The sequence below is a fragment of the Anguilla rostrata genome, chromosome 12 (assembly GCF_018555375.3).
Source record: "Anguilla rostrata isolate EN2019 chromosome 12, ASM1855537v3, whole genome shotgun sequence".
NCBI lineage: Eukaryota > Metazoa > Chordata > Actinopteri > Anguilliformes > Anguillidae > Anguilla > Anguilla rostrata.
Window position 1 is genome coordinate 30,349,261 of NC_057944.1, and position 244,670 is coordinate 30,593,930.

The 244,670-nt window shown below is 48.5% G+C and overlaps 6 protein-coding genes and 1 long non-coding RNA gene across 14 annotated transcripts; 3 read left to right on the plus strand and 4 right to left on the minus strand.

Annotated features, from left to right (window-relative positions):
• The first annotated feature begins 7,815 nt into the window (after positions 1–7,815).
• egln2 (egl-9 family hypoxia-inducible factor 2) lies at positions 7,816–25,655 on the plus strand. 2 transcript variants are annotated; one of them, XM_064302142.1, is made up of 6 exons: positions 7,816–8,459; positions 9,362–10,786; positions 21,847–21,966; positions 22,509–22,645; positions 24,311–24,378; positions 24,615–25,655. In XM_064302142.1, exons 2-6 carry the CDS (start codon positions 9,608–9,610, stop codon positions 24,665–24,667), a joined length of 1,557 nt encoding a protein of 518 aa, XP_064158212.1. In that variant the 5' UTR covers positions 7,816–8,459; positions 9,362–9,607; the 3' UTR covers positions 24,668–25,655. The 2 variants fall into 2 exon arrangements, with proteins under 2 accessions (XP_064158212.1, XP_064158211.1); XM_064302141.1 differs by having other exon boundaries at positions 7,816–8,365.
• Positions 25,656–33,341: 7,686 nt separating this feature from the next.
• tmem160 (transmembrane protein 160) lies at positions 33,342–41,870 on the plus strand. The gene is made up of 4 exons (XM_064301644.1): positions 33,342–33,776; positions 34,986–35,010; positions 35,570–35,662; positions 37,378–41,870. The coding sequence occupies exons 1-4, from the start codon at positions 33,561–33,563 to the stop codon at positions 37,671–37,673; spliced, it is 630 nt and encodes a 209-aa protein (XP_064157714.1). The 5' UTR covers positions 33,342–33,560; the 3' UTR covers positions 37,674–41,870.
• A 2,650-nt stretch (positions 41,871–44,520) lies between these two features.
• Positions 44,521–102,154, minus strand: npas1 (neuronal PAS domain protein 1). Of its 6 annotated transcripts, XM_064301291.1 has the most exons (17): positions 100,906–102,154; positions 99,723–99,867; positions 98,594–98,753; positions 96,111–96,255; positions 95,933–96,038; positions 95,591–95,677; positions 73,090–73,254; positions 70,224–70,462; positions 60,925–60,995; positions 58,923–59,012; positions 55,429–55,603; positions 54,707–54,819; positions 53,783–53,979; positions 52,264–52,370; positions 49,944–50,091; positions 47,664–47,776; positions 44,521–46,647 (listed from the first exon to the last, which is right to left on the minus strand). In XM_064301291.1, exons 7-17 carry the CDS (start codon positions 73,182–73,184, stop codon positions 45,644–45,646), a joined length of 2,352 nt encoding a protein of 783 aa, XP_064157361.1. In that variant the 5' UTR covers positions 73,185–73,254; positions 95,591–95,677; positions 95,933–96,038; positions 96,111–96,255; positions 98,594–98,753; positions 99,723–99,867; positions 100,906–102,154; the 3' UTR covers positions 44,521–45,643. The 6 variants fall into 6 exon arrangements, with proteins under 6 accessions (XP_064157361.1, XP_064157362.1, XP_064157364.1 ...); XM_064301292.1 differs by lacking the exon at positions 96,111–96,255 and having other exon boundaries at positions 95,591–95,675; XM_064301294.1 differs by lacking the exons at positions 96,111–96,255; positions 99,723–99,867.
• A 7,836-nt stretch (positions 102,155–109,990) lies between these two features.
• arhgap35a (Rho GTPase activating protein 35a) lies at positions 109,991–179,627 on the minus strand. Its single transcript, XM_064301290.1, has 7 exons — positions 178,920–179,627; positions 130,701–134,908; positions 126,848–126,965; positions 118,062–118,139; positions 115,482–115,613; positions 111,042–111,147; positions 109,991–110,767 (listed from the first exon to the last, which is right to left on the minus strand). The coding sequence occupies exons 2-7, from the start codon at positions 134,430–134,432 to the stop codon at positions 110,377–110,379; spliced, it is 4,557 nt and encodes a 1,518-aa protein (XP_064157360.1). The 5' UTR covers positions 134,433–134,908; positions 178,920–179,627; the 3' UTR covers positions 109,991–110,376.
• A 3,452-nt stretch (positions 179,628–183,079) lies between these two features.
• ap2s1 (adaptor related protein complex 2 subunit sigma 1) lies at positions 183,080–193,448 on the plus strand. Of its 2 annotated transcripts, none has more exons than XM_064301300.1 (5): positions 183,080–183,240; positions 185,039–185,188; positions 187,035–187,148; positions 188,832–188,891; positions 190,701–193,448. In XM_064301300.1, the coding sequence occupies exons 1-5, from the start codon at positions 183,238–183,240 to the stop codon at positions 190,800–190,802; spliced, it is 429 nt and encodes a 142-aa protein (XP_064157370.1). In that variant the 5' UTR covers positions 183,080–183,237; the 3' UTR covers positions 190,803–193,448. The 2 variants fall into 2 exon arrangements, with proteins under 2 accessions (XP_064157370.1, XP_064157369.1); XM_064301299.1 differs by lacking the exon at positions 183,080–183,240 and adding an exon at positions 183,572–183,596.
• Positions 193,449–197,460: 4,012 nt separating this feature from the next.
• On the minus strand, positions 197,461–209,021 carry rab4b (RAB4B, member RAS oncogene family). The gene is made up of 7 exons (XM_064301298.1): positions 208,802–209,021; positions 203,103–203,183; positions 202,394–202,508; positions 201,983–202,045; positions 200,400–200,554; positions 199,330–199,425; positions 197,461–198,526 (listed from the first exon to the last, which is right to left on the minus strand). Exons 1-7 carry the CDS (start codon positions 208,815–208,817, stop codon positions 198,411–198,413), a joined length of 642 nt encoding a protein of 213 aa, XP_064157368.1. The 5' UTR covers positions 208,818–209,021; the 3' UTR covers positions 197,461–198,410.
• Positions 209,022–223,550: 14,529 nt separating this feature from the next.
• On the minus strand, positions 223,551–227,403 carry LOC135236884 (uncharacterized). The gene is made up of 3 exons (XR_010324695.1): positions 227,114–227,403; positions 225,096–225,296; positions 223,551–225,014 (listed from the first exon to the last, which is right to left on the minus strand). It is a non-coding gene; the product is annotated as an uncharacterized LOC135236884 (long non-coding RNA).
• Positions 227,404–244,670: the final 17,267 nt, after the last annotated feature.

Genomic DNA, 244,670 nt, shown 5'->3' on the forward strand with positions numbered 1-244,670 from the left:
CAGTTGTAAGATATTACCCACGTGTATATGGTATAGATTATGAGGTAATTCTACATGCACTGGTGTGGAGTGGTTCAAATACATTTTCATTGGTTAGGCTTCCTGTCCATTTAATCAAATGGACAGGAAGCCTAATCAAAAGTCCAGCTTTCATCTAGGTCCACTCAGCACCCCAGTAACCCATATATACTCTCATAGATGCTTCAAATGTCATGGTCATTTATTATAAACCATGCTGTCATACTATAACAGACATACTATTTATAATGGTTACATAGTAAAGAATATAAATATTTTTTTCTTAAAATATTTGGCACCTAACATGGGGCCTGAGCACGTCCAATTCCCACCCTAGTTTGGAATGGCCATTTGTCAGCAACCACAGGCTTATTCATGCATCAACACCACTGCCAATTCTGGAAAGTGTAGACACCCATGGCTATTTATATATATATTTTTAATTTAAAAGAAGACTGTTCATGGGTTGGGGTGAAATGACCAGAAGGAAGCCATTACATTGTTATAACATCTCTGTACCGCTCAACGATATCGTCACACCTCTTCTCTTGTGCCACATGCATTAACACAAAATGGCACATACTGGCTGGGCTATCGGACTGTCTCTCAATTTAATGAATATGTCAGTGCTGACATCAGTATTGCCAGGACGCAGTGTGTTGCATGATGAGTGGATCGCAGTGTAATTGAAAAGCGATTCGTGTGAGATATGCTCACAAAACATATCCACGTGTGTGCTGTATTTACAAAATACCAGAGAATCCTCAAAGTATTTCTCCCTCTCCTAATCTCTCTCAAGAGCAACACCAGCCCCTGCACCCTGCACAGCCCCCTCCCCCCCATCACATAAACCTATTTTTAGCCACCTGGCATAATCCCACCATTTACCATTCACACAGCCATATGCTTTCGTGTTGTGTACTACCTCCTCCTCCTTTGCCCATATCTGGATCTTCTCGTCTTTTACATTCACAGTGTAGAACATTGCATCGCTCTGTATTGCTGTGTTCATCTGTAAAGAGAAAAAGGCTTCACTAGAAGATGCTCTGCAGGCCTAGTTCTTACAGCACTGGAACGTCTGAGCTATGTCCTGTAGTGATGTTTTCACAGTACAGCAGAAAACCCATGGCAGAGTTATTTTGTTCTATGCAGAATAAAGCTAATATATCCATTCAACTCTGAGTAATCGTGCAAGGGATCTGCTGGTATATCACAGGAGCTTTTTAAATTAAAAGGGATTTAGGCTTATATTCACGTTGTATTCCCAGAAATTGCAACATATTGCACATTACATGTACATGACTAAGCTATTCTGGACGCGCCACGCCCACACACACATAACACACACACACACACCCGCGCGCCCGCACGCACACACACACGGAGGACAGAGGTATACGTGCGGACCAGCACTCTTCGACGAGGTGCATGCTGGGGGACCTCAGCCCAGCTGTTTAGAGAGAGCAATGACCTTGGCGATGGCAACATTGTATTTGTTTTTTTATGCTTTAGAAAAAAAGTAGTGAAGAGGAAATGACCGCCTGTCCCAATACAACCGTTCAACGGCTGTATCATTAAAATGTATTCCTTTTCAAACGTATAATGGAAAAACGTTCATAATTCATTAGGTTGCCATAGATACCAAACAAGCAGCGATAGCCTTGGGTTTTTGCATTGCGCATGTTTCGTGTTCTTTCATCCCTTGTTGACAACATTTAACATGACTAAAAACGCTCGTGTGTGTGCAATTTGGAGCCCAGACTTTGGGGTACGAAACTTGCTGTGTGCAAGAGCTCCGTGTGTTTCTTTGAGATCAATATGCAACACGCGCCATTAATTCGGTGAACTAGCTTGAGCTTTCTGAACATAAAACCACCGTAAACAGTTAACTCTGCTCTTGACGGGTGCACATACTGCACAAGGAAGCGGGGTTCAGCTGAAGCCGCGAGCTCAGCAGGACACGGGAAGTGAACCGCTGGATGTGGGACGTGAGCACCACTGTTTGTGAGTCTGCCGCGCCGTTGTGCGCGTGCACAGGTGTGTGTCTGTCCGAGTTCCCCTCTTTGTTTCCACAGAAAGATTTTGCGGGTTTTCTGTTTGTTTTATTGTTTTTTTTTCCCCTCAGGGTTTTTTTTTAACAAAATGTAATTATAGGTGTTTCGGGAAGATTGTGATAGTACTCCATGTCCTATTTGTGTTTTTACAAAGTGGTGAAAAGCAAATAGCGAACGCTGCTTAACAATTTTGCCACAATGCTTAGTAGCCTGCATGTACTAATATAGTTCAAGGATGCTTTGTAGCAGCATGAATCTATAAACTATGGCATAATGGATAAGTGTCTGATTTACTGAAGAAAAAAATGTGATCGTGCTTTTACGTAGTTCATGGTAAAGAAATAAATGAAAAAAAGACATAAGCTCATGCCCCACTGAGAGAAATCTGCAGAATCAACACTTACTGAGACATTGCTATAGCTGTTGGCTTTGCGCAGTTATGACTCACGCACCTTTCTGGGGTATGACTTTGTCCCTTATCAAAGCCGTTCGTCCTTTGCGTCACGTGTTCTTCCTTTGCGTCACGTGTCATGCGTCACTCTAGACCCGCAGCTGATGCTGGCCCAAAGTTCTGTGATGGATGACAGACAGCAGCACACTGACGTACAGCCAGTGATGGGCATGCAGCCAGGGGGGTTTGTGGGGGAGGGGCATGATCTGTGGTCGCTGTGATTATAAGGAGTGCTTCGGATGTTGCCATTGCCAGAAAGGGTAAAGCTGGTTCTTTTGACTTTGTTGGGCAATACATGCATGGCACATTTGCTTCTGTATGACCAGGAAAGGCAACCAATATGCTCCTGGATATGCACAAAGAGCAGATCACATTCCTGTATCATGCATATGCAGAAGAAATTGAGAAATTACTCAACATTTCTATTGCCTAAGAAATAATCTGGGTTCTTACATTGAAATTTTGACCACATTTTCTGTGGGAGAGTGTCTTTATATCTAAATAGTCACGTTGCAGTCTTTTAACCAGCTTCCTCAGAGACACGGCAACAGTGCTCTATTGAAAAAATCATCACGTCCAGTATGCCACATTTTTGGGCAATAGTTTTAAGGGCCTTAAGGTTATAATATTGCAATAAACCTGAAATGATACAATGCAAATCAATTATCATTATATATGTACAAATATTTAATGTTAATTACAAATGTAGTCCAAATAATAATTTCTACTTTTTCGCGCATACCCACACATACAGTATGCATTTATGCCAATACTACTACTGCTACACCTAATAATAATAATAATAATAATAAAATAATAATAATAATAATAGTGATATACAGTATAATATTTTTAAAATATAGCAGGCAATTTAAAGTTTCATCAGGTCAGAAAAAATAACCAGAGCAGATCTGTACTGTACAAAATTTAATTTTACCATTTACCAACTGTTAAAATAACACGATAGAAAGCCTCTAAAATGAATCAACTGCAAGCCTTTATGGTTTCTTCTTTAGTTACAATATTCTCAGGAACAGTTTGGTTAGTTTTATTGGCACTATTGTCCATGTGCATTACATTCATTTTTATCATGTAGCTCATGCTGTTATATAGAGCACAGTTTACATTGATTTTTTCATTAAATCCATGTATATAGCTGGATATTTACTGAATCAATTCAGGTTAAGCTCCTTGGTACGACAGCAGCGACCCAGCTGAGATCGGAACCTTCAACCTCTCAGTTACAAGTCCAGTTCTCTAAATATTACGTTACACTGCCTCCCCGCCTTATGAAAAAAAGAATGTGGCCAAAAACATGTCCAAAAGCCACATGTGAACACCCAACATGTGAAGAGTACACATGTGAACTACAAAAATAATCCCACTTATGAGAGCGGGAAAAGGTAGCCTGTGCTATTTTAAGCCATGTTTGGTTTTCAACCAAAAAATTGTAGTTCACATTAGCAAAAGTCAGTCACAAGTGAAAATGTGGAAATTCACGTCACGTTTTCACGTTATGTTTTATTGTCACGTGTGAAAATTTTCATTCGTATGTGAAAAAAACCAATCACGTGTTAAAATGTCCAGTTCACATGTGACATTTTCTTTTCACATGTGAATATTTTAATTCACACGTGAAAATGTTAAACTCACATATAAATTTGTGATTTTCACATGTGAAAAGGCTGATTTCATAAAACACCTGTACAAGGTGCATGGTGCTAATGCCATGGGACCCTTTTCCACAGGTGGGCAGTCTGAAGACTTGAGCAGCCCTTGCCAGCATGTCATCACGCCTGTTTATGCTCCTCCAGCAGATCGTATTGATTTTGTTCTCTGGCCTGCAGATGAGTTCAGTCAGGCAACTGAAAAGCGTCTGCATCTCAACTTCCTTCTCTCTCTTTCTCTCTCTCTCTCATACCCCTCTTACTCTTTGACCCAGATTTTTTCGTCTGTTCTCTTCCTTCTGGCCGTTGTAAAAGAATGATCTAAAAAAAAAAACATGGCCTGCAGACAAGCACGCTGACCTTCTGCCCACTTGGTTTACAGTGTTCATACCTCACACTCACAAATAGGCATTTTCTTGGCAAATCAGGAAATGAAAGATATGGATGTGAGCCTGCTGGTTTCTGTGCATTTCTACATGAGTGACTGCTTTGTTTGTATAGACAGTGTGTTAGGGGCCATTTTCATGCTGCAGGATGAAGTGCCGGCCAATGAGGTTGGGGTAATTCCTTTTGCATAACCAGACAGAATCTGTCTGTACATTTCAGAATTCATCCTACTGTTGCCATCCTCCATTAGATCATCTACAAAAATGAGTAAGCCCGTTCCAGAAGCAGCCATACATGCCTTTACATCTCAGGTTCCTTCTGTCTTTTTTTTTTTTTTTTGCATTAGCGTGTGCCAAGTATATAGGAGTGTGTGCCATTTCCCATGTATTTGGTTGTGGTTTTGTGAAGGCATGTGAGCTGTGTGTACAACTCAGTCTGTGAGCATGTTAGCACTGTGTGTCTGTATGTCTACACAGAGCATGCATGTGTGTGTGTGTGTGTGTGTGTGTGTGTGTGCACGGTGCACTCATCTGTGGTCATAGCCGTGGACAGAGGTCAGACAGAGGATCTCCACTCTGTCAATGCAATCTGCTGTTTGTTTGCGTTTAACTGTAATAACGGAAGACTTGTGTAGCTACTGCTGTTCGCTGGCCATAATCCCGGGAAATGGACCCATAATCCACCCCCGTTTCAGAGAGCTCATGTCTTGTAAAGCAAATTTATGTTCCCAGAGGCTGTATATATGAACAGACTAATTTTATAGGCTTTATTGGGATGGCGGGTCTGCCATCTGCCAAGTTACGGCTTGGCGGGGCATGCCCCATACCTATACAGCACCAAGAGTCTGGCACTTTTCATGGCTTCCCACAGAAATAACCGGAATGACCGATGAGAGTCTGTAGTCATTCTGGTTATTTCTGTTGGAAACCGTGAAAAGTGCCAAACTGTGCTGTATAGGTATGGGGGAGTTAGCATTACTTAGCTTCCTAACAGTACCTGCTGTCACTGACTTACTTGACAGAGCAAGTGTAACGTTAGTGACGATAGCACCGAAATGAAGAACCAAAATCTGCGTTGCAATTCGGTCTGGTAGGTACTGGTGGTATGGGAACCAGTGCCATAGGGCCAGACACCTACATGACTACAAGGTAGGCCCTAAAACCTTGGACTACTATTGCCTGCTTTGGCCAGCCAGAGGCTTGTTCTGCGAGGCTGCAGCTGGGTACTATTGGAGTCCTTTAGCAACCATGTAACATGCAGCAATCAAAGTGATCAAGCATACAGGCAAAATGACAGTCAATTTGACCATTCGTGGCCATTTAAGTAAGCGTTTATAACTTTATTTTCCCATGCAATATTAATATTAAAATTGTATCACAATGTTCAATACATATGTTTAGGAAAAGTAAGGGGTAAAGGGGGAGCCATATGGACTTCATGATGGCAAATTTATTGATTTTATTAATGTGGCAATGGTCAAATTGCTGTGGCGTTCCTACTGTTAACTACTTTTTAAATAGGCTACTGTAGCTACCTTGCGAATGACATGTTTTTAAATTAACGTTAGCTAGGCCTATAGAAAATCTATCAACGTACAAACAATTCGTAGCTCTATCGTGTATACAATAACCCATTAAAACACTCACTGCAATCTGTTTAAAAATATGAGAAATACTTATACTTATAATACTTATACTTATAATTATAATAAAGGAAAAATGACAGAATCCACATGTTTCTTTGAGCTTGAATGTTAGAGTTAGTATTGCTTCATGTATGTATGTGTATGCATGTCTCTCTAATTATCACATACATCAATATGTATTATTATTCTCATTGTCAGTTACTCATAAAACACAGTACAAAAATAAATTATATCTCAACAAAAAATGTTTTCAACATACAAAAATGACAATTTGCTTACACATACAAAGCACTGTATTTAAGTCATTAATTAATAAAAGCAGTTCTTCAAAGAAGAGTGGGATAAAATTCCTCCACATTAATGTGGAAGACTTTTATCAATTTATACTGTAGGCAGCTTTTGGTTGCAGTTTTTGCTACTAAAACAATGGTGCAACCAGTTATTAAGTTTAAGGGGACAATTACTTTTTCACATGGGTGTTTGATAAGTTTTTTATTATTTATTATTTTATTTTATTATATGTTTGCCCTATTAATGTACTGTATGTTTGTGGGTCAGAAGATATTCAGCCAAATAAGTAAAATAGTACAATTCACTACAAGATTTACAATAAGATTTTTATAGTACAATACAATATCTTATTTGTGAATACAATATTCTGAACTAAATTATATTAATAATAATGAATATTATTAATGATATGCATTCATACACCAAAAGCACTGGACGCAGACAATTGTGCAAACATATAGTGTATAGTCATTTTCACTATTTCTAAGTGAAGAACAGCTGAATTGCTGATTATTTCCACTATAAATGATTGACATTTGATAGTTTCATGTGACACATAAAGTTTGAATGACCATTTTCTCTCCAGGTGGTAAGATGAATGCCTGTAATGTAATGAAAAAACACTGGGGCAAGTTAAATTAAAATAATTTAGGAAACAATGAGTAGCATTACTTTAGAGCTTGTATAATTTGTACGAGCTAAAATAGCCAATATTGTTTGTAACTTAAAGTAAAGTATTGATATCCAATTTTGATATCAATACTTTTAACGGCAGGCCTAGATTTTACAAGTTTTTAAAAAACGACTTTATGAATACCGTGTCATTTTTGTACGTTGAGGTTTTTTTATTTATTAAAAGATTCGTATTAACAAACGTAATATCAGTTTTTATAATGTGCCGGCACTTCTTTCTTAGCGCAGTGTTCTCAGGTTGTATACGCCACAGGAAATAGTTCAAACTGAAATAATGTTCAATTAAAATTTTTGAGGAATAATTGGGCAATTTGCATATGTACAACCTCTGGAGTTATAAAGTCACTGTACATACTGCTTTGGAGTTACCTGAAGTGATTTTCATGCTCTAGAGACCACGACGGCCCGAATGCCATGTAGCCTAGGCTACTTGACATTGTACATCTGACAGGTCGGCAGAGACCTCTGTAAATATTTAAATTATCCTTCATCGCACACAAAATTGGTCTAGGCCAATTGAAAACGTACACGAAAACAGAATTTTTATCAAAATATCCAAGAAAATGAACAAATGATCTCTTTAAGCAATGTGAACTGAAATGAACTGTTTGTGTGCGTCTATGCAGAATTTCGATATAGTACATATTATGTAGCCTAACAGTAAATCCGACGCAAAGCCTTCGCGTTGCACAACGCTTGACATCCTCCTCTGATGGGCGAATTATTTCTGTAAGATACCACACCAAGCAACATTAACCATGGGCTTCCGATCAATGAGCAAGGAAATCATTTTCTACTTCTTTTTTATTTTGTTTTTTTGTAGCAAGTCCCATCGTCACGTGATTTGTGTGTGCACGTGTAATTGACAGAGAAGCTCATGGAGAGGGAGAGAGGAACGATAGGGCGAGACGCGAGTGGAGGCACTCGAGGCAAACCGAACTCGTTTTGGCGACCGACGGGGCCCTTCGGGTGTAACTGTCCTCGCCCGAGGTCCCTCTGACGCCCATAATGCCGTTTAAAAATGTAATAAATAGTCATTAATGAAACTAGAATAATTTCAACACAAAGAGAGAGCAGATAAGATATGGGCAAGACTATCCCGGAAATCATATCTACACGCAGCCGGTCACGTACTGTATGTTTGTTCCCTGTCACAGAGGTAAGCTGTAACTTGCATTTGCTTTGTGTGTGCGCATTTACTGGAAAACACATGCAAGCTGAAGAACATGCCTCTAAGCACAGTTTATTCTGAAGTGAGTAAATAATACATTTCATTTATGATTTTAGAATGGACAATACGTATGTACACGTTAGGAACGTGTTGGGTTGGTAGGCTAGTAGTAGGGCTCAATCGTGGAAAGAAAACGGGCGTGCTGGGTAGCCTATGTAACGTGTGATCGCTGTCTAAAAGTTATTTCTGTAGATTATGATGAAAAGCGCAAACCAGACACGTTCACTAACCATTTTTAAGTGACATTTCTCGTTGGTTATATATGAGGATTGTTCTCCTTACCGAATTAGCAAGTATAACGGCTTCACTATGCAAGTAGCTTACGATGATACAATCTAAAAATATACAAGTAACGTTAATAGTTCGTTTCTGTTATGTCGTGCTGTTTGTTACAAAAACGTAACTTGTTCTTCATTAAAACGTCAACTTGAAGCAGAAACCTGGACGTTACGTAGCCTACATTCGAGCAAAAAAACAACTATGATCCTAAACGTAGAACTGTCACGTAGGCTAACTATGATACTAGCCACGAAACTGACAGCTTGTCTGTAAAGTAGCTAGCCTACATATCGCTTGTTTTTATCAGGGTTCGTCCTTTAAATTTGGTGAAAACGTCAACCCATTATGTGTTTCTCCAGAAATTCTCCTCGTCATTCTGTAAATATTGAATAAGGACTCGCGGATATAGTCATATAACAAGACTTTCAAACGGCAGCTGATTGCAGTTGGATTATGTTTTAGTATCACGCCATCTCATTTACTAGCTACGTTTTATATTTGAACGTGTGGCTTAAGTTAAATTAAATAGGATAATTTACCTTTCCGTATCTGATCTTCAACATCTTTCAAGTCTTTTAGCGTAAGTAGCTATTGATTGTACATGAGCAAATGCCGGCCATAATTCTTTCATTTTGTATCCTATAGGAATATTCCAATCCACAGACGAGAAGAAAACAGAAAGGAGAGAAGGCTTGTCTCTTTAAAGAGAGACATTGCCTGACAGAAAGACCGAGAGAAGTCTTTTAAATATGAAACTTTCTAGCACTGTAGTGCCGCTCTCCGCTCGTTGCGCTGCCAGTCGTGCTGCACACTCGCATTTCAAAAGAGTATTTAGCAGAAAATGGGGAGCGGACGTGAGCTACGTGCGCATCTAACACTAGACGAGATGAAATGGAGAGCTTTGAACACACGGACCTTATAAACAAAAGCTCTTCGCACGGATCAGAGAGCCGCTCTTCCTCGCAGCAGAAAAACGGTGACAGAGACCTCCTTGTCCGCGGCTCTGATACACAGCCACGACCGAACATGGGATTGAACGCGCCAGGAGGAACCGCCACGGCGGCGGAGCTGCTCGTCGACCTGGCCTCTAAAACGACCGCCCCTGGATTAGCAGTTATTAAGAAACAAGTGAAGACAGGTCTACCACTTTACCACAGCAGTGTCCTGTCCCCTGCCGCCACCGCTAAAGGCAGCTGCCATGGTGGTTTGGCGCAGACGCCTAACGGCTACGTGAACGGAGTGGCGGAGATGCCGAGTGGCCTCACGCAACCCCTGAGCAGCGCGAGGGAAAATGGGGACAGCCTCCTACACAACACATTTGAGCCTTTGATGAAACGAGGGAAGGCAGAGCTGTGTTTCAGGCAGCCACAGAACCAGCGAAGAAGAAGCAGGGAGAATGAGGACTCGGATCTGCTAGCAGCAGTCGGGTCTGGGGCTGTCAATCGGGGGATTCACAGACCTGGGGAGCTGCCAGTCGTCGACTGTAAGAGGCGACGGGTGGAGGACAACCAGCACAGAGCAGGTTCCAGAACGGCGAAGGAACCGGTGCCTCAATCAGCCGTCGTCGATGGCAACGGGCTTCTTGGCAACCCGCTGCCCGACAGCCACAGGCTTTACCACGGCAACCAAAAAGCAGTGGGCGGCTCAAGGCCCCCACCGGACTCCGCCCCTCCGGGACAGAAGACGTGCACGTCGCCGACGGAGGCCCCGCCCATCCCGCCGCCGGCGCCCGGCTGGTCGCCGGAGCGCTTCGCCCAGCAGTACATCGTGCCCTGCATGAAGTACTACGGCATCTGCCTGAAGGACGGCTTCCTGGGGCCGCGGCTGGGCGAGCAGGTGCTGGAGGAGGTGGAGACGCTCAACCAGAGCGGCAAGTTCCGGGACGGCCAGCTGGTCAGCCAGCGCGCCATCCCGTCCAGCAACATCCGCGGCGACCGGATCGCCTGGGTGGAGGGGCGGGAGCCCGGCTGCGAGGGCATCGGGGCGCTCATGGCGCACATCGACGAGGCCGTCATGCACAGCAGCGTGAACGGCCAGCTGGGAGACTGCGTCATCAACGGCCGCACCAAGGTGAGAGAGCGCCGCGGGGCGCGGGGGCGGGGGCGGGGGCGAGGGCGAAGGCCAGTTTCAGTTTGAGCTGGCGTGTGACCCGGGCGGGGGGGTGGGGGGGGGGGGGCATCGTAAAGGCCCGCCCCTCCCTGCTGGGGCTGATTTGCATTCAGGTTAAGCGCCCAGACGATAGGGCTTTCAGGGTCAGGCGATTTGATACCGGGCGAGGTATTGCGATTTCGCGAGTTCCTTCTCATGCAAAGCGTGGTGGGCGGTGGGGGTGGGGGTGGGGGGGGGGGTCCTCCTCACGCATATTTATGAAAAAAGGGAAATTTTGCTGAAGCCTGAGGGTGGATGTAGGTTCACAGGATCAGAGTCTGGATTTTGTTTTCATCTTGAGTGCATACATGTTCCCCAAGTCTCCTACAAACAGTCCCTTCCTTGGCAGAAGCACATGCACACTATCTGCCCTTGTGATCAGTGTCTCTCCTTGGCTTTGAAGGCTGCTTTTTCTATCTCAATCTCTCACCCGTACGCAAACAGCGCATTCTTACTACTAGTAAGGTCAGTCGTGTGCGTGCGGGTGTGCTTGTGTCGAGTACGCCATTTTGAGCTGCTGCTGTAGCTTTTTATTTTTTTAGCTCTCGTAATTTAGCGCTGGACCGTGTCATCCAGGCTGAATATTAGTGTTTGCATAACGGAGAGCGTCAGTAATGACTGAATAGAAAATACAATTTTATGAGAGCATTTATAAGCAAAATAATGCTATAGCTGAAGATATTAAAATTGTCTTGTTAGGTCTCTGTTCCCATCAGAAAGGCAGTTTAAAACAGGGAGCCGCTCGTAAGCAACCTGTTTCTTTTAGGCATGCCTTGATATTTGATTCTGGTGATGTCAGAAAGCAACCACTTGTGCGTTCCTAACCCCCTCCCCCCCCACCCACCCACTCTGACCCCCTGCATTTAGAAACCCACCACCTACCAACTCCCCCCCCCCCTCGGACCTGCGTCATTGTACGTGCCTGTCCTCTAAAGAATGCCGCTGCACGTCACATGGCCTCTCACGCGGGGGTCTCAGCATCACCCGTTACTATGCCTGGCCCCCGGGATCACGGGGGTCAAACAAAGGTCAGCCGAAGGGAGAACGCAAAATAAAAACCCAGGGTGTCGTGAGTTACAGCCGGCGGGGGGTAAATCTGTCCCTCACGAATGTGTTTACGGTCCAGGGCCCACCACAGGCATGCCTTCTGTCTGGCTGCAGGCCCCTTTGATTGTGTGATTTTATTTTTTTATCCGGCATTGTGCTGCATGCCAAAACGGAGACGTATCCCCAGAACAGTGCAGTGCCAGTCCACTGTGAGCTAACCCCACTGGAAGACACTGTGAAGTTAATCTAAAAAGGAGCTTCATTCGTCTCCGATCTGTTGTTCGGGAGTGCCAGGCTGCGAGTCTGTTCCCAAATTGCAACCTTCTTACTTCTTACTGTTATTATACGAGCAAGTAGCCTAATGCTCAGCGAGGAAAGACCAGCATCCACTGAATCCCAGTGAAAAGTACTGCCATGTTCTGGGGAATTCCCAGAACTAGTCAAGAGATCCCCAAAATGTCCCTCGCTCCCATTTAGAGAACCTGCAGGGTAGCCACACCCACTCCCACTCCCACTCCCACATCCTATGAGCTGACTGCTTTTAAGAGAAAGGCAGCTTGGCCCATGCATTGATTTCCAGTCAGCCTTTTATGATTTTTTTAAGGACCAATGGAGCAATGGCGCAGCCTAGATCAAAAACTGCCTGATATGTGTTTTTTTTAATATGTTTGGGTTGCTTATGAGCTTCTTCTCCAAATTGTAAAACTCCATTTAAGCCCCGCTCCACCTCTACTGCCTCTCTTTGAGTTCCTGGCATGCTTTCTGGGTGCCTATATTTAGGCTATCTGGTTGTATTTTCATTAAGCAAGACAACTGAGCGCCGTGTCAGAAGACTAGCGCTTCACACGTTGCACAGTGCGCAGTGGTGTTAGTCTCAGTAGTGCGAGAAGTGCATTATAAACAGCAGCGTTGGCCCTCTGCGAAGCCAGAGCGGATTCAGATGAGCGCATTTACATGTGAAGAAGAACCGCCCTCGTCCTAAAGAGCTTCTTAAGGGAGAGGTGCTACAGACAGGGGGATTTAAATTACATCATTTTGTTACTGTATGGATATGTACTAGCATAGCATCGAAGGTGCTGTTCTCATTAGCATGTAGCGGACGGAGCAGATTTGGGTTCGCTTTCCCAGCCCTTTATCGTGGTGACGTAGATCACGCGGTTGAGCGTCAAGAGAGAAGACAAAAAAAGAAAACGTACGGATGCCCTGTGGCCTGGGGGGGGGGGGGAGGAGTTAGGGAACATGACATCATCGTCTTGCCCAAAGGATACGTGCGTTTGAGCTGGACCGATGTGAGCAGGAGGGGGTGTGGTGACCATGGTAGGGGTGGTTTTGGGGGAGGGGTTGTGATTTGTCTGTAAGTGGAAAAGAGGGCTTAGGTTGCAGAGCATGGAATGGGGGAAGGGGTGTACAGTATGGGGGGGGCGACAAGGTCACAACACCAGTATGGCTCCTCACAAAAACCTCACCTCTACCTTCTCCATCCTTCTCTCAGCCTCATATAACCTCCTCAGTGTTTCTCTCTCTCTGTCTCCTTTTGCTCTCTCCCTCTCTCCACTTTTTTCCCTCCCCCCCCCCCCCCCCCCCCGCAGTGTCTTATCAGCTCTCGGCTTGCTTGTCTGCCAAAATATTTCGCCCCGGTTTCCCTGGCAACAGGACACACAGAGCATTGCAGTGCAAATGCATCCCAGTGCCGGTCCTGCAACTTTATCCAGCGCAGCTCCCTGGCTCTTACGTCATGCGTTATTCCAATGCGCGGCTGCATGCAGCCTTCTGTAGCTGGAGACGTGCCTGCAAAACTGCCCTGTGTACGTAGCGAGAAAACAACAGCTGAACCGGCCAGTGTATGGGAGTAAGATGCTGAGTTTACTGACTGCACGCACAGTCATACACACACACACTCACACAGTCTCTCACACACACACACACACACGCACACACACACACACAGTCTAACACACACACAGTCTCTCTCTCTCTCTCACACACACACACACACACAGTCTCTCTCTCTCACACACACACACACACACACACAGTCTCTCTCTCTCACACACACACACTCTCTCTCTCTCACACACACACACTCACACAGTCTCTCACACACACACACACACACACAGTCTCACACACACACACACACAGTCTAACACACACACAGCCTCTCTCTCTCACACACACACACACACACACACACAGTCTCTCTCTCACACACACATGCACAGTCTCTCTCTCACACACACACACACATACACACACACGTGCATAGTCTTGCACACACACACACACACACACACATACACACACACACAGTCTCACACATACACCGAGGAGCAGGTCTACGGAGAAGCCAGCCGCCAGTGGGTCGGCAGATAGACATGTCACAGTAGTCTGTGCTTAACACATCTCCCATAGCAAGATGGATCACCTAGAGAGGAGGATGAGAGAGAGATGGAGTAGAGAGAAGAAAAGACGACTAGCAGACAAAAACAACGAAAGAGAGAAAACACAAGACAAGAGAGAGAGTAAAAAGCAAGAAGACAGAAAAAAGAGAGAGAGAGAGTGAGAGACACAGAGAGAAGAGATAGAACAAGACAGAGAGAAGAGGAGCAGGAGAGAAGAGAGGAGATAGAAGAAGTAGGTAAGGAGACACGCATAGAAGATGTGGAACGAGAGAGAGAGAGAGAGAAAGAGAGAGGAAGAGTAGGAAGAGATAGACAGAGATAGAGTGAGAGACAGCAGTGCCAGAGACACACACACAGAACATCGGTAGTCATGCTGTCTAGCAGGGCCTGTCCTTAGAGATCTCTCCTCCTGGGGCTCGAGGGTCAGACTCTTCATTATGGACCAGACTGAATTTCACTTAAGCAAATACTGCTAACTAATTCAATTGGGACCAGTATACAAATACTTATTGGTACATTAAAGAAAAATAAAAAACGAAAGCGAGAAAGCCTCTCATTGTGAATGTGTGGCACTGCTGGTGGACTCGCGGCCTGTCGCCGGAGCTGGTTCAGTTTCAGCAGGTGCACGCTGCACTGCGGCTGAGTGCTGCGTGAGTACGCACAGCCTGGGAAAAGTTCTGGAAGTGGGCAGCGGACCCGGTGTGCCTGGCTCAGAGCCTGGGACAGGCACTCTGGCCCTCGCAGGTGGTCAGTTCTGCAAACCTGAGGGAGGGGGGCGGTGCTGTCTGCTGCAGTAGACCAGCACTTGCCAGCAGGTTCTCACGTGTTTTAGAAAATGTGTAATGGGAAATCTTTTTCTTTTTTCTTTCTTTTTTACATGTTATAATTGGTATAGCAACGGGTCACAGCGTGTGTAGCCAATGTCTTTTGCAACCCCTCACCCCCCCCCCCCCCACCCCCAAGGTTTTGGTACAAAAAATAAATAGGAGTTCTGGGATGAATGCAAGGACGAGTCCATTTGTAATCATTCCGAGAAAAACGTCCTGCCCCTCGTCACAAGGGGATGAGTCACCGGGTTTACTGTACGGGAGGCCTGGGGTCAAGGTCTGTGTTTGCACCCCCACCCCCACATGCAGGGGAGGGGGGGGGGGGTGGAGAATGCTGATCAGCTTGATAGCCCTGTTAATCATTCTATTAAAGACGGCAAACGAGGCTGTACAGTGGAACGGAGCTGTGGGGTCGTGGGTGGCAAGTACAGTCAAGATGGAGGAGACGAACTTTGCCCAGCAGATGACAGAGGCATTTACAGAACCTGTGCAAACACTTTTTTTTTTTTTTTGCATTTAAAGTGTTTAGTAAGCCAAAAGGTAAAAGGTGCATGCTTGATTATATAAATGACACAAACATATCAATTGTGTGTTGTTTTGTTGTAAAATAATAAAATAGAATTTTTGTGTAAAATGTTTCATTTCTGAATGACACTTCACAAGAGCTGGGGGTCTGCCTGTTCTGTATGGATGCCAAGTTCACTCCTGATTGGCAGCCCACCAAACAGTCGCACTGCTGATTGGTTAATATATTAAATGGCGCGTTAGTTACGCAAGACCTCCATGGCCTCCGAATTACCAGTATGAAATCCTCCCGTAAAACTTTCTTGTTTTTAGGTTAAAAAAAAAGACTTAATTCTCAACCGAATGAAACGAAGCTTAATATCATCGTTTTATTTGGTTCTTTATGCGTTACATAAGACAGAAGCAATCGGTACCTCTAGGTAAAACAGGATCTGGGGCACAGTTACTCACTCCTGCTCCATTAAGCAGCCCTAATGGATCGTTTTATGGCTCTGTCTCTCGGAAGCGTGGCCTCCAGGGCCGAGCTGTGAGATGTGTTAGCCGCCGCTGGCTAACCCTGCCCCCTGTCAGCTCCTCACCCTGCGCCCAGACGGGCCCCCTCGCACCCGTGCAGCGCGCACGGCCAGCGGAGTAAACATCTTTACCGCCACGTGCGGAGATAAACACTGGAGCCCAAGTGACCACACGTCTCCACGCGTGCGCTTAGCCCCGCCCCGCCGAGGGGTTTGACGGACGGGTACACGCTCCCTCCCTGGTGCTCGCGCGCTCACCCCCCTGATACTCCCCTCCTCCCGAATTCTCCCAGCAGTCTGTCCCCCTCTGGTCTGTGCTGGGTGTCTGAACACAGCAGCACAGCGCTCGCAGTGCAGGAAGACAGCAGGACGTCCTGTAACGATGCTCGGCACATCCAGTCCCCGTACGCTCGGTTTTAAGCGGGAGCGATAGAGAGCCCCGCCGGTAGAGCTCTTCTGGCAGCGGTTTGGGACAGCGGTTTGGGACAGCGCATTCCGCAGAGCGCTAATTGAGGAGCTGCCGCTGCGTTAAGTGCTTAGGCCTCTGTGATTACCCGCCGGAGCGCGGAGAGGGGGTGCGCCCGGCTCTCAGGCCTCAGTACATCCCTTGTGACACGCGCAGTGATTGGTGCGTCTGAGGTCAGGTGATCCTCACCGTGTTCCGCGAGAGCGGCGTGACTCAGCTGACGGGATCAGCGGCGGGGGTGACTCATCCAGACGGATCAGCTGTCCCTCTGAGCCCTGGTCCATACGCTGCGGGGGGAGGGAAAGAGGGGTTAGCAGGGGAAGAGATGGAGGGAACGACCCAAAAAAAAGGCAAGGTGGAGGCAGCAGGAGTTAAAAGAAGCGAGAAAGGTGATAGATGGGGCGGTTAGAAAGAGAGAGGGATGGCAGAAGGTGGAAGAGAGGGGGAGAGGAAGCGGGGGAGCGGAGGTGAGCTATGTGGCAGGGGAGGGAGAGTTAGGGAGGGACGGAAGGACAGAGGCTGCTTTCCCGTAAAGCACAGCCGTGTCTGAGCAGCGCTCCGTCAGGAGCGAGCAGCGTGCGGCCCCGCGGGGGGGAGGGGGGGGAACCGGAGACCGCACCGCGCCCCCCTTATCGACCGAGCCGTCCCGCGCTCTCCCGAACCTGCTGACTCGACCGCGGGCTCAGGAAACGGCGCGGCGTGGCGTAGCTCGCGGCTAGCGGCTCCCGGCTCAGCGCCAGGCTGTCCCCGCGCCACTTCAGCCTCGTCTCACCCCTCCGTCATCCCTCGCTTTTCCCCTGTCCCCCCCCCCCCCCTCCCCCCAGTGAATTTGTTTTTTACAGTTTTTTTTTTTTGTACCCCTTGATCGTCGTGTTCCAGTACAGTTTGTTCAGGGTTTTACTGCGCTTGATGATTTGCCAGGTATTGCCGGCCAGGGGCTTGCAGGTGATAGACTGCAGATTTGAAAAGAAAATAGCGCTGGCGTCGAGCGGAGAGGCACTTTGCTCCGCCGGCCGGCCGTGTTTTTTCGGGGGGGGGGGGGGGGGGGAGTGGGCGGTATCTGTCTCCAGGTCAGTGGGCTTGGGAGTTAGATACACAGGTGCTAATCCCTTAGATTCCCTTTCCTGTATTTTAGCATCCGTAGGGATCGGTGCCGTTTTGGCTGTGGGGGTCGCCCCTTGTCCGGGGCTGTAATGCGAAGTTAACTGAGGTTCATCAGGGGTCATTATACAGACCTGCAGTTGTCTGTGCAAGCTATCAGCTTAAAGGATGCTTATGCGTATTATAAAATAAAATCCAGGCGGGTCGTTGTTTGGACTCTTCAAGCATTAATAAATCATCCCTGCAAGATTCATTGACTTGGCGTCTGTTTGCTAAAGCGCTTCTCTGCGTTTTACCTGACGAGCGCGAGCGAGTGATTTAAGCCGGTATAAATCACCATGTCCTCCATGTTTGGGATCTCAGCCGACTGCTGGCCCCCGGAGGTGCTTCCGCTCTTTGATTGGCAGGACACCTCTTTTTTCCCCAGAAAGTATCCCATTTAACTCGAGCGTGATTCGGTTTTAATTTAATGTGACGCGCACACGTTACATGATAATTACGGGGCCGGCGACTGATTATCGTTTGTAGAATGGCCCCGGGCGCCTCTTCAGTGAGCAGCTTCCAGAGGGAGTCTGTCGCGTTGAGGCAGCAGAGCGGTTGTGGGGAACTGAAAGGACTGCCGTGCAAAATGTTTGTTAAGAGCTTTTTTTTTCCAAGCGCTGAGAACTGAACACAGCTCGGGTGAAACAGAGGGTTTGATTTTGGGATTTGGGGGGCCGGTCAACCACTGCATGTAAGGGTACGAGGGAGGAACACAGGGTAATGGGCCCAGACCAAAAGGGGCCGGTTTTCATTTTGACTGAAATACAGGGCTTCATATGCTTTGCATTTCATTCATAAGAGCTGAATTGTGTGCATTCAGGAATGACTGTAGCCATGATAGAGCAGCAGTGGCAGTAGTTACCGTGGTGACAGTAGAGCAGCAGTGGCAGTAGAGCAGCAGCAGTGGCAGTAGTTACCATGGTGACAGTAGAGCAGCAGTGGCAGCAGAGCAGCAGCAGTGGCAGTAGTTACCATGGTGACAGTAGAGCAGCAGTGGCAGTAGATCAGCAGCAGTAGCAGTAGAGCAGCAGTGGCAGCAGAGCAGCAGTAGCAGTAGAGCAGCAGTAGCAGTAGAGCAGCAGTGGCAGTAGAGCAGCAGTGGCAGTAGATCAGCAGTAGCAGTGGAGCAGCAGTGGCAGCAGAGCAGCAGTGGCAGCAGTGCATTAGTAGTGTTTGTTGTGATTCAGCGGCAGTGGGCAGCCAGGCCTGCTCTGGCCCTCTGTAAGCCAGGATCAGCAGTAGCAGTAGAGCAGCAGTGGCAGTAGATCAGCAGTAGCAGTAGAGCAGCAGTGGCAGCAGAGCAGCAGTGGCAGTAGATCAGCAGTAGCAGTAGAGCAGCAGTGGCAGTAGATCAGCAGTAGCAGTAGAGCAGCAGTGGCAGCAGAGCAGCAGTGGCAGTAGTGCAGTGGTGGCTGTAGAGCAGCAGTGGCAGCAGAGCAGCAGTGGCAGTAGTTACCATGGTGACAGTAGAGCAGCAGTGGCAGTAGAGCATTAGTAGTGTTTGTTGTGATTCAGCGGCAGTGGGCAGCCAGGCCTGCTCTGGCCCTCTGTAAGCCAGCATCAGCAGTAGCGCTGCTTTCTCCTCCTCCGGGATGAGCGCTCGGATAACCATCGTGGGGGGGTGGGGGGGTTTGTTTAGACGGTGTGGGGATGAAGTGTTCTCTCCTGGGCCTGATAAGGCCCTGACCAAATCACTGCTCCTCAGCCCCACACGAGAGCCCAGATGGCTCAAATTCCTCACCCCTCCCCTCCCCCCTCGTCCCCCCACACACCCCCATCCCACCCCCTCCCTCAGAGCAGGCATGCCTGGCATCGAGCGGGGGGGGGGACCTCCGCCCCGTTTTAAAGGCCGGGTCCAGAGCACAAAGGCCACATGCGTGCAGTGGGCAGCACTGGGCTGTAAATCCTGCCACCGAGTCAGATTGCTCATCGCAGGGCCAAATAAAGACTCGTCCTTTAAGTGTGCATGAATGCTTATTAACGCGCTGCGGTGCGTCGAGACTGTCAGTGTGCGTGATATGCGATATCGAGCTCTCTTTGAGTCCGCTGGCGCGAAGGCATTAGAAGTGTGAAGCAGGCCTAAGGACTCGCGCTCTAGTGCTGTTGCAGTGAACGTGCCTGAGCAGAGACTGAGGCCCACACCGGCGGGAGGCCTGGAGGGTGGATCAGGGGTCAGCTGCACAGCCGCCGTCCAGCGCATCTGCTCACCAAATGTGCCCCAAATGCACGGAGAGCAGACAGCGCAGGAGTGCCGGTCACAGTGACAGGGGACGGCTCAGGCTGGTGACTGGCACACGGCCTGCGAATGAACTCTGTGGGATCGGAGCGCGAGCGTACCCTGGCGGGGGTACTGCCTTAAAATGCTCTCCGGCACTGCGATGGTTAATCCCTGCGGTGAGGGGGAGGAGGGGGGGGGGCGGGGCTTGAGCCCGACAGGAAAGGCCACGCCCCCTGCTGATGACGCAGCACTTTGCGGAACGCCGGGACGTGGCCCCCGTGCCCCTGGGCATCGCTTAAAGGCGCGGCGTCCGAATTTCGGCCCGCGCTTGGCAGGGCGACATCGTCCACCACTCAGAACCACTGCATTGCCCCCTCCCCCTTTCACTGTGACATCACCAGCCTTCAATATCTGATTTATAAGGCCTTTAGCTTAAAGGGCCGTCACTCACCGGGTCGAGTGAGGGTGAACCCTGTGACCCCGGCACGGCGTTGGGCGCTGAGTCGCTGGAAGCTGAAGAGTGGAAAGAACGCGTGGGCGGGGTGTTGCTACAGAGCGCGGGACTCCGCTCTCCTCTGTCCCAGCCAGGTACAGGAAGGGCCTCGGGGGCTGGAAACTGCACCCCCCCCACCCCACCCAACCTTCCCCCTGACTTTTAAATAACAGCCCTCTCAGCACCATATATAGAGTAAACAGGCCGACTCGGGAAGAGGGGAAGGGAATATCCAGGATTAAAATATTAAAGCAGTTCTCACACCCTGCCTGCTAGGTTTTTTTTATTGTTATGGAGCTCGGTTCACTTGGGGGTGGAGGGGGAGGGCACACGTTTGTTTACAAGGCCGAGGGGGCGGGTCATGAAAGGCACGAGAGTGGCGGAGAGTGAACAGAGAGTGGCCTCGAGTGTGCCTGCTCGACTTGTGATAGAGTATCTCTGCTGGTGTCAGTGCTTCAGAGCCCGATGTGATGGAGTATCTCTGCTGGTGTCAGTGCTTCAGAGCCCGATGTGATAGAGTATCTCTGCTGGGGTCAGTGCTTCAGAGCCCGATGTGATGGAGTATCTCTGCTGGTGTCAGTGCTTCAGAGCCCGATGTGATAGAGTATCTCTGCTGGTGTCAGTGCTTCAGAGCCCGATGTGATAGAGTATCTCTGCTGGTGTCAGTGCTTCAGAGCCCGATGTGATAGAGTATCTCTGCTGGGGTCAGTGCTTCAGAGCCCGATGTGATAGAGTATCTCTGCTGGTGTCAGTGCTTCAGAGCCCGATGTGATGGAGTATCTCTGCTGGTGTCAGTGCTTCAGAGCCCGATGTGATAGAGTATCTCTGCTGGTGTCAGTGCTTCAGAGCTGTGCTGTAAGGTTGTGACCCCGTGTTTACTGCTCTCGCTTTACTGGCGGGGGAGCGCGATACAGGGCGCTTTACACAGGCCTTTCAGTCCAGAGTGCATTTTACACAGGCACTTTTACAGAGCGCTCACGCTACGGCAGCGATCTCAGACTCGGGTCCTCAGGGCTGCTGTGTCTGCCGGCTCCTGACGCGCTCCTTAAGTGCTTAATTTAAGTCGTTGATTGGCTGAAGAGGCTACACACCTTGTTTCCTGAGAGTCACAGGGAAGCCAGCGGAGACTGCGGGGGGTCGAGAGCGCTGCTCCAGAGTCACGCAGACCGCTGACAGGTGCAGCCGGATGACACGGGCAGCCAGGATTGGTCGTTCTCGCCCACAGTCCAGCCGAGCAAAAGCAGCCTTTAACTGGAGCTGCTCTCTCTCTGCGCTGGTGTACGGGTGGTGGGCGGGGGGGGGGGGGGGGTCGAATGAGCCGCCTGCATCTGACCTCATTTCTCCCACAGGCCATGGTTGCGTGTTACCCTGGCAACGGGACGGGCTACGTGCGCCATGTGGACAACCCCAACGGGGACGGGCGCTGCATCACCTGCATCTACTACCTGAACAAGAACTGGGACGTGAAGGTACAGCGCGGCCGCCCGCCCGGGCCGGCTCCTCACCCGCTCCTCACCCGCTCCTCACCCGCTCCTCACCCGCTCCTCACCCGCTCCTCACCCACTCCTCACCCGCTCCTCCCCCGCTCCTCACCCGCTCCTCACCCGCTCTCCCTTCACGCCAGTCTGAGCCTGTGTACCGCGCACGGACGTCAGCGTGCAAGACAGGCCAATTAATTATGATTATAACGGCAAAATGAAAAATCTTTCACTTTAATCACGCAGCACTCACTTTCGAAAATAAGATTAGAGCTTGTTTTCTGGAAAAGAAAGAACTCCAAGGATAAATGGGGTTTTTTTATGAGTCCTTGAATTCTCTCTGAATCGCCCCGCTGAGTGTGATTCGCCACATTTTACTAGACGTCTGACTGGAAAAATGGAAGGATGCATTGTGTAAGCACAGGCCTCTTCTTGAAAGTTGTGAAACTGAGTGAGCGTGTGTGTGTCCGTGTGTCTGTGTGTGTGTGTGTGTGCGTACGTGCGTGTGTGTGTGTGTGTGTGTGTGTGTTCAGGTTCACGGGGGCCTGCTGCAGATCTACCCGGAGGGGCGGAGCGTGGTGGCCAACATCGAGCCCGTCTTCGACCGCCTGCTCATCTTCTGGTCGGACCGCCGGAACCCCCACGAGGTCAAGCCTGCCTTCGCCACGCGGTGAGCGAGCGGGACCCCGCCGGGCACGGGGGGGGCAACACGGTTCCACCCCAAATCCCTCACCATCACAGACAGGGCGAGGGCATCACACCCTGACATGCGAATACGCTTTGAGCTTTGAAATAGCAAAATGATTACATTTAAGAGGCTGTGTCATTGGCACTACATACCTTACTGATCCTTCTCCCAGAATTCAGCGCAAGGTGGGATCCCTGCAGGGTTAATATAACAGAGATTCAGTGGTGATGTCATCACCCTGAAACCAGAAAGGAGCACCTGCAGTTAGTCACGGAGTGAGCTGGTGACAGCAAACAGGGCAGCAGTGATGATGACCTTTCCGTTGCTTCCTGCCTTGTGTAACTTTACGGGCCCCTTGAATGTATTCTGACATTCTACAAAGTTAGCCTCTGAAATTACACTGAATATGTGGGGATGGTGGAGAGAAAGAGAGACCGAGAGAGAGAGAGAGAGAGAGAGAGACAGAGAGACAGAGAGACAGAGAGAGACAGAGACCGAGAGGGAGACAGGGAGGGGGGAAGTGTTGGGGGGGGGTGACAGAGAGAGGGGAAGTGTTGGGGGGGGTGACAGAGGGAGGGGAAGTGTTGGGGGGGTGACAGCTGGGGGCCGGGGCGGTGTTCAGGAAGCACGCCTTTCCTGCGCTCAGGCTGCCAGCGGGTCAATTAGAGCGCTGGCTTTCAGGGGAAAGGGACCGGAATAAACAGAGCGGGCCTGCTCTCCTGGAGCCCAGCGTTAACCCCCTCCTGCCCCGCGCCTCTCCATGCCCCCCTCCTGCCCCTCTGCTCTCCCCTGCCCCCCTCCTCTCCGCTCCTCCCCTGCCCCCTCCTCCCTCTCCGCCTCCCTCCCTGCCCTCCCCCCTCCTGCCCCGCTGCTCTCCCCTGCGCCCCCTCCTCTCCCTGCCTCCTCCCTGCCCCTCCTCTCCGCTCCTGCCTTCACGACCAGGGCTCCCATCAAAATGATGTTTTCATCCCTCACCCAGAAATATGAATTTCTTCTGCTAATATGACTCATCATCCACCACTCTCTTTCTTCCCTGTTTCACTTCACAGACCTACTCCCTGTGATTCCTGCTTTGCTCTCTCTTTCAAATTTTCCATTTCAAAATGCCTCATTGGCATGGTATATTAAAATACATATTGCTAAAGTGTTGATTATTAATAGGAATTAATAACAACCATAACAATCATAGTGGCAATAAGAACAATAGTTATGAATATAAAATGGATAAGAGTAAGAGTAGTAAAAACAATAATACTACTATTGATAATATTTATAACTGTATAATGCTGTAAGTACTATTATAATAAACACTGCCAAACCTGCCATCACTTTAAATGCTAAGCAGACAAATCAGCAGCATACATCATATTACTGTCTCCCTTTCTCTGTCCCTGCCCTCCATGTCCCCGCCTTATACCAAAGAACAGTATGCGAGTCTTCAGGTGCTCTGATGTTCTGTCTGTCCAATGACAAGCCCTCTGACCCCATCCACTGTCACTGTTTGTGACATCATAGCCGGCAGTCCAATGCCAGGCCCCCTGACCTCCCTCTGTGTCCTTTCCTCTTGTGACATCATACCTGGCAGTCCCAAGCCAGGCCCTGCCCGGGAGAGGTGCACACTGACCTGTTTTCTCCTGTGTCTGGCAGCTATGCTATCACGGTCTGGTACTTTGACGCCAAGGAGCGAGCTGAAGCCAAAGAGAAGTACCGATTGGGTGAGTCCCGTCTGGCCTTATAGGAGCAAGGACACCTCACACGAGATTACCCTGTCGCTCTGTCTGAAAGTGCAAACAGAACGCTTTTAGATGGGATGTGTGGCTGTCTGCAGCTCTGTTTTGCTTAATGGTTTGAATGCTCTACAATTTAATATTCATGTCTGACTGGAGTCTCTCTTGACATATATTACTAATAAAATGTTCCTGTCGGATTCAACCCGTCTCTGTTCCCACAGCAACCGGACAGAAAGGTGTTCAAGTGCCTGTCACTTCAAGCGGCAAGTGTTAACTGGCTGGAAGCGGTCAGTCCCAGGGGTGTGTTTCTTTGAACATGTATGTGCCTACCTGCGCTGCTATTGGACGAGCTAATGAGGGGAGCCACACAGAGGCCAGCCTGCTCCATCCCACGCGGTCTCAGCGCATTAAAGCCCCGCCTCCCCGTCCTGCTTGGCTCCCCCTCCAGGTCGGCCCATGCAAGGGCGCTCCTGGCCACGTGATTGAGTCATAGAGGGGGGGAGGGCGGGGACTCTGGTGCCCCCCCCCCATACAGTGGAAGGAACAGAAAGCTCCTCCCATTTCAGCAAGGCCCAATCCTGGACATTGCACCCGATGCTGTGGGTGGCTGCTGACGGCAGTGGGGGGGGGTGTGGTGACATTGACTTGTACATTTCAATCTCAGCCTACCCCTCCAAGATCCTCAAGAAAGACTCAAACGTCCTGCCCCTGGTAACCCGCTCCTACATGTGCCAGGCTACGGACATGGAGGAGCTGCTGTTTTTGGGCTGTCCACAGGGGGCGCCATTGCGGAGTGACATCCACCTGCCGAGCAGCGGTGCCGTGGTCCCTGATCCTTTCACAGCAGAGGGACATCCCATTCGGGCCGTCGCTCAGGGGGAAGTGGACTTCGCTCACGACGGCTTCATCTCCGCCTCTGATTGGACGTTTGCGGCGGGGCCACTCCCTCCAGCCTGGTCAGCGGCGGCCGAGGAGCTGACGGCGGCTTCTGCGTCACATGGTGTACACAGATCCACGGCGCGATACAAGAAGTGCTTTTCAATCTTTTCAAAAAGTTTCTTTTGTCTTTTTTTTTTTCTTTGACTGCTATGCTTGAGCTAGGTTACTAAACAGTGCGTTCTCCAAGGACTGTGCGCAGCCGCTTGGACGTTTTGCGTTCCGAAAGCGTGCGGGCTTTTTGGACGTAGCGATGTTTACTCACACGCACAGGAGCACAGGCACTCGCGCTCGCTGACTGCTGATGGGCGTGCGGGGTGGAGGGTGTTGGTGAGCACCGTGTGCTGGCGTGTGCGTGTTGGGCGGTTGCGTGCGTGCGTGCGTGCGTGCGTGCGTGTGCGTGTGTGTGTGTGTGCGTGTTTGCGTGCGTGCGTGCGTGCATGCACATGTATGTACGTCTGTGTGTGTGGAATAGTGGGAGACGGAGAGCGAGACAGGTCCCTGGAGTGCGCTGGCTTTGCTTTCTCTGCTCAGACACTGTATGCCTTCTTGTAGGGGAAGCTCTGAGGCTGCGGAGCTCAGCGCTTGTGCTGTGTCAGGTTTCAGGGCCTGACTTCCAGCCTCCAGCCCTTTTCCGGCTGCTCGTATGATTCCCAATCGGTAACCAGGGTCAAAAGGTTCTCTTTACCAGCGCCTGGAGCTAGTGCCCAAACCCGTACCTGTTCTCCAGTCCTCTTGTGGGTCGCGAGTGCTCAAATGCATTTAACCCTCTGAAGAGTAGGTCTTTCAAAATGTTTTTTTTTTTTCAAAGTCCTAAGTCAGTGTTCTAGTACTCCAGTGCTTTCAGTTACCAGTAGTGATTATTACATCAGCATTAGAATGTTCAGCTAAGAACATTCTAATCACATATTTGTGATGTCACACCTTAAAGGGGTATTTCACTTTGGTATAACACAAGTAGCACAAGTCGTTTTGTGGAGCTTACCCCATTGTATTTGCGTAGCGTGAATACTAGCAACATCAGATGTCTGTGCACACGTTTCTGTTAGTGACAGCACTGCTCCTCCTGGTTTTCCAGGTACCCGTTCACTCCCATTCATTTCCGTGACCTCGCCAAAATTATTCGCTTCAACACACTAACTACGGAGGGTAATAGGTTGATAGAAGAGAGTACTAACGTCATAAGGTTCAAGGTTTTTTGAATATCTGGTGTATTTTCAGCACTTTATTGCCTTGAAAAGGTTGTATTATTTTAACTAAGCGATGTATCCTTGAGCACGATAACATATTCACATGGGCGCATGCATTTTAAAAAATTCAACCTTGTTTGCTGTATCTCTGTGCAGTAGCCTGTCTATCTGAAAATAGTTTCTTGTTCATAGCTAACCTAAACCTGAAAACAGCTTATAAGCTTGAAAAACCCCAGACCTTATGAAGTTAGTACTCTCTTTTTTTCAACCTTTATCCAGTGTAGTTAGCGTTTTAAAGCGATTCATTTCGATGAGGTTGCAAAAATGATTGGGAGTGAATGGGAAGACAGAGAGGAACGGTGCTGCCGCTAATGGTCAACAAGGACAGCTGATGTTGCTGGTATTCATGCTGTGTAAATACAATGGGTAAGCTCCACAAACTTACTTGTGCTATACCAAAGTGAAATATCCCTTTAAAGGTTCAAGAGGCTGTCTCACACTCACTGATGCAGAAAACCGTTCCTTTGAAGCCCCGAAGTGAGATTGGGATCTTGAGCGTTCCCCCCTCCGAGCGCACGGGGGCGGAAGAGGAGGAGGAGAAGGAGGAGGAGTGGGTGACTGCGTTCCTGCAGCAGGAAAACATTTCACTTTCTTCTCTCAGTCACACAGTTACGGAGACGTGCAAAAAAGCAAGCCAGGGACCCACAAGAGAACTCACCCTACAACTCATGGTCTATTTTCCTGGCCGGCCCTCCTGTCCAAACTGACAGAGCTCACACTTCACATGTTGTACGTGCACTATACAGCTGAGTATTCACTTCACACGCCGGGTCGAGTACATCGCTCACCGGCTATAATAGCACACCCGGGAAAGCGATCGCTAATCTGCAGGTCACAGCTCCCAGCTCTGCGGGGAGCTGCTCGATGTGGCCTGGCTTTCGGCCTATCACAGCACACTACAGCGTAGGAAGGGCAAGTGTGCGTGAGACAACGCGCCCTAGGCACTTGTGAACGGACACGCAGCCGCTCAGTATTCAGGTCTTGAAACTGCTGTTAGCGGATGGCTAAATATCGCTTCACCTGTCGACGCTCGCATGCTAACGTGGAGCCGTGCACAGGCGCCATGGTAACGGTAGGCCACGCTGTGTAGATACTGATGACGGATGGGCGAGTGGGCACGCCCTCCTCGCGGTGTTGGTCACCGCCCACCATTGCAGAAGACTAGAGCCTTAACGGCCACAGAGCAGCACCCTCTCCTTAAAGTAACACTGAAGCTTGATGCGTGAGCCTACGCTATTCGCCCTGTAGCTCGTAAGTACACGCCCCCCCCCCTCCCCCCCCTCCCCCCACTCTCCTCAGCACACAGGGGTTCAGCAGCGGGGCCTGCCTTGTATCTTCAGGCAGGTGTCCAGACGCCTAAGCCGCCATTTTGGGGTCAAGGACAGAGCTGTTAGAGCAAAGCGAGGAACAGAGGGAGGAGCCAAATCACTCAGAACAGCAAACCAGCTAGAGAAACTGAGCTTTCTGAGAAAGCGCTCTTTCTAGAAAAACACTGGACGAGCTCTGTGAAGTGTTATCTGGACAGGGGGTGCGGTGTTGGGAGGGCTGCGTGTTCTACAATTGGTAAAAATATATATATATATTTAAAGAAAAAATGCACTTTATTTTCAGAAGCGAGATAAAAGAAAAATTGAAAAAAAAAATGCTTTAAAGCTGTGGATGTTATTCAAATGCAATAGAAATTTGAAACGATGGAAAACAAAACAAAAAAAAAAAAAGGTTTGCTTAATTTTTCTGAATTTTGCAGTATTTAATTAAAGATTTGTTTTTGTTTCTACATCACCTGCCGGAATCCCAGTCATTTGTGTGGAGTTTTCTGTCCTGTTGGGGCACCTGTGTGTACCTCTCCGTGTCCTAGCTGGAGCTGCTCCTGAAAGCAGTGCACGTTGGGAGGGGGACGGGGACAGGGACGGGGGGGGGGGGATTAGGCTGTTTGGGGTTTTACTCAGCCACTGTTCCCTTCGCGCACGGACAGCGTGTTCCAGGGTGATGTAACCATAGTGAGCGCAAGGGGAAATTTGGTCACAGCTCGTTCGGCTCAGAACGTACTGAACTACGGGGGGCGGGGGGGGGAGGGGGGAGAGAGCAGCAGGACACTGTGACGCTGATGTCACAGCCCCTCTGTAAACGCCTGTCGCCGGAGCAACATTTCAGGAAACGGGCCTGCGTTCATAAAGCACCTCGGACTGCCAGCGCTGACCCGGGATCAGTTCGGCTCCTCGGCTCGTAATGGAGAAGGTCAGCATGCGGACCGGGGAAACCTGATCCCGGATCAGCGCTGTCACTCAGACGTGCGTGGTGGACGCAGGCCCGTGATCCCAGACGCAGCTGTTATCTGAGGTTGGCGGTTACGTTGCAGTGACACACGCAGGCCGCTTGTGTTACTCATTTCACCGCCGGTGCGTGTGCCAAACGGCAGGAGCACCCTCCGCGCGCACACGAATGCGGCTATCACATTCACACAGCGTACGCGGGTCCGTTCAAACGTTTTTGGGAAATTGTTAAGTGGGGTTAGGATTCCTTAAAAGTGAACCAGCGTGCTCTCCCGACCTGTAGTTAAGAACGGTCCGTTGGTGCGTTGCGCCCACCTCTCAGCTTCAGCAAAAAAAAAATGTGCTCAGCACTTCAAGAAAACAAAATCTTCAGTTTCTTTTGCAGTTTTTGTTTTGTTTTTATTTTGCAACGGGGGGGAGAAGTACACAGAGGTTTTCAGATTGATTGCATTGAAGGCCGAGGACGCGAGTATGAATTGGCTATCCCGCCTCACCTCCTCAGATTACCGCCCCGGCCCTGGCCTCGTGCGGAGCTCCCTGTGCTCCGAGGGGTGTGGAAGAGAGGTACGGGCAGCGTGTCTGGAGGAAACCTGGGCCTTCTCCTTTTTGGCCACAAATACATACTCTCTTCCTCTTTAACAGCCTCCCCTTTCTCTCTTTCCTACTGCTTCATTCGTCTCTACCTCTCTCTTTTTCTCACGTAGAATGGATTTCCTTCAGTGATCTGTACATATTTTCCCCTAGCTGTAATGACGTACTTACGAGAGCATTCGGTGCTGCAGTGTGCTGTTAGGGACAGCAGCCATCTTACGTCTTCTGTGCCTGCAAAGAAGAGGTCTGTTGGGTCAGAGCAGAGGGGCCAGTGCTCATAGACGACTTAATTAAAAAAGCCTTTGAAGAGCAGGTTTTAAAAAATAATGTTTTTTTCAAAATCCCAAGTCAGTCTGGAACTCCACTGCGTTCAGTTACCAGCAGTCATTGTTACGTCAGCATTGGAATATTTAGTTAAGAACATTCTAATGGCATCTTTGTGATGTCACACCTTAATAGATGGGGACGAATGTTCCAGAAGCGCGAGGAGGGGGAGGAGGGGGGCAGTATTGTGCAAGCAGCCGAGCGCTGTCAGCGAATCACCAATCACAGACGAATATGCTGGGAGGCAGTGACACAGTACAACTGCAGGATAAACAGACCCGACACTTTCAGGTGGGGAAACTACCACCCCTGCAAAACGTGCTGTAAATGTAAAATACAAACAAAAGGAATGTGTTAATACATCAGCATATTTTAAAAGACAGGCCTTTTCACTTATTTATTGTGAAAGTTAATGTACATTTACAAATGTATAGAACAGCATAAAATGCCACTGAAGAGGTCATTAATCATTTAGAGAAATGTTTCCTTGAATTAAGAATTTTGACAGACACATTACGTTTGTAATGTTGTTATAGTACACTCTTCATGTATAGTGTATACTAAACTTTTAAGAGGAGAAAGACTTTTGCCACATCATAGTTGCTGAGAGCACACTATTCTGAAACATCAGTCCAGGACTTTGATTAGGTTTGACATATAATGCATTTTGTACAGCTGGGAAATTCCTGACCTAAAAGGCATATCTATCTCTTAAGTGCTGTTTATGTGGCAGTAGGATGCCAAGGCTGGGGGGGGGGGTGGGGGGTGGAGGTGGAGAGAGTAGTGAGTAAACGTTTGATGCCAGGAAGGAGGACGGGCCAACATGGTGGTGGACTGTCACTCAGGACAACGGGGGTAGGCAACTGGACCTGTCGCCACGGAGACGGGGTGAGTATTTCTGAAATGGCAGTGTGGGCGAGAGGACCAGATCAACCTCAATGAGATCACTAGTGAGAGCCAGCTCCTGGTCCTGATCCTGCTACTTACTGTCTCCTCCTGTACTAACGCACACACACGTATATACAAACATACACATATGCGTACGCACACACACGACACCACACGACACACACATAAAACACCACGCAAAACACATATGCGTGCACACACGTACACGCACACATACACACACACACATACACACACGCACACACACACATACACACACACACACACACACACACACACACATCCAGTGAGCTCCGTAATTCTTGATTTGGCTCTGTACTCCACAATTTCAGATTTGTACTCAAACTATTCACATGTGGTTAAAGTGTAGATTCTCAGCTTTTATCAAAGGGTATTTTTATACGCTATGGAGCTCACATAATGCATACACAGTGCCCTTCAAAAGTATGGTAACGGTAGAGTGAAATGTGTTGCCAGGTAAATACTTACGCCATTTGAATTTGAGCTCAAAAGATGGGTATGAGACAAAAGGACAACCTGCTTTTATCTCATTGTATTTAAATGCACGTTTTTGTGGGCACTGGGGCATGCAGCCTGGAGAGTGCTGCTGATGCATTGTTCATTGGTCATTGTTGGATGGTCTGGATGAACTGGCATACTTGAAAGGTTGCTCATTTCATCTTTCCATTGAGAATCCTTCTCATCCACAGGTTTAAATGAAATATGCTGTATTTTCAGCCAAAGGTAGGCCCTCTTGCCTCCTTGACCGTAGGAGAAGCTAGGAAACCCAGTGCCCGCCGACATGTATAGTTTGCCTCTGTTTCTCAGTCATCTGAAAAGACCAGTCTGAACAGCTAACAGCATCAAAAGCAGATTGTTCTCCGCTGACACTTGGCCAAATAACAACAATTGGACTCCCCAGGCATTTCCCAGCATGCACCGCAGCTTGCGCCTGAGGGGATTGTTGTTTGTTGGGCCATGGGGGCGAGGGGGGGTGGGGGGGTGGGAGGGAAGTGGCGTGCCGTGACAGGGTGGGGAGCCGCTCACAAGGTCAGGCAGCTCTTCACATCAAAGGCTTCCCTCCCCCCCCCACCCCCCGGGGATCAGCTTCCTTCCTTCCTGAAATGATCATCAGGTAATAGAGGAATAGCCTATGCAAAACCGCTGGGAATGCTAGTGCTAACCACACAGGTGGCTCACAGAGAAGGGGGGTAGTGTGATGTTCAGGACTTCTGCAGCCATAGGAACACACATGGACACAGACACACATACACACACACACACGTGCACACACACACGCGCACACACACGCACGCACGCACACACGCACACACGCGCGCGCGCCCATACACACACACGTATGTACAGATGCACAAACAAACTGGAGCATATCCCCATATAAACTACTCCAATCGTATGCACACGGATACAAGCGTAAATCTCACCCAGAGATTGTCACTCATCACTGCGGTCTCACTTCCTTCCCTCCTCAGTGGTAACTGAAGAGCAGTCTGATTGAGCGCTGGTCTGCGATCAGCTTTACTGAGGGGCACAGGGAGTCTCGGTTTGGAATTCAGCCCCATAATCCACCCCATTTCTCACCAGTGGTTCTCAAACTCGGTCCTGGGGGACCCCTGTGTTGCTGGTTTTCATTCGAACCTCAACAGCAATCCCAGAATTTTAACAAGCTGATAATTTTTTCTTAATTAGGTGCTTTTCGTGTTTTAGAGCTGGGGTTCCAGAAAGGGCCAGGGGGGTAAACACACTCGATTCTGCTGTTGAGGTTGGAATGAAAACCAGCATACACAGGGGTCCCCTAGGACCGAGTCTGAGAACCACTGCTGTACACTGACTCAGTCTGCTAGCAGTGGTCGAGGGTAAAATAATCCCCACAGAATCTAGTCTGGAGTTAATCAAGAGTATCCTAAAATGTAGACTATTATGAAAATTAGCATACCTAACTTTGGCATTTAATGGGATAGTTTACTTTCTGGGGTTTTTAAAATATATAGTATTTCATTTTTAGTGTATGTTTTTTTGATTGGCCCAGGTAGTTTTATGTGTAATGAAGGATATTTTAGATATTTAGGGAAGTTTATGACCTGCTGGCTGTACAATGGTTGGTATGGGGGCATTCAGGCTTGTAGTCTAAAGTGAGAGAAAAATAAAAGTAACTCTGAAGCAGCTTGTACAGAACGTTATATTTCCACAGTCTGTGCATATGAGCAATTACATTTTATAGTGTTTATTCACAATTATAAACATAAATATCAGCTTTTATGTCTGGTACTTATTTCGTTGAGCTCAGCAGTCTTGCAGACGCTAGGTTATTGGAAACATTTCCAATAGAAAATATAATTAAATGCAATATTTATAAGACTCATCTAGTAATACACACACAACCTCTGGAGGCACAGTGTCGTTGTACAAGCTGTTTCAGAGCTCCTAAAATGTATTTTCTTCCTTAGCCTATGAACCCCAAACGCCCCTATACCAGCCTGTGTAACGCCGGCAGGCTGTCAGAAAATGAACTATCCCTTTAATCCAAGCCGAGGTACTCTCGCATTGATTAGTGGAGTGTTGCCGCCACCTTGTGGCAGCAATCTATTACTGCCACTGAATAAAGAACCATAAATAATGTGAACGCATAAACAGTCGTGTCCGCAAGGTACTGCATGACGTGTCCCACTTGGAGACTAAAACCACAAAAATATTATTGTTCCGTATAATTACAGTAAAAGTACGTCAAGTTAAATGGACAGAAGGTGGCGCTACAGTTGCAGAGCATGTTTTCGGCAGCATAAAATGACTCCTCGTGTTTTCGTCGTTTTCAGCGCGATAGTTCACAGGTCGCGGAAAGGTTGTGTTTTGGTTTCGACTAGCTATGGCGGCTGTGAGTTGGTTTGCTTACAGGCAACTGCCTCGCATCGCTTCCCAGTTCGGTCGGCACCTGAGGCGAGCTGGACTGTTCTATACCGGAGCACCGGTGCGGAGATTCACCTCGACTCCTCGCTCGCGGATCGGGGATAAAGGGTCATGGGGCAAGACGCGGATGCTGGAGCAATCTCATTTGACAGAGCTCGATAAGGCGGATGCATTGGTAAATATATATATGAAATAATTAGCAAATGAAAGAAGTCGGGCAGTGCCAAGTTCCCAGTCATAAAGGCTGATTTGCTGTCTGCTTTATAGCATGATCCGTGACACTTAGCTACGTTTGTTACCTCAAAACTCTCTCCTTGCGGTACAGCTGCAAGTCTAACCAGTAGCCATGACATGCGGTTTACTTTCTTTTTTAAGGTACACGAATTTCCATAATCCATATCAAGTACCTTCACAAAAAAAGTATTCATGTAAGTGCATTGGCAGTGCTAGATCGTTGGTAGTTCACTAATGCCCTGACACCAACCCACGGGTCCTGAACAGTATAGCTAGCTAAGTGGCTATCTAGCTACAAAACATTATAGCTTAAGTGATAATGTTACCTCAAGTGGAAGATAACGTTACTGCAAACCAGCTACAGCTCGAACTCTCGTAAAGTTGTTGCCTGCTTCAGATCAGAAATTTGTCTTCCCCCCCAGCTTTCACCTTGAGTGCTCGTTTTGTTTATATGATCACAATCAAAACGCGGAGAACGTGCAACTGAAATAAACTCGTCCATTGACATTGTTACTGTTCTTTATGATGGATGAAGATGCCATAATATATTCTGTGTATGCTTTGTATTTAGATTAAGTTTATGCGAGCTATACATATCCGTTTACCATCTCAATATTACAGTGGTGCACAGTTTCTACGAGTAATAGACACCCCTCAGTCCGAAATTGAACTGAATATTATGATTGCAACACCTGCAGTACGCATCGCTTTTTTCTTTTCTTTTTTTTCAGTTTTCCCCCCATTATTGTTTCTGCATGAAAACGTACAATCCTGTGTTATTCTACATCTGGAGCAGGGTGACTCTGAAAGCTTAACACTTCTGTAATAACATCTGTTGTTGAAGTAAACATGCTTTTCATCAACAACGTAAACCATGGTCCACCACAAAACAATTTTCACATCCTGTAGTGGGGTGATAGTTTGTCATACTTTGCTGAAGTAACACCCCTAAGAAATAAAATAAATAAATAAACTCACCTCCCTGGAATGACTGACATAACTACACTTGCTGATTACTTTGTTGGCTGAATATAAGTGGACTTAAACTGCTTAAACAAAAGTACCTAATATTACAAACTTCTCTTTGCACATACATTTGTTGCAATAGGTTTCTTGATTGGCTGACAGTTCTTTCACTATTATTTTACAGATGTTGAGAAAGTCCCATGAGACAGGTGAGTATTAATATGTCCACTTGACAATCAATATTTGTTTTGGTCAACTTAGTACAGAATTACAGTGTTAGGTTTTGAATGTGCACTGTGGAGGGCCTGTGTGTTATGTAGCTACTACTTAATACCTAAAACAGGAATCTCAATCTCAAATCCTGGAGTGTTGCTGTATTTGCTGGTTTTTGAAGCATCGCTGCACTTAAGTGCTTAATTTCAGTCCTTGTTTCCAAGGCTTAAATTAGCTGCTGATCGAAAGGAAATCACAAAGATCAGCAGAGACTGTGGCCCTCCAGCACAGGAGTCTGCATCATCTGGCCTAGAATGATTCTTCTTCACTGAATGACACTTATTTGACGCAGTGGTGAAATGTAATTGATACAGTATGTTGGGTGGTGCAGCCTCCCCTCAAGTGAAGTTAGACATTTGATCCATGGTTGGAGCAGAGGCCTCATCTGGCTACTACTCTATTTCCTAGCAATACAGTACTGTAATGTTTTCAGTTAACACGGTGCGACGGTAAATTGTCCCCCCCTGTTTACTCTTTTTTTCCCCCTTTATTCAGGGTTCCTGTCCTGGTTCCGTAATGGTCTGCTAGCCACTGGAATAGGGGTCATAGCCTTTGTGCAGAGTGATGTTGGCCGAGAAGCTGCGTACGGTAAGAAGCAGAGATTGTCCTGCGTTAAGTGTAGGCTGTGTCTGTGTCACTGTCTTTTATTCACCGTCTTAACTGTAACTGTAAATGAAGCTACTATCATGTACCAAAATAAAATACTGCCAACTGTGCTGTGTGGCAATAAAGGACAAATGACTCTCCATAGTAAAAAGCCATGATCATGAACCCTCACTACCTCTCTTACCTCCATCACCACCCATCTCCTGCTCATCCCTCTCTCTATCCCTTTCTCCCTGTCCATCATTCGCTTTTGAGTTCATGGCTATTTAGGAATACGTGCTTAGTCTTTAAAATTTTCTAGCCCTTTACAAACTACATCTGTTATGTAAATGTCTTCAAGCAGGAAGGGCATTCATACAGGCAACCTTCTGCTTGCATGTGTATCTGTGACTGCATTTCTGTGTGCGTGTCCTGCCATGCTGTTTATGCATGCGTGCCTGCGGCCACTTACCGCGAGGTGGGATCTGCATTGCGTTTGAGCAGAGTCGCCGGCCTGGGATGACTTGTCTGGTTGACTCGGCTGATCCTCAAATCGCTGGTCTGGGATGACTCGTCTGGTTGACTCGGCTGATCCTCAAATCGCTGGTCTGGGATGACTCGTCTTATTGACTCGGCTGATCCTCAAAACGCTGGTCTGGGATGACTCGTCCGGTTGACTCGGCTGATCCTCAAACCGCTGGTCTGGGATGACTCGTCCGATTGGCCTGGCTCATCCTCAAACCGCTGGTCTGGGATGACTCGGCTGATCCTCAAACCGCTGGTCTGGGATGACTCGGCTGATCCTCAAACCGCTGGTCTGGGATGACTCGGCTGATCCTCAAACCGCTGGTCTGGGTTGACTCGTCCCGTTGGCTCAGCTGATCCAGTTCAGATGAAGCCAAGCGGGTCTGCGCAGATCCGTTAAACGCGCGGACTGTGCCGCCGCGTGACCGTGTGCTTCCTCCCGCGTGACCGTGTGCTTCCTCCCGCGTGACCGTGCGCTTCCTCCCGCGTGACCGTGCGCTTCCTCCCGCGTGACCGTGCGCTTCCTCCCGCGTGACCGTGCGCTTCCTCCCGCGCGACCGTGCGCTTCCTCCCGCGTGACCGTGCGCTTCCTGCCGCGTGACCGTGCGCTTCCTGCCGCGTGACCGTGCGCTTCCTCCCGCGCGACCGTGCGCTTCCTCTCCCGTGTGACCGTGCGCTTCCTGCCGCGTGACCGTGTGCTTCCTCCCGCGTGACCGTGCGCTTCCTCCCGCATGACCGTGCCGCCGCATGACCGTGCGCTTCCTCCCGCGTGACCGTGCGCTTCCTGCCGCGTGACCGTGTGCTTCCTCCCGCGTGACCGTGCGCTTCCTGCCGCGTGACCGTGTGCTTCCTCCCGCGTGACCGTGCAGCCGCATGACCGCGCGCTTCCTCCCGCGTGACCGTGCGCTTCCTCCCGCGTGACCGTGCGCTTCCTCCCGCGTGACCGTGCGCTTCCTCCCGCGTGACCGTGCGCTTCCTCCCGCGTGACCGCGCGCTTCCTCCCGCGTGACCGTGCGCTTCCTCCCGCGTGACCGTGGCGCCGCATGACCGTGTGCTTCCTCCCGCCTGACCGTGCGCTTCCTCCCGCGTGACCGTGTGCTTCCTCCCGCGTGACCGTGTGCTTCCTCCCGCGTGACCGTGCCGCCGCATGACCGTGCGCTTCCTCCCGCGTGACCGTGTGCTTCCTCCCGCAGCGTTCTTCATCCTGGGCGGCGTGTGCGTGTCTTTCGGCGGGGCGACCTACGTGGGGAACCTGTTCGCCCTGCGGCGCCTCATGCTGCTCTCGCTGCCCGCCGTCCTGCTCCACAGCCTGGTGGTCAGCAGCGTCGCCCTCTTCTGGCTGTGCGCGGTATCGCTCTACATCGGCCGGCTGGAGGTGGAGATCATCCACGACGACGAGGACGACGGGGAGGAGGGGGGCGAGTGCGAGGAGTGCGGGGGCCGGCGGGAGGGGCGCCACCCGGAGGACGGAAAGGGCCAGGACAAGTGAGGGGGGGCGGGGTCCTGTGCTGGGGTGCCCCTGCTCTGTGGTGGGGGGGGGGGGGGGGCACCCTACAACCCTGATAGACCACCAGCGCTTATGTGTGAGAGGAGAAACAATAGTTGTTTATGTTGGGGAGGTGTGGTCTTCTGTAAGAGGAGTTCTGTTTGGATATGGGCTTTTGTGGGTATAGGGGTGTGCGTGCGTGTTGCACATACGGTTGTGTGTGTGTGTGTGTGTGAGCCTGTGTGTAAGTATGTGTGTGTTGCATGCGAGTATACAGGACGGTGATATAAAGTCATGATGGGTGCACTTGTTTTAAGTTTACTGTGTATGTTGTATTTTCTCTAAGCATTGCTCCAGTTGTTGATTTAAACAACATGTAAAAAAATGCATATTATGTTAAAAATAATTAGGTATATCAGCATGACTGTTTACCAGACAGGGCAGTTTCAGTCAATGTCTGACCAAAGAGCTGGAAAAGTATGGCATGTTTGAGAAACCAGTGTTCCTGCAGGCTTTTTATTAAGTTTATTATTTCAATATCCCTGCAGTTGAAAACGCAACTTCCAGGGAACTGCCTCTGTGAATTTAAAATTTGATTATGTCAGCTGTGATAACTGAAGAACTTTGTGTCTTTGCAACATGCAGACTAGCGTGGCTAAGTTTCAGAATTCTGATGCAGCCTCGCTGTGTGCTGCTGCTACCCGAGGCCTCGGCCGCCGGTGTGTGCTGTGTGCTGTGTACGCGCCTCTGCTGGTGTGTGTGAGAAAGAGAGGACGCGACAAAGTACTGATTTATCCTTACCTCTGACCTCTGACCTCTGACCTGTAGAAGGTCCCTGAGGCAGTCAACAACTCTGTGCAATTTCTCCTCCCAGCAGCTGATCCAGGGTCAGGTTACTTGGCCCCTTTTCTGACTCCAGCTATCGTGTGAAAGATGCTGAACTAGGGTCAGTGCTTGGGGGCATTGCTATTAACGGCCATCTGACACAAGTCAAGTTAGGGCTGCCGCACTTAGTCACATGATTCTGTGTTTTCGGTCACATTGACCAATCAGCAGCGCTTCCAGAGTCAGGTGGGAGGCAGACAGGCTGACCTCAGAAGTGCTGGGGTGCCACCAATCAGGTTTTAAGCGTGACTTTCAATCTGTACTCTGACGCACAAGTCTGTTTCGCAGACTGCAAAATCTGATCCAATATTTTACAACCAGACCAAAATGTACTTTAGGTTTTTAAAAAAGTAAAAGCATAAGTGCTTGTTGGATATAAAACAACACAAAATGCACTCCTCAGAGAACAAATTGGCTATCTGATATCAACATTAAACTGGCTTGATACTTAAGTCTTGCTTAAGGTGGTTTCTTTGCTAGTCTGTTGGCATATTCTTAATTGCCTAGACTCATATAACATCTCTCCTTTTTTTGACATCCTATATTTTTGCTTGTACAATGGGCTCTATATGGTAACCACAGTACAATGAGTGTGAGATTTCTCGTCGCTTCCAACAACATTCATTAATACCTCCTTATTTACATGTTTTTTTTTGTGTTCAGTTGTTCTTTGTCTGCCTCACATTTACAGCGTAGGGAGCTCTTTAAAAAAAGAAAAAAAAAGAAAAAGCGCAGCACGACCGCAAACTTTCTTCTCGGTGACCGCGCGGTCCTATCGATCAGGGCGGGGGGCGGCGCACGGAGGGGAACGAGCTCCAGTCGCTGGGCTTCTCGGGGCAGCTGAGCTAAGGGACGGCCCCAGTTAAAGATCCGCGGAACAGAAGCCCTGTTCGTTGAGCCCTGTAGCTGGAGGGTCACGTTTCGGGCCGATTTCCTCTCCAGACACATTCCCCGCGGCTCAGCGAACCCAGCGGACCCAGCGGACCCAGCGGGCTCATTAGCCGTGCGCGAGGAAACAAAGCGGCTAAACATCCCGGCAGCTCAGGCCACACGTCTCCGGCTGCGATTTATCCTCTGTAACAATGTAAACAAACACGGAAAAAAACGCATATGCGGCTATATATTTTTTTTCCTGCTTCTGTTTTTAAATATATATGTTTCCCCATATATTCTAGGAATCTATAGTTTCTGGTTATGAAGTTAATGAAATTAGGCCCTGTTTGCATGTTGCTTTCTGTGAAATGCATATCCGATTTCTTGGGGAAAAAAACAATTCCATGTTGCATTGATGGCTGGTCTAAACACAAGAAATCTGGTCAGAATTTAAAAAATCCAACATGAATCGCATCCCATCTTGTCCCGTTCCCAACATTATACTGATAAATAGCATCCCATAATAAGCGTGCGGCAGTCAAGTGTTGTAGAGCTGGTTGTCGGGACAGATGGATGGCTGAACACAGCATAGGAGAAATGCAGTCTCAGTCTGAATGCATGGATCTGGGTCAGCAGCACGAGAAATCAAATGTCATATCGGATGTACAAAATTCCAGTTCGTCAGCTGAGTGTAGACTGGGCCTAATTTAACCTATTCTAAGGTTGTGCTGATAGAAGGGGTGGTGTGCAAGAAGCCAGCTGCTGTAACGCTGTGATACTTTTTTCAAAAACCACAAATTGGTGTGGAAGACATGTAACGGTCAAATGAAGCAACAAACGTTCAAAGCCTTTAGCCTTATAGGGGAAAGAACCATATCGTATTAATGAATCTTGTATTAGTTGGAGTCTTTTAGCTGGGGGGTTATGATAAATTCTACATCCCTTGAAACCATAAATCAATAAATCAAAAAATAAATCTCAAGTTCAAATCTTTGTTTTGTTTATTTGTGGATCCATGTACTAAATGCATTCTTGGCAAGTATAAAAAATGACACCAGATGGCGCTATTCTGAAACAAATCAGTTGTCCTGATCACCACTAGTCTTCACTGAACACTGCAAACACACATTTGCTGTAGTTTGTTTTGGTTATATTTACTACTGTGTAAATATAACTATTTTATAATATTTACTACTACCCAGCCTATTTGTATTCTTAGTTTAAGCAGTGAGTTAAGTGAGTAGCCGGCAACATACAGATTTCAGATTTTATTTGTGCAAAAATTCAAATAGTGTACAGACTGAATGGTTTTGTTTTGGTGTATTCAGTTTCTTCATGTATTTGTCCTTTTCTCTCAGTGATGTGTGTACAGTACTTTGCATGAGTTCATTCTCCTACAATCTAATGACTCAAATTTGTTGAAAGCCCACTGTGATCGATGGTAAAATACAACAGAGTGCGAGTGAGTGTGCTTACACAGTAGCACAAGAGTTGGGTGTCTTTTAGAAAGTGATGTCGTATTCTGAATAACCAATCACAGAGGAATGACAGCAATAATAATTTGAATGTCTTTTTATGTCAGTACTTTGAGGTAACTTTTATGTTCTAATAAAAGCTACACACAAAACTCAGATTTGGATGTAGCTTTTATTAGAACACGTTAAAAAAAACCGAAACAAGTGTAATGAGAACAGACAAGTTTAAATATCCTAGCATGTCATTTGTTTACTGTATGTAAAAAACCGTTCATATTTAGTTTAACAAGGGCTCAGTAGTTTGATTTTCCCAGGGATAGGGAGAGCCATAGCAGTTATGAAGAGATGTACTCAAGTTCAAATGACATGATCGTGCATAATGAGCTTCCTTTTTTGTAGGCTAAATCAATATATAATCCTTTCATTGTTGAATATGAATGACAGAGAAAACATTAGATTTAATGTTTCCATTTTCATTCATAAATCCATTCATTGTTGAATGACGCGTGAATGCTTGAGGTTAAATTTAGAGTTAGCCAGCTGAATTCAAAATGAAGTGAATGAAGAACGGTCTGTACAATGGCAACATTGCAACCAATTTGACTTGAATAAATCTTCGGGGCAAGCAGTTATTTTTGGGTGAAATGGAAGCACCCATAACAAATGTTATTCATTGGCGGGAACAGACTAAACCACATTTAGTGTAACTGTGAGAGAGGCTGTCTGTGGACACAGGACACAATTTCTGGATGGACTTTTATTTTCATAATTGTGAATGCGTGTATTTGGGGTTGCGTGCCATGTTACTGTATGTAAAAGGATTATGGGTTTTTTGTTAAAAAAAAATTTCTGCATGGTTGTCAGTGGTATTTACTGTACACGGATAAAACACAAAATTACCGTATGTACATAAATCCTGTACGTATAAAGCCAGTTTGAGGAAAATAATAAACATCTGTTTGTTGGAGTCCTGATTTGTGAATGAAATCTTGTCTCCATTTGCATTTGCCCCCCTCCCCCATTAAACCGTGCCAGGCTTCAGCAATGGCAGACTGGCCATGCGCCACCAGGTCAAGGGCTGTGACCAAATGCAGTCGCTCGCTAAGCTTCTGGAACGTTCCGCGGCTGTGTTCTCTCTCTGAGGGCATCGAGACGGCGACGGCGGCGCCTCCTCCTGGTGCAGTTTGACGTGTTCGGCTCTTGTGGCCGGGGCAGGGTCAGGGTTGGGGTTCAGGGGTCAGGATGGAGGGGGGGGGGGATAATGGCGGGGATCAGGCCGCGTGTTCGACTGCGGCACGGCGCCCAGCGCTGGAGCGGAGGGTCATTTGTAGGCCCCGCCAGGTCCCGCCGTCTCGCGGTACCCAGCCCCACCCCACCCCCCGGCGCCTCCCCGTTCGCCTCTCCCCCCTGCCGTTTTTTGGCGCATTTCGGTTTTGTGATTCCGGGCGCGTGCGGGCGATACTGCGGGTCTCTGGACTCCCTCTCACTCAGGCTGCGTCTGACTGCGCAGCTCCGCTTGGCATGCAGGGGCGTCTGCGGGGCCCCGTCTGTCTAAAGGGCAGACGAGCAGCGCGCTCTCCCCGCTGACTGGCGCCGCATGCGCCTCACGCAGGCGGAAGGCACGGCGGCGGCGTTTAAAGCAGCTCCATACGTGACGCCCCAGCGCAATGCCCGCGGATCACACCCAAGGACGGGCAGCTCACCGTGGGCACAAATGCCCCCGGGTGGTTTTCACCATAGTTTTGAGAGAAGGCCTGCTGCCTCAAGACCACTGTGAGCTGGGAGACCCATTTAGGAGGTGCCTCATTAATACACCATTCAAGGAAGAACATTGAGTCAAACATGCCGTGTTGTCGACTGAAATTAATTAACGGGGAAAATAGCAAAAATAATAACTGAACTTGTGTGGTGACTCCATCCACTCACTTCTATGCACACACATGTATTTTTCCCCAGAAAAAAAAAAAGCTGAGAAGACAGAGCCTCAGAAGGGGAACTGACAGAGTAAGACTGGGTAGCAACAAAACACAAATTAATTTACAAGAAAAAACGATGTGAGCCTGCATCCAGGGGGGCTAGCGGTCCCTCTCCCGTGCCTGCGCGCAGGACGCGCGCGCCCGCCCGAAAACATCTTTTCCCCAACAACCGCTCGGCGGCTCTCGCTTAGTATGCGATCGCGCAGTTGACGGGAGGACCGATTCCCACACTAATGAACTCAGCCCTGCCGGCGGAATGTAAAGTAGGATTTAACCTGACTTCAATGTCACGGGCTCTCTTCACCTCGAAAACCGCCGCCAGCAAAGCCGCAATCGCGAGCCGATCCGCCGTTTCTCAGTCATTTTTGGGGTCGGCTTCGAAACGGACCAGCGCAGCAAGCCTACGCACTTCGACGTCGCCGGAATCTTCTGTATTCGCAACAGGAGTAAACGGTTTCAGAGACGGGCGTGTCACGCGTGTGTTTGGGGTCGGATAAGGATTCACATTGGATAAAGTAAGCAACAGGCCCTACAGGCAGAGGGGTATTGGTTTGAATTCGAGTAGTGACTCCTGATGTAGATTTTGATCGCCCTAAAGAATACTGCGTCGGTCGCTTTAAAAAAATCAGAAACTTGGAAAGAAAAAAGACCGAGGTTATTCACGCCAAACCTTTTTAGGCAATAAGAATCTCAGACATTCTTCAGTAAACCCATATAATTTAAAGCATCAAGAAAATATTGTATGCTTTTCCAATTTAATCAAGCTTTTATTATCCATGTTATTGTTATCCATTTTTACCATTTCATTTCAAGTTTGGGAGTTGGAAGTATTGGTATTACTTTTCCTACTTAATATTTTCCAACTTCAACAAAATATGATGACATACTTAGGTTTGAAAATTGCTACCTTGTCACATTTTGTTACCTTTCCCACATTTTGCTTCTTAGACACACCTGAAAGCCCTGATCAGTAGTCAGGTGTTTTTTTTAAAAACATTTTTTCCAATAATGTCATCTGACGAGTTATAAACTTACCCAGCTGGGGAAAGTTGCTGTGGAAATGGCTAAACGAAAGCTGTCATACTGCATCAACATAAACCTTCAACAGTAATTTCTTATTTTTTGTTTTGTCGTATTTCAAATAAATTTTAAAAGGTGTAGCTGATAACTTGGGGGTGGCATTTAGCTAAATCCAATACTGCTTTTAACGTCAATTTAATTGAGGCAAACTTTATTGTGAGTCGTTCTTTCGTTTTTGAATCTGTTTTTATTGACCACGCCTGCTTTACCCTCTATGGTCGTCTTACACATATATAAGAACAAGTGAGACACTGGTCATGGATTTACAAGTGCTATGCGTTTTTCACAATTCTGTACAAGGAAAGCCAGTGGATATACAGTAAGTGCTCAGACACGTTACGCAGAGGAAGACCCTTGGAATCCCCTGTCAAACAGAAACGCCCCACTGAACCAGCCTTCTTTACTCTAGGAGCTTGTGGTAAGCCGGCAAAATTTTATGGTAAAATTTGCTGCTAACTGGCTTGGTCCAGTAGGACATTTTTGTAACCCATCCCTACCCCCACCCACACCCCCCTTCCAACTCAATTAATTTTATCACCCCCACCCCCACCCTACCCTCCCTTCCACCTGGTGACAGCAAGGTAGTTTGAGAAATATGGCTGAAATATCTTTCATGATCATGATCCTGTCCTGTGCATCTTCATCCATATTTCTTTCGTGAGCTCAGTGTCCAGGAGGTAAGTTCAGAAGTACAAATACAAAACAAAAAGGAAGTTTTCTTTCTTCTCTCCGATGGCTTCGCCGAGCCAGGCCGCCCATACTGCCGCCCCCATCGATGCCCTGCCGCCCCGGAATCGAAGAGCCTCAGCGGCTAACAGGAAGTAAGGGGCGGACATGTTTTAGGCAGGATGAGGTCCCGCCATCAGAAGCCACACGAGGCCCTCACGTGAAGGTGCTCTATAAGCTCCAGGTGCTATAAAAACTCAAAGTGTGACTTTACAAGGAAGGATTCCCTCTTAGCTCGAACGCACCGTTCCCCGGCCCCACCCACATGTGACCTGCTCGACAACCAATAGAAACACTTTGAAGGAGGAGAACTGAAAATAGGTGATATCAGTGTGCTTAAGAGTTTCATCACTGGTCCCCGCGGTGAGAGAAGTGTTTCTCCATCCCCTCAGTCTTTGTGGTATTGGCATTAGAGTCTCAGATTCTTTCGCTGGACACCTCTCTTTGACCCCGCCCCTAAACGTGGGCGTACTCTCAGTCCGGGACAACCCCCCCCCTCGCCCCGCCCAGAGCCGCTTTTGGTTACGGGTGCGTGTTCGTGACATTCACAGTATGTACATTATGGCTTTTCGCAAATGTCAGGGGTGACGGGGATGTGAACGCGGTCGCTGTCCCGGATGGCAGTGGAATGATCGGCCTGGAGGAGGCGGGCTGGGGGCCCTTCCCACAATGCTTAGCATGGCGGAGGACTGTCGCTCAGGCCGCGTGAATCATGGTGGGGTTGAGCCTGCTCCTGCTTCTCACCGCTCCTCTCCACACTCCCTCTCTCCATCTCTCTCATCCCTTCCCTTTTACCCCTCCTTCCCTTTTCACTCTCCCTCTATCTCTCCATCTCTCTGTCTTTCCCTATTTCTTCATTCCCTCTATCTATCCACCTCCTCTTCCACTTCTACCTCACTCTCTTCATCTCACTCTCTATATCCCTCTCTTTCTGTCTCTCCCTCTCTCTCTCTCTCTCTCAGTCCTCCTCTGTCCCAGCAGCCCCTCTCAGGCCGTTCACACAGAAAGGCAGTCCGGGGGGGAAGGGGGGGTCAGAGGCGGAGAACCCGCTGAAGGGGGGCAGGGCGGCGATCCTCTGCAGGTGGGGGAAGAAGGCGGGCGGGGGCGGCGGCTTGGGGTGCTCCGGGGGGAGTCCCTCGGACATGGCGTGGGCGGGGGCCAGCTCGGCGGGGGCGTAGCGGATGGTGCTGGGGGCGTACAGGCTCTGGGGCCCCTGGGGGCCGAGCGCCAGGGGGTGGAAGAGCACCCGTCCGGCCGCGCCCCCGGCCGCCAGCCTCTGCAGCAGCTCAAAGTCCGGGCCCCGCCCCCCGGGGAGGCACCGCTCCTCCCGGCCCAGCGGGGAGGCCGACATGGGCGGGGACAGGCCCGGGGAGGCGGGCGAAAACAGGCCCTTGGGCGGGGCCTCGCTTCCCGGCGGGGTGAGGGTGGAGTCGGGGGGGCTGTCGCCGTTCGGGGTCCCGGGCGGGCCGCGCAGGGAGGGGTGCGGGTGCCCCCACCGCGGCCCCCCGCTGGCTGACGCAGAGGCGCTGAAGTCCTGCTCAGTCTTAATGCTGGGGGGTGCTGGGGCGGCCGCGCCCTTCGGGTGCTGGATCACGGCTCGGCCGTTCTGGATCCTTCCGCCCGCTCCCCGCGCGGCCTCGCCCCCCCGGCTCCCCAGCCCCTCCTCGCACTTCACCCGCTTTCTGCGGGCGCTGCGCTCCCCGTCGCCCCTCCCCCCCCGCCTCTCCCCCTCGCTGTCGCTCCCCGCGTCAGACGAGGCGGACGGGCTCTCGTCCCTCGCCTCCCGCAGCTCCTCCCTCAGCCTCCGCGCCTCCTGGGGTCCGTCTTCCGCGCGGGACCGCCACATCCTCTTCCTGCTCTCCTCTGATTGGCTGTCTGAGGGGTGGGGGAAGGGCTCCCTCACCTTTGACCCCGGCGCGCTCCTCCCGCTCAAGCATTTTAGCGGCCGCGACACAGAGGCCCCTGAGATGGAAATGACACAGATTATAATCCTGACATTTACAGGACTGTTCCTACAGTGGACCTGTCCTGCATGACCGTGAGAGAATGTGGCTGTATGGTCTCGGTGGCCCTAAACAAGAATGTTGCTGTGCTCTCCCCCCCTCAACGAAAAAATACAAATAAACTTATGATTGAGTGACCAAAGGATGGTTGTTGCCCTAAAGGACTGCACAGAGTGTTTATGCCTGATGGCATTTTACCCTCTGTGACATTTATGGATACCAGAGTCTGTTTTATTTTTGAAAATTAGTCGTGTATCTTATTCCATTGCTGCACTCCACACATTTTATAGGGCGGTGCTGAGGAACAGAGACATGGACATTGGATATTGGGAGGCCAAGCTTGTAGTCCAGTTGTAGATTTCCATGAGAAGACCACAGCTGGGATCGGTAGTTTTCTGGGAGATGTAGACACTGAATTATCAAGACTATAGTAATGAAAAACTGTATACCTAGTGTTTGTAAAGGTTAAGGTTCTTATTGGAGCCATAAGAAATTTAAAGTACTAGTAAGCCTGCAAGGTGTGGATTTAGCCACTAGGTGTCAGGGGAAAGTAGCTCATTGAGTTCCATTAACACCATTCAAAAGGCTGAAGTCATGGCTGATCTAACAAAGAGCAGGAAAAGCTGGTTATTTACAGTATTAGAGCAGTATTTACAGCATCCCCGGTGTCATGCTGGATAATTAAGTAATGAAAAATTCATAAACAATAAGATACTTATGATTTTTGTCCCTCACACATCGTAATACTGAATGACAACAGAATGGGCAAGACGAAGATGCCGGGAAATGGTAAACAAGGCAACAAAATCAGCAAATAAATCATAAAGAGATGATGTCATTGAATGGTGATATCACTGAAGTCCTGTTAGCCAAGTTTGTGGCTGTGTCTGTGTGTGTATGTTGTTTTTTATATTCAGTGAATGTAAAGTGCTGAAGTCTTGTTAAAGCTGGTCGGGGGGGTAACGGGGCTCGTACCCTGGGTCTGGGACGGGACGTCCCGTGGCGGCGGGGTCGCTCGCACCCGCTCGTTCCGCAGGCTCTCCGGCAGCTGGAGCAAGTCCAAGGGGGTGTCCGGCAACTCCGTCCGGCTGGGGGGGGGGGCACCGCGAGAGAGTGATACAGAGGAAAGACAGGGGGAGAGGAAGAGGAGTAGGTGGGCATGAGTAAAATATGAGAGAGAGAGATGGAGAGCATGTAAGAAAGAACAGAATGACAAAAGGAGTGGGACAGAAGAAAGGAGGGAGAGGGGGGCACAGAGACTGAGTATATTAGTTGTTGCAATAACAATCAAGCCATAATGCCTGTGCTTTCATTTTACCCAACCTCTCTGTAATTTGCAAGCTTTGCCGATAAATGCAATTTGTGCTAAAGTAGCAGGATTAGGAGGAGCAACTCCATTTAGCATCAAACAAATGAACAGGAATCACAGAATTCACCAATTTACACACACACACACACGCATGCACGCACACCCTCTCTCTCACTCATAAACATACACGTACACACACATACTACACACACACTCTCTCACACACACACACGTACATACATACATACACACTCTCTCTCTCTCTCTCTCTCTCTCTCTCTCACTCATACACACACGTACACACACATACTACACACACACTCTGTCTCTCTCATACACACACACACACTGCCAGCCCAGTAGTGTGTTATCTCCAGGCCCTAAAAGGAAATGCACTGTAGCCGATGCCTGACCTTGTGACTGATAAGAGTCAGAGGAAGACACGGAAGCAGAGGTGCTCCAAGAGCGCCGCCCCCCCCCCCCCCCCCCCACCCCACCCCAGGGCGTGCGGCCGCCACGCACTCAGCCCCAGCTCCATGTCGCGCCACACCTCTTTTAAAATGGCGCTAAGCCGGAGAAATATATTCCATTTCCCCAAAACAGAATGGCTCTGCTCTCCCTCTCTACCGTCCACCCTCGATATTCACTAAAAAAAAAAAAGTCTTCTTAGAGGAGGCGAAGACCCGTTCCACATTCTCACCCAAATAATGACCTGTCTGCCACAACAAATGTCAGCACCAGTGCCCAGTTTCTAACACTAACACCCCTATTTAGTGTAACACTGTAACACAAACCAGGACGCAGCCAACTACTGTTAGCATAAGAGGCAAGAAATACCATAACACTGAATATTAACCCTGACACCCTGACTCTAAGATTATAACACTGCTGAGCTCAAAACCCAATGTGCAGCCAGCTGCTGAGGGGTGGGAGTGTGTATCTAATGCATAATGCTGAGACCCTGATTAGCGGTTTTTGATATGGTCTAATTCTAACACTGTAACAATGCCACAAACTCAGAGTAGCAGTCAGGTATATGGGCTGATTCCAATATTATAACATGTTACCTACTCTGCTGAATGCACAGTTAACTGTTACTGCGTAAAAGAAAGGGTGAATGTAACACTAGTTCTGTAGTTCTAACACTCTGAGGCTGCTGTTATGACACTTATGATAACACTAAAAATGACAAAAGAAAAACATGCTTCACCCCAACTGAATTATTACTACTATTATACAGTATATTCCAACTTTTAAATGAGAAACATTAATTTATGAATCTTGACACTGTTATGGACAGTATTCACATTAATAATGTTAGATATATTCTCAGACTTTACATTTAGCCAGTATGAAGTTTCATTGATTTTAATTAATTTGAGGAGATGGACGAAAGAGGAAAATAAAATAAAACAGAAATTTAAAAGCAAGAAAGTGACCAGTTTACAGATAGACCCGCTTCATGTGGGCGGAGTAGTAGCCCAAAACCCCTAACCCCCCTCCCCCCCTCACCCCTCTCAAAAGTCCTCATGCTAATGCACTGGAGCTCGGCTCCAGGAGGAGGCTGAAGAAGTTAATTAGCTCTTGTAATTACAGCGCTAATTAACTAAAACACCATTCAGCCAGAAAATTTCGACATCCATTTGGTATAATTATACATCGCCGGCCCAATTAGCATTGTAATGCAGCGTGCTCCTCTTGTTTTTGTCTGTCTTTCTTTTTCTGCACGCACATGAGTATAAGTATGTGTGTGTGTGTGTCTAATAGAGAGAGAGTGTGTGTATCATATTGAGATGGTGTAACTGCATCTTGTGGTTAAATAGAGAAACAATTCAGCTGAACGTAAGAGGCATTGCAACTGCACGCAGAGCCGAAGAGCTGAACGCGGTGGTAAACTGATCTTAAATCCTGACCGAGCGATTCTGGGGGGGGGGGGGGGGGCTCACCTGAGCACGTAGTTGACCCAGATGACGTTGCGCTCGTGGGGCGCCTTGTGGTTGATGGAGACGGTGGCGCAGGACTGCACCCACAGGAAGCCCCCACGTCGCTGCAGCCAGCGGTAGTACCCTGTGACCACCTGACCCTTCCGCAGAACTGGGGGGGTGGGGGGGGGGGGGGTGGGGAGGGGGCTGCTGTTAATGTCACTGTGTATTTTAACACCTTATCGACACAAGCTCTCCTGTCATGCAAATTCACCATGTTAGAATTTGAAAGAGAGAGACAGAAATACAATGCAATGTATTTGCCAATAAAGCATACAGGAGTGGTCAAATCAGTGATACTGGACTTGTTTATGCAGGTGGGATTGGAGTGCGTTTGTGGTTTGTTCTAAAATTCTATGCCAACGCAGGATAACACCTGCTAATAACATCATGCTACTAAAGTCTTTCTGAAACCTTGAATCATTGAGAGAGAGAGAGAGAGAGAGAGAGAGAGAGAAATAGACATGCAGAGATTTAATGATAGACAGAATGATGGGTGGAGAGGGAGGTGAGATTTTCGCAGTGAAAACTGAGAGGTCGGAACCCCAACTAAAAACAAAACTTAATACAGCACAGTCAATTCGCATATGACACATAAAATTAAAAGCACAAATATAATGTAGTGCTGCAAAAAATACACACATGCAAAAATGCCATTTCATTTAGATAACAGAAGGTCCGAGTACCTTTTTAAAAAATATATTGTAATTTATATCAGAAAAAAAGACGCTCAACTATTATTTGGAATATATTTAAATAAGTCAAATTAATTGCCTGACGTTCTATGGCAGATAATGAATATTTCATCATTAACTACCTTCACCTGATGCTGTTATCCAAGTACTTATGTAAATGAGCAGTCAAAGTAACATTTAAACAGACACAGAAGAATCCATAATTGCTTCATCAAACAGCGTAACAGCCTGAGATTCGCGTTTGGTGAGATGACATGAATGATCAGGATGGTAGGTGAGGAGGTCAACAGCACAAGCAAATCTGTAGCATTAATGGTGTGTGTGTGTGTGTGTGCGTGTGTATAAGTGTATAAATGTGTGTGTGTGTGTGTATGTATGTGGGCGTGTGTGAATGTGTGTGTGTGTGTGTGTGTGTGTGTGTGCGTGAGTATAAGTGTATAAATGTGTGTGTGTGTATGTATGTGTGCGTGTGTGAATGTGAGCGTGTGTGTGTGTGTGTGTGTGTGTTTGAGAGAGAGAGAGAGAGAGGGAGAGAAAGTGCTTTTGGGGTGTGGGTAAGCATGATTTTTTTCAGCTCTGTGACATGTCTGGAACAGTGTGTCCCCACAACTCACTTGCAGTACACGTGTCCTCACGATGAGAGGTATGTGTGTGTGTGTGTGTGTGTGTGTGTGTGTGTGTGTGTGTGTGTGTGTGTGTGAGTGAATGTGCTTTTGGAGGGTGGGTAAGCATAAATGGTCACTGGCATTGATTGTGTGGGAGTGTGTATATGGTAGCAGGGGGGTTGTTATGGTAATTCTGGATGGACAGTTAAGCTATGTGATATGTGGGCGAAACTGAACTGATGGAGATGATAAAAAAAGATGTTGAAGGGCTAGATTATGTACAGTTAAATCCAACCTCAACACGATGAGGATTCACAGCAATGCTCCAGCAGTTATTTCAATGATACGGAAATCTTGTGTTAAAAAAGTACTATACAAAATGTATCAAAGTATACATATGCACAAAGCAAATAGATCCATTAAAAAGTACACTTGGATTTTTTTTTTTAATTGGTCTTTCAGTTCTAGTGTTCATTTTTTATTGACTCAGAAAGGTTTGCGTGCTATGAAGGATATTTTACATATTTCTAGAAGTTTCTGATGACCTGCTGGCATTTACGAGTTTGTCTAAAGGAATAAAACACACTTGAAGCGACTCCAAAGCAGCTTGCATTGTCAGATGGAAGCATTTCCTATGCCACCGGAGTCTGAGGAAGTTGTGGCTTCCTGTATGAACACTACTACATGGGTTCTCTGGAGGGAATAACTGCTTGGAGACACCTCGTCTTCCCAGTCTGCAGTCTACCAGAGGAGCTGTCTGAGGTGTGAGTGTCATGCACAGTCACTGTGTCTGAGGTGAAAGCTTCATGTGCAGGCAGACTCATCTTAGCAAAAAACAAAGACCAGAGCGACATCAACCCATAATAGGGAAAGAAATGACACGTGTGACATATGTGTCAAATGAGCGATGTAGAGCGTGGTGTGCAGACAGACAGAAGGACAGACAGACATGCAGACGCAGACGGAGTGGAGGGAGACGCTCACGGTCTTCGTGGCTCTGCCGGACGTTCTCCACATCCTCCACGTGGATGAAGTGGTAACAGGTGTGGCCCACCACCTCAGCAGGACTCAGGTCCATGTACTCCGAGATCCTACAGGCAGCGTGAGACACACACACACACAGCGTCAGACACACACACACACACACACACACAGCATGAGACACACACACACACACACAGCGTCAACAAAACCACACCGCCAGTATGAGAAGCACACGCACACACAGCGTGAGACACACACACACACAGCATGAGACACACACACACACACAGCATGAGACACACACACACACACACGCCCAGCATGAGAAGCACACGCACACACACACACACACACACACACACAGCATGAGACTCACACACACAGCATGAGACACACACACACACGCCCAGCATGAGACATGCACACACACACACACACACACACAGCATGAGACACACACACACACACACACGCCCAGCATGAGAATCACACACACACAGCATGAGAATCACACACGCACAGCATCAGACACACACACACACACGCGCGCGCGCGCACAGCATGAGAATCACACACACACACGGCCAGCATGAGAATCACACACACACACACACACACACAGCATGAGGCACGCACACACAGCATGAGAATCACACACACACAGCATGAGAATCACACACACACAGCATGAGAATCACACACACACAGCATGAGAATCACACACACACAGCGTGAGACACACACACACACCACAGCCAGCAGAAATCACACACACACGCCCAGCATGAGACATCACACACACACACACACACACACAGCATGAGGCACGCACACACAGCATGAGAATCACACACACACACGCCCAGCATGAGAATCACACACACACACACACACACACAGCATGAGGCACGCACACACAGCATGAGAATCACACACACACAGCATGAGAATCACACACACAGCATGAATCACACACACACAGCATAGACACACACACACAGCATGAGAAATCACACACACATGAATCATACCCAGCATGAAATATAACACATACGTAGGCACAGACCAGCTGAGAACACACACGCACAGCATCGGAACATACAAGCCCAGCGAGCAGATGAGACACACACACACCAAGCGTCAGACACACACACACATATGCCACATGCCCAGCATGAGAATCACACACACACACGCCCAGCATGAGAATCACACACACATACATGCCCAGAATAAAAAACACACAGGCACAGCGTGAGACACACACACACACACACATGCAGTGTGAGACACACAAGCCCAGTGTAAGGCACACACACACACCCAGCATGAGAATCACACATGCACAGCGTGAGACACACACACATGCCCAGCATGAGAAGCACACACACACACGCAGTGTGAGACACACAAGCCCAGCGTAAGGCACACACACACCCAGCCACACCACACAGTGCAGTGCTACTTTACAGAGCAGATGTGCAGTGTTGATGCACACAGCATGTGTTCAGTCCTCTACCTGTTCTCGCAGTAGGTGACCTGCAGGTCCATGTTCACGCGAAACACAAACATTTGGCTCTCCATCCGCACCTCGTTGAGGGTGGAGGGCGGGAGCGTGTGCGCCAGAGCCACCAATCCCAGGGGCCGCTGGAGCGAGCGGGCGGGGCCAGGCATGAGGGCGGGTCTACAGCGGATCCTCCCAGTCACATGGATCACCTGACAGGAAGCAGACAGCGCTGGATTTACAAAAGTGGAGTCAGAGACAGGGCCTAGCCTACCGCCCAGAGCTTCAGGTATTTACTCTATACATGGTGGCTGAGGTACCAGTATCAGGTGTAAGAACCACCCGTCCCTGTACCTGGAACTCTTAGACTAGGTTACCCAAGACTCCAACCTCAGGGAAAACTTACAGAAAAATAACCCTGCTTTGTTTATTGGTGCTGCTGTGGCTTCCATTTATAGCAAACGAACAGGAGTATAAAACTGGCATTCATGAATAATGGTTTGAATTAATGATGGATTTAACTACATTGGCAGCTAGTGGTGTAGCAGATATGGCAGTGCGTGTGTTGCATGTGTCATCATGTGGCAGTGTTGTGTGTGTTCTCATGGTTGAGTGAGTTGAGTGTATAGTGTGGTGTGCAGTGTGTTAGTTGTCATGTAGTGTGTTTGGTGTGTGTACAGTGGCAGGTTCAGTGGTAAGCGTTTGTTGAGTGTATGTTCTCTTGGTGTGTGTTGAGTGTGTGTCAACTGAGTACTGAGCGTGTGCTCAGTGGTGAGTGTTGAGTGTGTGCTGGCTGTGTTTTCAGTAGTGAATGTTGTGTGTGTTGTGTGCGTGTTCAGTGGTGAATGTTGAATGTGTGTTAAGTAGTGTGTGTCAAGTGTATGTTGAGCAGTATGTGTAAGTGTGTGTTGAGTGGTGGAAGTGCTCAGTGCGTCTCACCTTGTACCCAGAGGACTTAACGTGCAGGCCTCGCTTGGTCAGGGTGGACTTCATGCGGATGAAGAATCCTCTGTCAGGGGACTCATCCTCAGGGGACAGAGGGCTGGAAGGGGCTGAAGGTGGACAGACCCCATCACAGGGACAATCAGTCAGTGAAACACAAACACAGACAGACACACACACGCACGCACGCACACACACACACACATACGCACGCACGCACACACACACACACACGCACTGCTCAACACACACGCACACACACACGCACAAATACTGCTTAACACACGCGCACACACACACACACACATGCACGCACGCACACATACGCACGCACACACACACACACACACACACACACACAGCAGGCATACACACATGCACAAACACACATGCAAAAACACACAACCAAACACAACAACCGGATAACAGGCAAAATACATACGGTCAGTGTCTGACAGATAGACAGACAGTAAATAAATAAAGTCACATAATGACAAAAGAATGGGCCAAGGGCAACCACGCAGAGCCCTAGACACAGAAGGACACACTGACGGACATACGGATAGACAAGTGGAATTTTCCTTAAGCTCTCTGGCTCCAGGCTATGCTGAGATATAATTTAGTTATCCAACATCATCGATTGAGGCTAGCCAAATTGTGTTTCTCAAAAATTCCTCCGGACGTTCTTGAATTTCCCAGCGTTCCTCATTTCTAGTCACCTGGTTCTGGGGTCTCAGCCAATGAAGAGGTAGACGCGGAGCTGGAGGCGCTCTCGTTGGCCGGATGGCAGCCGGCTTCGGCCCGGAGGTGTGGCCTGATCCCGAGCCGCTCGGCCATCTCCACGTGGTCCGCTGGGTGGATGTAGTCAAACACGCTGCTGCCCGTCAGCTCCACCTGCCAGAGTAACACACCAATGGGAATCAACGACAAGAGACACACCACCCCATCAGCCAATGGGAGTCAACGACAAGAGAGATGCACCACCCCATCAGCCAATGGGAGTCAACGACAAGAGAGACGCACCACCCCATTAGCCAATGGGAGTCAAAAACAAGAGACACACCACCCCATCAGCCAATGGGAGTCAAAAACAAGAGACACACCACCCCATCAGCCAATGGGAGAGACACACCACCCCATCAGCCAATGGCAGTTCGAAGACAAGAGAGACACACCACCCCATCAGCCAATGGGAGTCAAAGACAAGAGAAACACACCACCCCATCAGCCAGTGGGAATCAAAGACAAGAGAGACATGCAACCGCATCAGCCAATTGGAGTCAAAGACAAGAGAGACCATGTCAGTCAGAATGGCAACAAAATGTGCACCATGTACCCCAGCAAACAAGGCTGTGTAATCACATTCAATTTCAAATTCAAATTCAAATTCAAATGTGTGGCATAACAAGACTCCTGAAGTAATATTCTAAGCATAGGGCATTACGCTGTGTCCATATTGTGTGGTTAGAATAAGCACAAATAACTCATATGAGCAGATATGCACACATACCTATATTTATATCCTGTCCGGGCTGTCTTTCATGCTTCCAAAATTGCACAGTAGGATATAATAACCAAATAGTCATGGCATTTATGGGCTGAGCTGAAGGTTCAGAGGGATTTTCTACAATCTCTCAGGACACTTTGTAGGGCTTAATAGTGCTTTGTGTTTGCTATATGTAACAAAAAAAAATCAAATGATAAAAAATGTAGAAAAGATTCCACGAATGGCGCCAGGCTTGTAATTAGCAATCAGCGAGGAGGGGTGGGGCTGGATGAAGCAGGGTAGAGGAGAGGGCAAAAATGCGTGTTTTAAATCAAGCCCAGTAATAAGTCGTTAGCTAATTGAGAGGCATCTCTGGAAGCAGCAGGAGGCCGACACTGGAGGACTCTCGCTGCCAATCAGCCAATCAGGGGCCTCCGGCTCTGTGTGCTCCCTTAGCTGGAGGTGAAGCAGTGGGATTATTTATCCAGCCCATGTGGAAGGTGGGGGCCCCAGGAAGGGGCACGGGGGGGGGTGGGGGGGGGGGTCAGGACGGGGCCCCAGCCCAGACACACCTCCTGACGAGCGGAGAGACCCCCGTTCGCAGACACTGCCCGCCTGTCTCACGTTCCTCAGAGGGAGTGAAGAGGAGGGAGAGAGAGAGACGGGGAGAGACACAGTATAAATAATAACAGGGCTTTTAATATGTATGAGGTGTCCGGGCAGCCGTCCACAGCGCACGCTCTGCCCAGCATTGACTGATGGGAGAGCAGAGAGGGTGGTGGGCGAGGAGGGTGGGGGTGGGGGGGGGCGGAGAGGGGCCGCATACTAACCAGGCCCGGATCAATTCGGCGGCCGCGAGGGGCCGGGGGAGAGGGGGAGGGACGGGGGGCCCTAAGCCACAGGCCCTTCGGTCTCGCAGAGCGGCGAAAAGGGCCAAAGGATCAGCACCCCGAGGGTCACTGGTTCTAGTCCCGGTTATGGGAGGAGAGGTCGCCTGCTGCCCGGGCCCTTGGGCGAGGTGCCTGACCCGGGTTAATCTGGCTAAGGAACCCCACTGCCTGGAAGGGCCCAGGGATTTGCAGGCGCGCAGGGGTCAGGCCCAGGGATTGGACGAGGGAGAGCGAGACATCCCGCGGTATCAGCTGCAGCGCTCAGCGAGGCGAGCGTCAGCAGCTAACTTTAGCGAGCAAACAAACGCAAGCTTTTTTCCTGCTCGCCTGCAACGTTTCTGACGTTACCTAACGGTCTCAAAAGGTCACGCACAGCAAATTAAAATGGCTGCCAAAGGGGATAACGTCAATAGAACCGTGAGCTAAGAATTGTTTGGCCGTCTTCATTTATTTTAGTGAACAGAATATTTTTTTTCTAAAATTTAAAATCAATCTGCGGGTAATCCACATCGAAAATTGCTCTCCTTCCCCTTGTCGCATCCAGCTTAATTAAAAATGAAATAATCAGTGAAAAAACTAGAAACTTAAAGCTGAAACCAGAGAGCTGTTACAAGGGAACACAGTTCTCTCCCTTAAACGCGTGTCAGCTTTACACCACGCTTTCCCACCTCATTCTCGATAATTTCTCTGTGGAGATTTCCACCTTTGCAAAAAAAAAAGTAAAAAATTGAAAACACCCAAGTACAAAGCCAAACTTAGTGCTCGCTATCTCACTCTCTGCTCACTTCAATTTGACATGATTGCACCTAATTATTTTTCATCAAAAATTACGTTCTAAGACTCAAGAAAGGCTGGGCAAAAATATAAGCAAAAAAAAAAAAAAAAGAACAACTTGAAAGGCGGGTGAGTTTTTGCGTCTGCTGCATCGCATCAGCGCTAGCGATCCGCCGCGGTCAATAACTCATCTGACAGGAAGACGATGATGTGCGTACACCCACACCGCTCAAATGTGTGGCGAGGAGACAGGAACGCGTCAGAATAAATCTTCCCCTTTTTATCTTCCCAGTTTCGCCCGCAGTTCTAAAGTCTTCATTCTTTTCTTTTTCTAAACATCTCTATCTTTCCCTATCTCTCTCTCTCTCTCTCTCCCTCCATCGCTTGCTTCTGTCCTCCCTTCCCCCTGTGTGTTTTTTTTTCTTCCTCCAATCAATGTGGCTTTTAAGATGCCTATCGATTTGCTCCCTACACAGACCCTGCACGCCAGGGCGACACTTTGATTGCTGTGCGAGTAATTACAGTTATTATTTATGCATCTGGGCGAAATGGCAGGACTTAACATTCACAGTACAAGAGGCCACAGGCAATCAACAGGGGTGAGCACCTGGAGAACCAGCGCAGAACCGGAGAGACACTAGAGAGACACACACACAGACACACACACACACACACTCATTTCCACACACATACACACGCACACACCACCACACACACACACGCGCGCACACACACATACACACACACACACACACTCACACACACAGACACACACACACACACACACACACACACACACACACTCAGTTCCACACACATACACACGCACACACTCACACACACACACACATTCACATACTCACACATACTGTACACACACACATTCCCTGGATAGAGATGTTTGTGAGAATGACCATGTGTGTGTGCGTGTGTGTGTGCGTGTGTGCTTCAGCATGTGTGCTTGTGTGTGCGTGTGCATATGTGTATGTGTGTGCGTGTGAGTGTGTTTGTGTGTGTGTGTGTGTGTGTGTGTGTGTACGTGAATGTGAGTGTGCTGCCTCACCTGTGAAAGGCCCAGGTAGATGGAGACCGTCTCAGAGATGTAGAGAAAACGTCCCTCGTGACTAACCACAAACACGAACCCATCCAGCGACTGGAGGGGGAAGACATAGATGCAATTATTAGGGGAAAAATTAATGTAATGAAGATCCTAATGAACAAATTACAATGAGCCACTGCAATAAAAAAAGCAATTAAACCGTCCCTCCCCCCTCTACATTAATGGATTTTTACTTTATCTAGTTTTTCACCCCATTAAAGAAAGTGCTCAAACAAATAACTTTTCCACACTTTAGAAGATAAATATATCTACATGGACCTTGAGGACTCTCCAGCAACAGAGAAGCCTCACGTTTCCTTGCAGCTGGTTTATAGTATGTCTATCGTCATGGAAATAAAAACAGAAAGATGCAGTCATTATTTTATGTGATTATAATGAAAACTGAAAAGTATACAGCGACCCCATTAGAGGACTCCTTCAAAGAATAACATTAATCGTAATAACAAGCAGCCACAAGTGAGGGCTGGCGGGGGGGGGGGCGGGGCGGCTGGGGGGGGTGGCGGCCACTTTGTTGCAGAATGATTGCTATTTTTGCGGTGGTACTCAAAGTGGTGGTAATTTATGCAACCGACACATTCAATATGCAAATGCGAGTGGCCGGGGATGTGGGAGCAGCTAGCCGCCTGAATCGCGAGGAAATAAAGTGCAATTATCTAGTTATTACTGGCAGAGGACGCAGGAAAGGAAGAATCACACGGTTTTCTGAAGCGTTAATTTGATTTCCGTCGGAGGACCGCTCTGGCGGCACGTTCCGACCGCCGCCGCTCTTTCGTCTTAACGTAGCCTCTCATTACGGCGCTCCTCGCGCCGCTCTCGTCGCTCTCCGCGTTTGTCTCGCGGCGCGCCGTCGATCGCGCCCGACGTGGCCACGTTCGCCCGTCACCGGAGCTGCCGGCGGTTTCTATTGGCCAGGGATCGATAGAGCGGAACGTTTAAGTGCTATTGATCATTATTAGAGACGAGGACCGTATTTCAAACACGTTTTTAAAATTGCAATTGTTCTCTTGACAGGGAGAACAGTTACATAATTTTGTTTCAACATTATAAAAAAAGTAGATCAGACATATTCAAATAAAGATATGCAAATATGCAATTGGAACAAGTAATATTGACATCACCGTTCCTGCATCACCTTTTCTGCAACCAAGCTCACTCCCCTGTCAAATGGGCAGGATCATTGTAGTGTTCACTACTTTGCACAAGCATGTCTACTCATTCGTGACCCATGTAGGTGTGTCCCACTGCTGACACCAATGTCCCGTAGCAAGCGCGAGTTAGGGGTCCCCACTCTGGGGCGTCGTAGTGGGCGGAAAAGTGGGACTGAATACCCAGGGCCCAAATGTGGGGGAGGGCCCTCGAAAAGCCTGGAATGATGCGTGAGAGACATGGATCAAGAGAGGAAGGGGGCCCACAGAGACTGCTTATGTATAGGGCCCAGAATTTTGTGCTACACCCCTGTCCCCACTAGGCGATGGAGACCAGATCTGCTGGGTACCAAATATAATGACACCATGTGCCACAGTGCAGCAAAATCACCACACTGCTAAAAGCTACCTGCTAACAAAAAACAGCAAACAAGCTCAATGCTTGTAACCACTGGTGTAGACACCTGATACTATCCAACGGAGAATGCCAACCTAGGCAGTTCTGGCTAGGCTAGTTCTGCACAGGCCCAACTAAATGAATATTTCTAGTTGCACTGCTGCTTGTAACACAACTGAAAGTAACACCATTGTTTCCAGGACGAAGAACTATAGCTCAAAACCAGACTAACCTACACGCACTATTGGAGCTTAAAAGGGGGGCTTCATGTACAACCAATCTCTCGATTCCCTCCACCACCGTTCTCAGATCAGCTTAAGGAGCCCCCCACTGCAATGGTAATATGAGCGGACACTGATCCAGGGTCAGTGCATTAGGGAGGAGTCCATCCACACAGACATACCTGCAGCAGGTGCGCGCCCAGGTGCTGCTCGAACATGTCGGACGCCAGAGACTGGGAGGTCCGCCGCAACGCTGTGAAAAAAACAAAAAAAACAGTCGAGCGTTACAGACACACATGACCAACAGACAGGAGATGGATCTGGAGCTGCTTTCTGGCACGGCCAATCAGAATGTTACATTTACTAACATGCCTGGCTCAGCACAGCGATGTATGACTTCACATTATTAAGAACATAATGTGCATTCCAAAGTTTTTGGCACCCTTGATAAAGGTGGCAAAGGGCTGTATAAATTAAACAGCACAAGTAATGAGCTACTCTGTATTGTAAGCTTGCAAATGGGAAAATTATTTTAAACTAACACAATACTCAGAGAAAAAGTTTTTTAAGTAACAGTTTTATGTCCTAATTAGCGGTACCCTTGTTTCAAGTGCACCCTTTCGCAAGGACAACGCCACAGAGTCATCTGCTATATTGTTTTATGAGATTGGTGAATATATCAGGGAAGATCTTTGACTACTCCTTCAAACAGGATCTTAAAAGATCCTTCAGGCTGCACTTATGGGCTACCCTGTTCAAATCACACATTTCAGTTTCGTTTCAAGTCTGAAGATTGAGATGGTCATTGCAAAAGCAGTTATTTTGTGGTCATTTAACAATTTATTAGTTGATTTTAGGGTTGTTTGGGATCACTGTAAAAAGATCCATTTGAGTTACTGGGTGGCAATAATTCTGACATATTTTCAGGAAAAAAATCTAACTTGTTAAAAAACATTTTTCTCTGAGTATTAGTATTTAAAAATGTAACTTCCAAATTTGTCATAACATAAAACATACTGAAATTAATTATTTCATAATCAGCTTATTTCATGTGTCCTTTGCACATCTTTATCTAGGGTACCAATAATATTCAGACCAATTATTAAGAAGTGAAATTATGAACATAATACTCAGCTATTTGTTTATATTTGTTCAGGGAATAAACAAAACCTAAAACCTAACCTGGACATTTTTTTAGAAATAAATAGTAATGGATATTTTAGGTCCCAACAAGGAAAAATGTCCAGGAAAAAGAAAACATCTGGTCAGATTCAGCCTAATAATGACCACTATGTAAATCCAACTAGAGTACAACAAAAACTTAATTCAGACATGATAATTCTTCACTGAATACTAAAATTATGACTGTAATTGAGAAGTATATATATAAATTGTTCTTTTAACAGCTAATTTATTTCAAATTCTACAGTTTTCACAATGGTTTCATAATTATATGAAAGCAGCATTATTCTACCTTCATTCAAAATGATTATAACAAAAAATAAGCAGCCATTCTTTAGAAAATACTGGATAAAGTTATATCGTTTATTATCAAACTGAAAACAAGACCAGGTCGAAACCTAGTATATGGCTGGACCTGTCCGGCCGACCTATGGTGTAACTTCATAACTCGGTCGACCAATGGTGTAACTTCATCACTCACTCAGTCACTCAGTCACAGACATTTGTGTTTGTAGGGCTGGCCCAGCTGTTGTGGTCCAGCCAAAAACACACACACACACACACACACACACACACACACACACACAATGCAGCTATGGCTGATACATCAAAAGCATAGGAGATCAGGAACAGGATGTTTACATTTAAAGTCATTTTGTATTTTGTTAAACAAAATTACTGCGGCTGGAGCAACATCCACACAGCAGCACAGCTCACCCACTCAACAGAAAGGGGGAGAGAGAAAGAGAGAGAGTGAGTGAGAAAGGCAGACAGACAGCGAGAAAGAGAGAGAGAGAGAGACAGAGAGGGCTGCATGTCAGTCAAAACAGGAGAGACATACTCATGAATCCCAATTATTTTCCCTTTTTTCCAACTCGTACTGCAGCCAGTCTGGGATGTCTGAGCACAAGCATACAATCAGACCACAAAAAAACTTCTTTTTGATTCGTAATTTTACACAGAGTGTTTTTTTGAGAAAGAACATTTCCTGTGCCAACGTAGGGATCATTTTCTGGATGTCAGACAGCTCAATATTGAGCACTGCCACAGTGTGCAGATCACGGTTCGGGGTCAATTCCATTTCAATTCAGTCGATTCAGGAAATGAACTGAAATTCAATTAATTAATTGAAAAATCCCCATAGAACACTATGCAAATTTTTCAATTCATGGATTGAATTTCAATTAATTTCCAGAGTTGACTGAATTGAAATGGAACTGAAACAAACCCTGGTTCAGATACAGAAAAGCTTCTTCCACCTTTACTTTCCATCACAGAATTATGGCAGGGTTAGCCTTTCTGCTAGCATACAGTATACACCATTCCCATCCATTTCCAATTACAGAATTAAGGTAGGGATAGGCGTTCTCTCAGCATACAATATATAACATTCACATACATTTTCAATAACAGAATTACAGCAGTGTTAGCCTTTATGTTAGCATACAGTACCACTCACATCCATTTTCAATTACAGAATTAAGGCACGGTTAGCCTTTCTGTTAGCATACAATATACAACATTCACATCTATTTTCAATTACAGAATTATGACAGGGTTAGCCTTTCTGTTAGCATACAGTACACACCATTCCCATCCATTCTGAAGCACAAATGTGATAATAATAAAATTCAGGGAAAGTAAATGCAGGGACTTTCATAATTGTACAGAGCAAACAGCACTTTATGAGTGTACTGAGTATTACACAGCCTGGACAAGATCAGGTGACCACTGCTGCCACTTTTGTTAAAAAAATAAAATTATTTTAAAATAGTTTTGCACGCTTTCTGCAGCAAATCCAGGAGAGCCACAATGTCTGCTGGTCTTGGTATTTCAGCACAGAAGTGACTCATTTAAGGCACTGTTTGGCAAGAGAGTCCACACACCTTGTTTTCATGACCTAACCTGACTGCTGACTGAAATGACAGGATTCCCCTGAAAGCCTGCAGACTCTGCTGTTTAATACAGGGCAGAGCCGCGTTCGGCAGGGAGGGGGGTGCGCTCTATGCATCCTGGCCTTTTTTCGGGGTACGCGTGTAAATGCGGGGGCCCCGGCTGGGACACAAACACGGCGGACAGCTGTGCGATAAAACCCCGCTGCCATTGTGCACTGGGGTCCCCCCGGCCGACAGCGGCGGAATATTAATGAGCCCGTCCATTCAGGGGGCTGAGAGCCCGAAGGGGGGCTGCTCTGGGACCCTGACAGGGACTGGGGGGGTTGGGGGGGGGGGGGTCAGCGGCGCTGCCCCGTCCCCCTAGCAGAGCCACGTGTGGGCTGGCCCAACGGCGGGATGGGGGAGGGGGAGAGGGGCCAAACCACCCTACCCCCACCCGAATCTCTGAGAGCCCCCCTTCCCCCCCCCCGGAGGTCAGTCAGTCTGGGCCGTCCCGTCAGAACCAGCGCGGGGAACGGCGACGCCCCAGGTGCAGGAAGTTGCCACGGCAACACTGTCTGATGAACGAGCCAGCAAACACCGTGGTCAGGGTGTAAACGCTGCACGCGCTCAAACGGCGCCTGGCCCAGGGGCTTATGGGAAACGGGAGAGGGAATATGAATAAGAGCCACGGTGTGTGTGTCGTACCGTTGGCCAGGGCTCCACAGGAAGGGACTCAAGGGATAGCGGAGGTGGTGGCCGCCACAAGCTCAATATCAACCCCAATTCCTGTCCATTAGCTACTTACTGTTTCAGCCCTGCTGGTGATATCATTTTAGAAGCTGCTCAAACGCCGTCCTTTAAGTTAATTACATTGCGGCTCTGGGGTCAAATTTGGGGTTTCCTTGACATTTTGAGCGTGTTAAAAAAAAAGGAAATTACTTGATTTTTTTATGCTTCAGTTCTATATATAATTAAGTCTCAGTCCTCCCACCCCTCCCTCCCTCCCTCCCTCCGTCTCCCGCCCCCTCCCATCCAAACGCCCCCACACCCCCCACCCACCCCGCCATCCAACTGGCCGACCTTTTAACCAAGTTAGGAGGTAACTATGGAGACCAGACGTATCAGGCTCGCATGGCGAGCCTTTCTCCATAAGTTTTGTCAATTCGTTTTTCTTGTGCGAATAATAGCTTGATTACCTCGCGACTCATTTACAGGGGGAGAGATTCAACAGCTACCTCCACTCCCACCCCTCCACCCGCCTCCATCCCCCCTACACCCCTCCACCCCCCCCCCCCCCCACCCGTAAGAGTGGCTGGGGTTGAAATGGAGAGACGGGAAGAGAGCGACCCTAATCGCTGTGTCCTCTCTCTGCAATTATCCTTTCATCCTGCCATACCTCCCTGCCTCTCTCCCTCTCTCCTTCTCTCCCTCTCTCCCTTCTGCGGTCGAACATAATTTGAGTGCAATTAACGTCCCTTAAAAGCTCTCACTGATTTAAACGTGGGGAATTAGCGAGGCAGACGCCGGAGAACGTGAAGGAGAGAGACGAGAGGAGAGGAGAGGAGAGGAGGCAGCGGCAGAGAGGGTGATGGACAGAAAGAGGGAAACGGCGGGAGGAAGTAAAAGAAAGGGGGACGGACATACGGAGAGAAGACGGTTGCGCTGGGAGAGCGGGGGTAGCGGAGAGGGAGAGGAAAGGACAGGCTGGACGTTCGGACCGAACGGGTGCGGCTGAATGAGAGTCACACAACGCGGCCCCAGCCGCTCCAGAGCGTCAGCGAGTCCCATTCAAACCTGGCAACCCGACAGCCCAAACAGCCCAAACAGCGCGCCCGGTCCGCCGCAAAGCACCTGCCACACTCTCTCCACTCCCAGAAAACTGCACACAAAAACTAAACTAAACGGACACAGTTATTTGGATTCAACAGGTTTTTGAACTAAGCAGGCCAACGCCTGGATGAAACTGAGTGAGTCAGCAGTTCTGGAGTTTGGGATGGGAGTTGGTGGTATTTAGCGTTAATGCCCCCCATAGCATTGAACACCACTCACAACTTTAACCAGAGAAGAGTAGTGGTGTTGACACAGGGAATCCGTGGAAACGATCACTGTGCCCTGAAGAAGATCCTCAACAGGAACTTGCATTAGGAAATGTCCAGCAGGGGCAATGCCTGGGACAGTTATACATCTTTGTATTTTATCCTGGATCCAGTATTTTGGCCTGTGCACGCGGTGACAGAAAAATGAGAATGGCACAGAATCGATCAGGTTTCTAAGTTGTTACTTTCCACTTCCTGTGGCAATCCTACACTGGACCGCATTCGCAGCTAATTCTCCAGGATAACAGATGACTTGCCATGTTTATTTAATGTTTGAGCTGGTAGCCGTATCCTCAGTGGGCAGAAGGGGCGTGTGCTGTCACAGTCACAGCCGATGTGAACAGTGGCAGTACTGACCACAGAAAATGCATACTGCTCCAATTATGGATTAGTCTGTAAATCAATGCGCCGCGATACATTTGTGCGTTTAAATATGTTTGCCGTTGTCGTATTACAAGAGTGATCTTCTGTTGGGGATACCAGCCTCTACTGCAAGTGCAGACATCCCCTCCCGGCCCCCTGCCACACACACACACACACACACACACACACAATAAAAATGCTATGAAGTGTCTCTGTACCATTCTACTCCACCCCCCCAACCCCATACCTACCCCCCTGTGTGTCCTCTCCCCTCCCTTGGTCTCCTTTCCTCCCCCCCCTCCCTGCATGTCTTGCTCTCTCCCTCTCTCTCTCTTTTTCCCTCTCCCTCTCTCTCTCTCTCTATCTCTCACCATGTGAAGGTCATGCAATTGATTTTCCTCTGTCTATTCATTTTTCAAGACTGGCTTTCAAACGTGCAAAGCAGACAAAAGCCACACTAACCCCCCTCCCAAACCCCCCGCCACTCCAACCTAGCCACCTCCCTACCCCCTTCCATCCTTCACACTGGACCTCCACCCCCCAGCAGAGAGAAATGAGGGGGTAGTAGTGGGGAGAAGGGGGGAGGGAGGGGGGGGGGGGGTTGCAATTCCACAACAAGGCTCCCACATTCCCCAAGGGTTGCAGCAACACGGAAATTCCACCAGTGGAATCGAACCCCATTGAACCGCTAATGCGTTCAGTACAAAATTTCCTCTCCCGACATCGATGCAGATGATTAGCTTCTTGAGAACAGATACAAGGGGCGTGAGCGGGATTGTTGCACAGCGCACTGAAGATTAAGACTTTGCGTCGCGCCGGGGAAATCCAGTTCGAGAGATCCCGCGCAAAGCCGAGGCAGCGGCAAGCAGCGACGGCGACGCAATCGATTCCCGCCATCGAGAAAGACAGAAAACGCTCGCGTGAAAAATGGCCTCTAATGAGACTGAAATACTGATTTAAATGCAAATTGACACATGCTCTCATATAATCTATGGCTGCATTTTCAGGGTGCTTGTACAATTAAGGGTGTCAGCTGATCGTGCTTTTCAGCAGATTGATTTTTTTTTTTTATCATCAGCTGAGAAATCGTGCTATTAATTGGTTCCGTCTTGGCTCCATGATTCTGTATGGCTTCACTGACGTGTTAATGCAGTCATACACACGCGTATGACGGCTTACGTCAGAGTTATTAGAGCGACAGCGTGGCTGAGCATCACTGTCCAGTCAACTATTAACAGTGTGCCCTTCAGATTGCACCGCCAATGCCAAAAAAAAACACCGTTTATGTATTTAATAATCATATACTATTTAAAAAAATATGTTTTACTTCCCAATTGTTACAATATGGATTTAAAAAAAAACATTTAAACTTGAAAAACCAGACAAATCCTTGAATCGCGGACAAAAAGTCTTTGTGACCAGTCGTACGCTGTCCCCACAGTCCTGATGGAGAAGCGTTTCGCATCCGAACGGTCGGGCAGCCATCCTTACGCAGCGCGGGGGAACAGGACGGGCGCGTAGCAAACCGAGCCTGCAGCCTTCGCTCCTCTCAACACAGGACGGAGTGTAGCACAGTGGGTAAGGAACTGGGCTTGTAACCGAAAGGTCGCAGGTTCGATTCCCGGGTAGGACACTGCCGTTGTACCCTTGAGCAAGGTACTTAACCGGAATTGCTTTAGTATATATCCAGCTGTATAAATGGATACAATGTAAAAGTTGTGTAAGTCTGCTAAATGCCTGTAATGTAATGTAATGTAACACAGGCCGAGGGAACAGGCTGCGCGGGACAGGCACAAACGCATTATCTATCGAATTACAGGGAAGTGCATCACTTCAACGACGCGGCGTAGCGGCGAGCTAGCCCCGCTGGAGTGGGCGAACGCCACAGAGCCCTTTCCCGTGACGCGTCCTCACGCGCAAGGCAGCTCGTCCACCTTTCACCGTAGCCTCCGCCTTCAAACGCGCTTCCACTCACCTCACCAACCGCAGAAAGCCGTTGTTTAACAACAGACCAATGCTGTACGCACAGCTGTGCTCACTTGCAACTGTACTCGCGCACACAGGGAAGGTAATCACACAAGTTCTACTCGCTCAGTAACAAGCATGTGCTCACACAGACGTACACATGCACACATTCACTCACACACACACGAACGCACACGTGCATACACACACACATATATATATATACAAAGATACAGATACACACATGCATGCACGCATATAAACATCCATACATGTTCCCAATTCCCACACACAACACACATAATCACAAATCAACAAATCAATTTAGTTCACAGTAATTTGTTACATTAAGCCATTAAGCAAAAGCTCTTATCCACAGAAACTCTTATCCACAGTGCATTCAGTTAAAATGGGGGAGACAACATGCACGCGCGCACACACACACACACACACACACACACACACACACACACCTGCACACTTCTAGCAGGATCACAGGCTCACACGTGCACAGTCTAATCATATCTGAATTGTTTCCCTTCCATAATAATAATAGCAATTGCACAATCCTAGTGATTATGGTCCGCTCATTATGTAGTTAATTTTCATAATTACAAATCGTGCCGATAATTTTCACTCTTTACATACGCTCTCCTCAGCTTCCAGTGTCATTCAAAAACAAGCCAAGGTGAGATCCACGCAGGTATTTTTAGTCACTGCTGGTGAGTGAATCATAGGCTGATCGGTGATTGAAACAACAAGCCTATTAAAGGGGTGAATCATCACGCACGATACTGAACATCTCTCTTAGTCAGTCAAGTTTTTACAGGACTAGAAATCAGGACAGTTTTTTAACAAAAATTACCGTTCACCACTTGTGTACACAGTCTGAGCCTGTAAGGGGGGTAAAATTTCCTGTCAGGGGATGTTTTGAGGAGGGGCATGTCCAGCCACCAAAAGATTCAGCACATCTGTGAGTTACTGGTGCAGTGACCGAGTCCGAACCCAGAACTGAGTCCTGAATCACTGCCCGTGCCTGTGTTGACTTGGGCCGGTTCTGCATGGTGCGAGTGTTTCAGGGTTGGAGGGGCGATCTGCTGATCCATGCACAACAGCGCCTCCTACAGGCAACCAGGATGGTCTGCCTGCTACAACTGGGCCATGCCGCCGCCAAGGTTGAGGACTTCGCTGTGATAAAAGGGGCGGCGGCCAACTGAGGCGCTGGCCGGCCTGCGCCGCTACAAAATGGCGGAAGACGGACGCGGCCGCGGTGGGCCAAGCGCACAGCTGCGGCCGGACGCTCGATACCGTTAAACGGCGAATAAACGAGGGATGAGAAATGCGTGGTGCTGTCGAAGGCTGTCCCGCGCTCGGCTCATTAGAAGCGATGCTTCCACTGGCCCGCGTCCCACAGAAAGCCCAGCGCACTGCCAAACCGCCCCCCGCCTCCGCCAAGGGACAATGACTTCTGACTATAGAGGTCCCTTCTATGCGCCAGTAACAAAAAAGAGACAAAAAAAAGGTGTTTGCAGACAGGAAACAGCAGACATTTAAAGAGATAGAAAAGAAAGGGGGAAAACAATGATGTGATCGATGGGTGCAGCGACTGCATTGGCTGTGGTTAGAATCCGTAGCCCAGTCACACCGTGTGCGTTTTAGCCACATTCTGTACTCCCCTTGCACACTTATACACCTACAGGGACAGGTGGGTTCGGAGGCTGTACTGTGATACATAATTACTCCTGCACTGAGGGAGGATATCCTCCTCTGTCATAGCGTTCTGTATGCCACGACACAATAAAAGAAGCCTGCTGCAAATATGATCAGGCTTAAACTCAACCCATTTCGTTCAAGTTCAAAAATAACATTATTAATACCAATTTATAATGGAGAAGGCATTACTATACAGAAAGTAATGAAAGTACACGGAACATTTCTTCACCTTTTTCTGAATCAAAGTAAGACCGTAAATGTGGGGACGCGCACAAGACGGCCTACCCTTGTTGCAGTTGGGTCCTCCCTCCAGCAGGGGTCCCCATGGCGGGTCTCCCTGGCTGGCGAAGTGGCGCATGTGCAGGTAGCTGATGGTGAGGCGGATGACGGAGGCCTTGTCCAGCTGGCTGGTGATGGCGCCCGGCAGGGGCAGCATCTTGGCCAGCTCAAAGAACTCAAAGTTCTCCTTCCCGCGTCGCGACCGAGCCGCATTCCGAGACTTCTCCTTCCTCAGGTTCTGCAGGCTGGAGGAGGAAGAGGAGTGGCAGAATTATGAGAGAGAGAGAGAGAGAGAAAGAGAGCGAGAGAAGGCCTAAAAAAACAAAAGCCTGCTTGGATTAAAAGCAAAATCAATCATTAATATCAATGACCATAATCATAATATTTAAAATCACAGCCATAATAATAATATAAAACAAGAAATTATTATGATACAGTCATGGGAGGAAGGGAACAAGTTTCCATATTCGTAAATTGCGCAAAATTTCTTTGTTAAAGCTGCTCAAGTACTGACGACTGAGTTTTACAAGGTACGTCTTGAAATAACCAATCCAACATGGCCGCTGGGTGTGTTCAGCCGGACTGCTGTTTTCAGCGCGTGGGGCCACCGGAGCGATCCCATCCCCGCGATCCCCGCCGGGCGGAGCCTCTGTCTCCGCCGCCGCTCGAGGGAATCGATGAGCGTGTCAGGGAGCAGCGGGCCCAGGTAGCTCGTCACTCTGATTGGCAATCGAGCCCTTCCACGGGGGCTGAGTGCTGGAATTATGTTGTCGCGGCGACTCTACAATTTACGTCTCTTTTAGAACAAAGGAGCAGCGTTTCCCCCCGTCTGTGACAGCGGCTCTGGAGCCGGAGGCCTGAGGAGGATGAGGGAGCGGGACGGCTCCAGCGCGAGTGCGTGTGTGTGCGTGTGTGTGTGTGTGTGTGCGCATGTGTGTGCGTGCGTGTGTGCTTTGCCAACACAGCTCCTACGTGTGTACATGTACTGTATCAACACAGTTCCTGCGTGTTTGTGGGTGTGTGTGTGTGCTGTATCAACAACACAGTTCCTGTGTGTGTGTGTGTGCTGTGTCAACACAGCTCCTAAGTGTACGCACGTGTGTATGTGTGTAAGTGTGTGGTGTGTGCATGAGCTATAATATATGTATATATTATATGTGCATACTGTATATGTGTTTTGTATGTGTTATGAATACAGGGTGTGTGTGTGTGTATATGTGTTCCATATGTGTGTGTGTGAATGCAGGGCATGTGTACATGTGTGTATGTGTTTTGTATGCGTATATGAATGCAGGGCGTGTGTTCTGTATGTGTGTGTGTGAATGCAGGGCGTGTACGTGTGTATATGTGTGTTTTGTTTGTGTATATGAATACAGGGCGTGTGTGTGTGTATATGTGTTCCATATGTGTGTGTGTGTGTGTGTGTGTGAATGCAGGGCGTGTACGTGTGTGTATGTGTGTTCTGTATGTGTGTGTGTGAATGCAGGGCGTGTACGTGTGTGTATGTGTGTTTTGTTTGTGTATATGAATGCAGGGCGTGTGTATGTGTGTGTGAATGCAGGGCGTGTACGTGTGTATACGTGTGTTTTGTTTGTGTGTATGAATGCAGGGCGTGTACGTGTGTGTGTATGTGTGTTTTGTATGTGTGTGAATACAGGGCGTGTGTGTGTGTATATTACATTATAGGCATTTAGCAGACGCTCTTATCCAGAGCGACTTACACAACTTTTTACATAGCACTTTACATTGTATCCATTTATACAGCTGGATATATACTGAAGCAACGCAGGTTAAGTACCTTGCTCAAGGGTACAACGGCAGTGTCCTTACCCGGGATTCGAACCTACGACCTTTCGGTTACGAGCGCAGTTCCTTACCCACTGTGCCACACTCCGTCCGTCCTTACCCACTGTGCCACACTCCGTCCTATATATGTGTTCCATATGTGTGTGTGTGTGTGTGTGTGTGTGTGTGTGTGTGTGTGAATGCAGGGCGTGTCCGTGTGTGTATGTGTGTTCTGTATGTGTGTGTGTGAATGCAGGGCGTGTACGTGTGTGTATGTGTGTTTTGTTTGTGTATATGAATGCAGGGCGTGTGTATGTGTGTGTGAATGCAGGGCGTGTACGTGTGTATACGTGTGTTTTGTTTGTGTGTATGAATGCAGGGCGTGTACGTGTGTGTGTATGTGTGTTTTGTATGTGTGTGAATGCAGGGCGTGTGTAAGTGTGTATATGTGTGTTTTGTGTGTGTATATGAATGCAGGGTGTGTGTTTGTGTGTTTTGTATGTCTGTGTGAATGCAGGGCGTGTATGGGTGTGTGTGTGTATGTGTGTGGGTGTGTGTGAATGCAGGGCGTGTATGTGTGTGTGTATGTGTGTTTTGTATGTGTATATGAATGCAGGGCGTGTGTATGTGTGTGTGTGTGTGTGAATGCAGTGCGTGCGTATGTGTGTGTGTGTGAATTCAGGGCGTGTGTGTGTGTGTGTTTTGTATGTGTATATGAATGCAGGGCGTGCGTATGTGTGTGTGTGTTTTGTATATGTATATGAATGCAGGGCGTGTGCATGTGTGTGTGTGTGTGTGTGAATGCAGGGCGTGCGTATGTGTGTGTGTATGAATGCAGGGTGTGTGTGTGAATGCAGGGTGTGTGCGTGTGTGTGTGTGTGTGTGAATGCAGGGCGTGCGTGTGTGTGTGTGTGTGTGTGTGAATGCAGGGTGTGTGCGTGTGTGTGTGTGTGTGTGTGAATGCAGGGCGTGTGTATGTGTGTGTGTGTGAATGCAGGGCGTGTGTATGTGTGTGTGTGTGAATGCAGGGCGTGCATATGTGTGTGTGTGTGAATGCAGGGCGTGTGCGTGTGTTTCCGCCTCTCACCAGGGCAGGGTCGGTGGTTTGGCCAGCAGTCCCTGCAGGAAGTCCCACTCCACGCTGACACACTTCCCCTCGCTGACGAACGGCATGGCCGCCATCCCAGCTCTCGCTAGCCGCCGCCCCTAACGCAGGCTGTGATTGGCCGGGGCTGTGTCAAACCAAGACCTCCTGCACAGGGGGCAGAAGAGAGGGGCAGAGTCAGATGGATCAGTCCAACTCTACCTCACACTTGCATCACCTGTAGGTTTTTGTCATGCCCCCACGTGTAGCCCCCCACGCCCCAGCTCGTCCAGTTCCTGGAGGGCCTGCCAGCACCAGCTGGCTCGTTTCGCCCATGCCCCGCCCCACCCCGCCTCCTCTGTTCTGGTGACATTTAAAGGGCCGGAGTGGCCCCCAGCGCCCCAGTGTCCCGCTCCGGGCAGCCGCTGCCCTCTTTCTGGGCCTGGGTCAGCAGAACCAGCACCCTGTGTACACTATACACACTACAAATACACACGCACACACACACTTATGTACATATAAACACACACTAGAAAAACACACACGCGCTACAAACACACACACACTACAAACAAACACACACACGCACACTTGCATAAATATACACAAACACACGAACACAGACAAACGCACACACACATAAACGAACATACACACATTACAAACACATACATGCACATACACAAAAACAAACACGCACATACGTACATATACATAAACACAGACGCAGACAGACAGGCAGCACACATGCGCACGTTCTCTTTCCCATATATACACGCACATATACACATGCTGTACACAGAGCACACGCTTGCTATCTGATCATCCTGGTTTGACAGGTCACAGAGCAAATTCAAGCCCTTCTGCATGTCCTAATAAACCATGGGGATGGGAAAAGAATGATTCACACAAATACATGTGCTAATACACCATGGGGACAGGAAAAGAACGATACACACAAATACACATGTCCTAATAAACCATGGGGATGGGAAAAGAATGATACACACAAATACACGTCCTAATAAACCATGGGGATGGGAAAAGAATGATACACACAAATACACGGCCTCACAAACACGCATTTACAAACCCACTCACACACACAAGATTCCACTGCATTCATGTTTTATTGCCATCGAAAGTTGTTGCATCTCATTTTGTGGATATGCTACCACACAACATAAAAGACAACACCATTACATATAGAAACACACTCATATATAACATTACTTATTTAATTACTTGAAAGTACATTACTATATTGTATCATTATTGTATTTGTATCATTAATATCTATTCCTTCAGTACACATTGCAATGCGTTCAGTTGATGATGGTATACAAATACCTTGATACATATGCATTGAATTACATGTTGATTTTTATTGATAAATGTATGTATTTAGTGGATTAATTTATATATCAAACACATCTAACTCTCTCCCATACTGAAGTACTAGTATCTCATCATCTCTACTACAAGGCTGCATGATAATTTTGCATTTTGTAAACATTTCAGCCATTTTATGATTTTAAGTTAACAGAGAGAGTCTGAGAACACAGTCACTCACATTAACACACGCACACACACATGCACACACACGCACGCACACACACACACACACACACACACTCACTCCCCTGTGGAAGGCTTTGACCTGCCAATCCTGTCCCCATATGTGTATCTTTGTATCTAATCTGTGTCTTCTTATCTAATCTTTCCCTCGATCAGTCTGCAGTCGCTATCGCATTCGATATAGTACAGGAAATAATGGCGCTGTCTTTCACGGTAATCGTCCAATTAACTTTATAACCTTGGTTTTTTCGGTCTCACAAACGTTCCTGCATCGCACACACTTAGAAAAAAGTTAGCATCCATGCACACACACATAAAGCACACTCTGTCGACCATTAGACTAAGCTGCATTTCAGATTAGCCAGCGTGCGAGAGGATTCAATCATTAAGCGTCAAGTACACAAAAACACGCACGTGTGCGTTCCATCCATCTTACCTCATGTTTCGTAATAAGAAGTGAAGGACAGTGGCACAGAGAGGATGCAGTCATTTTTCTCTCCTTCACTTCGACACCATAATCCTCCCTGACAAAAACGTCCCCACAAGTTTTCAGTAGCATTGTGGCACAGCCACTGCATCACACAAATGTTTAAGGAATATTAAAGAACATTACCCCCGTTCACTGGGTGAGTCTGACCCCTCCGGGACGAGGAACCGGGCGGGGGGGGGGCACTCTGCGTCCGTCCAGAACAGCCACCCCAGAGGGGGGGGTGGGGGGCACTCTGCGCCCGTCCAGAACCGCCACCCCCGCGAAAGGGGGGGCGCCGCGCCGGCCATCATTTGCATACGCGCGGCCTCGGTTTGGCTCAATTACTGTTTGCGTTCGGCGGGGGAATTGTTAATTAGAGCCTCCAGCTGTCAGGGGTTCGTTAGCGCTCCGCTCCGCCCCTCCCCGCAGACCCCCGGCTCGGCTCGGCGCGCGGGGGGAAACGAACGAACGCGCGGGAACGCCGCGCCGCATCTGCCGCGGAGAGGGAGGCTTTTACCGCCGATTACCGCCGGCCCGATGGGTCCATCCGCCCTCCGGCGGGTCTCCGAGGAGACCGGGCCGGGTCCGCGGCTCGCTAATTGCCGAGGTGTCGGCGGAGCAGAGTGAGCCGTCAGAGCGCCGCGGTCACATCGCCGTGAGTTTCGGTCGATTCTCAAGTTCTACTTTTCCGATCATCATTCACTTCTGAATTATTCTTACGCCTTTGCTACTTTAAGAGGACACTCACAGCATTACTACTTTTAGGAAGTGTTCAGTAAATATCTTTCGTTGGTGCATTATAGGACACGACCTATTAATTCAGGATAACGGGACGGTACATTATCCAGCAACCGCAAACACACAGTGGTCCATGCGTTGCCCGCCCACCTCTTAAATTTTAAATGTTAAGGCCTTGGTATTCAGTGGAATCCCAAAAGAACAGACTGTAAAGCAGAGGTTGAGAATAACTAAAATGCGTCAGGCTCAGAAACGCAGCGAGTAGGTATTATTTCCCAAAAATTTTTTACAAACCATGAATGCTGGTAAAGTAGTTACTTTACTGTAAAAGCTACCAATTATGTGATCAAAAAGCTTTTCTGCTTCGCTCTGAGCTTTTAAGATTTTAGCGTGGAGGGTTCTCACACCCGGCTTTCACAGTAATGCTTCCACTTGTGTTACAAGATTAGACTCTTCCTGGCCCATAGGTGGTGTTTATATTATCAGTCAGTTCATGGCTCCGGTGTTCTACCGTGCGAAGCTCGCCTCTACGGCAACAAGTCTAATGCATGCTGGGAGACAGCCATTAGAAATACTTGTAGGCGGTAGGTGCGTTTCATTCTCTAACAGATCGCACAATCTTTTTACCCTGCGGGTTTCTACATGAGATTCTTGCAGCCAATCAGCATAGGAGCTCTGTGTATGTTACTTTTAGCTATTTAGCCGACACCCTTATTAAAAGCTGCTTTTACATACAATCCATTTACACCGCTGGATATTTTGGATTTGGATTCATTTTGCTTAAGTACCTTGGTCAAGGCTGTGCCCCGCCTGGAATCAAACCTGCAACCTCGGAGCTCCAAGTCCAGTTCTGTAACCATTGTAGTGTACTACCGCCCCATCTACTCGTTTAGAGCCAAAACAAAAGAACTGTTTCCTTGTGCTAGGAACTTGGGTCCTTAGCATCTTTTGCCAGGAGATTTGCTGTTGATGACAGGAAAGATTTATTTTATTTTTTTTAATGCACGATCTTGGCAGTGCCTCCAGCGTTTATGGATTAAATGCAGTTATGAAAAGTTGTACAATATGAATGATGATGCGTAATATAAAGAGGAAGCTTGATTATCATTTCACTCAGGTTTTGGTGGTCTGTTTTTTGGTTCGGTCAACAAATAAATAAACAATGAACATTCTCACTGCTAGTGACCTGAGATGAAAAAGACAAAGAAAAGTATTTGTATTCACAGAATTTTGTGCGTGAAAATTGCGTTCGACAGGTGTCCTTCAGCTCTTCTGTCCTTTTTTATTTTATGAATACTGCAATTAAATGTCCTTTATTTAAAATATTGTTTTTTATATCTTTTAGTGTTCTGTAATTATACAAAATAGGTCTACAGAAAAAATACAAAATATCACAAAGATTGCTAACACTTTCCATACATTAAATAAATTATGTTACACCTAAAAGGAAAACGTGAGGCATATTTTTTTATTTTATTTTATGAAGAGTGAAAGATTATACTGTGCATCTGATGGCATGTCAGACACGTACAGTTCAAAGACATAAACGCAAATTAGAACATATTTGAACTAAGAACTGTTTAAATATGGACTCTGTCTCTCTCTCTGTCTCTCTCTCTACACCGTAATCCACTCAATGGGGAGGAGAAGCTTTGTTTGGTTTTCTCTCACTCACTCACTCTCTCTCTCGCTCTCTCTCTCGCTCTCTCTATCTCTCAAATCTCTCACGGTTAAATGAGGATAAGCACTTTAGGTTAGTTCCAAAATGCAAACCCCAGCCTCTCCACTGAAGTTAAGTTCAAATATATGCCCCTCAGGGCATTTTTTTTTTTTTTTACCACTTTTCATCCGGCAAAAAAAAAAAAACCCTGTTTGAACAGAGCATTTGAAAGTCAGATCGTCCGTTTTTTGGACTCCGGTTGCGGATCAATCAGTGGCAGCCGTCCCGTCAATGTCAGCCTTGGGGAAGCCGAGGCCCGCCGGGTTCTGAAAACTCCGCCGCGGCGCGTCCTGACCTTCAGGACTCCGAATCCCCCGGACCGAGACACGGCGAATCCCCAGGGCCCGAGCGCGGGAACGCGCTCCACCCGAGCCGCGGAGCGTCTAACGGGATCGATAGGCCGGGTGATTACCTCGGTCCCGACCCCGCGGACGGAGATTTAGAGAGAGCCGTAAAAAGAGAGAGCCGGACTTCGGGGACCGGGGGGGGGAGTCGGTCGGGCCCCAGTTTTGGCAGGCTGCCACCCTGCCCCCCGGAGGAAAAAATAAGACGTAACCACGGCGGTGGTGATCTCTACTCTGCTCAAGGGCAGCGATCCATTTCCCAAAATGTCTGACGCGGGCCCGGTGATGATTCATGATGCGCGGTGGTATTTGAGATGGTGCGGTGTCTCTGCTCCACGGATACACTCGATCTGCTCTGAGCTGCCCCTTTCCATGCCGAAATCAATACCCATGGTGAGGGCGGGGGGGCATCTGTGCCACACAAAAGACGCACAGTAACTTACTGAGCACCGCCCAGACAGACGCTAACGCACAGGCTGTCGTGCAGTGGGAATGCAGATGGAGACGAGCTAAATCTCAGCCAGATGTACGGCATCCTGTCCCACGGCAAAACTGCGCCCCAAGACCCCTTACCACCACCCCCATACCCCCCCCCCCCAGCCCCCAAGCCCCCAGCCTCCTACCAGAGGCCAGCACAGCTGACGGCCCCTCCTAGGATTACCATAGAGGAAATGTCAGAGTTCATCCAGCAGTCATTCCCCATTACCGTATTATATAAGCTTTGAGAGTGCATGTTTGTACGTGTGAGCATGTGTGCCCATGAATGTGTGTGTATGTATGTATGCATGTACGTGTGCATATATGTACACGAGTCCGTATATGTGTAACTGTATGTGAGTGTGTGTATGTGTATGTACATATGTGTGTTCTTGTATGTATGTGCATGTGTGTATGTGCGCATGTGCGTATGTGTGTGTCTATGTATGTATGCGCGTGTGTGCATGTGTATGTATGTATATATGCATGTATGTATGGATGTGCATACGTGTGTGTATGAGTGTGACTATGTGAGTGTGTGTAGGTGTAGGTGTATGTATGTATGTATGTGCGTGCATGTGTGTGTATATGTATGTACTGTATGTATGTGTGTATGTGCGTGTATGTGTATGTACTGTATGTATGTGTGTACGAGTGCGTGTATATGTATGTACTGTATGTATGTGTGTACGAGTGTGTGCAGACAGCTGTGAGAGCAGCAGTGCAGGGTCTATACGGGGTTATATAAGGAGGCTCAGTGGAGCTGAGAGGACAGGCTGACCACAGATCGGGTCAGTGGAGTGTGACTCAGAAGAGTTCACTGCTGACAGAGACACTGCCTGTCACCGCTGTTTCCTGTCTCTCTGTCCTTCTGTCTGTCCATCTGTCTGTACGATACTGCTCCATCTGTGTCTGTCTGTCTGTACGATACTGCTCCATCTGTCTCTGTCTGTCTGTCTGTCTGTGGGATGCAGCATAGCCTTTCTGACCAGGGTTCAAAGTGAGCCAGTTTTTGCTAGTTAAGCACTTACCAAACTAAGCGGAACACACGCATTTATTTACAAGTTAAAGTTGAGGATGGACTTTGGCTGAATCTGGGCCTATGACACCACACCCGTGCGCGTGTCTGTCAGTCTGGTGCAGTGCCTGTACGTCTCTGGCGGTTCTTCGCTCGCGAGCGTCCGTTCGGGGATCAGGCCACGGGCTGGACCCCTGGGGGCCGGAAGCTTCTGAAGCAGGAGAATTCGGGGGGTGGGGGAATGGGAACGCCCCTGTGCAGGACCGCGCCTGTCCCACAGGTGCCCTTCGATCAACCGGCGATCGAGTTAGCGGTCCCCTCAGCCGCTAAGGACGGCAACCGTCAAACGGCGAGGGTCCTGGGGCAGGGTCTGCGCCCTTATCTGCGGCTGACAGGCACAGCCTGGCTTAAACCAGCACCTGAGGGAGGTACTTTCGGGATTTTAAGAACCAGGGGATTTCATTACGGGATCGGCGGGCGAACACAGGCGAACGCTGCCTCACAGCTGTCGAGGGTTGAGCAGGTCTTCCCGTCTGAGGGGTGAGCAGGTACCCCAGTTTGAGCGGGGCGTTTATGTCCTTGTCCCCCAGTCCACCCGTCCACCATTTTTCTCTGCATCCGTTCCGTTTGGTGGAGGATGTAACTGGCTTGCAGAGTTAAGAGGCCATGAAGTCCTACGAACTGAGACACAACCTATGTGGGGGACTACGGGAAAATCCACATAATATATTATGTCAAGAATGGCCACGCATGAAAATATGATAAAGTAATTTTCCACCGGGGATTAATAAATTGTCTGTTTAAATCCCGTAGTATTTGTGGTATTATTTTTTTAATAAAGGGATCTATAGAACAAGGAATTTACATGTAGCACAAGAGATGTAATAAGAATACACCCCATTCATTCTGCAGCAGTCTCAACCTCCATTAACCACCTATAAACTTCATGATTCAATCACAGAGCCTAATCATAGCACATCCCACTCATCATCTGCTGGCAAAACCACAATTTAGCAAATAAATGAAGGTAAGTGACAAATACAGAAATTAAAACTGTGCAGAGAAAGGATTGCATGCATTTGTTAAATTACATGACCTTATATTCCATTTACGTTACAGTACCAAAAAAAACAAAAACGCTGAGCGGTACAGCCTGCTATCTACTTCCGCCTCGTTATTATGAGGCCAATAAAAAAACACAATAAAATTTTCTGGTTTTTTATATTTTGTGTTTTACTGCCTCCTTTTATGGTCACTTTGATTTTAATCTTACTTGAAAAGTAATTGCTTTCATCAGACTCTGTAAAAATGTCATTATTATTATTATTATTATTATTATTATTATTATTATTAATAATAATACAAATCATTTAAGTTCATGTCACTCAGTGTGGGGCTCATAAGCACACCTCAGATATATTACTCCATGGCCACACCATGTGCATCCCTCTTTCTATCGAACGTGTGCGCAAAAAACTTTGAACCATCTTGGGACTGTTGAATCTGTGGATCAATTCATATTTGTAGGGAATTTGCACTGCTCCAACATAAATTCTGAAATCTCAAACAGATCGCAGGAAAGCCTACAAAGTCTTAGAACTAAATCTGTGGAACAGCAGGAAGACACAGAATAATAAATATGAACTAATTGCACAGCGGATTTACGGAGACTATCCGGGACACCTTGGATGTGGGATTTTGGAAATATCCAGAACCCTACTTAACTTACCCCAGCACAGATCGAGGGTTATCGCACTATTATCATCACAGACTATAGGGAAACTGTAGGGAACCTCAAAACGACAGTGTCCCCAAATGCGCTTTTGGGGATGACATGAAAGAGTAGGCTATGAGACCCCACTGACGTACCCCAGGACATAAAGACATGAACACGCATTCGCATTCTACCGCTTAAGACATAAAACCCTATCCAGCGCCTGACTGCATGCCGCGTCGCCACAGAACAAGAGCAAATAAAAAGCACGTGAAATAAAGATAAGATAAGCAGCTAAATAAATTCCACGGCCCAAACGCCCCAGCACTTATCAGAGGGACACTTACTCCTCCATTCATCTGTTAAGGAAAGAAAAATGCACTTCTTTTAAAGAACAAAACAAAAAAAAAAGAATTTCAGGCTCACGGTATGATGAAAAGCATCCCCCAGCGCACACAAACACAAACACACACACACACACACACACACACACACACACACACACCTTCCAAGGTGTCCCATTTCCAGACTGCCCCTCTGAGAAGTACCTCTTTAACCCAGCTGACCCACAGCATCCTCTCCAGTGATGGGGTAGAAAGCGTTTCAGAAACGTTACGGTGAAGTCAGGACACGAAAGCGGAAAAAACAACGATCGAAAAAAACAACTATCAGAACCGGGCGCCGCCGCCGCCGCGTCGGACGTGCCAAACGCTGGCGAAGTTTCGCAGAGCGTGTGCGTGAGCGCGAGAGAGGGTGCTGAAGAGGAGGAGGAAGTTTCCGTATTCGGATACGAACTTACCTGACGGGCATCTCCAGCGCTGCACCCCTCCAGTCCGGATGCCTGCACCCCCCCCACCCCACCCCCCACCCCACCCCCCTTTGCCTGGATGCCCTTCTGAGCTGCCCTAACTCTTCTGGCCCCCTCCCGAATACAGACCCCTCTCTCTCTCTCTCTCAGGGGGGTCAGCTTCGGATCCTCACAAAAGACACAGGCGACAGGACGAACACCCGGCTCTCCGCTGCATGTCCGCGTCTGCGTGTGTGTCTGCGCGTTAGTGTGCACATGCACTGCTAGCCGGTAAAAAAAAAAAAACCTACACTTCCTCTTTCACACTTACCCTACCAACATCCAGCTCTGCATCCCTTCAGAAATGCACTTGGATTGCGAGGAACGGTGTGTGAAATTCTCTCCCTCTCTCTCCCTCTCTCCTTCGCTCCCTCTCCCTCTCTCTCTCTCTCTCCACTAGCAAAGCTTCGCTCTATTCATTCCTGCTCAGGAAGGCGGCACACACCAGTTGTCCGTCCCATCTCCCTCCCTCTCTCCACAATTGCTAGTAAATATAAAAGGCATGCTTGTACAGACCTCGCCTCATACTCTCCACCCCCCCCCCCACCCGCTCTGTCGTTTACCCCCTCCGCCCCCCTCCTCCTGCCCCTCAGTCTCTCCCTTTCTCACTGTCAAAGCTGCCTTTCAAATGCTGATTAGCAGGCAGACTGAAAGAGAGAGGGACCGAGAGAGAGAGAGAGAGAGAGAGAGAGAGAGGGAAGGAGGTATGTGACTAAAAACAGGGGAAAGATTCCATCACATCCAAACACAACAGAGACCGCTTCCCTTCAATGAAGCACACAAGCTCACACGCACGCCGCGTACGTGTACACGCACACACAAACAAAACACTTTGTCCCACACTTCTGCACACACGCATGAAGTATCCCCACAAACCCAAGGGCAGTAAGAGGTGGCCATTCAACAGCTCGACCAAAGCACACAGACCCAGACGCGCGCGTAAGGACCGAAACAAACATGAAGAAATACACACACTCACCCAGACACATGCAAGACCTCTCTCTCTCTCTATACGGCCGATCTCCTTCTCTTCCTCTCTCCCTTCCTCCCTCCCTCCCTCCTCCCCCTCTCCTTCACTTCTTCTCCTTGCCCTCAAACACTACTCAGAATATTGAAACATTGCTCTCCCCCTCTCTCTCTCCATCACTCTCTCCTCTGAATACTGATAGGCTATCTACTCTGTGGCACTGATTTCAAGTTCTTATTGTTTTGGCACTCACAAATATATATATTACATTTATTATATTATATATATGTATTACATGAAAGAGAAAATCACAGAATCTAATGCACTAAAGGTAGACACATAAATTCACTTAAGCACCATTTGAGATTACGTTTGGCAAAAAATGTTTGGCTCTTAAAATTTTGCCGGGGGGGGACTGAGGGGGTAAACGGAGTAAAGGAAATCTCTGCTCTCAAACGGAGAGGGACATAAAGGATCTGACAAGGGGTCCTTGGCAGAAAGGAGCTCAGATTAATAAAGACGCACTGCATCCGGGTGACTTTCCCTCTCAAAAGGCACTGACGTTATTGGGTCAGAGCAGCTACTTTTTTCCCCGAAGAAAACAATCCAACAAAACACTTCTCAGCGGCGTATCAACCCCGATAAAGACTCGGACATTAGGAGTTTTGAGAAAGTGAGCGTTTTTTGAGGCCCGGAGCCTCGAATGTTGGAGGGGCGGAGAGGGGGGGGGTTTCGAGGAGTCTTCGACGCCGGACACGGACCGGGACGCAAGCGCGGAGACGTTACCCGCCGTCCGTGTCCCCGAACACACGCTTCAGAAATAAACATGCAAACCGCTAACACCGCACACAGCACAGAGGTGCGTACGTGTATGTGCAGAGCACTCATGTTAGGAGTCGATGTGGAGTAGCCTGTATCCCAAGCCAGAAATCCCCCACCTCTCCCAAAGCTTCGCCTTTTAATGCAGGATGCTCAGATTTCTGTGTGCTCGCTCACAACACCAGCCTTGTGTCCGTACCTCTCTTTCAAATCTGGGTGCGATTAGCCGGTAACCAACCAAGCCATGCAGTGGGGACCCTTAAAAAAAATCTACATTTTTACAAAAGTGAAAAAAATATGAACACTTTTTTTAAAACCAATTTTGACTTCAAATTAAAAATGGAATAAAAACTATAATGCATCATATGCCGCTTAATTTTTGTACATTTCATTTGACAAATTCTGGAAAATACTATAGAATCGTAACATAAATGTGTGTACGAAATGACCGAAGTGCAAAATGACGTAATTTAAATATGTCGTCTGACAAATATTTTTTTAAATGTTACTTTTTTCATCTCATACATATCATAATATACCACAGCTTCTCACAATTCACAGAATAAATGTAAAGCCATATTAAATTTCTATATACAAAAATCAACACTGAAGTATTCATATACATACATATCTCAGTATATATATGTAATGTTGCAGAAAGTCAGAATAAATTGGAAGCTGTATTATTATATTACAGGGGTTTCTCTCTCTCTCTCTCTCTCTTCTGAAATTCAGTGATGACCCATCTGTCTTTAGCTCACAAGCCTTCACCTGTCTCTCTGCATCTGGCATTCTAAAAGTAATTACCACTTTAATTCCTCTGTCTGAGTGTGTGTGCGTGTGTTTCTGTGTGTTTGAGTGTGTGTATGTGTGTACGTGTGTGTCTGTGGGTTTGAGTGTGCCTGTGTGCACAGGTGTGTATGTGTGTGTGTGTGCGAGTGTGCGTGTGTGTGTGTGTGTGTTTGACTGCATGAGGCTATTCTCCCCTCGGCCCAATTATTCCAGAACCCAAACCCCAGGTACTGTCCCCAATCTCTAAATCCCACCCCCCAAAGCACCATCTTGCCCCCGTGGGGTCCCTAATGACAGGACACACTGCCCCCTACCCCCAGCCCCAAACATACATCCCCACTCCCCCCCGCCCGCCCCCATCCCTGGTGAGACGGCGATACCAGCATCACGCACGGCAAGAGGCCGCAAATATTAATGAGCCGCTCAGAATATTAATGAGGCCGCTTTTATTAATTTTGAGAAGGCAAACGGCTGAACTGACAGTTGAACAGAACATCAGGGCTGTTTATTCATTGCTCATGAAAAGACAGGAGTGTCTGCAGAAATCCGAGCTGTCACTCCTCTCCCTCTCTTCCCTTCCCAGTGTGCACCTGAGCCCAAATTCAGTCCAGCCGCAACCTTTTCCCTGTCCTTTTCCATTTCCATTTAATTCGTCCTTTCAGCAAGGATTCATAAGGACAAGTTAATACTTGTCGTGTAAATTTGCCATTAAACATGGCCGCACTCAAAACATTGAGCAAAATGGAAAAGGACGAAAGTGTTTCTCTCGTTTCTATAACCGCCCAAAGTTATCGATGAAGAGCAGTGCGGTTGGATTAAACCTCGGCTGTCATCGCACACCTTTTGGTGAGAGAATACCGAGTGATAAATCTGGGAGGAGGGGGGCACGGTTCCGTACGGGGGATTTTTCTGACGAAAAATGAGACATCAAATGCTTGCCACGTTCCACCACCTCCCCCACAACCGCCTCCCTCCTGTTGCTCCCGCACTATCCTCCTTTTAATCTTTTCCTCTCCCTGGGTTTCTCTCCTAGTTTGACTCTCACCCGTTCCCTCCCTCCTTCCCTCCTCCCCCCTTCTCTCTCTCTCTCTCTCTCCGTCGGAGGGCTCGCCCTACTCGATATTCCACCCTTGTCCTGCTGCAGTCTCCGGCAGAACTTTCTGACCCATTTCTCCCGGTCCCGCGGATCAAAGCTCGCAGGACAGCGCTGCCCTGGGCCAGGGGGAGAGGCGGAGGAAACGGTGAGGTGCAGAGAGAGGGGTGGAAGAAGGAAGAGGGAGATGGGAAAGATGGAGAGAGGAAGAGAGGAAGGGAGGTGCTGGGGAAGAGCGCGTTCCCCACCCAAAAAGATGATCCCGAACAGCGAGCCTTCTAGTTTTCCCAGCACTGCTCCCCCTCAGCACCGTCACTGCCCCGCACTCACACACACGCAGACATTACTGCTCCGCTTCCTGGAAACACCTCAGCTCTCGCTTTTGGGAGAGGGGCACAGGTCTCCCCCGGGGGACTCCCATAGCTAACGAAAAAGCCAAGTCCCACTGCACAGTGAAATTTTCAGTGGCAAGTCTGGTAAAATTCTTACAGAGTTACATTAGATCAACACTGGACTCGTACAAGCTCTGTTAGAGCTGAATTAACACTGAACATTTTTCGGAGAGAGTGCGGAACAGGTAATGAACACGTCCAAGCGTCGGCACGTGAGAGGCTCAATTCCCTCATCAGACTCATCACTGCACTGTTTAATTCTGCGATCCTCGCGGACCGAATTACCAGTATTTATGGCTTGACCACGTAATCGCACATAATCTAAAAAACAGCGCGCTAGGCCAATTAGTTCATCCATTTTAATGGCCCCCGACTCCCCGCGCTCTTGATTCAAGTTTGATTGAATTAGATTTTTTTATTTATTTTTCTTAACTTAACTTGAAAAATAAATAACTGGAGGCTTGGCTGCCCGACCAGGCGGACGGACAGACGGCCGGAGGAGCCGGTTCGCGTTCGGTGACGTCCGCGGTGTAGCCGCGGCGGCGTCCCGGTGATCCTGGAGCGACGCTGGGGCCATTTGTACCCAGACCAGAGCGCCTTGTTCTTTAACATTCCCCCAGCATCTGACAAAGAGCACTAATTATAAATAAATTAGAGACACGACACGGTGTGCCACAGGGGGATGAGGGGAGAGAGAGAGGGAGAGAGAGAGAGAGTGGGGGGGGGATTTGGGGAAGGAGAGGAGGAGGGTGGGGGGGGGCGTGATGGAAAGCAGGGGGAAGGAGAGAATGGGAAATAGATAAGAAATAGAGAGGGCTGAGGCAGAAGAGGGATGGGGCGTGAGTGAAGGGAATGTAAACTAGGAGTGAGTCTCTGACTGGCGCGGGGCGGGGGGGGGGGAGCGGGGTGCGGAGTGTGGGGCGCGGGGTGCGGGGGGGGCAGCGGTTCTGGGGGCGGCCGGAAGCCCGAGCGGCGTTTAAAGGACGCGGGCAGGTGTGAGAGACCCACGGCCAGCGCGGGGGGGCGAACCAACAAAAACACCGGCGCCAGGTCTCCCTGCTCGTGTCAAACGACAAGCCAGCTGAAATTACAGCGCTCTGCTAAAGCTGAGAGGAAAATTTCAGGTTTGATTATTCTCTTTTGACACATAACGCGCGTTCATTTGATTAATGTGTCATATCTCATACAACAACGGCAACGGGACCAGCAGCACAAAAACAGAAAAACAAAAGAAGACTTTTCGACAACATATGATTTAAAATATGAATGCCTATAAAATTGTAGTTTTTATGGAGCAAATAAATATTTCTTAAACATTGATATTATTTAGCAAATTAATTGAAACTCTGAGCCTGAAAGGGGTGGGCAGGCACAGTCTTGATTTTGTCAAATATTTGTCAAACAAAACCAATATTTACCAGCTGCCAATCACTCACAACTTAGTTTACCATGAGGCCATTTGTGCTCACAGAGTGGGGGGAGGGGGCGGAGGGGTCGGGTCCACAAGATCTGCCTAGCAGATTTCACAGAAAATAAATAAGTATACTTTAACTATTTAAACTTCATTGCAGACAGTGGACTGTATGGGTTTCTCTAAACCAAAAGAAATCCATACACTGTTAATTTATATGATTTCATATTTAATTTATTTTCTTTTTGTGAACACTCAATCTGCTATACTGGCGATTGCTAAAACCAACTTTTTCTCAGCTCTCAAAAGCTTGCGGCCAAGGATTGTTTACAAATTCAACACAGGGCTCCATTCAATTGATTCTTAATTTATGTGAATGCGCTTTCTACATTTTCCCCATGTTCATGAAAACTTCAAGCAATCTCTCTCTAAAAAGAGAAAGAAAGAGAGAGCAAACATGAGAGAGTAGTCGGAGGTCAGAGGTCACACTCTGTGACACAGACAGCAAAGGTCAACACTCTGACCTGACGTTGCCCCCCTCCCCCATCCCCCCGTCCCTGTTCTCCCCCGCCCTCCCAATCCCGCCATGCTCACCAAGCCACAAACACATATGATGTCATGGTAGGGGGGAAGGGCCACCAGACAGAGGGGGTGGGGAGCTGTTGCAGACTGTCTGGGACAGTGATAATAGAAAAGGTCCAGAGGGTTGCACCTAATAGAAAGCCCCCCTTGATCATAATTAATGTATTATTAACATGATTATTAACATGTTATTAACATTTACAGCACAGGCCACTCTCACCTCTTTACAAACAATTCAGGACCAAGTTATTTTACTCAAACACATACTAAAGTTATTTTACAGGATCGAGGGTTTGAAATATTTAAATTCATTTTAAGTAATTTTAAATCATTTTAAAAATATTTAAAATTTAACATAAAATGTCAATGTCCAGTTGCTTCTGAATTAAACAATAAGCTTGTACAAAATAAATCAGTGTCTAACTTACATAAACATTACAAAATGTGAATGAAAAGGATGAATTGAATCGAATTTGATAATCATTATTATCTTTCAAATATCTTTAATATATTTAAGCATTTCATCAAATAAGGATAAAGACTGATTATTAATGGAATATGACATGATTATGAATTTTTATCACAGTGAGAATGCTATTTTTTTTTGTGGTCTCCTATTTCCTCATTTTAATGTATACCTTATATATGTATAATCTGAGTAATTGATGTGATACTGTGGAGGTATGTGTATTTTTAATTATCATATAAAAATTAATTAAAACATTAATATTAATAAATTGTAATATTTATATAAGAGTTTGTTAAGAGGATTCTGAAGTGTGACTGTCCAACAGGCCTATCTTCTGCAGAATGTTGAGTGGGCAGTTTATTGATCTGGGAGGGGTGTTACCGTTTAATCTTCTTTCTTTTTTAAAAATCACAAAACCGCAATTCTTCAGTCCATAACATAAATGGTATACTAAAAAATCCTACCTGTATGCATTTTATATTCAATCACCAATTCATACTCATCTTTAACGATTAAAATTACTGACAACTGTGCTTTTGAGACCACAGAGTGGCCTTTATTTCACTTGACTTTTGACAACCTTCTTTGAAGCACATGTATTTACAGTACATACTTGATATGCTATTTACATAGAGCTATTTCCTTGTTTCTCTACATAGTGAAATGTCCAGTGTTAATTCAATTCAAGTACAATAGGGACCATACGTACTCCGTAAGAGTTTATTTAACACTGGACATTTTTTACTGCGTATATTAACGTATCGTCGTCTTGGTATGCTGGATGTACCTCAAAGAAATTCCCAGCCAATCACGTTTCAGAATGATAAAGGCTGACGTGCATGAGCACACCTGTCACAGTCATCCGCACAGTACATGCGTGAGCATCATTCGCCCAGGGCACCGCGACGCACAGGAGCGAGGGGAAGGTGTGCGACAGGTTCCCAAACAGCACCTCAATCACACGGACCGGGAAATTCATAAACCGACGGAAAGAAGGTTGGCATGGCGATGATATTTTCATATCTCTCCTTGGTGGGAAGTTGTCCTTGCGCAGCGCTGAGGGGGAAACGCAGACTCGGCAAGGCGCAGGCACCGTGTTTTTGAGACTCTTTATGTCGCCGCGATGTTTGCCCTTGGCGGTGTACGTGTGTGGCCTGTGACGAGGCAAGTGGCTTCCACGGCTACGGGGAATTCTTCACAGATTTAAACAAAAAAATAAACTGCGTTCCAAAGCAGAGAACGGTATTTCCGCAGTACCGCTGTACTTCGCATGCAGCATTATTACTGCTGAGTGACTGCTGGCCACATAGGCACAGGTGGGCCAGGGCAGGCCACACCCACTAAAGCAGCCAGTTGGCCCACCCCTTTACCTAGGCTGGAGCACCACACCCAATTGTGAATGCCCACCTAGGTAGTTCTGGCCTAGTTCTATGAAGTCCCAACAATAGAAAGGTTTCTGTCCATTCTGCTGGTTATTGCCAGCCTGGCTAGATTTCTGTGGCGTCCTTTGTCGACTTCAAGGTCACATGGAAGCTTCCGTGCCACGGACTGAGGCTGAACGCACATGCCATCCAGTCGGTCAGCAGGCAAATATATCGCTGCGGTGCAGGTGAACTTAGGTTTGTCACATGACCTCAGACGAGGGACGGCAATCCCAGGTTCGGGTGAGCAAAAGTCTTTCAGGTTTTGGTTTTCACCACAAAAAGCAACAAACAGCTTGGATCCAAGAAGCCAGCTGAGATGAGATAACCGTGTTATCGGCTACTTAACTTGATTAATTAAGTGTCGAGTAACAACAAAAACAAGCAGAATCTGCAGGCTCTTCAGAACCTAGCAGGCCCCGCAGTTTCTCCAGAACCCAGTAGACCCAGTAGGCCCCACCAGAACCTGGACTGACTCAACACTGTAAAGGAGGTGCACAAACACCTGGATGATAAGCTCAAAAGAGTGGCCTGGCCTTCATAGCCAGTCACAGGGCAATCTGCTGAAATGTTTCATTCTTTTGGATCAGGGATACTCAGACCTGGGATGCCCCAGTACCCCCAGTACACACACAAACACACGCACGCACGTACACACATTCCCCAAATACACACAGGCATATGCACACTCACCACCTCCGCCCCCCCCCCCCCAAAACACTCCCCCTCACTCCCCCTCCACCAGCAAAACTCCCTCCCCCAAGCCTCACCAAAGGCCTTGCTAATTGGACATCGATTGCCAGGCCTTGCAATCTCTTTTGAATATCTAGCCCACTTTAATTGAAGAATTACTTTGCCGTTACTTAACCCTGAAGGAGAAAGAGACGCAGACAAATGCCTGGACATATACATGCAGGGAAAAAACACACACACACACAGAATGGGAGATTATGCTCATTGTTCATCCAGATCCTTGTCCACGTTTGAATGCGCCTGACTTGCTTATCTCTCTTTTTCCTCCCGCAAAAAGACATTAGCCACTGCGAATCCCCCTCTCTTTCTTCGTTCTTCTTTGTTCTCTCTCATCTTTCTTTTCTTTCCTCCATTAGATACTGGTAGCCTTCAACCTTCACACCCACCCAGTTAATTATGCGGGGGGTGGGGGGGGGGCTGAATTTACCTCACCACCACCTGTCCCTGGCACCTGACACACAGACAATTGAACAAATCTGTTTAGATTGGGAATGCTGGTGACATGAGAGAAAAGGAATATTACCACCCCACCCCCCTGCACCCTGCAATAAAACTGCCCCCCATTCTCTCAGCTGTGGACCCATCCCAAAATCTGTTACCCTCTCTGCTTTCTGCCTGTCTGAATAAAGCAACAACAACAACAAAAAAACTAAGGAAGATAGTGCTGCACGCTCCTTTAAAATAAATAAATATAAAAACTACACATGCGTATAATCAAACTAATCAAAGTCTTGATTTGTGACACCAAGGAAACAGATGTTTCCCATCCCCCCAGGTGCAGCTCAATAAAAGTGCATGTTTCAAATCCTGACTATCTAATCAGTTTTGATTTAGCATTGCAGTGATATCTCGGAGCTGAATGTTCGGTGGCCCCTGTGCCTCTCAATAAAGCCACACACACCTATCTCTATGCCGCATTGTAACCGATCAAAGTCTCCGTTTTGGATTTGCGGTGATAACAGGGAGACTAAACGTTCGACGTTCCCCGAGCCCCTCGGTGAAACTTTTTGGCCTACGGGCCTATCGCGAAAACTGCGCGGCAGCTACACAAAGTCGAGACTCGGGATGGGGATGAAAATGAACGCCCGCCACCTCCGAGCGCCTCAGCGAGACCGTCTCGTTCGCTCCTCGCCGGAAAAAAACTCCGGCACAACGTGCGGGAAAGAAGCGGCGAATTAACAACCCGTCCGCGGCGCGAGACAGCCTTGAGTTACTTTGCTCGGTACCCTGGGCTCGCGCTCATGTTTCCCAGCACGTCCTGCTGTCTGTCTCCTTGCTAAGGATATCCCCTCTGGTATCTCTCACCGCTGCGCGCTTTAGAGATCTCCTCGCCGGCACACTCGCATATAAATGCAACCGAACCGCTGCGCTCGTTTCTGCGTGACTGCGGGGAACGCGTTCAAGCACGTCCTTTCCGTTTAATAATTACATTCATTACATTTTATGATAATTACATTTTTCACATCATCTTAAAAAAATGTTCATTGTTCTACGTATTTCCATATACCAACAGAACTTGCGACAATGAACGGAAATCAATTCAGCCTCGGCGCTTCTTTGAACGTGATCCGTAAAGGTTAATGAGGATTCGCAGACCGCCAGACTCAAACGCACCTCCACAAATGCGGTCCCTCTCCGTTTGGGCTGGCGGAAAGGTTGCGGTTGTCTTACTCACGGGCGAGGCGGTGCTGTTGTGCTAGTTTATGGGTCCGAGGAGTTGTGCCATAATTGTTTCTGCCGGAGGTATCAACATGTAGGCAGCGTAAAATGTGCATGACAAGGGCAACTGCTCAGTGAACAGATAGTGTCATTAATATAATAGGCACATCCTTAGCTGCCACCGCATACGTGCTTGCACTGCATTAACTCTGGCCTTGACAGCAGCGTGCTTGTGCTTCGCGTCCGTTTTTTTTTTTTGTTTTTTTTGACATAAGGGTGTACCTCCGTTTATGCGTCTGGAACAGACTGTCTCTGTTGTTCTAATACAAATACAGCAACGCTGACTAGGACAGTCCGTATGCCTTCTGCCGCCGTCTATTCGCAGAGGTTATGTTGGCGATATGCGCAGCAGTGGCTTCAGCCAGTAACTCTAATTCAGATCTTTTTCCCCCTCACACTGTGGATTGACATGCAAACAGACATTCCAAACGTAGAAAGATTACATGTTTGTATCAGAGAAAAAATAACAAAGCGCAATTGTAAAATATACCCATTCTCTTGATCTCATTTGGATTTACCCATAGCTACATATACAAGAGCTGCACTATGAACTGAAACATGTCCACCACACCTTTGGAATAACCCTGCGTTACACTGAAATGCCATCAGCTCTATCACTCTATCACTCAGTCTCCCTCTGGACCCCTCCCCCCTCCATCTCACAGGGGCGGGGGGAGGCAGGGGGCGTGACTGTCATCCAGGCGGTCCCTGGCGAGTCCGTGCCTGAACCTGGAGACCCCTTAGTCACCCGGCCCCGCCCCCCGATCTGCCCTCGGTATGATTAGGCTCTAATCCCCACGCTGATGGGGGTCTAGTTGGGGGCTCGTCCGGGATTACGGGGGGGCAGCCAGTCAGGTCTCAGGGGGGTAGGGGGGAGGAGGTAAAATAAGGGACTAGGATGGGGGCTGGGGGTAGGTAACAAGACAAGAGAAAAGGGTAGGACCAGGGAAAAGGGTACAGCCTTCGTCCCCTGATCTTTTGCGTGGCAGGTTGGTCTGAGACTACCTGATCTTCACCCGGCTCCCCACCAGTGCAGGTGACAACTGTACAACACCAGGTGCACCCTGCTTTCCTGATATCCTGTAGATACTTCAAATGAGCGCACATTTTCCAGTAACCCTGCGGTACCTTTGTTGACAAGAGACTCCGCAGTTTACACTGACGTGCTTGGGTTATATTTTACATAGCAGCAGCAGGTCGGCATAGCTGTTAGGAAACTGGACAAGTAACCAGTTAAGGTGTTGATATGAGTCCCTGATGGGGAATGACAGTTATTATCTATCAGCAGTCAGTCAGGGTACTTACATCAGGAAATGTTAATGAGGGATAAATACAATGGAATCTATGCAAATCACTTAAGTAAATAAATAAATATGTTAATAGCACTAGCTTGTTCTCCCTTGACACACTGCAGGGTCTGCTAAAATGCATCTGGTATCACATGCAGCTGAAAGATACACAGTTAGTGTCACATTCAAAACTCAAACATACAACCATCTGGTCATGAGAACGGGTTTTCTCCCAGTACCCCAGTACCCCCCTCCACTTTCCTGTGAAGCACCCCAAAATCACCTTGGGATCATCACAGGAGACACAGTCGTCAGAGTCAGCAGACAGCAGAATGAGAGAGGGATTCATCTTCTCCAACTTTCAAGTGAATCCTGCTTGGAGTTTTAAACGCTTCTCGTGCTCCCCCCTCTCATTTTTCTCTCTCTGTCTCTCTCTCTCTCTTTCTCTCTTTCTTTCTCTCTCTCTCTTCTTTCTCTCTGTCTCTCTCTCTCTCTCCACTCATCCCTTTCATGAATTAAAAGTGCAGTCAGTAGGGAGAGGCATGTTTAATTCCAATCAGACGCCCCACCTCCCCCCCCGCCCCCTCCCTGACGGCCGACTGGCAGGCAGACGGAGATGGGATCTGACAGTAAACAGCCTTCCGGATGCCTCCCGCGTGATTGACAGGCCGGCGGGTCGTGATACGCGGGCCCTGCACCTAATCCTGCCCTGTCAGTTCTAATTGGAGAGGTGGAGCCCCGGTGTCACCGGGGCGGCTGATTGGCAGGACCCTGTCTTTGCATAGATATGAGTTTGAGATGAAGGGTGGGCACCGCCGCTACTGCTAATAGAGACAAAGTCAGACGCGCATACGTTCACTCACACGCACAGGCGCACGCTCGCACGCACACGCCACACACTCTTCCTCGGCTGAACACAAACACATCCTCTCTCACACACACATGCCAAACCACACACACTCCAACTCATACACACACCCAAACTCACACACACACACCCTCACACACACACGTACTCTTCATCAGCAAAAGCTCAAAGATCAGTTGTTCAACTCGCTCCTCTCTTCCCCTTTCTCACCCACCCCAGCCACAGGCTCTGACCTCAGGGAACGCTGCAAGTACGGTGGCCTATGAGGGACTAAAAGCACAGTCTCAGAGAACTGCGCTACACAGTAAAGCCAGGCCCCCACTACACCCCCCTGGGACACTGCAGACCCTGCGGACGAGTGCCCGACGTGCCTGCGCCCACATCGCTTTCAAATGGCGGCGCGCCGTGATTCGCGAGCGTGCGCTCCGGTTGCCACGCCGCGCGAAGCTTCGCCAGCGCTAGAGCATTTGATTGACAGCTGCCGCTGACCCGTGCCAGTCGAGGTGCGTCGCTGCGGGTCAAAGGTCGGAGGGCTCGGGTAGTTCCTGAGACAACCTCGCCCCCTCATCTGAATGCCCCCCCCCCTCATTAGCATGCCGCGGGCAGGGGATAATGATGTTTCTGAAACAGATGAATTAAGAGGAATAGCTGGATAGGGCGAGTGTAGCGGTATCAGTACTGGTCTTATGGAGGCTGACAGCCGGAGACACAGAGCTCAGGGTGAAAGAATCCAACTCACCATGAACAGGGAGCCATTCATGGTAGTTTAAATTTTTAGTTGCCAGGGGCGCAAAATTGATCTCCAGGAGAGACATCCTTTTTGTGAGAAGCATATTGACACATTCTTGGACACCCTATCATGGGTGTGTGTTTGTGTGTATGTGTGTGTGTGTGAGCTTGTGATTGGCTGTCTGAACCTCTGGTCTGTTCGCGAATCCTGTACACCCAATTGACAGTAACATTCCCGGCAGTTGCTGTCGAGCAGTTTCTCATTGGACAGAGCGCAGTCGTGTAATTCCCGTACCTCTGCCTCCTGCGGTCTGCTTCTTCTTCCTTGGAATCCTCATCATCATCATCACCAAAGTGCGTAGATTACAGATGCAGTCTACCTCTTGTGCAGAAACATGGAAAAGGGAACCATTCAGCATGGACTACAGGAAGGCACAGCACAGTTAGGCTCAGTATTCATGATATTTGAGGCACTGTCTCACTACCACTAAAGACAGTGAAAATTGATGACCACTGAAAAGCATTCCAATTTCAAGAATCTTCAAAACAAATTCATTTAAGAGGCATAACCAAAGCCAACACTGTGGCAATGAGCGTTCTGTACTTTACGAGAGAACCAACGGCTGTGGTTACCCACCTGAATCAGGAGTTATCTGAGGAGTCTACACAATCTGTGACTATCGTTAGTGCAATGGATTCTGGGAACTAGAGTCCCATCCAATGTCCTTGCTCAGCATCACCTCCTGTAAAACGCAAAGCATTAAGGAATGGAGGACTCAAGTGGCGCTCCACAGCCCAGGCACATAAACAACTACACGTTGGGTGGCAGCGTTGGGAGCCCGGGACGGGGGCTGATGTCAGCTGGCCAGCCTCACGCCTCAGGTTTTTTTCCGCGCGGCCAGGAGTTTGGGAAAGGAGCGGAGGGAGGGACCCGAGCGCCTCGTTCGCGGTGGCTGCCTGCTGAGAGCCAGAGGAAATTCTCAGGGCGATCGATGCCAGGGATTATGGGTAGGCTTTGGGGCTCAAACGCCTGGATCTGAGCGCTATCCTCCGGGGCGGGGAGCGGCGGGGGGAGGGGGGAGGAGGCTAACCTGAAACTGTCAGACACGCATGAAGGGGCCTCCGAACCGGGGGCCTTCTGGGCTGATCGACAGGACGTGCCGTACACACACAATTTCGGAGTGCGACAAACGTTATATAAACGTTGTGCGAATGCTACGAAACGAAACGCTCACCGGCCCCAACAAAACGCAGCGCAGCCAAGGAGGGCTCAAAACAAAATGTCTGTCGGCGTATTCATCCGATGTGAAATCATTGAGTGTACACTCTTTATATTTCATCTGTCATTTGAAAAATAACATTAAAAATTTCAATTATATTTCATAATAATACTGAATTATCGCTTTTTTTAAAATCTAATGACAAAATCGAAATTACAGTGATGGACCAACACAGACTTGATGGACCAACAGTATAATTAAACAGAGTAAAAACAAACACAATGTTTTTGTGTTTGATTGCCGGATTTTCCCGTGCCAACAGAAGACATGAAATCAGCTCAAACACATCCCCACTGACTCATCGACGCTGTCAAACAGCCGAGTCACTTCTGCCGGGAGTCCACGGACGGAGCTAACCGAGCACGAGGATCACTGGCCAGCAGCCTGCTGACCACGACACCTCTGGACCAATCTCTGTCCGTCACCCGGTCATGTGACCCACACCGCCACTGCATTTACTGTTGTCAGGGTAACCCTGTATCCATGCCGCATGTCCCAAACTTCCAGAGTCTGCCTGACGAGCAAATGCAATTGTTTACATGCTTATTAAAATTTAGCCAAATGTGATCAACTGTGCTATTAACCCGTTTTTGAAGTTAATAAAATAGTAAATAACGCAGAAGGAGCAATCTGCTCAGTTTTTCACTTTTTTTTAATGGAAAGTACTTTTTATACATTTTTTTTTTCAATGTCATCTTGCAGTCCACTGCAACACCTCTCATGACCTCTGACCGCCAGTTTAGGAACTGCAAGGGTGCAGGACAGGGTGACGACTAGCATCCCCAGAAATGGAGATGTTAGCGGACCACATTAACAGTTAGCGCTGGTTTTATACAATCTACAATAGACGCTAAATCAGGATGCATCACTTATTTTTTGAATGGAAAGGCAGTTCATACATTAAACCAGGCACAGCCCTTGTCTTTCTGCTATCCTTGGCATGATTGCAAACTTGGGAGGGTGGGGATGGGGGGGGGGGGGTTGTAAGTTAGTGACTGTGGACTGGTAAGCACGGGAGCCAACTGTTACGGACGCAACACATGGATTTGTTTTCTCTTCCCTTTGCTTTACAGTCCCCCGACGCCCCCCATATGGATTTGCGGCCCAAGGTGACCATTCTGGTCACCAATGCCTAGAACCAGCTCTGCATTAAACAAACCCTCAATATAAGGTAGGCGTCTATGAAGGAAATTTTGATGAAGTCTTACTCAATACCATACAACGGTATTGTCAAACAAAACATAAATCCTGCAACCCTCTGTCCTGTATAGATGGCAAACTACTAACCCCCATGATCCCCCCCTCCATGTACAATGCCATCAGCGCTCAAAATAGACATTTGCAGACATCCTGTTCCCAGCAATGATCTGAGATCAGCACACACCATTTACATGAAAGGACTGAGGTCAGGATTAGGGGTGGATATTCTGTTCCTAGCTCAGTCACTGGAGGACCCAGAGCTCAGGAACTGCAATGCAAGGCGGGGAAAGCCTGTGACTGGACCAAACTGTGAAATCTGAAGGCATAATTAACCTTCATCTTTATGACTTGCTAAACTCGTAGGAAGCAGCTCTACTCACCCAAAGTCAATTAAGCACTGTTTTACCGAATAATGTTTTCCAAACTGTTTTGTATTTAGCCCAATAGCCTGACACCTCTCAGTCGAGGTGCACACCTCACAATGCAGTTCCTTTAGATACACTGAGCATCAAATCTGATTAGCTGGTTTAATGAATGAATGAATGAATGAATTTGGGTTGCTCAAAAATGAGATTTTACTCATTTAGATTCCACTGCAGATTCTTCTAACTGGAGATGCAAATTTTGGTCAAGTGGGTCTTTCTTTGACCACGAGACCTCTGTTCATTAGATCCTCCCCCCACGTCGAAACACATACACACATACATCAATATGACCATCTCACTTTCAGGTGGTCAATAGCCCCCCGGGCGTCTTCATCAATCGAGGTAACTATCGATAGTAAAATACCATCGCAACACCAAAGAATCAATACCAACCTTGAGGGAAATGGGGTTTCCAAAAATCATCGATGAAACCGATCAGGCTCGAATCGGGGTCTGGTGGCTTGTGCTGGTCGTACCTTCAGGGGCGTTGTAGTGGGGGAAAAAGTGGGACTGACTACCCAGGGCCCGAATGGGGGGAGGGCCCTCAAAAAGCCTGGAATGGTGCGTGAGAGACATGGATCAAGAGAGGAAGGGGGACCACAGAGACTTCTTATGTATAGGGCCCAGAATTTTGTGCTACAGCCCTGATTATTATTAATATCACCTTCGTGAAATCTCGGTGGACACCAGTTAACGTCAATTTCAATCAATGCTCCGTGTACAAAGAGGCAGTAAGACTTAGTTCACCAACGTCTATTTGTAAGACAAGAGTGCCGCCTAGTGGTAGCAATGTGCCAAGACACCACAGTTTTTAGGGAATATGGAGTGCGATGGATGCGTGTGGAACTCTATCAGACTTCGTTATTCCTATAATCGATGTATTATTCAAATATTGGTCAAAATCCTTATATAACCGATCATGTTTAGAAACCTTTTCGTGACGTAGGTACGCCTCCTCCAATACACACACACACACACACTACACACACCCCACACCACTACCCACAGATTCACACACACACACACACACACACACACACACATACACACACACAATATCAACACACACACACAACACACACACACTGACACCCATACACCCCAATTAACACACCACACACACACACACACACACACACACACACACACACACACACACACACACATATATATATATAAAATAGAAAGAAAACTGATTTACATTCAAACACACGCACACACACACACACACATATATATATATATATAATTTTTTTTTTTTTTTGATGGAAAAAGCCACATGATGAATTCCCAAAGTATCAGTTACTTCCATTCCATTTGTTCTGCTATTTTTTATTTATTTATTTTTTCCCCCAATGTACAACATTTACAATTAAATGTTTAGGCCTCTCCCATCGCTGCAACTCCCTCTAAACTCAGCGGAGCTCAGACCTGCGAGCCTCCACCGAAAACACATGTAGCCAACGTAGCTTATTCTTTAGCTTATCCGACGCAGCGTATCTGACGATGGCTTATCCTTTACCTGCGGTCCCCCACCTGAGCCGTGCAGCCGCCGCGCTGGAGGACTGCAGTATGTACGCAGCTGATTCAGGCAGACTGCGGGTGCTCATCTGATCTGAGCAGCCGCCTCTTTCCCAGCGCAACGCTTCAGCCAATTATACGCCACCCTGCGGGTGTCCCGGCCACAGTCAGCACTGGGCCAATCCCATTACAGGGCCACTTTAACGTCTGCGAACCCCCCCCAGAGTCATTCTAAATGTTCACGTTTTTATGGTGAAATTGTACAAGTGACAGAAGTCTTTATAAAAGGAAATGATTTATATTTAATTTTACACATTCTGCATGCTCTTTAGTGCAGTGGTTCTCAAACTTGGCCCACAATTGCAATCCCAGAATTTTACTGAGCTGCTCATTTATTGTTATGGTTTTCATATTTTGCGGGATTATTTACCCCCTTAAACTACATTATGCCAGAAATAGTCCATGACATGCAAAATAAGTCCCAAATTCACATTGTGCTATATTGCAAGTGATTATATATAAAAAGAGGTAAAAAAAATAAAGTAGACACTTGGCTACCAAAAGGAACCATTTTGTAGACATTTAAGAATTCAAAGACAAAACTAATCATAATGGGCCAAATCTGCATTGTGCTAATAAGTCTAAGGAAAACATTTATGAAGAACACATTCAACATCCTTAATTGAGGAGGAGATTGACTGGAGCAAAAACCGGCACACACAGGGGGGCCCAGGACCAAGTCTGCGGACCACTGCTTTAGAGCAGGGGCCTCAGACTCCAGTCCTGGGGGGCTGCAGTCTCTGCTGCTTTCTGTGGCTGTCAATCAGCAGCCAATTGAGGCCTTGGAAACAAGCTGTGCAGGCTCTTCGGCCAATCAGACTTAAATTAGGCACTTAAGTGCAGGGACACATCGAAAACCAGCAAACACAGCAGCCCATCAGGATTTCAGTTTGAGATCCCTGTTTTAGAGGAATTGATTCAAGTCAATATAAGTAAGATTGGTAAATAAGCATCAGTGCATGCACATGTATAAGTGAACCTCAAATTGCATTTCATCCAGAGACCTCATAGAAACTCCTGATGAGCTGCAAATGCTCATTGGACTGGCGAGGGATAGAAAACCATTGCAAAACATCAGTTAATTGAGAGACAAACTGTCTTTAAATGGAGAACATTTGACTTACCCTCAATCCTGGTGAGCCTGCTGATTCAGACCCAAGAAACAAAGCAGAATCACTGGACAACTGCACTGAGTAAAACACAGAACCCTCCCACTCTGGAACATGGTCTGAAGTAAAAAGCTGTTCTGGGTTTAACTCAGTAATCCTGCATCATGATGCAGGCCCCAGGTGACTTGAGTTAGCTTTGTAATCAACCGCTTTAACTGATCAATTGCTGCGCTGTGCTGAGCAGCAGTGAAAGCCAGCGGACCCCGCGGCTCTCCAGGCAGGACTGAGGACCACTGATTTAAGGCCACAGTGACATATATCAGGGCTGTCCAAGCCTGCAAGCCCGTTCCCGGAGATCTAGGGCTTATTTTATCCATCGTCTCCTCGGTCCTCGCCTGACCCGGAAATCGATAAAGGTCCACCATCTTTTAAGGACATTCCAAACCGTCAAATATTCCTTGAAGTAGCTAGGAGGCTCCTGAAGGATGCTTGAGCAAGGAAATACGAGTGCATCCTCTGTGGAAGTAATTTTTTGGAACGTGTGATGTGATAAATGATAAACCTGTGGATTCACGTCTCCCCATCTGCCATAACTGTAACTGACGTGGGTTCAAACTGATGCTTGACTAAACAAGGACATTCCATTTGCCTAATACACGCTTCCTCCATTCCTACATTCTTTCATCCTTTCCATGCATCCTGTTGGGTGGAGCTAAGGAAGCGAAGAAAGGACACACGGAAAGGATGCAAGAAAGTATAATATGCAATTGGAAAGAGCCCCCACTGTCCCGTAGTTTTCATTTTAACCTTATTTTAGCAAACCCGATTCCGCTAATTAGCACCTCAGCATGATCTCTATATGTTGAGTGAGGTGTGCTTTGTTAGGGTTTGAGTGAAAACCTACAGGATGGCAGATGTCCAGGGACAGGGCTGGGCAGCCCTGATGTACATAAATGCGAACGACCTTCAAAATGGTCCCACAAAGCAGCAAGAACAATCAGACTGGAGAACCTCTGCACCACATCTAAGGGTCTGCAGGGCTGCCTTGCTGCAGCTGATGTCAGTGTTCACACCTCAACAATATGCAAGCTGCAAGCCAATGGGGTTAGTGGAAGCTCCTGCAAAGAGCAAACCCTAGCGCTCCAAGAAGAGCTTGTATAAAGTTTGCAAAAAGACAGCCTGGATGATCCTGTAGATTTCCTGAACAATATTCTCAGGATGGATGAATCAAAAACGGATCTTTCTGAGCAAAGCCAGAAACTACCTGGCAGGAAGATGACCTTATTTCAGCTGTCAATCACAGTGCGTTTCTGCCCCTGGATCTTAATGACTTGCCATTATTGAGGGAGCCTGGAAATCAGTTACATAGAAATATTCTGTAAAACATCAGGCCATCGTTGTGCGAGTGGAAGCCGAAGCAAGAAAACGATCGTAAACATTACAGCAAATCTACAAGAGGACAAATTTAAGGGAGGAAATGCTGGGGCAGATCCACAAATAAATCATACGAAGCTAAGTAACTGGCTTAATAGCTTAATGCTAATTATCTGTTGATGACTGCAAAAGCTCTCCTTGCAACATGCGTGTTGAAGTATTGAGCAAATATAGTAGCTGCAGAAGCATACAAAAATATTTTGCATGTTTGTCTCAACTGCACAGTTCACAAGCAGTAAGTCACATTATTAGTCGCGAGACATGACATTTTGGCATTCACAATATATTTAGGCTTTCGCCATATATTTTGTTATCGACCCTCCACAAGTTTCCTTTTCTGAGCAGCGTTAATTTTACATTTCAGGCTACGCATCGCCTCTGTTGCCCGAGTAAAATCTATTTTTTTTTTAACTCAAAAATGGGTCTTGTCATCTTATCTCCAACGCACATACAAAATAAAGGGTTGGCTTTGGAGTTTTGCTCACATCCGTTTTTGAAGCTGAGCCAGCACTGATCCAATAACATTAACTGGAAACCTGCCCATCAATTCACAAAGGACTCATTTTAATTTGGCTTACAAACAACGGTACAAGATTAATGACGAATAAAAAAGGATCCATAGAGCCGCTGGCCATATCAGTTGAATGATCAGCAAATAGGCTTCTTCAATATTACCTGGAACAACTCTCTCAATTCGCAGAATTGGACCATTTCAAATGATTGCTTTTTAAGTTACACGGTTATTGGAGTGGTCGAAATATTTGTCTCCTAGCAATGAAACGGCCAGCTTAAATTATAGCAGAAAAATTACAGGGTGCAGTTTCAATAAACTGTCATATTGCGGTTTCCTGGGTACAGCAGTTCTGAGCTCTACCCAGGTACGGGCGGTGCTTTGCGAACCTCACCCAGTTCTTTTCCGGTACTTTTATGGCTACAGTTTAAGGCAGTGGTAACCAACCCTGTTCCCGAAGGTTTTCACTTCAACCCTAACAAAGCCCCACCTCATTCAACAGCCAAAGATCATGTTCATCTGCTAATTAGCAGAGTCAGTGGTGTCAAATTCGGGTTTAAATAAAAACCTACAGGATGGTAGATCTCCAGGAACTGAGTTGGTTACCATGGATTTCTCTTTCTTTTGGATAGGCCAAGACAAAGTGCAAACCTCAGCCCAGGAGAAATATTAGGTTTTTACCTCAAGTGAGTTGTTGATGCAAGACGGCCCATAAATCTGAAAAGGTGAAGCAGTTCTGTAAGGAAGAAAGGTCAAAATATTCCTCAAAGGACATGAGACTGATTAGTAACTACAGGAAACCTTTGGTTGAAGCCATCACTGCTAAAGAAGGTGCCACAAGTTACTGAATAGAGGTTTGCTTCTGCATACAATGATTTTTGGGTTTGTTAAAATTCTGTAAAATAATCAATATATAAAATATGACTTGAGAGTCTGTTATTCATGTTATCCTCTTAAAAATTTAAATTTCGAATCCATAAGGTTGTTTTTTAAATGTACTAAAATAAGCACCACTGTATTTTTGACAGCTCAGAGGGACAATTTTGAGCAATCTTGTTTCCTTTGAACAGGTTTTGTTCCTAGGGTATATCAGTAGTTTTACAAAAAGGATCAGAAATTTTATTTTCACAATAACTGTCAAAGGGCACATTTTCTAAGAGATATGACAAGGAAGTTACGTTAGTATTCGCCGAGTCTGAATGCTTACTTAACCAGTGCTGGCTGCTGTTCTGAGGGAAAGTTTCAGGGGAACCTACCACCTGAGATGCTGATGGGAACTGTAGTCCAAGGCTAACTTGAGTACAAAACCCCATATCCAGCTGTGGACTGCACTACCCATCAGCATTCTGTCCACTATATGCAGCTCATAGAAAGACAATTAAAACAAACCATAGTTGAGGCACGGTATAATAAAGGACTACTACAGCAAGGAGACAATTAAGACACAGATATGGCAACAAATTCAATACCACTACCTGTGACTGTGGAGGTTAAATAAAACTATATTTGACTTTCCCAACATACCAAGAGCTTAGATGGAACACAAAAACCGAGGGCACCATTAAAAAAAAAAAGATAACAGAAAGACAGACAGGAGGCAGACTTTACAAGATTGATTTATTAACTATAATACAGGTCACATAAGGCCTTAATGTTTGTACACCATTCCCATTGAGACAAAGTACGATACTTTTAGCAAATAACATGATTTTTTGTTGATGTATCTTTTTGTTTTACTTCATTTATTTTTTTTTTCGTTTTTATTTTTTCATCATTTTATTTTTTTATTATTTTTTTTAAATATTGAGAGCAGCAGGCTGCTCCCACTGGCTTGGTCTTAAATCATGCACTATACTGAATTGGCCTCAACACCATTCACAAAATTGTTAAAAAATGGTCTTTTTTTAATTATTAAAATAAAACATTAAAAGAAATGTTTTCTATCACCATCGACTAAAGGGCAGAGTGTTAGACCCCTAACATACAAATAAACAACCATTTGAATATAGTTTGCTTGTTTTTTTTTTCATTTAACTTAACAGACAATCTGTCACCATTGTTGCAAAAATAAAGAAAAACAAAGTGATGCAGCCACATAAGATTGCTGAACCAATGTCACATTTTTTTTTTTCAATACAATTGTTTTCCATTTTTGTCGTTCATTTTCTCCCTCTTGCCCCTTGTAGCGCCGTCTTCTCCTCAGCCGAGTCTGTTTAGTGTTAATGCATTGATATACACACAGAGAATGCGTAGCGGGCATTCAAACGCAAGTACCAGAATTCGCCCCAAACCCAACCCCAACCCCGTCTCCTAAATGTCACCCCCCCCCTTTCCCTTCAAACCCAACATACCTCACTACCCCCCAAAATAAAGACTAAACTGTGCTAAGAGCGGTGTTTAAAAACGGGCGGGGGGAGACCAGCGGAGGCGGCTTCTCTCTTCTGCTTGAAAAAGCAAGCACAGTTTCTTCAAGTAAGAGCCACGGGGACCCTGCGATTCGGAGAGCGGTACACACGGGTTTGGCGCAAGCGGTGTGCCCACGGGGGCCGGGGGTCGGGCAGGACGTCCAGCGGGGCTGCGAGCGCGTGGGGAGATATGTGCGCAGACGGGGCGAAGCTCCGTGGCTCACCCTCGCCCGAAATCAGACGCCGTTCCCCCAGAGAAGAGCAGCCATTTTGAACTCATTAGCAGAAGGCGGTTTGGATTCGAACGACAAACTCAGGGTCGGGCCTGAAGTCAGTGTCGGTGCAGAGGCTCGAACCCTGGACACAGGACATGTACGAAGGGACCAGCCGCTCAGATTGACACAGGCTACATTTTCCATGTTACCATCTCTGACGCATTCACATACACAACCTTCCCAATTTCATTTTGTGGTGAGGCCACAACAAAATCTTTTTCTAAATACAAAATGAAAAAGTGCCATTTCCCAACGTTCCCCAGCAGAAAAATCCCATTAAAAAATCTCCCAAATATGCCTCTATATTGTAGAGCCAACTCCAATGCGAAAACTCTGATCTCAGAAATCAATGAAACAGCTTTCCGGGCTGAGAGTGCCGAGGAATTCTGGGCTAGCTAGCTGGCTGACAGGACAAACAGCAGAGCTCTGAATAGAACCCCAAATTCCATTGAGGCGTTCCAGAGCTTTACGGGAAGGGACTTCCTTAATTCCGGAATGCTGTTCACACAGGACAGGAACAGATTTATTACACTGGTCTCCACGGTCCTGAAGGCAGGGGGGCTTCTAGCGAGGCCAAGACCGGATCAAAATATGGAATTCCACCACAGCAGCATCTGGGCTGCTGGACAACGTCATACAGGAACGTTAAAGGTGTGAATCACCCCAATAAAGACCACAGGCATAATAATAGAGACAGGATAATACAATAATAAACACAATTCATTTGGGGGGGGGGGGGTTGTGTGAATTGTGTGTGAATTCCTCTTGTTCCACAACTCATTAATTTCACTGTGCATTTTTTCACTAATTTAAGAGGAATGTCCACAGCCCTAATATCAGAATGAGCTATGCAAAACAGCCATGCCTCAGAGTGTGACTTTTTCCCGGTCTTCTCTCGCTGGCAACTGTTCACCGAATATGTGGGACAACAGGATGGTAAGCCAATAGAGGAATCAAAGTATGCGCTCAGGCTTGGCACAGCATGACCAATCAGATTCCAGTCCCACCTGTTCCAGGTCACAACAAGCTCCCTTGTTATGTAATGTTAATCAAACACCAGGCTATTCAAAAAAAAAAAAAAAAAAAAAAAAAATTAAGCAACACAGTCGTAGTTTCAGTACTGGGCAGACTGGCTCTGCCAGGGATTACACAGCCCAGTCCTCTAGGCTCAATCTGGGTTACTGTGTGTTTAACATGGCGGTGAGAAGAGACTTTTGAGAAAAATAGGTCAGCTAATCTAACGGCTCACCTCCACTCAATGCTTTCTGGATAATGCAGTGTCGAGAATATCTACAATGGCATGCTGGATTTGAGTGACCTATAGTGCTGCTCCTTTCCTGCAAGGAGTGGAGGCTGCGGAGCACACGTTTGACAGCAGGTGGCAGCGGAGAGCTCTCTCTCATTACAGTTGTGCAATGTCTGAGCAAAGGCTGCTGGGGCAACTGCACCAATTCTTTTTTTTTAATGAAGAATGAGACAGCAAAGGTGAATGGACCCGCAGGCTAGTGCTAAGGATACACGCACAATCACTGACACACACACACGCGCACACACACACGTGCACGCGCATACACACACACACACACACACACACACACACACTCTATGCCAAGAAGCAGAGAGAACCAGCAGTTTAACGGGTCCTGCGTTTAACCCTGGAAACCGGAGTCCATCTTAAACTGGCCAACATTCGACGTAGCTTCCTTTTCTTTCTTTTTTTTCAAACGGAGTTTTTTCCGCCAGGTTATCCAGACGACTGTACTGCACTCATGCGTTCTGCAGCCAGCCCGCTCCGAGCTGCGGGGTTCGTTTTAATTGGGGCTTTTAGGATCAAACGGCAGGGCGGCCTCTACAGACTCCCGCCTGGGCTAAATCTGAGCTGGATCAGCCCGTCACCCTCCGACTATCGATTCCATTGCGCGATTTTCCCCTCCTCTCTCTCTCCTTCCTTCCTTCCCTCTCTCTCTCTCTCTCGGTTTCAACCACGGGCTTTCAATCATTAAACTGCTGATGATGAATTCCGTGGGGCGGAAGGGACAGAGGCCTTTCCGGAAGCCTCAGACGCCAGCGGCTCTGCTTCCTCTCACAGGTGCAGGGGGAAGCCCCCTGACGCCACGCTGGCGTCGCCCGCCGGTGCCACTCTCACCGCCCGCAGGTGAGCCCCGCTTCGCCCAACAAGCCCGAATAAGGCAAAGGTGAGTGCCGACCCTGTTGCTGTGGAGACGCCCTTTGACACGCTCGGCGCAAGGTCTCTGCCTCCCGGGTGCAGTCCGCGGATCGCCACCCATCAGACCTCAGGCCCCGCGGCTCGCCGGCTGCAGATGCATTGTGGGATGTCAGGTTTTTTTAAATTTTATTTTTAAAAAGTTTTTGACTGTAACCTGAGTCACGGGCGCCGTGAAGACCAGCCGACTGTACGCCGCCGTCCGCGCAGGAACCTGCACAACGAGCCTCAGGCTGAGAGGCCCACCCTCCCGCCGGCTCTGCTCTACCGCACACACCTCCGCAGACGCCACACACACACCCCGCTGACAAACGCAACGCATCAGCCCTGCGCACCGACTGCTGCTCTTCTGCGTGTACCTGGCCCGGACAACGAAAACAAATCAGGCACAACTTAATGTTTACACTGCGCTCCACCTTCCTCTTCGTGTTCCTGACTTCCTGTTTCTCCAACGTCATTCCGGTGGCTCCTCCCTCCCTCCCGTCCGTAGTCACCATGGCAACCTCAATCAGACCAAACCCAGGCTCCTCAACTCGCAGACACAATTCCGCCCGGCACAGCGCTCCCAGTGCAATCCGTGGATTGAAAACCCCCACAACCTGCAGACATATTTTCAGTGCATTATCCCCCCCCCAAAAAAATGTCGCTGAACAACACCACCAATGCGATTTAAATCACCAGGACCTTCTTATCTGCCCATAGGCCAAAGCTAGCCGAGCGGCATGACCCTCCCACCTCCCCCTGCTCTGCTGCTGAGCGGATGTGTTAGGGAGGCGCTGAACGAACCCTGCCTCACACACGGACCACGGACACACGCACATCCACACGCACATCCACACGCACATCGGCTGGCTTATCAACACCGAGGCTGGACGCTGGGCCCCAGAACACCGTGCTTCAGATATTAACAGGAACAGGAACAGGAACCCCGCCGCGCCCAGCGGGCCGGGACAGGGGACACTTTTGGAGGCCGTCTCAGCCGGGACGTCCCGTTTCCTCGAGCGTCTGTGGTAATGTTCTGAGGCCATTAAAGTGCATGTCTTACTTGCACCCGTACCCTGTCCCAAACGCCACCCTCCCCCCCCCCTCCCCAGCTAGCTACGAAGTCCCTGACCAAGGAAGCCTGTGAGAATCGACGCAGGAGGCCGCAACTTCCTGTGCGTTTGATCACATGGTCTGGAACACGTCACTAGACCTGGCATACGAGAGGGCAGCATTGGATAACCCTGTCGACTGATCCATCCCATAATTCCAAACATCAGAGATTTTTAAAAAAGCATGGTGGGGCAAATGGAAGCAAATCTGGGGGGGGCAAAAACAAGAAGAAATGAAAATAAAAGCCTTTCATGCAGGCCGTCTTCAGGCAGCGGATGAAGTGATGGAGGAGGAGGAGGAGGAGGAGGAGGCGCGCTTCGATCCGTGGGCCGACCCGTCCTCCTACAGGGGGCCCAGAGAAGGTCCCGCACTCCGCGCTCCAGCCCCCTCTTCTGTGAAAGCGGGTTCGGCCTGACGGGGGTTTCGGGGGGGTCAGGATTGCGTCTGTGTTCATATTTTGGGCCGGTGGAGCACAGACCAAAGGAAGAGCCAGAATGAACCCCTCGGGTTAAGAACAGTCCACCCCTGACCCGCCCCCCCTTCCCCACAGTACCACAGTATCCCCCTCCTCACAGGCTCCGACAACGCCTTGCGCCCCATGCAAAGAGCGCCAAATTCTGGGGGTGGAGTCACGGGTCAGAGGGGAACTGAAGAGCCCAACGCAGGAGCTAGAGGGGGGTCAAAGTTCAAAGTTTAAAGGTCATCGGCGGTCCGAGCACACCTTCGCCCCCCGTTGGCCCAAACGTCCGTAGCGAAGAGTCCGGTTTCGGGCTCGTAATCCCAGGAGCGCCGCAGCACGAACCGGACTGGCCCCGCCCCCCGAAACACCGGCCAGGGGCGGAGCCACAGAGCGGGAGCGCTCCGGACCACAGTGAGCGGGAGGAAGGAGGAACGCCGAGGGACACGCGTGAACTCGCCACTCGCAAACTTCTCCAGAGTTCCTGTGTGTGTGCGCATGGGTGCGCGTGTGTGCGTGTAGGGGTGAGTGCGTGTTTGCTTGCCTGTGCACGTGTGTATGTGTGCGTGTGCATGTGTGTGTGTGTGTACGAGCGTGTGTGTGTGTGTGTGTGTAGGGGTGTGTGTGTGTGTGTGTGTGTACGGAGCTGTGTGTGTGTGTGTGTGTGTGTGTGTGCGTGTAGGTGAGTGCGTGTGCTTGCCTGTGCGGAGGGCGTGTGATGTTGGTACGAGTGTGTGTGTGTGTGTGTAGGAGGGTGTGTTGTTTCTAAGGCAGGTGGACCAGGGGTCAGGAAGCAGTGAGGGATAAGCCGAAACCAAGAGAAATCACAAGAGGAGGGGTTCTGGGAAGACAAATACGGAGTTTGTTAAGTGGCTCGAGTGTTCCTCTCCTCTCCTTTCCTCCCCTCTTCCTCCCCTCTCTCCTCCTCCCCTGTGCTTCTCCTCTTCTCTCTCCACCTCTAGCAGGGGAAAAAAAAGTGTCTGTATGCAAGAGTAAAGTCCAGCATTGTGGCAAAAAAAATCATCCCTCTTCCTTTTTCCTTCACACTTTCTTTTTCCCTCTCTTTCTCTCCCTCTCCCTCTCTCTCACAGCGTCTGTGGTTCGGTGGGGGCGTGGTGGGGGTGCAGCGGGGGCAGCAGGGACTGCAGAGGGGACTGGGGGGTGGGGGGCGGGGACTGCTGCAGAGGGGTATAGGGTGAGGAGGTGGTGGGCGGGGCATAGCAGGAGTAGGCGGAGCCTCCGGAGAGAGTGGTGGGGGAGGCGGGCAGTCCGGACAGTCCGCTGGGCGTCTCTACGAGAGGCTGATTGTAGAAGAAGAATGCACACTGGTGGATGAAGCTCTCGATGATTGTCTGGTAAGTGCGGGTGGCGGTCAGCGCGTCCATGGTGGTGAAGTCCGGACGCATCAGCGTGGGCCAGAAGCAGATGGACAGGTTCTCACAGGTCATCAGGTTCACCCGGTTATTCTGGCTCACCCTGGGAGGAAGCAGAGGGTTACACACGCCTGCACCCATGCATGCATGCACACACACACACACACACACACACACACACACACGCACATGTACACACACACACACACATACACGCACATGTACACACACACACACACACACAAACACGCACATGTACACACGCGCGCACGCACACACACACGCACGCACGCACACACACACACGCACACACATGCACACACACGCACGCACGTGCACACGCGCACATGCACACACTCACACAAGCGGGCACTCACTTGTTGAGGTGGGTGATGACGTATCTGAAAACCTCGTAGTTCTCACGTGGAAACTTCCGCAGCACTTCCTTCATGGTCTGCATCTTCTGCTCTCTGTCATTAATCTCTGCAGAGCCAGAGAGAGTGTGAGGTGTGTACTCATACATTACACACATGCATTTATATTTCTCGCACGCACGCACGCACACACACACATTCTTCTAGAACATTCCCAGCAAACATTCAGAGAGGAGGATATTTCCTTCACTGCTCAGCATAAAACACACCCCCACCCCCCATCCTCTCTCTGACGCACACACACAAGTACACACACTTGTGTACATGCACACACAGACAGATGCACTCACATACGCACACACAGACACACGCACACACACACACACACACACAGGGCTTCCCTCTGACACAGTGCGTTGGGTTTGCATAAACACACACAGCACAGGGACCTGCGAGGGCGTAGAGGGTGTTGAAAGTCACGGCTACGCTGTGTGAACCTGCTGTCAAAACAGCGCACATTCCCCCTGGGAAAATGTTTACGAGGAAGCGGGAGGGCCTGGGCGATGTCACTTCCTGAAAGCGGTCTACTCCGCCCCCACCACCACCAAACAGGTTGTGTCACCCAGAGGTGATGCTAAACGGTCCAGCAAAGCCTCACTTTGAATAGGCCAGTTTGGTTTGAAAGCCCAATCAGCCCTGTTGCTTATCTCCGCGCCTTGCTCCGCGCACTGGCCTCTCATTCGCTGCTGGATCGCGGCCGGTGGACCAATGTTCGATGAGGAAAACCACATCTCTGTCTGTGCCACTGCGCTGTGACACAGCTCACACAAAGTTCCCATTGTTTATTTCTGCCTGTCCGTGAATAAAACTGATTATAATAATCCCTCTTATTATTTCATATCTCTGTTTAAACCATCAAATTACGCAGATGTTTATATTAAAGAACACCGCAGGCATAATAAAAACAAATTGAGCAAAGAAAATGAAAAATCCAAGAGAACATAAATAGAAGCGGTAAAAGCGTGCATGCACACGCTCGCGCACGCGCACACACACACACACACACGCACATTTTCCCTCGTTTCGAGCACGCTGAACAATGGTGTCAGTGACTCAAACATGCTTACATCACCCGTCACATACAGACAGCCCTGTATTCCTCGCCCGCTCTCCCTCTCTCTCTCTCTCTCATGTGACCCCGGATGACAGATGTGCGCTTCGCTGGTCACAAACGCTGATGTCACCGTCACTGCCGCAGAGACATGGCAGTGCCACGGCGGAGTGGTCCCCGGGGGGGGGGAGTAGACACTGAACCAGGGGTCACGGGTTTGAATCCTAGGGTGTGGCTCTGTTGTTGCATTCTAAAGGAAGCTGAATAACCTGAATTGAAATGCCTCAGTAGATGCCCAACTTGCTATAGACACTCCCTAATCCTTGGGTAAATGCATGCCTGGATGGGCCCAACGGCCTGATCCCATCATCATGTAATCCTGTGTTCTTACGTAGGTCTGTTCTTGGGAAATACATTTTAAGGGACTGTTCCTTTTCTGAGTTCTTTTGGTATTATTTCAGCTTTACTGCATGTTTTCAGCTGGCCCAGTTTTTTTGTGTGTGAGGGTATTTTAGAAATCTCCCCACCTGCCAGCTTCACAATTCAGGGGGTTTCTGGCCTAAAACAAGCAATGACATCTGAAACAACTCCAGAGCAGCTTGGATAGCGACATTATGCCTTCAGCGGTTGCACACGTCCGCATTAACTGGTTGCTATGCTTGCTGTCAGTTGGAACCATTTTGTATGGCACCCGTTACCTGAGAAAGCCTCACTCAAGAACAGTAGCCTAGTTCCAGCACAAAATGAAAACTGATCTTTATATTCAGAATTGCGAATAAATACAATAAGATTAATCTGTGCACATGTACAGCTTCTGGATACTGTATCTTTTGCTTTTTGACCACAAACCCCTGGATGCCCTAACGTCTGCCATTTTAAAACCGGCAAGTTGTCAGAAACTTCTGCATCTACCTGTCTGTCCTTCTTTCCATGTATAGCTGTCTGGGCCAATCAAAAACACACACTAGAACTGATACATAAAAAAACACACAGAACTAGAACCATTCTCTTAAATGTATACAAGTCAATCCAAACGAGGGAGAGAAACTACCCCACAGTGTAATTGCTACCCAGACCGGGGCCCAGATTTCTGAGCGTTCTGAGCCATTTGCCTCCCACATCACACACCCCATTTACCTGCCATATCAAGAGCAGGACACGGCGGCGCAGAAAATGCGCTCCCATTTGAATCAGCGCCTAAAAACTGTAATTGTTTCCAAAGCTTAATTTCCACTCCCTGTGCCCATTTCGATCCACGGGCTATCGAGCAATAGAGGTACCTCTGACCTGTGAAAGACGTAATGCTATGGAAGTGATGGGTCTCTCGGTGCGGGTCAGAACCCAAAGTGAACCCGGCACGGACTTGCGTGATGTCACAGACGGCTGTAATCGGAGGATCGTTATTACCACAGACGCTACGCAGCGGCGAGCTTCACGGGGCATCAAACGAAATTGTTGTGTCACCGAGGATAACAGCAACCTTTTAAATCTAATTAGAAAACATCAAGTCAGCAGCAAACGGAACAGAGTGCGCTGCCAGTAACAAGCGATTAGTTGGTCAGCAAGACTCCTTTTTGTTTCAGCCGCTCAAAAGCAGCCGGATGGCCAGAGGACTTCTTACGCAAATTTTTTTTTTTACGGATAGTCATTCAGATTTTTCTTTAATCAAACTCTGCGTATCTGGTCTAACTCCGAGGCCTGTTGCGGAACCAGCAGGGTGCGGTGTGCGGTGGGGTGGGGGGCCCGGCTAAACCCCCTCACCCGAGAGCCGCTTGGGCCGATGCCCAGCAGCCCCCCCCGGTGTCCACTGCGAAGAGCTGGGGGGGGGGGGGGGGGTGTTCTGTCAGCAGGGCTGCCTGTCCCACTGCACGTACAACTGACCCCATGGACAGCAGAAAGGGGGGGGGGGATTTCTGTCTGAAGGGCTACCAGTCCCACTGCACACACAGCCGGTACAACCACACTGCAGGCATCTAATCACTCAGAGCCACTACCAGTGCTGGCGTTACATCGACATTCACAATCCTTACAGCCTCAGTAAGCTGCAAAATCAACAGGAAAGAATTTCTGTTCTGAATGCAATATATACTGCTACAGAAAGACATGCTAAAAGGAAAATATTCTGGATCTTATGTAGCCTTTACAGTTAGCTGTCACAGTTCCTCTGTCAAATACTTCAAAATGCAACAATCTTGGAATGTTATCAGCTTAAAAATACATACACAGCATTACTTTCCTTATTTGCAGAAAAATGTTTAAAATGGGGGCTGGTCAATGTACCGTGAAGCTGTAGCCATAGCTATAACTACACAAAGAAAACAAATGACTCACCATTCATTATTTTATTTTTTACTTGCAAACGCACAACTAAAAGCACTCACAGTGATTCACAAACAAACTACAGAGACATCAGAATATCTGCCTGACAGCCTTATCGCTTACAGTCAAAGCCTCAAATGGGTTCAAGACTCAGTTCAGCTTGTTGTTATTTTTACACACAGAAGCCCAGGCCCAAATCCGTTTGGATAAACAGAGGAACTCAGTGCACACGCTCATTTACTGCATCAAAAACAAACAAAGAAACTAATGACGAGGTCACGCCGATACACTTGACATTTTGGTAAATGAGGCATGGTTTCAAAATGTCAACCGATAAGAGCCTGCGCCAAGCTTGCGGCACAGAGCAGCTGCGAAAGGGATTCTGGGTAATGTAGTTGTGGTCAGCAACCACATTTCTACTCCAGACAAAACTTCTGGTCTTTTTTACTGCTCAATGCTTTTCGCTGCGCAGTGCGGGTAAGGAAAAAAAAAAAAAAAGAAGAAAAAAAAAAGAGAAGGCTGCAGAATTATAGGTGGCCCCTGGAGCCGTGTTTGGATAAGCCAAGTCTTCAATCTTTCAGCTGTCTGTCTCCGCAGGTGAATATTAGTGCCCAGAAAAGGAAGAACAGGGAGGGGGAGATGGAGGCTGTGTGGGCCCTTAGACCTCATTATCACACACAGAGAGAGAGAGAGAGAGAGAGCGAGCGAGTATTCGCACTCTGCATCCTCACCAGCATCCCTCTTAGCAAAAACCCGAGCGCACACTCAGTTTCACCCGAGAACGCATTCTGTCCCAGCATGCACCTGCCATGCAGCAGGCCTGTCATTCAACCCCACGTTTAACACTGAGCCCAGATCAGAGTACGCATTTAAGCACAAAGGTAAGTGTTTATGGTTAATGCAGAGTACCCTGATCCCAGATAACATGACAAGAGTCATCTTGTGCTTCTTTTCACCCTCCATTCATCCATCTATCTATCCAATCATCCCCAACCCCCCCCCCCCCCACTTACTGTGCGCCTCCACCAGCTCCACCTGCATGGCGTAGGGGACCAGCGGGTCCGGCAGCTCGGAGAAGAAGCTCTTCATGGCCCCCGCCACTGTGTTCACAGTGAAGTCCTTCTCCACCAGGTCCAGGTTGTGATCTGCAGGGGGAGAGAGAGGGTGAGTCAGCAGCCCTTCAGAGCTGTCCCACACCAGCGCACCGCCCGCCGGAACTCTGCACTAAACACCCCCCCCAAAAAAATACAGTGCCAAACAAGCTGCTGGTCCCAGGGAGTGATGTCATCATTATGAGACGGTGATGCACGGACATGTGTGCAGAAGGCCGAAACGTGTAGTTTCTCTTTGAGTACAGATGTGTAATCGCTGATACTCACAAATCCTGTACGCATTCATTGCAGTTTGCCATTTTTGCGGCAACTGAACATCCAGGCTATTAAAAAAAAACAGTAAACGCATACTTAAACCTAGCACGCTGTTCATAAACACAAACGACCGATGCGGGTGCACTTGCCATTAACAGTTTCCACGTCGTCATCTTTCTGGGAAAAACGACACTTAGTTTCAAGGCTAAACGACCCCTTTGTCTAACCTAAAAAGTTTACGCCCCAGAACACGCCGACTCTCTGACTCGCACCCTTCTTCCCCGCTACCTCACATGCGCAGACGGCACAGCCCCGCACACAAACCAAACCCCGGAAACGGCACATTTCAATCACTGTACGTCCGTGACCTCACAGCCCCTGCTACCAGAGCAGTTCACCGGCTATCCCTTACAGCCGGCCTGCATTATTCATGGGGATTAATCCCCCACACAAGCGCGTTTAACACTCAGACGGTTTCATAGCTTCTCCACGCTAATCTAGCCGGAGCAGGAGATGCGCGGGCACAGGGGCCGGGCCGAAGGAACAGCAGGGCCTCATTAAAAGCCGGCGCAAGTGTAATTATTGTGGCCGTCCTCCCGGATAGAATTTGTTTTAAATTAAAAAGAGGGATTCGATGAATGTTTCAGGAGTTAAAAAAAAAAGAAAAAGGGAGAAAAAAATAGGAACTTAATTAAAAAAAAGCACTCCTGATTAATTTCTGTTCGTCTGAAGTAACATATAAAGCCCTAGAGTCCTAGTGCGGAGCTCTCCCTACTGAGTTTGCAGGCTGATTTTTTTATCCCCTTCCTCCTCCTCCTCCTCTCTCTGCCAGGTGAACCACACCCGTTTGACAGACAACAAATGCAATCAACTCAGGCCATGAGAGAAAGCGCCCCGACACACAGGGTCATGGGTCTGCGAGCGCGTGGGACGGCGGCAGGCATTTCGGCTGTTCGGAGCAGACGGGCACAATTTCCCAATAATTGCCCCGTCACCTCCTGGTCCTCATCGATCGGACGCAGAGCCTCCAGAGCCAGGGCTGCTGTGCGGGCAGGCGGGCGGGGGGGCGTACGGGCGGCCTTCCTCAGCACTGCGCGAGGGGCACGCTTCATTAGCCAAACCTATTTGGAGGTAATTAACTGCACCGCCCCGCCCCGCCCCCACCCTGAAAAACCACCACACATCCCCCAACCCCCACCCACCCCCCCCAGGCCTCCCTCCCTGGAGGTGGGCCCGCAGATTGTGCCGCACTCCGAGGAGGCGGAACAGAAGCATATTCCCCCTCTCTCAGGATCGATGGCTCCAGAACCGGGCAGAGTTCATTAAGCACGTCGGCCCTACAATGCCCGTACAGGCGGGCACGCAGCATACACGCACGCACGCAGGCATCTGCCACCCGCGCGTTGTGCCCGGGCGCCCGCGCAGCCTGCAGGCCCTGCGACCAGCCGCCATGTCGCTCAGGGTCAGAGCGGTCGCAGGAACTGCGCTGCCAACGCGACGCGGGATGGGGAGCGATGCCGGGAATGGACCTACTGAGAGGCTTTAAAAAACATAACAATCACACCTTTTCCACATATCAGCTACAGTTCTTAATGCTCTTCATCTCTATTGTCTGTAAAGCGCTTTGTGCTGTACAGCTTGAAAGGTGCTATATAAACAATATAATGATATAAAAATTATTATCTGAGGAGTTAAACTGGTCGTCTGGCAACCGGAGAGCTGTCGGTTTGATTCCCGGCCTTCTAGGTGTGTCGAGGTGTCCTTGAGGAAGACACCTAACCCTAACTGCACCTGACCAGCTTGGCTGGCACCTTGCATGGCTGCCTTTCACCGTTGGTGTGTGTGTGTGTGTGTGTGTGTGAATGGGTGAATGAGAAGCACGCATTGTAAAGTGCTTTGTGCAGTAGCTGCTTGAAAACGAGTTTTATAAATGCAGTCCATTTACCGTTATTATTATCATTATTACTATTATTACTGTTATTATTCCTCCACTCTGCCTACTTACGGAGAGGACAGGTTCAACATGAGGTACACGGTCTTTAAACACTATGACATAAACCCAACCTCACTGCATACAATAGCAGCACACATCACATCTTGCACACTTGCAGCACGTGAATGTGCAGGTTCCCTTCCACCTGGGACCCAAACCGCTACGGTTCAGGTGGAAGGTGGAAGCCGCGGCGACGGAGGCGGCGAGACCAGGCGCGGTCGCGGTCGACTCACCCTGGTCAAACTGTCTCTGCATGCTCTCCATCTCGGCCTTGTTCCCGCTCACTCGATAGATCCCTTCTGTGCCCAGACCTGTAGAGGAGGAGCAGATTTCGCATGTGATTGACGTGTACATATTTGACACAAACAGAAGGGTTTGGAGAAGTCACTGTCACACACACGCAGTTTGTTTTCCTGGACCAGATCTGATACAATTCACAGGACATCCATGTGAAAAACAACCTTCGGACTCAGACCTGCCATTTACGAACAGAGGATTACTAACCCTTCATGTGAAAACAAATTTAGTACTTGGGCACCACTTCTAAATTGACCTTGGGGGGCGGGGAGCTTGTATAGGAGCGAGGGAAGTTAAACCGGTACAGGAGGATATGACCACCCTGTGGGGCGGCACACACACCAGGGGTACGAAAGGGGGAACCGTTTAGCGTCACCCGCTAACGAGGCGACTCACGGGCGGGGCACAGCTCTGGAGGCGGGCGAACGGGATTGACCCGGAGCGCAGCGTGCTGGAGGAGGGTCCGGCCGGAATCGACCGGGCGGCTCGGGGAGCGAGGCCGGGGGGGCCGCGAGGGCCACTTCAGCGCCCAGCGGGTCCTCCCGCCTCCAGGGCCCCGGGGCTAACACGCCGCGGCACGGCTCAGCGGCTGAATCTGCCCAATCGAGCCCCCGCCTCCCGTCAGGGCCCCCCGGAAGAGCACGCTCGCGCCCTGGCCCTGCCCGGCCGCGGCGCTGCCAGCGATGTCCGGGTGTCGATAAAGAAAGAGACGCCGGGCTGTTCGCGGAAATGAGGAGGACCGCCGTCGAGGCAGGCGGCATCGATTCCCCCTTCCCCCCCAATCAATTACCCACAAAGGCTTTTATATGCAGGCTGGGGAGGGAGGGGGGGGGTGTACTGACGCAGGAGGGAGAGAGAGGAGAAGAGAGGGACTGAGAGAGAGAGACAGAGAGGGAGGGAGAGAGAGAGAGAGGGAGAGAGAGAGAGAGAGAGAGGGAGAGGGCGAGAGGGAGGGAGAGGAGAAGAGATGGAATGAGTAGGAACAGAGAGGAGGAGAGGGATACAGATAAGGAGTGGCGAAAGAAGGGGAGAGGGAGAGATAGGGAGAGATGGGAGGAGAGAGAGAGAGAAGGAGAGAGGAGGGAAACAGAGGAGGAGAGGGAGACAGATAAGGAAAGACGGGAGGAGAGGAAGAGAGGAGCGGCTTGTAATGGACCGGCATTTCGCCAGCTGCCCAGAGTCCAGAGAGCGTTAAGAGTACCGCTTGGGGCAGAGGTGGCAGTTACTGAATGGCTGTGGTCAGTAATGACTTCGGCCTTCAGCTTTCTCTCCACCCACCGACCACTGCCCCAGCACTAACAAAATATCAATTTCTAACTCACAAAAAGAAAAGCAAGGTGCTTGTAGAAGAAATTAATACCAAAGAAACAAACAGCCATTTGTCTTCTACCTCCTGCACAACAAAGATTTAGTCTGGTGTAGCCTCCGGTGGATCAAAGACAATTGACCTGTCTCCTGACCCAGGTATGATTGGACTGAGCACAGGGTGGGGTGGACACACATTTAACCAACTATACAGGCCATGAACCACCACTGCCAAACCCCTGTCCAATCTTATCCTGAAATGGCCGGTGCGCGGGTGCACATTTTTGTCTTAGGACACCCGATTCAAGTTATTAACTAATCAAGGTCATCAGTCAAGTCCTTGATACCAGAATCAGGTGGCACAGTGCCGGGCTAAAACAAAAACCTACACCCACAAAGGCCCTTTTCGGAAAACACTGGACACATCCCTGATCTAAAGCATTTTCTTCATCAAATTAGCATTAGCTAGCTGCAGTGTTGCATAGTCTTTTTTTTTGTTTCTTTTTTTTTTTTACATGAACTTCGTCCTACCCTGATTGTTCTGTGCCAACTGAAACAGACATCAAAAACACAACAAAAGAAGGGCTGGCAAACAGAGCAGCGACACCAAGCAACGGGTTTTTTTTGGAGTTTCTCACAACAGCTCAGGGATAAAAGCAGTGGTCATTCTCAGGTCAGAAGCTGGCCGTTCACCCAGCAGCCGGTGCCTGGGGAACACACTGTGTGTGGGAGACAACACTACATCACCTGCCAGGAACTACAAACTCTGCATTTCCTGTTTTCTCTGCATTTCCTTTCACAGGCCTGTCCCCCCCCGCCCCGCCCCCCCCACCCCCCCCCGCTGCCGGGCCCAGCCAGTCAGGGAAGGCCGAGAGGTATCGATTTACTTCAACAAGATGGCAGACTACTCTCCCGGTACGGAGAGCAGAGAAGGAGGAAGTGGCCATTTGTGGGGAAAAAAAACATCTGCTCTTATGCTGATAACACACGGTAATACAAAGATAAGGCAAAGTATTTTTCTGATCTATTCCCTGATAAAATATGTGTCCATAGCTTTTAGGATTTGGAAAATAAATCCATTCCCATGAAAGCCCCGACTGTCATGGTGACTTATGGATGAGGTAAGTGCTTTTTCTGTTCTCAAGTAAACTTAAGTGAACTTCCTGGGCCTTTTAGGCAATTTTGAAATTCTAGCAAGTTATGAGCGTTAATCAGATGATAAATCAAAGATTAAGTGATTGATACTTTAATCAGCCTAAAAGCACATATTTCTCCAAAAGCATCCATTTGCATTTCTGAAAGCAGGACGGCTGACATGTTTTCTGTCAAAGAACTGCACTACCTCTTCCCTGATTGGCTGTGTCAGGCAGTGGACATGTTGACCACACCCTCTACTTCTGGTTTATGTTTACTAGGCCAGCATCATCTAAGTTATGGGCAGAAGGCTGAAATAACAATATGGAGTTGTTCCCATTATTAATTCATCACTAATACAATAAATAGTTCTAACTCCAGTTTTGATAATGAAAAAAAAAGAGTTCCAAAGTTCTTGGTTCCAGTACCAGGGGTGAAGGTGAAGCCCCATCTGCCCCATCATGTCCTTAATGAGACAATAGATAGCAGAGGTTTAAAAAATAATCATTAAAGATCTCAAATTCGAATGCACCAACATTTGAGAAATCCCATAATTGGTGTCACTGAATTTGAATGTCCTTCCCAGGCCAAGGCCTGGGCTGGAAAGGGGAAAGTAACAGGATAATAAGCAACAGAAAAGCTCCCCTCCCGCGGCCCAGGGGGACTAGGATTATTTCGGAGGAGGGCGGGGTCGACCAGGGCCACAGCCGAAAGCGTTTCCCGGGCGTCCACAGGCAGCTGAGAAACAGCACTCGCCACGGCAACCAGGCCCAGGGGCAGCTTCTGTGCGCGAGCAACCCGACCGCCATCATTTCCTGCAAGACCACTGGGCGTAAGGGCCCAAACTGCACTGAGACCACTGGGCTTAAGGGCCCAAACTGCACTGAGACCACTGGGCTTAAGGGCCCAAACTGCACTGAGACCACTGGGCTTAAGGGCCCAAACTGCACTGAGACCACTGGGCTTAAGGGCCCAAACTGCACTGAGACCACTGGGCTTAAGGGCCCAAACTGCACTGAGACCACTGGGCTTAAGGGCCCAAACTGCACTGAGACCACTGGGCTTAAGGGCCCAAACTGCACTGAGACCACTGGGCTTAAGGGCCTGCACTGAGACCACTGGGCTTAAGGGCCCAAACTGCACTGAGACCACTGGGCTTAAGGCCCAAACTGCACTGAGACCACTGGGCTTAAGGGCACCACTGCACTGAGACCACTGGGCTTAAGGGACCCAAACTGCACTGAGACCACTGGGCTTAAGGGCCCAAACTGCACTGAGACCACTGGGCTTAAGGACCCAAACTGCACTGAGACCACTGGGCTTAAGGGCCCAAACTGCACTGAGACCACTGGGCTTAAGGACCCAAACTGCACTGAGACCACTGGGCTTAAGGACCCAAACTGCACTGAGACCACTGGGCTTAAGGGCCCAAACTGCACTGAGACCACTGGGCTTAAGGGCCCAAACTGCACTGAGACCACTGGGCTTAAGGGCCCAAACTGCACTGAGACCACTGCAGCCCCCCTCCCTCCCCCTCTGGCTGCATCGCTGTCTTTCTCTTTCCTCCTTTTCTCCCTGAACATCTGCCCATTTTCTCCTTCGCTCCATCCTCCCCATCCCCGCAAATCCATCCCTCTTTTGCTCGCCGCTTTTCTAAATTGCTGCAAAGCCTTTGATTCCAGTTCACACTCAACAGCAGCATTACATTATACAATAAGATTACACTCCAGTGTGGCAAGATATGCAGTATGAAGCACAAACTTTCACTTCTCTCTCGGTAAAAAGGAGTCAACCCGCGCCTTTCCTTATAGTCGGGACAAACCAAATAAGCCCGTTTCCTGTGAAAAAGCCCTTCCTCCTCCTTCCCTCACAGCACACTTTGCCTGCCTTTCTGAAAGCTCTGAAGAGACAATCTGCATTCAGTGAGTGACAAACACTGAAAGCAAAACATCTTTGGCACCGTGCCACCAATTCCTGCTAGTCCCACCGTTGAGACGCGCAGCAATTGTGGGAAATGGATAAAACACGTCGCTGCTATGCCAAGAAACTGGGCGAGCGACTCAGAGGCTGCAGGTTCAAATCCCAGGTGGGACACAGCCGGTGGAGAACCCTGAGCAGGGAATTTAACCTGAGCTGCTTCAGTAAATATCCATCTGCATAAACAGAACATAAAAATCACGTGAGCTTTTCACGCCACTGTCTTCTAAGAAAAGAAATGGAGCAAATAATGCAAAGTAAAGCAAAACAGAGGCAACGGCCAACAGCCTACACACACTTTGTTTTCTTTGATTAATTATAACTGGGTCGCATGCATATGAACATGCGCGCAATTTAGTGCCTCATTTCTGGTCTCGTCCCAGTGTGGTCTCCCTAAATCTGACACCAGTCACAGAAACCCAGAGACAGGGGCAAGGGGGGGGGGGAAGGGGTACTGTCAGTTACCGCCTCCATTTCCAAAGGTCCTCCAGCGCCCTCTCTTTTTGCCAGGAGCGGCTGACTGGGTGCCTGAGCGGACGGCCGCGCGAGCCCGGACGCGCTCGAACGAGGGCCGAGGCGTAAAACGACACCCTCGCACACGGCCCGAGAGGAAGAGAGAAGAGCGGCCGAGACAGGAAGGAAGGGAACCGTGAAACAGGACGCCGGGCCGCACAAGACAATGCGCTGCGTACAGCGTATCTGTGCTATAGGACACAAAGAGAAGGGGAAGGATATATATCAAAACAGGAACGCAGCCGACAAAGCTTGTAAAGCTCTCCTGAAAAGTCTGGTTCACAGGTAATTTGTCCCTGCTGTGGAAAGGTCTCAAGCACGGGGAAATATCAGAATAAAAAAGGAAAGCAGACATCGATTTCAATCCCCTTTTTTGTTGACATTGATTTTGGGCACCTTCTTAACGTGTGCTATTCTGAATTGCTATTCCAAATGCTATTTAAGTGAAATGCTATTTAAGTAAGACGATTTATTCTGCTTATAACTTTGGGGCAACTAGCAGGTTTGTTTTTTGGCTTGTAAGGCAAGTGTAAAAAAAAAACCCCCAGTAATGACCGCATGCCAAGTGCCAGGAAGGCATATCGGACATCATTTAGAAAAACAACGTTCAAAATGAAACCAGTCTTTAGAACATAAAACCCACAACAAACTCTTATCGAACCCGAGCGTGACACCACATCCTCCTGCCGCCGTGTGAAGTAATGTGTTTATTTATGACATCATAAAGGCTCTGTGACTCAGGGCCTCTGGAGGAGAGTTGCCCCGGCGCCCGCCCGCCTGCTCGCTCCCGAGCCGCGATCTCCCCTCGCGCGCGGGAGCGAGGGGCGCTATCGCTCGATCTGCCTCCGGGCTGCTGGGAGAGCGCAGAATAGAGCCCAGCCCAAAAGATCGTTCTCATTTCCTGCGCCCCGATATTGATCTCAACGAGGGAGCCATCAGGCAGAAAATTACAGCAAGAGGACCGGCACCCCGCTAGCACTGCGCAGAGCAGGAGGAGCACAAAGAGGACAGAGAGAGGGAGGGAGGGAGGGTAGAGTGAAGGGGAGAGAAAGAGAGGGAGCGAGGGTAGAGTGAGGGAGTGTGTGTGTGTGTGTGTGAGAGAGGATAGAGTGATACGAAGAGAGAGAGGGCAGAATGAGGGGAGAGAGAAAGAGGGAGCGAGGATAGAGTGAGGGGGAGAGAAAGAGAGAGAGAAGGAGCAAAGGTAGAGCGATAGGGAGCGAGGGTAGAGTGATAGAGAGAGAGAGAGAGAGAGAAAGAGAGAGAGAGAAGGAGCAAAGGTAGAGCGATAGGGAGCGAGGGTAGAGTGATAGAGAGAGAGAGAGAGAGAGAGAGAACAGCAGGGGAGAGATGGAAGGAAGAGAGAGTCCGGAGGCATGAGCGTACATAACACCTGTCACATGTTTCGGAGAGCCAGTTTCGCCAGTGCGTCTGCTGCTCACTGAGCGTGTGCAGGTATTCCACACGTCACATGGTGTCCCTGCCCTAACCTGTGGGTCTAACTTCCCTCTGGCGCCTGGCAGAAGCCTTCCTGTAGCCTAGGTGCTCAGCCATATGCTACATTATTTCTACAGTACAGTGATCTGTATGTATCGTAGCTGGGTGGACAGGGGGGCGGTTGGGTTGGGGTTGGGGGTGGGCGACTGTCAGGGGGTGGGGACGCCTCGGGTTGTTTTACAGACTGACATTCCTGCCGCACAGAGATATGCGGAAGACGTTTGGGAAGGGGGGGGGGGGGACACAGAGAGGGGTGGAGAACGTTAATCCTTGAAAGGGAAGTTGGCTTAATCGGGGCAGAGATTACAGAAGAATGCAGAAAGACACTAAAATGTAAATACGCTGCTCATGATCCGTCACTCGCCCTCACGCACTGACACACATAACATACACACACACACACACACACGCACAACACACACATATAAACACGCAAACACAGACACGCACATATAAACACACAAACACAAACACAGACACACATGCACAACACACACATATAAACACACAAACACATACATGCACACACAAATGCATGAACACACACGGGCGCATAAACACATGCATGCGGACACACAAACACATAAACGCACACACAGCTGCTTACTCCACACGAGGTGAATAATGCATTTAAGATACATTTTCCATTTAGCGAACGCTCTTATCCAGATTGATTTACAAAGGTGCTTACACCAGGGTTTAAGCAAAGACCAGAGACGACACCAAGATATCACAACGGCAGCAGCAGCAAACCTAAAACACAGTATTAGGTTCAATAGTCGGTGCGAGGGGAAGTTTGAGGATGTTGTGCTTTAAGTAGCAAATGGGTCTGAGGGTGTATTAATAAACGCAGCACGGAGCTCTCCATATCACTCCTAACACAATCCTGTACCTGCGAAGAGCAATTCTTCTGTGAGCAGCTGAGATCGTATACCCAACACAGGTACAAAACCAGCGTTGTGCTGGGCACTGGAATCTATGCTGTTCCATTCCACTGCCCAGACCTTTACTCCACTCTACTGTACACTATGCCCCCCTTGCCTCACGCACCAGTGTCTGTGTGTACAGGGCGCCCAATCAGAAACACAAGCCCAGACACAGAGATAAGAGCAGCCAATCAGAGTAGACCGACTGGATTTGTAACCAGTGCCCACACGTCTACCCAACAGAGCCCTTAAGAGCAAAGAATTCAAAGCATATGTAATATGCTGGCCGTTTAAGCCCAACCTCAACCATGAAGGTGGGAGAGGAAGGTCATGTGATCTACATTCCACACCCACCCCAGTTCCAAATCTGAGAACCTGATCATGGACAGGAAAGAGCTTGAATGCCCTCCTATCTGATAATGCAGGAGCAGATAATCCAAGGGTGGGGGGGGGGGGGGGGTGTAGATCTTGGCGGGACGCTCAATCGCCACGGCAACATCATGCACTCACCTCATAAACAACTGCCATATTCATAACACGACAACCACAACAAAGCCCGTTTACGATGCGACACTGATGTCTGTTTGGAGCGAGAGCCTGTACACACCATAAAAACCCATAATAAACACAATCCTGGACCTCTGCAGCGGAGCCAACATGGCCGCCTGCCGTACGCAAACCCCTGCCAGTCCCCTACTGAAAGGTCCCTGCCGCTGGGCAACAGATAATCGCGTCGCTGGGAACCATCCGAAGAGGAGACGGACGGAAAGGAAGACTGTTGCCATCTCGCCGTCGTCCAACCGGCCTGAGATTTCAGAGCTCCACTGAACTCAAGAAAATCCCACCGGAGGCCAACCAATGAAAGGACAGCTGTGGATCGCAAGGTGGAAGCTGGAAATAAATACTTCATGCACATCCAGCACACAGACAGCCTGGCATCTGCTCCTCAGAGATGAAGAGGTAGGGAGAGACAAAGAGAGGGAAGGAGAGAAAAAGAGTGGTAGAGAGAGGGAGAGAAAAGGGGGGGTGGTCAGGAAGGGGGGGGAGAAGAGACGGAGCAGGGACCTTCCAAATTAAGCAGGAATAATCTTTGCTTTTGTCTCATACTTCTTGAACCGTGCTGGGGAGTCATTTAAAAAAACAAAATGGCCTCCTCTACATCGGTCATTCCTTGACCCGTGGAGGCCAGATGGGGAGATGAGCATAACTCTACCCTCCCTGCTCTCCACACACACACACACACACACGCATACACAGGCTCACACTCACACGCACACACACGCACCATTCTTGTACCAGGGTAACGTGGGATGCCAGAGGCAGGAGCAGACAGGACACAGAGAGCAGGGCGGGGGCGGCGCTGGGCCTACCTGTAGCCTCGATGTAGCGGATGCACTTGTCGATGAAGAGCGGGATGGGTCTCTCGGGGGACACCACGCTGACCAGGGGGACCCCGAAATAGGAGTGCCGGGGCTTCGGCCGCGTTCTCTGGAAAGGGGGGAGAGAGGCAGAAGTGAGCGGAGGGGCCACGGGGGTGTGAGGTACAGCTGAGAGCCCAGAGCCTGTGGGCCCTGTCCTCCTTTCTCCACATTCTTAGACTGAGCCCCCCACACCAGGAGAGGAAAACACACACAAGCACACACTCCGGCAGATAAGACATCTGACATTCCTTCTTCAGGAGTGAGTAGGACTGTATAGTGGAGATGCCCTCAACTATAAAGGGCAAATGTATGTGACCGCTCACGTGCACCAGTGCTCTCACTTGGACTGGGTTTTCCTCATTCATATAATTAGGGCATACTCTCTTATATTCTCTCCTCGCCCATCCCAGAACAAGGTTCCCGAACTGCCATTCTAAACAGGCTTTATTGGCGGACTGCCGTATGAAGGCCTCCTTCCGGCTCGATGGGGGTCCCCCCCCCCTGCCAGAGCCCACTGCCCCCATATTTAAGACTCTCTCCCCCCTTTGTTTACCTCTCCCTCATATAGCTTACAAGCGCCCATGATGTGCAGCCAGGAAAAAATGCGAAGAGACAAAACAAGAGCCCTTCAACCAAAGGTGGAAAAATGCCTTCATTACAAAACATACCGTAATGAAAACAGAAACCAGAAGTCCCTCCTCCTACTCCCTCCCCCGCACTCTACACACAGACACACACACACACTCACACATGCGCTCACTCACACACACACTCACCCTCTCACTCACACACACACACATACACACACGCAGTGTGCGCTCCCTGGTGCCGCGCCAATGGGGGTATTAGAAACAAACGGAGGAATTTAAAACATTTCACTCGTCAGACGGGGCGATTTAGAGGTGTGGTGCAGAGGGATTGTTTAGAGCGGTTATTCGGTGAGCCTGCTGGGGGGGGGCACCGCCAAACACTCGACCCCCACTCACCAGAGAGCCAGAGTAACAGGACCCAGGGAACGGACCCCCACTCACCAGAGAGCCAGAGTAACAGGGCCCAGGGAACGGACCCCCACTCACCAGAGAGCCAGAGTAACAGGGCCCACGGAACGGACCCCCACTCACCAGAGAGCCAGAGTAACAGGACCCAGGGAACGGACCCCCACTCACCAGAGAGCCAGAGTAACAGGGCCCAGGGAACGGACCCCCACGCACCAGAGAGCCAGAGTAACAGGACCCAGGGAACGGACCCCCACTCACCAGAGAGCCAGAGTAACAGGGCCCAGGGAACGGCTGGAGGCCTCAGCAGGCCGGGGACCAGGAGGAGATCAGCCCAGGAGCTCCAGCGTACGCCGGGCTCCAGGGCCGCAGCGGTTACCGCCGCTCTTACACCGCTGAGCCCCCAGGGGGGTGCGTACACACGCTTTTATAGGTCCTGTAGCCGCCTTTTAATTAAAGGCCCATCTCGACCCCGTGCCCGAAAAACAGGTAACGCAACCCCAGGGGCCCGTTAGTGCTCCCATCCAGCGATAAAGACCCTGAAGCGGGGAGAGAGAACATTCCGGGCCTCCCGCACCTCTGGGGCCAAACACCGCCCCGTTTTCCCAGCGCTGGGGCGGGGAGGAGCCGCCGATCGAAGGCGGGCGGGCGGCCTGCTGCTCCCTGCGACACGTCTGCCGCGGAGCTCGGCTACGCCGAATCGGCCCTGACTGACAGGTCTGATCGTTAACAATTTACACAAACGCCGCGTGGGCTTATTTAGCGTCTGCAACAAAAAATAAATAAACAACATTTAAAAAAAATAAAAAGAGGAAATAAGAACACCAATTACCCATTAGGGCTCATACAGCTTTCACTGAATGTTCCCAGCTTTCAGGGTGAAGTAAACTGCCACGAGCTGGATGGATTGGAAGCATTAGGCCAGAACTGAAGTGCTGTTTCAAAAGGCGAAAGAGCAGATTTGCCCATGCAAGTCCCGCCCCTGGCATCCGCCCACAGCCCTGTGCTGCCACGAGAAGCAGTGGATAAAGAGGAGGCAGGGAGGGTGGCAGATATGACCGGACAACAATGTGCCCCGCGTCTGGCCCAAAAGCAGCAGCGTCAGGTAGAGGACGGTGTGGTACCCATCGTCATGGGAACAGTCAGAAGTAGACAAGCACGGGGGAGAAGGAGGACATTTTTGTCCAACTTCCTGGAATGTTTTGAAGCTAGTGACCACGCTGAGGTCTTGCAAAACCACAATGCAAACACGGGATTCAAACGTTTTTCTACCAATGTCAAAATAACAGCATCTACACGGTAACAAGATGTGTGTGTAAATGATTGGACTAAATAACGAAGAGCAGGTGTTGGTGTGAAATCCAGAAATGGATCCACCCTCCAGGAACGAGGTTCCCCATACCTGCAAAATGCTATGGATCTCGGCTGGCCCAGCGCCTTTACTGACTCAGCAAATCGGTGGTGCAGCAGGGCTGATACCTCTGCTGTGATCCAATGAGAATGGGGGACAGCCAAATGACTCAACCAATCAGGAGCCAGCTGCATTGAACTGCACCTCTGGCCCCTTCAGTCGCCATGAAAAAACAAATCCTGTTCATACAGCGTTTCTAGGTTCTGTAAAAGCATAAAAAGGAAGGTCGGAGGAACTCCCACCACACACACAGGAAGATGTGGTTTATTTACAGTCAGTGTGCCAGATAAGGAGTAAAATTTGAGGAGTTGAAAGCATTTCTTGAAATCCATTAAATTCCATTCACAAATGAGATCTGTATCAATAAATGACTTGACACGGCTTTGACATTCATTTACTTTTCTCCTTAAATCCATGAAATGCAGATTATGCTGCAGTGTCGACTCCAGTGGAAAATAGTGCTGTATCGCATCAAAGGAACCAGAGCCTTTCGACCACACACTCAAAAGCAGAATTTACACTCACTTTTCCTGCCACATAAACCACCGCATGTACACTCAACCTATACACACCTGCACACGTACATACAAACACACGCATTGGTATACACAGTGGCAGGCACGTACAGTACACACACACACACACACACACACACACACACACAAATGCATCAGTGTTCCCACTCAAATCCATTTCTATTCCCCAGTTTTTTTACTTTTCAACGGCACATTAGGGATGAGAATAAAATTTGAAAGGACTACTTTTCATTGCTGCCAAAGTTCCCATGAAACTGGGCCACTTGAAGATGGAATTGATGGGGGAAATGTATAAGTATGTACCGTAATCTGGGTGTCTACATTGCTATCTATTGAGAGTGAAAACAAATTTTTTTTTTTGTTATGTTTTTGAATGACATTTAAAACCTTGGAGCTAGTCTATTGGGCAACTAAAGGGATATTACCATTATTTCTTCAAAATATAATCAGACCCCACATGCCTACAAGGGCCCCCAACCCCCTAAACCTGCAATGTCATATCTCCTGTCTGTCTGGTGGTGGAATGAGCTTCCCACTGCAGTCAGAACTGCAGAAGCCCTGCCCGTATTCCGACACAGACTGAACACTTTTCCTTTCCTTCTTTGGATGTCCCATTGAACAGTTACAAGCTTTTTAATAGTTACAGCTGTTATAGGTAGGGTTATCTGTGAAGTACAAGTGACTGTCATGAAATGTAATGTGACAATACATCAGGCAATGAACTATACGATACTACGTAATTTAATGTGGTGAAAACGGTTGAAAAGGGTCTATGAAAGGTTACTGAAGATCCCTGACATGCGTGCGGGTGTGCTGTGATGTGAGATGTGAGATGTGGAGCAGGAGGTGCGGGCGTGTACCCTGGTAGTCCGGCGCAGGCTCCTCAGGATGATCCTCCTCCTCGGGGCCTCGCCCTCCTCGGTGATGGAGTTGTCCCCCTTGAGCGCGCCCACCTCGTCCTCCTTGGCCTTGGGCGGCCCCCCGAGCTCGTCGTCGCTGCCGATGGAGAAGCTGGTGCGGAAGCTGCTGAACTTCCCCAGGCGCTTGGAGCGGTCGCGGTACAGGCGGGGCTTCACCCCCAGGGCGGACAGCTTGCGCCGGCGCTCCAGGGAGCTGCTGTCCGCCTCGCTGTCCGAGCCGTTGCCCCCGCCGTTGGAGTGCGGCTTGTTGGCGTTGCGGATGGTGATGATCTTGCCCTGCGTGCTGTCGTGCGGCACGGAGTATATGTTCTCTTCCTCGGTGGGCCGGGGCTTGGCCACGGCGTCCATGGGCTCGGCGTAGTCCGAGGGGTCGTAGCCGGCGTCCCCGCCCGACGCCCACGTGACCGCCGAGGGCAAGGAGCGGCGGTTGACGCCCTGGTCCATGTAAGGGCTGAGGTTCACCTTGCGGAAGTCGAAGGTCACGGTGGGCTTTGGCCGCACCTGGGGCGGCACCTTGTTGTTGAGCCTGCTCTCGAAGGTGCTGATGTCAGAGATGACTGAGAAGGGGTCGCTGGCATCCAGGTCGGGCAGCTTGAAACTGGAGGTCAGGGTGCCGTCGTGCGAGGGATACGGGGGTGAGGGCTCCACATCATCCTCCGAGTCCACCTGGGTGGTGACGGGGCTCGGGGAGCCACAGCGCGGCGAGTGGACGCTTTCGTTGGTGCTGCAGGCCTCCGCCACGTTGTCATACATGTGCGTGGCCTCCACGATGGTGCGCTTCTCCACCACATCTTTCAGGAAGGGCTGCAGGAGGTCTATCCGGTGCAGGCCGCCCACCACCCCGCTGGGCCCGCACACTACGCTGCTCAGCCGGGCCTCGATCTCGTGCGCCAGCTCCTCCCCCTGGGCGAGCTGCTCCCGGGACGTCTCGCAGTCCGCCAGCTCCGTCTGGCTCTCCGTCACCGCCAGCAGCTGCACGGGGATGATGTCCTGCACCTCGCACAGGAAGGCGCAGAGGGTCTCCAGGGAGGCGCGGCGGCGGGCCGAGTACACCGCGATGTAGCCGTGGACCAGCCTGCTCTTGCGCAGGGAGAAGGACGAGTGGTAGGAGAGCAGGGAGAGCTCGATGCTCTGCCGCTGCCCGCCCACCGTCAGCTCCAGCAGCACCGAGGTGCCGCTGGTCAGGCTGCTGGTGGGCCGGCAGTGCTGGGGCAGCAGGAAGGGCGCGAGGAGCTGCTCGACGTCGTAGGAGTCGCCGCACATCAGGCACATGACCACGCGCAGGTCGACCTCGGGACTCTGCTGGTGGTGCGAGTCCCTGAAGCCGGGGGGCGGAGGGGGCAGGGGCGGGGAGCTGCTGCCCAGGCTCCTTCGCGAGTCCAGGAGGCCCTTCAGGACCTGGTTGATCTGCTTCTCGTTCACGTTGCGCCCGTAGCCCACACCGGGCGAGGCCGGGTCCAGGAAGCTGCACTGCAACTTGCCGGCCACCTGCTGACCCTGGACGATCAGGCTGTGGGCCGTCTCCCCGCCGATGTCTCCCACCGACCCCACACCCCGCTTTGTGACTAGGAGGAGCGACATGGGGAGCTGGAGCATGTGGTTGTCCCTGCGACCTAAGGTGGACTCCCGCACCCTCTCAATGCTCTCCATTACATAGGACAGGGACTCCTTGGAGTTATATAGGCAGAGGCAGCCATGTGGGGTGAAGGTGGGCGTGTGGAAGGAGTTGACTGGCAGGCGCACGTTCCCCTCAATGGGCCGCAGTGCCAGCTCGTACATCTTCCCGTCTAGCACGTACCTGTCATCGTTTGTGCACAGTGCTCGGATCTCATTGGCCAGCTCCCTGGCTAGGCCGTCCTTCCCCAGAATCACCAGGTTGATCCGGTCTGCCTTCCCCTCGCCAGGTTTCAGGCTCCCATCAAAACACGGGTACCGGGTCGGGAATCGGGTCGCCAGGATCTGCTCAATCTTGCTGTCCACACACTGTGGGCTGCTGGGGCATGTGTCCTTGGTGGGGTGGTAGACAAAGTGGATGTGCTTGAGCACCAGGGCATCCCTCTCAGCCTGCAGCTTCTGCAGAGCCTTGAATCTCTGCTCCTCCCCCAGCACCTCCTGAATAGCCCCCATTTTCTCCTTGCTGGGCTTGGCGTCCACCTCAAGCTCGTAGAACAGCTCGGAGTACTCCAACAGGAGTTCCTGGAAGTCCTCCTTGGCCCGGTCGATGATCTCCTTCTGGTGCCGGTTGTAGATGTCGAGGTACTCCGGCTCCTCCAGCCACTGGTAGAAGTCCTCGTTCATGATGAAGCTGCGCGCCTCCTCCCAGGGCTTGCCGGGCGTGACGAAGGGCGAGGCGCCCAGCTTCTCCTTGAACTCCCGGCGCATCTCCGCCCGCTTGCGCTCGTTGCGCAGCTGCTCCAGGTGGGCGTCGTAGACCACCTCCGCCGCCTCGGTCTCCAGCAGGTCCTGCGGGATGCGCTCGTCCTCCATGTTGTCGATGTGGGGCGTGGTCTCCCAGGGCGTGTCCTCCAGAACCACGAACCAGTGGCCGAAGTCCCGCTTGGTCTCCAGGACTTTCTGCACCCCGGACCAGCTCAGGTGGTCGATTTCATCCAGATCGGGCACTAAGGAGTTAAGGGCCTGCGGCAGGGTGCTCAGGTAGAGCTTCCTCCTCCTCTCTATGTGCTCCTGCTTAAGCCGGTGCACGTGCTGCTGGAACAGCTTCTTGGCCTTCGTCGTGCCCTCCAGGAAGACGTACTCCTTGTACTCGGAGGAGGTCTGCATGCGGCGGCTGATATTGACCCACGTCTCGTTGTGGTTCTTGACAATGCGGCTGACCAGCCACTCGTAGCGGTCCTTGGCGGAGGCGATCTGCTGACTCTGCTGCTTCAGCGCCTCGTAGTAGGGGATGATCTTGGGCTTGCCCCGGCTCTTGTCGATGAGCTGCACCAGGGTGAGGAAGGCCAGGTCCACGTTGACATTGGAGCGGGCCGAGGTCTCCACCACCTGCAGGTTCTTTTTGGCCAGGGCGAAGGTGTGCGAGTCCTTGATGTAGCGCTCCACGCCCTCATCGCACTTGGTGAGCACCAGGACCACGGGCTTCTTGGTCTTAGCCAGCTGATTGTAGAGGTTGGTGACAAACTTCATCTGGTCATCGAAGCTGCGGTTCATACCCCGGCTCACGTCCACGCAGAGCAGGAAGCCGTCCACCATCAGCTTGCCCTCGGGCATCTGCTTCTGCTCAAAGTCCTGTTCCAGGCCCAGCTGGTCTGTGCAGATGTACATGAGCTTCTCAGCGGAGGCCAATTTGTTGGAGGCCGCCCTCTTGATGTAGGGCTGGAGGGCAGTACTGCGGTGCGGCTGGAAGGTCTGGTCATCGATGAACTCTGTCTGCTCCACCACATGCATCCGGCACTCCGGTGCTTCCTCCAGAGTCCGCGACGCCTCCCCCCAGAACAGGAAGTGGTCGTTGTTGACAACCCGGCCCCCAAAGTCGCTGGTGCTCAGCACGGAGGTGTGGTCCAGATCAAAGTCGTCAGCGCTCGGGCGGACAAAGCGGTTGCAGAGGCAGGACTTCCCCACCCCGCACTGCCCCTTTTCCTTCTCCGTCCCGGACAGACCCACCACAACCAGGTTGTAGGTGGGCGTCCGGGGATCTTGTTTCTTCGCCATCATTATCACACGCGGGAACTCATCCTGCTGTGCCTGGAAGCTCGAGAGAGGAGTCTGCCTGGGCACGTTTCCATGCAACTCTCTCCAATCCTCTCAAAAAAATATGTTTTTGTTCTTTATTTTTTGGCTTATCTTCAGTTCACTCACTTTTGACTGTTTTTTTAAAATTGTATTTGTGTTACAGTTTGTGTTGAAGTGGTTTTTCCTTCGTTTTCACACGCTCTTGGCAACATCCAAAATGTTGTTCATTTTTCAGTCCATTTTAACATCTTGGAGCTTGTGTCCAATGGAAGAAGAGAGGGTGAGGAAAGAGGGGAAATGGGGGGAAAGGGCTGGTGGGAGGGGGGACGTGGGCAGAGGGGGTGCTGGCAGGGATCAGGCGAAAGTGCAGGAGACCACGCTAGCCCGACCCATCCTTCTCCCCCGGCGATGTCGTTCTGCAGCAAAAGGTCTCAGAGCTGTCCAGCCCAGGTTCGTCCCTGGAAAAAGAGAAAGAGATACTTAGAAATGGAACCAGAGAAATGAACACCACACACATGGCGTGAAATAGTCACTCTGAATCAGAAAGTTTTCTCAAGGTCTGTGTTCCACTAAGGATCTAAATGAATAGCTAACAGATATGTTAAAAAGCTTTTATTTTGAAAAGGAATATGCTTTCAAAGAGTATCTGATGAAATATCAACACAAACTAACAAACTTATTGGTACTCTAATGGTAACTGAGTTCAGGGGTTGCCAGGCAATGGGTTTCCAGATAGCAGAACAGAACACAAGATTGGTATTGCAAGAGACCTGAATTTTACAAAGCAGGAGATCCAACAGGCAAAGATGACTCCACACTCCCAGTGATTCTTGAACACATGTAATCATTTCACTCCCACAAATGCACTGCGAGATGAAAGCTTTGATAAGTAGTCCTTTGCTGGAGTTATTAATTAGTCGACAAGGGAACCCCAGCTGTCTTATAAAAGATTGCGCCGCACGTTGGCTGCTTTCCACCAAGTCAAAAAAAAAAAACACGCTTTTTCCGGGTTTCTCCACAGGCAGAATCGAAAACAAGGGCCACTTGTGTTGGCTGATGTACCACCACTAATTACACATGCAAATGAAAAGAATCAACATCGACACATTTACCTGGAGGTAATAAACTGGCAGCTCCATATCATTCAACAGTCTGGAGTTACAGTCTCTTGCTTAAAATGCATTTCCAACATGCAAATTAGCCGCACAATAACACAATCAAGAGTTTTTGCACCAATGCAGGCTAAAAATCCTGGAAACAGACACCGATGATCGATTGAAAAAAGGCCTCAGAGGAACAACTACCTTGTACATTGCTATCTGAGAAGAGGCCATGTTTTTCAGTTGCATTTGAAAAAAACATTACAAGACATTATCGTTTTTTTAAAAAAAACACAAACGAATAAAAGCAAACCCGTGTATGATTCAGCGATCTGAGACAACTATTAGAATGAAGTTTTTTTTTTAAAAAAGAAAACTCTTGAGTCAGCCCAGCGCACAGATTTGATTTTGGCTTGTCAGTGAGCATGTGCAAACAAGCTTCGCTGACAGCATGACACACTGATGAAGCCCAGCCCTAAGTCCAAAACTGGCCGTGTGCCGAGGTAGAAGACAAGAATTCAGCCAAGGGGAATACAGAAGTCCCATTTTGCGCCAATTTTTCTTTCTTTTTTTTTTTTGGAAAACGGACACCGAAACGTCCGCAGCACACGTCCATCAAACAGGGAGGAGGAGGAGGAGGAGGATTCCCCCCCCCACCCCCCAAAAAAATGCGAAGCAACAGATTCAACTGGAAAAGGGACACCTGCTGAAGGCCGCTGAAGTGCGTGTGGTGAGCCCGGCGGAAGGCGGACCTGCGACCGCAGCAGCGCGAGGGGGAGGGGCCAGCTGCAAAGTGCAGTCCGGCGGCTCGGGGATCGATACGGGACAGACGCTGGGGCTCGCGCCGCCCTGGTTTATTCATGAGCGTTTCCCCGAACGCCGCCGCCGCCGCCTCTTCCCCCGGCCTTTTCGTGCAATTAGCCTGCGATCGATACGCACTTCCCCACCGAAGTGTCGCGCGGACGGCTCACCTGGGCGGCCAACAGGCCGGCCCTCCAGAAAGGCTCCGCCCCTTCAGTTTTAACTGTGCGGGTGGACCCCCAGAGGTTTGGGGAACACCGCTGGTAGACTGAAGGGAAGGCCGGTCACCTTGAGCGCATGCTGGGAACCAAACAATGTTCCCCCTCCCCGTTATCACTGAACCTGAAACTAGGGCTGGGCACGACAGCGCAACCATAACTATCAAATGTTTCTCAAGCACAGGCGCAATCACCGCCACCATGCAGCCTATCGGCTCACTTTCATCGTGTTTCTCTTTTATCACACTTGACGCGGTAGTAAATATGTAAACTTCAGAGGACAAAAATGCTTCCTTCTTTTGGGCAAGTCCCTGCTGCTTCCTTATAATTGACAAAAAAAAAATAAAACACAGCACACAATCAGATGGAAGCTGTATGACCTTGCTGCCGTCTTATCATCACCCGATAAACATCAGCGGATGATGCTTTCTGCCAGCAACCATTTCAAGGGGCCTCTGAAGTTTAGATGTTTACTACGGCATCGGGTAACCTTTAAAGAAAAAAGACGAAAAGACAGGCCATACATTGCATGGTGGCAATGATCGCTATTGCCCTCAATATTATTATTTGTTCTTTAATTACCAGTGCGGTATACAGCCCAGTCTTACCTGAAACCACAACTGGAACTGAAATGGTCTAGGCCTTGCCAGAAGGAACAAAGGTTAAACAGAACTAGAATGTGCAAACCACTTGTAAATATTCTGTTCAATATTAACTCAAACTACAGAGTGGTGGCACGGACGAACGGTGAATAAATATTGTTTCTAAATATGATTACTGCACATCCCTCTGTTTGCATTGCCTAATCTAACTAGGCCCTACCTCTTATAACCGGCCCATCCCATCTTATCATCTGCTCCGACAGATCACTCACTGCATTCCTGTTACCGTTCCTGCTAATGATTACTCTGGGATGGCCAGCGGGGGACGGAACCTCCCTCCGTAGCTGGGTTCCTCCCCAGATTTTGCCCCATCGCTCGCTTTCTGGGGGATTTCAGGCCAAGTTTTCTGCAAATCTTTGCGGCAGTGTTTCTGAAAAAAGCACTCCGCAAACAAACTTGAATTAAACTGTATAAATATATGAATCATTCTGCCTGAGATATACACGAAGCACTTCAGCTCTGAGAACGCAAGTATATTAAAAATAAAAGATCCCATCAGAACAGGGTGATGGGCTTAAGGATTAATCCTATGTTCGGCATGTAGGCCAAAAGCAGAAAGTCTTCCCTCAAAGAAAACAGAGCATATACGCATTCTCATTTAGATATTATCCCAAAGCATGTCCTGAGGTGGAATTCAGTGGACGTACGCAGATAAATCCATCTAGAACAATCTATTGATAAGACTTCAATCAACATTAAGCAACATAAATCTAAATACCGCAAAGACGATTTCCCCTGTTTAGCATCAGATGTGGGAAGGTGGCATTTGAATAAGAATAATTTTAAAAAAACAAACGGCCCAACAAATGCAAGCAGAAAATGAGAATAAGGAATTATACCTTAGGAAGACTGAAGGCAGAAGCGCGTTTATGTGCGGCGCAGGGCGAAGCATGTCAGAAGCGCTTGCGGAGACATTTCTGAAGGGCTTCGCAGCGGTAAACACGCGGCTCGGCTGCAGATTAGACACGGCCCGCGTGCGCTCGCGGCGCACGCGGCGGTGCGCGACCACGGCAGCCGTCTGCAGGGGCGGACCGGTGGGGGACGGGGGGGGGGAGGCGGGGGCGTGTTCTTTCCGGATCAACTGAGCAAGTCGCCCGTTCGGGTTGGCAAGCTTCCCAGGGGTCTGAAGGTCTTCTGTCCCAACTGTTCGCGAAGGCAGCGGAGCAGCTGGAACTCCTGCCTGCCTCGCCCCAGCCCCGCCTCACCCCGGCCCCGCCTCGTCCAGGCCCCGCCTCGCCCCGGCCCTGCCTCGTCCAGGCCCCGCCTCGCCCAGGCCCCGCCTCACCCCGGCCCCGCCTCGCCCAGGCCCCGTGCGCCTGCCAGTCGACCCTTAACTGCCGATTCGAGAGTTACCGGCAAAGTGGCGCGCGCGGAGTCAGGCTTTTAGCCGCAGAAACTCAAGGCGAGCGCTAAGCAAACACTCTCGACCGCAGCTGCTTCCTGAGTGATGGCGGTAACCAAAGAGAATGATGTAGGCGCAGACGAGCGCGTCGCCGGACCCTCTCGCTGCCGGCAGGGTAATGGGGCCGTAATGGAGGGAGCCGGCGAGCTTCCGCCCGTATCCCGCACGCCCACGCCCGGCCCACAGCCTGAAAACAAAGCCTGACCGTCCCAATGCCAGCTATGACGGGAGGGGCTATCACGACAAGCCGTGACGGTCATAGCATTTCTTAACAGTCACAGCATATCGTGACGGTCACAGCATATCGTGACGGTCACAGCATGTCGCGACGGTCACAGCATGTCGCGACCGTCACAGCATGTCGCGACCGTCACAGCATGTCGCGACCGTCACAGCATGTCGCGACTGGGCATTCCAAACTGAGGAGAAAAGCAAAAAAAAACAGACGGCTAAAGAGATGCTTTAAGGAAGGACTGGAGGAACCCACTCATACAGGTTTCAGGGCCGCTGCAGTTCCATTAACTACCTGCTGCTTCCTCTGCGACAGTTGCACAAAATGATGATGATGACGGTGATGACGGCTCCGCTGGCGATTACAAAGCAAGCCCAGGAGCAGGAGACGCACTTTAGTCTGACTGATGCTTTCACCCTGTCTATTCCTCTCCCTGCATCCACTCTGACAGGAGCGCTAAGGAGCAGGACCCTCTCTCTCTCTAGCTGTCCGTTTCTCTCCTCCTCCTACTGCTTCCCCCTTTCTCCTGAGACCTGGGCTGCATTATCGCGGGGCCGAGGGAGCGAGGGGGTGGGGGGGGGGGCGTCGCACGGAAACCACTTCCTGTGCCGGAGAGATGGGAGCGGTGCTGCAGATGAACGGGAGGGGACTCTGGAGGAATGAGGCTTATAAAAGCGCATGAAAAATTCAGCAGCAGCGCGCTGTAATGAGAGCTCCCTTCACCCACAGAGACCAGGCCTCAGGCCTGACAGGCCGGGGACCACCGAGCACCACTCCAGACCTTCACAACTGAGAGAAATCAGTAACAGGCCCTGGTTTCACCTGGCCGTACATCACACAACATTACACAAACATTATCAGGTTGAGTACACATGAGCAGCACACACACACGCCTTGCAAGCAGCAGCTGACAGCTGCATGAACGTTCACACACACACACACCCTGACGCAAACTCAACCTACCCTTCCTAAGACGTTCCCCACCCACTTCCATCGCAAGCTTACGACAGTGCGCCTCATAATACGGGTGTAATCCCGATGGGATGGTCAGTTTCCTGTCGGATTACGCCTCCCCACCCCACCCACCCGCCAACCCCCCTGGATTACACAGGCCCTTCCCGTTTTCACATGTCCAGGATCAGCGTGAGTGCGCGTACGATTCGCTGTTGTTATATAAGCATTACACATCGGATGCCGGCGGAGCCAAAACCAGGGCTGGACCGCCCGTGAGATCCAGAGGAGAGTCAAAACCAAGACTAATCTCTCCGCCGCTCGCGTCAAATCTGCGAGAAATGAGAGCCTCTGAGGAGAAACTGGGACATGTTTCAGCGTTTCTATCCGCACCAAAACCTTGCCTGAGTGGAAATAAAAACAAACAACTGGACACAAATAAATGTGCGCTGAGAGATCAGGCTCCAGTGCCTCAGACCTGGTAGGCAGTCACATGTTACTGGACATGCTGCTGTACATGCATCCTGTTTATAAAGGAACAGTAAGGGAGACTTTTGGCTTCACAGACATGTTCCTCATTAAACATGTTCTTACAGTTTCAGGAGGACGGTTTTTGACCTTACGAGAAAAGGGCAAATTTGGGACCAAACCACGTTTCCATCTGAAGCCAGTAAAGTCACCGTAAGTGGAGTACTTGTGACCAATGTAACCCCCACGTGGGGAAAACACACGCGCACACGCACACACACACACACACACACACACACACACACACACACACAATGCACTTCTCAGCAGCAGGCACGCTGGATCAGGAACTACAGCAGCCACTCCTCTCAGCCGTCACGTGATGCGAGGGAGGGAGGGAGGGAGGTTAGAGAGGGAAGGAGGGAGGGAAAGGCGGGGTGAGAAGAGAAAAGGAAGAGTGAAAAGGAAGTCCACAGAGTCAGCTGGAAAGAGAAGAGAGCAAGCGAGAGAGAGAGAGAGAGAGAGAGAGTAAAAGAGACAGAGAAGCAGTACTGAACCGGAACTCAGCCGCTTGAATGCGACAGGCCAGGGGGTGGGGAAATGGGCGGGGCATGGAAAGGGGGCAGGGGCGGGGTTAACCGCTCCATGACACCCCAGACACGCTGTGATAAAGAGGCTAAATATAAGACCGCCTGGGACAGGGCTGATGACAGGTATTAATGCAAGCAGCCGACATGCACAGCAGCGCATTCCCCCAGATAAGAGCCCCCCCCCCCCAACCCCCCCCAACCCCACCAGCATCACCAACACGCCCAGCGCTGCCACCAGCACGAGGCCACACAGCCCTGCTTCCCAGTGCTGAATAACCTTCAGCTGGCATTGCCACACGCCAGGCTCATCAAACCTCACCCCTCTCTTTTAATTCCGCACACGTCTCCCGGCAACGCCAATCAGCGCCAGCCCTTCTGAGCTTCCCCGATTAAAAGAGGCTGAACGTTCGGTATTGAGACACCTTTGTCCAATGTCAGGCTGTTCAGCCCAAGTGTACGTCGACGCAGGTAAAACCCGCAGAGATCTCCGTCGTTTTGCTGGGCTGCTATTTCGCATGTTTGATGAAGCTTTGCAGTCGCTCTGGGGAGAGAGCAAAGAGAAGAATGTTTTCCCTCGCCCTTAAGAGGCTCTCATTCACTCCTCTCTCTCCCTCCCCTTTCTCCTCTGTTCTTTTCTGATTAGTTATTTTTCAGAAAAGTAATATTTAGTGGCAAAATGAAAAGGTTTAGAAACAGGAGAGTTGAAAGGCCAGGCGAAGACCAGCCCTCCGAAGGGCTCGGGGAGCCCCAGAGGCAGCGCTGGTGCAGTCAGCGTTTCTAGCGGGAGAAAACGCTGGCTTTTCTCAAAGCCGGCACAAAGCCCTGTGGATCTGCCCTGGGACTGAATCCTTCCTCCCCTCACCCCCCTCACCCCCCTCACCCCCCCCAACTTTCCCTGTCAGCTCCACAGAGCCACAGTCAGACAGGGACAGGATTTATACACACAGCACTGGCTGGGACCAAGAGTCATTCTGCCAGCTCTTTGTCGCACTCACACACACACACACTCATGCACGCACACACACACACACACACACACACCCACAGACCCCCCTCCCCGACACACACACACACACAAACAGTCCTTCTCTCTGTTACAGTCTCCCCCAGTATCTTTCTGCTTTAGCAACATGGTGCGTCTCTTTCGCTCTTCCCAGAACAGTGTCTGTCTCCTTCTTTCTCCCTCTCACACACACACACACACACACACAGTCTCCCTCCCCCTTTCTATCTCTGTCTCCCTCCTCCTCTTTCTCACACAGCCTCCCTCTCTCCCCGTCTCTCTTTCTCCCTCACACACATACACCCACAGACACCCGCACGCATGCATGAACACAAGCACACACACAGGCGTGCGTACACACAGGCACACACACACACACAGACACGCACACGCATGCATGCACACAAGCATTCACACGAACACACACACACACACACACACACACACACACAGACTGCTTCAACAAGGAGCATCTTCTCTCCACAGCTCTCTTCCAGCGGCTAATTGTGAAAATGAAGGGCTCAGATGAGCGAGTTAATTGGCTGGTTAATTAAGGTGACGACGCAGGTGTTGGGGGGCGCCGCTCCAGCGAGGCGAGGCGATGGCGGCCGTGTTAGGGCTCCGATTACAAGGCCGTAACCGCGGGGGGGGCTCAGGGGGGCGCGGGGGGGCTCACGCTGCAGGTAGCGCTAATCCCAGATCAGCCAACTCAACCCGAAACGCCGCGCAGGGCAAGGCTCTGCCCCCGAGCACAACTTGCCCCAGAACAGCTCCAGCACCTGCACACAAAATGGCTCCCGCCAGGATCGGCCTCAGTGAACTGACTCTGGATCAGGTCATCTGCTGGAGCCCACCTAACCATACCCTGATTTTATGCAAATAAGCTGATCCAGGGTCATAACCCCGGGGACACCATCTATTCCAGGGGTGTCCAGTCTTATCCAAAAAGAGCTGTTGTGAGCACAGGTTTCTGTTTTGGTCCAGAACCAAGACACCCGATTCTACTCATCAAGGTCATGACTGAAGAGACCATGATTAGTTAATTAGTTGAATCAGATGCCTTACTGACTGCCAGGCTAAAACAAAAAACCTGCACCCACCTCAGCCCTTTTAGGATAAGACTGGACAGCCCTGGAGTGTTTCAAACAGCTTTAGCTCACAAAACCAGCCACAGCAAGCGGTGGGGGAACCAAAACGTCCTAACTGCACCGCGTTAACCGCGAGTGGCGTGTTCAGGCACACCAACCGCCCAGGAGCACCGGCCAGGTCCGACACAGCCGAGCAGCACTTAACGCTCCTCTGATTTCACAGGACAGCAGGAACAATCAGGACCTCTCATTTCCCAGCTGTGTAATAATAACAACAATAAAAGAAAACTATTTTGCTGTCTCATCGATTAGCAGGGCCTCAACAATGGGCGAAAAAGCAAGAGCGCTTTGTGGTCTTTCGCAAGTTCAGACCTGTTAAAGTCCGCAATTAGGAGAGATTCTCTTCTTTCAAGGCAGAAATCCTTTCTCTTTTGCACACGGATACCGGGGGGAGGGGAGGGGTGGGGAGGGGGCAGGGCTGGCCGGTTGCTATTAGAGACAGATGTCTTCCGCCACCCTCCATTTGCGGAATGTCAGGGCATCGTAATTACACATTAACAGATGGAGTTTGGTTCCCGATCCATTTTTATTTATTTATTTATTTATTTTTTTGCATTCGTCTGTCGTCCCCTTTTCCACGCACAGGGAACAGAGCTCGTTTTTCAACGGGGGCTTTTCGCTGGCCGCGAGAGATTCCGACAGCACCCTGCAACGCTCCGCACCCATACATCATTCTGTTCCGCGCCGACTCAGCACAAAGCCGACGCGCGCTTCCGCGGTTTAAAGAAGCTTCCAGGTCCTCCTCGCCCACGACTTCACAGAGAATAAGGGCGCCCGTTCTCCGCAGCGGGAGGACTCGAGAACAAACCCGGCGTGACAAACGGGGCCCTTGGTTTCTTCGGGCCCCTGGTTCTGTCGCCGGATTCTGTTCCGCGGACCGCGCTCTTCGCTCGGCCCGCTCTGCGGTTCCCCGTACACGGACGCTCGCGGTCCACACGGGTGAGCGCTAACCGCTCAGACTTTCACAGTAACCGCCCCCCCCGTTTTCTGCCCTCCTCGCTCCCTTCACTGATGTCACTGAGCAGCAGAGCCACTCTGCAATCAAACGGGACGCTCCACCGCCATCATAATCTCCGAAACGTCACCTTTCCACACCAACGTGGCTTCATCAACCACCCCCTCCCCATCCCCCTCCCCTTCCCCCGCAATTACTTTCACCCAAAGCCCCTCATCTGTCGCAGACGGAATCCATATCAACCGACAGCCCCTCTCCACTGGGGCCTAAAATATACGCCGGTCCCCACCGCGCAGTTCAGCTGTAATTTCCTTCCATCTGAATTAGCGTGTTTTTTTTCCCAACCATCTGCATGCGTTACAGCTTGAGTGAGTTATTACTGAAGAAATTAACTTGCAATTTACCTTAGGATTATTCATATATTTTTCATTAGCGGTTTGATTTCAAGCGGTTGAGCGATATTTTGGGTATTAAACAGTAATTCAAAAGTAAAATTGCCAGGGATATATATATATATATATAGCTTATTAGTTTAATGCATGAAGGCAGAAGCAGTAATGCTGGGATGATGACGCTTTTAATGGTGGACAAGCATGAAGGCAATGGCAGTATGTGTTAATACACCATTTAAAATAATACTTTAATAATCTTTAATACATTTTTTCATTACCCACCTTCAAACTGAATTGTTCAAATTCTGGTTAATCTATTAAATTTTTTTAAAATTTGCTCCAATGCCAAATCTTATCTTTCTTGTGCCGATGCATCTCCAGCCGTTTCAGACCTTCTGGCCAAAAATCCTGCCTTGTGACATCACCCACAATGCACTGCTCTGTGCCAACAGGCTGTTTGTGCACCTGTGCCAGTCTGGCATTAACCGAACCCAGGTTCTGATGCCGGGTCTTTGGTTCCCGGCTTTGCGCCGGTGTTAAATAAGCCCCTTCGGCTCTGAGAGTCTCATCGAGAGGTTTCCCTGATACACACAACGCTCAGTCGGCCCAAAATGTCAAACACATCCCACAGGCTCCCGACACTCAGCTCTCTGACAACATCAGAGCGCACAAAACACAGCACACTGTTACGCAACACACACCTGCTGGCTCAGCTGCCACGCATTCGCACTCAGCACCAACATACACACACACACAAACACACACACACACACAGACACACACAAACATACAGACACGCGCACACACACACGAACATGCCAACACACACACACAAACACACACAGACACACACACACAGACATACAGACACACAGACATGCACACAAACACACACAGACATCCAGACAGACACAGACACGCGCACACACACACAGAAATGCCAACACATACACACACAAACACACACAGACAGACACGCACACAAACACACAGACATGCACACAGACATCCAGACAGACACGCACACACACACACACAAACAAACACACACAGACATACAGACAGACAGACACGCGCACACACACACGAACATGCCAACACACACACACACACAGACATACAGACACGCACACAAACACACACAGACATGCACACAAACACACACACACAAACAGACATACAGACACACACTCACACTCACTCACTCACACACACACACACACACACACACACACACACACACACACACACACACACACAAATACAAACACATAGAAACACACACACAAACTTACAAACTTCAACTCCTAGTTCAGTCTCCACTTAAAATAAAGAGCAATTAAGTGATACCTAATTTCCTCCAAGAGCCTGAATGTTTTCATGCGCTGCTGAATTCTGAAACCAATTAAAACGGGATATGACAGGTGCTGAGCCACAGAGAGCTTAGTGTGTGTGAATGCATATGTGTAAGAGTGTGTGTGTGTGTGAGTGCGCACATGCAAGGTATTATACGAGTAATCATGCACTGCTGGCCTGAGTGCACGTGCAGGGCTGCAGATTTACGGGCAGAGCTGACTGACCACTTCCTACGCTATGAGGACTTTAATGTGGCCCCTCTGTTTAAAAGGCAGACGCGCCGCACTGTGCACTGACAGCCGAACCCGGAGCTGCCTGCTGGAGGGGACACGCTCGCCAGCCTAATAAAACCAGCGGCGGCGCCCGCTTTTAAAAGCCTCCCCACGCGAAGGAGCGAGACACGCAGAGGAGGAGGAGGAAAGGGAGCGTGACCCGACGGGAGGAGAGGTCAGCGGGTAACGGTCCCTTCCTCCTCCTCCTCTGCGCGCCTCGCTCCTTCGCGTGGGGAGGCTTTAAAAGCGGCGCCGCCGCTGGTTTATTAGGCTGGCGAGCGTGTCCCTCCAGCAGGCAGCTCGGGTTCGGCTGTCATGCACAGTGCGGCGCGTCTGCCTTTAAACAGAGGGCCACATTAAGTCCCCATAGCGTAGGAAGTGGTCAGTCAGCTCTGCCCGTAAACACCACCCAACCCCGCCCAACCCCGCCCTGCCCCGCCCCGCCCCGTCCCGTCCCGACCGCTCGGGTGAGTCTGCGTTTGCGGCTCGGTGTGCTGTGGGACGTGCCCGGACTCGCCCCCGGTGCGGTGGCCACACCCCCCCCCCCTCCACCCCACCCACCCCGCACTTTCCCTTTCAGCAAAGCAGCGCGGTAAGACCGCCCAGCGCGGCCAAGACCCTAAATCACTTTTTATTGCCGAGAAAGACGCTAGACGCAACACTCCCTCCCACCTGTCAGCTCCCGGCCCGACAGGGGCAGGCCGGGGGGTGACTCATTCACCGGGGAGGGCACAGCCAGGCACACAACTGCCAGAGACAAGGATCTCTTTTTAAAAAAATTATAATTGACTTGTCACCACGGCAACCAAAACTTTTTTTAAATCAAGGTCATAAACCAGAGACCTCTCTTTTCGGACAGAAAAAAATACCCCTGGAAGCGAGTGGATCGGGATTCTGGGTCGGGGAAAGCTAGCCCTGATAAACAGCTGTCAGAGCCAATACTCTGCACAGCCTTGTGCAAATTTTTAGAGGCCTGTTGCTTTAAATCGACCAGTCAGATAAAGGAATTAAACACATAAATGCATTCATTGTTCCAGGGAACGTTAGGTTTACTCTTATCCCCATTATAGGCTAATAGCTATGAAAGATTACTGTACAATCTACTGGAGTCTGCAGCATAAAAATATCTCCTCACAGCTGTGATGCCCAATTGGCCAGCACGAATACTTCATGACCAATCAGAAAGAAAAGGGCTGGCAAATGCCACCAGTGCAGTATAATGGTTATGGAACTGGGTTTGTAACCCAAAAGTTGCAGGTTCGATTCTGATGTAGGACATTGCCGTTGTAGCCTTGAGCAAGCTACTTAACCTGAATTGCTTCAGTAAATATCCAGCAGTATAAATGGGCACTATGTAAAAATTGTGCAAGTCACTCTGGATAAGAGCGTCTGGCTAAATGCCTTCAATGCAATACAAGACACTGGATTTACTTTTCAGGCCCAAGATTTGCTTCAGTACCTGCTTTCCCCACTTCCCCCCCCTGCAATTCCAAACCTTTCCGCTTTGCTCTACACCTGAAGATCAGGAACAGATTATCGCCAGAGCGACCTGTGCAACTAGCCGCCACTGTTTTCCTCCATTCTACACCGTCACCAACCCCCCCCCTTCCTCCCAGAGACTTAAGGGTTCGGATGAAGTCATTTCCCGGCGCCGCTATCCAATTCGCGGCGGATGACGGCCAGGCCCCGCCTCCTCCGCTCAGCCGCGGCAGGGTGGCACCTGCGGACTGCAGACTGCGATCTCGCACGCTCCCGAGCGCTGGCACTCGCGCCCGCCGCAACGGTCGCATTCCGGCTGCGTGCCCTCTGCCTCGAGTGGGGGCGGGGCCTGCCGAGGGGGGGAGGGGTGTGAAAAAATAACTTTCCTTTTGTAAGTGCAGTTTCATGACAAGTTCCATCTTACAGTCCTCACACGGCTAATCTGGGATGCTAGCGAAGCGCTGCGCCGAAATTCCTCTGATTAGCTGCCGCCTGATGACTGGCAGCCCCGTTTCTAATGCTGCAAAAAACCTCCAGGACTAAGCTCCGCCCCCTGCCTTCCTCCAATCACAGGCCAGGCTCAGAAACAGGGGCGGGTACGGCTCTGTGACATCACATCCCCCAGAAGGAAATGTGGCGGGGCCTGTTCGACACAAACACAGCGATGTGCGCGGGGTGACCTTGCACCTCTGAAAAATGTACAAAATGAGAAAAAGAAAATGCTGATAATTTCTGGGTTAATTCACAGAGAAACGCAGAGAAGCGAAAGGAACAGTGGGCCAGGCGCTGGTCATGAAGCCACTCCTCACCTACCAAGCACAAATTCACCCGATTAAATCTCTCCGTCCTCCCCTCAGCCCGCACCGTCCCGGGGACTCCTGCCCACAGACGCGCAGTTTAAACCCGCGTTTTGTCGACGCTGCAGGTCGGCACGGCGACTCGTCGATGCCGCGGATCGGCACGGCGACTCGCCGACAGGCTCGCGAGGGCTGCGGACCGCGATCTTAGTGCCCGTTAATCCTGTTGTGTTCCGCAGACAGAGAGACAATGAGGGAGTCGAGACTTAACCAAGGCACTTTTCTTTCAATCTGCTCATTTTAATCAATGTGCCATCGCATCCCCTGCAACGCACACGTCCATCTGTCTGTTCCTTTATGACTGCATCCCAAAGCAATTTATTTCTGATTGCCATGGGGGCGGGTGGGGAGGGGGGGGGGGGGGATTAAGCTGGTGTCTAGCCTCCGTCAGGGGAGCAGGGGGGGCTCGCAGCATCTTGGGAGATCTCTGCAGGGATTTCAGAACAGAGGATTGGGGGGGGGGCGAGAGAGGAGAGAAGTCAGTTCTAGATTTTTCTCCAAGATAAAGAGAAAAAAACGCGTGATCCTCAAGACTGTGCAGAACGGGCCGAGCGATTGACCTTGAGCGGTCCGCTCGCCGCGTCGAACAAAAAGGAAGGAAGGAGCGCGCGCGCAAAAAAAAGAGAAAAAAACGCTGATAAAATCGCTGCCAGGAGAAAGGACGGGAAGAAATGAATAAACGAATTAAGCCTGATAAACCTTGGCCCCGCTGCACACGGGAGCAGCAACTGCAACAAAAAAAAGAAAGAGAGGGAAAAAAGAAAGAATGAATCTCGCTGAATGAGAGACAGTAGCCTCTAAAGCTTCATCACCTCCAGACTAGTGTGTGGAACACACTGCAGAATCATGAAGGTTGACATCATGTGCATCACATTTAACTCCAGGTTACGGACTGGCTACAGCAAGCGAAGCACAAAACCTTCCCACAATGCTCCCACAACGCTGCTTAAATGTTACACATTGACCCTACGCTAGGGAGCACCTCCCACCAGAAATCCAGTCAGTTCCAGGACAGGGTCAAGGGCAGAATAATACAACCTCAATTGCGCAAATTCCAGTGCTGTTCATCACCTTAATAATAAAATGCTTCCCGGCCAAAGAGGCCCTTTTTCCTCAAGAAATACAAACAAGGTCAAAGGGAATCATCTTTGTGGTTCTGTAAACAACTCCGGAGCAATCAGTCCGAACAATACCCAGAATGCACTTCACCATCGCACTCTCCCCGGACTGAACTGAGCAGTGTGTCGCTGCAGAGAGAAGAAGAGGCAGGGTCTTTCCTGCATTGAAATGTCTTAAGCGGGCTGCCTATAGGAGAAAAAGAAAAAAAAATCCTGCAGCCTAAGACGATTTGTAACGGCCCATGAATTTACTGGTACAGTTCTGTCACGAATGACACTGAATTCTGAACTCAAGTTCTGACAGCTTTTCATGTTCACATGCGAGCTTAGAGACCTGCCGACTTTTAACACATATTTATATAGATAATTACGCGGCGTAACAGGACATAATTCCATGAAAATATCATCAAATATACACGCTAATGGTTTATGCAAATATCTCTTCACAATGGAACGAACGGGAAATGGTTTTGGGATTTGGCAATTCTGAGCAGATGCACAAATTAGCCTATGTGATAACCCGTTATGCAATTAAGAGGATTCTCCTGTATTAACATGCACTGTTTCTGCCTATCTGTGTAGGGAGAAGCCTTTAAAGTTGTGTAGGGTACAAGTAACACCGCCGATGAAAACAATGGTGCAAGTGTTCTTCGAGTGATTGTATAAAAATAAAGGTAAAAATGGACCTTAAATTTTGAGTGCAAATTATGCACATTTAAAAACATACTGCAATGCCGAATACCACTATTCCTGTAGAATGACCCCCTTATATCCTGTAGGTTCCTCAGTATAAGCTAAATTTCACCCCTAGTGCTGGCACTATATGTAACCCTTCAATAAATGCTTTAATTGTCCCAATTTTCTATTTTTGTCTCAATGCACTGCTGGGGTCTCCTGAAGACCAGAACTTTACCTTCTAAATGTAGCCAAACAGGGAGATGACGCATGGAGTTTCCATGGGCCGACCGCATTCGCTGTCACACAGTGACCAACCCAAGCCCTGTTCTGAGCCTGGAAATACCCTGGCAGTGCTGAAGGAATCTGTCCATCACAACAAAAACATTGCAATTGTGAATAAATAGCAATATCCCCGACGAAACAGCAGTGTAACTGCTCCAGGACTGAGCCAGCAGACACGCCGAGCGCTTGCACGGAGTCAGACGTCGAGCATTAATTTGTTTTCGAGAGGGGAAGAGTAGCGTTCGCTCATCTGACCAGCGAAAAGAACATTCGCCACCCGAGATGATTTCGAGCGCTCTGATTTGATATCCGCTGAACGGTACGGAGAGGAGCCCGACAGAGCATCACTTGGGCGGGGCTTGTTTGTGTGGCGGCTGCAGGCTCTTGCGCAACCATGGAGACCACCCAGATCAGGACAGCAGAAGTGACCGTGGAGAGGCTTAGCCGAGCGACTCCCATCTGCGAATACTGCGCCGCAGAGCGGGGGCGTGTCGGACTACCAGAGCGTCCGGCCGGACAGGCCGGGTCACGCCGCGGCTCGAGCGGAGAGGGGGAGTATCTCGGGTGGGGATCAGCCCTGGAGCCCTGGAACGACCTGTGACTCCTCGCACCGTCTGAATAACGTCTTTGGGTTTCGCTCCAAAAGCGGCCCGCCTTTCCAGCTCAGGCCAGAAGGCCTCTTTCTGCTGTTCTCCGATTGGTCGAGAAGTCCCATTTGACCTCCAGGTGTCCCATGAACGCGCACTGCGAAGCGACACGTCAGTCAGGGCTGTGCTGACCCAGAGCACCTGGAACCCAGGTGAGGTTGGACAGGTGAGAAGCGTCAGACTCGCACAGAGACCGGGACGGAGGTCTGGATCAGCGACCTCCCTGAAGCACGAAGACATCAATCACCCAGCTGTCGCCCCGGCAATTAGAGCGGGAGCGCGGGGTCACGTGACGACCGCAGGACGCAACCCGCGACCCGCAACCAGTGTCCACGCCGCCGGAACACTATGGAAGCCGCGGAGCCGAACGCGGCCCCCGAACGCTGCCCGTCTCGCCCGTCACGCCAGAGCCCGCGTCGGCGGGCAGGCCGTCACCGTGGGCAAAGAGAGTCAAGCCACGAAACAAAAAAAAATGAACAGGGAAGACTTCTTCTTCCTCTTGTTTCTCCACACCGCTAAATGTCAAGAAAGAGTATAAATGCAGAAAGCGTTTTTCTCAGGAGCGAAGCCTGCGGACGGAACCCTGCCTGATCCCTGTGAGGAGGCTCCCGTGTTTGCCTACAGCCTCATTCATTAATCACACAAATGCATGCAAATGTATGCCCAGCCAAATATTCACCTTCAGGTGCCGTATCTGCACGTGAACCTCCATCATTTCCACGACTCAGACTGAGCCGCAACTCGCAGCAAACAGAGAAAGGGCCCCCTGCTGCCCGCCCCGAGCCCCATCACAGCACATGCATATTTAAGAGCCTCTCTGATCAGCCATTCACTCAAACTGGGAATGGTTACTGCACAGGCTGACACAGGATGCACACACAACACAGACACACACACACACAAACACACACAAAACACGGGCACACACACACACACAACAACACAGACACACACACACAAACAGACACACAACACGGGCACACACACACACACACAGACAGAGACACACACACACACACACACACACACACACAGACACATGCACGAGTGCACGAACACACACACACACACACAACACAGACACAGACAGACACACACACACAACACAGACACACACACAACACGGGCACACACACAACATGGGCACACACACAACACGGGCACACACACACACACATGCACACACAACACGGGCACACAGACAGAGACAGAGACACACACACACACACACACACACACACAGACAGAGACACACACAGAGACAGAGACACACACACACGCACACACAGACAGAGACAGAGACACACACACACACACACACACACACAGACATAGACAGAGACACACACACACACACACAGACAGAGACAGAGACACACACACACACAGACAGAGACAGAGACAGAGACACACACACACACACACACACACTGAGCAGACAATGTATTGGGAGCACATGGAAAAAAAAGCCACCCTGCTGAGACCCCAATTTCTCGGTCTCCACGGAAACCTGTGACAGCCTTTCAAGTGACAAGCAGCGCACGGGCCCCAACACACAGAGATAATGCGCCGGGGCCACGCGTGTACATATTTATACACGCACACGCAGGCCTGTCTCTGCACACGAAGATAAGACCGGCTTTACTGTGGGCTGTGTGTGTGTGTGTGTGTGTGTGTGTGTGTGTGTGTTTTGTGTGTGTGTGTGTGTGTGTGTGTGTGTGTCTCTGTCTCTGTCTGTGTGTGTGTGTCTGTGAAACACAGAGAGAAAGAGCGAGAGGGAGAGAGAGGGTGCAAGAGTGTGTGTGTGCGTGTGTATGCGAGACACATAGAGAAAGAGAGGAGAGGCTGCATGTGCGTGCGCGTTGGTGTGAGAGAGAGAGAGGGAGGGAGGGAGAAAGGTAGAGGGTGCAAGTGTGTGTATGTGTTTGAGAGAGAGAGGGCGCAAGTGTGTCTGTGAGAGTGTGTGTGTGTGTGTGTGTGTGAGAGAGAGAGATTGTGTGTATGTGTGTTCTTTGACACAAACTCTAGCAGAGTTTTCGATTTTCCTAATCTCCTCCTTTCTGTGTCTCATTCTCTCCATCTCCCCCTGCTCAGCATCAAACGCCTGGGTTCTTAGGCCCTTTTCTCTATCTCTCCATCTCTCCTAAAGCTCCCTCCCTTTCAAACACTCTGCGCTCCCCCCATCCCCTCTCTCCCCTCCCTCCCTCCCTCCCTCCCCTGTTCTCACCTCTACCTGTCCGTATCTCTCTGCGGCATCTCTCAATCTCTCACTCATCCTCACCTGTCCCTTCTTTCATATTTCTGCTCCTTCTCTCCTCTCCCCCCACCCCCTCCCAAACACCTCTACCTGTCCATATTCATCCCCAGTATGTCTATCCATCTTCCCCTCCACCTCTCCCTCCATTTATTTTTCCTTCTCTCCTCTCCTCTGTCTGAATCTGCCCCTCAAGGCTCTGATATCTCCCCTGTCTGATGCTCCCTCTCCAAACGCAGCCCCCCCCCCCCCAAATCCACCGGCAGCACACTGCCAGTGCCTTCTCCCCAAGATTACCAATCACAGGCCACATAAATCACACACCAACCAAACACAGAGAGAGCAGCAGACACAGGGGCAGGAGAGAGGACGGGAGAACCAGACCAGACCAGGACGGACGGACGGACGGACAGAGAGAGAGAGAGAGAGAGAGAGAGAGAATAATTACAGACAGAGCTCAAACTCATTCGGCCATCTCCAGTCATGTGGTGAGACTGGAGCAAAGGGTCATTCGGTTACCATTTTACACAGAGGCACAGGGACGCCCCTCCCGCCAAACCCACGTTATCACGCCGCGTAGCCCGCGCTACCCCATTATAAACTAGCCTCATTAAGGCTACTGCTGATTCCACAGTTAACCACCCATCGCAGTGACCACAACCGGAAGTGTTCACACGTTCGTTTCTCCTGCTGCCCAGCACATTAAGAAAAAATTCCCACTTCATCCATCAGTATGACAAACACCGGCTTCAGTGTGACAGAGAACAAAGACATCAGTACATCTGGCAACACAGCGGCATTCACAGACACAACCGCTGTCAGGAAAGAGAAGAAAAAAAACACAAGGCGAGCATTCACACTGGAGTGAATGATGCGTTTTTTTGCCTCATAACCGATGAACTGAACGCGAAACTGAACGCGAAACTGAACGCGAAACTGAACGCGAAACTGAATGTGAAACTGAATCCAGACTGTTCCCGTTCACACGCGCTCTTAAAGGAAGAGGAGCGGGATGCAGCGCGATGCAGAAGGCTGGCACTGAGAGAGAGAGAGAGAGAGAGAGAGAGAGAGAGAGAGAGAGAGAGACGGGGATCAGCGCCCGGCGGGGATCAGCCCCACTCCGTTCCACGGGCGGCGGCACCAATGTGGGACGCGCTCGGCGGAATGTCAGAGGGGCGAGGCCAGGCGAGGCGTTTCCTCCTCTCCCAGGTGAGAAAGAGGCGAAACAGACCGACGGCAGGGACGTCACCCTCCGCCACTCCGCTCTCCTGATTATTATAAAGGCCTCTGACTCATTATTACACCTAAAAGAGCACTCCCCTGTTCCCCCGGCATGGCTCTGGAAAGTCCCCGGGCGCGGCGCTGAAGGGTGAAGAGTATTATCAGGCGTGAGAAAGGCGCGCGCGGCCATGGAGGGGACCTGTGAAATACCGCCGGCGTCTCCGCACGCATCACACACAGAGAGAGAGAGGCGCTCGGTCCCATTCGCTCCGCCCGCGAAGGCCGCCTCTCCCCGGAGCTCTCTGTTTGAAGGAGATATGGCTTCTGTCCACCTCAGCGTTTCCAAAGGCAGACCGGCCCATTCCCCGGGCTTTCCGGGAGGGTGGGGGAAAGGGTGTGTTCTGCCCCTCCCCCGTTCATCCACCCCCCCCCCCCCCCAACCCCCAGAGAGAAAAGCCACTTGGTACGGTCGTGCTATCTCCCATGGCGCCGCTGATACGGGGGGGGGAGCCGCGTCGCGCCCCGTACTGCGACGAGGGCTAATCCAGGCGCTCGCTAACGGAGCCGGCGGCCCGCCGCTACACGCGAGGGGCCCAGGGGCCCCGGCTCCTTCACTCACAGCCCAATTACACCAGCGCGCGGCGGGGCGAGATAAAGGGGCTCCATCTCAGCCCTGGCTCGCACGGGCAGGGCGTACGGCACTGCGGGCAAGCGGACGCCCCGTTTCCCAGCGCCCCACGCCGCCGCCGCGCACACGTCACCTGAAGGACTGATCGGGGTGCGCTTCTGCAGGCCTCTGTTCGAGAAGACGGCGGCCATCTTTCTTTACCCTATCTCCAGCACCCAACCGCGCAGACCGGGGCGCCTCCACCACAGGGAACAGAAAAAGGGCGGGAACTGCACTTGATAGACAGCCTGTCGCCTTTGGGCACTGTGTGATAAGGACCATGGCCAGCCAGGAGATAACTCTGTAGACACACACACTGCCCTGCCTAAGAACACGACAGAAACAACAGCACAGGCCAGCGGATTTAAACCACCTCAAAGTTCAAGCAATGCTTTCAGCCATATAGTTAGACTACTCAGCAGAGTATAAACCATGTTCCACTGCACCAGGGCTAGAGCCACTAGCTGTATAGCAGCCCAGAGACAGTGAGGTCTCTCTCACTGAGCACATGAAGCAGCTGTACGGTCTCTCTCACTGAGCACATGAAGCAGCTGTACGGTCTCTCTCACTGAGCACATGAAGCAGCTGTACGGTCTCTCTCACTGAGCACATGAAGCAGCTGTATGGTCTCTCTCACTGAGCACTTGAAACAGCTGAATGGTCTCTCTCACTGAGCACACAAAGCAGCTGTACGGTCTCTCTCACTGAGCACATGAAGCAGCTGTACGGTCTCTCTCACTGAGCACATGAAGCAGCTGTACGGTCTCTCTCACTGAGCACTTGACGCAGCTGTATGGTCTCTCACTGAGCACTTGAAGCAGCTGTATGGTCTCTCACTGAGCGCTTGAAGCAGCTGTACGGTCTCTCTCACGGAGTGCTTGAAGCAGCTGTACGGTCTCTCTCACGGAGTGCTTGAAGCAGCTGTACGGTCTCTCTCACTGAGCACAGCGGGCCATTTTAATGTGTCCCTCTACACAGGGCCCCAGGCCTCTCCTGACCCCGAGCTCTGCAGACAGAGGGGATGGGGGTTTGGGCAGGAGGGTGAAACCGGTAGGGCCCGTTCATCAGGCAGGTGACCACGGGCCTGGAGGCAGCGCCACAGACAGGAAGAGCAGGGTGTGTGTCACCAGGGACACGCCCACCGGAGGAACGCAACAACCGGCTGCTGAAGACTGACGCGCCAACAAGAGCTTCAGATTCACACTACAAAGGGTGAACGCGCACACGCATGCACCACACACACACACACTTACACTTACACACACACACTTACACATACATACACACACACACACACACACACACACACACACTTACACATACATACACACACACCCGCATTTTAGTCCTGATCATGGCTTTTCGCTTCACAGTATCCAATGAGGGACTAATAATTAAAGGCAATGTAATGCAAGAAATCCTCTAGCATTAAAATACTGCAAAAATATCAATGAAGTTAGAAAATATATACAACTGAAGCAGAAAGTGGAGAATGACATGTCCACCTGGGACAGTCCTGCTTACTCATTTTGGGCTCATCTCTTGGGGGGGCGGTGAAGTATCGTGGGCCTCAAACACTCTCCAGTCCTCAACGGTCCCACAGCCACAACCCCACGATTCCAGTGCATTGCCAGACCCAACTTCCAGGGCCCAAAACATCCTTTGTTCATAACATCACTCTTCCTGTGTTTTACACACCAGGATTTACTGATCCCACCCACTTTGATTGGCAGGAACAATCTCTGAGGGCACCGGATCAGAAGCCATTCTGCACACGCTCAGTGAGGACTCATGTAGCAAGCTGATGATCATCTGAGAGGGGACTCTCCCCAACCTGATAATCAGGCAAAGCTCGGATTCAAACCCACAGCTCCCTACCAACAGGTCCCACCCCAGCCCTTTAAAGGACACGTTCTCCTGGATTCCTTAAACCCCCCAAACAATCCCAACCAATAATATAAGCCCACAGACTCCCCAGGAGCCAGGATGACCCTGCTGAACCTGAAAGACAGAGACACGCCTTCCATGTAAAGAAAGAAAGATGGGAGCATTACCTCGGCTTCTGTACAGGCGAACACAATAACGGAGGGCTTTGTTATTATTATTGACAACCCAGCTTTCAATCGATCATATTCCATTTCATAAGAAACTATTTTCGAGAAATAAACGGTCGGTTACTCTGGGTTTATGTGGACGAGAGCAGAATTAACCCATTGCTGGCCGTGAGCAAAATCTCCGATAACACCACCCATCTGACGGTGTCAGTCATCACTGTGATGGCTCTGCCAGCCAATCAGCACTAATTGAGCTTAATCCAACACTCCACCACACCAGGGTTTTTGTACCATCCCAAGAACCAAAATTTGCCAGACAGACACCTTTCCCTCTTTAAGCCGGGTACACGATTCCCTAGCCTGTTCTTCTCGGTCTGAACCCTGGTTTTCACATTCTTGCTCACCCCCTACCCTATAAAAAAGCACCCCCCCCCCACCCCCCCCACTCATCTCTTAAATCATGTCCAATTGTACGCTGTGGGATGGGATTTGCCTTTAACTTCATTAGTTACGCCTCACACTGGGGCCTATAGATTACGTCTAATTAAGCAGCTTAACGTGGCTCAAACTGCCATAGAGCGAAGGAGAGCCTTATCTGTCAACCTGCTAAAAAGATTACACTTCTCTTCCTCCTCTTCTTCTTCCTGTGGTAAACTACCCAACGTTTCCTACCCGTGTTCTTTATGGGCTGCGGATTAGCTTGGGGCGCGCACCGCGGGGTGACGGTGCTAAGGGGCGGGGCAACGGTGTCACATGACCCCCCCCCCCCTCAGAGTCAGCTTCTCAAACCGGTGACCCCAGCGCCGCCCCGGGGGCGCGGGTGGGCGACTCGTGACCCCCGGTGCACCAGGGACGGGCCCTCGCATTCCATCCCCCTCTCAGCAGCGAAACCGCAGCCCTTATTTAGGGTAGAATGTCTCCTGCCCTGAGGGGGGGGGGGGCCGAAAACCACAGTGCCGCTCGGCTCTCGCACAGGTTCTGATGGAAGGGAGGCGTGCGGCTCGTTTAAACTCACCTGCCTACCTGCCATTACGCTTCTGCGACCGTTTTTCCACAGGCAGAAACAGAAAAACATCACCTGATACACCTCCCTGCGGAACTGAGCCCCTGGTCATTGGCCAACTTACAAACACGCACGCACGCACGCACGCACACACACAAACACAAAAACACACGCAGTGTGAGACACAAGACAAGAAGTTATCACCTAAATTGTGTCCTCTTTTGTATCATTCATCTATCAACCCAACCCCCCCCGAAAATAAATAAATAAATAATTCAACTCAGATACTTCTCAGAAAAGGAGAAGATGAGCAGGTCCCCAAAGTTCCACGGCGTGACTAACTGCGATACTACAGGTGCGCGGTCACACGGTAACGGCAACGGCAACCAGGAGCCAGCGCTCCTCATCCCCGAGGTGCCGTGAGGAGGATCCGCGGGTCTCATTTCACCTCCACGCCGGGCTCCCTTTCTTCCCCCGCCCCGGGAGCCTCTCTCTCTCTCTCGCGTTTAAAAGGAGGCGGGCGAGCTCCTCGACTGGCCAGCAGCCCCGCTGAAGCCCTTCCGTGCCGCTTCACACTCCTTAACGCCCAACGGGAGAGCAAATTTTTTAAACCTCAAAAAGCAATCTAAATCCGCGCGCGATTATTACCTTTGACTAGCGCGCCACATGAGCCTTTTACAAAACCACCCCCCCTGCCCCCCCACCCCCGGAGCGTAAGCTGACGTCCTGCGCCAATGCGCCATTCAGGACCCTGACAGCGGCCTACCAGAGACCACTCCCGCGGCGGTCCGACGGGATGAATTAAAAATGGCGGCCGTGGTGGGGGGTCATCAGCGAGGGTTACGTCAGAGCCAACAGGCTGCAGGACGACAGCGTGCGGAACGCGTTGCCAGACTTGTACTCGACTCACCATCCCCAAACCCCCCCACCACATCAGCCACGCGCTCTTAGCGTTACGGGCTTGAATTATTAACCCTCTTTTGAACTAGCGCTGCAACAGAAATGCCAGTGGTTAACCGGGCTCACAGCTGCAGCATGCAGACCAGCATGTGGAGCACTGTGTCTGTGTCATGGGGGCAGGGGGCGGGAACGGGGGGCGCCTTGGAGGTCAGCAGACAGGACGTTGGATCAGTTTAATTTCATTTAATCAACCATTTTTATTTTTGTCACATTTAAAATTATGTTTTGGTTTCTCTGTGTTCCTTCCAGTGTAGGGGGGGAAGGAAATCTGTTCATTTTCTTTCCAAAAATTAACTCTTTTCCAACATGCCCCCTTTGAAATAAACCTTCTACCACTAACCCTCATACATCTTTCCTCTGAAACTAGCCAAATAATTTTTCAAAAATCTCCCAACATTAGGGGGAAATCCCTAAACTTTGGCGACCCTGAGGGCACCCTTGTACAGAGTAACGTGATCTTAATTTCTCCAGCAAGCACTCAGCAGTATGAGCGGAGAAAGTGGACTCAAAAGCAAACTGAGCAAGCTGCTCTGGATGAAGGTGCCTGTCAGGCAAATACATGACAATAAATCACAGCACAGACATCCAAGGGCAAACAGCGCAGTGCGTGTGGCTTTAAAAAGTAAAGGAGTAAAAGCGGTTGGCGACGGACGTGCTTCTCGTCAGCTCACTGTCGCAGAGGAGGCTGGAATGTGGGCCGGCGCACGTGTCACTCAACGGCAAAACTCCACGGCGGTTTGTTGTTGAAGGCGGTTCCTGGCGTTCAGTTATGCAGGGTCAGAGCCGGTTTGGCTGCAGAGCACTGGGGGAGACACGCCCGCCCCGCCGGGCGAAATTCCTCCACCGAGTCGGTCCCAGCGCCGGGAGGGATCTCAGATCGGCGAACGCCGCGGGACGGCGTGACGAGGCCTCTGCTCCGTAACCGGTTCGGCCTGCTCGCCGCCAGCCAGGCCTGCTGGCAGTACACCGCGGCGCTGCCTCCCTCCCTCCATCTCACTCACACCACCTGGAACTACAGCTCCCATCATGCCTCGCACTTTGGCGTACAGAACGTTTCCTGTCAGGCCACAAGGACAGGAGACCTGAGGGGAAACAATTCTGCTTCGGCAGCACATACCGAGGGGGGGCGGGAGGAGGGAGGAGATATGTAGAGAGAAAGGGGGAAGGCGAGAGAGAGAGACAGATATGCCGAGAGAAAGATAAGTAGAGACAGAGACATGGCATACACAAATACCACACACACACACACACACACACACACAAATTAGTATTCTGTTTATACGTTTACTCTTGTTTGTTGTGCTCACGCTTTGGCAATATGTATGTATGTATGTCATGCCAAAAAGGCTCATTTGAATATGAGAGGGAGATATACAAAGAGAGCAAGAGATATGCAGGGAGAGATATGCAGAGAGCGAGATATGCAAGAGAGAAGTTCAGAGAGAGATGCAGAGAGAGAGAGAACGATTCAGAGAGAGAGAGAGAGATGCAGAGAGAAAGAGCGATTCAGAGAGAGAAAGAGAGAGAGATGCAGAGAGAGAGAGAGAGAGAGAGAGAGAGAGAGAGAGAGACGATACAGAGAGAGAGAGAGAGAGAGAGAAGAGTGCAGAGAGAAAGAGCGATACAGAGAGAGAGAGTGAGAGAGAGAGAGAGAGAGAGAGAGAGAGAGAGAGACGCAGGGAGAAGGCAAAAGGCCCTGTCTCCGATGAAGAACAGTGTCTGAGCTCTGAGCTCATCTGTGCAGCGTAACGTTGGTGACTGGCACGAGGCCACCTGCCTGATCCCAGCTGAGGCTACAGGCGGCCTGGAGCTCAGCCCCCCGCTCAGCTCCCCGCTCAGCTCCCCGCTCAGCTCCCCGCTCAGCCCCGCTCAGCTCCCCGCTCAGCTCCCCGCTCAGCTCCCCGCTCAGCTCCCCGCTCAGCTCCCCGCTCAGCTCCCCGCTCAGCCCCCCGCTCAGCCCCCACGCCAGAGTCACCGACCAACAAAAAGACTTCTGATTCTGACAATTACGCCCATTTCACACCGCCCCGCCCCCCCGCCCCGGTGATGCAGTCGCGTCTCTGTCACAGCGGCGGCTCCAGCGGCGTTCGGCGGCTCGGTAACCACGGCGCCGGCTGCGCTTCACCTGGCAGGGAAACCCGGGAGACGGTCCCTCTCAGCGGCCCGCCGCCACCGCTAACCCTATTATAACTGCTCCCCTGGGGGAAACCTGGAGAGGGCGGAGCCAAAGTCTTCCACGCCACACCCTCGACCCCCTACCTGCCACCGGATTCCGTCTACAAGCCTCTACCGATTACCCAGCATCCCCCTCCTACAGCCCTGATCATTTTTCTGCAGCTGAGGGAGTTAGACACAGAACTCAGATTTGCAGCTGAACCAGTTTATTTTTGTTTGTTTTTAAGGTAATGAAGGGTGATTTATTCACCCTTTTTCATGAGATTCTCTTTGGAGGAGCGGCAGACTGATGAGGTAACGTGAGGGTGACTGAGGGATTTGAGATTGGGCGACTGTATAATGGAGTGATTTGCGATTGGGAGATTTGTGATTAAGAGCTCTGCGATTGAGGGATGTTTAATTGCGGTTGTTATTTTCCGGTTTTGTCCAGACGCTCAAAGCCTGTCGCAGGAGCCTGCCACTCTCTCATCCTTCATCCCTGTGTTTTTGGGCCTCTCTTGCCTGGCAGGAGAAGCACTGCAGGCCCGCTCAGCAGCCCAGCACCAAATTCACCGGCACACATCAAACAGCCCCATTAGAACACATTCATACTCAGCCAGAAATACGCAAAAACCAAGAGGAACAGAGCAGTGGCTCGCTGATGGGACAGTGCAACCCAAGAGCCTCGATCTGAGCTCCTGGGGTGGGAGGGGGTGGGGGGGTTGGGGGGCACGCTACTGAGCCCTCACAGACAAACACAACCCGGCCCAACATTTTCCCACAAAAGCCCCTTCACAAGACGGTCGCAGATTGGAACCAAATCGCCATGATCCAGAGTCAGGGAGAGGAGAAAGGACCATAAATAAGGCTGAGCCACTTTTTCCACAACTGGCTCCTGACCCCGCGCTCCGCAGCCTGGTCGGAATGTCGGCTGGGCCAGCTCCTCTGCCTCGGCCACAGTTGCACAACCTCCCAGCTGCCTCCCGCAAAACGAAGGGAATCTCCTGAACGCAACACAACAGGAAGTGCGAGCAGCGCCCAGAGATTAGTGTGTGTGTGTGTGCGCGTGCGCGTGAGTGTGAGAGACTGTTTCTGTTTGTTTTTACTGACATACCAAGAGTCTATGTGTGTTTGTGTTAATGTGTGTGAATGTGCAAGTGTGTGTTTGTTTTTGGTTTCTCACTAGCATTCCAAGAAGCTGTGTGTGTATGCACAGGTTTATTTTCATTTTTTCCACTGACATACCAAGATGTGTGTGATACACAAACACTCCTTGATGTGTGTGTTTGTGGTTCTGTGAGTGCGTGTGAGTGAGTGACTGTAGGTGTGTGTTAGTGAGTGAGTGCATGTGTGAATGTGTGAGTGAGTGAGTGAGAGGGTGAGTGCGTGTGTGAGTGTGTGTTTACGTGTGTGAGTGTGTATGTGTCAGTGAGTGAGTGAGTGAGAGTGTGTGTGAGTGAGCGCATGTGTGAGTGTGTGTGTATGTGTGTGAGTGAGTGAGAGGGTGAGTGTGTGTGTGAGTGAGCGCATGTGTGAGTGTGTGTGTATGTGTGTTAGTGAGTGAGTGAGAGGGTGAGTGTGTGTGAGTGAGCGCATGTGTGAGTGTGTGTGTATGTGAGTGAGTGAGTGAGTGAGAGGGTGAGTGTGTGTGTGAGTGAGCGCATGTGTGAGTGTGTGTGTATGTGTGTTAGTGAGTGAGTGAGAGGGTGAGTGTGTGTGTGTATGTGAGTGAGTGAGTGAGAGGGTGAGTGTGTGTGTATGTGTGTGAGTAAATGCCTGTGAGGAGCAGTGTCAGTGTAACTGCCTCCTCATCACTGCGTGATGACCCGTCTCATCCAGTCCATTCCGCCGGGCCGGGCCAGCACCCAGAGCACCCCTCCCCGCCACCGCATTCCCGCCTCCATCTCCGGGCCGTGTCGCAACCGGACGGACCGCATTCCCGCAGCGGAAGTTGCGACACAAAGCGAGGGCGTTCTGCTCCGCCCCCCCCGCCGCGTCAAGAAAGTTCTGCGCCGCGAACCCCGTCGATCGACTGGACCCAAACGGACCCAAAACGAACCGCCGCTTTCAGAGGAAGCCAATTAGAAGGTCTCCTCCTGAGCAGCCGACATCCCAGGTGCACCTGGAGCCCTTCTGGTGCTTAATCTCGCCGTGCTAGCACGCGCTCCGGCGCTAATGAGCCTCGCGGACGCTTCCGAGGCGACGTGCGGTTCTGCTAACGCCTCGGGCGATGTTCCGATTAGGCGTCGGCGTCCGAGGTCAACCTGAGCGGCGAGTAAACAGAGGCCGCCGCGCCGCGCTCGCCGAACGGTCCGAGGGACGCACCTGCCAAATCACACCGCTCGCTATCCGCGCTGCGCCGCCGGCGCTCAGAGCAGCCGAACACCCTGTCCTGGTGACTCAACACAAGCAGCGTCCACCTCAGAGTACGAAGGTTAAGGCGTCGTCTTAGCATCAAACTTTGACTTTAATAACTGTCAAGTGTTTCAAAAAAAAATATATATATATGTTAAGGGAACGTGTACCATTTTCAACCAATTCTGCGTTTGCTAGATGTGTCAGGTCCACCTCAAAACCACTAATTGCCCTTTGTGCGAAAGGGCATGATGATCGAATACAGCCACTTGCACATCCGCCGGTAATTTAAATCACGATAGGTTAAGCAGGTGCAAGAGGGAGGACGGAAGCCATTTTGTAAGCAGCGGGGCTGAGTGCGGTCGTGTGTAAAGCTGGGTCTTTCCTTTTTTCTCCCAATAAATCCCGGCTTTCTTCATACCCCTTATCTTGAAAGTTGAAATTGCTCGGCTAGGCAAAGCAGCAGTCAGCTTTGTCACGCAGAGATCTGCCCGACAGCTTACATAAATGGCCGAACGTCTTTCCAGAGAAAGGAGCACATCAAGGACACTGCAGCCTCCCAACCAAGGCCCAGGTTTCGGCCTACATAATTACCACACATCCCAGCCTCCGACGAGCCAAAATCTTCCGCCTTCAACGTGTTGCAATGCACAACGCTCACTGTTCCAACATGAGCTGCATCCACGTACACAGAGTCCCCATCGCCTTCCCAGGGTCAGTACCAAAACGACTGGTTGTTTATTTGATTTTCCCAACCCAACCAAATGAGCATGATTCACAGCTATAAAGGACGCCACAAATCAAACTCCTTTGTGTAGCAAACTACAGCCGCACGATATATTGAATCCATTTTTTCAGCATAATAATTGCTGCAATGGGGCATGTAGGCAATCTGTTGTCTTTTTTTTATCATACCTGATGTGGCAGTAAACTAAACTAAACAACTAAACGTCAGAGGCCACATGAAATGTTTCCAGGATTTAAAAAAACATCACCGATCGCTACTGGGAGCTGATAAGACAGCCAATCAGTAGCAAGGCTGTAAAAGCTGCTGTGTGATCATGATTTGCTTTTTCAATCACATGCAGCTGATTGGCTGTCTCCTCAGCAACCAATAGCGATCATTGACGTTAATTCCTATTCCAGAAGCATTCCACATGGCTGATGTCAGGCTGTTTACTACCATACCAGGTATGACTAAAGAAAAAAATTACGAAAGACCGCCCCAATACGCCCCATGGCAGCAGATATTCCTATTACGCTTTAAAAATACGATCTGATATCACACGGCCCTATTGCAAACTGTAAATAAAAACTTTATTTAAAAGCTGATGGGGTGAGGCGGTTGATCGGGTCTCGACAGCCGAAGCTCGTGGGTTCAAACCCCGCACCGGGCGCTGCAGCTGTACCCATGAGCAAGGTCAAATCAAGGTCATACGTAAGCAGACAGCGCATAAAACAGAAGCCATGCAAACTGCCTCGGGCAACACAGGCCAATTACTGAAACGTCAATGGTAAGACCGTTATGGCAACAGCAACGGCAGTAAAGAGGTGATAAAACGCTGAAAAGTGGACGGAGCTTCGGCGTTCCCGTCCTTTCTGAAACCCGTACTTCCTGGTTGCTCCTCCAGGCCGCTCCTCCGCGGCGTGGACGTAACTAGCCGAGTGGAGCCCGGACGGCAGCCCAGCGCACGCCGATCGATTAGCGGGGCCGAGTTATCCACCGCCGCCGCGGCTGCACTCTGACACAGCGGAGCGCGTCCGGACCGGCCGCCGGACGGGCAGCGCCTCGCCATGACCTCCCGCTACCAGCGTGCGCACGGGAAAGGGATGCCGTCGCTGCTGCGCTTGGCAACGGGGTCCATGACGACCCACGCTGGCTTCAGGGCAGGGGACGCAAACTTACGCTCCCGGAGGACTGCAAGCTTCGGTGGGGTCTGGAACCGTGCCCGGACTCTCTAGCCAATCGGTGACGGGCATGAATCGCTTGTGTGCTGAAACGCACCAATAAACAGCGCAGCCCTCCAGCACTGGAGTCAGAACGTGACCAGATGATCGGAACAAGGTCATGACCTCATTCACGGTTATATTGTCCTCAACATTCCGCATCACCACACGTGAGTACGGCGATCCATTTTTACAGATTCCGTTTTCAACGCATGGGCTGAAGGCGAGAAGTAAAGCAGTATCCACAAAAAGTGGGCGTGCCAACACAGAACGCATCAGTACGTGGGTGTGTCCACACGGGAACGCATCACAGGGCAGCCTGAAGCAGGAACGCAACCACGGTTTCTTACGCTGCGAATGGAATTAGGATGAATGAAAACTCATCGTTAAATATGGATCATTAAAAGCTGAAAATGAGTGGTATTAAGTTGAATGACATGCAGAAGAAGCTGGAGCTGACTGAAGACACCCCAGGTGGCTGCACACTGCCTTGACTGGGATGTGGGTTAATTATATCAAAGTGTGCCTTCATTTGGCTGGTAATAGAAGGCAAACTGTAAAAAAAAACATAATTGGATCATAATCCTAATGTAATGGTCTTAAAGAGCTATTTTGTCAGCAAAGCATTTTTCTGTCAGCTTTAAAAAAAAAAAAAAAGACCCAGGAACAGGAATTGAAGGTAAAAATATTTTGACGTTTGGATTAAATTGGCTGAAGCTGGCCCATGCATGTGCACTGGGGTGGGGAAGGAGGAAACCGCATGGAAGGTCTTATCTGCCTATCCGCACCTTTGTGTGTCCGCGGGTCTATCCGTGTGCACGGGTACGCCTGCATGTCTGTGTATATGCAGGTCACTGTGTGCATGTGTATGCTTATGTGCGCGTGTGCTTTTATGTATGACTGTATGTGCGTGTTGGCGTACGTGTGTGCTGGTGGGAGTTAATTTCTGAATGTGTGTGTGTGAGTGTGTTGGAGTGAGTTCGTTGGTGAGTGTCTGTGTGTGTGTGCGTGTTGGTGTGAGTTTGAGAGTGTGTGTGAGTGTGTTGGTGTGTATGCAAGCCCGCTCCATCTCACTCTGGTACTGCTCCAGCGCAGAGGCAGCTGGATGGACAGACAGACAGCTCTGCGGGAGCGGTGGACATAGCCCCGGCTGTGGCAGCCTGAGGCCTGAGGCCTTGAAAAGGCCAAGAGCCCAGAGCCCAGAGCCTGGCAGCCTGGCAGCCGAGACCAAAGCTTTCCGGCAAAGGTGGAACGCATCCACATTCCCAAACAACCACAAAAAGCTGACGCAACCTTCTGCGCTTCCCTAGAAACGGGCAGCCGGGGGTCGGGGGGGGCAGCCGGGGCAAACCTGCTGCCGGGGCCTACGGACCGCGCGCATTGGCGCTTCCAATCCCCCCCCCCCCCTTGCCTCTGTGTTTATATTACTGCGATTAAAGCTGCCAGCTTTAATTAAAATCAGCCAGCGCCTCTCTCTCTCCCGTAGGTGGAGGTGTGCTTACAGTATCCAAGGTGATGCTTACAGTGTTGCCAACAATTCCAGAACTGACTGTCAGGTCCGCCTGATGTGCGTCTACAGCATTCACCAAGACCACTGTGATAGCATTAGGGACAACAGCCTGAAGCACCACGCTAACATTAGGCACAACAGTCTGCACCACAACGCTAACATTAGGGACAGCAGTCTGCACTACAGCGCTAACATTAGGGACAACAGTCTGCACCACAGCGCTAACATTAGTGACAACAGTCTGCAGCACCACGCTAACATTAGGCACAACAGTCTGCACCACAACGCTAACATTAGGGACAACAGACTGCACTACAGCGCTAACATTAGGCACAACAGCCTGCACCACAACGCTAACATTAGGGACAACAGACTGCACTACAGCGCTAACATTAGGCACAACAGCCTGCACCACAGCGCTAACATTAGGGACAACAGTCTGCACCACAACGCTAACATTAGGGACGACAGTCTGCACTACAGCACTAACATTAGGGACAACAGTCTGCACCACAGCGCTAACATTAGGGACAACAGTCTGCACCACAGCGCTAACATTAGGGACAACAGTCTGCACCACAGCGCTAACATTAGGCACAACAGTCTGCACCACAGCGCTAACATTAGGGACAACAGTCTGCACCACAGCGCTAACATTAGGGACAACAGTCTGCACCACAGCGCTAACATTAGGGACAACAGTCTGCACCACAGCGCTAACATTAGGGACAACAGTCTGCACCACAGCGCTAACATTAGGCACAACAGTCTGCACTACAGCGCTAACATTAGGGACAACAGTCTGCACCACCTTGCTAACATTAGGCACAACAGCCTGCACCACAGCGCTAACATTAGGCACAACAGTCTGCACCACAGCGCTAACATTAGGCACAACAGTCTGCATCACAGCGCTAACATTAGGCACAACAGTCTGCACTACAGCGCTAACATTAGGGACGACAGTCTGCACCACAGCGCTAACATTAGGGACGACAGTCTGCACCACAGCGCTAACATTAGGGACAACAGTCTGCACCACAGAGTTAACATTAGGCACAACAGTCTGCACTACAGCGCTAACATTAGGGACAACAGTCTGCACTACAGCGCTAACATTAGGCACAACAGTCTGCATCACAGCGCTAACATTAGGCACAACAGTCTGCACTACAGCGCTAACATTAGGGACAACAGTCTGCATCACAGCGCTAACATTAGGCACAACAGTCTGCACCACAGCGCTAACATTAGGCACAACAGTCTGCACCACAGCGCTAACATTAGGCACAACAGTCTGCACCACAGCGCTAACATTAGGGACAACAGTCTGCACCACAGCGCTAACATTAGGCACAACAGTCTGCACCACAGCGCTAACATTAGGGACAACAGCCTGCAGCACCACGCTAACATTAGGGACGACAGTCTGCACCACAGCGCTAACATTAGGCACAACAGTCTGCACCACAGCGCTAACATTAGGCACAACAGTGACACAGCCTACCCTAGTACCAACACTGCAACGCTAAATTGCAAAGTCTGCCACAGCTCTAAATGGCCTCTGCGGATACACAATGCTACACGTCATATATCCCAAACCATCATCAAAGTCCGCTCAGATGCCCACAAGGGACAAACGACAGTTAAGAGGTGGATTAATATTGTGGGGGAAAACGTGGTGATTACCCCCCAGCCCCCGTACCCCTGCCAGGCATGCTGGTGCTGATACAGAGGCACCCCCCCCCCTCACAGCCCCGCCCCCAGCTCCGCAGCCTGAGTGACAGGTCCTGCAGGAACGCCCGGGCAACCGGCAGACCCGGTGCAGTCTAACCCCCCCCCCCCCCCCCCCCCCAAAATCACAGCCAGGAGAACCGGGGGGGATGAAACGGGAGGGAGGAACAACACAATAAAAACGGGGAGAGAGAAAAAGAGGGACACAGACAGAAAGAGAGAGGGAGAGACAGACGGAGAGAAATGGAAGCTGAAAGAGACTGAGAAAGGAGGAGGTGGACAGAGAGTTGGAAAAGGAGAAGACAGACACAAAGGCAGAGTGAAGAGACACAAAAACAGAAAGAGAGAGAAAGAGACACTCCTATATTCTCATCACTGCAGGGCAAACCCCGCCCCCCTCCCTCCCCTGTGAACACCGCAGGGAGCAGCACCAGGTTTCTGCACCTCTTACATAAATGCAACCGCAACCACGGCAACCAAGGAAGAGACAGCAAGTCAAATGACAGAGACGTGACAGGCATGGCATAATATCCTATCATAACGAAGATATCCAGGAGGTGGGAGAGCCCTTCTAAAGCGGCCATCAATCACTATTCGCCAGAAACCATGACACAGGGGTATGTACACACACACACGCGCACGCGCACACACACACACACACACAGTCACTCAGACAGACACAAGCTCCAGGGGAGCCTGCGAAATGTGGGTGGAACTGATAAATGTTACCTCCACTCATCAGTCTTCCCATGAGCCTCTCTGTTGTACCTCTTCCCTCTCTGCCTCCCCGCTTCACTCTGTCTGCCTCTCTGCCTTCCAGACAGTCAGCTTTCACGTTAAAACGCTGAGTCACACACACACACACACACACTAGGGCTGGGCTGAAATCCGACAATATACTACAAAATGTAAAAATACAGACTGTTATTTCAATACCACCCAAACAGCACACAGTGTACTTAGCGTGTGCATTAATAAGTGTTACTTAGAAGCATCTCCTCATAAAGCACTGCCTCTGTTTAAAAGCGTGTCATGGTGACACACACACAACGTGATACTGTGGGATCAAATTACTGTTTATTCAAGTGATCCTATCAGCTTGTGGATCAAAAAGGAGTAAAAAAGCCAGATGGGGGGCCCAGGACTTGCTCCAGTGTGGCAGGACATTGGCTTTATACCACGGTATAAAGGGAAACTCAAAGATGAGGTCATCTGCCAAGGAAAGGGAACACCTGAAAACCTCAGGCTCAGTCCATGCAGCAGCAAAGTTTAAAAAAACACTTTAACCCTTTAAAGTGTGACATCACAAATATGTAATTACACTGTTCTTAACTGGACATTCTAATGTTGATGTAACAACCACTACAGGTACAGCAATGGAGCTCTAGAACACTGACTGACTATGGAACACAAACGGTGGCCACATGAGGAACATGACAGCCCTGCATTTTGATATGTGCGCATTTGTTTTGTTTTTTTCCTCTCTCCATACAGTAGGCATTCTAATCTCCTCCAATCACTCTCCCAAGATGCACTGGGCCACTGGCACACAAAACCACCCCCCTCCCCCCCCATTGATAGAGGGAGTTTCTATGGAAACAGTAATATACTCCAGCTGCAGTACGCAATTTGCACTAATCAAGCAGTCAAACATGGCAAGTATGGCACCATGTTAGCTAAAACATTGACCAAGCTAGCTACCGCTAAGGAGAGACTTCAGTGAGGAACGTGGACTGCGTTAAACACAAACAGCCAGGAATAGTAGCCTAAACCGGGAATGGAATATGCGGCCTACACCTGGGTGAAGCCTGTGCTAGGCAAGGCGCAGACAGCCAAGTATAAATATGCCTTTCTCCCCACCACAGAGGGGGAACAGAATGTGAAGGGACGTGTCACCGGTGAGACACAATATAAAACCGTCGCGCGGAAATAAATGTGCGCGTCACCAGCTACATTTGTATCTAAATCCACAAGTTGCTCGTCTGTCAGTGTAGCCAAGGTGGCCAGCGTTTACCTCCCTGTGTAGAGTCCTTCACACAGGACACCCGACTACAGCAGCAAGCTTTCTGTTCAATTATAGGTGGCAGCAGCATTACCGCAGGAATTCTATTCTCAAGTGCTTACGATAATAAAGGCGATGTCAACGCAGTGAATCATGAAGACTTCTTGGAACTACAAGTGTGTTAATGCGCCATCACCTTTCAAAACTGCATACCTCATACCTCTGTATTTTTCAGTTATGGTATGATAGGGTGGAAATCTGAATACTCACAGTTTATCCAAAAGAACTCTCTCACACACACACACGCATGCGTGCACACACACGCACACACACTTACATTGCTGGCAGGCGCTCTTATCCAGAGAAACTAGCACAGATTGCCTTTTTTGCATACAATTCATTCACAGCAGGATATTTTACTGAAGCAGTGCAGGTAAAGTAGTTTTGCTCAAGGGCACAATAGCAGAGTCCCAGCTGGAATTGAACCCTTTGAGTAACAAGCCCAGTTCCCTAACCACAATACTACATACACAAATGCACACAATATGTACAGACAGCTATAGGTACTGCTACACACACAAATAAATATAAGTGCATGCACCTGCATGAATGGCTACAGTGAAACTAGCAAAGGACACAGGCCAATAATGAACATCCCATCACGTCACTGCAATGCTGGGAAGCGCACGGGAAAAGCAGCACGGGACATGACCACCACGCGAAGAATAAAGGCTCACAGCAGGCCAGCGTGCATCCCTCCTCCCTCCCTCCCTCCCTCCCTCCCTCCGTCCGTCTCTCCCTCCCTCCCTCCCTCTGGTGCAATCGAAGCCACAGCAGCACTGCAGCAAGCCGAGGGCAGGGCTGTGCCCCGATCCGCCGCGTGCCGGGGAAGACACAGTCTCCGCCTTTTTCACCCGCCAGCCAATCAGACGCAGCGCGTCTCCGACCCTTTCCCCATACCAGAAAGCACAGGGTTGGGAAATCATGTGGAGTCAGGGACAATGATATCCACTATGCGCCCGAAACCGAGTCAAACTGCTTACATCTGACGACCCCCCCCCCCCACCCTGTGAAAACCCTTTATGAACTCACACAGGAACCTGCAATACCCCCACCCCCAGCCCTACCCCCTCCTCCACTGTAAAGACACTCTGAGGCCACATGACCTCAGCTGACAGCGCATACCAACTCATCTGTGTGTGAGCGTGTGTATGTGTGTGCGCGTGTGGACAAACGCTGAACTCTGGTTTCAGTTACCGCCACTGGCTGGCCTGCTCGTAACCACTCTGCCTCATCGATTTATCCGCGGGCCACTCTGAAAATGGCGAACGGAGGACAAAGTCCACCGGGGGGGTCATCAGGGCCCTCCCAGCGGTGGACAGCCGCCATCGTTTCGGGAAGAGCCCCCCGTCCCCCTGCCCGTCCCGCGCAGCCTGTCGAGCGACTCTGATAATCTGCTAAAGACAAACGCCGTTAGCGAGGGCTAGCGCGACTGCAGCCTGCCTCCTGACGGAAACTCAAATGCGCTCATTGCAGAATGCAGTTTTTCCATTTAATCCTGCCTCAAACAAGGCCACCATTCAAGGCGCAGCTACATAATCTGTCCTCTAAATTCTAAAGCTGCTATAATTGGTTCCTTGCTTTATTAAACACAGGCTTCTACTTTAAATCTAAATTTTTTTTTGCTCAGGAAATAAAACACCGATAGTGAATACAATATAATAAGTCGTTAAATCGCTTTATCCCTAATGAGGATTTCTACACAAATATGAAATATAGCAGCAAACATAATGATTTTTTATCTCTGAAGATAACTACCTGGTTAACTCAGAACAAAGATGTTAGAATTTTGACCACTCAGAACAGGAATCTGGACATGACAGTTTCTTGAGGCCAGCTGACAACAGCCAGTCACATGATCATGAGCTCCGCCCCACCACCATCACATAGAGCCCCAGGCAGAGGGGCAAAGTGCACCACGTTTTAAAGCTTCCTGCATTTTGGAATCTGACGCACCACAAGGGCAGGAAGCTAAGATGAGCAGCAGGAGGAGGAGGAGGCCTTCCAGGCTCAAGGAATTTTAACAACGTCACGGTTGAGCAACGGCCTCTCTCTGCAGCACCCTGGCGCGTCCGTCCCCGGCCGGTCGGGGGAAATATACGACCCGACGCAAAGCGAGCAGCTTGTGTACGTAGCCGGAGCGAGAAACGGGCGGGGAGTCAAACTCGGGGCCCTCGCAACCCGGGCAGCGCAGAGCCCCTGACAAGAAATACGATTCGCTCGCCGAGCCAAACAGCCCAGGTCCCCAGAACAGGGAACAAATCACAGCCCTGTCCAGACTGGGGCGGGGATGACATCATTTTCTGTAGTGGACTCACATGCTCTTCAGTGCTACGCTACATTCCTCCCCTTCAACCGGCGCAGAAAACTCGGCCGACTGGCCGATTGCACCAGGGTCCAACGCCACTATCCAAACCTTCGCCAGCCAAGCAAGTTGTCTAGCCCTGACCCTCAAAACCCACGGGTAGTTTCCCAAAAAGAAACCCACACCCATATTCCTACAGTGTCTCAGAGCAGGAGCGCTGATCTCAGATCAGGCTTGTCTGGTCAATCTTCCAATTCCATACATTTTGTAAGCAAAAGGCTAAACTGATCCAGGATCAGCTCTTCTACTCTGACGTTATTTATGAATGACGGGGCCCGGTTAGGACAAAGAGCTAAAGACCCAGGTCCAAAGCCAAAAGGGAAAAATAATCACATTCCCGATCTCACGCTTGGGAATTACATCACTTCCTTGTAGCTGACTCATTTGCTCTTCAAGGCTTCACAACAAATATGGAGGTCAGGACTTTGTGATGTTTGCCCATCCCACCAAATACTACAGTGCATAAGCGTAGGTTTTCCACTACAAATAATAACTACAACAGACTACATGAATACAGCACCATCAATTCCTGGTGAAAAATGGTAAATTCATTTCAACCACTACTAACCCTGGTAGGTGTTGCACGGCAGCCATTTTGTGCCACAACACTCCGCACACATCAGCTGAGACTGAGAGGGAGGAATTATTTACCCTGGTTTTAATGGTGGGGGGGGGGGGGGCCGATAAGAGGGCCAGACACAGTGTTCTTAAGGACAATGAGGAACCCCCTACTCTTTGCAGTTATGAGTGTGTTTGAGAATTGCTTTACCAAAGTAAAGGTGCTGTCCAATCACAACACACGATACCAATTACTTGTGGCTGCAATGACATCATCTCAAAGTGATAAGGTGAGATCAGGGTCTGTATTCATAAATTATCTCAGGCTAGAAGCGCTGATCTAGGATCAGCTTTCCCATGTTCGTATCCCAACATGCTCCATTACAAGCGTGAAGACAACGCTGATCCTAGAAAGGGAGGGAGACCATAGTCGCCAGCACCCACACCTCCACTGACCACAGAAGAACAGGGGCGTGGCTGTGCACTGCCGTGTGTGTGCACGCTTAGGGGCTGGTTCTGCCGCTGAAAACGACACATTGACCAGTTTGTGACTGGCTCCCGTAGAACCTGATCACGGGCGGGGCCAGGTTTCTGGCTGCAGTGAGATCACACATTCTGGCTTTCATCTGAGGCTAAGGACTGCAAGTGTCCCCATTCAAAAAGCACACACCTGAACAGGGCAGACTGACAAAGCAACATACCTCTGCCACCACAGCATGTAACATTCATTTACTCAATTATGTATTCATTCATTCTTCCTTCCCCTGAATCCAAGGCATTAGGGACAGGAAACACAACAGGCCAAACCACAATACTCTCTCACATTTATTCCACAAAACACTAAATTTCAAGCTATGGCCTGCCACAAATAAAATTGACTATTGCAGATGTGCACTACCATTAACCTGAGATTCAAATATTCTATAGTTCCCAAGATGGAATATCACTGTCCCCTGCCTCAATTCCCACTGCAGTCTACAGAACTTTATTTTGTATAAATAGTGAGTCATTGCAAAGTGATGGCATCAACCACCACACTCAGACAGGAAAATTCATGGTTATTACTGTCCATGAAGAACGATAATAAACATGGATTTTTATTCTATTGTTTTTGTTCATCAAGAAATATTTGAACAAATGATCCAAGCAGCCATTTAGTGATGACACAAGGCACGTGTCCGAACAGCCAAATCCAGCGTGATGATAATCAAGACGACATAGTGCCCCACTGACCAAAACCTTCACGACTGGGCAGAGGGTGACAAAAGACGGAATGCATTTCTCAACAAGAGTGCTTCTACCTTCGTGGGCATCATCCCTCTCAAATACAGAGACACACGAGGATTTGGGCTGGGTGGGGTAGGGCGGTGGTGTAGGTCCACTGAAATTCTACCATCTGTGAGGGTACTTCGAGGGCAGGGAGGGTGGAGTGGCCATATTTGGCTCAGCCACTTTAATAAAAGGAACAACCAAAAGCTCCATGATGACATGAGGGCATTTTTGCATCACTAGTGTGGTATGTTTGGGACTACATTTCCCACAATCCTCTGCACTGGAGTGGTGATCATCCTCATGCCAGGGGGCTGGGGAAGAGCTCGTTTTTTTCCCCCCAGGAGCAGAAACAATCTCAAGAGCGGGCCCTTCACCCTTGAGACGGATCACGTTCTCAGGGCCACCACTGCAGAAGATGCCTTTCAGAGCGAGGGATCCAGGCTCCCTCCTCCTAACTCAGCAAGAGCAGCTGCCACCATCTCCTTTCATCTCCCCAGGCGGGAACCACAGCCTTGCACTCCACTAGTACCTTAAGTGACAAACGGCCTGCTCGGCTACTGGTGACATTTTGGAGAACACCAGAGAGGTAGCTTTCACGCTGTCTTCTGAAACAGATTCCGAGTAGCTTTGTCACACATTGAGGAAGAACATCAGGCCATTTGAAACTTGCGCACCTGCGTCACCTTCATCCTCGGCGAATCAGGCGACTGGATGCAGGTTGAACCATAACATAAAGTTGACGTCTTATCATTATTTGTTGTCAGGTTAAGGTTATCAACCACGGGGCAAACACACTGCAACCGCTGCAGTGCAAAATATACAAACCTACAAAATGTAAAGCTTGTATTAAACGTCACACCCTGTGTGACTGTTCAAAGGGTAGTAACCAGTTTGGTTACATTCAGCAGAATTCTGCTTACACCGAACAGCTGTTAGATGTTGTGTTTACGGCACTTCCCTTTGTCGAGCAAAGTTCACATGAGAAAGAATTAGATAATGTGTCTTTTCTCCACAAATGAGACATTGCAGGGTTCCTGGAAGGCCTGATAGGCTAAGCAGCCCATTTAGCATCCATCTTTACAGAACAATTCCAAACCATCCAAGTTAAATGTGACACTAACTGCATGATAATACACACAAAAAATATCTCGGCCACACAGTAAAGTTCAATTGAAGGGCACTTTTCTCCACCCTACCATTCTTATCTTTTTGTCCCTGACTTGATAAACTTTTGACAGCCTGCCTCAGTGGTCATACGTGGACTCATTTCAACAGAGTTCAGCATGCTCACAGAGCAGCGGCGAAAGTAAACGCCGATGTCCAAATAAATAAACTATTTTAGTGGTCCTTGAACAGAACATCCCCTTCTTGTGCCACAGCCAGAATAGCATTTGACAAATGCCATTCACTTAAAAATTATTCAAACCTCAAGTCAGTTAACCATTCGAAACCACCAACTTATCAGCTATTGACGTGACCCAAGTGCTTTCAATATATGAGCCTGCTGCACATCCCAAATAGACAACGTGCACGCAATAGTTGCTTCCCCCAACTAGGAACGCTATTTATTGAACAAACAATATACAGAATTTTAACTTGACAAATGTATATTGGTGAAAGCGCCACGAGGCTGGTGAAGCGGTACGGGGGCAAAATGTAATGACATTTAGATTGGATATTAGCAACAAGTAAGTGTTTGTTGTGAGCTACGAACAAATCACCAGGCCTGACAGCTTTACTGTCGAACAAGACCTATAAGTATCTGTCAACAAATACTGATGGGAATCAACACAAGCGAAAAACAAACCATGACATTTATTAACAGAGCGGGGCTCCGGGGTGCTCGCCAAAACACTGCAGTCGGTCAACACGGAAAATGTAAAAAAAAAAAAAAACCTGCATCTTTTCCTAAATATTAATAGGCCTAACGGCTGCGCAAAGGACTCCCGACTACCACGGTATGAAGTTCTGCAGATCTTAGCGATGGCCACTTCCGTCTACCCAAGGAGTGGTCACAATGCAGACTCGAGAACCTCTCTGGCACGGTGCCTCTTCAAAGTATGCCAGTTTATAAATACTGTAAATGATCCAACGTGGTAACAACGCAGCAATATCCTTTTGTCTTTAAATTAGATTTGTTTGAAAATATTTGGCGGCGTTGTTAGTTGGCTCTGGTTTAAATCGTAACATAGTCTCGACCGTCTCACAAACAACAGATAATGTAGTGTGCAATGAAAAGGAGCGGGGTCACAATTTAACATGCAAAACGTGGGATATTCTTGTGCTCCATTTTAGCTCGTAACAATGGCAAAGGGGTAAAAAAAAAAAAACTTGACTAGAAAACACGAGGTAGCCTAAACGACGCAATCTCCACATCCGCTTCCGAGAGAATTCCCGTTTTCGGATCATGCGGGTTAAATAATAATTTATTAGCCTACATATTTGAGGGGCCCCCGTGTGTAATCCCCACGTTTAGCCTATCAGTCGATTTCGCTATGCTGCTGTAGGCCCACGTCCTGTGTGTGCCGCGAAAGCGAAATAAACGCATGAAACATTTCGACTGATCAGAAACATGCACAACACCCTGCCCTTACCCCTCGGCCTGCGGTTTATACCATAACCGAGAGAACAGTGAGGAGGAGAAAAAAAAAACCTCCCCCCTGCCTTTTTCTCTCGGTGGGCGAGGAGGCAGACGTGCTAATTTCGGGTGTGTATGTTCGATAGTACGATTGTCAACTAATTCAACCAGACTACTCTATGGCATTGCAGCTTTACGTCGACTTTATGTTTATTCTTCGCTTGACGTTTCTAATTAGGCGTCAATTAGGAAAGAGAGTCTGTGATTGCCTTACTCGTCACAAGTGACATTGAGCGATTTCACTTCCACATTAAACTAATTTTATATCAAAGAAACCGATACATAGGCTAACGGATAGGCTATAGCCTATTTTCACCCAACCTTGTAAATGCAAAATAATCACAATTGCGCTCAAACAACAAAAACTATATATAGGCTAATAGTGGGCCGGGTAGGTTTCCCGAGTTTTCTCTGAACAGCGAAAAACAATGCCCTTTAGGTCAAACAGTACACAATGACTAACAATATTTTATCAAAAACCAACTGCAGACATGTAAAACACCCGCAACGAAATACTCATAACACACGTAGATCTGATAGGCCGAAATGTGGGCAATTAAGAGAATAGACAATTGTTGTATTGATAATTATCGCAAACTGAAATAATGACAAGCTAGCTATGCCCCCACCCCCCACAATTCTACTTCTAATGATATTAACCAACCAAGAATACAGAGAAAACATCGACCCTTGATTAAAGTCTAAATACCAAAATGGCATTGTTGGCTCGATGCAGGTACTAAGTCGCTATGACAAATGAACGAACTAAAACATTATCCCATCCCCAGTTTAATTACGCAATTTAATTTTCTTTACGCAAGAGAAAAATAAAATCCCAAGCCTCACCAGGCCTCGAGTCCACGGAATATTGCAGACCCCTTCGCTGCACATTTTTCTTGTCTATGTAGCCGAGATTCACTTTTTATTAGCTAGGCTACCTCGTTCATTCCAAACATTATCACTTAAAACCCCCAGACGGACCGTTTACAATACGCGACACCACAGACTAACCTAGTTTTAATTCCTTTTCATCAATTTGTCATAATCTCCTCGTCTTATTCAGGTCCATTAATTTAATCGAGAGCAAAAAAGACGAATACATACCATAGCATTACCCTCCTTTCTCTCCCTTCTCGTTCTGTCCTTTCTCTGGTGTTCTCTCGCGCAGGCAGCAACCCCGACCGGCTCGATAAATAAATTAATAAAGAGCTGAAGAAAAAATAATACACCTCCAACAGTCACAAGATAATCTGTATTTCCTTTTTTCGTTCGGATGATTGATAAGATTATGTTTTTCAATCAAGTCTCCATTTTCAAGAAACTGAAGTTTTCAGTACCATTTTTGCTTCTTGTTCTTCTTCGCAGCGTTTAAACAAAACAAAAAAACAACACAAAAAATCCTTCAGGACCTCAAATAGCTCGTCCACTGGATTTTTTTTCCTGTAAGAAAGGAGGGGGCGTTAAAAACGGCTTGTTTCACAGTCTTCCTCTGGGCTCACCACGTTGTTTTTTGACCAATTATTTCCTTTGTTGTACTCATAATATGCATAGTTGCCCGTATACATTCACGGCATTTGATTCAAATTCAGGTGCAATTGTTTCGATGTTAAACAATTCCACTCTTAAATATTTTATCTCAAATACGCGCGTTTGACTTCAGACTGCGTGTACGTGTGTGCAAGTGTGTTTTTTCCCCCTGCTTCCCAATAATGGCGGCTCTTCTCCAGTTCTCTCTCCTCCTATTCCGAGAGAAAAAAGGGAGAGATACAACGACTCGCCCAGTGGCGCATGGACACCATTGCAACACACACTAACGAAACAATATACACGCTCGTGCTAACGGGAACCCAACAACGTATGGAAATGTATGCAAACGTCCAGAATGACCCTCGGATATATTAAACATTCTTAAAGTCATTCCCAATAATCTTCCTCCTAAAACATGCCATTAATGTTATTTTTCTAACGATTAATCAGTGGTTTTCTAGCACTTTATGCAGTGATGTTAACTTGAATTGTAAATATTTAACATTTACAAAGCGGAAATGTTTAATATTTGTTTGCATCTGGTTACACTTTTCTAATTTATTTCAGAACGTGTATTTTAAATATATTTTAAAACTTAAAGATTATATTTCTATCGGGATCTCGTTTTGATCAGAAAGAAAACGTCCCCCTTAATTCCAACTCGTTGGCTTTACTCTGTCAACATTTTGTTCAACATACTAATGATTCCCAGTTTCACTTTTCTATATTATACACATCATGCACCAGCCTTTGATTTATGACGGATTCATTATTACCACAGACTTAAATATACACAAAGGATTCATGTTAGAAATAAGTGCCTATCCTCTCACTATTAAGTGATCTTATTTCTGATTCAACTGGAACACAGGAACTTGGACAAATATAATGGCACGGAAAATGCTGGAGAGAAATCAATAAACGAAACTAAATATCCTTTCAGTTACATTCCCTTTACTCATGTTAATGCAGTGAAATGGGTGGCAACTGCAGAGCACAATAATTTTCAACTGAACAAAATTGCACAGGTCTAATATGAAATAGGAACATTAAAAAAACCTTGCAATCTGCCTGTATGTTACAGCATGTGCAACTTATCAAGAGCTGCCCAACCACATTTGAAATGGGCATTTTAGAGAAATATTTCCTTCGGTACACATAGCTGATTAATACAAATGGTATTTAGACATTTGGAATAGGATGAAAACTCCAGTGATGTATTCGGAAAGCTAGCTGGCTGGTTATTGTGTAAGAGCTTTAACAGATGTTTGGTGATTTGGAAAGTTTATCGTGCAATGATTTTTTTAAAGCCATAAAATACAGCAGACTTTACCTTACCCAGTTGCCTGCAGAATATCAGAATCCCACTATATCACAGGCAGTCCAACTTAGTCCAATATCAGGCCTGGAACTGCTGATTGTGATGGTGGTGGTGGTGTGTGTGTGTGTGTGTGTGTGTGTGTGTGTGGGGGGGGGGGGCATGTATCCTGCTGGGATCTTTTGTCACATTTCTTATTCTTTTCCTCTGCAAAAGTTCTTATGCAAGGTCTCCTGCTGCTCCATTTATTGTAAATTCTGTAACCTGTTTCACCTGCCAGGGAAAGGGAGGGTGCTCCACTCACAAGGTTAACAGTGGTACCTTATCGAGGACTTAAGCCCCATGGCCCTCTGGTCTAGAGTTCAGTATCCCATCCACCACCACTCCGCACACTGCCACCAACCACCACAGACCACCGCAGTGTACTGTCCACATCGATTTTCAGCTTCTCAAAGGCAGTAGCGTTGGGCTAAGCGTTTGACCTGGATTGCACAATGCAAGATTAGAGAGTGGGTCAAAGTTTCAGTTTAATCTGTGCCTCTTTTGCATTTTCTCTCATTTATTGTGCAGCAGGCGGAGCAGTGGTGGAAGCATGCACTTCCTGAAGCTACCAGGGCCCTGTGCGTTTGCACCACATGCCTTGGTTTTTAATTTATGGGATGGGTTGTATTTGACCATGAAAACAGAATATTAAACGTGCAGCAGTAAACAGTTAATGATTAACATCATAGTTGCATACCAGCAAGCTGCAGTGACAGACACTTTGCTTCAAGTTAATTTTTTTGTTTCTCAAAAACTTCTCTTTTGTTTGCACTGTCTGAAGGGGAATGTGTATTTTCACCAAATTAAAAATTTGTTTCTTGCTTTCAAACCATTTTGCCTTACTCCAAAATAGTCTTATTTACTGATTATACTTTTAAATTGTATTTAAAAAATATTTATTCAAAGTATTACACACACATTTATACATTTTGCTGTCTAGACTAACCACAAGAGGGCTGTGAAATTTTTACTGGAGTCCCCAGGTCACAAAGATGAACAACTATCAACTGTGAACATTAAGACTGGACCCCCCAGAGTGCAGTTATTTCAGCATACAAGCAGCTGCAATATTTAGTCCCTTCCAGTTGTGCTATTCGTACAAGTAGTGCATCACCCCAGTGGTTTGGTCCAGTTCGTCCACTTCGAACCTGAGCTGTAAACAAAAAAAAAAAACTGGCCAAAGAACAAGAAGGCTGTCATCACAGTTTGGATTCCCCTTTGCCCTTTTGCTGTCCCACCGTGGTCAAATTTACCAGGGTCCCCAGGGGCTTCTGCATTCTTCCTACTCACAGTTTTGCCATCTCTGATGATCAGTGAAGTACAGTGGAGCTATCAAGGCTGTCTGGATAATGTTCAGAATTGGTGAATTTGGTCTGCTTCCAGCTAGGCCAGTAAACAAATGCTCCGCCCTGACTCCAATGCATGTTTTCTCACTTGTGGAAACAGTGTGTGACATAATGAAAACACACTGGCCTTCCATCATACTCGTTTAGCTGCTTGTTACTTTATTTGGGTTTGCAAGGGGAGTGTTTTTACTTTTTTCCGTGCAGTCTGTAGCTATGTGCCAGAATGCTGTTTCTAGATTACAGCTGTTGGCCAGCTAACCCTATCCCCATTTTAAATTCAATTAAGGACTTAAATTTGCGTGAACAAGTAAAGGAATTAGAAACTGGAGATATTTACACTATTTGTTAGTCGTGTAATACCACAATATTAAGTAGGTATTGTGTGTGCGGATCATGAAAATCACTAAAAAAAAAAAAAAAAACACACAGACACACACACACACAACCATATTCTTTTTCAGGAAGCAAATATTTTCCTCAAATGACCCAAAGAGATGAAACTGAAGACCATTCTTCACTGCAAGGTTTGTGTAGAGCAGTCACTCTTGTTATTGCTTCCTTTTATTCATAGACTCAATGAACTGTTAAAGTGTATTCATTACTAAGCCATTTTTCTAATCTCAGTTGAGAAGAGTAGTAACCCTACACTCAATTCAATTTACAAACAATAAATTTATAAATAAAACAGGATTTAACATCTTCCTCTTTTTATAGCATCCTGTTTATTATTATTATTATTATTATTATTATTATTATTACTATTGTTGTTGTTGTTGTTGTTGTTGCAAGCAACATGATAACAACGCGTGGGATAAAAATGCAGGATTACGACGTGTAGTCTCAAACTCATGAGTTCACGTGATTTGTTAGCGACCTCGTGCCTGATCCCTGTCAGGACATCAACTGCATTGCCCAGAAAGACGCTTGAAAAAAATAGAAGTGCATGTTGGTATATGAAGTAAAAAACTACACTCTTTCAATTAAAAAAAAAGACATTGTTCGCTATAAAAACTACTTTGCCCACAATGCACTTCATTATCGGCCTTCCCTGGATATCCTGTTTTAGGGAGATAGCGGAGAACCTTGGGAGGTCTTGAGAAAATAGGCGTATTTCATGCAACATCTGTCTTAAACTTGACACTATTCTTTGAATTCTGTCTGTTAATATACCCGTGTCGAGAAAAATACAATGGTAAGTCTATTTCTCATTCATTTTAAAGCCATGTGTATAAGCGACTGTAACATTTTGATCGCTAGAGTGGAACTGTTAGCTATCATCGCTAGCTAACTAGAGAACTAAATCCACGAAGAAAAAGGCCATAATCAAACTACAGCATTATTTTGTTAGGTGAATTAAACATATATGAAGTACGTGATGCTAGCCATTTGTAATATGTATCGCTAGCCATTTGTAATATGTCGTTAAAGCGGACCAGTAGCTAGCTTAGATCAGACTCAATTCTGACAAGAGGGTCGGTTTCTGGATAGGGTTATTCCTTCCATAGTTTTTAATCAATTGGTGCTGTCTTCGTGGACAGGATGACACCGGTAAGTATTATATTATCGTTGCCTAACATGCTGGCTTGCTAATTTTTTTCCAGTCATATGCTCCATTATATTTATTTAGCAACCAGCTTGCGCGCGGGGTATCATTATCTGCTAAGTAGCCAGCATTAGCGAGCTACGTGTCTGTAGCGAAATAACAGGAGATATGTGGATGCAACCAAGAATTTTGCTCCGTTTCGGGACCGGGAATGGGATTTTTTCGCAACAGTGACCGAAACCCAGGCGGTCACGAGACAGTTCGAACAAGCTTGCAGATCTGGGGAGCCAAAAGACGACGTTTTGGCAGTGTCTTCCAGGCCTTTGAGCGGAAGGCGAATGCAGGCCTGTTTCCTTTCCTCCGCGCAAAAGGTGTCAGAAGTCAGGGCACTGACAGTAGGATTGCGCCTCGTAAGCCCTCCCTGGATGCTGACTGCATGTTTATTCTGTGCTCGTGTTCAAAATCATTGAAAGAATGCGTGTCAAAGACCAGGTCTGGATCCAGTTCAGGACCTCCCATATTCACTAGAGACGAACTCCACGCTAACAGGTTTGGCATGGAGTTTCTGGTTTGCCGTAGAAATGTTGCAGTAACTGTTACTAGGAGGTGATAACAAAGTTAACAGCGAAAGCTGATTTAGGTTTAGTTAAGTCCTAAGAACGAGGTGTAAGTGTAAGTGAGTTTAATGCAAATTCTACACTGATACCCAGCTGTATTTTTTGTCAAAGTGGGGAATGGCTTACCAGTCAAACAGTAGGGGCAGAGACCCTCATGATGTTAAAGTCCAGACTTGATGCAGGGTTGGATGCTCTCTGGACAGTAGCTATGTGATCAAACATTCTAATGTTCTTGTATTTTTATTATATCCAGCCTTCTTTTATTTAAGATCAGGGATTTTTTTTAGTTGCCATCCTTTGGCACTTGACTGGGGCCCAGACTGTTTCCCACTATCTAAATGGTTTACTGCTGTTCTGCACTGTTCCTTATCTCCTGGCTTCCTGACCTGTATAGGGATGGAATGCTACATCGACAGTCATGACGTCATCTCTGGCTGTAATGACTGATGAGGAGACCGGATATTTGATTGTTTGAGTATTCAACCACAAGTTCACTAATCTGTTGGCTGGAATCTGCAATCGAATGCTTGTTATTAACAGAATTCTACAATCCAATTGTATTCTTCTCATCAATATTCACGACGGAAAGCCTAACAGCCCTGGATAAAATGAAAGGCGGTTGGTATTATTAATTTTTCTGCCTGAAAGTGTCAAAATTGGTCTGTTTAGTGAATCGGTATTTACTCAAAAAAAGATTAGGAGTTGCACACACTGAAACTCCTGGGCAGAAACGATGTATAATTTCAAGCACACGCTGTTGGATTGAAAAGACGGTCTGAATCCTGCAAGCGTAGTGAAGCCGGGCCTTCGCCCTGCTCTTCTCCCCTCAGATCCGCTTCATCCTGATCCAGAACCGCGCCGGGAAGACGCGGCTGGCCAAGTGGTACATGCAGTTCGACGACGACGAGAAGCAGAAGCTGATCGAGGAGGTGCACGCGGTGGTGACGGTCCGCGACGCCAAGCACACCAACTTCGTGGAGGTACGCGGCGACCCCGCCCTCGGCAGAAAAGTCTGCTTTGCTTTCAAACGAACTCGAGTTAAGATGATCTGTCTTACAGCGATCTGTAAGCCCTCCACATGTTTGGTTCCAATTGCTTTTACTTGCTTTTATTTAGTGAGATCTGTTTGTTTTTTTTTGTTTGTTTTTTAAGATGAAGTAAGATAAGTTTTTTCTCCAAAGAAAGACAGTTACCCCACAGAAAAGACTCAATTACAAAGCATAGTGTTACCAATCTGTAATCACTCAGTAGAGATGGAGCATCAGTAGTGTAGTGCTTAAAAATTTGCCTTTCAATCAGAGGTTGCAGGTTCAAACCTCTCTCCTTTGAGCAAGTATAAATATGGATGGTTGGTATGGATAAGTGTGTCAAATAAAAAGCTGGATTGCATATAATAAAACTAAAGGAACCCATGAGCTGCTCTGGGTAAAGGCATCTGCTCAGGAGAGATATAACGTGCCCCTTATTGTCATTGGCCATGTATCAATTTGCATATGAAAAGCTTGTACACCCATGTGCAGCGAGTCCGTGTGAATGCCATTGGTCTTGACAGCAGCCCTCCGTTTTTATCAGATTCTGTATCTGAGCGCTCAGTGGCTGCATCAAAGCGGGCTTCAAAAATGCACTTTGCTCCTTGTTCTACAGCCCGTGTAGTAACAGAGCATGAGGAACAGCCTGTACTGAACAGAACCGATTCCAGCAGTCTTTTCCTTCTTTTTTTTTCTGTGTGCCTGACTGAGGCAGTTAATCCACTGACTTCCCGCAGTTTGTGTAATTATGGGTATGTGCGTATGGGCACAGTTAAACCGAAGCTTCACATTTCAGTTCAGAAAAGCGGTACAATAACATATTTGCTTCGCCTTTATTTGATGAGACATTGCACTGGGAAAATATCACTGGTGATGGCTTTGCTTGCGCAATTGCTTTACCTACAGACAGACAACATGAAAGCTGTGCTGGGTATTTGAGTTGTGCGAATGCTGTATGGAAAGGGATCACTTCTGTTGCTGGTGTTCGGTTGTAAAGTTAGGTTAATATGCTTATGTAAATGTGAAAATATGAGGTATGCAGGGGGGGTAAAGCTATGCGGACCATTGCTAAAAGGCTAGTGACCTCGGTAACCACCTCCCCCAGGATCTGAACTTGTGACCTTGTGGTCGAGAGTTTAACATGCACCACTGCTGCCCACAGTACACCACGTTTCCTGCCCACAGTACACCACGTTTCCTGCCCACAGTACACCACGTTTCCTGCCCACAGTACACCACGTTTCCTGCCCACAGTACACCACGTTTCCTGCCCACAGTACGCCACGTTTCCTGCCCACAGTACGCCACGTTTCCTGCCCACAGTACGCCACGTTTCCTGCCCACAGTACACCACGTTTCCTGCCCACAGTACGCCACATTTCCTGCCCACAGTCACACAGTACCCATTCCTGCCACAGTACACACGTTTCCTGCCCACAGTACACCACATTTCCTGCCCATAGTACACCACATTTCCTGCCCACAGTACACCACGTTTCCTGCCCACAGTACACCACATTTCCAGGGCACAATACTCCATGTTTTCAGCTCACAGTATGCCACAAAGAGTCAGGCTGAGTTGTTTCATGATCTTGTTGAGTGGTTGAAGTGACACCCAGAATCAGCAGCGGACTGAGATGAGAATAAAGTGTTCTCTCGTCTTTGGGTCTGGTACATGAGTACTGTGACAGCAGGGAGGGCAGCAGTGCTGTGATTCATGTCGGGTGTAGAGTGTGGAGGTGTCTGTTACTTGCTCATGTGGTTTATAGAGTCTCTCTGTCTCTGTCCCTTCGCTTAGTTCCGAAACTTTAAGATCATCTACAGACGCTACGCTGGCCTGTACTTCTGCATCTGTGTGGATGTGACTGACAACAACCTGGCCTACCTGGAGGGCATTCACAACTTTGTGGAGGTAGGACACCTCACACGCAAGCACTCGCGCATACACACACACACACACACACACACACACACACACACACACACACACACACACACACACACACACACACACACACACAGTCGTACACACATCCCTGGTCATGTGCTCGTACCCATTAACATGCATGGGCACACGCTGAACATACGAGGCCTGTGTATCCTAGCCGCAAAGAGCATTGATAATGCCAGCTGTGTGGGACTAAGGATGAAGTCTTTAAAGGTCTCCATAATCCCTGTGTTTCAACGCTGCACCAGACAGCTGTGTTCCCCAGGCAATGCAGGTACACAAAGATTAACAACACACACACACACACACACACACACGCACAGTGCAGGCACAGGGGCATGGTGACCCGGCATGTCTCATCTTCACATCATGCACACTGGTTTTCAGCATGATAAAAAACAGCAGCAACAATTCAGCTCTTGGCATTCCTCTTTCTAGGGACCAGCATACATGATTGGTTCCTGTCATTCCTGGGTTTTATATAGTAACCCTCGTTGCCTTTTAAATCAAAAGACGATGAGTCAAAAGAGTTTTGAGCTGATCCCTAACTAGGGAACTTGAAATGCTTCCAAGCTAACTGGGGATATCTTGTTCTATATTGTGTAGTGGAACGTATGATGGATAGCTTGATGGATAGGTAGATTGTTAGTCAACATTTTTGTTAATAAATTCAGCTCAGTTGCAGAACTACAGATGACTCCCATGTGTTGATCAGAAAGAAACAATGGAGAGCAGCACCATAAGTAACCGCTCAAGACCACCTCATTTTTAATGGATACTGTATCCATTTAGATTATAAATATTAGCTGGTAAGGGAATACAAAATATTTGTTCATGTTTTTACATAGATAAACTCTAGTTACAATCTATGATTGAAATTCACTTTACACAAAGTCAAAATGAATTTGAAACCAACAGAGGGGGGAAGGAACAAGAATAGATACGGCTGTTAGTTAACGGACAGGAAGTTGGGCAACCACAGACGCTTAGGGATTCCAGCACACTGCAGCACGGAATTCTGGGACTTCCACCACCTGCCTTTGTGTTATAGAAGGTTCAACTGCAGATTACTCAGAAAGCTCACAAAAAAAACAAAAAATAAACGGGTCAAACTGGCACACCCAGGAGCCAGCCCCGGTCCTGGAATCTGTGGGGTGTGCTGGTTTTTGTTTTTGTGGCTCAGAGCAGCTGATTTACACGGTTAACTGGCCTCACCTGGTTTCTTGTGGCAAAATTATTTGCGGAGTTTAAGATGAAAGCAAAATACTGGCTGACCCTGCTACCCCACCTTAACATCGTTGGCCACCCCTGACCTACTATCCACTTTGCATGCAGTGTGAAGGTCAGGCTACTTCAGTCCTCCTGGCCAGCAGGGAGCGCCAGTGTATACCCTGTCAAGGCTTGATTGTGCCAAACTACTCGCCACATTACTGAGAGGCAACCAGACGGGCTGTTATTTCCTCGTTTTAACGAGTGAACGTTGCAGATCTGATTGAATTTCTGCAGGGAAATGTTAATTTCCTGTCCAGGATTTTGGACTGCATTCAAGGGATGTTTCTGGAAATGTGTTTTCCAAGTAACTCTATGGGACACGTGCGCCGTAGCAAAACATGAAGCAGGTTTCTTTTCCGCCCTTTTCCCTTGTAGGTTCTGAACGAGTATTTCCACAATGTGTGCGAGTTAGACCTGGTGTTCAACTTCTACAAGGTAAGAGCCGCACTCTCGATTCTCATTCTTGCTGGAAAGTCTCGCCCCCTAGTGGCAAGTGGCAAAAACGCCTGCTGTTAATACTCCCTTGACTTTGACATACAGAAAGGAATTAAATGAATGTGGAAGTGGGGGGATGGGGCCTGTTTTTATTTTAAGGTTGCCCGTGGAGGCATTGCCATAGCAACCAGTGTACACTGCATAATTACAACAATCAGTCAATTAAGCTACGCTCATTCCTATCAATTTGGTGCGGTGGGTTTTCTTTAAAAGAAAACAGTAAGCAATTAAGCGAGTCACTACTGATAATTACCTTCTTCTGCCACTGCCTTAATTACTGGAGATATTTTTTGAATCCGCCCACCCGGTCAACCTAAGTGAAATGCTGCCTACGCACACGGCAGATGGAGTCTTGTTAACTCCGCTGCTTGCAGAGGAATTAAAAAAATAATAATAAAATACGAAGAACCGTCACAATGTTAAACATCAATTAATCTGAGACAATAATCCCAATAAAACTCGGTCGTTAGGCGCTTGCCAAACGGGTCTGTCCAGCAGACACGGCGCCACGCTTGCTCCACAGTGTCCTGAACGCGTCGGGTGTTTCTGACGTGCTGATAACAAATTGGCGGGCGGTATTTACCGGGGGGGGGGCGGTTGCAGAGTAATATCGGCGCTGTTGTCTGCTGTGACAGGGAAATTGGTTTGGATGCTCGGACACTGGCGTCGTTCCCTTGAGCGAGCACTTAAACCGAATTGCTGCAGTAAAAATCCAATAAATGAGTAATTTGAAAGTAATGCCCTCGAACAGTCCTGGAGAGAGGCGGCTAGCTGTGGAAAACCCAAGATGGCAGTTTTAAATAAGTTCCCGGTGTTAATTTCCAGGTAATTGTTTGGTTCCTGGTCATTTTACAGCCAAATAGTCACATAATTATGGCTCCATGTCATTGCTTGCATGTTGTCATTAACAAGGTAAACCAAGTTGTGCTCAAATAAAATAGCAGCTTAATTCTTATTGCATTTCAGTTATTTTTAATGATTGCTTTTTGTAACGGTTATAAACAGTCATACAGAGATAATAAGGGATACTGGTTTGAACGGATATCATTTTCTTAAGGATCCTGTGAGTCTATCAAACATGGCCAGCTCCTGTGTTCTCTTCCATTCCGTCTGTTTCCCTACTCAAGGAGGCTGGAACTGATTAATGTTCACGAGGAGGCACGCCCAAGCATAGAACATCCATTGCCGTCTTATGTTATCCTTGGTCACAGCATTTCGTTAATATTCATGAGCGATGAAATTGTGAAGTTTCATATAACAGGAGATGGAGAGCGTGAGAGAGCACTCAATGGTAAAAATGTGTACCTGGCCATCTGGTTAATCTATAGACTCTGTGGTGGTCTTTGACTGCTATGCTCAAGGAAATCAGTATCAGCACAATAAAAAAAACTGATTTATGTGATTTATATTTAAAATTGTGCATAAACATTAAAATTCATTATGCATATGCTCATCCTCCAGACGTCACATTACTGTACAAGCTGCTTTCGTTATCTGAAGAGCATTTTTTCATGAATATTAAATGCCTGTGTAATAGCCATGGTAAGGCTGGCAAGCCATCAGAAACTTCTCTAAATATCCAAAATATCCTGCCCTGCACACACAAACTGTCTGGGCCAATGGGAAACATACTCTAAACCTGCTATCAAAACCCCAAGAAAGCCAGCCATCTCTTTCTGCGGCTTGTCAGGATTTGTACTGAGCACGTGCAAAGTCCCCTGGAGATGACAGCCCTGTTCCCTCACTCAGGTGTACACGGTGGTGGACGAGATGTTCCTGGCGGGAGAGATCCGGGAGACGAGCCAGACCAAGGTGCTCAAACAGCTCCTCATGCTGCAGTCACTGGAGTAGCCCCGCCCCCTCTCCTCATCAGACCGCCTCCCCCCGCCCCTTCCTCGCAATTTCACAGCAACTCTCCCGGAAGCCCTTCCTTTCACTGCTCACTCACTGGAGCCGGCTCCACCCTGTCGACAAGAAATTCCAATTTATGTGACCCCTCCCTCTTTTCAGGAGTCTCCGCCCCTTCCACCATAATACCAGATGCAGGGGCTGCTGTTAACTCTACTTGTGATGTCATAAAAGGTCTGATTGGGTGGAACTCTCCCCTTGTCTGACACTACCGCTACTGACAAGCAACTGAGCATGAGAAATGCCAGCCTGAACACATAGAGACCTAACTAGCTATCAGAATTAAACAGAAAGTGTATGACTAGTCTGATATTGTCGCCCTCTATAATTACAGATTCCACGCCCAGTCAGGAACTGGCTTAGAGATCACATGACTGAAAGCCCAGGTGACACTGAGACACTCAGACAGGACATATGAAGTAAGCTTTCAATGTGTAGATTCCGATTGGCTCAGTCATGTCACTTGGAAATGGTGGTTCAGCCAAAAACAAATGCCTTTCTTTTGTTTAAAAACAAAAAATCTTTCCCCCTGGCTGGGCGATGGCTGGGAAGTGGCGACCTCAGAGGTCAAAGTTCAGGCTGCAGCCATTTTGTTGAGAAGGAAAAAAGGTTGAGCATTTCCATGCCTCAGCAGCTGCTTGTCAGTTCTCCCAAAAAGTTTTCCTCACATTTCAGAGAGAAAAAAAGTGAAAGTGAACATGAATTACTTAATGAAATATATTGTGCTTTTAGTATTGTGAAGTTATGTTTGTATTGTGTACATATATTTGTAAGTGTTTTATGTGGATGGTGTGTTGAGTTCTGGAATCCTCCTTACTTTTCTCAGTCTCCATCTCAAGGACTCCTGCTCCATAAGAAAATATGTAATGCATTAATGACAGGTTGCCACAGAGCCATTGCCAAAAGTATGAATCATCACGCAGATAAATTTCTCTCTGTGCCAGAGGGATTATTTCCATAAGTCACACCTCGCATAAAGGCACACCTCGTTATAGGCCGCTCTCTCTGCTTAAAGACGGGTGTGACTGAGGCAGCCGACTACACATAGCCTTCGCTGCCGTATGGAGAGAATACACAGTGATCGAAAGCCTGCAGGAACGCCCTGCTTCAGGGAAGGGGGGGGGGGTGGCCCATGAATTTTGCCTGGCAGGGAATGTCGGTGAAGAAAGAACCTGTAAATAAAGAAGCAGGTGGTGGAACTTGCACACTTGTCCTCTTGCAGCACTAAATAAATCCCCCCTCTTAGGTAAACTCGGGAGGGGGAAGGGGGGGCGCTTTGTTTTGTGTGAAACTGCCATGCTGTAATACTGCACCAGCATTGGCTGCCAGTGTAAATTTATTGGCTGTAATTGCTGCATTCAAACTACGTCCCTATGTTCCTCCTCAAAAAGCACCTCTATTGATTTGATCGTATTTCTGTCCTGAAGACTCTCGTTCGTGATGCTGAGGTGACTTGTCTTGTTTGGGGGGGGGGGGGGTATGGAGTGGGAGCAGCAGTGTTTCTGGACGTCCTGCTGGTGTCCTTCGGAAACTATTTTCATACATGCTCAAAGATTTTCCAAATACATGGACACAATGCCCCTGGAACGGGTGAGAAACTAGTCATGAGGTGTGATGAAATGTAATGACCTCATATGTCATCACATCATCCAAAATGCGGTCATCAATCCTGTGTTACTTAGGCAACCTGCTGTCTGTGTGTGTTGGACTGAATAAAGTAAGAGATGTAGGAGCCAGAAAAGGCCAGTGGAGTGGTGGAGAAAGTCACGTGACCAGGTGGGGGGTGGTTGCCCATTTTCCCAGTCTTAATGATCCCATCCTAAAAGGAGCCATTGCCTTTGCACACCTCCTCTTTAAAGCATTCCAGTATGGAGCAGATGGCCGGACTCTGCAGGACCCCAGCCCTGCTGCATAAGCCGTCCTCAGCTCTGCCTGCATGGAAATCGGGCTATTTAAGTTTGTTAAATGATCAAAAACTCCTGGCCGAAGTACTAGCAGACACCACCTCGGCATAGAACACGTGTACACATGCACGTAGTGGTGATGCGTCATCACGGGCGCGTCAGTGAGTCACCTGCTGCAGCAGTGAAGTGACCCGCACGCCTTCGCTAGCGCGGAGCCCAGGGTCAGCTAATTCAGCCAGCGTGCTCGCTAGCCCGTTTCTGCTGTCCAATCGCCACAGGGCCTGGCTGCTACCATCCAATCAGATGCCAAAACGAGTGCTCGCCCTTTTCCTGTCATGGGTGGAGCCCAGAAACGCGCTGAGGCTGTGGGTGCAGGGCTCCTGTCGCGTCTGCCGCTCGTTATCTTAAAAAGGGGGGCAGGGCCTAGTGGTTATTTTAGAAGCGTTTAAATAAAAATTATTTTTGAGTTTGTAAAACGTTACGCAATTTTTCTTTTTGCTAAAATAAGAAATGCAGCACCGCAGACATATCCCTTTGTGTCCTAAGGTGTGTGTGAGATGGTTGGCGTCCGTGTGTGTGTGTGTGTGTCGTTATGCTGATTACCTTGTTGCAGAATCCCCCCACCATTTTATTCCAGTCTACATGTATATATATACACAAATGGAATTAAAGTGTACTCTCAGTATATTGGGTGTCAAGACTCGTTTCATCTTTTTAAATGAAGGACCTTAAAGGTTTCGGTCTATTTTTGCCCTTAGCAGTAGGACCAGCTCCTAAGTTTGTGCATCATTTTGTCATGATTATCATCAGTATTTTTACATGCCTTTTTTGTGTTAAATGGCTTCTAAACTAAGTAAAAGTAGTACACAAACCACAGTTCTCTTTGTTTCGGAACACATTTTGAAATCTTTAATTTTTGTTGTATTGTTACAGTGATCATTGAGCTTATTTTTGATTTTTTTAAGTATCGTCAGTAAATAGGCGGTCTTCATTTTGGCCTTCATATTGGACCTTGAGTACAACTTTCACAGTAGAACTGAATTTAAAACCTTTGGTTGGTTGTCAAATCTTCATTTCTATAAAATTGCTCAGCAAGACAGAGAATAACCCCACAAAGTAACTGCAGTTCATTTTAAATACACACAGCACTTCATTTTAGACGGTTTTTAAATGGACCATGCTTCCATAATGCTAATTTATTCAAGCTCTACCCTAGTTATAGCCACTGAACAATTATGGTCACAAACTAACCGTTTTATTATAGTCTGGTAATTAAATAAACTAAAAAATTGAGACAATTACTCAATTTAAAAAAATAATATTGTGCCTAATCTCCATATCATCAATTGGACATTGTACTGACTCTGTGATGCAACACCACCACCTAGTGGTAAAAGTAGACGATTGCGGTTTGATGTCACAAACACAAATCTGCACTGGAATCAATTAATCAGTCCGCATAAGCTGCCTTGATCCCACCCCTCAGCTAATGGAAATTTACTGGTACCCAGATTTTTAGTGGTTAGCCTCTTTTTCGTGGTGAGCCCCGCTCCTGCCTCACTCCCCTGTAGCCACAGAGGATGGAGAGGCAGAAGGGGGTTCACTCAAAGAAAGCTTTTCACTCGGCTGTAGCAGCTGGAATCACGCTCAGAGCCAGGCCGGCCCCGCCCTGTCCTGCCACGCCCCGCCCGTGTGCCGCAGCCCTGTCTGTACCAGGTGCCTTTCACTTCAGATTGAACAGGGCCCCGTGCTGTAAGGTGGCCAGTTACATCCAATCAGCGAGATGTGGAGGAGTCACATGACTGAGCGCGTTTTCTCCACTGTGCGCGAGGGCAGCAGGGCAGGGTGGAGCTCCATGGCCTCCACTGAGGCGCTGCTCTGGAGCGCCCCCTCTGGCCCACAGGGGCACATGCACAAGACTGAGGCTGGCGGGCTGACATACATCAATATATGTACCGCTAACACAAACAAATACACACCTCCTGCCAACAAGCACACACGTGCTTGTGCGTGCAATCACACACGCGCACACAACACACACACACACGTGCACTCACACACACACATACACGCACGCACAAGCACGTATGCATGCACATGCACATGCATGTGCACAGACAGACACACACACAGCCCAAAGGGAAAAAAACAATCATGACCATCAGTCTCGAAACAGCCTGACAGGGTCAGTGTCTGTATGCCTTTCAAATACCAACATGGAAATGTAAATAACCATCACAGTAATTAAAAAACTAAATTACAAAAATAACCAAGCAAATTTTGTTACAGTCCATAATTTTTAAAATTCACAACACCCCCCCCGCCCCTCCAACATACACACACACACACACGAAAAAATACAACAATCCTTATTTACAGCATAGATGACTCAGATATACAGTTTCTTAGCAATGATGATGATGATATCACATTGGTTACTAAGCAACAACTGAGTTCTTTTTTTTTTTTTTTCCTGCAAGGAAATTTGGGAGTGATTTCTGCTGAATAATGGCGGTCAGGGAGTGATGGAGGGGGGGGGAATTCCGACCGTTTCCGAACAACACGGTGGCCGATGGCTTAGACGGGGCCGTCAGCGCGGACAGCGTTCCCTGCTGGGGCGAACGATCGAAAGAACACGCGAAGCTGGAGCCTTCAAAGGCTGCCCTACGCGGCTAGCCTGGCTACAGCATCCGACCTGTTAAAACTGGGGCAGAAATCACTGGGTTCCTCCCAGCAGCGCCTGTGATCCGCACACTCAGGAGGACACAGAAGCACATTTAGTGCCGGTGGCGGAACTCCACGAGCACAGAGCTAAAGTAACGACGACAACAAAAAAGAAAAGACGAAGTGTCGTGGCCACCTTCACAGGGAGCACTCACTTCTTTTCAAGGTTTCGGGGGCAAAAAAAGACAAAAAAGGAACAAAACGACTTTTGGAATGTTTTCGTTTTTAAGACCACAAACTCAGTTGTTCTTTAGTAAGAAATGAGTCCTTTATACGTGTATTTGTCCAACATTGTGTACGATGTATTTTAAATATATTTCAGATTTTTTTATGAACCTCAAAACAACTGTACAAGTATTTTACCATTGTAAATATTTCTATAGTTACAGTATTTAAAACATAAAATGAGTGCACTTGAGGAAAAAAAAAAAAAAAAAAAAAGAAATTAAAAAAACAAACCTGACTGTTATCAGTCGATAGAGTCAAGGGCTTAAGGACACCAGGGCACAGTGACTTTGTGGTTAGCACACTTGTGCAGCCTTGCCAGAATCTGCCTCCCACTGAAGCTCAGAGGTGCTGGGGGGGGGGGGGGGTATATACATGTGTACATGGCTGACTCCGTGTACCAAGCATTACAAATCGACCTTCATAAGGGCCTCCAGAGCTTTGTGACTTATTGCCGTGTCCAGCAGCACGTTCCATACTATCAGGCGGCCATTTTGAGTAATTACTAGGCAAGTCAATGGCCGTAGGAGATGCTCTACGGTGCTAGAAACGTGAAGGGTGGGGTGAACCCGCTCACTGAAACGGCAGATTCCGCCACGCTTTCGCCCCAAAGCCTCGTGGGAAACGCTTGGGAGCTTCAGCGGGAAGCGGCCGAGAGGAACGCTCGGGGCGAAGTCCGCCGGACGGTCCGCGCGGCCCCTCGCCGCGTCGCGCTAGCGTTCGCGGGCGGCCGCTATCGGCGTTAATGCGCCCTGCGCGGCAACGTTAGCATCGCCAGTGAAGAGCTAACACGGGCGCCATTCCCAGTACGGGAGGCCCGAAGGGAAGAGGGTGCTCCTCACGTCTCAGGCGCACATTTTTACAAAGTGCTCGAGGGTAACAGTGAGCCCCTAAGGCCTGCTGTAGCTAGATTATTTTTCCAATGTTCTTGCTCTGATGTTTAATCTAAGCGTTGGTCATCGTAGGACAGTGTGGGTTTCCTGAACCCTGTAATGGCTGGAGCTACAATGAGATTTATTTGAACCAATCGAAAAGGTTTTTGCTCTCTACCGCAAACCAAAACTATGGTTCAGTCAGCTGTTGCACATGGCAGTTCCACCTATTTTTAATGAACCCTCATTTTCCCATCACTGCTTAAAAGCGTAACCATGCTATGGTGGAGTCCTAAGTCAACAGGTCAACAGCCTGGAGTGAGACAGGGATTGGGAGGAGGCCTGGGGGGGAAGGGGGGGGGGTGAAAGGAAAAGACAAACCGAATTGTGAGGGGACAGGCTTCACAGGGGCACGGCTGAGGTTGGAGAGACTCCCGAACACCACAGCATTTTGGAAGGTGCAGCCGTGGCAAAAAAACAGCGCTTAGCAACCTCCTTTCGGCTTTCTGCCGACTGAGCCACGGAGCAGCGCCGATAGGCTGCTTCTCCTCCACCGGAGACCGTTTGTTAAGTGCTCGTTTAAAAAAAAAAAAAAAAAAAAGGTTGCTATGGAAACGGGCGCAAGCACACCAAAAGTGGCAATTTGGGAAAATTGAGCATAAAAAGCCGGGGACTCTGGGACGGCTCTGCCATGAGCCGAGGCTGGGGATCGATGCGCGGCCGCGCTTCAATTACCCTGCATCTGCGACCGCCAGATCCGCCGTGTCACACAGCGCGCTATCGCCCGTATGCCCCCACACAAGCCCTGGCGCCCCCTGGTGTTTCAGCTGGAGCACACTGCCAAGACTAAAGGCTTCTGGGAGAATTTGGGTGGGGGGGGGTGGTCAAATATGAGTGAGCCTGTCCTACTGAGTGACACCACACACCCGTTACTCAGGAGCTTCTGCTGTTTAAATATTCAAAAGGTTTTTCTTGTTTTTTTTTTTTTTGAATGAGCAACATTAAGACCAGAGTCACATGTCTACCTTACTTGGCCTGCACCAACTCATTCCGCGTGGAGGGAAGAATGAATCAACATGGAAGGTGAAAAACCAGGGTCCCCTAGCCTTCCCCTCTGCCCAGCTGAGCGTTATACAGTCTTAGACCGGGCTACAGGGGCCAGTGAGTGCCCTTCCTGGGTCACAAAAGGTCAGGGGTCAGGGGTTACAGGTGGTCCTCAGAGAAGGGGGGGGGTATAATATTGTGGGGTGGGTTGGTTCCCTGCACACTTAACCACACCCAGAGCACAGAGTGAGAAAGAGTGGCAGAATTTGTACGCTAACATTATACTTCATTTTGCTTAGTAGTTGCCCATAATCCAAGACTCAGATGTACAATAGCAGTGGCAAACCTTTGGATTTGAAAATTCCTATCATAAGTCAAGCTCCTTCACAAATATACTTGACAATATATCTTTGGGGGGGGGGGGGAGGCATTACATGAATGGAAACGACACTCCCAATGCACAGCATTTTGAGCCATTCCAGGTCTTACTTCCAGCCAGTTAGCAGCATCAGCACTGGAACAGGATGCACTCAGTGCCCTCTGGAGAAACTGCCTCTGTCACCATCCCTGTTAAACGCTAATGGGTTAAAAGTGAGTTGCATAGTGGCAGTGTCTAAAATGGACTGGATCATAGTCGCGCGAGTCTCGCGATGACGGTGTGGGAGCTGCACTGTGCGTTTCTGACCTGCAGGGGGCACCTGGCACGTTGGGGAGCGGGGGGCAGGGTTGGGGGGGGCTGGGGAGGGGGAGGGGGGGTTGTGGAGGGGACAGAGGGGGGGCTCTTAGCAGCTGCACTGCTGCTTGCTCTGTGCAGTGGTGCCCCGCGGCTGGCGAAGCTGTCGCAGCGACGCGTCTCCGTACTGGATCCCCGAACCCATCCGCTCCGGGTCCAGCTCGCCTGCGCGGAAAGCACCGGAAAAACCGCCCGTCAGCACCACGGCACGGACACGCCGCACGCCTGCGCACACCTGCGTTTACACATACACACTCCACAAAGCATCAGCAACTGACTAGAATGTTCTGAGGTTGGTAAGAGAGTTACACTATGTGACCAAAAGTATCTGGACACCGCTTGGTCTGGGGCTGTTTTTCATGGTTTGGGATAGGTCCCTAAGTTCCAGTGAGGGCAAAACGTAATGCTACAGAATGCAGTCACATTCTAGATGGTTCTGTGCTTCCCCAACAGTTTGGGGAAGGCCCTTTCCTGTTTCAGCATGGCAATGCCCCAGGGCGCACAGCGAGGTCCATATAGAAATGTTTATGTCGAGATTGGTGTGAAAGAACATGACTGGGCCTAATCGCTCAGTGCCCAACCTCACTTATGCTCTTCTGACTGAATGGAAGCAAATGCAGCAGTGCTCCAACATTTAGTATAAAGCCTTCCCAGAAGAGTAGAGGTTGTTATAGAAGCAAAGGGTGGATCAACTCCATACTAATGGCCATAATTTTGAATGAAATGTTGGATGTCAGGTGTCCACATACTTTTGGGCATGTAGTGTACCTGACTATCTTGTGGTTACAATGAGGGTGTATGTACCTGACTATCTTGTGGTTACAGTGAGGGTGTATGTACCTGACTATCTTGTGGTTAAGTGGGGTTTGTACCACATTTGTGGTTACAGGGAGGGTGTATGTACCTGACTATCTTGTTGAGGATGGTCAGAGTGTGTGTGTGCGTATTTACAGTGAGGGTGTACGTACCTGACTCTATTTTGTTGAGGATGGTTCGAGCACATTTGAGGAAAGCTTCTTCCACATTCTCCCCTGTCAGAGCACTCGTTTCCAGGAACATCAGCTCTGCACAGCAGACAAAAGTCAAAATACAGTCAACACAGTCAAAACACAGGCAAAGCTGTGCAGCACAGACTCAACAAACAATGAGTCAACATACAGTCAATACAAACGTAACACAGATTCCCCATCAAAGATGAACCATCAAGGGCCAACACACAGTCAACACACAATCAGCAGACAGGCAAATGCAGGTCATCAAAGGTGAATATTAATTACTGACAGACACAGAAAGGGTGAACAAACAACCGACACTGAATATGGGAAAAGATGTCAAGACCGAAGCAGGGGAAGAGGGAGAGAAGTGATGGGATGGAGTGAATAAAGAAAGGCGGGGGGGGGGGGGGGCTCTCATCCATTTGAAACAGGAGACCCCCGCCATCACCACGATTCTGGCCGGTAGTTGAGCCAGAGTTGGCAAGTTTAAAGCCATGGGAGTGACAGCAGGAAAAGTAGAAAAGTGACACAGAAGACAAGGTGAACACTGACAGGTGACAGTTGAAGAAAGATGAAGACCTGGAGGCGACTGCAGACGGGTGTGGTGAGCATAGCATAATGGCTAAGGATGTGGACTACGATTCCCAGCTGGGGAGCAGCCGCCGTGCCCTTAAGCAAAGTGCTCAACCTGAGCTACTTCCGTAAAACAACCAGCTGTATAAATGCATGTTGAAATGCAGCCTTCAACTCTGGATAAGGGCTTCTGCTAAATGACAAAAATGTAATGGGTGCGATGGGAGGGTTCGAGGACAAAGGGAAGTTTCAGGTGTCGAGGAAAAGTGGAGAGTAACACGCTGGAAAGGGAAAGGTCGGGGGGGAAGCAGACAGCAACGCGCAGGAACAGGAAGTGTCGGGAGGGAAGCAGAAAGTGTCGCGCAGGAACAGGAAGTGTCAGGGGGAAGCAGAAAGCGTCGCGCAGGAACAGGAAGTGTCAGGGGGAAGCAGAAAGCGTCGCGCAGGAACAGGAAGTCCAGCCGAGGTACCGTTCTCCTGGGCGAAGCGCGAGGCCTCCAGGAAGGTCACCTCCCGGTCGGCGTCCAGGTCCTTCTTGTTCCCGCACAGGATGATGACGATGTTGGGACTGGCCAGCGTCCGTGCGTCCGTCAGCCAGTTGGTCAGGGCATTGTACGTCTCCCGGCTGGAACGGACGGACAGACAGACAGACGCAAGGACACTTTCAGCGTGACAGATGCCAGTTCTAGCACTGTTCTGAGCTGGTTATTTAGTGAAATATAAATGTGTAATATTTATATTACACTAGTGTCATATAAATCCTGCCCACGTCCCTCTTAGTGACAAATGTACTCCTACACGCCTTTTGGCTTCCCTGACCCTTAGATAATCTTTCTTTGAACTTCCTTTTGGGGTGATGTTATAAGTGTAGCTGTATAAAGAGAGGTCATCTGTCTAATGGTCATTTCTATTTGTTACAATGTTGTTTGTTAGGTTAACTTCACACTCATTGATTTTAATTGGGCCGTCTTAGTGATATCACATTTTAGTACACATGATTTACAATGATGTAAACTCCGTACTTTGCTCTAGATAAGTGTGTTTGCTACTGCACGTGATTGTAACATAACTGCAACATACTAAATAGTGACGAGACTGAGGCCTCGCTATCACATACTGTCAGTGACTCAGATTTGAACCAATCATAGTGTTTTGTTACGGAGAGCATGTATTTTGATTGGCTCATATGAGACAATAACATCCAGTGTCTACAGCAATTATAACACCAGACAATTTGATTTTAAAAACAAAGCTGCCACTTGACACAGTTTGCTGAATACCACAAACTTCATTTAATAATTATCATTATTTATCATTGGTCAAAATAAGCATTCAGAGAGTGACTCATACCTCAAGTATATTTCATTCACTAATTTGCTGCTGGTAACATGGGCTATGACTACACAGATGGATTTTAGGCCTCGGTTAGATTCTTCACTGCTTATGCACCTTCTGGCATGGATGGGCTGCTCAAGTCCTCCACAGCAGCAGGGGGCGATAGATCCCATTTCACCTCAAGTGACAGTGAGAGAACAGCTGGTTCCATGTCCACGAAGCTACCGAGCGCGCTCAGTGCGAGCGAGCGACACAGCCCCAGCTGCTCCCAATTCTCAGGCTAATTGACTTGCGCTTGTGGACCGAACCCCGCTGGCAGAAGATAGTTTATTAAGGCCCCGTCAGATTGCATTATGGCTTTCGCTCGGTCTGATTTTACTGCCACAGAGCCTCGGTAACTGGCAGCGGAGCTCCGATGCTTATTAAATCAAACCCTGGATCGTCCTTCCCTCTCCACCCTTCTGTTCCCGGGGCGTCACAGGATCGGCCTCCATTTTGTTAGATTTGTTTTTAATGGATCCACTCAGCTGATGAAAACTAGACGGACAGCTGGCGAGGGTGCTTCTGTCCTTTTCCTTGAGTTTACCTGTGCTTGTGTACGTGTGCTTTTATACGGTACAGACGCCAACCCCACCCAAACACACATTTAAAAAAAAAACTAATTATAGTACGGCGATATGCCGTACATCACTGTACCCAGAATCCCCTGCCCTCTCACCTCGTGATGTCATACACTAGAAGAGCTCCTGCTGCCCCGCGATAGTAACTTCGAGTCACAGATCTGGGTTGGGAAAAAATGTCAAGAGTTAGCCTATGGGGGACTGTCTTCACTGAACACCTTTCATCCTCAAAGCAATCAACCAATCACAGTCCTGCCCTGCCTGTACTGTTGCCCACTCATGCTCAAAGAGATGAGCAGGTAGTTTTTGTCCCCACACACAAACACAATGCCTCGACATGTCACATGAGTCATTTAAAGCCTTAACTCAAGCGAGCAATGTAGGCATACCCAATGTCGTAATTAAGTAGCTTGTCATTACACAGATGCCTCCGTCGTCAAGACAACATCTTTGCTGACCGACGGGAGGCCATTACCTGCCTCCGCTCCTCATGACATCATCACCATTACCTGAAGCGCTCCTGCCCAGCAGTGTCCCATATCTGCAGCTTCACGGTCTTCCCGCCGACGTTGACCACCCTGGAGCCGAACTCCACACCAATGGTGTGGTTGGAGTCCTGTTTGACTGGAGGAGACAGAGGCTGTCACACTACAGACATCTCAGCCACCAGCGCCACACATTTACCTCAACAATTAAAAAAAAAAAAAGGTTCTCATTTGATGAAATGCAGGGTAATAACTGTCCTGTATGAATGAAAAAGTATTGCCCACAATATGAAATGGTGTAAGATATTTCAAATACTTATCATACAATCATGTTTTGACAAAACGCAGGGTAGATTTGACACACCTTCAAGATAAGGCGTACTCTACCTAAGATGTGGCAGGAGATTGTACACATTTGTTTCTACATTTGTATAATTAATAGGTTATTTATTTATTAGTGTCACACACTCTTTTCCTGTAATGTGCAGTAACAATACGTACCAAGTGAAGTACTATTCGCAATTTTAAATATTTTCTGATTTGGCTATTGGTTGTTCTACATAACAAAAACTACATAATATTAACCGGAGACCCATAGCTGGCTGTCTCCCCCTATGCCATTGGTTGTGTAGCTCACTAGAAGCTGATAGCTGGAGTACAGCAGAAGTGAGCCGTCTTGGCTCAGTTACAGGATCTTTGACACGCAGCTCGGGGGGGGGAGAGTGTTGCTCACACTTGTTTTCGATGAACTGGTGCAGGAGGCAAGATTTCCCCGTCCCAGCGCTGCCAATCACCAGGAACTTGAACAGGAAATCTGCAACCGGAGAGAACAGGAGAAATCAATAGAGCCCGGCCAGGGCCCAGCAGCGCTTTCAGCACCGCACCCTCCGCAGACCGCACGCCGCCCTCCCAGCATCGCGCTCAGCCTGCGGTAAAAACAAGCTGCTAACGAGCAGAGCGCATCTCCGTCGCAACAGGAAATGCAGAAGTGAGTCCTGCACGTACGCCTCTACGCAATGGGCTCAAAAACATGAATCGAGACTGAAGGAAGTGTGCAAGTTAGCTGGCAAGAGGTGTTTACTCAGTGTGCCTTGGCTGAATGAAAGTGACCTAACGACTCTGAGAAAAAATGAAGTTTCCACCCGTTTCAACCGCATGACCCAGTTTCAATACTGAAATGATTTCAGGGTTCAGGAGGAGTGGATGCGTTAGGCTAATCAAATATTTATCATCCATCTATAATTGTGCATAATCCTTAAAGTATGCCTTTGACTGAAAATACAACTCTCTACACGCTCTGTAATATTTGTGTTATGTAACATTTGAAACATGTATGAGTGATGCAGCGGCTGAGGACAGGGAAAGGTACTCTCAGGCTGCATGTTCAAATACCAGGTGGGGAAGTGAGGTTTCAGTCTTCAACAAGAATCTCCACCTGAATTAATATCTAGCAGTATGAACCGATAAATATGTAAAAAATGAATAAATATACAAACTAGAAAAAAAAAACAAGGCAGTGTGGAAAAAATATCACCTAATTTCAGACTTGTTTCAGAATAACCTCCATCAGGGAGTAAAAGGATGATGGATTTGTCATCAGCACATCAGAGTCTAGCTCCTCATTATCTCTCACCATGTAACAAAGGCCTTTTATTCATTTTCATACCACGGAACAAAAAAAAGAGTACTTTATTTTTTTATTTACTCAACAAGGCTCCTACACCAGAGAGCATCCTGTTGATACCCTGTTTAGCTGCACAATTACACATGATGCGTGGCTCTGAGCCAATAAGAAATGAGTCATTGGGTCCCGGTCTGGTCCACACGCACAGTTAGCTTCCGTGACCGAGTTGCAACGGCAGGGCCACCATCTTACACAGGACTGGCGGCGCTCCCATGACCTCTGAAACTGCGGTCACAGACGGAGTTTCGACCGCGAGCGTTACGGGGGACCTCCCCGGGCCGGGTGAGAGCAGGGGGCGCGCCCCGCCCCGCCCCGCCCCGGCCCGGCCCACGCAGCTGAAGCGCTGACCCGCGGGCCTAAAGGCGCTCTCTGTTTACCCTCCGCAGCCGCGCGTGTGCCGGGCTCGGGAGCCGGCCAGTCATGCGGGGGATTCCGGGAAAGAGTCAGAGTCGCCTGGGGAACAAGCCAGAGGGGCGGGGGCTCCGTAATACCCACACCCAGGTCACTCTACATCGAAAACCGCAAAGCACATTAACCGCTGATACACTCCCCTTGTTTCAGCTCTAAAATTAGGTTTAGACGGGAACTGAATACAACTGTATTGCATTAATCCCACAGGCACTGTGAAAGGCTTTCAGCAAACAGGCTCGGCTAAAGAGACCAGAAACGGGAGACGTGTTCAAACAGAGGCAAGGCCAGAGATCACAGCACATCTTCAGCTCCATCTGTGCACTGCCAACTGCACTCTACAGGGAAATACATGGGGGATGTGACAGTGACTTTCAGAAGGGTTCTCCGAAAGAGGATGTGTGAGTTATACAGAGAGAGAGAGGAGAAGATGAAAGAGAGAGAGAGTGAGAGAGAGGGGTTGGTGAAATAGAGAGAGAGAGATGAGAGGCTGAAATACAGGAACAGAGAGAGAGTCTTGTGAAAGAGAGAGGGGGGGGTGTTGAAATAGAGACTGAGATTGAGTGGTAAAACAGAGAGAACAGGCAGTTGACACAGAGAGCGAGACTCGTGTGCGGTGTGCACGTTGGACTTTCCTCTCCGCGGTTTCGCCGCAGCAGAGGGCTTCACATCCGCCAGCCGTGACGTACTGAGCGCGGCAGCAGCCGGGGGGAACGGGAGAGAGCCGCCGAGACAGACGCCTCATTTGCATACGGCCCTGCTGCCACGAAGGTCATTCGGCCCGCCGAAAATATTTAGTCAGGAGGGCCCCGACAAATCACTTCCCACTCCCTCCTGCCCTTATTTGAGTTTCTGCTCTCTGTGCCAAAGCCACGGAGACTGACACGGCCAGTGGCTACAGGGATAAACTCTGACTTCTGATTACGGCATCTGTATGAAAGAGGACTGTAATGATACATCATCAACATCCCCTGCTAGTGCTAGTGAAGACCTAAATGTTCTGTAGAAAAACATCTACTAACAAGCGGTACAAAAAGCAAAGAGTGCTTGTGCGCAGTAAGAAAAAGACTGCCTGGCCTTGGGTTTATGTACCAACCTACTGTACAATGCCTTGCTCAAAGGCAGCAGCCCAGAGCTATAAAATTCATGCAAAATGCTCTTAGAATAAGAGGCTTGCTATCTGCACCGTCAACCGCCGATACCGCGAGTAGTCCGAAGCAGGGCCCATTAGCCAATGAGAACCCCAGGTGGCACAGTATTGTTCTCAGGAGGCCCAGCAGGGCTACAGAGAGGCAGAGGAACAGGCCCGGCTGCAGACTGTAACCCCTGAAAGAACAGAAGAGCCCCAAGGGATCTCCCAGACAGCTCTCTAGCCTCTACTGCTCCACTCTCCGCAGAGATGTGAGGGAGAGAGAGAGAGAGAGACGGGGGTGGAGAGAGATAAAGAAAGAGAGAGAGAGAGAAAGGGAGAGGGACATACAGACATACAACAAACATGAATAAGGACCAAACTATTCGACCGCTAGTGACAAACGGTGCACGGGACCACTAGCTGCGCTGCTGTCGACAGACGGACTCCAGTTACTCCGCATTAATTATTTGCTCGCCGGGCGCTCGTCCAAGCTGACTAGCACGGCCCGGCCGGCTCGACAAACACAGTGAACTGCACCGCCGCGACTAATTTGCACACGACGCAACATAGGCTACTTTTTACCACAACATACTTTACCACTGGACTTTCCCTGGAGCGGCTGCGGTTAAGACTGCTGGCAGAACACGAAGCCTGGCCGTTAACCACGGTTCCAGCGGCAACGTTTCGGCAAAGTCAGCAGAAGTGAGCCGTGTGTGTGTGGTGTGGTGTGCCGTGACCGTGGAAGGCCTTCCTCTCTCTCTGCTGCTCTCTAATTAACAAAAAAAAACCCACACCACTTACTCAAGTTAAGATGGACCTTCCATTGTAATTCTGTAAGCAGTTTTTTTTTGAGATTTCTGCATAATCAGTGCTGGAATCAGCACCCCTCCGATAAATGCAAAGTGCAATTGCCTGGGAGAAACGTACAATTTAGTGCGATACAATATATTACCCAGTGCAACGTGCCAACTGAAAAAGGTACAGCACAAAGGTGACAATGCATTCACTGGAATTAGCAGATATGTTGCAATGAAGTGAGCACTTGCTGGTAGCATTTCCAGAAAATTCAACTGACGTAAATACAGGCACAACAGGTACATTGACTTCACTGAAAGTATTTTAAGTCTCACCACAGAAACATCATCACCAGGGACAACATTTATTAATAATTTCCATAACTGTTCAGCGAGGTAAAGTCTCTGTGCAGTAACCCGACTGAAATTATGCAACTGGCAAGTTAGCAAGGCAATTAACAGAACCTCAAGCTTGTGTTTCACATTCTGGGAGTAACGCCATCTAATATGGTATATTAGTGTGACACTGTTAACATTTACTTTGCTAGTCTTACGCGTTACGTGCTATATTAAATGAGTTAGAGAATATGCCAAACAAAGATTCTACTTGACTGGTTTTCTTCTGAGTCATAGAGGATTCGAAGCATTGTTCGCTCAGCCCGTGAAGCATCTAGCCCACGAAGCTCAAAGACTGCCAAACTCCCCGCCTCACTCCCACCCCCTCTCACTCACACAAACGGCACAGAGCCCCATGCTGGGAAACCATGCTAAAAGGAAATCAATGAGGACTATTACGAAGCAACTGGACGCCAGTCTCTCCAACCCATTAGTATGAGGAAGTGCGGGCCTCTTCTGCCAGAGTGCACCGTCTGGTATTGCGTTACTGAGTACAGGAGAGGGAAGGAAAGAGAGGGAGGAGGAGAAAGTTCCTGCTGCTAGAGCCACAAAAGGCCGCTCCGTGTGTGTGTGTGGTACCATTTCAAGGCAACCGTTTTCAAGTTCAAGGCACATGAACCAGGCTAATGACACAAGAGCTCTAAAATAAAAAGACATGTCTGGGATTGAGTCATGGTTATTGTTTTCCCGTAGCATGAATAGGAACAGTAAATATTATTGCCAGTGAGGGCCATGCTACATCCACATGGCAACTCCCACATCACAGCCAAGTTAAGTATGTAACACATTTGCATGAGTCAGTTGATCAGCTGGTTGATGATATACTGGTAATTCAGGGTAATCCGCCACCCACCTTCACTGTAAAGAGCTCTGTGACCAGGGCCAGATAAATACAAACCATCAGTATCGTCACCCATAGCTATTCAGCATTGAGACAACACCATTCTGCAAAAAACAATATACACACATGGCTTCGTGAGAAGCCTATGGAATTTAACCCACACGCAGGCAATAATTTTGAAGATAAGCGGTTGTGGACGGATTCAAAGATGACAGATACCACATACGAGCTGTCATAACTCCACACCTAACCACAAACAGACTGGCAATCTTGTTTGTTTTTTTTTTAGCGTCAGCCTTTAAAACGAGATTGTCCAGTACATGTGACACAGGCCTAGCATTTGGTAATGACACATACTTGTTTATCAATAATGTGATGTGAAAATTTGATCCGACACCACAGCAGAGGTCGTTTCGGTCTCAGAGTGTTTACTTTGCACCAGCAGTAGCGACAGACGCCATTTAGCTCGTTAGCCACATCGAACCTCAATCCAGAAACTTCGGTCCACCACGATGACAGTCTGTTTACATCACGGAGAAACGGTCAAAAAAGCACGGCGGATGGCAGGGATACTGGCTTGCTAGCTCGGTCCTTTCCAACAGGAAATGTCAACTGGCTAGGTAGCAAGCTAACAGCTGTTACGACCTAGCTACGTTACCCAAACAAGACACAAAATACCTCCGTATTCCAACGCCACTAAAGCTTAGCAAGTAGACTACAACTTCTGAAAGACGCAAACTCCAGTTTCGTTCAAGAGTTACCTAGCTGGGCTAAGGACATTTAGCTGGCAACCATGATAACCTCGTCACATCTCTCTTTAACTTGCATCGTATGGAGCTCAGTTAATACTGTAACCCACCTAGTTTTAGGAAGTGGATAGCTAGCAGCTAGCTGTGCTACTGTAACACGTCCAAAACGAAGTTCATCCAACTCCGCTAGATTAGCAAACCAGCAATATGTGTTGACAGTCGTCAATAGCTAAGAATTCATTTTAGACACAGCGATAGTTTACCAGCAGGCATTCAACACAATGCACTTTCGTCCTAACTCAATTCGCTACGTCGCTAGCAAGCTTAGTATGATTAACATATCAAGGTCCTTAATTAGCCGGCTAGCTTGCTAAGTAGCTAGCTAGCAGTCTGCCGTTCCGTGCGGGTGTTGTTTTGCCTACACCTACCGTATGTTTCTGACATGTCTGTCCCCGCTTTCCCGGACACCTTCGACTCTTAAACCTGACAGGCTTCCTGAGGTCTAAGGCTTTGTGTTTATTACAATATGAGAATATCGTATATTTAATGGCCTGTGCGTTGTATTATCTGGAAAGCAATTGCTCCTCCTTGATATGGACGCCAGCCGCCACACCGCTTCCTCCCTGCCCACCAGAGCGACGCATGAAAACGTAATGACGGAATTTTAAATAACGACGTCAAAGCGTTCACTTTTTCCATAGTTTCAGGCAGTTCGACCGAGAGACCAGAAAGATTTTATGGTCAACAGGTGTTTTCTCGGAACAGTGGTCAGCAGCATTCAAAATACCTGACCACAGATAAACTTAATAAAGCTACTCTATTAGATAAAGATTATGTTGTTACAGTAGTTGGTAGATTTTTTTAGCCGAGCTATTGCCGTTTGTATAAATCAAAGTCTATCAACTCTTATCCCAAAATCTTATTTTTTAAACTGGGCGTAGTCCTGTCGTAGCCCATTTAATGTAAAATAAGCATATCTAAGAATAAAATGAATGTTATTGTATCCCGCGTAGTTAAGATCGCCACAACTTCCTAATCTGTAACATTGAGTATGTTCTATTCCGTTGTTTTGACTGCATGCTCACCACACTGTAGTTCATTCCTTCTCAGTTATTCCACCACCTTTTAAACTGCCTTCAGATTAAGTGATTCATATAGAGGAAGCGATGCCAGAATATAGCATTTGAAATCTAGTAGGCTTTGGCGCATTTTACTTTAATTACAAAGTAATTTTACTTTAATTAAATGTCGTTTAATGAGGTAGCATAAAATAATACTCAATCTCAAACACACAAATATATGTTGCTGTAGCTATCACATCACACCACACGGTGGCAGGCAAGCTTCAGTAGTCGAGTCCCCACGCCCTCCGTTAAAAAATAAATCAAAAATACACGCGGCCGTGCAAAGTCAATTCGCGTTTCTAGTTTGACCAGGGTATCCAATCCAATCCTTTCGGAAAAGGGCCTATGTGCGAGATACTTGAATTGAACGCATAGTTCTATTTCAAAGAATTATTATAATTTACCAGACTGTGGGTTGTAGTGCAATGGTCATCATATAGTTTTCAATGATTCACACAGAGGGAGAGCTTGGGAAAGGTCTTGTCAAAGACAGAAGCTTCCAGATGACCTATGACTCAGTGTTTCTCTAAGGTCAACTTATTGAAGTACGTCACCCTATGGGCTTTGTGTCAATCGTGTTTGTGCATGTGATACATAAAGGCTGATTATTTTGTGAAGATATAGATTATTCTTATCCCCCCCCCCCTCACCCACCCCCTGCACACACAACACACAAACACCTAATGCACCATTACACCGAAAGTCTTACAATATAATGAAACCACAGACTAGTGTAAAAACCAACTAAATGTGCAACATGCACAATAGTTGTGTGTTCAGTATCACCCGCCCCCCCCTTCCCCTATCTGTGTGTGTTTGTGTTAGGGAGTAGTTGTAGAGTCCCATATTGTTATGTTCTGAAAGAGTCTGTTAGAGTGAGTCAGTTTGTTGACTGGTAGTTGGTCAGAACAGGAATGTCAGTCTGTGCTGAAATCTTTCTGTTCTTCATCTTCTTCCTTTTTGTTTTTTCCCTGGGCTTATTCATCCTTATTCCATTATGCCCTCTGCACACAATGCCCCTGACAGAAACAGAAGGGGAAAAAAACTGTCGGGTGCAGACGGCTTCAAAGTCCCGGGGAGCGAGGCCCGCCCGGGGCCTCCAGGTGATAAATTACAGAGCCCACCGCTGCCTTCCAGGTTTCCTCTGCGGCTTTTGTTCTTGCCTGGCAGATCCCTCCGTCTCTCCAGCCCTCTAAAAAAAAAGGCCTTTTACGGAGATTAGAGAGAGGACCTGGGAGGAAGCGCACGTCTGTTCGTCTTGTGGGGCCTCGGATGTTTTGTTAAGCCTGTCTAAACTCCGAAGGGGGGTGAAAAAAAAAAAAAAGGTGTGTTTCCATGCCCTGCTAACCTCTGCAGCTAAATATGACTCCGCCATCTCTCAATGGCCCCAACTGTCGTTTGTAGCAGGCTGGCATTGTTTTTATGCTGGAGGTGAGGCAATGCTTTTGACCTTGAAGGAAAACTGCCGCTCTGACAAATGAGAGAGTCTACGGCAGCGTCAGGGGATCCCCCTCATTGTGGGGTGAACTGGCAGATGCAGGGGGGAACTACTGAAGGGCACCTGTGACTGAGTCCCGTCCAGACACTACCTCACTGACACGGAGCGCAGACAAACCTGTGTGTGGGGCAAGGATACTGCTCAGCCAATGACAGGCGAGCATCTGTGGATGGAGCGATGAGTAATTTTCCAAAGTGAATCACATTCTGTGTTGAATCGCCTTTGAACATACAGGTGTACATCTGTAGGCGTGGCACAACTAAGGTGTTGATTTCATTAATCACCTTATCATCACCAAAACATGTCAGAGTCCCTGCTTTGTTTGGGCTGAGGGTGACATGAGGAGAGACATCATTGGTTCACTGCATATGTATGGCAAGATGTCATTGTCAAAACTGGGAGAAGGAAAAAGAAAATAAATTCAAACAAACATTTAGCTCTCTGAGGGGAAATTCCCTAAATGCATTGTGTCTTTCTTGTTGTGTGCGTACCCATAACAGGATGAGGAGCGAGACCAAAAGAACAAACCAGGCGACGAGCTCGACAGCGTTGGGGGAAAAAAACAACAGAGAAGGCATTGTAATGCTCATCACTATGAGGGCTATGTGTACATGCTTGTGTGACATTGTGTTTTTGTGTTTACAACACATCTCCACTGGCTGGCTGGCCCAATGGAGCTGCCACCATTATGGCTGTAGGACGCGCCTGCGCTTTCATGCAACGCTGGTGTTTGAAGCACCCTGGACGAGCTACCCCCAGGCCTCTTTGGCCGCATGTGAAAGGTTGGACAACAAGGGAGAGTCCCTGAGAAAGACGGGAGCATTGAGGGAGGGAAACGACCTGGAAGAAAGCGTATGTCTTTCTGGGAGTTATTTTTGGCGAGTGAAGGAACGGACGGGTGCTAAGTGGGTGAAGAATGCTCTCGTCCCTTTTATTTCCTTTTTTTTCCCTTTTGCCTAGCGGCCTGGCTGACCCTTACAGGGAGAGAGGGGAATTATCATGGCCGTCGCTTGCTCGTCTTGACGGTTTCTAAAACCAGAAGCGTTTTTTTTCCCCGCCTTCTTTTCATTTCTGGGAGCTTTTGAGCACAAGAACCTGAGGCTGTGAGAAGAAAAAAATGAACTGAGGGTGAAGTCTTAGGGCTACACGAGAAGCCTGGGGGTGGCTTTGTGAGCATAATGGGGTCTTCAAAAAAAAAAGAAAAGAGGGCTACTGCCATTATTCTCGTTCCCCTCTTGTGTTGTGAGTGGTAATGGGACGGGACAGCCCAGCTTTTTTTAAAGGGTCAGGCCCTTTTTTCTTGGAGGAATGCCTGTACTGGCCCAGTGGAGATTAGCCAGATTATTGTCCTACCCTTTAAGGACAGAATCAGGGTATCGGACTCTGTGTTCAGTCTCCAAAGGAAGATAGACACTTACCTTTCCACTGAGCTCGGCAACAGAGCATTTGTCTCGGGACCCAGTCCAGTGTTCAAGCAATGGGAGTGGTGATGCATTTGTATATTGCATTTGTATACGGCTTTTCGCGATCACTGCATAACATAACAGTGTCACCAATCTGCAGCACCCACCTGGGTGATGCAAAGCCATTTAGCTTGAGAACACCCAGCACACATCAGCTAAAGCAGAGGAGGGTTATAAAGCATTAAGCCATTACACTTGGAGATAATTAGGTGGCCATATTTAAAAATATTACTACTATAATTATTATTATGCATTTATTCTTTGGCAGACACCCTTTTTCAGGGATGTTTATATAGTCACACGTAGTTGTACAATCCTACACAGCTTAGCAAGCAGCAACCATTTTGTGATGAGTACAGCTCTTCGGTCAAAATAAATATGTCTGAGGACACACAGTCTCGGCAGGGTATATGACAGAACATGGTAAGATGGCAAAGGTTTGCTGAATATTAAACATGGAGGGTAGGAGGTGCTTCCTACAGTGTCATACTAGCTATGGAAAAATGCAATAAACTTATTGAGACATGCCCAGTTGAATGGACTGGTCCAGCTGGCATGCGTGTGACATAATGGGTGATGATATGTTGGCACGCTTGCCCCAACCACACGTGCATGCCCTTTCAGATTTAGTCTCTCATTTAGTGACGCTCCCTTGGGCCTCACTGACAAACTTTAAAAGATAACAGCAGAATCACAGGTTGTGCTGACTCGGGGTGAACACACAACATCAAAGGCACTTACTGCTCCCCGCACAGGAGAACAATGCCAAAACAAACAGACGATGCAGGTCTGCTGCCAACTGACCTGGTCTGATTGGACCTGCTGAGCTCCCGTTAATGTCACGTTACCTTGGCAATGTGCACTGACAGGATATACATGCATACTCAAACTTGCCATGGCAGTAAGAACCTGTGCAATCATAGGTTACTCTCTCATTGTCTCTGCCTATACAATTTTTTTAGTTATTTTAGTGAGTGCTTTTATGAACTAAGAGCATTTTATTTGCAGTTTAAGATGGATTAGGAAAGCAGGCTACTGCTACTCTCAAAACTATAGACAGCAGATGAGTTTCACATCGGTATGGGATCTATTGATGTGCATCAAGATCCAAATTAAGTTTATATGGCGCTGGCTTAGATGTCTGTACCAGCACTTAATGGCCTGACAGTTGTGTAATGGATAGAGGAAGGGACCGTTTGTGAATGTTGTGCGCTGGTGTTTACCCACGCTCTACAGAGGGGGTGGGGTGGGTGCGTGGCGGGGTGGAGGGGTGAAAGGTTAAGAGTACGGACAGGCCGAGCCATGTCTGGGGGAAGGAATGCTTTGACCCCCTCTAGTCTCAGATCCCTATCTGTCCCCCAGCAGTATCGCCTTTCCTCTGTGAAGGGCCCTCGGATTTTGGGCTTCAGGATGAGTTACACACTGCGGCCCCCCCCCCACCCCTCTCTCGTGTTCCCCTTTCACACTGTGTCCTACTGACCTGCTGAGAGCGAGAGAGACAGAGAGAGAGAGGGTGCTTGCTTACAATCATTTTGGCAAAGATGACCATGCTTCAGCAAAATAACTCTGCCACGTTAAATAAAACCGCTTGAATTCTCAAATCCCTGACAAGGATATAAATCTTTTTTTTTTTTAAACGGTCATCCTATTTTTCTTTTTACAATATTCTGCTTACTGATTCTAGAACTACAGCCTCAAATATCCGGTACATTTATGCTCTCATTGAAGGGAAGTATAAAGATATGCTGCTGTGTGAGAGATATTTAATTGCTTACATACAGGCATTTCAATCAGCATGTGATTTTTTAAAATGATGTGCTTGATTTACCTAGAAAAAAAACTCCAGTGTGTCTGTACCTGTGGTGGGCATCCTAATGACGCAAAGCTGTCAGTAGCACGCCTGCAAATTGCGTGTTTGCACATGAGGCCAACAGACGATCCTCTGAGCTGATGCGATAGGGGTGGGGAAAAACAGCGTGAGCGGAGGGGCGGAAAGAGAGAGAGATGGAGATCAAAGGAGGGAGGTGGAGATAGATAGAGGAGAAAATACTCCGGGCTGATAAAAGTAAGGAGAGAACAGTGTGGAGCCCGGGATTAAAAGAGAGGGAGATAAGAGGAAGAGAGAGACCTCTGTATTCCAGAGCCTCTCCTTTATCAAAGGCCATCGATCAGGTTTGCAGGGACACTACGGTCCTTCATAAGGAGGGAATGAGGACTGGGAATTGAAAGTGAAGAAGGAGGAACCTAAGGACTATTCCCCATGAACAGATCACAGGGATCTTTATCACTCAATATCAGCACAGGGAATTACCAAGCGTCAACAGCATGATTGACAGCAGAGCCTTCTAGGACCCATAGCCCCTTTCAGAGGGCTGCCCTCTCTTTGCCTGAGCCAAATGCATGACCTGACATGGAACAGAATGAACAGGAAGTGCCCAACACCCAGGGGTACTGTGAAAACTGCACCCCCGAGGACAAGCAGACACCCCAAGAACAATAAAATGTTCCCTCTATTAAACTAATCAATCAGAAATAAGCCTCACTGTGTAAAAACCACTGACATGCGAATCCACTGACAGGGAGGAACTTTCAACGTGCGCAGAAACATGGCTGGATGAAACTTGTCGAGGAATCCTCGAATGATGTCATCCAAAATGTTCGGTATTTTATGGGTCGGTATCCGCGGAGGATTGTCTTTCACGCGCACACCACTCGCAGGGCAAAAACACCGTCGGAGGCTGTCACTTTGGGCTGTTGCTTCAAGTCCAGACTTCCCCTGTATTCCATACCTGTCCGTAGCTCAGACCAGAGAGGCGCATACTCCTTTCCACATGGCTGCGCTACGGTTTGGGTTGTGGGCTGGTGCCTGTTGCGTAAACCTCCTCCATTCTTTCATCGCTATAGTGCTTTGTGCAATGATTGTACTCATAATAAATACCCCTTCCCCCTGCTGCGTGGCCATGCGCCAAAGTGCATGTAGCAGAAATTCAGGGTGCGTTGTTTGGACATGAAGCTAACAAGGCTTGCACAGCTGTGGACAGGGTGGGTAGTGGGGTAGCCCCTCAGGGTTGGGGGAGGGGGGGGGGCGTGGATGGGTGACTAGGGGCAACCCTCTTAGTCCTGGCGACCAAAATTGATTGGGGCTCTTATGGATTAACTGAATACCTTTTCCTCAGTCCTGCAGCTACAAGGGTGATTTCACCCTTTCACAGATAACCCACCACCCTCAGGCTGAACCCCCCCCCCCCCCGCACCCCCCCCACCGAACTCCCTCTTTACCTGTCAGTAATCCTGAGAATTAACCTACTCTTCAGAAGAGCAATCTTTCACTCTTGAAATTAACATGCCGTTACATAAAACAGGTATCATGTGAGTTATTTCTGCCTCTGGTAATGCAACCATTTGCAGATAATTGAGCAAAAATGTTAATAATTCTTCCCCTGAAAGGACATCAGAGAGTTAAATATTTTCCATTTTTGATGAATGAAGCATCAAAGGGCTGAAATGTATTGTATTAGTCAGCCGGAGAGTGGAAAGTGAATAAGTGTGTAAGACACACACTGTACGAACATTTTGTTAGAGATCTACGTCTTTTCACTGACTCACAGCTTGGCCGGGTGCGTGTGCGAGCGCGTGTGAGCACGCGTGCATGGGTGCTTGAGTGTGTGTGCGAGCGTGCGTGCGTGTGTGTGCGCGAGTGTGTGTGCGCGAGTGTGTGTGCGAGCGCGCGTGTGTGCACGAATGTGTCCAGCTCTGTGGACAGATGCAGTGCAGGTGCGGGTTGTCAGCAGAAGACAGTCGCCTCCAGTGATGAGGGGTGATGTCAGCGATATGAGTGACGGCGCTGACAGCAACCCCCGTATATATCACCACGGAAACGGGCTTCTCAAAACAACAGCTGACCTGACAGAGCACATGATGAGCTGGAGGCCCCTCCCCACACAGAATATTAATGTTATTCTTCTGAGCTGACGAAAATCCCTGGATTTATGAACAGAATTTTGGAGAAGTTGTTTTTAAATTGCTTGTATGATATAAGGCAGGATCTCCCTGTTCACACCTTTCAGATAAATTTGGTGCACACGTAAGGGATAAGTCTAAGACCTGTAATGCTCGGGGGGCGGGGGTAGGGTAAACTGTGCCTCCAGCCATGATGTAATAGCCCAGGTGTGTCGCACCTGTGACACCACAGGCTCATTTGGGACAAAGCAATATACCTGCTCCCTCCCCTCTTTCAAGCGCACCACCTAATTGTGCTCTCATCCCAATTCGCCTTCAAAGCCTCCCCTCGCACGCGCTCTGTTTTTGTCCGTCATCTCTCCGCCCCCGCCCCCCCCCCCCCCCAATCACTTCCACCCGAGCGGAGGGTGATCTCAGCGGTCGTGTGAGCGGGCGTGGCCGCCGTTATTGCCGATAACGCCAATGACAGACGGGACACGTCTTCTGCCCTGTTATTCGCAATTTGTGCTGAAAGGACACCTTTTTCAAAGCAGTGTTTTCTTCTGATGTGTGTAGTATTTAGGTCATTTTTGCCCCTCTGCCCACTTAAGGGTGTTTAACGCACAACACAGGCCTTTATCTCTCTCTCCCCCCCACCCACCCCCCCACCCCCCCCCTCAGGCGAATAGCTGTACCCAAGGTACAAAGTTTAACTTGGAGGATTTCGAGTGTAAACAAAGATGCAAAGCAAAGCACTGGCATGAGGCTTCTCCAAGACTGCCATTTTAAATGATTGATCAATACATTTTTTGTATGTTGGTGTATATTTAAATATCATAAATGTTTTTTTTTTCTTTGCTATTCCCATTAGTTCTGTCATCACTCAATAAAGAACTGAACAACTTGATCACATTGTCTTTAAATAATAAATAGTGAGCTTTTTGCTGTAATTTGTTGATTGTGGAATGTGGATAGAATTCTTAATGGGATGATGTACAGTATGTGGACCAACTTCTGCCTAAAGAGAGATGGAGAAATGAAATGAACCATATATATATATATATATCCACTGATTTGAAACATACACTACAAGGGACATTCAATAAAATTGAAATTAATTATAATTATATTTTGTAATGTGTTTTTTCCATCCAAGACACTTGAATTATGTTAAAAAAAAATTAATACTCAAACCTAAAAACTGCCGGGTCTCAAGAGAATACATCACAGGTAAAACCAAACGTTGAGAACGTGAAAAAGCTTTCACAACCTTTTGAAAGTACTGCAGAAAATTAGGGGAATTTGTGATTAGGTCAGCTGACAAAAGTTGTGGTTTGGGCTAGGTAAAAGTTGCTACAACATTTTTATTCACCACAACTCTAATGCAATGTTGTAAAAAAAACATTGAATAGCATTTTTTGCTGACTGAAACCTTAGCTTTACTAGCTGCACATCCCAAAGATATAACACTCAACCCATTTTCCACACTAAACAAAAGTGACAGATATTAACCCTGTGTTCTGTTTACTTATTATCACCAGTGAAACTGTTATCCTGGGTCAGATATATCCAGAGCATTACTGGGATTTTAAAGCAATAAAGAAAATACAGATCATAAATAACAAAAATCGAGAACAAAACAAAAACCAAATTTACAGCAGGTTGGTCACAATGAAATAAATCACTCAAGAGTCATTCCTCTTTTACTAATAGTTAAACTTGGTCAATTTTACCGAAACACAAGGGTTTAACTGTTAGCCAGCTATTGTGAGTGGTGGTATTTCTGTAGCGAACTGACAGCAGCTGACGTTCCCACCTCAGGCGTAAGTCAAGCAGAAGTCAGGACTGTTTGTCTTGACTGAAACTGCATAGCCATAATGTGTCTTCATCAAGCGAACTCCTAGCTACAGTAGGAACAGTAGCACGTTATTGTTCGTATATGAAGTGCTCACAGGAGAGACAGGATTTCATATAAACAACATCATTTGCCAGATTGTTTTCTCTCTCTCGTATATAGCCTCCTGAAACCACGAAGAATAAAACGAATACGGCAGAATTTATTCCTTAATTATAAGCTGTCACGTAAGCACATAAATCACCAGGCAAATACGTTGTAGGCAAACGCAATATTTGACAGATGTAGGCAGAGATTGCCTCTTTAGACACTTCTCCGTTGGCTGGGCCTGGGATGAGGTAAGCTTAAGTAAGGACGGCCACATTGGGTCATATTGGAATGACACTCACGCACCATCGAGTTGGGTCAGCTGTTGGGTCACTGAGCCAGGTCAGCGGAGCCTCAGTCCCCGGTGTTCACTTACAGTGTGGCGTCATCTCCGTTTAATTCCGTGTCAAAAATATTCGCTGTCTGCACTTTCCTGGTTCTCAAAATGTGTCATCACTTTTTTTCTTCTGTTTAAAGCATTCAGTAAGCCACAAGACAAAGATGCGCTATTATTCTTCCCTATATATAAACAGCGAAATTGTACAAATTAATTTTGATGAAAGAATGTCATTTCTAAAGTGAGTATTTCAGGTCTCACCTACATTCTAAAATACATGTAAATTCTGCCTGGATATTCACTGCTGATTGCCAGCCCAGCAAGGGGTTGCAATGCTGAATGGCTGAGTTATCTAACACTCTTAATTTATGAAATAAACACAAATTGACCAATGCCAAATCCTCCTATTGTGGGGTGGAAAAAGCTCATTTGAAACCTCATCTAAAAATGTGTCATGTCCTAGTGCTTGTTTTCTTTCTGCAAAACATAACTACTACAAAATTATCATTTTTAATTACACAGAGCCTTTAAACAGTGAAGAAATTATTTCTTGGGGCTGTAGTTTTGGGGGGAGAGGTGGGGTGTTGACTGACACATTATCTTAAAGCCCTGCAATTAATAAACTAATTGTCACACCAAACAGTTCGTCACTAAAGCATGGGCTTAAATTAACTGGGTACCCCCTTCCTCAAACATGCCTACAGGGGGTGCATGGGGTGAATGAACACAATGCAGAGGGGAGTTGGGATTAACCGAGGTGAGGTAGGGGGTCTTCCTTTGAAACGACGTCACACCCTACTGTTCCGTGGCCACTCCCCTGATGCCACGGCAACAGTGAACATGCAAGAATTCACACCTCCAGCCCCCAATCAAAACACATACCCAAAACCATAAATAGACTGTTTTTAATAAAGTTTTCCAGTGAATGCAGGGACACTAAAGCTACATGTTATTAGAGAACCAGTGGGGTCACATTTAATCAGGTTTAGTGGCTAATCACTTGAGTAGGATACATTGAAAATAAAGACCAGTCAGGCTACTGGAATAGGCATGACAATTATCAATTTTTAAACAAATAAAAATAAACAAATAATAAACTATACACTGATCTGTGAGTGCTAAATATTATGGAGCTTGATATTTTTAACCGGTCTCCAAATGGTAACAGGTCCCAGGCATATGATATAATGACCTCATAAATCAGTGGCGTGTCGGTGTTTTTTGTCCCAGGGGCAAGCTTGTTCCCTGCTGTGACCTGTGCTCTTCTGCTCCCCTGACTCCCGGGCCGTGGGGTGCAGATTCGGGGCAAGCCTGCCGGGCGTGACCTCTGCGGTGCGCTGGACTCCGGCACTTCCGTCGCCTCAAAATAAGACGTGATTTACGGCCCTGTGTCCAGGCTTCAACCTCCCCGCTCCTCTCTGTGCTTCTACACCTCTCCTTTCCCTGCCCCTGGGCTGCATTTACTTACATTTTACCCCATTTAATCAGGTTTCTGTATCTTCCTCTCCCTGGTGCTCACCAATAGCCCCTCCTCCCCTACTGTGTTCCAGAATTCACGCTGCTGTGGTAGGCACGTCGTTAATCGCAGAGAGTCGCCACTGCATTGGCCATCTTGGCTTTTATTGCTGATTTGACAGCAACCACAGCGAGTCACAGCACCTATCTTCACAGTTTGAGATGAGTGGGTGGGCTCATTCTCCTCAATGTGTTTTCAATGAGGGTTCGCAAACACAGGAAAACGCCCTACCCCCCCCGTCTGCACTACCTCCAGACTGAATACAATACCCCCAGTATGGGTGCATTAAGCACCCCACTGTCAGATGAGCAGGCACCACTGTGTCCTGGCCCAGGGCAAGAGAGGGGGCAGATGGGTTCGTGTTGTTCCCGCACGCAGGGGCAAAAGTCCCTCTAAATGGGTATTAATAGGATCTTACGCTCAGACTGATGGGGAGCACCAGTGCATGCAGGGATACCTCAGTAACGGCTTACTGTACTGCCAAAAAAAACGGGGGATTACAGAGCAGAGTAACCCCTCAAGAATAAGTGAGTCATGTGACTGTATGAGTGTTGAAACAGAAGCTGGTAGTAATATATATACATACATGTATTCCCGATGCATGACATGTGTGCCACCTTTTTATTCACTTCATATTCAGACAGAATTCCAAGCTTGTGGCATTCCTGAATGACTTCTCCCTCCCCCCCAAAAAAAAGTCTGGAGCCACGATTATATAGCAGCGAAGGCTTTAAAAGGGGCCAAAGACATTCAAGCAATTTTTAAACTAACAAACAAATGGTCTCAGGCTCTATTTTTCCCACACAGCGCTTCTATTGGGCGCCTCGAAATGACAGGCCGCTTCTAAAAGCGGAGAGGGCTGATATCCGATCCCCAGCGTGAGCTGAGCAGGACGCCGAATGGAAAATCTACCCATGAGCTCTGAAATCTCCCAGCGATTCGTCAGGCCTCCTGCGGGGGCCGTCAGGCCTAGGAGTGGGCGGCGGGCGGCGGGCGGCGGGCCGATGTTCTCCTGCCCCAGGGCCGCCTCTTTTGTTTCCAGGGAGGTGTGAGGGGTGGGAGAGGGGGGCTATTTTCTGTTTGTTTGCCCCACTGCTGAATCAGCCCTTCCAAGGGTCTGGCGGCCGTCCAGGGGCGGCTGCCCTAATTAATGGCGGCTCAGCTCCCCTTCTCCGCTACCTGCGGGGCCCCCCTAGAGCCCCGGGGCCCCCAGGACGACCGGTCGGCCCGCCCGCCGCCGAGTCTCCCTGGGGGGCGGCCATTTTCATTTCCTCCATCGTTCATAATCTCTTAATCACGACCAATCCCCCCGTCACCCGCAGTGAGCGTCCCTCGCAGAGCCCTTTCCATGATGTCACTTCCCCTCCCAGAGGCCCCCTCCCCTGAGGAAAAACTCAATCAAAGCTGGAAAAATCAAGATGGAACGTTTTGCCAAAACATTTCCAAAGCCATGGGGCTTGGTCGGAAGGCGGAAGGTGGTGAGGGAGGTGGGGAGAGAGGTAATTCGTAGGTACGAAGGTAGCAATTATTTAGGGGGAAACGAGCACAAAACAAAACAATAAAAACGTGATTCCGTGCTGACACATTTCTGGGACGCGCCCAACTTTCTTATTGTCTGAGTTTATTTCCAAAACACATCAGTGGGGGATTTATTTTTGTGTTTCTCTACACTGAAATGCTTAATGCCCTTTTGTTCTGCGTTATTCAAACACAAAAATAATCCAGGAATTATTTATATACGCACCACCCATTCTTCACAACATGGCACAGTGGCACGCCTCTGATGCTAGTACAGCTCCAGCTAACAAACCAAAGCCGTCACTCAGAACAGAAAAGAGGGTTGGGACGGCTTGGGAAGTGTAGTTACTAGAAGGGAATCCATGGTTACGCATTCGGTTCATGTGTCATGGTGAATATGCAGTACTAGGAAGGAACAAGCTATTGATGATCAGGAGAACAAGTGGAGTAAGGTGCATTCTATATCAGTTACACCTCAGATGTGTCATCCCATTACAACAGCAACATAATGTCAAAAGAACATTGTTTACCACACAAAATTAGTAATTTCCTCATTCCTCGGCTCAGTTAAGTACTGGGCTTTATATAAAAAAATAACTACCCTCTGAATGTACGGTATTTCTTCCACTTCATTCAGACAGGGTTACAGATAGCAGACCCCTGACCTCATTTGGGATATTTGGTAAATGGTTTGGGAGTTGGCCGCCCAACAGACCATGCCACACGGCCTGGCCAGCTCCACCCCAAACCCACTATCCCCCCCACACCCCCTATCCCCCCCACCCCGAATTTTAGTGCTCACGTACTGTGCCTGCCACTGCCCAGAGCAGATCTAACCTTTCACCTTTTCCCCCTAATCACCCATTACCAGCCTAATGCAGCTCAAGCCCTGGGAATCGGCCGCTCTTCAGGGCCTGAATGCTGGGAACCCTTTCATTCAAGCCTCCTCCATCAGGGAATGATTTAAGACCAAAGGAGAAGTGTGACCCGGCTTCTCATCTGAACAATGACGTAAATGAGGCTGTTAAGACCCTGGATACTGACTTCTGAAAATCCTAACCCCTCTCGCAGAGCTGAAAGTTGCCAGAAGAAGAATTAAGAATGTGGGGAAGGTGTGTGCTGAGAGGGAGGGGGAGGTGGTCGAAAAGTGGGTTCAGTGCTTTGTGTCTTTCACCACTGGCAGGCCTGCTGAGATAAGGCTCTCATGGTTCTTGTGTTTCTGCAACCCCAAAACATTTGCTTATAAAAATTATCACATGCCCCAGGTACTTTTTCAAAAAAGCCCAATTTTATAGTAATTGCAGTAAAAAAAGAACCAAAGCGACACTGCTGCATGCATACACACACACACGCGAGCGCACGCACGCGCACACGGACACACGCAGAGACACACATATGCACACAGACAAACACACACAAACAAACACACACGCACATGCACACACACACAGGCACATGCAAACTGACCCGACAAATGAAACACAGCAAGTTCCAGCGAGCCCTCCATTCAAAGGAGCTCATGCACAAAGGATGGATTCCACCCCCCCTCCCCCACCTCTGTTGCAAATGGAAATAAAGGTGTTCAGAACCACAAAGAATAATCTAGACATCCAGACAATAACGCTGTTATTCTTCATGGAAAATGGAAATATTAAGGCACTGATGTGCATTGATTAATCTGTGGGACACTGCAGAAAACCTGTTTTCCCACACAAAGAACTGAAACAAAATGCCGAATCCATACTTGCTGAGCCACATGTATGGGAATGATAATAATTAAAAGATGAAGAGAAGAAAACACAATTCATAGAAGAACATAAACACAAAAGCACTATTAAAATTTCGGCAAGAACACACTCTTAATCTTTCAGGAATTCAAAATATTACATGCGTGCTTTGCATTAAAACTGCACATTTAAATGTCATTTTAAAACAGGTGAAAGTTTATTTGCATCTATTTGATTATCTCATAGCAGCAACGCATTGTGCAGTACTTTTGTACAAAAGCAAAAAAGTCTGGAAATTCTGGAAGGATTTTTAACTCAAGAACCCCTGCGAAATGACAAGAGGGGGAGTTTCTGTTACCTGTGTGTCCTGGCAACCCTGTGCAAATCTGTCATTGCCTTCTTCAAAAAAATGCTGTACATGTTATGCAATGCTGAAATATATACAGGTATAGGGTTTTGTGTAGCTGTGTTTGGTATGTTACAGCACACGCCCCTTTGCTGTCACTCAAAACCTTTATGGGTCCTCTACACCAGAAAAACAACAGTAAGGTGGTCAAAATTTTTTGAGCCGCACATAATAAAAAAAAAAAAAAGAAAGCACATTATCTAACCACTCAGCAGAGAGATAAATCACTGCGCCACAGGGCTGCCCAACCCTGTTCCTGGAGATCTTCTCACTCCAAACCAAACACACCTCTTTCAACAGCTAGAGATCTTGCTGGGCTGCTAATTAGTAGAATCAGGTCAATCAGCATCGAAATTAAAACCTACAGGATGGTAGATCTCTAGGAACAGAGTTAGGCAACTGTGTTGCGTAGACATTCATTCTGACATAGCAGCCAATAAATCAGGTGGTAACACGCACTGCAAGGTGCCAGGCTATCGGTTTTCATCAGTGGGACGTATACCTCTCTTCTTACTGGCGCTAGGTTCCCTGTAGTACACTATGCAGCCTCTAGGGTGTGAAAGAGTCACTGGTTTGCAAAGCGGTGTCTGCGTTTACCATATATGGGTGTGGGTGGCACAGCAGTGACTTGAGAGGCACATTCGCAAATTCCAAAATTGAGAAGAAGCAGTAAAAAAGAAAGCATAGAAATTTGTATGACTGGCCCTTCATAACAGCTATTTATCTCCTGTATATGATGCACGTCACTTGGCATGTCATAGAAATGTCACTTTCCGAATACTGTGCACCTGTATGGTATGTCAGTGGTGACAAGACACAGGTACATATAACACATACATATAACACAGCACACACTTATGAAGGACCATTTATAGAAACTGAAAGAGAGGAAAAAGATTTTAAGCCTCATTATAATGCTAAAACATTTATTGAGACTTTCTTTTATTGATCTGTTCTTCTCTTGTTTATATCCAGCAATATCCTCTTCTTGCATGAAAGAGGGGTGGGGGGCGGCGATTACCAGGAAATCAGCCAATAAATGAATACATAATGACTCCCCCACAAATGGGACTTATGGAGACAACGTAGGGTCCTGGTACACGCTCAGCCAGCCCCTGCACGCTCACACTCAGCCACTCAGAAAGGCTGAGGTCCGATCTGCAGAGGGATCCTAATAAATCAAAACAGGGGAAATGAACACCCGGCGCTCAGCTGATGTCACAAGTGGCCGGGACAGCTCAATTAAACGAACCCGAGGCGCGGAGGGGAGAGAGGAAGTGGCGGAGCCTGGCGGCTTCCCTCCGCGGGCCTGCTCGGCAGCACGTTTCCCACACACCGCTCTGCTCACCTCTGACCTCCGACCCCACGAAAAGGTTGTGCTTTGAGGGACCACACAGTAAGACTCTTAGGGGCCCCCTGGGGGCGCTGGGGGGAGGGTGATCCGGGGATCATCCTGACAGAAAGGAGGGGTGGGGGGTTTGGTGAGTACATTCAAACTTGGGGGGGTGCTGGGGGAGGGAGCCATTTAATACGAGAGGGCCCGGTGCTTGCCAATGCAGGCCTGACTAATTTGGTACCTGGGGGTTTCGTTAAGAGGGATGAAAATAGACAGGGCACTCCTAAGTGTTGACATGTGTCCCAGAATCCCTTTCTCTGTGTGGGCGAGTAGGACCAATAGCACACTATGCGTGTGTGAGTCCGTATGTGTGTCTACTTACGTGACTGTTATATGCAGTCAACATTAAGACAAAAATCACATATGATATTATATTATGGAGGAATTAATTAGCAAGACAAATGCATTGACAAACTTGCCACCCAAAACAATAAATGGCAAGACACATAAACCAAAAGAGAAGCACATATAAATGGAATAGTATTACTTGGGAGAGGTGTGGTTACCTCCTGATATGACAAGGTGAGAAGGGGTGGAGCCTAAACAGAATGGAGTGTCTTGGTTGTCTTTATCACCGGCCATATAACGCTCTCACAGAGGTCTCTCTGGGCCATCACTGCACCCCAATAAAGCTGCCAGCTTTTTCTCCTCTCTCCCAAGGCAGGAAGCTCCCATGAGCTACTAGGCATTTCTTTATAACGCTGTTGCCTAAAGAGTCCTGAGAAAATGTCTATATCCTGATAAACGCTAATGCGTTCAGTCGACCAGGAATGAACGTGGTGCTTCGCATCGTATGGTACCAACTCTCTAACGCCACAAAGCAACAGCCAAACACAACAACCGTAAAACTAGCAACATAGCAACAGCTTATCTTCAGAAGTTTAGCATAATACCCTGCCCCCCACCCCCACTCCCTCCACTCTCTCTTCCCACCACCCAAAGAAAATCTGACTCCAGCATTCCTTCAAAGATAAACTGATGTGGGGGCAAAATGGTGGATATGCATGCACACACAGACACAGGCAACCATATGCATGCACACACAGACACAGACACACACACCAAAACACAGAAACCGACGCGAAAACGCACAGACACAGACACACAGAATCACACACACAGACTGCGGGTTGTGGGAATGCACAGGTAATGTGCAGGTAGTGGGAAGGCACAGCTCACGCTGGCCAGAACAATGAGCGCTCTGTGTGGGGGAAGGAGCCCAGGGGAGATGGGCTCACCTCTGCGACTAAGCAGCCCTCCGAGAGCCTCCAGGCAAAACTGTGATTGGTACAGGAAGTGAAAACAGACACACAGGAAGTGTGTGGGATAGTGTGCGTAAGCGAGAGGGAGAGTGTGTGAGGAGGCTAAACGACGCTGCTGCTAACTGCTGTGAGGCTGAGAATGGAAAATAATGAAAACTCTGATCCTAGCCAACTGTAACATAGCACAAAAATTAACTGTAACTCCCAGGGATCTGTGGGTATTTGTAGGCTTTGTGGTAAAAGATTTAATTTCCTTGCTATAGCAAATCTTTCAGATGAGGTTTCTCTTTCTCCCTTGCTTGTTTAATTACACAAGATGCTGAATTGAAAATGACAAGCTTTAATAATAAAAACATATTTTATGTGGAAAACATGGGAGAGGCATAAGTAATAAAGTTTTAGATTAAAAACAGGGGATTAGCGGGTGTTGTATGATGCATCTTATTTAGGATGTTTTTAATTTATTAAAAAAGAATTGTTTTTGTTCCTTTACCATTTTAAGCAATGGATTTATTTTTTCATCATTTATTACATATTTAAAAATATATACAGTTGCAAGAAAAAGTTTGTGAACCCTTTGGAATTACCTGGATTTCTGCATTCGTTACTTACCCAGGCCTTTAGTCAGAGATGCTTTTTAGTCTTTCCAGGGTTATGAATCAACAATTCTTCTTTTTAGGTCCTCTGAAAATAATTTTTTTTTCAGGGCATGGTACACATGAACAGATGTTTCTTGTGAAGAGCAGACTGTCAGTAACCAAACCTTTTGTGCTTTTTTTATAGGGCAAGGCACCTCCAACCCACACCTCCAATTTAATCTCATTGATTGGAACACCTGACTCCAATTAACTTTTGGAGAAGTCATTAGCCTTGCAGTTTACCCATTTTTTTTCCAACCTAGACTGTCTATGGTGACCCGCATTGTCTAAATAAAAATTTTCTTATATTCTGTGCTTTAATGCAGTTAAACGCATATGGCTGAATGAGTAATTGGACTCAATTAAGGCAGCATTAATTGGTTGGAATGAAAACCTGCATACACACGGCCCTCCATGGCACGAGTTTGACACCACTGCTTTAAGCAGTTTGTGTTCATCTAATATTGTGACTCAGATGATGATCAGACCACATGTATTGTGTAATTAATACAGAACACCAGGTAATTCCAAAGGGCTCACAAAGTTTTTTCTTGCAACTGTATTTTTGTCAGCGGTGTACTGTTAAAAAAAATGCAAATATGTAAATTCAATCAAAAAATAAGCAAAATAAGTAAATAAAAAATAATTTAAAATGAATTAAACAATCAAAAATGGATACAAACCCAAAACTTCACACTTAACTAACAGCAATCGAGAATGATATTTTTTCCTTGCTTTACTGCTATCGACTTCAGTTTCTTCACCCTTTGAGTGTAAATCTGCCCACAAATGGTTGTCAACTCAGTTAACAATATCCCCAAGCTAAACAAGCTTCCAGTGCCACTCCCTCGATTGTCCTGGCCTGAGAGTCCCTGTAGGCCCCCAGTTTGCAGTGACAGCTTGCTGCTGGTGCCTACATTTTTTATTCTGTTTTCATCCTAGACCAGCAATACCCCACCCCCATACCTGTCCACTCACCTGCTAAGATCAGTTAAGTGTAATGCCAAAAAAAGAGGAAAAAACAAAAAGACAAAAAATGAAAACAACAGTAACAACAAAATCTTTTAAACTAAGGGACAACAGAGTTTTAAAAGTTTACAAGATGCACGCATTTTAATCAAAAACTGTAATTTTGAAATCACATATACCAAATTGAGAAAACAAAATGTGGTTAGGAAAAAAACAAAAAAGTGAAAAAAATTTCTGTTGGTCATTTGGCCAGTGCAGAAAACAAATCTCCATGGCGATCAGGTAGTCTGCAGCGGTCAGGGTCGTGTGCAGCAGATGTCGGGGTGAAATCTGAGAGGTCCCCTGTTTGTCTTCAGCGAAAAAGATCGGTGTCACCATCATGTCACCAACATTACCTCATGTAGCATAATTGTAACATGATGTTTTGATGGACTGACCCCTTTGGTTTTCTCCCCCGCACTCTCAACGCACACACACACACACACACACACACACACACTGTTCTGTGGTTCCTGGTACACGCTCACACATACAAGCACGGGATCTCGTAGGCGCGCAACGCAAACATACTTCTTTCATGGGATTAGCAGAAAGGGATCGGGTTACACGTGATCGTGCAGAAGGAGAGGTTCTTTTTCACAACAGGCCTTCACCCAGAGAACAAAGGCCATTCCATCTGGGACAGGGGAGGAAGAAAGAAATGGAGAGAGACAGGAAGGACAAGGGAGAGGGGAAGAGAGTTTCAACTTGATTGGAACTGAGAGATGAGGTAATGGGCCAATAGACAAATGTATGTGTGTGTGTATGGGGGTGGGGGGGCCTAATTGAAGCCTCATTTCATCCCAGTACAAGGTTTAAAAAATCATGAGGAACACAGCAACATTACTCTGATCAAAGATGGACAGCATCACTTACCTCCTTTTGAGTTGCAATAGCCGTCTAAAGTCTGATTGAGGCAATCAGTCGATTGTGTTGAACCTGTTTTGTAAAAGTCACGCTCACTTTATAAAAGTTTTATGGCAAAGGCCCGAAGCTGTACTATGCTGTCGTGACTGGTTATGACAGGTGCTATGTCATGCTTATGACAGCATCATGCCAATGCATTGTGCATAGACAGAATATGCATGCAGTAAGATTTATGGTATTAGTTTCAAACAGTGTTGCAAGTCATCTAGACTGGATTACAGTGTATGTGTGTGTCTGCGTGTTTGTGTGTCTGTGTGTGTTTGTGTGTGTTTGTGAGTGTGTGTTTGTGTGCGTGTGTGTGTGTCTGTGATGTTTGTGAGTGTGTGTTTGTGTGCGTGTGTGTGTGTCTGTGTGCGTGTGTGTGTTTGTGAGTGTGTGTGTGTGTCTGTGTGTCTGCGTGTGTTTGTGTGTGTTTGTGAGTGTGTGTTGCTGCTGCAGCATCATGCCATGCTGTGCTGAGAATCGCAGTGATGTTAGGTTTTAGTTTGTGAGTGGTTCTGTGTGTCGTGTTGTGTGTGTTGAGGGTTTGTTTTGTGTGTCTGTGTGTGTTTGTGTGTGTTTGTGAGTGTGTGTTTGTGTGCGTGTGTGTGTGTCTGTGTGCGTGTGTGTGTATGCGTGCATGTGCCCGTGTATGTGCATCAATCTAATCCTCTTCAGAGGAAGACATACTGAGGGACGCTGATTGTGTCTAATCAGTGCTTTAGATCGACAGCGGCAGTTATGAATTCCACAGACGTTAGTGTCTCTGCGCCGTGAGGTCTGGCCCCTGGATGCCCTCTCCCGCGTCGCCCCCCTACGGGGAGGGCAGGTGTGTAGGTGTGACACCTTCACGCTCCTCCACAGCGCGTCGTCCCTCCTGACCCCCACGGCCCCCACGGCCCCCTCTTCTCCCAGCTTCACACCTCTCGCTCCGCCCCACGCGCTCGTTTGCACCATCTGTCCGGGGCGGGTAGAGCACATTCCTCTGTCCTGGGACAGTGCTTTAAACTGTGGGGTTCACCTCCCCCCCACCCCCCAGCCTGGGACGGGAGGCCCGGTGGGTACGCTGGCTGTCCTTCCAGTGCAGCTCCCTCCTCATTAGGGATGATGAATCTTTTAACCCAGCACTGATCTGGACTATTAGGGGTGATGTAGCTTTTAACCCAGCACTGATCTGGACTATTAGGGGTGATGTAGCTTTTAACCCAACACTGATCATGATTATTAGGGGTGATGTAGCTTTTAACCCAACACTGATCATGATTATTAGGGGTGATGTGCTTTAACCAGCATGATCTGATATTAGGTGATGTAGCTTTTAACCCAACACTGATCATGATTATTAGGGGTGATGTAGCTTTTAACCCAACACTGATCATGATTATTAGGGGTGATGTAGCTTTTAACCCAGCACTGATCTGGACTATTAGGGGTGATGTAGCTTTTAACCCAACACTGATCATGATTATTAGGGGTGATGTAGCTTTTAACCCAGCAATGATCTGGAAGTGCGGGAGGATGGATGTTTGACTGGAGGATTCCAGGAAGCGGGGAAGCCGAGGGGGAGGCCTGGAGCATGGCACAGGAGCGCGGCCCGGGTCAGCGATGGGGATTAAAGTCACGGGGGGGGGGGGGGGGGGGCCCTGGAGCCTGGCTGAGACAGGCACAGCGGAGGCCAGCCGTCACACCCCAGCACTCCACAGAGGGGATTACATAACCCCGCCCCCCCCCCCCACCCCCCACCCCCCCACGTCCCCCCCCCAGGCCTTATCTCCGTGAGGCCCCCCAATAAAGCACGCCGGCCTGAGAGCCATCGAAACCGCAGGTGGAATCAGGGCATTCCAAAGTCCTGCACCCGGCACTGCCCCGCTCAGCCTGTAAAGGATCATGGGCCGGCTCTGCTCCAGGCAACAGCAGATTTAGAGCTTTCACAGCAACGCAGAGATATGGCTCCGGTCAACAGGTGTGTGTTGTTTTTGTTTTTCTTTCGTTTTTGTTTTTTTTTGAAAAATCGGGATGGGAATAAATCACCCGATTAGCTGAACACCCAGTTGAAAAACCTAAAGAAAAAAAAAACAAACAAATATAAAAAAGCAGCTGTTTAAGCAGGCCAGACGATGGTGGGTTTGGGAGGTTTGGACTGCTGAACAGATTTCGATGGGGCTGAGATGTGCCCCTTGTGGAATTTTCTTATTTTCTGTGCATGTGTTACAACTCTGGTATGAGCCCTTCATCTACTGTGGAATCAGGATCTTACTCCTGATGGGAAGAGAGAGAGAGAGAGAGGGAAAGAAAGAAAAAGAGAGAGAGAGAGGGAGGGAGAGAGAGAGAGAGAGAGACAAACAGACAGAGAGAGGCAGAGAGAGAGAGAGAGAGAGAGACAGACAGACAGAGGGAGAGAGAGAGAGAGAGAGAGGAAGAAGACTGGAGCAGAAAGGGAGACGCTGTAAGTTGCATCCTTCACCAGTCTTTCTGTCTCCCTGGATGATGTCACTTCACAACCTATAGCCGCGGGCCTCCCCCCCCCCAAAAAAAAAATCCCACTGGAGCCACAACACAACTGCACATACCTGACGCTCATACCTGTCCCGGCTGGGAGGGGCAAAAAAGGCTCTTTAATGCTTCTAATCTCACGGTGCTGACACCAAGCCTCCTCCATTCTCTGATTCACACATCAAATCCTGCTAAATTACACACTGCACCCACAAACGCCACTGGCCTAATTGCTCAAATCATGACTTGCTTCCTCCTTCACCAACAAGTTCCCTCGGCGGGGGAAGTTTCATTTGAAAAGCAGCTCAGTTGTGGGCACAAAAGCAGAGGTTCCTCAACCCTTTGATTAGAGTTAACCCTTAAAGATGGCCACAAAGAGACAACTCTACATTATCTAGCCAGATAATGCATACCAGAGGTGTGGCACTTTTGTAAAAAGGTGAGTATTCCAATTTCTTTGTGAGAGTGCGCAAGCCTTGTGATACTAAGGCTTGCGCAGTGCCCATACCGCAATTCAACAAAACCAACCTGAAAGACCAATGATTACTCTGACATTAAACTAGGAGTGTGTTGCTTTGTTCCTGTCCCTAAAGTCAGCTGACATTGCATCTTAAAGTGAACATATTTTTTGTGTTTTTGTGTATAGACATACACTAGACTATTACACTCAAAGGCTCAAATCCTTTTAACTTTTGCATAAAACGTATGAAAAATATTGACAAAGCTGATGAAAAATTATGGCTAGCCCTCTGCTCCCTTAGTCGCCCATCAATGTATGAGCCCCACGGTGAATGCGTTAGCTCATTCTGGACAATTAGGGCATCTCTGTGTGGCTGCCCCATCATCCTAACCTTACCTAACCCAATCCTCCCTCTGGCTTTAATTGTAACTCCATAAAACCTAAGACCAAATTTGTATATTTGCATAATCCCACCCACGATGTTTCACTTATGGAAAGTAGCGAAACATTTTCCATGTAGGAAAATGATCCAAGCTCCCATACACGTAGCTTTTCCCGCACAGCCTCAACAATCCAATATTCTAACGTCTAGTGTGGTTCTTTTGTGCCCAAAGCAGGAGCAGATCAATGGGCAAGATCAGTGGTTCCCAAAATCTTTTATGGTCAGGCCCCCCCACCTACATACAATATACACTGTGCCTGTTTCCTTCAACCCTCACTGTGCTCCCCCCTGTTGTCTCTCTGTGCTCCCCTAAGGGGCATGCCACCTACTTTGGGAACTACTGGGCTAGATGACATATAACAAGTCCTCACTATAAGACCTCACATGGTGGAAAAAACTGGGAGTGACATCATGTGAAACTAAGAAACAGCATGGCCTTACTGAGGCTGGCGACCAATAGCATACATTGTTGATTAACTTTAATCCATTAATCCTCAGATCTAACCCCAACCTTAATGCCAAACCAAAGGCAGCTCCACTTTCTCATACCTGCATAAGCAGCCTGGTCTGACGTTCGTCTGTTTGCCACAAATGCTTACTAACATTAGCTAACACTCTGAAAAAGTAGTGTGAAATGAAAAATGGCTACACAAGAAGAAGACACAAAGAGAAAAATACATTGTCAATAATTAACATTCAAATAAATGTTACTTTTTTCCTTTGCAGAGAAAAAACAGAACCTTCAATTTAGTTCAGTAGTAATTATTAATAGGAAACATTACTTACAAACATAAAAAAATGTTTGCCAAGTGTCTTGGATGTCACAAACATGTTGCAGTGAAAATATCCACAAAAACATTACTTCATATTTATTGAATATCCTTTGTAGTGTAGGTCTCAGCATGGTAGAATAGCGTATATGGTTCTCAAGATTAAGGCCAGAGACCCATGTACCCTAAAGGGTACAAAAATGAAATTCTGGGTCTTAGGAGGCTACACTGGCCATACAGAGGGCTCTCCTCGCCATTTTTTTTTTGGGGGGGGCTAGGGTTTCCTCTGCCTGGCAGGCTTGCCCAGCCCGGCCCGGCTCCAGAGAGAACCGTCCACTCTAAACAGTGACCGAGGTTCAGGCAAACAGGTGGCCCGGCTGCACTGTCAACAGGACGATGCACAACGCCCTGTGTAAACATTTCTGTGAATGGCTGCAGGCTTTCTGTGTACCGTCGAAGGCAAAGCTCGGGTCACCCTGATCACCTGATCCCCGAAGCCCAAAACATCCTCCACCTCAGCACCCGTTAGCCGAGTATGTTTCCATGGAGGGTACGCAGGTGAGGACCTGAGGTTAACAGTATAGACATACCAGGTGGGGCTTTTTTGTCTGTCTGAGAGCTTGCTTCTGTAATTGTGTGTGTGTGTGTGTTTGTTTTTGTGTTTGTAGAACAGTGATTGTGTCAACTACTGTATGTTCTGTATGCATGAGGGTGTACAAGTAGTACTGTGAATGTATGTTTTCAGGAGAGTCAATGTGTGTCTGTGTGTTATTGTGAATGAGCATGCTATTGAGTGTGGTTAGTGTTTGTTCATTTGCATGTATTAATGTATGTATGATACCGTGAAAATATTTTAGTACACTGTCTGTGCATGTGTGTGTGTGCGTGTGTAAGTATGCGTGTGAGTCCTTGTGCGTGCGTGTGTGTCTGTGCATGTGTGTGTGTAAGTGTGTGTGTGCATGTGTGCGCGTGTGTGCATGTGTCTGTGTGTGTGTGTGTGTGTGTGCATGCGTGTGCGTATGTTCATGTGTCTGTGCGTGTGTGTGTGTTCATGTGTCTGTGTGCGTGTGTGCATGTGTGTGTGTGTGTGTGTGCATGCGTGTGCGTATGTTCATGTGTCTGTGCGTGTGTGTGTGTGTGTTCATGTGCATGTGTCTGTGTGTGTGTGCGCGTGTGTGCATGTGTCTGTGTGTGTGTGTGTGTGTGTGTGTGTGCGTGTGTGCATGTGTCTGTGTGTGTGTGTGTGCATGTGTCTGTGTGCATGTGTCTGTGTGTGCGTGTGTGTGTGTGTGTGCGCGTGTGTGCGTGTCTGTGCATGTGTCTGTGTGTGTGTGTGTGTGTGTGTGTATGTGTTTGTTCCTCTGACTGCCTCCCCTGTGTGTGAGTGGGGCTCACATGGAGCCAGGCTGTATGTACATTACCGGCAGGGCTGCTCGGGGCCGGTAGGCGGGAGATTATGTAAGCGTCTCCGCGCTGCGCAGGAACACTGATGTTCTGTGGAGGAGACGGATGCCTCCATCCGTGCTGGGACATGTCCGCTCCGCTCCCCGCTCTCCTCCACATCAATGAGCTCCATTCACACACAGAGGCCCACTGTGTGGCGTACCCTGGCCTTTAGCTGGGGCCTCCCTGCCCCTACCCCCACCGCCCCCACCCCCTTCCCCCTGACATCTTAATTACTGAGACCCGGTCGCTATTTGCCCAGGATGCCAGATCACCTGCTTTATCACTCACTACTCCCTGAAAGGTAGCCCTTCGCCCCGGTCGAAACCGCTGGCCTTTCGGGAGATGGGTCACCACTCTCACGGCTTGGGGCAAAACAATCCCTGCCCCCCCCCTCCCCCTCCCCCCTTCACCCCCCACCAAAACACAGGTATATTATTTCCAGATACTTTCACATGCCTCTTTGTCACAAACCAATCTCACTGAAAAGACTCAAGAATGCTGTCTGCATACTTATTCCCCTGGGTAAAATCTGTAGCTGAAATCTCAGTCACATTCAAAAGAAAGGATAATACTACTACTACTACTACTACTACTAATAATAATAATAATAATAATTATTATTATTATTACATTTATTTCTATGGCACATTGTCATACAATGCATTACAGCCAAAAGTGCTTCACATTAAAAATAAATAAGAGATTTACTTCATTGATCATGCTACCCTTCTTTAATTTTAGCCCTTATTGCATTTGCTTTGTGTGATGCTTTGAATTGTAATGCAGAAGTGAAACAGAGTTATCGACCCTTAAACTTTATAACAAGTGCATCATTTTAATAACCTAAAATAAGGAACCAAAGCCTGCTTAGCAGGCAATCCTTAAACAATATTGACTGCAATGGGAACTAAAACTTTCCATTCATTCCGACAATAGGGAAGAGTCAATCTAACCGCAGAAAAGGTGCTTCAACTTTTATTACATTTATAAATCTCTGTCCATTTCAAAGCGCCGTGCTGTGGTCTGATTGAATGTTCCCTGCATTGTTCCAGCCGGTTCTTATCAGTCACATGACCGGTGTACACATTGACAGGCTTTATTCAGAGCTCGGGTGAAAGTTAAGCCTCTCCCGCAGCAGCTCCGGCAGGGCCTTGCACCGGGCCCTACGGCTTGGTTAACGTGTAACAGCCCAGCGCGGCGGTCGAAAACCTGGCGCCATTCCCAAGGCCTGATGAAACAGACAGCTGATGTCTGACGCGATAATTGCACCCGGTCAACGTTTCTTCCCCCCCCCCCCCCACCTCAAAAACGGCCCATATAATCTCACAGGGAAATAAGCCAATCGCGATTACGATAAAAATGTGTGATAATTACCAGTCGGAACCTATGCCACTCAAAGGGGAAAATAAAAAAAATAAAAAAAGGTGGAACTAGCATTTAATGACTCTGTCACGCAGTCGAATGTGCCAAAGTGCAGGTTTATGGTGGTTTCCTCCCCCGGGTCTTAATGGACAGCGTGCGGCGTGCGTGCGTATCGTTCCATCAGCTGCTTTTGACACAGGAACAGCCGGGCCAATCCAAGCCCGGCTACGCATGTGGTCTGCCGGGAAGCCGGCGCCCTCGGTGGAGTGTTCGGTTACTGGGTAAATACGCTGTCACTGCAGAATATACAAAGCCCCTGAAACGGCGGTTACGTGGAGAGGTACCGCCGAGGTGGTCCCGTCCTCACAAAGTGCCAGACGGGGCAATAAAAGGGAAAATGCCAGCGGCGTCTGCCATCTCTCCAGACCCACTGCCGTTGCCGAGATACATTTTAATATTTTTTTAAAAAGAAAGGCGTGAGGTGGGCTCGACGCGGGGCTCTCCGTTCCTGGAAGTCGCTTCGGGTTTGGCGGCAGGCTTTAGCCAGACGGTCAGCTGCGCGCGACGAAGGCTAACAGAGATGTCGTGTGTGACTGGGGGAGGACTGCAGGCTCTGTGCCGGCTTTGAAACTCAAGACCGACGGGGCAGTCTGGCTCAACTGCCAGCTGCAGGCCGGGGGAAAGAAGGCCGTCCGCCAGCGTCAGCAGACATGTTTCATTTTCGCTTTTGAGCTCAGGGGCTCGGCAGTGTGAAACGTGGCATTCAAACACATGCTAGCATTCACAGTCACACGCATGCAAGCCCCATGCATGCACACGCAGATGTGCGTACGCATTTACGCGCACATCCAGACGCATACGCGAGCCTCGGAGACTTAAATACACACCACACACAGATGGGCAGACAAACACACACAGATGAGCAGACAAACACACACAGATGAGCAGACAAACACACACAGATGAGCAGACAAACACACAGATGGGCAGACAAACACACACAGATGTAGACACACACCGCGCATTTGATGAGAGACAAACTCAAAAGCCACAGGCACGCATTATACGCACCACATAAATGCACTCACACACATAAACATACACACACAAGCGTCAGTTACTTTCATACACACTGCACACACACACTGCACACAAGGTCTCACATACTCATACACACACACACACACACACAGGGCACAGTTGTTCTGAGAGACCCAGACAGAGCAGCGCTTGGCTTCAAAGGTCACGGTCGACCCGACCGGCTCCTTAAGGGGGGTCCGGTCCTAATGAGAGCTATTAGGTGCTTTGACGAGGGGGCCACCCTTTTCCTCTCTCTTCCCCCCTTTTCCTCCATTTCCCTCTGCCTTTTCCCCTCTTCCCTCTTCCACATGCTCTTTCTCCTTCATCACTTGACGTCTTGCCCTCTGCTTCTTTCAGTTTTCATCCTTTTCTCTTTCTTTCCTCTCCTTCTTTTACTTCTGTTCATGTCTCTGTCAGCCCCATGCGGCTGTCACCTGGTTTGTAATATAAACGTGTCCGTATCATAAACAAACACCTGTTTCTCAACAGCTGTTCACTCTCTCTCTCTCTCTCTCTCTCTCTCTCTCTCTGTCTGTCTGCCATCCTTTCATTCTGATCAGCCCTGCTTATGATGCGTAAAGGAATTTTAAAAAGTATGGGAGAAAACTGTGGAAGTAATGAAATGTGGAACTGGGCATTCATGTGTTAATCTGTCAGTGACTTTGTTCAGGGAAGGGCAATTTTTCTTGAAATATATTCTCTCCATATTGCATTCTCCCACTCTTTCTACTGCAGTAGCCCCCTCCCCCCTCCCCCAGCCCTGTTCTTACCCTCCATTGATCCTCCCACTGAATGGTGTGGGTCACAGCCTAGCTCTCGAGAAAATTCTCCAAAAAAAAAACAATAGAGAAAAATCGGATAATCAGAGAGATCGACCTACAAAATCCTACGCACGCTGTCGCAGGGTGACTACGTGTCACTCTGCATTGTAATGTAAAACGTTGCACTGGCCAAGACAGAGGCCTGCTCTCAGTCGAACCCTCGACTGCGCCGGTCATTATCTTATTCATACCCGAAATCGGCACCCCTGACACCCTGACCTACCCCGGGCCGAAGCCTCGCTCGTACACCCACCCCGCCGAAACAAACGCACGTCTCATCCTCCTCCCATTTTATTCCCAACACAAAAGGAGATACGGCAAAGCGGCCGACACACAGATCTTCCGTCAAAAGCTCCAAACCAGATTTTTCTTTTTTTTTTTTGTGTGAATGGAAGTGCCTGCTGCTCAATAGGGCTCCACGTCACTAGCAAAGCTTCAGCTCTACAAGGGACGAAGAAAAAAAAAAGATAAAAGAAGCAAATAAAAACTCCACAGAGAGAGAATTCATATCGGCTAACGGCACGACAAAGGGATTTTGTTCCTACGTACTTTCCGGGAAATGACTGGCGGTATTCAGAGGTTCCAGCGAAAAGGGGGAGGGTGGGAGGGAGGGATAAGAGATAAATGCAGGAGGGAGGGGTGGGAGTGAGTGAATGAATAAAACAAAGCAGGGGAGGGCTGAGGACATTACACAGTTTTCAAACTGCCATTGGATTTATTTCCTACCGATAGATGTAAACTATTAGATGCTGTTAGATGTCAATATTGTATCTTGATGCTACAGCATTATTATTACTCCTTCTTCCTTCAATATTTACATCCATGGGCTACATAAATATTTGCAATGGCAAGAAATGCAATTCAGTTCTTATCTTGAGCTGAGTCAGAAACATGAAAAGAAAAAACTCCACGATGACAAATTCGACGGATCCTCCCCATGTTCACTCATATGACCCGGGGAAACTGATTCAGAACAGCACAGGTTCTTGTTACTAGTGTTTTCAAAAAGGCAGTTTGCATGAAAAATACATCATGAAATTCACCTGAAAAGAATAGCAATCAATAGTCAATCAGTCAGTTTTAATTTTGCATAGCGCTGTTAACACTAATTGCGCCCATTGACGTTTACGTCTTGGGGGGCTTTTCCACTGGGAAATGGAAACAGGGAAAAAGCCAGTGTATGGAAAACCTGAAATTATACCATGGCCCCCAAAACAGACGCCCGAGCTGAACTGCCGAGGAAATTATAATGGAACACCAAGAAGAAGAAAAGCGTGTTCGCTCTCATAAACTCAAACAGATGGAAATGGAAAAGCCAGCTCTTTTAAATAGGAAGCCTCCGGGCTTATTCTCAGTCATCATATTTAAGAGTGACTGGCCAGTTTAGGGTCCATAACAGCACCCTCTGAGTAATCGTTCTTTTTAGTGTAAAGGACAGCCTTCCTGAACCCACACACACACACACACACACATGCATGTGTGCACATATGTATATATGCACACACATTTACTCACACACACACACACAACACACAGACACTCAGACATACATGCATAAATATACACACATTTGCTCACACACACTACACACACACACTCAGACATACATGCATAAATATACACATATTTACTCACACACACTACACACACACACACTCAGACATACATGCATAAATATACACACATTTACTCACACACACACTACACACACACACACACTCAGACATACATGCATAAATATACACACATTTACTCACACACACTACACACACACACTCAGACATATATGCATAAATATACAAACATTTACTCACACACACTACACAACACACAGACACTCAGACATACATGGATAAATATACACACATTTACTCACACACACACTACACACACACACACTCGGACATACACGCATAAATATACACACATTTACTCACACACACTACACACACACACTCAGACATACATGCATAAATATACACACATTTACACATACACACCACACACACTCATATATACACGCTGTATACGCACACACACTCAAACACATAAACACAGCCGACTGGGAGTGAAGAGAAATGGATCCGTGCTGACGGGTCAGTGGAAAATTTCGGAAGGACCAGCCCCGCCCCCCTGCTCCCGTCCGTCCCGCTAAGCATGGACAAAGACGCTGGGTCTGGACAGCGTCTGGGGTCAAGGGCCGACGGTAGGGCTTCCAAGACACATCCTGGCCCCCGGGTAGGGGTCTGGGGGGGGGGCTGGGTCTTTTTCCATCCCGTTCCCTCGGAGGGGCGGGGTCAAAGGTCAGCCCCCCTCGATCGGGTTTCAAAGGCGGCGGAATGAAAAGCGAGCCGGGGTCCGGCCCTAATTAGGGGCGCCCGCCGCGGCTGTGCTGCAGGGCCCCGGCCGCGGCGGCGCTAATAGCTTCCGCCATTAAAGCGAAGTGGAAGTGATTACCGCCAACGATACAGAGCCAATGAGGGCCGGGCCTCGGCATCAATCTTAACGGACTTTCCTTTCATCGCCGTCTCTGCCAGACTCGTGCCAACAAAAAAAAACCGCCACGCCAAGAAATATCCTGCACACAAGGTGCCACACAGTCAGGGAGCTAATTAATAAAAAATAATCAGTCACCTACTGCACTTCTAGAGCTGACCTTCTAGAACCAAAAAAACTTCCAGTGTAGTGTTAAATGTTTCCTGTTCAAAAAAAAAATGTGTTTAAAATGGCTGCCATTTCTTATGGTCACACATTGACTGTGCTTACAGGGTGAGAACGGGGAGACAAAAAGAGAAGAAGGGGGTGTGTTAGCTCCCAGTGAGAGACCATAGGGAGGAGAGACAGGGACAGAGGAGTTTGTGTTGGAGGGTGTGAGAGAGAGAGAGAGAGCGAAAAAGAGAGGAAGAGAAGGAGGGAGTGAGCGAGGGAGTTAGCATTGTTATTGGAGTTTAAGCCTCAGCCCACTCTTTCACTCTGTTATTAAGTGAACCAAAAAAAACAAAAAAGTTTCAGAAAGCTCATTCATCATGGGGTGAATAGCCTTTGCTGATGAAAGCACTTTTATGTGTGAGCGAGAGAGGCTGTTTATTTTTCTCCCCTTCCTTAATAAAAGCAGATTATTGGATGAGAGTCAGATCGTTTCCTGATTTGGAGTTTGGATGTCCACCCTCCTCCGCATTGCTTCATACACGCAGCGGTAGTTCAAGGTCGGGTCAAATTCAACATTTTGTTCCTTAATAACCACTCACGGCTGCGGGCTCGGCTTATGTTACTCCGGCTCAGATCAAGTAAAAACCCCTTTGTCAATAAGACCTGGTGACCTGTGTTTGTTAGCCTGTGTCAACTGCGTGAGTACAGCACAGCAGTTCCTGTCAGAGCACTGCCAACCCACACAACAAGGAGGTGACATTACTGAAACAATACCCACAATCCTCAGCGGCACACTCACGAGGAAACCAGAGGCCCGACCTTGCAGTTCGGCCCCGAACCCCATTCACAGAATATTGTTGTTGGCCACGGCGTCCAATCACAGTGCGAGTTGGGCTGTGGACGAGAAGATTCGGTCCTCATACACCTTCTCCTGCGGTGGTGAGGTCGAGCGAGACACGCTGGTCACATGATTCGTAGCCTATCACAGCGCTCTTCGAGCCCTCATCAAAGTGCCGGCACTTGCAGTTAATGTTATCGTTAGCTCTTTTACAGCTGACTCTATTTACATGTGTCCTTCTTTATGGAACTTATATGAGGGACAATATATATATATTACAGCTCTGTTTCATACGGTGACCCTTTATTGTATTGCGTCACAGGCAATTTCTCTGTCTATACAGGCGTAGACCTAACCTTCTTGTATGCACTATGTTGTAAGTCGCCCTGGGTAAGAGCGTCTGCTATAGGAATACACAAACAGGAGTTTTGTTACCTCCCTTTTGAACACAGTAATACATACTGTCTGCACATGCGTTAGTGTACCCAGACAGAAACACAGGGAGGGCAGTTACATATAATGACGTTTAACAGCACAGGACCACAGACACTCTTCTATGCTTAAAGCTCCTTGCATTTTCTCCCCCCGGTATGTTTCTGCTTTTAAAGCTGCCCAAACACTTTCTGCATCCCACCATTTTCCAGGAATCCTGGTTGATGATTATTGTTTAAGGGGGTCAAGGGATAATTATCCAGGTATTCCCAAAGTGCCTCATTGTGTTTTTCTGTTCGTTTCCCTCCCTTCTGGAAAGTGTTCATTGTGAAGCACTGTGACAGACCTGTTTCTAACTGGTAGATTCATTGACCTCAAGTGTGTTGTTGGACCCTTTGCAAGGTGCATCATGGGAGCGGGACTTTCTGAAGGCGGTTGGTGAAGGGACACGCCCATGTAAGAAAGGAGTGGAATGGGAGCAATAAGAGAGAGAGAGAGAGAGAGAGAGAGGCTTGTAAAAAGAGTAAGAGGATCCAGCATCACCTCCTCCTTTCAGGAATAAGAAAGTAAGCAAAGAACAAATGGTGTAGAAAGAGAGAGCAAGAGAGATAGGGAGAGAGAGAGAGATAGAGAAAAAAGGAGGGTGTATGTGAGAGAAAGGAAATGATACAGATTTAAAGAGAGGGGAAAAATAAAAAAAAGAGGGAGATACAGTGAGGGGGAAGTTTTTCTCACAAAAAAATGTACTTAAGAAAAACATCTGGGTGGAGGAGCAAAAGCAGCCTCTGCATACACAAGGCATGTTTGCAACATCCCATAAAAAAAACCATTTAGTTATCTTATAATATGTAAAACAAAATCAAATTCTTGTTTCATCATTCTGTGAAATCTACCAGTGCCCTGCATTTCTACTTTTGTTTGCATTGATACATGACCGTTTTACCTTGAAATGAGCTTGAGAGAGAGAGCGAGAGAGAGAGATTGAGAGAGAAGGCGAAAGAGGAAAAGAGAGAGAGGGCAGGCCGGCTACAAGTTGAAGCACGCCAGGAAGGGCAGCCCCGGCTCAGCTAAGCCTAAGGAAGTCAGTCAGCGCTGTTGTGCAAAGGCAAGTGAAGTGCTCCAGCATGTGTTATCTGCTAAAGAGATAAATTCTTACCCTACATGGAGCAACAGGTACACACTTACATAACTTGGCCTGCATCGGGCCTGGCAGGACGCCAGGGAGACCGCTGTGGTATGCCCGGTGTCGTCAGCATTGGGCCCCCCGGGGCCAGACCGGGGTGCTGCAGGTGACCCCCTAAATTAACACGGCCGCGGGTGACACTTTCTCATTCTACAGCTGATAGAATCTAATGAAGGACAGGGGCCTTCGAACGGCCTGTCAAAATAAAAGCCCTTGTTGAATTGTGCTTGTATTTGCTGTGCGCGTGTGTGTGTTTGTGTGTGTGTGTGTGTTTGTCTATCTCATTTCCTATGTCCCAGAAAGTAAACAGAAGCAAAACAACCGTGCACAAGTCCTCAGTTTGACTCTACATTTGCTGTGTGAGCAAAGGCAAATATTAGGATGTAGGATAAAGAAAAGGACTTGGCAGACCTGATTGAGGAAAAATCCCACACTATACAATGTAACGCACAGAAAGGTATTAAAACAGAACTGCAGTAATATGCTCTTTTTTGTACTGAAAAGCCAAGGGAAGCAACAATAACCCTGTCTTAAAAATCTGTTCTTCGGTTCCATAGAGATCAGTGTGTTTCTCTTGTTGACACAGACACAGGACAGTTGTCAGTGCTGAATGACATTAAGCTACTTTTTTGTTCTCCCTTATGGAAATGAAACATACCGCTAATATACTGAACAAAAAAAATTAATTATTTAGATCACGAAATGCATTACAACACTACAGCACACGTGGACAAATAACAAACGGCGCTTTCATATCATGTAATATATCTTTCACGAGAAATCGCAGCCTTGATATATGCTTATGATTTCAAGCTCATATATTTACGATGGAATATATTCTGTTTACGAAAAGGGCGGACAAACTGGCAGCCGTCTACGGAGGATCAAAACATTGGAACTGTGAGGCCCCACACAAAGAGGAGACAAAACACTGGGGGGACAGAGGGAGAGAGGGAGGGAGGGATGGGATGGAGAGAGAGAGAAGGAGGGAGAGAGGGAGGGAGGGATAGAGAGAGCGAGAAGGAGGGAGAGAGGGAGAGAGGGGTAGAAGCTATCACATGTTGATAAAAGAGGTGAGATCATCGCATGGGCACACTCCACACACACAGAGAACAATGGGCCTCCGGTGGCCAATCAGATAAGCCTGTCCCAGCAGCCCACCCCTGCCAGCCAATCACACTTAGGATGTGGCACAAGCCACTGAGCATTCAAAACAGGGAATAATACACATGAATTTTATTTTATTTTTAAAATTCTAAATAAAATCATTTATGACCCATAGCCCAATAACCTATAACCAGTATTAACCAAAAAAAATAATATTTTTTGGCAGAATAATTCCTCACTACAGACCTGGAGTTGGTTTCCAGAATGGAAGGAAAGTTTGGCAAGAAGCACCAAAACAAAAGGAAAGCAGAATCATAACTAGTCAAAACATTAACAGAAATAGCTGAAATACTATCATAGAAGAATCATATTTAATATCAAAGCCCACACGGTTGCAGTGCATTTAATCACATGATGATGGTTATGATACTGAAAAGATGCAAGTGACATGCAGTCATTGAGAAAACTACCTCCAGCCACCATTCATTCTGCAGAGCAATCATTAACTTGTCTCCTCAAAGGAGAGTTGGTATG

Coding starts and splice junctions, on each gene's coding strand:
- ap2s1 (XM_064301299.1), top strand. Junction 185,189..187,034: donor AGCACACCAACTTCGTGGAG/GTACGCGGCGAC, acceptor CCCTTCGCTTAG/TTCCGAAACTTTAAGATCAT. Junction 187,149..188,831: donor GCATTCACAACTTTGTGGAG/GTAGGACACCTC, acceptor TTTCCCTTGTAG/GTTCTGAACGAGTATTTCCA.
- tmem160 (XM_064301644.1), top strand. CDS start 33,561: ATGGCGGCTGTGAGTTGGTTTGCTTACAGGCAACTGCCTCGCATCGCT. Junction 35,011..35,569: donor GAGAAAGTCCCATGAGACAG/GTGAGTATTAAT, acceptor CCCTTTATTCAG/GGTTCCTGTCCTGGTTCCGT. Junction 35,663..37,377: donor TGGCCGAGAAGCTGCGTACG/GTAAGAAGCAGA, acceptor TTCCTCCCGCAG/CGTTCTTCATCCTGGGCGGC.
- arhgap35a (XM_064301290.1), bottom strand. CDS start 134,432: ATGATGGCGAAGAAACAAGATCCCCGGACGCCCACCTACAACCTGGTT. Junction 126,966..130,700: donor GCCTGCGCCGGACTACCAGG/GTACACGCCCGC, acceptor CCCCCTTTCCAG/AGAACGCGGCCGAAGCCCCG. Junction 111,148..115,481: donor GGAGCTGGTGGAGGCGCACA/GTAAGTGGGGGG, acceptor CTGGCTCTGCAG/AGATTAATGACAGAGAGCAG.
- egln2 (XM_064302142.1), top strand. CDS start 9,608: ATGGAGAGCTTTGAACACACGGACCTTATAAACAAAAGCTCTTCGCAC. Junction 22,646..24,310: donor AAGCCTGCCTTCGCCACGCG/GTGAGCGAGCGG, acceptor TGTGTCTGGCAG/CTATGCTATCACGGTCTGGT. Junction 24,379..24,614: donor CAAAGAGAAGTACCGATTGG/GTGAGTCCCGTC, acceptor CTGTTCCCACAG/CAACCGGACAGAAAGGTGTT.
- npas1 (XM_064301294.1), bottom strand. CDS start 73,184: ATGGCGGCCATGCCGTTCGTCAGCGAGGGGAAGTGTGTCAGCGTGGAG. Junction 70,463..73,089: donor AAACCACCGACCCTGCCCTG/GTGAGAGGCGGA, acceptor TTCCTCCTCCAG/CCTGCAGAACCTGAGGAAGG. Junction 47,777..49,943: donor TGGGTCAACTACGTGCTCAG/GTGAGCCCCCCC, acceptor CCCCCCCCCCAG/CCGGACGGAGTTGCCGGACA.
- rab4b (XM_064301298.1), bottom strand. Junction 202,046..202,393: donor GCTGGGCAGGAGCGCTTCAG/GTAATGGTGATG, acceptor TTCCCAACCCAG/ATCTGTGACTCGAAGTTACT. Junction 198,527..199,329: donor CCTCAACAAAATAGAGTCAG/GTACGTACACCC, acceptor CTTTCCGCGCAG/GCGAGCTGGACCCGGAGCGG.